The sequence below is a fragment of the Chaetodon trifascialis genome, chromosome 24 (assembly GCF_039877785.1).
Source record: "Chaetodon trifascialis isolate fChaTrf1 chromosome 24, fChaTrf1.hap1, whole genome shotgun sequence".
Taxonomy (NCBI): Eukaryota; Metazoa; Chordata; class Actinopteri; order Chaetodontiformes; family Chaetodontidae; genus Chaetodon; species Chaetodon trifascialis.
In genome coordinates, this window is record NC_092079.1 from 6,531,562 (window position 1) to 6,753,568 (window position 222,007).

At 43.9% G+C, this 222,007-nt stretch overlaps 8 protein-coding genes across 11 annotated transcripts; 5 read left to right on the plus strand and 3 right to left on the minus strand.

Moving 5' to 3' along the window:
* Window positions 1-4,882: 4,882 nt before the first annotated feature.
* On the minus strand, window positions 4,883-22,402 carry LOC139327847 (DNA-binding protein SATB2-like). The gene is made up of 10 exons (XM_070957854.1): window positions 22,222-22,402; window positions 18,961-19,087; window positions 18,140-18,263; window positions 13,808-13,910; window positions 12,172-12,222; window positions 11,467-11,999; window positions 11,165-11,377; window positions 10,620-10,772; window positions 8,404-8,595; window positions 4,883-6,111 (listed from the first exon to the last, which is right to left on the minus strand). The coding sequence occupies exons 1-10, from the start codon at window positions 22,400-22,402 to the stop codon at window positions 5,485-5,487; spliced, it is 2,304 nt and encodes a 767-aa protein (XP_070813955.1). The 3' UTR covers window positions 4,883-5,484.
* A 14,602-nt stretch (window positions 22,403-37,004) lies between these two features.
* LOC139327848 (gamma-crystallin S-like) lies at window positions 37,005-38,143 on the plus strand. The gene is made up of 3 exons (XM_070957855.1): window positions 37,005-37,013; window positions 37,332-37,574; window positions 37,871-38,143. Exons 1-3 carry the CDS (start codon window positions 37,005-37,007, stop codon window positions 38,141-38,143), a joined length of 525 nt encoding a protein of 174 aa, XP_070813956.1.
* Window positions 38,144-38,860: 717 nt separating this feature from the next.
* On the minus strand, window positions 38,861-67,534 carry LOC139327695 (voltage-gated delayed rectifier potassium channel KCNH8-like). Of its 2 annotated transcripts, XM_070957608.1 has the most exons (16): window positions 67,160-67,360; window positions 57,497-57,730; window positions 57,265-57,396; window positions 55,349-55,479; window positions 54,389-54,647; window positions 52,981-53,138; window positions 50,972-51,179; window positions 49,193-49,282; window positions 48,905-49,105; window positions 48,562-48,761; window positions 47,427-47,676; window positions 45,668-45,882; window positions 41,829-42,103; window positions 40,077-40,183; window positions 39,919-39,971; window positions 38,861-39,794 (listed from the first exon to the last, which is right to left on the minus strand). In XM_070957608.1, exons 1-16 carry the CDS (start codon window positions 67,233-67,235, stop codon window positions 39,051-39,053), a joined length of 3,333 nt encoding a protein of 1,110 aa, XP_070813709.1. In that variant the 5' UTR covers window positions 67,236-67,360; the 3' UTR covers window positions 38,861-39,050. The 2 variants fall into 2 exon arrangements, with proteins under 2 accessions (XP_070813709.1, XP_070813708.1); XM_070957607.1 differs by having other exon boundaries at window positions 48,905-49,282; window positions 67,160-67,534.
* Window positions 67,535-72,205: 4,671 nt separating this feature from the next.
* On the plus strand, window positions 72,206-108,525 carry fam184aa (family with sequence similarity 184 member Aa). 2 transcript variants are annotated; one of them, XM_070957837.1, is made up of 25 exons: window positions 72,259-72,550; window positions 80,475-80,552; window positions 82,041-82,175; window positions 82,460-82,558; window positions 83,890-84,096; window positions 84,540-84,713; window positions 84,806-84,967; window positions 85,406-85,541; window positions 86,564-86,745; window positions 86,824-87,009; window positions 91,371-91,493; window positions 91,584-91,745; window positions 96,057-96,178; window positions 96,506-96,656; window positions 101,233-101,347; window positions 101,891-101,988; window positions 103,824-103,977; window positions 104,143-104,270; window positions 104,408-104,592; window positions 105,151-105,297; window positions 105,404-105,521; window positions 105,644-105,780; window positions 106,644-106,734; window positions 106,841-106,968; window positions 108,371-108,525. In XM_070957837.1, exons 1-25 carry the CDS (start codon window positions 72,386-72,388, stop codon window positions 108,483-108,485), a joined length of 3,498 nt encoding a protein of 1,165 aa, XP_070813938.1. In that variant the 5' UTR covers window positions 72,259-72,385; the 3' UTR covers window positions 108,486-108,525. The 2 variants fall into 2 exon arrangements, with proteins under 2 accessions (XP_070813937.1, XP_070813938.1); XM_070957836.1 differs by lacking the exons at window positions 106,644-106,734; window positions 106,841-106,968 and having other exon boundaries at window positions 72,206-72,550; window positions 105,644-105,748.
* A 3,488-nt stretch (window positions 108,526-112,013) lies between these two features.
* Window positions 112,014-117,870, minus strand: LOC139327829 (phospholamban). Of its 2 annotated transcripts, none has more exons than XM_070957831.1 (2): window positions 117,804-117,870; window positions 112,014-113,764 (listed from the first exon to the last, which is right to left on the minus strand). In XM_070957831.1, exon 2 carries the CDS (start codon window positions 113,520-113,522, stop codon window positions 113,361-113,363), a length of 162 nt encoding a protein of 53 aa, XP_070813932.1. In that variant the 5' UTR covers window positions 113,523-113,764; window positions 117,804-117,870; the 3' UTR covers window positions 112,014-113,360. The 2 variants fall into 2 exon arrangements, with proteins under 2 accessions (XP_070813932.1, XP_070813933.1); XM_070957832.1 differs by having other exon boundaries at window positions 112,014-113,761; window positions 117,804-117,868.
* Window positions 117,871-130,955: 13,085 nt separating this feature from the next.
* On the plus strand, window positions 130,956-132,590 carry LOC139328055 (T-cell surface antigen CD2-like). Its single transcript, XM_070958168.1, has 5 exons — window positions 130,956-131,223; window positions 131,385-131,450; window positions 131,689-131,766; window positions 132,140-132,375; window positions 132,470-132,590. Exons 1-5 carry the CDS (start codon window positions 130,956-130,958, stop codon window positions 132,557-132,559), a joined length of 738 nt encoding a protein of 245 aa, XP_070814269.1. The 3' UTR covers window positions 132,560-132,590.
* Window positions 132,591-138,737: 6,147 nt separating this feature from the next.
* On the plus strand, window positions 138,738-185,016 carry ptgfrnb (prostaglandin F2 receptor inhibitor b). The gene is made up of 15 exons (XM_070957826.1): window positions 138,738-139,076; window positions 142,881-142,993; window positions 143,129-143,387; window positions 147,480-147,887; window positions 150,277-150,705; window positions 158,678-158,824; window positions 158,905-159,065; window positions 159,150-159,270; window positions 159,879-160,098; window positions 160,200-160,387; window positions 167,132-167,239; window positions 180,309-180,495; window positions 180,609-180,727; window positions 181,000-181,050; window positions 181,698-185,016. Exons 1-15 carry the CDS (start codon window positions 139,016-139,018, stop codon window positions 181,808-181,810), a joined length of 2,685 nt encoding a protein of 894 aa, XP_070813927.1. The 5' UTR covers window positions 138,738-139,015; the 3' UTR covers window positions 181,811-185,016.
* A 26,816-nt stretch (window positions 185,017-211,832) lies between these two features.
* LOC139327747 (sodium/myo-inositol cotransporter-like) lies at window positions 211,833-214,950 on the plus strand. Its single transcript, XM_070957691.1, has 4 exons — window positions 211,833-212,584; window positions 212,675-212,870; window positions 213,486-213,613; window positions 213,716-214,950. Exons 1-4 carry the CDS (start codon window positions 211,945-211,947, stop codon window positions 214,948-214,950), a joined length of 2,199 nt encoding a protein of 732 aa, XP_070813792.1. The 5' UTR covers window positions 211,833-211,944.
* The last annotated feature ends 7,057 nt before the right edge of the window (window positions 214,951-222,007 follow it).

The window sequence follows — 222,007 nt, forward strand, 5'->3', positions numbered from 1 at the left end:
CAATTAGAGACCCAAAAATAAGTTGCCCATCCTTTAAGCTGTTCCAAAATGGAGACCAAACGCTGTAATTTAACTTGAAACATAATTATTTTTTTATTTTTTATTTTTTAATAATCACAACAAATATAGCTTTTTACTCCTGACATGGAACATTATAAAATTATCAGATAGCAGACTTTTAGAAGTTAAAACCCTATTAGTCTTTAATTGTTTTTTATTTTCCTCTTGAAGCGATTTGCTTTGAATGTCTTTGTGTGGGCGTAAAAATGTTGCTGGCTCAACGTAACGCGATTTAGAGGCACACATCAAAACCCGCTGGCCTGCCACTAATACAGCAGAGCCGCCATAATTACATGTTTGTTTTTGAAGGAGATGTGATGTGGTTATTTTCTGACTCGTTTCATCTTTGGGTGTTTGAGGGGTGTTTTCATCATCCCTGTGTGTGTGTGTGTGAGTGTGTGTGTGAGTGTGTGTGTCATGGACCAAAAGTTGTGTTACCATGTGTAGTTGATCATACTTGGTGATATATTTAAAATCCATGAGCACAATGCAGCACAAACCTACTGAGACATTTTGAGGAGGAATTATTTCTTTTTAATAATAGCTAAATTTTATATTTAATTAAACTACCACAAAACTACCTTTGCAGACACCTCCAGACTCCACCTTGGCACGTACAAATTCAGTTTAAACCACCTCACAGCATGTAAAAGTGAAAAGACTATTTAGAAAAAGCTATGCTATGCCAGCTATATAAATTTTAACAAATGCTTACAACAAGAATAACTTTCACTTCATCACTTTATTTACATTAACTTTAAAATTCCCCTTTGTTGTCACTTCTAAATCAGTGGTTTATAAAATCTTGCCCTGCACTCTGTTGTTAAGTCGTGTCACGTCCCCACATATCAGCTGGGAAGTTTGGGAATAAAAAGTTGGCCAAAACTACAAAATCCAGACTGCAAAAAAAAAAAGATGCATTTTTTAAAAAATCTTTTTGATGATAAAAATACTATTTCTTCCTATCTTTGCACACACACACACACACACACACACACACACACACACACACACACACACACACACACACACTTTATCTAATGAGGCTTTAGTCTCACTGTACCCTTTTCATTGGATACATGGCATTGCAATGCACATACACACACACCCACACACACACGTCTCCACAACATCACACACAGACACACACACACACACACACACACACACACACACACACACACACACACACACACACAGTGCCACGTGTTGGTTTCACTGATTACTGTGTGTTGTGTTCAATGGTGTGTAAAGTGCTGCCGCTGCGAGTATTAGCCTGTTTATCAGAGTGTGTATTAACGTGCTGCAGCGCAGAGGCTGGGGGAGCGGAGTGTGTGCGTGCTTGTGTGTGTGAGCGTGCTAGCAGGCGATCACAGGTGTGTTTGCGAACTCCGCAGAGAGCCTCCTTCCCCCCATAACCCCTATGCCCCCACCCTGAGCATCCTGGGTAATATCAGCCCACGGAGCACCTGCGGCCCCCGTCCCGCAACACACACACACACACACACACACACACACACACACACACACACACACACACACACACACCTCTAATGGCCCCGTATCAGCCTGCCATACGGCTCTAATAGCCAGCTGTGTGAGCAGAAATCCAGTGGACCGTACAACAATCACTGATGCAGTTGTGATATTAGAGAGGAGTTAACTATGATGAGCACAGGGAAAACTAAAAAAACACTAAAAAGGACATTTTATGATTTAGCTGTGATTTTTTCTCGAACTTAACTTGTTTTAGTGACACAGGCCTCATTCATCTTCTTTAGGGGAAGAGTCCCTCCAGCACCCTCATGCAAAACGCCATTACAAAGTCAATGTCAGAGCCAGTATGGGCCATTGTATCTGTCAGTAACAACAACACCGTACCATCTAGTTAATTTCTTAAATCTGGGAACACAACACTGGAAAGCAAAAAAACACACAGACATGCTGGACCTTCAGTGCGGATGAATACCCAGAGCTGCATCTCACTTTTTGTGCAGACAATCAGCAAATATTCCCCCAAAGCCAAACACTTAACAGAGGAGAGGTTGATAGATGGAGGTATGGACCAGGAGAGGCACATTTGTTAGCATGGCAGTTGCTAAATTGTTTCAAATTACTGTCAGGTGCCCTGGCAAGCAAAGCAGACACGAGGCTGCAAAGAGTTAGCACAACTCGTAAATTAATCTGTTTCTAATGCTTCCCAGAGTGAAGACGAGAAATCCGCACACAGCAGATACCCATCATATGTATATGATGATATGCGTGAGGTACTGTGGTTTGATTGATTGCATATTAAATGGATCACACTGGGAGTCTATTGTAAGTCCTGGGCTAGAATTGATTGTTATAAACCATTTTGATGGGATTCCTCGCAGGTACGTATCAACGTTTTTTCGCCTGAGAATAAAAACTGGATGAGTGATGCCTTCAAATATTTTTTACATGTGGACATTTTTCTCATTTTCACCTCCACACATGGTTTGAGTGGACTTCTCCTCATTAGAGCAAGCTGGGGTAACGCCTGGAGTATAATGAAAACCAAATAAGTGAAAAAAAGGTAAGCAGCTTTTTCTGATTTGGGTCTCTGTGCACAGTCATGATAGTGTGACCCAGCAACAAAGAGTGATAACACACAGACTCAACAGGAGGTTGTACTTATGTGCCTGATGTTTTCATCTCATACACTACTCTGGAGTTACAGTAAGTGCTGTATAGGAGGTTTAAAAAGACTAAACAAGTCTGTGCCCCCCACCCATCTAATTGCATTGTACGCTTTGTATTTTGCGCTTTACAGCTGCTGTTTTTGCATTCATGTGTCTGTGGTTGGGCTGGTGTGGACTGTGCTCTTTGTATTTGCATTTGACAGCTGTTCTTTTTATAAAGTTTGCGGTTCGAGTCGAGGTATGTGAGGGAGTGGAATGACAGCTATTTTCTTGCTACTTTTACATGATTTACATTTGGCCTCTGTCTTACATCTGTGCATTTTTAATGACTGTCTAGCATGTCTGTATTACGTGAGTGTGTTTGTACTGTATTGTACTCAATTCAAATATTTCAGCCATTAATTGGTGAATTTAATTGAATCTAGACAGCCTTGCATGCAGGTTGCACTCAAATAGTTAAAACAAATGCAATATGGTGACTTTGTTTTGGAGCTTTACCCTCTGGAGACCCTCAGTAGCAACTCATAACACACTTTTTCTGACAATTAAGGGGCACCTGGTGCGTTGCATACATGGTCTAATTCAAATTCTTTGGGCAGCAGTCGGGCGGTGTCATGAAGAGCAGGCCTGACTAGTGATAATGACAGCAGGAAAACTCTGGAAAAGACTCCATGGGTTGATCAATAGCGAGAGTGCAATTTGAGACACACTGTGGTTTGTACAGGCTGCCACTGTAGGCTTTATCACAGAGCTGCTGTACACTGGGACCAGCTCACAGAGCTTTACAAGAGGCAAAGAGGGCGACGTTTCCACACAGAGAATACTTTGGAAAATTTTTTTTTATCAGATTTTCATGTTCTGCCCACAACAGAATGAAAGAACAATAGTTGAACATCAAAGTGGAACAAATGAGAAACTTTGTGCGCTCCATCCAGGACAGAGAAGATTGTCAAACTGAAACAGAATGCAAATAGCGTATTTTCATACCCTGTTCCTCTGTGGCACAAATTACACAAACGGTGTGACAGTGGTTGCATCCCACATATGATGACAGCTTCAGTTTCGCAGGTGGACTGCCAACACTTACATCATAATGTACATAAATGTCTGCTCACGTTCCTCCTCCAGTCAAATTTAAGAGTAGTAAATAAAGGAGCATACTCTTAATGTGTAACACTGAGCTGAAACTTCTTCAGATTTGCTTGTCTTCTTTTTGTCACATTTACAAAGACATTTGTAGTCATACCAAAGAAAATAATAGCAAAACTCTAATTACAACAGTAATACTCAGATTTTAGATAATATAAAGTCAGTAATAAATATCAATGGGAGGGTACTGTTGAACTGATTGACTGTCAATAAAGGCTTGAGTTTCACATAGAGCTCAGTTGATGCAGGGACCTCCTACAGAATATATTACATAAAAAATCACATAGAATATAAAGTGGGCTTCAGTTTGGATGGAGGTTCTAGTGTTATTGCCCTGCATCTATTTCCCAGGTGAATGCCCTTCTCATGAGGTACGACTGCGCAATGTCAGTCCAGTTTGTCCTTGGTCCCAATATAACTGCATCTCACACTAACAAGACTGAGCGTTTCCACCTCTGCCCAGATGAAAATTCTTCTCTGGCTGCAGCTTGTCATTGCGTTTGGTCTTATTTCTAATATCCAAGCAGAAAAAGGATTTCTGTATGTTTTGGGGGGGTCCTGCTTAAAAGGTCAGCAGTCAACTCAGTCAAACGGTTGAGCATTCGTGTGCTCAGACCGCTGTCATATTTGGGCAAAGTGCAGTTCCATATTTGTTCATTTAATAGCATCCATGTCACATCAAGGAGCCTGTGAGTCACAGTGGGACTCAACAACAATGAATCCTGCCTCGCCCTACTTTAAATGGATACTCTGCCAAACTCACTTGAATACAAACACTTGACCTGTAAACAATGAATAAAAATGTCCATAAATAAACAGAGGCCCCTTATTAGCTTTCAACATTGAATCCAAAAAAGCTGGGACGCTGTACCGAACATAAATGCTAGTTTTAGTAGTATTACTGAACCCATGAACGAACTGCTTACCTGTGGAATGTTCCAAACAGGTGTTTTTTGAGCATTCCACAGCTTTCCCAGCCTTTTGGTGTCCCAATTCGTTTTTTTTTTTTTACAATGAGAATTTTTTCAGAAGATTTTTCGGTGCCTTCAGGATAATCCACTTCTCTGTCCATGCGTGTAATCAGCGTCCATTTGTCAAAAATACTTTACAGCTTCATCTCGAACACTTTGGCCGATGGTTGTGTAGGGAGCTGTGCAGAAGAAGTGGATTGTGCTGCAGGAGTAGTTTGAGAACTCCAGTCACCTTTAAAGCCAACAGAGGTACGTGTTTTGGTGGAGTATCACTTAGAAAAGCAGGAAACTCAAAGAATTCAGTTGTGTTTCAGCATAGTGGGGAGATGATCTAATGCTGTTTGAAGTGTGTTCCCATTCACATCAGAAAAAACAACAGCTATGGAAAATACTGCCTTTCTCTTTAAGTGGTATTAAAAGTCACTCTGGTTCCATCTAATACTGGTGGCATCTGAAGGTAGTGGTTGTACCTTTTTCAGTCAAATCTTAATTCAGTCATTGTCAGACTCTAGCGAGCTCCGATCATCAGCTCTGGTAAAGGTGATGATGACAGTAATGATGATGTAAGTGTGTGTGGCCTTCACAGTTTGATGGTGTCATTTGCTTCCATCTCATTTTTCCTCTGACTTGTTGCTCTGCTGTTATCTCTGCTGCTCTGCAGAGTGGGGGCTGTCCAGGCTGCTGTAGGGGGACAGGGAGGAAGTTGCTGGTCCTGAGGCTTTCCCATCATCCCCTTCCTCCTTCTCTGTCTCCATTTCCACGTCTCTTTCCTCTCTGCCATCTCCTCGCCCTGTTCTGAACACCTCCACCGATCCTCTCCCATCTTCGCTTGACTCCTCAGACACAGAGAGACCGTCCTCCCCCCGGCTGTCCGCCGTGCCGATGCCTCCTTCCCTGGGACTGGAGCTCTCCCTGTCGTCCTCCCCGGGACTGGGCTCTCTGGTCTGGCTGTGGTGCTTGACGTTGTAGCGCTGGTTCTGGAAGAACTTTACGATGGTGTGCTTGGGTAGATCCAGCTGGGCTGACAGGGTGTGGATGGCCTCCTGGTCAGGATAGAGCCCCACGTCACCGATGAAGCTCTGCAGGATTCCCAGGGCCTCGAGGGAAATCCGTGTCCGCGATCGCGCCTTCTTTGGTCCTCCCCCTCCAAGCCCAGGGCTCATCCCACGCAGGGGCCTGTCCTCTGAGCCATGCAATGGGATGGGCTGTGGGTCTTCATGAATTGGAGATGGAGCTGTCAGAGCAGGCAGGGGCTGTCTGTGGAGGACCTTATAAGAAAGAGAAAGTTGAGAAAATGACATGATATTTAGAGCATTTTAAACAGGGTTAAGTGACTGCTAAAACAAATAAAACTCAAAGTCAACTTATTTGCTTTTTCATCAGCTTTAAACTGAATCTCATAATCTTCATTGGTACATGTTACAGGTTATGTTCTTCCCCCTGAAGCTCACTTGATGACAAGTGAACCATGGTGATGAAAACTCCGTTCAATGACGACAATCATGAGATGCAGTTGAAAGTCTGGAAACAGCTGGTGAGGGGACCTTGAGTTGTGAGCCATCATTATCCAGGTTAAAGATTGTGATTTGTTGGGATAACTATAAAAACTGAATTACATTTTTCACTGATTTATTATTAATTATTTAACAGATATCTCTCCTTCAACATCAGGCTTGTATTCTTTTATTGTCAGCCAGTATCGCCATTCTAAAGGTGACATATTATGAAGCTTTTTCAATAAGTTACATAGGTCTATGATTTCCATAAAACATGTTTCTGAAGCTGTTTGCTGGAAATAGCTTTCAGGAAAAGATTCTTGCCTCCCTCTATTTGCCTCTGTTTCAGTCTTGATATTACAGTGGCAGTGTCACTGTAAACCTAAAAAGAAACACCAAAATGTCCACTGATATTATCCATTAATGCACAATCATTAACATGTACATTCATCTCTCACTGTCACCATCAACACAATTAACTGCATGCTGTAAATTCAAATGACAGTATTGTTTATTATGACATCACTCTTTGGATATATTGTTTGTTGCACTTTTAAACTATTTGTTGAGCTATTTGTTGAGTGCATTGTTTAAACTGGAGTCAAATGTACTTGGCCAATAAAGCCAATTCTCATTTTTCCTGTGAGAAAACTAATAAGTACAATTCCAAAGAAAGAGCATATAATTTCTGACTTGTATCACATCTGGCATACACACTCGGCACGCCTCCAGCAGAGTGAAGCTCCTCATGTCAAGGGCACTCCGTGACTACATTTTATCATCACATCGTCACATTTTGCATTTTATATTTGAATTTTGTACATGCTACACTAATTAAAAATGTAGCACATAAATACTGAATGTTTCACACGCAGAGTGATTTTTTTTTTCTTCTCATTTCTTGCTGTCTTGAACATTCTGCATATAGCAGAGGTCATTTCAAAACTATTAAAGAGCCTGGAGGAAAAATTAAAGTGGCTACCAGTTTTACTGATGTTTTTAGTGTTATTTGTCTGAGTCATTATGGTAATATTAACAGTGTATGGAAATAATCCACAGTTCACTCCTGGGTATTTATAGTGTGGACATGCTGTTTTGTGAGCCTCTAAAATGCACAGATAAAGTCACTGATTTAGCTTTGGGAGGCTTGGTTGAGCACTGTGTAAGCACACAGTAACACTGCTGCACATTCAAAACACTTTAATGTGTCAAGATGAGAGGTGGGCGTAGAGGTAGTGCAGTCTTATCCTGCATTTCCGTCACAGTCTATGTGAATATGCCTCATGATGTGCAATTACAACGCAGGCCTTAAACTCCTCATTACCACTCAGCTCCTCCCTCAGTGCCCCTTTGCAGTGTCATGAAGGGAAATGTAGTACAAGCGGAAGTGTGGCCGACCAGCTTCCATCACCCGCCAACATGCACGCTCAACTCCCAAATTCATCACACAAACAACCACACTACTAGAGCTTATTAACAGGGTGGGGTGGCCAGCACACCCAAACACAGGAATCCAACACCATAAATCTGTGGTCCATCAAAATTAAAGGACCTAAATAAAGATAATGGCAATTCCTTTTTCTCTGCTTCAATAATTACAGGGTATGTTCTGAATAATATTGAGGTTGGGGCCAGACCGGAGAGCATTTTGGTTTTGGGGAGAGGGTGGGATGGAGGAGTGTTTAGCAGGAAATGTGTGGGCTGGTCATTTACCACTTCTATTTTCAATGACTTATAGGGCTCAAATATGACAAAGAGGAGGGCTGCTGAGAGGAGCAGGTGGTGGATCAGACAGAGGAAACTTTTCAAAACAGCACAACCTCATCCTGCTTTCCACAGTTTCTCCCTGGTAAAACACTTTTCTCTCTTCTGCTTACCCGTGGCTGCACTGTGGTTGAGTGGCTGTGTATTTTTAGAAATTGGATTTTCACACAGATTTTTATCTTCAGTCCAATCTTTTTTTTTTTTTTTTTTTTTTTTGAATAATCAGTAACAATTACCAGTGCAAAAGAGACTTTCTGGCATATTTTAGGAGGGCACCAAACCCCCGCTGCGTGTTTGTACCTGCTGCTCTGGGATGTGAAGGACAGTGTGGAGCCTGTCGCTGTGCTGCTGCCTCGACTCCTCCTCGTAGACCTGGTCTCTGTCAGCTTGTGGTAACCCCAGGAACCTCCTGATGGTGCACAGGTTCTCCCACAGTGTGCGGTTCTCAGGGCTCGGGCTCTCTTTCCACCTGAGCAGCTCACACAGCCAGCCCTGGAGGAGAGACATGGAGGCAAAGACGGTCACTTCTCTCCTCCAGCGAAACACAAAAGTCTGACCCACCAAGAAGACTGCAGTATCTATCACATGCTGAATATGAGACACTTTGTCCTATTTGCTGCAGCAGAAAGGGAGATCTACAGACTTTGAACTTGTGAATATGACTGCACTTGGTTGATATTAACTGGGTTGCACTGAACTAGTGAGCTCAAACCTTTGTTTTTGTGTGTGCACAGTTGTACTTCCCTTAAAAGAAAGGCTTTTATTTGTTATGTGTTTTAGGGTAGATTAAAGACAAAGTCCATTCCCTGTTTTATTGCTCATTGTATGATGATTTAATGACTGTGCTTTTGGCAAAATGCCCTTCATTTCAGAGGAATTCTTGAGCTGTGCTTCAGAAAAAGAACCTTTTGTGGCAGATTTTATGGGACAGAAGACAGAAGTTTGTTGTTTGAATTGTATGTTTGTAACAGTGTGTCAGTGTTTTTCAAGTGCATGTGAGCTGGGTTCTTGTATGAGCATGAGATAACACTAAAGCTGACCACTTTGACAAAATATTATACATAAAGCTTCATTTTATTTATGTATTTCTTCAACATCTTTGTGAAGCTACCCAGTTGATGACCATATATTGCAATCATTCCCTGAAAACACAGTTTTGTCATTAACAGATTAGGCAAACAGCTGTTTGGTGGAGCAGGAGAGTCGGTCTGCAGAGTCGCCTCAGCTGTAGAGTCTACAGATGAGGCGAGAGGATGCTCGTGTGGCATATGGTGCTCGCTAATATCAAGTGCCAAGAGGAAGTGAATTTTGAGACATTTCGGGCTGCGGCAAAGTGTTAATGGATGGACCGACGAGCATCATTAGGCCCTGCTGCCTGGAGTGACATCAGTAAGTTGGTTCAACAAGTTCAGCTTGTTGGCCTGAGTTCTGTGTATCACATGCTCACATATTTTCAGCACAATAATTCGGCACATGTTGGCTGTTTGATTACGTTTGATTTAAAAATTGCATTAAGAAGGCTGAAACATTGACTCTGATCATGCTCCTCTGAGTTGCCTTCGCAGGGTTAATGCTGCTGACAAGTGTGTCACATATTCAGATGCTAAAATAAAACACATTATTGTGTTAGAATAGAACAGAATAGAAGTTGTTCCCTGAGAGGAGAAAGAGAAAAAGCGAAGGAAAAAAATCTGTGAGTGTGTGTGTGTGTGTGTGTGTGTGTGTGTGTGTGTGTGTGTGTGTGTGTGTGTGTGTGTGTGTGTGTGTGTGTGTGTGTGTGTGTGTGTGTGTGTGTGTGTGTGTGAAGATTGGATTATCTCTGCTAGGCTGACCCAGGATCTGCCACCAGCTGTTGTTTATGCACAGCCTTCAGCCTGGAAATTAATGGTAATAATGTGATCATCCCTCCGTCATCTTGTCGATCTTTTCCTCCGTCTTGCATCCCTTCTGTTCCTCCTCCACTGTGTCCCCCTCTCATCCCTTGCTCAATTTCAGTCCATTTACTTCTTTATCGTTTTTAGCATCTCTCTGTGTCTCTCATACGATATTAATATGTACTTTCTCTCAAACCCTTTCTGCCTGTGTTGGTGATACGTTAGCCACATGAAGTTTGTAGAAAAAAAGGCACTTTCAGCTGCTCTTGAAACCATCGTCATCCTCTCCTCCAGCACAGACTCTGCTTTGATCTCGCCTTCGATCACTGCATTGTTTATGTGAGGATGGAGACAGGATGGTATGCCACAGCGGGTAATCAGATACCCCACACGCCCACACACACTCACACACCTGCCTGTTACACCCTCGTCAACTCCTTCAAACATCATCCACTCGGCTCGGAACTGTGTTCACATGTACAAGTATGTGTCAGTGGATGTTCATGTGAGTAAACTCATTTATTTACTCAGATATTTCATTTTCTGCATGTCTTATTTTTCGCTCTCATCTCAAGCTAACAGCAAACGTTTTGGGAGCCAAAGTAAAATCAAGGAGAGTATCTTTAAGCGCTTGGGACTGACCTGACTTTTGTTGGCAGCCACTTTGGCAAACAGGGCCTGGGAGACCTTTGCCCTCTTCATCTCCTGTTGGATCTCTTCGTAGATCCCTGAGGTGATGTTCATCAGAGAATCCAGCTTCATCGGCAGCTCTGCACCAGACACGATGCACTTTGTCTACACAGACACAGAAAGTCAGATGAAACTTAAAAACAGAGAGTTTTACATTTACATGAAGGGGAGATGAAAAAGTGGATAATTTATCCCACACTGGCATTTCACTAATATCACATTCATATCTAATAAAGGTTTGCTTGATTTCTGCTATAATTACAACACATCTTTACTATTTACAGTATATCCATTGCAAAAATGTTCTGGGACATTATTGCAAAACAGCAACAGCACATAAAAGTGATGGAAAAAATGGAAATTATAAAAAAAATTCTATATTTATTTTCATTGGTGCATGTGCTAATGTTTGTGTGGCTCGTTATGTAACTGGTTTGTTTGTATTTCTGTGACTGCTGTGTCCAGAGCTGGTATTAGTCCTGTGAGTGTGTGCGTACCTGTGTGTGTCTGTGTGTGTTGGTGTTGGAGATGAGGTTGGTGGCGTGGTTGTGGTTGCTGTTTGTGGTCCTCTCTCTTTCTTCCTGGTAGATGCGGTCTCGCTCGCCCTCTGGCAAGTTGAGGAAGTTCTGCATGGCCTTCAGGTTGACCAGCAGCGACTGTGAGGCCGAGCGAGGATCCTCCTCCTTACGAAGGATCTCTGACAGCAACCCCTGCGCGCACACACACATGCACACACAGTTACTCACAAGGGGTGAACAGTATTGCATCATAACAGTAAGATCCTTGTATTTCAGTTTACCTGTGTGCGGTTAAAAGCCACACGAGCGAACACAGCCTGGGAAACGCTGGCCCTCTTCAGCTCGTTCCTGACTTGCTGGTAAATGTCAAAAGAGACTTCAGTCCCTGAGCAGTTGAGGCCGGTCTCAGTAGGCCCCCCAGAGCCCTTGCAGGTCCGTGAGATGGGCGGGTGGTTGAGGAACTGCTGGTTGACTCCCTGTGGGTGCTGTTGGGCGAGCAGGCGGCTGACGGCTAGCTGCTGGTTGATTAGGTGGGCCATGGCGAGCTGCTGCCGCACGAGCTGAGGGGAGAGCTGGGGGGACAGGAGCCCGCTGTGGCTCAGCAGAGGTGGAGCCTGGGGACGAAGCGGAGGACTGGGGTGGTGCTGGCTGACGGGGTGAGGCATACAGTGAGGCTGGGTGGAGGTCTGAGTGTCCCCGAGGGCACTCTTGATGGACAGGGCTCCAGGGCCGCCCAGGGTGCTCAAATGGGTGGGAGAGGGTAAGAGAGAGGGAGGACGCTGGCTGAGGACACTCATGTCCAAATCCCTCTCCACTGCATCAACACACACACAGGTTTGTGTTAAACTTCAGATGAACCTTTAACTGTATCTACCAGTGTACCACTTTCTGTTCTATTCCTTTGTTCACCGAAGCCCAACCCTCCAACATGGCCACCACCAGGTGCATGATGTCACTACAAAATCATCAATAAAAGGCAAACCCACCTTTTATATCTGATTTATCTGGTGCTGACCACATCTTCTCGATGTATTCGCCTGAGGGGAAAATATCAGATGAGTAATTTACATTTTTCTTTCATCTACACAAAGATAAACACACAAAGTCAAACATGAAACTTTCCATCAATCTGTTCTCACACCACAAACACAGTAACATTTCTGCATGATGCTGCAGCCCGAATTAGGCTGTAGGAGGAGACATCACCAACCAGGCTTTTATTGTGAAGGGGAAGTGGTTTATCATGGTTTATGAGTTAAAAACAGAGGAGTCTTGGTATGTACAGCATCACAAAGGATGTGCAGAAAAGGACTGTGTAGGAGAAAACTTTTTTTGGATGTTTTTTACAGCACAGGTTGGTCTCGTGGTTCAGGGGATGATCTCATAACCGCAAAGTCTTTGGTTTAGCATGAAGCCCTATTTTCACTTACTGCCTCATGATAAGATCAAATAACTGGAGAATGTTTCCTCTTTATCACTGCGCTGAACCTTTCTGTTCTGGATTTTAACGGCCCCTCTGCTCATCTCCGCAGAAATCTGCTTCTTATTATGCTTCCACTGGGTTTGGTTGAGAGTCACATTTTAGGTTATTAAGGAATAAAAGTTGGAGTGAGGTTTGGCAGGGCTTCAGATTTTTACCTTCTCAGTGTGTGTGTGCATGTGTGTGTGTGTGTGGAATAAGTGTAAGAAGAGCTCTTATTTCGGGTTTTTGGTGGCGTGTGTGTTGGGGGGCTGCTGCTGTTTTCCATTAGGAGTTAAGAGCATTTAGTTTTGTCATGTGTATTAAGGGTGACATTAATGCAAACCATGTGCGACAGTTCCTTCCTACTGAGAGCTGTCACTGACAGACGTCTCATGCAGCAGATTAGACACATACAGGCTGACACATGTGCTCCTACACGTACAGGGGGTGGACAGAAGAATGGAAAAAATTCATTAAAAAGGATCACATTTAAAGCAACTAAATCAGAAAAACAAAGGCAGCCAGGCAGGTGAGTCATATTAAGTCGAGTTGTGATCAGCAGTGAGTGTCATTTTGAGAAAGAGCTCTGACAGTCTTCACCTGTACGTGTTTTCAAAGCAACATGAGGTGAACGGTTGACGGTTGCGATGCAGGAGAGTTGGTCACTAAAACTGTCAAAGTTTTTAACAAAGTTTTATTAAACAAGGAAACACGTGCCAGCGAATGCATCAGCTCACAGACAAACACTTAACAAGGAGGTTAGTGAACAAAGTAAGCTGCCACCAAGGTTAGCGTTGCACACAAAGAACCAGAATACTGCAAACAATTGTGCTCACATGTGCCACAATATACAGTTTATTTAGGGGTCTGAGGTTTTGAGATGTTGCACGGATTTCAGTCTCCAACCGAATACAATGGAGGTGAATGTTAGGAGCACAAAACCTGCATATAATAAGCAACAGTGTGGTCTGATTAGTCTTTGCATGCCGATGTATTCGCAGGCAGAGCGTGACTGGGCAGATCCATCATGGAATACATATGACTAGCCAGTGCTTTGCTCAAGGGCAGTTTGTTGGAAAGCATTACTGATTCACTTTGTGCCATAAAGTTACCCACTCTGCTTCATCCAGTGAATGGTGCAAGTGAGGTGCAAGAGTTACCTTTGATACGCTTGTATCTCTTGTACCAGCGTCCGAACTCCTGACATTTGGAGGTGGAGACGTTGGCATAGTAGGAACTGTTCACTATCGCTGAGATCATACTCTGACAAAAAGAGAAAAAAAAGAGAGGTAAAAAAACACAATACATAGAAGCTAACATAAAAAGTAAGAGATGAACCTCAAAACTCGTCTTTCAAACGATTCAACCGAGGAGTCAGTTTCTGAAAAAAAGTCTTGGGAGTGGCAGCGCCTTGAGATTGGGTGATGAGTTTTCTGCTACAGAAAATGAGAAATTTCAGCAGCTGATTTATTAAAACTCTTCACCCACCCTCTCTTTCCCCATATGTACTGTGGTCAGTTCTGCAGAGCAGGAGATGCGCAAACTCTAAATGAGCAGTGAGAGCTCAACATGGGAAACACTGAGGATTAAAACTCACATGAGTCAGGCTGCAAACACACACCACCCACACACTTCCCCTAATCACTAATTACATCATGAGTAAGTCCTGTGTATAAATCACAAGTCCAAATGACACACTCTCAAGTCTAATGACTGCAGGGTGTGTGTAAGCAGGATAATTGAGGTGTGCGTGTTTGCATCCTTTCCCATGGGATGGTATCAATACTTTGTGTGTGTGTGTGAGTGTGTGTGTGCGTGTGTGTGTGTGTGTGTGTGTGTGTGTGTGTGTGTGTGTGTGTGTGTGTGTGTGTGTGTGAGAGAGAGAGAGAGAGAGAGAGAGAGAGAGAGAGAGACATATTACACAGTGTGTGCGGTGAACTGATGATGAAACCACATGTGTTTAGAGAAAATACTGAGCAGCATCTCGCGTATTTGTGTGTGCTCATCATTTATCTCTGGAAAAGGAATTTAAACCAGCATCCTATGTGCCACTTGCACAAATGTTTCATGACAAAGAAATGATCTGCATGTGGAAAGTTTTCCACATTTTGTTCTTTTTAACCAGGCGGCAAAAATACATTTTTGGAGTTTTGTTCATTACAAGTAAAAGACTGAAAAATCCCATTTGCAGATGTATTCAGACCCTTAGTTAGGAATTGTTAGCAATTGTGCTCAGGTGCATCATATTTCTATTAGTGGTCCTTGAGATGCTTTTATAACTTGATGGTCTCCATCAGCAAGCCATGAGGTCAGGAGAACTGATCGTTGACCTGCGAGACAAGATGGTGTCAAGGTGCAGAGCTGCAGCATAGAAAAGTGCCAGAGAGCAGAGCAGTCTCCATCATTCTCGAATGGAAGAACAATTTTCAGAGATCTGGCCAGCCAGCCAAACTGAGCAATCAGGGATGCAGGGCCTTGGTCAGACAGGTAACCTAGAATGTACTGTAGAGGCAATCCAGAGGAGGACAGCCGTCAGTGCAGCACTCCAGCCATCAGGCCTTTATGGTAGAGTTGCAGAAGAAAGCCATTCTTACTAAAAGGCCAAAAGGCACCAGAAAGACTGGAAACCACAAGAAGCAAAGTCCTCTGGTCTGATGAAAAGAAGGAGAAACTGTGCGGCCAGAATTCCCAGTGGGAATTGTGGGTGTGTGTTGAGGAAATCAGCACTGAGCACCACCTCATTAATACCACCCGTACAGTCCAACGCGGTGGTGGCAGCATCATGCTATGGGGATGTTTGTCCTATGACAGGCACTGGGAGACCAGTCAGGATGGAGGGAAGGATGGATGAAGAAAAATATTGAGCAATTCTGAGTGAAAACCTTTTCCAGAGCACTCAGGATCTCAGGCGGGGCGAAGGTTCACGTTTCATCAAGACAACGAGCCGAAGCATACTGCCAAGAAAACACAGGATTGAGTGACTTCAGGAAAACTCTGAAGAAGGTCTGGAGTGGTTCAGCCAGAGTCTGGAGTCCAAGCCTGAGGGATCATTTCCAGGAAGACTTGAGGCTGTCGTTGCTGCTAAAGATGCTTTAACATTCAAGGGGCAAGCCTCACTTACAATGACACTGAGTGAGATACCAAAACAAGCATAAGGAAAAAACAAACAAGGCAATACAACTATTTAACAAAAAAATAAATCAAAACTTTCCACTCAGGGAAAATAATTTGCCAGATAAAGTCAGATAATTAAGATGTGACAGAAAATATAGTTAGGTGGAAGTTGGAGGTTGATCAAATTTCTAAAATGGCCAAAAGGTTTTCGGTGTATTTTGTTCCAAGAGTCAGGTGCACTGATTAAAATCACTTTTTCCATTTTCAGACTGAACTTGTGGACCAAGAAGCAAGAGCCAGTCAGTACAATATGTCTGATAAAGCCCATCTGAGTGATGAAACAGTTCTGACAGGTAAAACGGTACATTTCCAATATGGGCTTCATAGATTTCAAGATACTAGTGAGAGTCACGTGTATTTGGAGAGAGTTGGAAGGATCCAAACTCATGTAGAACGATGTGTCCCATAGACATCACTCGTAATAAATCCAAGGCAAACTGACAGAGTCCAGAAGTTTAAGGGTTTAAGAGGATGCATGTCTGTAAATCACATCACTGTAGTCCAACCCAAAACTGCCTTGACAAGCCATTTCCCAGTAAACATGTGTCTATGTGACATCTGAATTTGAGTTCTTCCTCAATCCAAATGTTATCTACAATCCAGATTTTTAATATCCTGTAACTCTCTCGAAGTCTTTGTTTTATAAGCATTTACTATAATGTTCTACGTCTTTGACTGCTAGTTGTACAGTGAAAATGACTGGACGTAAGATTGAACCCTGTGGAACACCTTCCGTTAATGAAAAAAACCATTAGCTTCCCAATTTAACAGATTGTCATCTGTCTCTCTGAACCAATTACATGCATTGATATCCATCCATGCCTATCCCTTCGGGGTTGCGGAGCCTATCCCAGCTACAATGGGCGAGAGGCGGGGTACACCCTGAACCGGTCGCCAGCCGATTGCAGGGCCACATGCAAAGAAAGACAGACAAACATTCACACTCACACTCACACCTACGGACAATTTAGAGTCATCAATTAACCTAATGAGCATGTTTTTGGTCTGTGGGAGGAAGCCGGAGTACCCGGAGAGAACCCACGCATGCACGGGAAGAACATGCAAACTTCACACAGAAAGGCCCCGCCTGACCCGGGGATCGAACCGGCAACCTTCTTGCTGTGAGGCACCCGCACTACCTGCTGCGCCAAATGGAGGATCTGCACAGAAATACTTTCAACAGATTCCAATACACTTGCCTGTTGGATATTGGTCTCTAGCTGTTAAGATTGTTCTTGTCACCTCTCTTATGTAAGCATACAACATGAGCCATTTTCCAATGTCTGGGAACTTCACTGGGGGAAATACAGTCTGAAAATATGAGTTATTTGCTCTGAGATAATTTGGTCTGAAAGCCTAAGAGAAAAGGGATCCAGATGGTCCTCTCCAGTAGATTTCCTGGGATCGATGGCACAGAGAGCATCTTAACTGCATTTGAAGAGACAGGATCTAGGCTGAACAGAGGGCCACAAGATACAGAGAATGCTTGTTATGACTGAGAGGAAGGTCTTGATGAATTAGTCCAAAGCCCGCTCAACATCCAGAATTTCAGATATAAGATGAATATCACTGGTAGAGATAGAGAATTTTTTTAAGTCATGCTTTACAATAAGTCAGGATTGCGATTTCTTTTCATGAGTGCATGAATTCCAAGATCAAATCCACCAGCAGAAACAAGTTTATTACTCTGATTGAATGGTATTTCAGAGGGATTTTTAGGTTTAGGTTTTCTGTTTCTTTCCGAGTGTGGATGTACATTTCAATGCAGTGCTACCACAGAGGATCTTCTACCAGAGCCCAGGAAACTAAACTCCCTCTCAAGGCTCTTAATATCGCTGCCCACCGTGTTGTTGTCCCGTCCATTTACATTGATGAGTCCAAATTCTTCCATTTCTGTTTCATGGACGCACTGGTTTGTTTACACTGTCACCGAGGTGAAACTGATTTCAGTTTCCTGATTTCCTCTTTGTTTGCAATAGCATGAAATAAACACACGCACACACACCTGCTTGCTTCTTTGCAGCCTGGAGAAGTAGAATTCCAGCTTCGGAAAAACACTGCAACTATTTTTGATAAGCATTTATTATTAGCATTTGGCCTAACATTTGGCATTTTACAGGCTATTTGACTTGAACAGCAGATTACTCCTCGATTCGTTTGAATAATTGTGAGTTGCAGCAAGAAGTTCTGGGGTTGAAGGATTCAGAGGGCACACACAGGGGCCCAAGAATGAAAGAGAGTCTCTGTACTGTATGTCGCTTATCATTTTAACCAGGTGCATGAAATGGTAACTGTATGCAGTGCTGCTGAGACTGTACCTGGGAGAGAGGACACTCCTTGGCCAGCATGCTCTGGTTGGTCTCTCTGAGCAGCTCTTTGAGGGCGTTCCTCACTGTGGCATGGGTCCACTGCTCTGACGGCAGCTCCTCAAGCCGCGTAAAGCTGCACAATGAAAAGCTTTGTTAGCATACACTGAATTGAACTCTCATTCATTGATAGCAGGCTGTCACACTGGTCAAATCATATACAGTTTCAAATATTGTACTCAACTCAGATATCTGTCCCTACAGAAACAAGCATTTTGCTGTCACTTAGAAGTTGTTTGTGTCTCTCGGAGCTTTTCTTCTTGAAAAAGACAGTTTTCACTGTTGTGTTCTGCTCTTACTGAGCATCAGAACATGGCGCATCAGAATTTATTTCAGAATTGACACAATTGCACTGCTCAGTCTTTAAAGTGTCACATCTGTTACCACAGCTGGATTAACCTGCTTGTCAACCCTGGGGTAAGAATTTGTTGTTGGGCCCCTTTAGACCCCCCACCTCCTGCCCTGTGTGCATCATGTTTATACCAGCAGACAATCAGGTCTCCATCCAGCACTGTGAACACAACAGACTACACAAAGCAGCTTCATGACTGTAAAGTTTATCCCTGATAAATCTGAAAAAACAAAAATATCAAAACCAGTGTGCATGCACAAAACCAGGGCCTTTTAGGGTATTGACATCACTGATATGAAAAATAACGGATTGACAAGTCATTTGAAAACTATTAAATGTCAAATGATCCCAATACACTTGCAAAACACACACACACACACACACACACACGCACACACACACACACACACACACAGCTGACCTGTGCAGCAGGATCCGCAGTGTAACCATGTGGTAAACATCCAGCAGCATGTCAGCCACTGTTGCCTCTGGAGCGTCTGTTAGGTAGTGGATGGGCATCGGCTTCCACCGGCCCACTTTGATGATGCCTGGAGAGGTCAAACCAACAAACAGATACACAATTAAAGCATGTGTCCATTCTCTGCTACAGTCTCAATTTGACACAAGAATATTGGATTGGTTAGAAATCCAGATCCCGCGTTCTTGCGTTTTCCTGTCGATGTTAGCCTAAGCCGCTCCTGTTGTGCTCTGTGTGCTGGGGAGCTCTCCCGGTCTTGGAGCATCATCCCGAACATTCCCCTGGCCTTCCTACAACCATGACTGGAAGTGCAAATCTAAACAAGGCCTAATCGTGTTAGGATCTGCTAAATCAAACACAGACCCTGCCTGGCCTTGGCCCGCCAGCCTCAATCATGTGTGTGTGTGTGTGTGTGTATGCGTCTTCATTACATGAGGATGGTGGTGATAGGGGCAAAAGAACAAAGGCTCTTCTCCTGGGACTCTCCAGTTGATTAATCAGAGGAGAAATGTAAAATCAGCCCGACATTAAAAAGTGAAGCAGGCTGTGAATGAGAGCCGAGTTTTGATGTTGATGCACTGAATAAACATTGTGAGCTCATTGTTCTCAAGTCTGACAGCTGAATATTTTTCCCCACAACTGGCAGGTATTATTATCCTGCAGCTGACTTTGCTTTAGAAATGACTGTTAATACGTTGACATGTCAACAACTGGTTACTGATATGAATATGCAGATGTACTTTAACATTTTAAACTTTTCCTGGCCTTAAATTATGTTGCAAGTACAGTCAAAGAATAATTTCAGGTACTTTAGGAATAGAGTCTCCATAACGATTGATTTTGTCATGAAAGCACTAACAAGTTTATTTAGTGCTACATATTTAAGGGGCAGTTTAATGACAAAATTTAAGGGATCTTTAATAAATCTGTTCATGTTTTTATAGTTAAATAAATGCATGTCAGCCAAGAAATACTTAGATTGTTTTAAGTCTCAAATGAATCAATTATTTTCGTTGCTGTGAAAACCATTAACTGCTCACGTCAGGCTGCCAAAGCTTCTGTTTGACTCAGAATTATGACTGCATGGACACATCAGTTATTACTGATTAACTGGAGCAAAATATTCTCCCCTCTAAAACAGAAATTGGCAAAGATGAACACAGTGCCGCATTGAATGATAACGTGAAAAGGCAATCAGGTGACTCAAATGCAGAAATGGTGCAGCAGTGCGCAAAACTCAATATATATTTAAAAAGATATATGACTTATCTTGTCCCTGAGCATGTAGATAACAGCTTTAAAAGCGTCCCTCTGTCTAGAATTTATAGAATTTAACAGTATTGATTAACCTCAGCTGTGAGGCTGCTGCAAAGCTCAGGGAGCCGATTTTAAACATCCCAACAATGTTTTGGTTGAGAGGCATTGTCCTAAGTACAGTTTGTTTCTTATAATAATGTTTCTGGGAAGCCTTAAAATAAGGGAGTAATATCAGAGAAAGCTTCCCAAAACACGGCCAGAAGTGAAATTTAGTTTTATTTTTGCTCAGCAATTCACCTAAGCCCATGTTAAATCGAGAGCAGTAACCATACACTCTAAATAAGAAATAGCTTCTTTTTTACTTCGCCATAATGTGCAAGTTAATTAAAGAAAAATCCCTATGCCAGTTAAGAGTTTAAAAATACTCGTCCAGCCAAAGTTATGCAAGATGCAATTCAATCGCAGAAGAAAATAGAAGAGTCTCTGTATAATTTTGGTTGTGACCACACTGGGGGAAAAATGCATGACTCCAGCCAAAAATTATTTATTTGAAAAGAAAAGGCTTATTTCTCAGAACAAAACCTAGCCATTTGGGAGAGGCGAGGGGGGTCGCAGGGCGTCGGCCACTTGGTTAGAGTGCCCTGTGTTTACGGGACACACCAGGAATGTCAAACTGCCCTACTCTGTGTGCGTGTGTGTGTGCGTGTGTGTGTGTGTGTGTGTGAAGGCTGTTGTTTCATGGTCGACTGGATGTTGTCTGCATTCTTGTTTTGATCTCAAACTGATGAGAAAAAAGTTTCGGTGCTGCTCCGAGAGGCGCAGATACAGACTGAGTGTCTGGTTTACTTATTACTGGAGATAAGTGTTGGAGAAATCACTTATCTTTAAAATACCGTCTCAGTAAATACCCTCCCTGTGATGGCCTAAACATTTCGGTTCTCGTTGTACCCAAACCCCACCCATCTGGAAACCAGCATTTTTTTATTTAGCTGCTGCTGGAAATAATTAATTACTCATCAATTACCAAACAAAGTGGTCAGAAAGACTGAAATATTTTCCCATGAGCGTGTTCGAATGGAAAAATTTGGATACCTATTTTTCCGTGATGTGAAGAGGCTGATGGTTTTTTTCTCAGCAAATGAAAATGCTTAATTTGTGTTTCATGTGAAGCTGTCAGTATCTACTGTACGACCTGCAGAAGTACAAGGATGTGGCGTCACCGAGGCTTGGAACAAAGTCCTCTTTAAGCCTTAATATCTGCCTAATGGAGAAATCACTCTCAAAGCTCATTAGAAACATTAAAAGTTATGTGTTCACATTATCAGACCATGATTTTATTCTGGATTTATTTGCCTTTTCAGACAAATGCGGCTCCTTTCATTTCAGTTTTCTTGTACAAACACAGTCATGAGCTTTTTTCTTCTTTAAAATGTACAGAATTGTTATATTTGAATTGTCAGTCATGGCTGCAGTTTGACTGACATTTGTTGTCACTGGACGATGTCCCAAACAGGGTTTGGTGAATTCAATTGAGTGAATTCTCACTCAAATTATATAAGAACAGCACATTCTCTTCCTAGCATGGCTAAAACACAGCTACAGCGTGAGGATAAGTTGGACATAAACCAACCAATAAAAGCTCCATCATGTCAGGATGACAGAGTCCTGTTTTCCTGCAGATCAGCCCTTCACTCATGTGGGCTGTGGCGATCATTGAATGCATCACATTCGGTCATGAGCACTCTAATTTATGAGAGAATTAGATGATGGGGTTATTGGGGAAAGTCCACTTGGTTATAAGGTTTAAATCAGAAAAGAATCTCGGATGAATTTGTCAAACTGTTTTGCTTTCCTGAAGACAGACTGCGATGTATCTGACTTAAAGATTTACATGAGCTATTTTCTAGAACGTTATCACACACTTATACACACCCAGACTCTACTTACCACTTGCCTGTACAGCTGAGCTGTGGGAGTATCCCAGAGCGACCAGTGCCGTCTCTACCAGCTGTGTGAAGAGGACATCCTTCCGAACCAACACAAACTCAGCGTGACGGTTGCCATGCCCCTCACAGTCACCAGCTACACCCACATCTGCATGCTCCACCACGCAGTAGACTGGGATCATCAAACCTGGCAGACAAGCACAGAGACAGTTATAGGACAGAGGAGTCGACAGAGGGTGATGTGGACCAGGTCTCGCCATTGTTTGGTGGCACCTGGAAGTCGCTTAATGTTTTCCGACAACCAGATTTTTTGGGCACTTTTTCCTCGTTTGGTCTGTCTCTGAAAACGCAAATCTTGCTATGAGGAACTTTTTTTGTGGGAATTTTAAGCTTCTTTTTTCTTATCCATGTTTCAGCATTGTGAATAGGATTCCTCCAGAATCCAAGGCCGTCTCTCCAGAGACGGAGTGTGTCAGTGTTACTGTGGTACAGCTGCCTGCTTGGTGGTCTCAGTGCAACACTCTGGTTAAACTGGGCAGCTGCCAGTGTGAATATAAGTCAGTGTAAGACTGTACAAGTATATTTGTGTTTGCGCCACATATTAAAACCCACAAAGAGCAAGACTTGTTTCCAGATCTCTTCAGAACTTTTGAAGTGCTGCTGGTCATAATATCTGCATCATTCAGCCACTCAGGAGCGATGCCACAACTCCAGCGGTGAGACTTATTCCTGCGCACTGGTCTAGACTCGTTATTGGGCAATTACTGAGCTCATACAAGCCTGGAACCATTCACACCCACCCAGTCCGCTGCTCTGTCCCACAGGAACTGCTAATTAACTAGCTATCAATCCTCCTCCTGATGAGGCTGCGACAGATCAGCCCGAGCCAAACCACAGCAGCATCAGGCACGCTATCGGCCAATAAGCCAACCACTCAGTGGAAGGGTGGAGGGAGGTAACCCAGTCGAATATCTGGGTGTGAGTGTGTGTGTGTGTGTGTGTGTGTGTGTGTGTGTGTGTGTGTGTGTGTGTGTGTGTGTGTGTGTACGGTTACAATGTTTGTGTGATGATGCATGATGATGTTTTCAACTGCATGAGAGAATAATGGGCATCTGTGCGTGAGCGTGTTGTATGTTAGGTATTTCAGAGGGTACATGCTGCTCTGTAATACTGTACCAATGCAGAGAGTGTGTGTGTGTGTGTGTGTGTGTGTGTGTGTGTGTGTGTGTGTGTGTGTGTGTGTGTGTGTGTGTGTGTGTGGCCACCCCACCCACAGACAGTAGACACCAACATCACCCACATGTCCTTGGTAGACTTTATTTTGGTGCCCTGTGCGAACACTCGATGCTAACATTTAAGCACACGTTGAGTTCTGGCGCACATACGAGCAGCCAGTGAGAGTTTGTATTAAGAGTTCACAGCTGCTCAGGTGGCCACGCAGGCTGAAAAGACTGCCATGGTCGAGAGGGGAGGGATGTACCAATTGTTCAAGTAGGACAAACGCCAAGCATTTTTCAGAAAGTCGTTCTGAACTTTGCAATCTGCACAGCATGTGACACCTTCTGTCCTTAGAGCTGCAGTTAGGATGAAGAAAAGTTCCCCATATAAAACAAAACAAAACCCCTTTACAGTAAAAACTAGAAGAAACCTGAGGAAGAGCAACAACGAAGGGATCCCTCTAGTGGGATAAACTCATGAAAAGTGATGAAAGCAGCGATAAAGAGACGATTAAAGAGCTCTCAAGAGAATTCAAATCCTGCCAAGTTTCTCACCTCCGCTCTATGCAGTCATGTGAAATGTGTGTGAACGGTTACAAAAACTGCTCAACGCGGCCCCTCCAAACACTGCAAAGGTGCGGCGGAAGTGGTTTTCAGATGCTGCGCAACCATCCAACAAGCTTACTGACGCTTCCTCATCATCTCAAAAGGTAAGAGATTTGTGAGTTTAATCAAAACATATTAAGCATAGCTGCTCGATTCTGGCTGGGAGCTCTTGATGCGTGCCATCCTCTTTCTCTCCCAAACAACAATTTTAATAATTCAGAAAGTAGGCCAAAACACTAAACACTGTGTCTGCCTTTAATATAAGGATTACTGATTTTCTCTGATTCACTGTTGGTTTGACAAATAACTTATGAAGACTCACCTTGGGCTCTGGGAAATTGTACCTTTTCAAACAGGGCAGAAACAAATGAATAACAGACTGAAGGCCTTCAGAGGCCTCTGATATAAAGTATGACCGGAAAAAACAGAAATAGAGTAACAGTTGTGTGTCAGTATGTCCAGACATCTGGGGAACATGTAACCTAATCCAGACCTTGAAGCATTCTGGTTCCTCTCACCTACTTGACCTGTACCTGAAGTGACGGGACCTGTGTGGAGGTAGCCAGTGAGTGGTCGCGGTGTGCTGAGTGCACCGTATGGTCATGGTCACATGTGTGTACTGGAAGACCTTGAAGAACCAGACTGGGGTTTTGGGACCACTGGTGGTACCTGAATTCTCCCTGTCTCGCTCCTCAATGTCTTGGTGTAAGTGAGTGTGTATGTGGGGCTACATAAGCATTATAGCATTTTGCTAACTTTTTGGAATTAGATGATATTTTAAGCATCTATTTTAACATGAGTGTTTATGTGGATCCACATCATATGTCTGTGTGTGTGTGTGTGTGTGTGTGTGTGTGTGTGTGTGTGTGTGTGTGTGTGTGTGTGTGTGTGTGTGTGTGAATGTCCCACCTCCCAGCGGTCTCAGCTGTGTGCCGTTCTGCCTGATTCGTGGAGCTGCTGGGCTGCCGTTGACCTCAAGGCGGCTCAACTTGCTTGGCGGGGGGCCGCTGGAGGCTGGGCTCTCCCCTCTCTCCTCTGGGCTGCCGCTGTCCCGAAGGCTGGGGCTCTCCGTTCCCCCGCCTGCACCTCCGCCCTGCTCCATCCCCCTGAAAATCCCAGGAGGAGAACCCAGCACAGCGTGCGAAGCTGGGAGAGAACAAAAAGAGCTCGCTTTAGCGCTCGACATGACATACAGACAGGTCGCATCCAGCTACTGAAAACAGATGATCATGTGTATTTTCAACACTTTTGTTTAAGGTTTGAGTTAGAGACGCCTAAGGATGATGATGAGGCAGTAACTATATCAGTAACTCCTTCCAGTGGAAAACCCAGAACTAAAACAAGCTGAAATGCTCCTCACACGGTGCATCTACACATGCTGTGTCAAGTTTATCATCTTTCATACTTTGCCAGCGTTGACAGTGAAGAGCCGTCACAGACCGTTTCATCAACAACTTTGATCAGTTCCTCCCCAACCAATACGCCGAACACAGCTCTTTGTTATTCACATACAAGAGAGGTAGGGACAACCACAACAGACAGAGTCAGAGGCATCTGGGACAAATCACAGGTCAGCAAGTGGCATTCACTCAGACTAAACACAGGCAAGTATATTATTCTCTGTTTAGACACATGGGAGTAAACGATATGTTATAATGACAGATGCGAGGGTGTGTAAGGTGAGGAACGCTGCGACAGTGGACTGGAAGCGGGAAGAAAAGCAGAAAGCTAGAATAAACCTTTATTGTACGAAATCTAAAACTGTAAATGACGACGGCGTGAGAAACCTCATGATTGTGTTGGACGCTGTTCTCGTTGGCACTTCAGCTTCAGACTGTTCCACCATGACCACCACTGCAGCGCATAACAATGAGGCTGCGACATATGCTAATGAACAGATTTTGATGAATCTTAATATTTTTAAGTCAGAGCCAACATACTAATCTAATTTACATGAGGAGCCTTTGGTGTAAGTATGACGCTCCTGCTAACACGATGACATGAGACAACATGGCAGGATGTGACAAGATACAGGAGAACGAAAATGGACATGACAACAGAATGACATGACTGAACAGACCAGGAAGGGACAGAGTACATCATAATACATGCCATCACAAGACATGACAGTGCCAGATAAGTTATACAGGTTGAATTACATAACTTCACAGTTCTGAGCTTTGGAGGTGCTGGTAGTTGGATTCTGTTACTGGTCAAGCTAACGGTTTGGCCTCGTTTCCAGGCTCATCCATTATAACATCTCCTGACTGTTTCATCATGTTTCACGCACATATGAGAGTGATATAAGTGTATTTTCCTCGATGTCAAACTATTCTTCTGTTAAATGAGTTTTTCATCTTCCACGTAAGACTCATACACTACAACCTGCCGAGACTTCAGCCCAAAGCATAGGCATTAAAACATTTTTCAAAACAGTGAACACTGCCAGGTTAAACGTTTACTTCTCAGGTCGCCGTGTGCTCGACTACTGCATGTCGTTAAAATGGAAAAGCATATAAAAAAGTAAAAAAACAAAACAAACAACATTTGATTGTGTTATCTCATCTCATTGTGTTTCAATCGCTATAAAACGGTTTCTATGCACTGGTTAGCTGCCAGAGAGCTCGAGTTTCAAACTATATTCTACAATTTAATGTCAGCAAAACCTCAAAAAAAAAAAATCTATATGAAGAGCAAACCCAGAATCTGCAGCATCACGCATGACTAAATAAACTCTGCGCAGTCCATTTGGGAGAGCCGTCGGCTCTTTGCTTTGTGTTTTTCCTCACACTGTGTGGTTTCCACTGGTATGGCCGTAAAGCCGTCGGCGACACATGAATCTGAACTCGACAGCGACACATGATTATAATAAAACACACATGCAAAATTAATAGCTGCTGTTAAAAAAGCCCGTCCAACACAAACAAGAAAAACGAGCACGAGGTCCTGCCCTGCTTTGCTTCAGGGAGAGAGGTTGCGATCTGTCTCCCTTTACTGCGTTTGGCTTTATGTGATTGAAATAATTGTATTAGAAAATTTGCCTCCAAACTTACTGATTTCTTCAAAAGAACTCGCATTAAATCAGCGTCATTTCACAGGGGAAGTGTGATGTGTTTAACACAAACATTAGAAGCAGGGGAAAGCTGACAGTCTGCTAGCTGCATGTGCTCCTTGTTGATTGGTCGATGGTCTGTGGCACCCCAGACCCAATCCCTTCCTCTTCTGCCTCCTTCCAAAACACACCAGTGATCAGATAAACAAAGTATGAAGACAATAATAACAAGGAGGCAGCCACATATCGTCAATGGAAAAGTTCTGTTCCTGCTTTCTTCTTCTATGGTGGCCTTCCTCTGTGCTTGCTATAGATCTGTCCATAGCACCCACAACAATGCTGGAACAAAGCAGCATCTCCTCCTCTGCAACAGGGGCAACAATCCCTCCCACCAAGAACACACTCCACACCTGGAAAGGTGAAACCAACCAGGAAGCACTGGCAGGATGAACCATGAGTCTCAGGATGAGCCTCTGTGGTGGGTGAAAAACTCCCTTCACTTGGTTTCAACCTGGTTTGCTGTCTGCACGTCCTGTTTGACATGCCTGATTGGGTGCAGCTCTGCACTGGCCATCTGGCAGCACTGGACAAATCCTGGTGGGCCGTGGCATTGGTGGGCCGGGGGAACATCAAAAAAAAAAAAAAAAATCATAAAGTTTTACCGGCCCTGTCTGTCTCGTTACCAGCCCTCTGTGTGTGCATGAGAGTGTGCTGCATGTGTTCCGGGACTGGGCTCACTGGCCAATCACAGCCAAGTGAGCACCCCCACCCCCGAGCCCTCCACCCCAGCCCGGGCCGGTCCCAACGGATAAGCCTGGGGCTGAATTTCTGTCCTCCGGTCAAACACTCTGATGTTCACAACATCCCTGCAGAAACTGAAAATACTACATGCATTGTTTTCCAACAATATAATACTGAAAAGCAGTTTTAGGACTGAAAGACCACCATGTTGCTCCTGCTGCTGGTCTGTCCTTCAGGGTGCAGCTGTCCCTCCCACGCTGCCTTTGCAAGTTTACCCATCAATCTTTTATAATAAAACAGATTTGATCATTATGAGCATTCTCCAGTTCCCCCCAAACCAAAAAACATCTGAAATTTCCCAATAAATCCTGGTGGGACTTAATTTTGCTCTGGGGAGGAAAATAACTAAACGCTTTAATTCCATCTAAGTTGTTTTCTCAAATCAACACATACCGAGCAACAACACAATGGCGGTGAAGCCCTTTTCATGATCCGCAGAGCTCGACACAGGTCCAGTCAGACACCTCGCACGCTGGAAAGCAGCTGAAACAGGAATGCGAGGCACATCGCTGGAAAAATCAAAGTGTGTAACGATGAGATTAGATTACCTTCTGAATCACATCATGAGCAACTCGAACAGGAATGCAAGGCACACAAAAAAAAAAAAATCCCAAAAATCAAAATGTAAAAATAATTAGATTGCATGTTAGCTTTCAAAGCATAAACTGCCTTCTCTCTCCTGCGCTGTGTTTTACTGAACACATTTTTGGAATATTTGGGGCAATTTATGGTAATCAGCCTCCTTCATACTTTCTCCTCTAACCAGAGCAATATTTAAGTCATTAATGGGACATAAAATGCGGAGGGGAAAAAAGACGTGTTTGAGAGAAACTCGCAGAGCAGCGTGCACGTACAGACAGTCAAATCAGAGCGTGACAAGCCTTCAGTTTGTGGAGCTTTTAAGTGTTTGGACATGGAATTACTAATTTTCAGCTTTGAAATGTGTTTTCACATTGATGTTAGATGAACAGCTTTTAGAACTTTTAGTTTCAGCACAATCAGCAAATAATATTGATCCTAAAGTCAAGACGATGCAGGTATTTTAAGGGCTGAACGGTCGCATGATCTCGAGCAAAGAGCAGCATGAAGGTGAATTATTGTTTTCTAATGCAATAAAAAAAAGGGTCATGGTCGGGCCTGTTATTGGTGAAGGGCCCCACAAATCTTTTTTTTTTTTTTTTTAGAGAAAAGTAAAGTTGCAAGGAGAAGCCAATCAATGGCTCACTATCACTAATGTCTCCTTCTCTATATATATTTATTTTGGCTGTTCTATATTATTATATTTGGCACATTTGAAAACCCCGTCCAGTCGTTTCATTGTCATGTGTGCTGCTTTTATATTGGATCAGCCTGTGTGTGATTATTGTGTGTATGCCTTGAGGATGGTTTTAAGGTTTAATGAACATGTATTGAATGAAGGCATGTTCACTCCCAATGTGTTTTATGTATTAATGCCATGTGAGGATTATGCCACCTTCTAGACTGCAGGCATGTTGTATTCTACATAATCAAAGGGCTGTCATGTTGTCCCCATAAACCAACAGCTTTATACGGTTTTTATAGATAAACTAGATATATTGCTTCCAGTTTTATTTCTCTCTCCGCCAAAGAAAACCTTGCTAAGGCCCTCTGTTGTCGAGAGCCTGGCCTGTGTAAGACCCCGTCTCGCTTGGGGCCCGGTGTATCAAAAATGTCTTTGCCTCACTTTCACACACTCATTCACACGCATAAAACCACTTGAAGCATCACATTCAGAGGGTGCACAGCCAAGAGAACACACACACTCCCAACACAGTTCACTTTACAGGCACACGTGGAGGCCAAATGTACAGCCACACCGGCCTCCAGCTGACAAGTCACGTCGAAGCACACAGAAAACCTCCACTGGCTGCAAAACGCTGTAATCGATGCATTTAGGCAGGCTCTGATTTAGAGGCTTTAAAGGAATTTCAGATGTTCACTGATAGAGTTTAAGCAAGTGGATTCAAAGACATCATACAAGCACATGGACAGACAACAAGAGGTAAAATCTCTGGTTTTCTCATGCATGCACGCACACACATGCTCACAGGTAATGCTGGTTTCACTGATGTGCAGGTGGTGGTAAGACTCTAAGATATGCAACAAGCAGGACCAGCAAAGGCATGAAAGAAGAAGAAGACTGCCTCTGGTAAACAAAGACAATGCAAGTTTCAAATGTTGTCTTGGCAAGTGTTTCATGGAGAAAGAGCTGCACAGATCATACTGGTTAGATCTCAAAGGTGCACTTTGTGGAAACTTTTGCTTCTTCACGTGAAAACTTCTCTGCATGCCTTTCAGCTGCTCAGCCAGCCTCACTGTGAGCTCAGACTCCACAGTGAAAGCCTACACACCTGAGCTAAATTGCTTCAATTAGCAGCTGCTGAACTCCTAACAAGTGAGTGAATGAATGAAGCAGACTTTGCTTTCAGCAGTCACCACGCAGGAGATTCTTACTGACCACTGCTTCCACATAAGTGAGATTAAATGTATTCTCATGGCCATAAAGTGGCTCATCACAGGAAACACTGTGCATATCAGGATACTCAGTGACTCTGTCATGTGTGAGACACCAGCCTCTCAGAGATAAAACAACAGACCGTCTGAGTGAAATGATCACTGATTTTTCAAACGTTTTTGTCCATTTTCTGCTTTTTCTGAACTGAAATCCCTTTGAAAGTCTTTACATTCAGACTTTTCTTTTTGTTTTCACTCATGTCCAGTAAAAGAAATACATTTAAAACACCTCTAAGACACATTTTCCTCATTATTCCATCATTTTTTTATACTTATTTGGCAATAACAGGCTTAATTTTAATTTAAAAAGAGCACATTCTATCATATAACATTAAGTCATATTCTGCTCTGAAAGCTCAAGATTTATTTCTTTTTCTTTAACGAATGAGTGTGTTTGTAACTTGTTTCAAAAGAGATCTCTGACCTGGCATGGAGAAGCAATGATTTCACAGTCACATCATCACTTTTTACTCATTATCAGCCAGCGTGCACGTCTTAAATACTGACCAAATCAGTCCCTTCTGGGACACAAGTGATAACTGAATTCAGTGCTGTGACACACTGTTTCTCCCTGCTGTCTGTGCTCCTCATGGCAGTATTAAGAGGCACAGGCTTCTCACCTGATGTGTCACAGCAGGACAAACACAGCTGCAGCTAATACAATTAGGCTAGTAGTGGCTCCACTTGATTCAGGTGCGCCAAACGAACCCATGAGCACTGACAACAATGGCAGTGACAAAATAGTCTTTTCATGTTAATGCATAATGGCACACTGAATCAAACATTCTGGCTGTTTATTATTAATTCTATTACCTGCAGCTGTGTTTAACCAATGTATGTGAAAGGGGCCAATTCAAAAGATTAAAATATTTTTTCTTGGAATTCTGTTTTAAAGAAGGCAATATTGATTTACTCGTCTTTTGAACTGAGTTTGGTTGCATTAAAAGAACAAACTTGTAAGCTAAGGGCCTTTTTATCACACTGGCAGCGTGCAGCCATGCCTGGGGATCGCTGTAAGAGTGTCACAGAAACGGTTTCCTGACAAAGACAATTATTATAGTCACATGCAAACAGTTTAAAACCTGAAAATAAGACTTTTCTGACCTGCCGTCTGCCAGAGGCATGCTGGTATAGGCCTCAAACCAATCAGTGAGGAAATTAGTGACACTTTGTCCTCCTTTCACAGTCTATTCCCGAGCATAAAGGAGCGTCTTTATGTTTCTAACAGCTGTTTTACACCTTTAAAACAGCACCTTGACAGAAACGTGTGGTCTGAAAAGCAGTAAATGCCACTGAGAGATGATCTGATCAGTCAAAGCATATGAAATTTTATACAGATATAACCACAGCAATTTCGATTGATTGTAAAAACATAAATCCTCAGTTAAGAGAATGAAAAACTTGCTTTAAAGCAGCTGTTTTATTTCTCATATTTCCTTTAGATTTTCTTCATCCTAAGGCGCTAAACGTTTTCCATTTTCCTGAGTATGACCATTAAACTTTAGTAATCTCTCTTTGGTCGTCATCAGTGGCTGTGAACGCAGCGCTGTCTGAACCTGACAGGCTTTGAAATTTCCATCGCAAAATCTGAAAGCTAATTAGAAAATTACATTTATTTCAAATTATTGGTGACCCCCAGTGCCAATCCAAGGACTGTGTGAAAGGAAAGGATGTGACAGATTGTTCAACAGTTAAAATTAAGCCTCCATCACACGAGGGAAAAGTGATTTATAGTCAAATGCTCCAAAGTGCTTGTCAGCTTATTTGAAAGCCACATAAAAATATTACTATTTCTATTAAAGCAAAACAAGACTTTGTAAGAGTTGTAATGTCAGTGTGAAAGGAAGAGAAAGTGCCACTTCATCAACATCAGGAAAACCCAATGTCAGCTCTGTAAAACTGTTGATGAGTAAAAAAAAAAAAAAAGAAAAAAAAATCTAATTCGTTTCAAAAGAAAATTTGGTTAAAAAAATTTCAATTTTCAAAAAAATGTATCCACAATTTAAAAATCATCATATGCAGCTTTACTTTCATACTCCATATCAAGTGTAAGTGTGCCAAATATTGCGTAATGGGACAACTTATCTATTTTCACCACCATTTCTACAAAAAATATTTAATTTCTATTCTAAAAAGTGACAGCTCTGTTTTCCTAGTAATGCTATTAATATCTGTTTCTGTCCATTAATGACAGAAAAGTACATTTTTCATGATCTAGGTCACACTTGGTTATAGTTCTATCAGTTTTGGCATTAAATCTTCTTTACTTTACTAAAACCCGACACTTTAAGTCGACAGGATGAGCTGTTAATAAACACGACTTTTACTAAGTTCTCTGTTAAACTGCTCTCACATTGCCACTGCATGCTGTTTGAGTCTCTTCTGCCATAAAACTTGATATTGTGATCTCTTCAGTCTCCTAACATGTGATACATGACTTCATTGTCAGGCATGTCTGAATATTTGCATGACTGTCTATCATTTTGCTTTACGTTTGAGCTGTTTCAGCGGGACATTTCCTCACAGTTTGCTCAGTTTTTATCTGTAGCTCTCAGTCAGCTGTCATCTCTGCAGATTAGGAACTTTTGCAGTAAATGCTCACTCACTTTTTAAGAAGTCACTGTGCTTGCTGGGGAATAAACTCCATCCATTGGTGAAAACGAGTGAATCCAGCCTGAGAGAGTATGAGTTTTCCCAACGTTTCCCTTTGTGACAAAAGCAGCACAGCAGCAGAACGAGCAAGGAGATATAAAGACAAGGAGCGATGAGGGCAGACTGCTGCTGCCTGCTGAATAAAGAGCAGTAAAATGACACATGTAGAGGGAGGGAGGGAGGCAGGGAGGGAGGCAGGGAGGCAGGGAGGGGATGGGGTTAGGGAGGGAAACCCAGAGACAGGCTGACATATGTTAAAAATAGTTACATTTATGACTGTCTTCATATAATCATCTTTAACATTAAATCTCTCCAGCAGAAAAATACAAATTATTGGAGAGGGTGGAGGTAGATGGCTAGAAAGCTAAATGAATAATGTGATCACAAATTTAGAAATGATAATTAATTTCCCTGATGAAAGCAGAGTGGAGGAGGAGGAGGAGTGAAAAGAGTGTGAGGTGAAGGTGATTTATGTCAGAGGTTCATCATAGGAACAATGTCACCATTCTACGATAGAAATACTGTGATACTTTCTGAAGTAGCAGCTCAGGGATCTGTAGACTGGGATCACGGATGGATGAGATACACACGGCATTTTTAAAGTCACAAATGATCACAGTCGACACGACAGGCAAAATGACTGTCTGCCCCCTTCTGGTGGAAAAACATTAGAGGGTTAAAAGGGACACAAATACGCTCCAGGGAGTTTTTGACCCGAGCTGAGCACTCGGGGCAAACCTTCCTCCCTCACCGAAATGTGCAGCTTTGGCCCAAACTCTGGCGCTGTCCCTTCAGCCATACATGACTGGTAGGTTCTTACTGCTGCTTTCAGGGTCCAGTCTCCAAGGGTTTATGTTTACGCCAACAGCCATTTGAATTTTTTGCTCTGCTTAGGTGGAATGAACTGTTATTGTTTTGTACACAAAGAGAGTAAACTGTATAATTAATGCTTGACTTAATAAAGACATGGGTATTATAACTAGTCAGATACAGCTGGGTATTATGGCTGAAAAACTTTTTACATGACAATACATTTTTGGACATTTATATATATATATATATATTATTATATATATATTATTATTAAAATTAAAAATCTTGGCCTCTAAAGTGGATCACAGGAATTATTTGTAACTGATTTTCTTTTGTTCTTTATCAAAATTTGACTTAAATTTGGAGCTGACTTAGTTTTGAGGTATGTAAGGTTAAACGTTTTCAATTCTGCTTGTAATCATTTACATTTCTGACTTTCATCTTCAACAACTGTGAATTTAATCTCAGAAATTCTGACCATTTATGTGGTAAAGTAACCGTATCACCAACTCCAGCAGTATTTCCCTCCAGTCTCCACAAAGATCATTCTGTCAGTCACACTTGTAGCTGCGTTTCAAACCTAAACTCTTTTGTTGCCTTTTGCTGACGTTACGTTTCCCCGTGCTCCACACCTCCTTCGTTGGCCTACCTGCCTGCCCTCTGCCACCACCCTCATCTCCCCTCTCCCTGCCCTCCCATCGGATCACTCTCCTCATCCTCACCCCAAGGACTGTGCTCTGCCTCCTTTCAGAGCGCCCTGAGCTGCATTTGGGTCCACTTGGTTGAAAACAGTGCACCTCTGCTCGCGCTTGTCTGTCCTACGTCATCCTGAATGTCTTTGACAGCTCACCACAAGTCACTCACCACGAACAGGAGGTGTGTGTGTGTGATCAAAGATGCTCTATAACAAAAGATGAAGCATTACAAGCTGCACCAATCCTATGAAATGTTCCACACGTCCTGTTTCCTACCGTCCTCAGCGATGCCCCCAGCACGGCTGTGGTTGCAAAAACACTGGGGGTCCGATTAAAGATCCCAAATATTCATGTTGTTGACTGTGTAGCTGCTGCTTTGACATATTGGTATTCAGGTTTGCTGTCTGCAGTCGTGTTAAATGCTCTAAAATGAGATGTATGATTGGATGGAAACAGCTCGTCAAATAATAGTTTAAGAATCACACACATCTCTGTGAACGCTTTAAAATGCTGACTGAATTGTGCTTTCAAGTTGTTACGGCTGATACATATTCATAATAGACTGCATCCTGGACATGTAAATGTCCAACGCCCCATTCAGACCATTGAACCTGTCTCTACTATTACGCCCAAGCCTCCAGCTCCTACACCCGTGGTCACTCCACCCAGAATCACTGACAGATCTAACACACTGTGCAATCTGAGTAATAACTCTTCATCTGGACATTATCCTTCTGCGTGTGCTCCATAACAGCAACAACAACAATCATAGAATCTGTTAAAAGTAACAAAAGTAAGTCAGTTTGCAGAGAGAACAAAAGCACAGAGAGGAAAGAGTCACACATAGTATCTGTATTACTCTGAAGAACGTGAAAAAGTAGGTGTAGATCTGTGTGAGGACAAGAGGCAGTGCTATCTGGTCACGTCAGACTAATTCTCCACGTACTTAGAGACCCGACACCTACCTGTGCCAGCTGATTGCCAAATCATAGAAAAGCCAAGGGCCACCTTTGCACTGTGTGATATCCCAGGAGTGCAGTGTTAAGTGTGATTTTATTCATGTAACATCTAATCTGCATTATGGCCAGAGAAATAAAAATTATACTCTGTGTGAAAACAGACTCCCTCATTGATTTAAGTAATGTCCATCAACAACATGCAAATAATCAAAGGACAGAGGTTTGATTGTTTATAGCTTTTAACTATATTGATAACAACAGTTTTTCACCTGAAGAAGAACTACACAAGACATAAAGATTTTAATTATGATTTTAAGTATAAAAATAACTGCTTGAACATCTGAAGAATTCCATTACTTTGCTTCACCTCTGATGCACATTGTGACCTAAAACATAATATGATTTGCAGCAAAGTTAGAGTTGAGTCTTCAGTTGATATAAAGGAATATAATATAATGCAACATGATTTAGCATTGCACCATATCATATTCCTTTATATCATCCCTGCATGTTTTAGATGTTTCCTGCTCCAACACACCTGATTCGAATGAGTGGCTTGTTATCAGGCCACTGCAGAGCTTGATGACGAGGTGATCATTTGAATCAGGTGTGTTAGAGCAGGAAACATCTAAAACATGCAGGGCAGTGGGGCCCGAGGACCGGAGATGAGAAACACTGCTTTATATGAAGTTGTAAAGTTGGGTTCAGGTTGAAATAAGGGGAGTCGTAAGGTGACAAAATATGAAACAACGCTGACATCTGGTGGCCACTGGAGGAAATGCGGCTTAAGATGCATTGCATTGATTTGTGAAGTCCATACAAGAGTCCCACAGCTGCTTCTTTGTACTGTAATGTAACAGCTGAGAGCTGAACTGAAGAGCTATATAATGCAGCATTGTTGTCCTTAATACGGAGCACATATTGCATGTTTCCCTGTGTGTTGAAGTTTAGCTCCGCGCTGCTGTTGCTCATCAAAGTTGGTTGCTGCACACAGAAAGCTGACTTGGCTGTTTTGTGCAGACAGTTTTGCACAGGTTTGCTCCACAGTCCTGACTGGGTTAAGCAACCACTACAGGTTAACATTTACACAATCATCAAATAGCGGTCCATGATATTTGTATTTATGTCAGAGTGTGTTTGTGTGTATCTCTCTCTCTGTGTAGTGTGTTTACAGTTTGCTGTAAAGAGTTGGTCAGTGGCTGAGGTCTTTATGCAGTCTAATCCCACAGCCTCTTTCTGGAAAACATGACTAGCAATGGAACCACTGACTCAAATTTTGGATCTCATTCTCATGACAAAGCAATTGTCTCAATTATAGAGGGCTCTGAAGGTATAAAAGAGAGCAAGGGCACATATGAGCACACACTCACACACACATACATACTCCACATTTACTCTACATAACACACACATATTCAAGGGAGACCAGACGGTGGAGCACAGCTAGTCCCAGGATGGGCAGGGTGAGTAGAGGTGACAGATATAACCTTACAGTGAAGAAATAATGCAGAAAGAGCAGCTTTTAAAATAAAGTTCTGTGCCTGTAGGATTTGTGTTGTACCTGCATGATTGAAGTCTGAAGTCTTGTTGATCCTTTGTTGTGGTTTTACACATGGAGCATGTTTCTGCCTCCGAGCTTGTAAAATGAAGCTCAGGATCATGAAACAGAGCAGTTTACAGACAGAAACTTAACTTACAAGCTTACAAAACTAATACGACAGGTAAGCACCTTTCTGAATCACTTCAGATTTCTTGATACTCACTCATGCACCGTCCTCCAGATCATCTTCTACGAGGACAAGAACTACCAGGGTCGCAGGTATGAGTGCGACAGTGACTGCAGCGACTTCCACTCCTACCTGAGTCGCTGTAACTCAGTGCGGGTGGAGAGCGGGACCTGGGTGATCTACGAGAGACCAAACTACATGGGCTACCAGTACGTCCTGACCAGAGGCGAGTACCCCAACTACCAGAGCTGGATCGGCCTCAACGACAGAGTCAGCTCCTGCAAGATAATTCACTTCGTAAGCCTTTAAATATACTTGATTTGTAGCAGTTAGGGCGCAGGCATCAAGAATACAGTGGTGGTGGCTGTGATGGATGAAAGAAACGCTGGTTTGGCTGAGCCTGTGATCATGCTATGTTACTATGCAATGCAATGCTCAGTCCTGGAGTAATCTGATTTGTATGGAAAGACTTCAATTTGAAGATGCTGAATTCTGCTGCAGGACATTTTTCTACATCTCTCAGTAAACTTCCATCCATGTTTGCACCGCATCTTTGCAAACCCTTTTTTGTCTCCTTTGCCTTCATCCTCCAGGCCAGTGGAGATCCTAACAAGATCCAGCTCTACATTAAAGGGGACTTTTCCGGTCAGGTGTTCGAGGCGACAGAGGACTGTCCCTCCGTGCTGGAGAAGTTCCACTGGAGGGAGGTTCACTCCTGCAGGGTTCTGGGAGGCTGGTGGGTCTTCTACGAGCACCCCAACTACAAGGGCCGCCAGTACCTGCTGGAGAAAGGAGAGTACCGCAAGCCGGTGGACTGGGGCGCTGTCTGCCCCACTGTACAGTCTTTCAGAAAGCTAACTGAGTAGCCACTTTCCTTTCTCTCACATTTTCATTGATGCTCACAACTGACACATTAGAGACCATGATACAGCTGCAGCCATGGCTACAATAAAACAGAATGACTAGGAACTACCAGGTTGTGTCATCACTGTGTGTGAGTGTCTGGGAGTACATGAGCTAGATGCTGTTCATACGGGATTGTGATCCTAGGCATAAAAGCCTCAGAACGCCTTATTTCTTGGTCAGACGGGGCTTTACAACAGTAGGGCATTTTTGACTCTTTGTGATTTTCTCACACACACTGCACAGCAGACGTGTGAGCTCGAGTCACGTGACTTGAGCTGTGAATCTGGTGACTCAACTTGACGAAAAGAAAAAGGCTGAGTGCTGTGACTTGTGACTTGGACTTAATCCTCCTTTCTTGGAATGATGTGATATCCTCTAAATCTCTGCCATTATAGTTGTGCTGTACAAGTAGAAACACCACAAAAAAACACAGGTTTAGGAAAGTTTAGGACTTGGACCAAGATCTGATAGTCACTTGTGGCCTAAAAACAGCCACCCCCTCTAATTAAAATCCAAATCTCTTGGCCAATACATGTTTATATCCTGTAAATGTAAAAAAAATATATAAAAAAAATATGCTTCTGTGTTGTAGAAATACTTAACTGTGAAAAAAAACGTACTATTGAGGATCAGTGTCAGCCTGAGTGTTATCCTGTCAAACGAATCAAAATGAAACTGCAAAACAAACTATTTTATTATCAGATCTGCTGACAACTCGTGCTCATGATCATATTTAAGAATAGTTTAAAACTGATGTATTTACATGTGAACTCATGCCGAGCTCTGGGCAAATGCTTGTCATGCAGTAAGTTGTGTGGCATGCTGCTTGTTTCCGTGTGTCAGTCCTGTGTCAGTGTCCAGATCTGTTCACACCGAAGGCTGTCCTTCATTGATGAAGCTGAGCTGGGCCGTGTGCTCCCCCCAGTCCACCTCCCGCAGGTTCAGGAGGGGTTCCTGCAGGTGTGAGGTCGAGGGCTGGAGCTGAGGCAGGGAATGGGAATGGGGATGATATCGGGATATGAACTGGGACTCGGGCTGGAGCTGGAGCTGGGACTCAGACTGGGACAGGAGCGGGAGACGGGACTGAGGCCGTGTTTGTGGTTCAGCACCAGGTGCTGATAAGTCCACCAAAAGGGGGGCGATGAATGACGGGTGGCTTAATGAAGACAGAGAAGGAATGGAGGAGGAGGAGGGACGTGGTACAACTGTGTGCTCATGGGGAGAGCTGTTGAGTGACGGTGGAGCTGAGGAATGAGAGACTAGGGGAGCCCTGCTGGTCTGATACGGATTCTGGGAGGTCGCGGTTCGGGAGGGGGAACACTGAAGTGGATCAAACTCTCCTTGTATCGCCTTTGTCATGCTCAGAGGAAGAGAGGAGGGTTCAGGTACCAGGATGGATGGAGGGCTTTGATCGTCCAAACAGTCCACAGGTGCATGTTGGGTAGGAAGGGGCGGGGCAGGGGAGCAGCTGTGTGAAGACACGCTGGGAGGCGGAGTCACAGCGCCGGGTATCAGCAGCGTGGAGGTGTTACGAAAAAGCGGTTTGAGAAGACGCGTCATTTCCTGCAGCTCCTGACTGACAGCGGTTACCTGACGGGAAAGGACGTTCATCTGAAGAGAGAGGAGTCACAAATGCACGTGTGTTTGGGCTCCGAGGAAAGAAAACCACACAAGACTCAAGTTTCAGATTTCAGGTATGTGGAAAAACACAATGTGACCATGTGACCAGCCTCACCTCATGTTTCAGCTGCGTGATAGTTTGCATGGTGTCACCCTCATCATGGGCCCCTGTGGACACACACACTCACAATCACGCAAGTGTAAAGTGTATTGTCCCCAAAAATGATGGAAACACAACTGTGTGTAAGTGTGTGTATATGTGTGTGTGTTCACCTGGGGTAGTTGAAGGGCTGGATAGGAGACTCTGCGCTGCACTGGGAGAAAAATCGAACTTTTGAGCTGAACCGCTTTGGTTTTCTGCCTCAATGCCATCCACAAATCTGGGAACGACAGAGGAGTACTGTAGGTTGATGAATTTCACACAAAACAATACGGTGACAACATGAAAATAAAGTCAGAGTTACAATGTGGAATGTAGTTATGATAGTTACTGACAGAGGAATGAGACTCCTGCAGGTCGATATCGATTTAAATATGAAACCTCCCCACTGAAGCAGCCACACTGGTTCATAAAGCAGTGTGAAACAACAAGGCAGAAGTTCCACATGGTGGCAGCAGACTAAAAGACATTTCTACCACACAATGACAAGGTAGACATCTCATGTCTCCAGAAGTAGTGCTACAACTCAGCTGTCACACCGTGAGTGACACATGCGGGCAGGTACAAAGTCCTCTTCCTTGTTTAAGATAACAGGCAAGATCCAAGATATCCCTTGTGACCTCCCACTGCTCATAAACACAACCTGGATGGGGTTTAAGCACCAAGGCAACAATTCATTCACTGAATATCACATGAAGCCTCTTCTGTGGTACTCAACAATTTGTGAGAGGGCTACAAAGCCAGTAATGACCTAATCATACAAAAACCCTCTCATCAGGGATTCCCCTCGCTGTAAAATTAGCCTAAAACGCCTATCCAAAACAAATTGAAAGCTGTTCTTGAACCATTTGGAGTTCATGGTTGGCTTTGGTCTCTTTTGAAATGGAACACTTTGAAGTTGAAGTATCACTGGGGACACACCGAAGTAGAAGGTTTTCATTTCTGCCTGCATGTTTCTGGGCAAACAGATGCGGCAGATGACGATATCTGGGCTTTATTAGCCAGAAAACAAATGGGACCACAGCATGAAGCTTTACCCCAGTCTAAGTTCAATAATAAGTGATCGTGACACAACAGAAAATGGATATTTATCTATATTTAGACCACCTATATTCATATTTTGAGTATCTATACTCACATTTAGGCTAAATATCTTTCTATTGCCATATTTTATTTGAAACCCCGTGTAATATCAATATTTGTACTGAAATCCTTGACCTGTCTGTTAATTTCCCCAATGAAGCAGCATTTGGAAGTTGATTGGCTATACAGAGGGGAGTCCTAAGAGGCACTGGCTGGTGCTCTCATGCATAAATTCATTCCTATCCCTATCCATGGCAATTTGCCAATTAGCTTAGAAAATATCCTGTGTGCAAAGGTGCTGCTGACATTTTGGGGCGAGGATGATACTGGAGGCAAAATCATGCAGTGTCCAGAGTGCAAATGGTCTTTTGTTCCTGTTTCTATCTGCAAAAAACAGTTTCTGCTCTCTACAAACTCTACGAAGTTCACTGATATGTCACATTCAAAGGCAGCATTGACAGGTGTTGTCTTCCTTTACTCTGGGGGTGACATTGTGTTCCACTGTGGGCATTTTTAAGGCAATGACATCATGCACAAATTTCACACACAAATAAAACATAAAATTAATATAGTGCACAACATTATGTAAATCTGTATGTAGAAGCAAACATTACTCCATTACATAGCATTACTCCAATCACAGGTTTCACATGAGCAGATTTGTCAGTCTATTATCTGTAAATAAAACACAAATCAGCCTGTCGATGGTATGTGATGTGCATGCAAGTCAAATTCCTCCACTGGGTTACTATAGCGGAATAAATCAATGAATGGTTCCATACCGAGGGCTGAGGTCCGGCTGCAGGCAGCTGAAGCTCACCACAGGGACGTGCAGGCTGGAGGGCCGGCTGTGATCGCTCACCGGTCTGAGAGTTCTGGCCGGCAGCAGGGGGGAGCGCAGAGGGGAGCGCAGGGGGGAGCGCATGCCTCGGCCCAGCCTCCCCAGGGGAGGCATCTTGGGCAGAGGGGAGTGTTCACCCTCGGACCCTGACCCCTCCTCGTCCTCCTTGATGGATGGGAGCTTCTTCACGATCCCCCCGTTGCTCTCACAGTCTGCCTGAGGAGCGACAAAGAAGGCAGGATGCAACAAAATGTAAACAAACAAACAAACAGAAAAACAGAGAGGAGTACCAAAACACTTCATTATGAATGATTTTAGACCAAAGTATCGCAGATTCTTTTGTTTTCAGAGGTTACTTTTGCAGCTGTGAGTGCGCCTTCATTTCCACAAATCAATTCAGTGTGAGCACACTACATACTTAAAGCTACTTGGGATTGGTGGGTCGTACACAATTTGGACGCTGTGAGAATTAATGAAGAGGTCGGAAATGTTGAGGAGGTGGAACTCAGTCCGCTCTGACCAGGTGGGGGGGCTGCTGAGCCACTGAGAGCATCACTGAGAACGAACAGTCTCCATTCACAATGGTGCTGATACCCATTCAGTTCACCAGCATCGCTGCAAAGGAGCGTTCTCATTCAAAACCAGAAGGAGCATCGATTCACTCCTGAAGACGTTCAGCTGCTTTTCTGTATCTGACCTTCATAGATGTTTATGACTCCCAACAAGTCCTATCTGAACAGATTATCCTTCCATCCTGCAGTCGGTATATTGTTGCTGGTGGTTGATACATGGCTTTGGGGAAGGTGTTGCTGTTATATTTCCTGCACCTTCTCTGGACTGTGATTTAAATCACATGAAAACACTGGCAAACAGCTCCCATGTTCTCTTTTTCCCCTGCCATTCCCCCTGTCACCGCCGCCCTTCCCCTTCCCTCCACTGTATTTGTTGTCTTCTTCCAGCCTGTCTTTGGCTCACGTGCCCGGCTGGTATTTTTAGATCACAGAGGTTTAATTTTAGCACAGAGGTTTGCCTGGAGGGAGCCGAGCAGAGAAGGGACTGTTTGGAATTTTAGTGTGTAAGTGTGTGAGTGTGTGTGTGTGCGAGCAGCACGTGCCACCCTTGATATGCAGCATGCCACTACAAGGGCATCAGCCAATTATGCGAGTCGCTGCAAATGTAAAGAGAAATGTGTGAGTGCTGCATGTGAGAGAAACTGCATGTGGAAATAAGCCCACCTATGTGAGGTATGCACATGGCCTACATATAAACAACACATGTTGTAGTGTGTTACATGTGTGTGAGCATGTGTGTGTGTATGAATCACCAAGGACAAACGATGACTGCTGTGTTATGGTATGCGAGAGAGTGATGCTGCATGTGTGAACGCACTGATTGTGTGCGTGCGTGCCGCCTGTGTGTCGGCACGTGGAAGTAAACACCAGCGAGCTCCTTCCTCTTCCTTCCCCCTGCAGCTTCCTTTCATCCTGATGTTTTCTCGTCTCGTCTCCATCTGGTTTGCTGCTCTATATTTATCCAGCCAGGGATGACCCCACACCTCCCCCACCCATCTGACAGTGCTATTTTTAGTTCCAAGCCACGTTCGGCAGAGGATACACTACTTACTGCTGTTGCTGTACGTACATGCATGCGTGTGTGTGTGTGTGTGTGTGTGTGTGTGTGTGTGTGTGTGTGTGTGTGTGTGTGTGTGTGTGTGTGTGTGTGTGTGTGTGTGTGTGTGTGTGTGTGTAAGGTGCTGACTATGTGGAAGTGTGGAGTTTTATGTGCATGCCAAGCATCAGCAACACATTTCCTTGCAGTCATTACAGATGAGAATCAAAGTTTAGTTGGAACATGCACTTTGGATTTCTTCAGTACTGCGGGGCGAACCAATAAATCTGCTTTCTCTTGCCTCTCTTTACAAGTTTCGGGTGTCATTTTCAGTTCAGTTTCATTTTAACTGCATTGAAAGCACAATTTGCACGTCGTATCCAGCTTCATTTATAACAAACACACATGAGAGCGTTATTGATCCTTTTATCGAACTCTTGGCAATAAAGTAAATAAGCATATTTCCAAAAATTGTCATGCAATTTCTGTTTTCATTTTTACTGACAATACTATGGACACGGCAGAGACGGAGCAGCTTTACAGATGGAAAAAAGTACTATTCTACGTTCAGGAAGCTTATTTTTTTGCTTCTATTCAGCAAAATCCAGCTAGAAACACACCTCAACCAATTTATATGGTATTTTTGTGACATCTAAACTGCTTAATCTGATTGAAAATTGGGTGGAACTTGGCCAGTGAGGCTTGACAGCAGTGCAGCAGTAATAGCCGCAAACGTCTCAATTGATGAACTGCATCCTTTCCACTTACTTGCATCTGCTCTCCTTTTCCATTCATCTTATAGTGATGAGCTGTTCATTATCAAAAATTAAGTGGATTTACAGCCAATCCGGTGATCACAATCAAACAGGAATCAACTTGTTTCCAGGCAGACTCAGGCACATGAATCTGGCAATAGAAGATGTTTATAATGGCTTTTTTAAGAAGCAGATATGCACTGCTCATTTAACCTTGAGGGATTTCCAAAAATCATGTATCACACAGGCCCATCTACTCAAGCCAGGAAAACACAAGTCAATTAAGTATTATTGAAGTATTTTTCATGTTGATCTACACTCTCATCCCTTGATATTTCTCTTAGATCTCTGCTCTAATTAACAAGCTTACTCACGGTGAAAATGTGACTTACTTACTTCCAGTATATGCTAGTTATTCATGTGTGCACTGCAGCTGAGATCACGCTGTAAATCCCTGGCATCTGAATCGTCCATGTTTAGCTCATGTCTCTATCTGTTGGCTGCATCTCAAGCAAAGGCAGCGGCTTCCTCCTCACTCCCAGTCCAGATGGCTAATCCTCTTCAAGTGCAAAGCCATCACTCTGGCATTGTGTAAAATGTTGGATGGAGGAGGTCACTGCACAGCTGAGACTTATCTAAAAAACAGAAGACTCCTCTTGTGGAGCTTTCCCAGAATTTTCTTTGAGGCCTTGAGATGATTCACCTCCAATGCATTTCTATGCTTAGAAATATGTTAATATTAGTAATAAGAAAGCTGGACATTGCTCTTACTTTTAATCAGTGTGCAGAGAGACGGACTGGGTGAGTGCAGCGCTCTCAAAATGCCAGCTGATCTACATTCCAGCCCTCATCTACCGTCTTGAACTCTGGGTAGCGACTGAACGATTGAGAGTTAAAAGCAGCCATAATGAATTTCCTTTGTCCTCGCTCACACTGAGAGATAGGGTAAAGTGTGAAGACATCCCTATGGTCCCTCTTGTTGAAAGGAGCCAATTTGAGGATGTTTGCGTATCTCATCAGGATGCCTCGGGCATGTGCTACTGGGAGAGGATATCTGATCCCAGCCAGAACATGCTGGGGGTATCACATACCCCATCTGGCCTAGTAACGTCTTGGTATCCCCGAGGTGGAGCTGGACGACGTGGCTGGAAAGAAGGATGTCTGGGCTATTTTGTTAAGACTGCTGCCTCTGTGATCCAGACCCAGGGAAGTGGCAGGAAATGGCTGGATGGGTGGATAGTTGGATGGAACATCTTACTGTATTGAGAATTTTTGAAAAAAAAAAAAAAGGCTGTTCAATTTCGAAACAAAGATTTTCACGGCAGGGGTCCTTTAAATGACAACAGTCACCATGTAAAGTGACCAGCAGCTTGATATCACATATTTAGAGAGATCGGAAATGCAGCCGTTATCGTACCTCGGTGTTGTGTCCTTCCCGCAGGTTGTACGTCAGATCGTGCTGGATCTCAGTGATGAACTTTTGGGCGTAGTCAGGGTAGAGACAGAGCACCTCACGGAGGCCTTTGAGGCTGATGTACTGCAGGTCGCAGTAGGTCAGGGCCTTCACACAGGCATTGGTCTTAATCACTTCCTCCTGGGTCAGGCAATCAGAGCCAATCAGGTCACCCCGACCTGGAAAGTAGTGATAGAGGCAGGGCTGTAGTTGAGGGATATACTGTATTTTTACTGCACTGCATGTATCTGACAGCTATTGTTGATTGTGACTTTTCAGATTGAGATTTTAGGGGAAAAAAAAACAATAATCAGCAAAGGTTTCGATTTGGCTGTTGCAGATGAGAGTGGAAGTTCTGTATTATTCTGTTTCTGTTTAGCTCTGCTTCCCGTCTCTACCTCACCACCTCTCCAGAGCTGTAAATCCAAAGTGGCAATGCCAAAACAATTTGAGTGTGTGTGTTTCTGCAAGTGTGCATCCAGCTACACACAGGAGGGAGAGCAGAAGAATGTGTGTGTGTGGTTGTGCGTGCTTCAATATCCACATGCATGTGCATGTGCATACACAGTCGGCTCAACATGCTAATGAGATTCCCCTCTTTCCTCTATAGGCAGTGTGGAGTATGCAGCATTTCATTATTTACACCAGTTAGATCATTAATATGAAAAACGGTGTTGGCAATTTACTCCCTCTGCTTTATACGAACCTGAACTGCTTCCAGTGCTGTTAGTGAGTCTGTTTGTGCTCCTCTATTCCATTTCATCCATGTTATGCAGAATGGGAGTGTCAGTGTACGTGTTGTAGGACAAGGCTCCGGAGGGGCTCTTATTCTGGAGGCAGGTTTCTGGTTCTAGCTGTTTAATCAGCTCACCTACTGGATGCATGTCATTTTTTTTTTCATTTTGCATCATATTACTGCAGTTTTGTGCACTTTTTCAGTTGTTTTGGCTCAATGGGCTAGGTGGAATCCTTTTTTCCCCTGTTTGTTCACAACGTCTGCCTATTTATGATGGTTTGCTGGTGTTTGCAGGTAACTTGACTATCACTAGATTTTTTATGTTGAGGTTTTTCAGGCAGTTTTCAGGCAACATATGCTTAATGTTTAAATAGGGATCTGTGTATGGACTTCCTGTAGCAGCTGTGGCTGCTCCCTAAACTGTTAAATAAATCCCTGGATCACACCCCATCTTTTACAGTACCTGATGGGGTGTGAATGGTTTGCCCAAAGAGACAATTAAATACGGAGATAATTGCCATTTTTATTAACACTAGGCTGCTCTTGGTCATTATGTTCTTCATAAAAGCTTGCAATTAAATGTTAGATAATAACTTTTTCAGTGGTAAAAGCCCTCTCTCATCTTGTGCTCATAATGCTGTGACTAGACTCCAATATAGACCAAAGAGGAGAAGTCTTGCATCCTTCATGTTACATATTATTTAAAAAGCACTTCATGGCCTTGTTCCAGCGTACTTGGTGAATTTTATGGCCCTGTATACAAACTCAATCTTTTATTCTGTTACAAAACTCTGGCAGGCTCCTCTTTTAAAGGTCTACTGAATCCCTTTACCAATGGAGCTGAACCTCAGTGGTTTAAGCTATGTGATATGGGTTGTGTTTTAATTATTTAATATGTGCATTTTGTTTATTCTTTCACTTCATTGTGTATGCTAAAATAGCTTGTAATTAGCTATTTCTGAGCCATGTAGTTGTTTTCTTCTTTACCCAGAATGGCCAACACAGTGCTGTCCTTCAGCACTTCCATGGAGCCCGAGCACACAAAGTAGATAGCCTGGAGGGCGTCGCCCTGGCGGATGAGGAACTCCCCAGGAGCGGTGAAGGAGGTCTTGATGATAAGGGAGAGGGAGCGCAAACACCCCCTGCTGGCTGATTCAAAGAGTGGCAGTTCCAGCAGCTCTTTATTCAGGTGCATGGCGATGTCAGCCCTCAGCTCGTCTGGGAAGTCCTTCAGCAGCTGTGGAGGGGATAAGAAGGAAAAAACTGACCTCAGCGATGAAGGCATGCAAAACACAATTTGATTTCTCTGACTGCAAACTGTGGATGAATCTCTGTCTCCCTCTCAGCTTTAGTGCCTTCTTTCCTTTGTGTGTCATCGTTTGAATGTGACTGTGTGGGAAGGTGGAGGTAACAGGCAAAATAAAACCTTTCACCTTCCCACATAGTCACAACCAACTGATACATGCATGACCAGCATGAAATGTATTTCCATTTTCTACATTTTCTTGAATGTCTCTCATAACAGTAAATGCACCAGCTTTCGTGAAATTTCTCATTTTCCACTGTAGCAAAGCAGAAATCTTTGGTAGGTGACAACCTTAAAGTATTAGCATCTGTTCACTATCATGTCATCTCTTTAAAATGGATTATTTAGATTTGAAGCCATGGTAAAATACATCAAGAGTGACTTTAGTGTCTGTGAGGTCATTAATCCATGAAATTGAGATGCCCCAGCGTGACAGAACCCGAAACAAAACCCAAATCCTCTCAGTGACTTTGAGCTGTTTCTTTCGTCTGCTTGGAGGGCAAGGAACCAGATTTACACTTTCAATTTTAGAAGCCAGTCCGGTTGATCCCATTGTAACTGACAAGGGCAATCCAAGCCACAGAAGTCATACATCCATCCATGATAATTAAATGAACAGTCAGTCATTGTCAGAAATATGCTTGTTTGCCTTCTAGAGTTACATAACGATGATATTCAAGACTGAGTTTGATGTTTAGCCTAGCTTAGCACAACGCTCTTTCCACTAACACTGCTTCACATTAATACAGTTCTGTGTGTTCACATTGTCTTGTGGCAAAGGCCTTTAATCACTCATTCTTGATGAGTCCCTCCTACCTCACTGACGTCGATGCCGTTGTTGACAGACCAGGTGGTCTGGAAACATTCCATCATGCGTTGCTCAAGGGCCTTGGGCAGCCGGTGCACCCGGATAAAGTCCTTCAGGTCCTTGGTGCGGGTGTGGTAGAGGGAGCGGCGTGAGTACATCCTCTGGATGATGGCGGTCACATTACCGAACACCACGGCATGCATTAATGCTGCAGAGGAGACAAAAGACCAGAAGAGCTTATCTCAAGAGAAGACCTCTGCAAGTTCAGCTGGTGTGATTAAAACAGCTTTAGTGGCTGGATAAGTGGCAGCTGTGGTCAAAGGTATGACTGCTTTGTTGGGTTTTGCCCACCTCCGATCAGCATGGTGCATATGGAGAAGATCTTCTCAGAGTCCGTGTTGGCCGAAACATTCCCGAAGCCCACACTGGTCAGGCTGCTCAGAGCAAAGTACAGTGACGTCACATAGGAACTCCTAACTGATGGCCCGCCGCTCAGTGTCGTCCCTGAGCTGTTTGGCGTCCTTGCTCTGGACCTGCTGCCGTTCCACTGGCCTGAAACCAGCAAACCAGCCCCATTCAGTGGCTCCAACCCTGAAGTGTTCCACTGGCTGTAATTGGTCAGTCCCGCTGCCATGGTACCTTGCGGTGAATCAGAGACTCCAAACAGGGAGGTGAGTGGTGCCAGGAAGTACGGTGTTCCCAAGCGTTTGGCTAGTTCATGGAGCCAGCCTGGTGGGGGAAGAGGGGCAGTTCAGGGGAGTTTGCTCAGCTTTCCTTCACCACCACCCTCAGGACATCACTTTCACCATGAACACTGCAACCTCGAGGAAATCTGCTTTTCTAACATAAATGCTGCTTTCATGAATTTCCATCTGAGGAATAAAAGCACTGCAGTTGACTTGCAGTATGCAATAGTAAATGGATAACACTGATACAAGCTGGACTGTCAAAAAGCCTCTCATCCACCAATGCACACACACTCATTAACTCATTAAAAATGGTGGAACGCTGCCCTGCTCATGAGATGCAATTTAGGGTTAATGTTTTGCTTAATTACCAATCCTACAATTGATGGAGACCCACTCTTCCACCTGAGCCATCGCTGCCCCATGTGTACAAGTGTGCCCATCTCCATATGCACATTATGTGCATCAGTAAAGGTCTCTTCTGGATTTTTTTCTACCATTCCTACCCCCCTGTTTTCTCTCGTCTCTGCTCTTTCTGTCTCCTTCCACGTTGCTTATTTAAATCACTTGAGCAGGATAACCACCATCACCACATGCACCCCACAGTGTTGTTGTTGTTGTTGCTTGGTGCCGTTGAGCACAGTAGGAGAGGAGAGAGAGATGGCCATAATAAGAAGTGTTTTCTCAGTAAAAGGATGTGCACACACACTGCACGCTGAATGTATGCAAGCAAGTTTTGGTCCCTATCTTTGGTGTTAAGCATTAAGTGTTGTATTATTTTTGCTACATGTCAAACACTGTTAACTAGTACTGGCACTTTTTCGTGTAATTTCCTGTTAATATAGGTTGGAAATTAATAATGATATATTTCTAACAGATGTTCAATTGTTTTATTTCCTATCAAAATTACAAGCATTTTGGCCAATTGCTTGTGGGATTGAGGGTGAACACTTCATGGAATCAGCTGTTACAATCACCATGATCTTTCCCCAACCTTAAGCAAAATGTTTTAAGATACCTCATCTTAAATATATTTAACTGACATATCTTAACCATTACTGCTCCCAGGGGAGCAAAGTAGGCCATGTGGTTTGAGGTTTGTACTCCTTCTTCATGGGATCCCCTTTTATTCCTCCCACTGCAATGTGTGGTGTGCGAGCATTGTGAGGAAGAAGCTCAATATAGAAACACGGGTTTTCACAAGCACACATGAAACAAACAACAGTGTTGGTGCTCCGTCCTGTCTCACTCACTGAGCAGGACAGGCAGCTGTGCGCAAGGATTCTTATAGAGGCTAAAGTCTTTTTCCATAGTTACTGTATGCTAAAATAAGGAACTTGATGAGCATGCAAACAGACAGTGATGCTGCAGGAGTGGCATGAATGAGACAACCACAGGTGCTGCTCTATAAAAAGGATAAAAGAATCAATCTACAGGTCAGAGGCTGCCTACAGCGGGTGTATAATTTACATGTTGATATGTACAACTCTCAACAACAACTGTTTGAGTTATTTATATTCATTAAACTGCTACTTTCAGTCTTTAGAAAATAGACTTAGACTGCTTCTTTATTGATCCCAATTTGGGAAATTATTTAGTGCCTCTTCAAGAGTTCATATCATCTTGTAAAAATGCCAATTACATGATTGCAGTCTTTCATGACATTTCCACACTGTATTCTTTCATCAAATCAAATCATTTGAATGAAGCTGCGACACACAGAGACACATACCTATATCCCAGGAGGCGGGGCTGTTGCTTTCAATCTCGCTGCGTCCGATGAAGTACCAGACACAGGCCATCCAATGGGCCAGCAGGGCGAACGTGGACATGAGCAGGGTGAGGACCACGGCGCTGTACTGGGAGTAACGATCCAGCTTCTGCAGGAGGCGCAAGAGGCGGAGGAGACGTACCGTCTTCAGAAGGTGAACCCCAAAGTTCTGGGAGACAGGGGAGACAAGGATTAGAAGCTATACTGTAAATGCATCTAACACAAGAAGTGTAGCTCATTAAAATCAGATTAGTTACTGCTGGATAGCTGCAGGAGACTTTTTCCTGTGACATAACAGCTAGTTTCTCATCTGGGTCCAAGAGAGGTTTGTAATTAGAAATTACTCATGCAGACTGGCAACTCTGCCTCAGTCATCTTGAGCTAATTATTATTTTAATGTAGACGCATGAAGTGACCAAAACCAGAACTTTTCTTCTAGAAGAGAATCAAATCCCAAATCACTAAAAATGACTATAAAGCCTCCAAATGTAACCATATTGCATAAGAGCAGCAATTAAACAAGATAAACAATCAAATATCACTGCTTTTTTTATAGTGTAGTTTTTAGTAGCCTTTAATATTGAAGCTTTCCCACAGAACCCACAAGACTGTTGCTGGTTAAACATCCCGAGCTCGACAGAGGAGGCATGCCGAGTGGCAAGCACAGGGAAGCCAAATGGTGTTAATATTTAATAGACGCAAGAATTTCAAGCAACAGAGCCGGACTTGTGATTTATTTATTTTTTTTCTGTTGAAGAAAGCATAAGTGGATATTATGGAGAAATGAGATCCCAACAGATAATATTTAACTTCACTGGAGCTGTAGGTTAACTGTGGCTCATATTAAAAAGAAATGGCCTGACCTTAAACTATCAGAGGAAAAAGAAGAGTCATACATAACGTCAGCATTAAAAATCAGAACTGTAAGTCTGCTAATTGCTTACAATTACTGCTTACTGCCTTTGATAATTGATCATTCCTTTTACATTGTTCATAAAAGCTCCAAACGGCGTTTGAGGAGGAAAAACCATTTCCATCAAGTCTAGACACTGCTTAGAGATAAGATCATTTCCATGTCTAAGCAAGGTTTTATAAATAGCTACCTATATGAGCTTCTCTGCTCAAGTCATACTTCAGATCAAAACAGATCCTGGGTTTGTTTTAGAAGTGGGCTCCCTGAACAGCTGAATGAACTTGGCTTTTCACAAGAAAAATGAAAATGTCACAAATGATTCCCATTATTTTATTTTTTTTTTTCCAGAAAAACATTTTCCTTGTTCGTATTACAGTTTAATCATCCCGTGACCCTTCAGATTCCTCTGCTGCGTCACGCAGTGATCCATCGCATTGCATCTGTTCAGCAGCTGGCAGGCTCTGCACTCAACATCATCCGGCTAATCAACTTGCCTCTGCCCGTAATTTGATGTCAGCGTGCTCATTTATCCGCTTAATTATCAGTTACCTAATAATGACTCTCTTGTTTCTTGCTCAGATCCTCAGTTTCCCTCCCTGGAATCCACTACAGCAATGCTGAGAGCAGGAGGGGCAGGATTTCAAGAAAATGTGGAATAAAATGTTTCTAAAGTAACTCTTTGTTTCTTTTACCACATCTTAGCATAAGAGGTTTTGTGTGTCTGTGTGTGGGTACCTCGGTGTTCATTAATGAAGCCAGAGAGTGCTACTGATGCAAGAATGACATCTATTACCACAGGCAGGGCTCATACAGCCTCTGCCTGTGCACACACACACACACACACACACGCACACGCACACACACACACACACACACACACACACACACACACACAAACATAAATCGCACCTAACGACACACAAAAGTGCAAGCGCAGTGAAACATGTACGATTTATATGCACTTTTCCAGCACTCCCATTACACAGCTACACTGCACGGCTATATATAGTGCACTGCATGTGTGGACAGTGTGTGCGCATGTGTGTGTGAGACCCACCACACTGATATTGAAGGCGTAGAGCAGGTCAAAGGGCAAGGCAGCGATCAGGTCCACAAACAGCCAGGACGTGACGTAGTGGATGCAGATGGAGCGGGGCTCGTACACCACCTGACCAGACGTGCTCACGTAGGTGGTTCGGAAGTTCAGCACGATATCTGGCACAAAACGCACAACTGAGCACAACCGCTGCTGCTTGGAAACGCTCCATCCTCAGTGGACTTGGAGGCTGTTAAGTTGTGCTAATGCTTCAGCTCTTGAGTCTTAACACTTCTGTCATCAGCATGCATCTTAGGTGGTTAGTCAGTTTGGCAGGAGTGGAAGGTGGACCTTCAGTTTGATACTTAAAGAGACAGTTTGACATTTTGGGAACATGTTTGCTTTCTTGTTTAGAGTTAAGATGAGAATTCCCACATCTGTCCGCTAAACAGACCGCTTCAACCAGCAGCAAGGCTACCTGCTTTCCCCTGCTTCCACTTTTTCTGCCAAGCTAAGTTTCATATTTACCGTACAGACATGGGAGCAGTATTGATCTTCTCATTTAACTCTGCCCAACCCAAAATTCAAACTATTCCTTTAAAATTTCCTCCCAGCTGTGAGCTGTGTTGAGTTTCCAGTGATTAGCAAGACTATTAGGCTTCGGGATGCTGCAGCAAAATCAGACTGCACCTTGAAAATAAAGTTCTAACATCATAATTGCGTAATAATAATTCACAGTCACACTGATGATGAAACAACCACGAGTAAAGATGAGCCGTGTAACACTGGCTAAATTATTATCAGTGCATGCTTGTTTTGTATGTAAAAGTTGCTGAGGACACTGTAAACAGAGCTTTGCTTGATCCTGATCTTCAGCTCTAAAACTGTTTCCAGCGCATCACTGAAGGTCTGGAATAGTGAATGCTGTCTTTGGCTTACCTACAGATACACTAGCCAGCACTGTGACAATAAGATCCACTTTGTGAAAATATTCCCTCTAACAAGCCTTCCTCGAGTGGGATTAGCAGACTTGGTTGCCAGAGGGGAGACGGCATTAAGAGAAGAGGAGATCTTTAATACAGCTGGTGTGTCAGGAGGTGTTGGAGGCAGACTATGGTGCAGCTAAATGGCCAATTAAAAGAGAAGGGGTGGTGTCAGAGCTGCTTGATTGGATTACGTAAAGCAGACAGGAGTTGCCCCTTAAACTGATAATGGAAGAAGTGGACGAATACATGAGGTGTGACTTAAAGGATGAGAGCAGTATTGTCAACAAAGCCCCTGAAACTATTTCAGGAAACTATTAAGAGTTCTTAAAAAGAGAAAGTATATATTTTGGACCCATCTTTAAAAATTTGCATCATAAGAAAACATAAATACCACAGCAAAAAACAGAAACCAAATCACCCAAAACATGTAAAACCAGCCTTACCGATGATAAAAAGTATCTCCACCAAGATGTCGCTGACACTTGGAGGGTTACGCGCTGCTGAGCCGCCATCCTCTCTCATCTCCACCGCGGTGAAGCACACGTTATAGGGAACGGTGACAGCGACGTAGAAGGTGGCCAACAGGATCAGCCAATCCCAGCCAGCCTTGAACGCACCGTAGTGGAGGAGGATGAAACGGGACTTCTGGATGTCTGCCACCTTGTACTCTGGGACTGGGTTCGCGTTGGCTCCGAGAACACTCTTGATACGGAAAAACACACACAAACACAAAAAAGAAAGACATACTATGCATATTATGGTTGATTATAAGCTCGTCAATACTTGATTGTTTCATGATCCATGTGGAGCCCTATATCTTAGTGTCTGTACCAGCCAGCATGAATATTTTATGATCAACGCTGCTACTGCTGGAAGTGTAGTATTGGTCAAGGTCTTAAAGGCACATGAAAAGAATATATGGACTCCACACTGATCTGTGCTTTGCATGTAGTGAGTGGTGACAAAATATAATGTGTCCACAGTGATTTAACTGAGCATCTAGTTAACATTTAGCTGATGCAAGAGGATGAAAGCTCTTAACCATGATATGTGATCAGCCAGGCTCACAATGAATTCAAATGACTAATGAGAGCTTTTATGCAAATGTATTTGTCTCATGCCAGTCGCTTGAGTTTACACATTTTCATCTTACTAACTTAGAAATTAATGCAAATCAAGTTGTTGCAAACAAAGCGGCTGAAAACAGTGCTGGAAAAGCAAATTGCCCCTTTCTCACTACATGCAACTCTGTAATAATGAACTGGTGACACCTTATAATCCTCCCCTTCAACAGTGGTGGAATGTAACTGAGTACAATTTTGAGGTACTTTGCTTGAGTTCTTCCATTTCAAGCCGCTTTATACTCCTCCTGTGGGACAGAAGATACCAAAGACATGTCTCACATTGTTGATCTTCAGCTTGCTCTTGGTTTTGTCCTGTTTCTGTAGGTGTCCAGACAGCTGGTATAGGACGGCCCGACTGCGGCGGCGCTCCATGTTGAAGCCTGGAGGGCGGGTGACCTGGTGGATCTCATCTGAAGACAAGGACACAAAAGTAGAGAGACATGCACACGTGGCAAAAACTAGCATTGTCCACATCTGTGGTTAACAAACTTGGATCTTGATAAGATGTATGAGCATTTAGCATTTAAGACAGGCATGTCAAACTCATTCCACAGAGGGCCGTGTGGCTGCAGGTTTTTCCTCCAACCAATCAAGAGCACACAGTCTGACCAATCAGCTGTCTGAAGACTGAGATCAACTAATGAAATGAGTCAAGTCTGGTGTGCTGCTGCTGCTTGGTTGGAAAGAAAACCTTCAGCCACTCGGCCCTTTGTGGAATGAGTTTGACATTGCCTGATTTAAGAGCTCCAAGTTATTCCAAGAATTCTGTATCCAAGTGAGAAAGCCACACTGAAGAGCATTAAGAGTTTGGACACATGGTGATCTGGAGCCAGGCCACATTTATAATGGCAAATCACTACAATCAGTTAATTCATCTGTGACTAAAGTAAAACTGCAAAATGTTTTGTGACAACTTTGATATGCAAATTTTCAGACGTTGACCAATGCTGACAACGTCGACCTCCGAGGGAAAGGCCAGCTGGCACTGTCCACTTTTATTAAACCACTGAGCGCTCTTTTGTTTTGCTCAGAGAGCTTTTTGTCCTCTTCAGTTAGTCTTTATTGAATTCAATTATGTACAATCATGCGAGGACAATGCCAGGGGACGTAAAAGCCCAATGCAGAGAAAACAGAAGCTTTTGAGAGCCATTGTTACTGATTCGCGCCAGCACGTTCCTTATGGTGACAATACTTTCAAACCCCGAACCCACGACCCTTAAGTGTACCACACTTCATGCACCCGCACATGTATGCACACATGACAGGATGAGGGACAATTCTGGTGTTGCTGTTACTGTTTTCCAGCTAAGTCCCAGATATAGTCTTCTGCAAGCATCTATTTGAAAAAAAATATCGAAGAGCAGCGTTCAGCTTACTTTGGCCTTGGGTAGCTGTTCCGGACATATTTTCACTGGAATGTATTAATGCTACTCATAAATTTCTACAGTCACTGTTGTGTTTCGATTGTCTTTTCACTTTCATTATTATTTATTTATAGTTTTATTTAGTTGCTATTTCTTACAGCTGCGAAATTCCAGCCACAAGCCAAGTTTATGATACACGGCTGTTATCTGGACGTGTCGACTGCTCCTGAGAGTGGTGTTAGCCTACTGAATGTGTTATGAGCTGTGGAATTCATATCTTAGAAGCCCTCAACCCAACATATTATTGGAAATAATACCTCAATACCTAGTGTTGACCTATTTAATTTATTATGAAGTAAGGCTGCTGCAGAAACACAGACGCTACTTGCTTTTCTGGGCGCACTGTATTCTGATGTTGAACAGCAGAATACAGACTATACATACTCGGGTGATGGTCATGAAGCACCGTGGACAAGGCCTGAGTTTGCCATCCAACAACTAACCCAGTAAATGCATAGAAAAACTGATCTGCCCACTCCGGGAGAAGAGAGGACCAGCCAATGCGTTTCTAATCCACTGTACATGAAACCACGGCCACTTCTGAATTAATTTGGACAGTAGAACCGATGAAGGATGTACTGCTTTGCTGCAAAGAACATAGAATGAGTTCTTCGTGTGGTGACTGTTCCTAAAACCCCTCCATAGTATCACCAGTCATGTCTGCTGATAGATTTGTGCCCCAGCTGCAAAGCCTCAACTGGATTATTCCATGTGAATTATAGTGAGATTGGACAGGGCCTCACTCTCTTTCCTTTTCATGCTTTCTCTCACCAGCATCAGATTCATTGCCATGGTCCAGGTCCTTATTTTCTGTGATGTCCTTATGTGAGACCAGGAACAGAACCACCTCGCTCTTCTCGTTCTTTATGGGCACGATGTCCAACAGACACCAGAACCTGGAGCCTGTGAAAAGAGCGGAGACGAAAGATCATATATTTCTGGCTGATGCTGCCGGTTTTTATGCCTAAACAGGATCACATTTGACAACATCCTGCAGTCTTACCACTCTTCTTGTACAGAACGATCTCAGTCTTGAACTCCCGACGTTCATCGAGAGCTGTCTGCATCTGCGAGGTGAGCTGGTCGCTGGTCTCACTGCCGTACAGGAAGTGGCACATGCAGCTCTTCTGCATCAGCTCGCCACGGGCGAAACCCGTCAGTTCACAGAAGCCATCGGAGCAGTAGACTATGGGGTAGAGGGACTGGACCTGAGCGTTCCCCAGGACAAAGTTACTGTCTGAATGGAGGAGAGATGAGAAGGTAATATGTTCAACAGCACAGTTTAGCGTGTCACTATGCTAACATTTGCTAGCAGTACACAGGTACAACTGAGGCTAATGGGAATGGTATTAGTTTAACAGATGTTTGGCCATACAGCAAAGTATTGGATGATAAGTTCAGAGTTTACAATTCATCCGGGTGGGAACATGAGCATCCAGGCCAAATCTGGCAATCTATCCAATAATTGTGAGGATATTTCAGGCTGGAACAAAGACTGACTTTCCCATTTCAGATCCCCACAGCGGCAATTGAGCTCAAAAGTGAGTGCTTCGATTACTTTTTTCCATGGTTTCAGCCTCTTAGGCTGCGTACAGGCTGACCTATGGCTGTGATTAGTGGAGGAAAAAAAGAATTCAATATCATCTATGTTGTGATTTACAGATGTAACATTCTCCTGAAACAAAGCTTGTAGTAAAGATGCAAATTCAACATTATTTGTAGTTATGTATCCTGTGTCTGCCAGAGAAAAAAAAGGGATTTGAAATGGTTATTGCAATAATAATACAGCATTGTACACAGCATGTGCAATTCTTTTGCCTGACTATCGTTTAAGCAATGTGTCAGGTTTATATAAATATATTTGGTAAACATGTTTAAATGTAGGCAATAGCATCCATGTTGTGATGCATATAACGCTGCAGTGCTGCCAGCGGCCTTTATTTTGTTACAACTGACTCTGATGTAACACATATCGGGTCCCTCAAAGCCTCGTGGAGGGTGTAGCTGTGAATTGTGACAAAAGAATCATTCAAAATAAAAACAAAACCGGCAGGAGGATCATACTGCAGCTGTGAGCGGTGCGTTTAAGGACAACCATCAAACAGTTTTGCAGTCACATTCACGCGACATGCTTTACTCACCCACAATTCAGCAAACACGTCCCGTTGATTCAAAGAAAACAGAATGAAAATTTGATGCTCTCCTTTTTCACAGCAATCGTTCTCACTTCATGCTCGCCTCTGCACTCTGAAAGGTTTCGGAGTGGGTCCGCTCACTTTGAAAAGATCTCCTCACGGTGAATTTAACATGTCTTCCTCTTTTCAATGATATCCATGTCATCGTCTTTTCTTTGACTCTCGCTGTTGTTTTCCCTCAAATGATCTTTTCTCTTTTGTTTTTGCGTGCCTTTACTATCTCTGTCTGCCAGACATTGGACGACTGGGCAACACAAACAAACTTAACTTGAACTTTAAACTTCAGTTGTAATACACAGTATCTGACAGGTACCTCAAAGCAATAATGAATGAGTGAAAATGAAAATGAGCAAAATGATTCGAAACACATAATATTCACTGCGGTCATTATGTACATTAAAAATGAGTATGGATGAAATCACATTAATGCCCAAAGGCTTATTTCAGTGTAACAGTTCATTTCTTTCTGCACCATTTCATGTCTGAAGGCATGAAGATGGATGGCATGTGATGTATTTAAGGCCACTGCAGTAATCCAAAGTAATCCACCGGAAATCATAACAAGCAGTTGGAGGTCAGTGCACATCTACAATGTGTAGATTTACCAACAAAATTCCAAACTGTTAATGAAATATTGAAAATGTAACCCAACATGCGTGTAAGCGTAACGTATGTGAGCAGACTGTGGTCCAAACAGGCCGCCTGACAAAAGGTTTGACTGACTGAGTTATGAGGACACTCTTGGATAATTATATCAAGCTGAATTAGGTGCAATAGGTGACTCACGCAGCCAAGACATTCATTCTCCTGAGATCATTAAAGTTCATACATAAATGAATCTGGAAGACTGGAGTGCTCACTTTGAAGAATGAGAGCAATATAGGACGAGAGAGCCGAGCAAATGATTGAGAGTGACGGACAGAGTGAGAGAGGAATGAATGGAGACGCAGACGGAGCGAGATTGCATGAAGATGAACTGGGGACAATGAAATTTAATAATCTGTGCATTAATAAAGCATGTCCAGTGTAAATGCTCTTGCCAAACCTCATCGAAGCATTGCTCAGACAGGACGCACAAACTACCTCACAGTGCAGGAGGCTCATGGGAAGTCCACATTTCCTCTGAAGCAGCACAACAAATTCTGCATCACAATAACAGACAGAATAATGTCCTGCAACATGTCGCTTTTAAATTGCTCATTAAACCTGGGAGAGCACTTTCAGACTGACGCACATTCATGCATCCAGGTTGCATTTGGAGCTCTGACAAGATTTCTTGGATGCAGAAATAATCTCATTGGTCAGGATAAACCTCAGTGGGTGGGCTTAATGGCTGAATTTTTTTTTTTTTTTTTTTTTTTTTAGCACAAATTAGCTGACTCACAGTTTTAAGCGAGCGAAGAAGTATTTAAAAAAAAAACACTCAAAAACTAAAAAACTCTGACTCAGACCTGTCAGCTCTCCCATTTTTCCTGTGAATCTGCCATATTTTCCACCTTTATGACAAAGATAATTTCTCTTCTTTTCAAATCCCAGGAATGGTGGGAAAAATATGGACACTTTCAACACGTATAACCCTCCTATCTATGGATCAAATTAATAAGAACATATAAATTAGTGAGCTTTAGAGGTGAGAGTAGGTGGATTTCGCTCCCTTTACACAGACCCAGGCTAGCTATCCAGCCATGCTGGCAAAAAAAGCCAACTATCTTATTTTTTATTCTTAACTATGAATTAGGCTGACGACAAAGCTCTAGATCTACCTGTCCATCTATTTCACCCATGGGCTCCATCATGGCTAGCAGGATGTTTATGCCTGGCAGGGGGACTTTTTTGCTTGATAAAAAGGCTTTTTGAGCATTATTTTGCAGTCATACACCAAAGTGTCACATGTCCACAGCGAAGGTCAACATGTCAGCAGCGCATTTTGTCAAGCTGCTTCTTGCTGTTCAGCTTCTTACCCACATTTGCAAGAACAACAGGCTGTGGGACTGCAACAAGTGCGAGGCCTCCTGACTCATATATCACCAGATGGATTTGTAGTGACAACAGCAACAGCGGTGTCGTCTCCTTGTTGTCAGTTTTGCCAGGTGTGTTAAATGAATGTAGAGATGGCTGTAATAGCAACTGATCATTCAAGCTGCTGCACTGTGAGGCAGCAGAGGAGGGAGGCCGTCTGCGGTTTTGAACATAAGAACGATGCAGTCGGCGATTTTGAGGAGCGTGACAAAATATAAAAGGATTTGATGAATCACTTCTCTCAGAAAATAAAATAGGCCTGTACTTTGGAGATGATTAACTGGTACAGTAGAAGGAATATATTAATATTTAACAGAAGTGAGTCCATTGTGCATGGAAACAAGGGTTGTGCTTTCATAAGGCACAAATGGGAGCTTTTACTGGACCTCTTACATCTGAGCCTTCGGAAGAATGTGAAAGAAAAGGAGCCTTAATTTAGCCTCCACAGTTAGCCAGGATAGTCATTTATGTGTCTCACACATGTCAGAACAGAACAGAACATAGCAAATAATCTGGTCGCACTCCTCTGGACAATGAAGCTTTTATTAGACATTTTTCAGCAGCACTGAAAGAACAAGTGACAGAATAACATCAGTCATGACAGAGGATGGTCATGGCAACACCTCCTATGTTTGTCCTGGCTAATTACATCAAATGCAAAACTACATGTTTTATCAGTCATGATGCTGTTGCCACTGTTGCCGGTTAAGTTGCACGTACATGCATCCAATTGCATGCAAGATCTCAAATTGTCCATAGCTTGTCTTATGGCCACATATCTTTGGGAATTGGTTGACTTATTCCACAGTATTTCATTCAAAGTCCCCCATAATTTTTTCTATCATTTACAGAACTGCAATTTAATGTAGTTTAGCTGGGGACAACTTGCAGCAAAGGCTTCTATCTGAGAGGCACCCTGATTTCTGAGCAGCAGCGTTGGCATTGTTTCTGAAGCATGACAGATCTCAGTTTATCATCTAACCATGGTGCATTTCTGCCCGTGGTAGACCTTTTTTCCAAGCAGACCACTGTAAAACTAATATCATTCAACGTTGAGTCTGCATTAAATCTTGTACATGACCTGCGGTAAACAATTCCAGCTGCAGCCTTGGCCATTTCAGTCTTTCTTGTTGGTAATTAATTTGTGGGCACTGCGTGGTGCAGCCACTGAAGCTGCTGGTGAGCACAGCTCATTTCTACTCGCAGCTCCTGTGCTCCATCATTTCCCTTCTATTCTGGCCTTATGCTGTGATCCTATTTTCTTTTGTTGTATTCATTTTCTGCACATTCCCGAGGCACTAGGCAGGCTTGCCACATCCACACCACAATCCAGGTGTAATAACTTGCGAGCTGAACTACAAAACCACTCAGATTCAGCCTCTGAGCAGCTTAGGGAACCCTGATAAACCCTGATACTGATAACACTGACAGCGACAGCCTGCCACAGTGCATTCCCCACCACACACAATATAAACCGAACCACACACATGCCTCGTGTGCAGTGTTTTTTAAGGACACTGTGTTGACTTGCACTTATTCCCTGAAGGCTAAAGCACTGTACATTTGGCCTTAGCTGATACAAGTCCAATCAAAGCACCAAAAATCTGTTTATTGGAAACTGTGCACAGATCAAGATTCTCAGCTCGTGGTGCATCAAAAATTCCTCTGGGGTTCTGTGTTCTCCGCAAAATTAGCCAGATTAAAATAAATAATGCAAAACTTCATGAAGACAGGTCTGTCGCTGACAGACAAACAGTATACAACAGCTTGTAAAATGAATACTGCAGCTGTTCACATACACACAGAAAAATAATTCTTTCTGTCATAATTAATGTGTGACTTCATCAAATAGTGTGACAAGCTTTTTTTTTGCACAGCTGCCATTGAGTCAGTCATGATGATGGATGAATTTCCTACATAGAATGCAGCTACTCTGCAGCGCCTCTGCTACTGAACGACAAAAGCATTGACTATCTGGACTTGTGTGTGGAAATCCAATTAATTTCCTCTGGTGCTGAGATCCAAACCTCACTAACCTAATCCTAATGAAGGTACAAATGTGCTTTGGTGATCATCAGAGTTTTCCTCTATTAGGGAATTTGTGGTGTGCTGCTTCTAAGTATTGAATGGACTGGCATAAAATCCAGCACACACACTGATGTTCTGCTCATTGTTCAGTACTGCCTGCAAAGCAAAGGCATTCCCATCAACCTCTGCTGCGCTGCTTTGTGTTTAGTGCTAATTAGCCAACATAGGCATCCTTACAAGCCAAAAAAGGTGGTGAACATGGGAACATTAGCATATTTATATTGTCATTATGAGCATGTTAGCATGCTAATGTGATTAATTATCACAGCCTAATGGTGCATCTTATAAGGCCTAAGTTGTTGCTGAATTGCTTTAATATTCTCAGTTTGACATGCCACTTTGCTATCAAATTTTTTTTATCATGCCAATGAAGTTAGAATAACGCACTCATTCAGTAACTGCCATCGATCATTCATTATAATATCATATCAACTGACAATGGTTGAGAATAAAATGACATGTAAGATTCTGCTCCAAAAGCATGCAACAGAGATCTGGCAAACAATAAGGAGATGAACACTGGCAGCCAGACGATTATTGCATTCAGGATTTATTTGTTAAACCGCCGCTCTGATGTTTTTCCTAAACCTTGACAGAAAACACATTTTCAATCTGCATCAACTTCCAAACTTGATAAGCCCACAGCTTTTGCCATATCTCCCCTAAGCAAAGCACAAAAATCCGTCACTCTGAAGTCACTCCTCTGTCTCTTTTGTTCACTTTTACAACTTTTTTGTCTTACTAAAGAACAAAAATGTGTCCAAGCCGCCCACAAATACAGTATGAGCTCCAGTAAGTGCACATGTACAGTGTACCATCAATATAAATAAATGATATGGCATTAATGTGTGTTCTTCTAACAAGCATCTGCATCCTATAAAACTCTGACTCAAAATCAGATGTCATTTTTCATAACTGATTAATGATTGAACTTATTTATCAAGTGAACAAGGAAATTGTTGGTTCACACGAATGAAGGAGGAGATATCAGTTATCACTTTGTACAACTTAGGAGATGGTTTCATTCATTTCACGGCAATCCTTCCGATGGTGGTTGAGATATTTCAGGCTGGGCGAAGCCGGCCAACTGATAAATAATAAATATATATATAATAAAATGAAATCTGTAGCCTTTGCTCTTCTAAATATGCATATATTGTACAGAGATATCTCTGGGTTAATGGAGTCTATCTGAAGCTTTCTCCTGCAATATAGGAAAAAAAACTAGAATTCCCTCGAGTCTCCTTGATTATCGTGCTGCATTAATGTTGTATGGCAGAGACGGCAGGTCCCAGCTTCAGACTTGGAAATACTGTTCTGCTCAGCTGATATCGAGTACTTGAGAGCAGCTCCAATGCCCCGTGTTCTGTCCCCAGAATGATGAAGAAAACCAACAAAAGGTTTGGCCACACTGAGACTTGGGTCCTGGATTCTTCATGCTTGGCTTTTCCAGCTTGCACTGTTTTTCCTGGTGTTGCTGTAAATCAAATCAAACCTTTCCCAGCCCATTTTGCTCGGTGTGTTTTGATGTCAAACTCATCTTTTTCTCTAAACTAAAACAAAGCGTTTTTCAACCCCTCCCCTCGACGTGCACACGCTTCCTTGGCAGCACCCCATTGACAGCACAGTGCAGTTATACAGTTATCTGACTGGAGATGCTCCTCATTAAAATTCCCCCACTGTGAGCAAGAGTGTTTTCATGAATGAAGAGCTCGACCCGAGCATCGTTCCAGACTTCTCACACAAGGTTGTCCAAGTGGAGGAGGAAGTGCTGGGGATCACGTCATCATTCACCTCTTTATACCTGGTGTTTCATTCACTCGTTCAGATTATGAGTAACAGAGAAAAAAAGAAAGCAAAAAGTATGACTATGCACATATGCTCACACACAGAACCTATAGCCATGTATTAGGTGGAGACACACTCTGTACCATTGTCTGTGCTGAGCTGCTGCAGCCCCAGTGAAAATAATACTTCATACTAACATGCAAACAGGCACATGACAGAATCAACAAACCATCAGTGACCAGCTGACCTCGTCAAAGAACACTTAAAGGAACTCTTGAACCCAACTAATGCATCCCTGTTGGAGGAGGCACAGAAAGCAGACTCATGTCGGTGATGCGTAGGTCGCTGAAATGCTAAACGCATTACAGCGTGGGTAAATAAGATCCTGGAGGCTCGAGATGTTGCTGGGCTGCCTCAGCTGACAAGCTTTTCCAGCATCATGAAGAAATCATTGATCGGACTTTCTGGAAAACTTCTAGCTGAAACTGATTGTCAGACCTCAGATTCAAGAAGGACAGAGTGTCTTCAATCCCGGTGGCACAATAGGGGATCAGCTCTTTACTCTTGAGATGATACACGCTGGAGGGCTTATGGGAGTTTGCATGTGCATTATGTGTTTTATGGACCATCTACTTGGGGAATCTTGAAGGGGCTGCTGCGGGAATTCGGGGTGTGGGGGTAGCTGCTCTGAGCACACGTTCTGGAGCTAATTATTATTAGATTCTCCGGTGAGCTCTGAGGTGCAAACGGAGAAAAACTCTTCAAATCTCGATGAAGTGAACAAAATCTCTATTCAACCAAAAGAGTCCTGTATCTGATGGATCTCACTCTCCGCCTGTACAGTGAGGCTGCCAGGCTGATCAGATACAGGCGAGTGCAATCGGGTCCACTCTCAGATTAGAGCAGAACTAATCACTGTTGACACAAAATGGAAAAATTCTAATTAAATTAATGCTATCTGGTGAAACTTTGCCTCCAGGCGACATACAGGAAACATCAAATCCGTACAGATGTCACTGAATATCAGTAGATGACTGATTATTCCACAGGACCATCCAAATATAGCACCTTGCATTTACTGTCATTTCTATTTTACATGTATTTATATTTAAACTCTTTCAGTAAATAGACAGATCCCTCCTTGATTACTTGTACAGCGTCTCCGACATCCACACATTTTCTCTGCTGCTCAGTCCTGCCTGTTGGTTTGTGCCTTCATGGCTGTGTTTTGTAGCAGTGTTAAGATATAATAACTGCAGTTTGCATACTGATTGACAGCGATTTCTGTACAGGTTTGCATGGGCTCAATCCACCCCTGCCCTGCTTTTAGTTAAAAAAAATAAAAAAATAAAAGGTAGTAAAGGTGCCACCTTTATTTTATCAATGGATCTATGCTGTCTTTGGTCGCTGATGTAATGGTTTGAAATGTTTTTAATAAAAAATGAATGCCTTTCAAACACAAACCTGCAAGGGCTGGATTTTAAGTATACTGGGCAACTTTGTGTTGTGGGTGTTGATCATTCATTGATTTCTAAGATAACGTTAGCTGTTGTTGCACACTGTCGCTGCTGTACAGGACAGAACAGAGGCGCTTTACTTAGAGATCAGTCCACAGGCTGTTATAGGCAAACCGGGGAAAGTCATTTTAAGTATTACGTTACAACCCATTCACACATTGGCAATGCGAGGTGATACATGTAAATTGGAAGTATTCCAGCACAAAAAATTGTACACATTGCACAGAAAGTGGGAAGATAGTAGGATAGTAACACCCTGGAAGGTAATGTTTTACCCTTGTGGCAGGTTTAACCTGGTCATGACAGCTAACATACAGACTGCATCGACAGCAAAGGCTGTAATGTATTCAATCCTATTGAACTGCAGCCTTTTGTATTGATTGACAGTTCTCGGCCGCAGCTTGCCAACCCAAACCAATGTCTCTGAATGGTAATTAATACGCTGACTCATAGCATTAATTAACACTATACATTAACAGCGAATCATCACAGCTCAACATATTATCACCATAGATACAGTTGGGAAAAGCACAAATGTGCTTTGGAAGAGTGTATTTAAATAGTGTGAAAGAAAGAGTTACCTGTGTTATCTGGAATAACATCCACGGGTGTTGAGTTTATTCTAATATTTTGGGTGAATTTTCATTTCCTGAATGTAAACAAAAATCATTGCCATGGCTGACTTCACCCCATTCGCATTTCTTGCACACAGTGAACAAAGTAGCCTCCACTGTGTCATTCATTTGTGCAGCAGGCTCTCTAAGGGCCAGCACATTATGGTTAATTCATCTTTAACTGGGTGCTCAGGTAGGCGCTTCATGCATTCTTAATATGTTAAACATTAGTCTGTGCTTTCATTCCTTTTCATTCTCTCATCAGAGTATCAGCTTAAGGTCTGTTCGTGTGTTGTGCTCATTGAGCACTTTGCTGGTCTCTGGAGGGCTTCAGAGTTCAAATAGGTTATTGTTCAGTTTCAGCCAAATGGACCATTCTGACTAAACAAACTGCTTGCGCATCACACTGTTAGGGGGTTAGTAATCAATCAAAGAATGTACTCACGGGTTCCATCGAAACGAGTGGCGATGGTGTCCAGGAAGGTGTTCTGTGGGGCGATCAGACCCCGCATCACCGGCATCCGAGAGCGGGTCGAACCGCGTCTCTCCCGCCGCTCTGAGCCATGGCTCTCGGTGGACACAAAGCCCGGCAGGAACCGGGACGTGGTCCCCGGCGCTCCTCCCAACCCTTGGAGGAGGGCGCCGAGCCGAGACACCCGGGACTCCACGGTCCAAAACTGAGCAGCGACCACCGAGCAGGTGATCCCGGATGAGTAGGAGAGAGGATGGAAGCTGGAGGAGAGAGGACGGAGGGATAGAGGGACCGCGGCAAGGATGGTCACATTTACGCACGGGTGTACTGCAATGCAATCCCTCTCTCCTCCTCCCCTTCCCTCGACATTTCTCTGTTCCTTTCTTGCACAAACGCCTCTCTCTCTCTCTCTCTCTCTCTCTCTCTCTCTCTCTCTCTCTCTCTCTCTCTCTTTCGATTCGCAATTTCCTTCCCCCCCCGTTTCCTCTGCCAGCCTCCCTGCCTCTTTGAAATTCTACCAGTCTCGCTTCACCTCTGAACCTTTGATGTTCTAATGAATGCCTGTTTCAAGCGGGTCAATGAAAGTGTTATGTTGTATTTATTTGGGGTTTTACTTCTTATCTCCAGCACTTTCTGTCATGTTTCACACTTGAAGCTGCAAAATGAATATTTAAGTCAGGATGGGCAGAATATTCAAACATCTCTTTGTGGAAATAAATATACAATAAATATATATGTGGAAATAAACTTAATATAGTGATGAAGATCATATTTTGCAAGGCTGACAGTGTGAACTGGAGAATATGATTAAATATCTCGCTGGGAGCTTTCTCCTTTCTCCTCTGCTGTTTCCTCTGGTTGCTCCAGTTTCCTCCCACAGTCCATGCAGATGCAGGTTAGATTAATTGGCAACTTTGATTGTTACAGCCTCCAAGACCAACCCCGTGTACCGATGTGAGCTGGGAAGGCATGCATGGATGGGTGGATGGAGAGGATTTAATAGAAATAATGCACACCTGCCAATCAAGAGGTGTTTGGTGTCTCTGTGTTGCATCTTGCACAGGTACAGTATGTATTGCTGGATTAACTTTAACAGCCCTCTGTCATATCAGTTTGATTGACTTTGGTCTTTTTTTTTTTTTTTGGTTGAATGTATCAATGTGTCAAAGCAGAGAATTTAATATTTTACTTTGCAAATTTGGAAACTAAATAAAAGCTGTGACACATTTTGGATCTGACATTATCTTTTGTAAAAGTCCATATTAAAGGTCTTCATCCTGCAGGTGTGCCACCCTAATCTCGCACAGTCAGACTTCTGACTCTTCAAGCTTTCAGGAGTCATTCGGGTGCAAAAATTGGTTCACAAGAAAAAAAAATATAACAGTCGGCTGAGCTGCTGACCGTATTTGTCTCCACACTGAACATCTTTTTCTGAAGGTTGATATTTCGCATTCAGCTGCACCATCGCCGCCTCAGGACTCCCAGCGGCTTTGTTATTCCCAGACCTCTTCTTCACCACACTTCAATGGGAAAATGCAGTCATTTATCCTCCACTGCGGGCACATCACAACTGTAGTCAATATTTACTTTGCATATCAAGACTTACAACACTATCATCTTATAAATGTGATGCACTGTTATAGATGAAGCTACTCAAACACATGCAAAGTCAGAGAACTTAGCTTCACATCACCCAGTTACACTGAAATGCTGCTCTCACAGTCTGATAAGAGCCATTCATGCCTTTGAGGGCTTCTTACTTTTGAAACTTTAAGTACATTTTGCTGATAATACTGTTGTACTTGTACACACATAGAATTCTTATATATAGTATTATATATTGTACTTTCTATGTATAGGTATCTCTACTTTTACCTATTAAGATACTTACTTATGTTACTTCTTCCACAACTTAATTAAGAGGTTTTCTTTTAAGAAAACATGACATTAACCATCACCGTCCCCAAAATTATGGTTGCTAACTTCTTGTTTATTTATTTATTAAGTGAGCAACAACACAAAGCGGTTGAGAACAATAATTTCAAGCTGGTGTAACAGCATATGGTTGCTTCGAGCAAAACAGGCTCAATGTAGGCAAGACTGAAAGCTCAGAGCCAGCGTCTGCAGATACAACTAAGATACATTAAGCTCTTCACTCCTGCTGGTACCACCACAAGGGAAAAGGTGAGCTTCTCTCCAAATCATTGCAGCAGTACAGTGTCAGTCAAATGGTGGGATGCAGGGTGGAGGCATGAGGAATGTGGTGGTGGTGGTGGTGGTGGTGATGATGGTGCAGTGGCATGGGAAAAATGACGAGTTGCCAGTTCTAATGAAAACAGATTCCTGCACTTTGGTCATGATGTGGAAAGAATAAACCACTGGCCACACTGCAATGTTGTGCAGCTCCTGGTTTCTAACGCTGGTGATATTAGTAAGGAAACACTGCCCTCTACAGGACATGAGTCTCAAATGAAGCCGTCCCGGCTGTGTTCGCTGGGAAGCTGCTGACTTTAAAGGCCTTAAGTGATTTATCATCCACTGGTTTTCTTACTTAGAGACATTTGGAAATTTTGACTTTAATTGCACTATGTACCGTCCCTGTTGAATAAACATAGATACAAACTATTTGTAATCGAGATACAAGCTGCTGCAATAATGGCAACAGGCCAAATAACAGTAGTCGTAGCAGCAGTGAGAGTAATATTCTATATGGGGCATTATAAATTCTGCAGTATTGGTTACATGAGCTTCTGAAATCAATACAGCAAAGCCAGTGTCAGTGCCAATATTGGAACAAATGGGCCCACTTAATAAAAAAAAAAAAACATTTGCCATATAGCTAACATGAATACAAATGCATTTTAGGCTTCTGGTTTGTGTCCTCTGGTTTCATTCATCAGTCTGATGTTTTTATTCTATGCGTCCATCCTCTTGACATGATTTGTTTTGCTCTTAATTTGAAAGTATGCTTTTGTGACGCTGCTGTTACGTTGATGTATTCATTTAGAAACCAAGACAAGTGCAAAAGCACAGCGGTGCTTCATCACTGTTAACAGTGCAGCATAATGAGCCCAGTGGATTCTCACATGATTCCCATGAGGTGTCAGTGATATGTGAAATACTAATATTATCTGGGTTACCATATAGGATGCACATCCAGCAGTCTGAAAGTATGTGATTGAGCATCAGGCAAATGGATGGAGAGTCCCATCAAAGACAATATTCAACGAGCAAATCAAAATGTGAACTGCGATGAAAAGCATGTATGATCAAAGCACACAACACAGTGTATGTGGAATTTGAAGTAAACTTTGTTGAGACATCAGTGCTGTGCTTTTAGTGGATGTCTAAACCCATATTCGGCACAAAGTGATGTTAAATCATGATGGTCAGAGTGGTCGGTGACATCGATATCAATATTCTCAACACCAACTCAGTGTTGAGAATATCAGTGTCACTGGCATACAGATGTTAGCATTTAGCTCAAAGCACTGCTGCCTGAGTATAGCATCACAGAGCTGCTATTCACTCATGCACTGAAGATATTTTACATTTAAGTTGCTCAGGGCCTACAGCTGTATACCTGTGTTATCTGGTTTATGTTAAAGGGTTTCATTTGCACAGGCTTTGAGAAAGCCATCTTAAAGCACTCAAATATTTAATTTCCTCATTTCGATTAAAGTAGCTGCAAAGAAACCTGTTCACAGTGAGGTTTGTTGATTGTCCACAGTTTTGGGGGATATTACCCAGTAATATGTACTAAACTCTTACTTCATTTTTGATGTTTTAATGGATTGGATGAACTGACCCTTTAATAATCATTCTGCAGTTCATACATACCACCAGCAGGTGTCAGTGCAGGACTATTCACAGCTTCAGCATCTCCAGGGTGATGTAATGCAGTGAAGTCACAATGAAGCCCAGCATCTTTTCACCATGCCTCGACAGTTGTTCATACAAGAGCTACAATTTGCTTTGATATAGTTTCTCTGTAAGTTTTCTGACTAAGCAGTTTCAATGCCATTGCTCTGTTTATCATAACGGAAAAGACAGAATGAATAAAACAATTAATTGATTACAGACCGTTGGAAACAGCGTGGTGTTGAGTAATAAATCAGAACAGGGATGAGAGATGAACAAAAATGATATTGTAAACAATCTGCAAAACAGAAAATCACTCTGGGTGGAGGTGGTGTGAGGGTTAAAAAGCAGACAAAGTGCAAAACGGCACTTCAGGCACTTATTTGGGCTCATTGCCATCAGACTTTACTGCAGCAGTGGTGACCATCATCACACTGACCAGCCTGCTGTCCTTGTTTTCTCCATTTATCTATATTTATTCTGTCCTTGTGCTGTACAACACTGTGCAACACACAAATTTTCCCTCAGAGAGATCAATAAAGGCTTGTCTTATCTTAGACACATGCATTTCTGCACACAGAAATAAATTCCTGCTTTGTATTGACTGAAATGAATAAAAGGAGTAAACATGACATTAAACATGACAAACATTTTCACAAAATATTTAAAATCTTTTGGCCTTGTTTTAGCAACAACTACTACTAATGATAATAATAACAATAACAACCTTCTGTTTACAGCATTTTAAAAACAGTCACAAAGTGATTGTAAAGGAATCAAATACCCGATAATAATAACAAATAAATGGTGGAAATCAAACAGAAAACAAGAATTTTACAGTAATTTTATAAGAAGACGTGATTTTATGTGAATCACTCAACTCGGCCCAAAGTTGCATATTTCCGGCAGTTTTGAACGCGTCGTCATTCAGCTCGCGAGGCTGCTGCGTCTCCAGGCTGAAGAACATGACGCTCTCCGGGCTGCTGCTCATCAACATGTCCGCTGTTCTCTGTCCTCAATGAAAAGTCCCGGCAGCCTCACGCGCGCTGTCACACCAAGCTGCATTCAATCGGAAACCAGCTGAACCTGGCCGGACGCGCGCCACCGGCTCAGCATCTGGCGCTCGTCTCCGCCTCTCTCATCCTTCCGAGCGCGCGCGCCCGTTGCGGATGCGTGCGACGGGACGGTCTCGCGCACCTCGCTGTCCCTGCTCCGCGTCGTTCTCCCTCGCTGAAGATATCACTTCCATTCGCCACAATGAGAGGATTTAACGCGTAGCAGCCTCTGCTCCATTTTATTCACATTTCAAGCGTCGAGTTTGTTTTTTTTCCCGTAAAAATGGCGACGGGGGCAGGCTGGCAGCCTCCGTACAACACCTCGACTAGCAACACCAAATACACCCCCTCTCCAACGTCCACTATGTTTTACGACGGGGGTTTGACGCTGGAATACACTCAAGACCTGCATTTGAAGATGAGTAAGAAGATAGCACAACTGACCAAGGTGTGTTGGTGTGAATGGATGACGTAGGATGTAGTGGAGCAGGTTGGGATGTTGTGCTGGTGTGGGATGGGCTGTCACTTGTAAACATGCTGATGAGGAACGATGTGGTGCTGTTTTATGGTGTTTTATCCACTGAGTTTGGTGCAGGTGAGGGGTGCTCGATGCTGATGTGAGCTGTGTTGGTGTGATTGGAGCAGGTTTGGTGATATTTGACTGCTCTGCGTCCTCGCAGGGTTCATAGGTCACCATGAAATACTTCGCTTCTGATGCTAATACGTCGTGGTAGTTACTCATTTGTCCTTTTCAGGAAGTGGATTCTATGCAAACTTATCTAGAAGAGTCAGTCTTCCCCTGTGCAGACTCCTACTACTCCTGCTCTCTGCAGGCTGGTACTGTACTCTGCCTGTAAGACCACACACTATTTCATGAGTGATTACACTGAGAGCTCTCTAGATGCCCAGAGGAATGTGCGCCTCTAAATAAACCCTCTGCCACACAGTTTAACCTGTGCATGTTTTCCTACCATCACAGGGCTGCCATTGCCACCAAGGGCTTAGGGAAGTTATGTAATCTTGGAGGGATGCAGGGGTTTGCCAGAGCTGCTTCTTTGTACTCCACCTGAAACCAGTGAAGGATGCAGGGATGCTGTGTTGTTCTGTAGTGGAGCGTTTAAGGTGGCAGCCACGTTTGCGGCATCCCCAGGCTTTTGTCTTTGCACAAGGGTGGATAAAATGTAAATAAAGCAGTTTGTACGATCGCGCTGTGCAAAGGGAGACGAAAGCAGAGAGTAAGAGGATGTAAGATTTTACATAACAGGCATGGTGATAGTATCCAAGTACAGATTTAGAGTGTGTGCATAGTAGGATAAGCTGCACAAATACACACAACATTGCAAATAGATTGAAAATATCCAGGATTATAATGCAGCAAATTCAGTGGTTGATTGAAATTATTTGCTGTGGTGGAGACGGGCAGGACAATGGTGGGTCCACAGAAGGTGTTTGGACCCAACAAGGTGAACTGGGACAGTCCTGTGTGCAGTTCCTGCTCCTCAAATCAAAGAAATGCAGGTGGAGGTGAAGTCCAGATTGACTCTGGGGGTGTTCGTCTGTGAGTGGGTGCCAGCCCGGTGACGGACAAACTGTCCAGGGTGTTTCTCGCCCAGTGCATGCTGGGAAACGCTTCAGTCCCCCGCTGCTCACATGAGCCTGAACAGAATAAGCAGGTATCAAAGCTGCAAGGATGAAAACAAACGATTCACCCGCCACTGAAATGACAAAGACAGCATTCTGCTGTCAGTCAGAATAGACTGACTTGTTACTCGACAGGCACAGTCGCACTCATGGATCTTTAAATATACGATCAGCTCTGAGAGTCTGTTTGTAGCTGGACTCGAATGTATCATCTGCATGCAGCTCAGTCTGTCACGGCGCTCTCAGCAATAATAATGAGTGTAAACATGACCCCCGAGGTCAGAGGCAGAGACGGGGAAAGTTGCCTGTTTCCTGAATGTGAATTTTCTGGAGCTGGGGTGACAGTGGTTTAACTTTTTCACCTTGTTTGAAGAATTTGAGTGTATTTTACTGCATCTCTGCTGCTGTCCTCTCAAGCCTCCCTAAAAGCTGTTCTGTGTCTCCAGATGTCTTTGCTTTTTAAAAATTGAGAGCAGGTTTATCCCTCGCTCGGTGTTTCGCTTGTGTGGGGTATCTGCAGGCTACCGCTATCTGCTACTAGTTATTCTCTATTTGGGCCATGTGTTACTCTACTGTGGAAACAATTTCATTTCAAGTGAGTGAATCAGACATCAGGTAATTGCTCCTCCTGCGTTTCACGTGTTTCTGTCTTTGCACTTCGCTGTGGGACTTCTTGCATAAACTAAATTCTTGTTGTCTGTGAAGCTGTTGTGCATTTCGTTAATTCTGCTTCCAGTATGTTTTCGCTGAAGTGTGCGAGCACTTCTTGTAGCTTTGCAGACACCGCATTGTTTCCCTCACTAATTGTCATACAGCAGTGCTGTGAGGACGAGCAGGTAGAAAGTAGGATGTCTGTTGTCTGAGAACATGTGAAATCCTTCCCTTTTTTGGACATTTTTCAAAGGATGCACACAGAAGGACATCCCACGTTACCTTGTAACATCAGCAAAGAGATGCATAAATAACCACAACCCTCCAAAATAAAAATGGATGGAGGACAGCACGTGTGATATTCTGACGCAGGAGAGACTTTAATTTGGGGATTCATTTTCTGTCACGTGGCCTCATTCTTCATTGCAAACAATAGGACACAGCCAACATGAGGTCATGCAGCTGCCACTATCAACTAATCAAATTATCCTGTCAAATAATAGATTGATCATTGCGTCCATAAAACTTAAAATGATCTTCAGATAGCTTGGTTTTCAATCCAAACCCAAATCGATTAATTAACACATAGTTTACAACCAAGTGAACCAAAGTAACCTTTGAAAGGCACCTATAAATAAAATGCTTTATTGATCTTATTATTATTTGGCAGACTGATGTTAATCCCTGTTTGTTTGATTTTGCTGGGCAAGGCTGGCTGCTTTTCAAAGCTTTTATTTCTCTCTCGCCTGCAACCAATCAAGACACCTGATGGGGAATACATGGCCCAGGATGAGACAGTTATTATCACGGTCGTCCAGTAAATTGGCTGCTCTGTTCTGATTGAGAGATTGATTACGTGTTGTCCCAACTGGTGTGAACAGGACAACAGAAATGGGATCCAAATGCAGAGGCTGGAGGCAGAGCTGGTGCAGATCAATAATTTATTCATCAAAAGTAAGAGTTAAGGCTTACAGGCTTGTGAGCAGGCAAGAATCAACACCAAGAAGGCAGCTCGAACAGGGAAACAAACCCAAAGAGGTGAGGCGATAAACAGGCGGCAGATCAAAATCCAGGTGGATCCAGAAGAGGTAACAGGAGAAACTGAAGAAATGCATCAGATGAAACAGCAGCGTGAGGCACATGGCAAGCAGCTAGAGACTGGGTGGAGGAGGCCAGGTACCTGCAGGGGTAGATGAGCAAATTGGCAACATTTCCCTGTGCGTAATTGGACGTGACAGTCAGGTGATTGGGAAAGGAGGAAAAGTCCGAGGTCATCTGATGGAGAGTGGCGTAGATTGTGTCTGACGAAGTGGGAATGGAAGCTGGAGGGAGGCACAGAGAGGCAGGCTGTGACACGTGATGTGAAGAGTGGCCAGCGGCTGCAAAGGTTTAAAGAAGACATCGTGGATTTGCCTTTCAGACCGTTGCATCATCTGGAAGAGTTAGTGCAGTGCCACATTGAGTCCATAGCAAGACAAGCTTCAGCAGCTTTAATCACCATTTCAGCGATTTTAAGTGCAACTGTTGCCTGTTGAAGGCAAGCAGATCAGACAGGACACAAGAAAATGCTGATTTTGGAGCAGATTTCAAGAAGGCATTATATATGTGAGGGAGACAGCTGTCAGCAGGCTATTTTCTGGTAACCTTGCTGGATTGTCCACTTGTACTGTCAGTGAAGATGGAACAAAAAGCAGCTGAAAAATTAGAAAAGCTCTCTGCAGCAAACGAAAATGTGGGGACACGTCAGTCAGCCTGCTGTGTTTCTTCAGTCTTTCATCTCTGTGATCATAAGAGAAAATAAACTCAATAACGATTTGTAGCAAGCCAACAATCCTCCAAAACATGACAGCATGACACCTTTACCAATATTCACGTTGGGAGATGTTTGCTGTGCCGTGACTTGTCTTGTACCCTGCTGTTTTTCCGCATCCCACAGAAAACACTGTATTTTCTCCATCAGACGGAGTCAGCGTGCCCTTGTTCCTGCCTGCTGTGGTTGTGGCTGAGGTTGTGATGTGGTGTAGTGATGCTACAAAGCCGAGTGTCATCGGTGCATCGCAGCAGCACGACAGCGAACGCCGAGACAGATGCAAAGTGCCTTTACACCAAGACTGGGAGGACAAAATAATTGCTGTGTGCTTCAGCTAATTGGCAACAGAGACCGTGGCGTCACTTCATGATAGTGAAGGAAAGCAGAGACTGAGACCTTCAGAAGTCCTTTAATCAGTGAAAATGGCGGCTTTTGTTAAAGCCAAATGCTGCAGTTGTCCTACTCCAGACATTATTGACCTTTATTGTGTTGCTCAGTCAATAGCGATCGACTGTACAAAATGTCCTTTAGCCTCAGCTGGTACCCTCCTGGGTAACCATCCGTTCTTCATCCAGCAGCTTTATAGTTGACATATTGATGATCGGGGGCGGCACGGTGGGGCAGCAGGTAGTGCGCGTGCCTCACAGCAAGAAGGTTCGACCCCCGGATCGGGCGGGGCCTTTCTGTGTGAAGTTTGCATGTTCTTCCCGTGCATGCGTGGGTTCCCTCCTGGCACTCCGGCTTCCTCCCACAGACCAAAAACATGCTCATTAGGTTCATTGGTGACTCTAAATTGTCCTTAGGTGTGAGTGTGAGCGTGGATGGTTGTGTGTCTTGTGTGTTGCCCTGCGATCGATTGGCGAGGGTGTACCCCGCCTCTCACCTGTTGACAGCTGGGATAGGCTCCAGCTCCCCGCAACCCCGAAAGGGATAGTCGGGTATAGATAATGGATGGATGGATGGATATTGATGATCGCAGGACTCCGACTGGAAATCCTGCTTGATCATTGGCCTTTGAAAATCGGCTTTTGGCCAGTGTAATTGTAGATATGGTGCAGTTTGAGTGGTCACACATGCTACACTACAAGCTGAATTAGCTCAAATGAAAAGGAACCCAGTTTGTTTCATTCACCTGCCACCACTGGTGAAGGACTCTGTTGGTGGTTTTAGCTGTTTTCCACAAGCTCAAATAAATCAGTGAAATAAACTCCCAAAAAGCAGAGAAAGGCAATATTCATACGCCTGTTTTTCTTATTAAAAAACACAGCCTCGCGCCTTCTGATTTCCAAATTCTCTCTTTTATCGAGCAGACTTGCCTTGTTAACCCACTGCAAAATACACTTCATTCAAACAGAAGTGAAATGAAACTCACCCAAAGGTCTTTGTTAGTCTTTATATATATTTTCCGTCCCAGTGACAGTCCATGGAGGCTGTTGTGCTGGTTTTAGCGGTCATCGACAGAGCGGCTCCCATGCAGTCAGTAAAATGGTTTGCACACGCAGTTCATGAGCAGAACATGGATGCTTCACATTTTTGACCATCACGGGGGAGGGCCGTCTCATGAGGACAGTGGCTGGATGCTCTTCATTCTCCGTTACTGAGGATGTTAATCAGCTTTTCTTGGCTTGCCACATTGCGCCTGTCCAGTCGACAGGTGATTAAACAGATCCAGATCCAGATCCAGCGCGCTGGAAGCAACTCATTTCATGGCACGCTGACTAAGCTTACATGCATTATAGTCAGTTTTAATCATTCCCGTCCACTCTAAGACAGTAGAGACCGTCTTCTGAAGGGTGTGTTTGGTGCAAAGGAAGACAGAACATGAGAAGAGTGAGTTCTGTGCTGGTTGTTTGTGTTTTGCTGAAACATTTCCACGTTCTGTACAATACACAACGTTAAACCTGGACAGTCCTGAATGCATGTCGCAGCAGCCGGCGGGGAAATGGTGAGATGAAGATGACAAAACATAGATCAGCATGGGAGCATTATGCTGTAAAAGAGGACAATGATTCATGTAAATATTGCGACACTGTCTTAAAATACATCAGCGTTGTACCAGCTGAAAAGAGGCAGGGGGCTGCATCAGTTCTTGCTTGATAAACAACTTAAACAATTGATTGTTTAACTGTTATTGTAGCTCATCAGTCCAAGCTTACAGAATTAGTTAACCAGAAAATGTATTTTCATCACTGCTCATTGCTGTATTGCAACGCAATCATTTTAAGACAGAATAATTGCACTGTGAAGGATTATTTGTGGGAAGCGAGCTTTCGTGTTAGACTGGAGACATAAATAGTAATGTGAGGTACTCTTGTTCCGAGGAGATGTAGAGACAAAGAAATAAGAGAGAGGGGAGAGAGGAAGATAAAGAAAAGGGGGGAAAGATAAAAGGAAGACAGCAAAGGGAGAGGAGAGAGAGATGAAAGCAGCAGGCACACCAGCGTCATTAAAATAATCATGTATAATTGAAGGAACATTTCCATGGCTGACTTACTGCTGGGAATCAAAGGCTGACAGTGGAGGAGAACGGGAGGGTAACATCGACGTGACTTTCTCTGCTGGCTGAAAGGCTTATATATCGTCAAGGTACCGCCAGTAATTCACTTTTAAATAAAAAACACCCAAGTCGTGAATGCCATGAGGCAAACAGCCGCCAACGTGAGCAAAAATCAGTTCTGGTGTAGGACTTTCATGGCAGGGTAAAAGACGAGGCTTGTGGTGTTTTGTCTTCTGTTATCAATGAGTCCAAACTCATATTCGACATTGTTTACAAAGCTCACGCCTCCATGCTGAAGAACTCCACTGAGAGACGCTTTTTTTCTTGGTGTTATTCATCACAGTTCAGTTAATCTTGATTCAAAAGCCTGAATAGTGTAATGAACTGTCTTTGACCTCCGGTTGACTCTGCTGCAGAGCTTCAGTCATGCAACAGTTAGCTTAAAGGTTTATTCTCCGAGCATGAAGCAAACTTAGAGCGGTTTCAGCAGCTAGGTCTGGTTTATGATCATCAGGATCGCTTTCATGCTTCCAATCAAAGCGCTTGTCATTTAGCGGCAGATGGCGCCCTCTTTCTGACGACAGAATTGGGGTAGCTGTGACAATTTTTTGTAACTTTCCACAATCGAGGTTTAATCTCGTTTCTCACTCCATGAATGTCTGAGTGAGTGAGAGCGTGCACTGTTGTCCCCGCATGTCCTTTGCGTACTGTGTTTAAACCTTTCACTTCACCTGGAAGTGGAACAAACTGTGGAGTTTCTCGTCCTGATGCCAGCAGACCTGTAATTCAGCTGACCGTGACTGAATATTAGCTGCTCGCTGGGGGCCTGAATCTGCTGAAGCTTGAGGTTTTTTAAAGCTCCTGCATATCATTTAGCTCCAGCACATATAAAACCCATTTAAAAGTCTTTGAGAGAGCACAAGCACAACTGACTACATGTTATTCACTTAGGCTCGTTTGCGGAGAGTGCCACAGCCGACGGAGGACGTTCAGGTGACCGTGCGGGATTTTACTTCATTTTTGTGTTAACCGAGGAGTGAAAAAGATCCAAACATCCACATTTATCACAGGAGCTTTTGGCAGAGCTGCGCTTTAATGCCCATTCTTTGCTGTGCTGTGGGATCACTGCTCGCTCTTCCTGTTCCCACCTTCTTTGTTGGGACGATGTCTTGGCTCAGTGAGCTTTGCGTGTGGTGTAATCCTGCCTCAGTTTGTTCTCTTTACCTGAGTCAGGCTTTTCTTTGCTTTTTCTATGAAACTCCCGAAGGTTAAAAATGACTAGGCTTGTGCAATCAGATCTTCTATCAACAGCTGAAGGGATGATTGACGATTGTTTTTTCCATCGCCCACATTAAGGCAATCTTAACTCATCTCATTGTCAGAGCTAAGACCTTATAAGAATGCATTTGGAGATGTTGCTGTCATGCTGTGATGAACCTGCTCCCATCCCTTTCTCCTCTTGACAATCTCAAGTAACCATGGATGAAATGAAAATAGAAACGATTACCTAACCCTGCTTTGGACACAAAGGGAGGTGATTGTGTGTAACAGCTGTGTGTACACTCCTCTGTCTGTGGATAATACTGTCTTTAATCAGAATGCAAAACCAATTTCTCTCCTTTCTCGATGATATTGGTATCGATTCTGCCGCACTCTGAATGAAGAACTGAGCTTTACTCTTCGCTGTAGAACTATTGATCTGATATTGAAACAGTGGATAAGAGCTCTCTGTCCCGTCCTCATTCTGTCGTCTAATTCTCTTCCTGTCTCCAGGTAATTTATGCTCTCAACACCAAGAATGACGAACACGAGGAAGAAATTGAGTCCCTGAAAGAAGCCCACGAGGACGAGGTATGGACGCCACAGAACACAACCGCCTAAGATTGTTTAAGATATTCAAACTTATTATTTTGGTTTTTGTTGCGATGGAGAACTTAAGTGAAGTAGCATTGTCTTGAGAGTTTTCCTCACCTGACAGTATGCTGTAGTGGGAGGAGAGGGGCAGCAGGAAATCCTGTGTCACACTGCCATTTTGGTGTCAAGACTGTCTGTATTTTAGCTGTCTGCTGCCCACCTGCAGGGAGCAGGTCAATGCTGCACTGTGCATGGTGCATCCGTGGGTTTGTCACATGGGGTTCAGTATCTTGCCCAAGAATACTTCAACATTGAGACTGAGGCGAGGTTCTGATAAGCAGACCGCTCGACCTCCTGAGCCGGTCTGTAGCTGCCATATGAAAGGAAAAGCCCAACAGAAAGTGTGTTATTTGTGCATGACAGCATAATGCATTTGTGCTAAAGCTGAAAATGGCATGCACCAAACAATCTGACTTAAGACGTGCGTGCACAGTCCACCTTGAAATGTTTGCATGTGGATGCGTCTCATATCCCGCCTGCCACACGCCCGCATTCAATCATAAATGGTCAACGCAAAGCACCATACAAATGCTGCAGCAGTTCAGCGATCCTGCTCATGGTATGGCACGGCAACAACAGAGAGGAAGGCAAAGAAAGGGAATTTTTCTGACAAAGAAATCAAATCACATTTGGTGAGATATGGACAATATTAGAAGATATCAAAAGCTCTGTTCTGCATTTCTTTAATGCAGTTTGTAACGCACAGGTGTGCATATTCCCCAGGGAATCGAGCTGGCAGGTGGATTTTTTTTTCTCTTTGGATAGAGCCAGGCTAGCTGTTTGCCTCTGCTTCCAGTCTTTATGCTAAGCTAACCGGCTGCTGGCTGTAGCTTCATGCTTGAACAGACAGACATGAGAGTGGCACTGATCTTCTAATCCAACTCATATCTGAATCACAGCAGGTACAATTTCAAAACTGACCAGTCTGTGTGTTCAAAATGCTTTTAATACTTTGTACAGTGGGTTTCCTGGACTGGTTCCACAGCAACAGATCAAGTGCAGCTGTCGATCAAAAGTCATGATCTCCACTGACAAGCAGAGTTTATTTAAGGACATGACCTAAGCTCATATGAAGCTGCTTTAAATGTAGCTGATTTCATTCATCATGCGTTCAGAGAGAAGCTTTAGTTGTACCATGGTCTAAGGTGTTAATTTAATTGTTGCTCTCAAGTGTTAAATTTTCATAGTGGGACTGCCAAGAAACATTTCTTGGAGGTAGCAGTGTTGTGCTGGCTCCTGTTTGTATTTATTTCTTGATTTTACCCTGTACTTCTTATTTCCACCTACTCTGTATGTGGGTTTTGGAAATCCTCTGCAAGTTGTAATTTAAAAAAAAAGATTTCTAATGTAATGTTTGTCACATTGGATGGTAAAACTGGCTGTTTACGTGCAGCTGAATTCTTGTGTTACATCATTTCTGCTCAGGTCCAACACATTGTGACGGAAACCAGAGACAAGATCATGCAGTACAAGAGCAAGATGGCGGACGAGGCAGACCTGAGGCGGCGACTGGCCAGTCTGGAAGAATCTGTCGAACTCCATGAACACATGAAGAGACAGGTCATTCACTGCTGCTGGGCACCACGGGGGCTTCGTTTAGTTTGCTTATGTTTGGTGTAACTGTTTTGTGTTCCTTCTTATGTCATTACCTTCGTGTTATGTTGTGTTGCAGCTCTGCAGCAGCCTTTAATGAACTGAATTAATGCAATCTGAATTGAGCTTGTGGTAGGATATAGCAGTGCTTGCATGCAATTGCAGTTGTGCATTTACATAATGTATTGCAGTTGCTGTAATGTATTGCAAAACAATGTAATGCAGCTGCTGTAATGTTTTGTTCCTGTCAGGCTTTAGCAGAGTTTGAGATGTACAGGCAGAGAATGGAGGATTCCCAGCTCTGCACTGAGGCCCAGCACACACAGAGAGTGGTTTCTATGAGCAGAGAGGTAAGGCTTTACACACACACACTCACAAATATATATATATATAATCACACAGCCTGTTGAAATTTCATTCATTATGAATTTGATGCCTGCAACACGTTTCAGAAAAGTTACGACTCTGTGTTACATCAGCCTGTCTTTGAACAGCACTCAGGAGGCGTTTGGGAAGTAAGGACACTAATTGTTGAAGTTTTGAAAGTGAAATTCTTTCCCATTCTTTCTTGGCATTTAAGTTCACATGTTCAATAGCCCGGGGTCTCTGCTGTCGTATTTGCGCTGCATATTGCGCCACAGATTTGCAGTGGGAGATGGGTTTGATTGACAGCTTGGGCAGGGATGTTCCTGAAAAAGATGTTGTCTGGATGGCAGCCTAGGCTGTGAGTACCCTTTAATATTAATGGTGCCTTCACAGATGTGCAGATCACCCATTGGCACTAACACACCGCCATACGTCAGAGATGGTGACTTCTGAACTGATAGCAATCTGGATGGATCGTTTCCTGTTGCTGGCATCAACTCTAGAGTGAATATGTATTCACAAACAAACAATAAGTTCATTAGTTTTAACATTAAATATCATGTCTTTGCACTGTGTTGAATATGGGTTCCAACCTTTTTGGAATCGGGGCTGTTGATGCGATACAGTTTTCCAGTAAGCACTGAGTTCGAGACAGTCAGAATAAAACCGCATAGGCTGTAAAAAGATGCAGAGTAGCTAAATATCAAGCCGCTATGATTACATGTATCATACTATCACGCCATGTCATGATTCATAGCATCCCGTCACATGACACGGCATCATCTGCGACTGCTTCTGTAGAGTCTGATGGCAGCGGACATAAATGAACACCTGAAGTGAGCTTATATGTGATGAGCTGGTGGCTAAATGAGCTCAGTTCATCATCTCTTCATCTGTGCTGGGGTTGGTGTGTGTTAGCTTCGGTCTTGTCCCTCGTCTTCCTCTCTGCCACTGCCTTCACACTGTCCACCTTCAGCCCGACCAAAGAGATGCCTTCTGCACCAACCTGAATGAGTCTGCTAGCATCGCAGGACATCACATCCCACAGAACATTTTTGTATATTTTTTCACCCTCATGTCTGTCAAACCTTTGATGTAACAGCAAACACAGAAGTTTGTTGCTGCAGTTTCAACATGTTGAGGTGTAGAGCACTTGTTTTGGCACTGAGAGAAATAACTAATACGTATACTGACAGCATCGTGCACAGGGGTTTAATGAGATTCTGGGAGTATTTAGCTTGGCACGGGTACAGACTCGGTTGGCAATAACACATGAACGATTCAAACGGAAAAGAATGTTTCGTGGTTTCAATAGGTGGAGGAGATGCGTCGGGATTTTGAGGAGAAGCTACGGGCGTTCAGCCAGGCTCAGGCCCAGTTTGAGGCGGAGAAGCGGCGAGCGCTGGAGGATCTGAGGGCCACCCACCGCCAGGAGGTGGAGGAACTCCTCAACAACCAGCAAAACCAGAGCGCCACCTCCACCGAAGACCAGGAGAAACTGGCCGAGCTCCATAGACAAGAGGTGGGCTAAGACTGAGAGAGCAAGGAAGATAGATGTGTTCCAGCTGGCTAAAATCCTTGGTTTGAAGCATAGTGTGGGCTTGAGTGGAGATTTTATACAGCAAGTTACTTGATGGGGTAATTGCTGTTTTGGAGGCTTATTAGGTGTTTTGGTGCACTTGGCTTTTGAGTATGATATAAACCTGCAGTGGAAATAATCTGGCCGTGGACCTTTGTTGCATGTCATCCCCTTATTTTATTCCCATTTTTTTCCTTTCCTCTCAACTGTTAACTAACCAGTACAGCAGATTTACCAGAGACTAACCTTTCAAAAGAACACAAGATGGTAAAATAAGAAAAATATGTTTGCAGTTGGCGGTTTCATTCCAAAGATTAGCCGTGACTAATATTCAAATCTGAGGCAAAAGTCAAAGAATTTGTCTTCGTTTATCCATCTCTGTGTAGGTGGAGGCCTTGATGGAGAGGGTGGAGGAGCTTACAAAGGATAAGGTCCGTCTGATGGAGGAGTACGAGGCCAAGCTGGCCAAGGCTCAGGAGTATTATGAGAGGGAGCTGGAGGCCATGAGGAGAACGCACCAGCTCACCACGGAGAACCTGCTGGCCTGGAAAAGGACCGAGGTAAAACAGCAACAGCTGACACATTGTCACTGAAAAACACGTTTGGGCTCATTATTTAGAATTTAATAGTGTAATTCTCCTCTCATGTGAAGGTTGAGCTTCGCAAGGAGTTCCAGGCTCAGGAAGCAGCGCTGCAGCGCTCGCTGTCCAAGCTGAGGAGCGAGCTTCAGAAAGCACAGGAGGAGGCCAGAGAAAACCGAGACAAGACCAACAGGCTGCAGACATCGCTGGCCAACGCCGAGGGAACTGTCAAGGTGTGTGTGTGTATGTGTGTGTGTGTGTGCGTAGACAAACAGATCAATGGGTGGATGAACATGATTCTTTTTGGGCAAACCGAGGACAAATACTCACACTCAAAGACAGTATCCCCAGCAATGCTCGAATAGTATGAGAGTCTTCTTTTGGTTCAGTTGGGAAGGAAAGTGGCCTAAATTAGATGGAAAACAGTTGCAGAAAACAAAGGCAAAAGTAAAAGCCTCAGGGTGGAAACGTTTTCAAGAGTCTTCCAGCGGTGGGAAATCTAATGGGGTGTGCGCTTATGGTCCTGCAGGCGAATCTATAGAGTCTGAATAGCTGGATCGGTTCATGTGACCGGAGGCTGTGATGGGAGAGCTATGGCTGGGTTTTAAAATACCAAATGTTTGATTGTTGTGGTGTAATTGCGAGTGTGTGTTTCTGTGTGTGCCCCGCAGAACCTGCACAAGCAGCTGGAGGAAGCCATCCAGGACGGGGAGATCTGGGTGATGCAGCTGAAGGACACTGAGTATGAACTGGAGGGCAGCAGGGAACGAGTTCAACAGCAGGCAACTGAAATCCTTCATAAAGCCAGTAAGATGGATTTCTCGCCGTTCACTGCTGGAGTTTACAGCGCTGTGCACGATTTTCCGTTCCTCTGTTTGTCAGCCTTGGTCTTATTCTCATGTTTTTGTCCATTATGACTGTTGGTCATGACAGCATTTCAGCTGCAGCGTAATCCCTCCAGTTTATGACCACCAGAAGTGCTTTTTTTGCTACTAAGATTGTTACTCTTAGTGTGACAACAGTATGGAAAGGATCCCTGCAGAGACAGACCTTTTTGTTGAAGAGTAAGATCCTTTTTGTTTAACCAGAAAAGCCGCTATATCGGCCTCACCAAAACCACCAGATTTCAGTCAAACTCTCCAGCTTTTTCCTGGTACAAGAGGTAATTACCAGATAATGGAAACTCCCAGTCAGCACTGGTGAAGTGACAGGTGAAATGAACCTCAGAATAAATGAAAATATCAGCCCTGTGTTATCCTTTCAGCCTATAGAGGAAGATCTGAGATACCTTCTGCTTAACTGCGTCTGCGTGGAGCCTTTTTTTTTTTTTTGCCAGAATAATAATCAGAATAACAGCCCCATCTAAAAAAAAACCTTTTGTAAACTGTCTTGTTTGGGAAGAATTTTGGTTCCATTTGAGAGCTCTGGATTAAACATTTTATAATCCATTCAAAAGAGGAACATTTGTCATGTAAACCCTCTTATGACTTCTTTCTCTTTTTGGGAACATTTGCTCCTTTTCTGCCCGTTTCATTTCAGTGAAAAATGCACCGCACTTTTTCTCCATCCCATTTCCCCGTTCTCCACCAGTGTTATGAGCAGCGCGTCTTTCTCAGGGGAAACTTTGAAGAGCTGACACCTTTGGGGAGAGCTCGCCTCCTGTTCAACAACCCTGGCTGCAGTACATTTTGATGAAACTGTCTCAGCAGTAAAGCAATAATAATGCCAAATGCTCAAATCAGTTTTAGAGGTTGCCTGTGGTGGAGATTTGCATTGAACGAGTGAGAACTGCTCCTTTGAGTCAGTGATTTTGATTTGGCTGTTCCCAGGTCAGATTGGCTCCTTGCAGGCCACTCAGATGGCCCACGAGGCAACCATCAGGAACCTGGACCAGGAGCAGAGCCGGCTGAAGGAGAAGATCGGCAGGTTGGAGGAGGAGAGGGAGGCTCTGCTCAACCAGAGCCAAGCCGCCAACGAACAGCACAAGCAGCAAGTGCTCAAGCTCGAACAGGTACGATGGGCCCTTCATTCATCCTAGTCCAGTCTGGGGGGTAAAACAGCTCATGAATCAGTCTCTGTCTGTCCCCAGTCTCTGCGTGAGGAGCACCAGGGTTATGAGAAGGAGCTCTCCAGGCTGAGAGCGCACTATGAGGAGGAGCTGCTGCGCTTCAGGGAGGCCCAGGTCAGAGCGCTGGAGGAAATGGAGGAGAAACACCAGGCCATGAGTGAAGAGGCTCAACAGGAGAAGGAGGAGGAGAAGAAACTCCTCATGGCGGTAAGTCCAATGTTCGTATGGAGTGATTGACTTTAATGTGCTCATGTTTTCATGTTGTCTGACAAATATAAATACACACAGGCAATAGAAAATCAAGTCATTTGAGATGGTGTTACATCCATGAGATCCACACATTGATTTGGATAAATGCTGTAGAAGTGACAGAAACAATGCATTCTTAAGGACCGAAAGGCTGTGACGGCTGTGTCTGCTGGTGTTATCACATGGCCAAATGCTACATTTACATACTGCTGTCTGAGTGAATCAAACCCTCTGTCAACGTCAGAAAAATCACAAGCTCAGCTGGGATTGCTCTCTTGCGGTCAGACTATTTTAAGATATGTGGACACAATTTAACATGGACCACAGAAATCTGTTCCGGGTAATCTTCCTATTATTATTATTATACATAATATAGATTATTATTAACTTTATATTGGAAGAGGTTATAACTGAAGTGACCAATTTTCATATAAAAACATTAATTACATACACAGCTCCAACTCTTGCGTGTTGCTCTCAGGATTTTGTATCTCTTCAGTGCAGCAACATCAGCAATTAAATTTCCCCCTCAGAGCAAAATGGTCTCAGTCATTGAAGAAACATGTATCTCTAAGAAATGAGCAGCTCCATCAACCGACTGCGCATTTAATTAGGTCAACATTAAGACGTGAGAACAACATCGCTCTCTCCCTGCGCCTTTCGTTCTGTCATCTGCTTTTTTTTTCATTTCTTCCTCTGGTTTTGCTTTTTTCTTCTCCTCTCTGTCTCCGAGTTCAAAGGAGCGGCATGAAGGGAATACAAATGTCCCCGCTGGCGAAGGAGCAACGACGCCCAATAAAATAGCACAGGACAAATTCATTTACCAAGCAGCATTCAATTACCCTCAACAAATGCTTGTAAACAGGGAAAGTGGATGAGTGTCCAAGCCCAAGCTAAGATAACCCTGATGACATCACTGTGACATCGTCAGGGTTGTTTTGACGGACCTGACAAAGCTTCACCGGAGCTGCCGGAGACATTATACAACAGGATGAGTTATTTAAGACGATTATTTCTGCAGGGCAGTTGGGGGGATTTACACATCACCTGCACTGGTCAGTGATTTTAATCCCATTATAAGTACGGCTGCAATTGCAGTCATTTTTCATTAAAGACCACATGAGCGAGGTTGGTGGGATTTGCTTTCATTACAGCAGGTAAATGCACGTGACCGTTCACTGAACCCTTCTGAACAGCAACTGTCCAATCGTAGTTTAGTAACTCTAAGCACCTGCAGCCTGATCAGAGTCAAGAGTTTGGACACGTGCTCTTTCAAAAACCTAAAACACGAGCGCAAACGTGAGGAATGGATTAAACTTTGTCTTTATTAGCTCAAACATAATGTTAGCATGTCTGGCTAAGTGCCTTACTACCTGCAGCAGTAGCCAAGCGTTACATCCAAAGGCAATGGGCATGTTATCAGCTTTCTTACACAAGAAAAATACCTTTTCAGGACCGGCACATGTCCTGTTTATGGATATCTGTTAGCCAGGATGCAGCTATATCAGAGTTAGAGGAGTGACAGCAGCTCAGCCCTGCTCTTTGTTTGACTTGGGGATGTTCACACTCCAGCAGCTCCGGCCAAAGCTGCATTAGACACCATCACTTTTGCCAAACTCATTGCTTATTGCTCATACCCTCAGATCTCCCTCTCTCGTAAAAGTGAAGCACATAATTTGAGCAACAAAGCATAGCCTTAATCCAACTACTGCATTACTTGTTTTCTTCTATAGGAAGCATCCAGGGAATTCAAGGGACGTTAGAAAAAAACATTTTAATTAGGCTGCATGCATTCTGTTGTTTTTTTCTTTTTGATACCATGCTATGGGACGAACTCGTACAGCCCTTACGGCACATTACACCATATTTATTCACGCTCGCTTGGCTCCACCTGCATTCACTGAACATTAAGATTCCCACACATACAGGAGCTTGTTGACGTCCAAAGTGATGTAGCGTTGAGGCAGGAAGGCAGCGCTTTGTCTCAAAAGGTCCAGATTATTCCTTTAACGTTAGCTTTTCGTTTAAAATGAAGACATATTTTCTGCCTCAGAAATAATTACACACTTTCTGACTTTTAAATAATTTTGAACTCAATCCCCCTCTCTCTGTCTCTTCCCATATTTCTCCTCTTTCATAACATTTCTCTCTTTCCTCCCCTCTTGAGCGCATAGTTCCATTGCCGTTTGAAGCTGACTGCTAATTGGTTGATTTTCATTGACATTAAATCCTGCCTCCGAGCCGAGTGAGAGCGGTGTGTGAGCATGTGGGTATGTGTTGATAGATTCCCTGAAAGAGAGAGCAATGCAGAGAAGGGATGGACAGAGAGAGAGGATGAAAAAGGAAATATTACGTAAGCCTTAGTGGAGCTGTGCCTCATCATCTTTAATGTCTGTTTTCATTTGGAAATTAGAGAGGTAGATGGAGTGAGGGTGGAGATGTAAAGATAAGACACAACTGGTCATTTTTAGCATTTCATTGACATTAAACTTCTGCGGCTGTCCAAATATATCAACAGGTTTCTAAACCAGGGCAATAAAATGACTAATTCTACAGACTGCTTGTGCTTTATTCATTTAGAATTCACCACAGTCGACTTCAGGCCAGATGAGATGGCGGTAGAATCGAGGTTCTGCCGTCATATCTGTAATCTCCCCTCAGCCGAGTGCCCTGCTGTGGGTGTAGATTAATTCATTTATCCATGTAGCGGGTTTGTTGCCGTGAACTGCGACATAGTACAACTGTTGTTAGCTGCTGTCTGTTGCTTGAGGAGCTTGAAATGTGCAGTTTCAGTTCAGTCAGGAGGACGCAGACAACAGTTTGGATTGTCTCATTGGACGCAGCTGCAGGTCAAGACGAGGCTGACAATTAAGGATTACTTTCTGCTTAATCTGATTATTTACTCGACTCGTGGTTTAGTTTATGAAACATCAGATAATAAAAATGTCCTAGTTCTCAGAACCTGAGGATAGCAACCCGAAGATTCAATTAAGTCTAATATAAACTAGGAAAAGTTGCAAGTTCTGACTTTTGAGAAGCTTGAGTCATCAAATGCTTGACTTGAAAATAGACTTGAAATAACTGATCATCAGAACAGTTCCAGATTTACTGTCTGTTGACTAATTGTGGTGTGTGGAATAAAGCAGGACAGAGAGAGGTTGCAGCAATTCATTGTAATTGTGTTGAAAAGATGACAAGAGGAGTATTTGGAGAGCTGATCCACAGTTTGTGGTGAAGGGACAGACGGAGAGAGTTGTGTTGTCGGCCGGATGACAGACCGGCAGGACGCTGGGTGATGAAGGTCGGGATCACAGAAGGATATGAACTTGCACTAAATTAGGCTGATTTCAGGAGACAGCAAGGAAAATACTGACAAATGAAAGAGCTTGGTCAGAGCACACTGGCCTGCTGAATGATCTGGCAAAGACTGGAGTGTAGAGCTGCTGGATGAGTGGATGAGTTGCAGGTGTGCTGCTTAATTGCCGGGAGGAGTCAGGTGATTGGCTGCGGCCGTGCCCAGACAAACACACATAAGAAACCAGCAAGAAACAAAGGGAAGGTTAAAGAGCAGAAACACAGGGGAGGGGCCATGACAGCATGCTTTTATGGAGGAACAGAGTGGAAGCAGCATGATGCACGTGCATCTGATGTAACTGAGTTAAAGAAAGAAGATTCTCATTGTTACAACTTTTTCATACAATCAAACAACCCAAGATGGAAATACATATTATTTCAGCAGATGTTAGATATACCAAGCACGACAATACAAACAAAGCACAATGATGCTTGTATTTCATAAAACAAGTCCACTATCGCTAAGGGAAGCCAAGAAATAGAGGGAAAAGAGAGAATTTCATAAGAGAAATTCAGAGTGGCTGGGAAAGGATTTGGTGCTGTGGTTTGAAGGATTATAGAAACTGGTTGGTTTGATGAGATGGCCTTTTAAGTTTAAATGACAGCTCACGTGTCCCTCCTTGGTTCAGTAGCCTTGCTTCGCACTCACAAACTGCCGCGTCTCCACATTCGCACAAATGGGATTTACAGTGCCTTCTTAACGCCATCCTTTTTAGAGATTATACTTTTATGGTACTTCAGTGGGAATACTGCAGAAACAAAACACATGCGCTGATGATTCAAGGCATTAAAATTGTGTCTATTTTTATCAGTAGTGGTATTTGAAGGTTTCTCTTCTGGTTTCATGGTTGGTCCCAACGCTAACGAGCTTCTTCAGTTTCTGATCTTTTCTCATTGTCCTCCCGCTTCTTCTCGCACATCTTTTCATCCTCTCTCTTTGCTTATTTCCTCTTCCCTCGCTCCAGAAAATGAGTCAGGAGTTTGAGATTAAGCGGCTGTCATTGGAGGAGCAGAGAGACCGCCTTCAGCAGCAACTTGACAACTTGAAAGAGGAGCTCTCGGCCAAGCTCAACATGGCCAATCAGGAGGTACAAAGCGTTACGTCAACTCCTCTCAGAGTCCTGGACCGCGACCAGTGGTCTGATGGTGATGTGGTAACCCTCTACTGATGTCTTCAGGTGTCCCACCTCCAGGAGCTGGTGAGGGAGGGGGAGCAGAACATGGGTTCAGCTCAGACTCAGATCGCCTGTCTGAGGGAAACTCAGGAGAAACTCAAGATAGAACTAGACGCAACCAGATCCCGGGTCCGAGAGACCAGCAACCTGCTAACTGACCTGCAGGTGAGGATAAAACCAAGAGGGTTTGGGAGATTTATTCTCATCATTTCTTACTTGGTTTGTGCCGATTATCGGTAATATGCACAATCTTTAATCAAAGGAAATATTCATTATCATGATTTGATTATTATTGTAAACTTTATTGTCATTAAAGGCTGAACGTTCAGCAGAAAGACTGTCCAGGTGTATGAAGTGAACACTGTCTCTACTTTACCGCAGCAGAGACAGGAAGTGCCTCGGAAGTTACAAGGAAATGATTCAGAAATCATTGACAAGGGTTTAATGTCGGGAAACTGGAACACCCGACCAAAACTTTCCCTCTAATCTCACAAAGAATCCATCTGAAATCTCACACCAAGTGAGTGGGAACTTTTTGAGGTCTATGCTTTTTAAGTCTGAGTGATCAGTGATTTTATATTCACTCTTTATTCGCCCTCACTGCTTCTCTGATGTCCGCCCCCCTTCGCTCTTCTCCTGACGTTAAGGGTTTATTTCAACCAATCCAGAGTTTATGGTGATCGCTGGAGCAGTGACATCAACAAAAGCAGTTAGCGGAGGGATTACATTGCAGCCTGTTTCATGGCTGCCAGCTGCAGCCCCCTCGTTAAATACTTGACCAGTTTCAGTTACATTATTCACATTCACATTACTGGACACAAAAACAGTACGCCAAATAATATACAAGACTCGTGGGATGGTGTGCTTCTGTTTTCATGATAGAAAATATCTCATTTTTGTGGAAAAAAAATGACGGGCCAATAAAATTGTTATTGTAAATAGATACAGCAAGAGCCAGTGGACAAAAACCAGCAGGAGATTGTACTCTGGCTCATATGTGCTGGTGTCAAACGACAGTGCAGAGACGATATGACACGATATAAGTGACACTAAGCAGATTCCTGCTTGTCTTTGACAAATGGAACTGCCATTAAAGACGGTGCCAAGAGAGTTATATTTCGTACAACCTTTATTAACAGAGTGGAGGGATGGTATGACATATCCCCACAGCAATCCACCGAAGAAGAAGAATCATTCATAGAATATCACGGCAAACCAAAGAGCAGTGTTACAGGAGCGTTTTCTCAGATTTTGGATCAAGAGTCGTCAGAAAAGTAAAGCCATAGTTTGCTTGTGCTTGTGTTTTTGTGTGTCTGCATGATCGTCTGTATTTTATTGTATAGAAAGTCAAGAACTGGCCCTGAATATAATCAGATTCTGACAAACCAGGAACCTGCCGAGTCACTTGCAGCACATGCAAGGGCACTGACAACAGGCCATTTGTGGAGCTGAGCCTGAAATGAGTCAGCCAGGCTCTAACTGAGCGACTGACAGCTGTGCTCGCGAAGACTTTTCAGTCGAGTCACAGAGGCTGCCTTTTTCCCAGCCGGTCTGTGATTCTGCACACAGTCGTCACCGCATGCTCACTTTCATTTCATTTAGACGCTTCAGTCAGTTGAACTTCATCAGGGAAGATTCAAGTGAAGTGAAATGAGTGAAACAAAGTGACAGTTTGTAGGAGTTCCCTCTCATTTTACAGCCATTATTTATGCGTGACAACTACAACTGATGGAGTGAGAACTAGAGTTCAGTGCATTTGTCATGAATCTTAAGCTTCTCAAAGAGATTTGGTAACTGCTACCTCAGTGTTTGCATGTTTTAGATGTTTCCTTCCTCCACCACACCTGAGTCAAATGATCGGCTCGTCATCAAGCTCGGCAGTGGCCTGATAACGAGCCACTCATTTGAATCAGGTGTGTTGAAGCAGGAAACATCTAAAACTTGCAGGGCAGTGGGGCCCGAGGACCAGACGTAAGAAACGCTGTGCTACCTGATTTACACATCGCCATTTTCATGGGCTTTGCAACCAATCAGCTCTCTTGTCTTTAGCCAGTCAGTAATTGGCTTCATCACACGGTCCGGTGTCAGCTGGTCAGCCGATCAAACGAGCCTCAGCTGCTGAGTCGCTGATGGTTTTGCAAAATCAAAGCGGAACCGGTTCCTCTGAAAAGGAGTGAGGCTGATAAAAATAAAGGAAGGAAGGAAAGAGAGAGAGATGGGAGAGGGGAAGGACATTCTGAAAGCAGGAAATGAGATTTAACTGAAGGCCAGCTGTGAGATAATGATGATGAAGCTATTATGAGTTGAGTGGTCTTGTGTTTGAAAAGTGTCCTGCTGGTGTGAGAGAGAGGCAGTGTGTGTGTGTGTGTGTGTGTGTGTGTGTGTGTGTGTGTGTGTGTGTGTGTGTGTGTGTGTGTGTGTGTGAGAGAAAGGGAAATATCACTGTGATTAATAATAATCAGAATAATGTTGGCAGTCGCTGGTAAAATTGAACCATCAAAATGATTAAGGGCTCAACAAAAGGTTGAAATCTAAATAGAATCAATCAGTTGAATCAAACTTAACACAGTTGCACAAAGATAAATGAAGAAAAATGTGTTCAGACAGGAGTGAGTGAAAGAGTCGCAGCTGGTGGACAGTTGCACATAAAATCGGCGAATTATAAAAAAGCCTAATAAAAGAGAGAAAGGGGGTGATAAAAGAAAGGGGACAGAGAGGCTGAAAGAGGAGCGATAATTAGATGAAATTGCAGAGTGGCGCTCTTTGCTTTCCCACCAGAGCCCGGCTTCTATAAAAAGAGAGGATTTAGGCTGTTAAAAAAAGGGATGCCTCGCACAGGATTGTATCTTGTATTCACACTGAGCTCATTGCAGGAGAGACACAAGCAGAGAGCCAGCCGAGCCGTGCTTCACAGGGAATGCAGACCGGCCATTGTTGAGCAGGGCGTGAACCCCTGAGAAGCTTATCACTCTTACAGTATAAAGGACACTTGAAGGAAGCCCAAAAGTTCAGCTCAACTTTCCTCAGTTGATAGCGTGACATTGTAAATATCAAGAGATACTTTCAGGAGAATCCAGCACAAATGTGTGTTTGCTTGTTAAAATGAGTAAAACGGGTGTAAGTAACCACAATAAGTGATGTACAGGATATGTTGCGCTGAGATATTAAGCTATGCTTAAGTCATGATACCGTGCCCTGCACTCGGAAACATCATTTGTTGTTTACATGACTCGATCATGATACATGTCACGGTTCGATGAAGTCATCCAAGTGATGATGATCATAATGCAGGGCTCGGTTACAGTGAAATGTGACTCATCTCCACTGACTGTGTCTTTGTTGTCTCCAATGCTGATGAGACCATTAGTCACCTCATCTGAGAGATCCTGCCCAGCGTGGACCAAACATGGCTTCCTCAAGCACAGACCCAAACCTCTGGATGGTCTGTGCAACATCCCTTAAGATAAAACAATGGCTGCAGATTCAGGATTCGTAGCACCAGAGGAAGTTGAAGCTGAAGAGAAGAGCTTTTAGGCGTTTTAATGAAGCCGGCGGCAGATGAACAGGGAGCCTCTTCACCAGCCGGAAACAGCTGACCTGGTGAAGATAGTTTCTGCCTCGGAACCAGCACAGTGCAAAAAGTCCTGAAGCCATGGAATTATAAATAGATGTGGAGGTGGGCATTATGAGTCATCCCATGTTCAGCTATTGAAGAGCTGCATCTGGTCAGAGATAGCAGTTCCAGGAGATTTGCTTACTTTCAGCAGCATTGTTCCCGTTCGGGATGCAGAGCTCGTTCACCAACGTGACGAACGCTGTTCAACACTTGATTAGAGGGACAGTTTAGCCACATATGGTCGTCTTTGAGTCCTTTATTCCAACTTCTCTGCTGCTTGAAAAAAGCATGAAGCAGGGACAGTCATTATCCTGAGTGTGTGAGTAGTGACGCATTTAAGTGCTGATTAGGAAAAAAACAGTGTGTGGTGTTGAGATAACATAAGAGTAAAATCTTCTGAGAGCCTTAGAAAAAGTAACTGCGGGCACGGTTTCCTATCTTGACACAAGATAGAAGCTAATATCTTTTAACTTGCCTTAAAAATGCGTGGAAAAATGGGCGTTTCGGCCCAATGAGTGACGTCTGTTGTCATGGCTCAGGAAGACAGCTGGTCGTCGTGGAGATGAGACGATCTAAATATGGGGACGGCAGCGCGCGTCGTCAGACAGGCTCACCTTGAAGACAATCATAGCGATGCTCTTGATTGCCTGCGTGAGAGGTGACAGAAACAGTTGTGTGAAGAATGACAAAAAAAGAGCGAAAGAGACGTCTCAGCGTGACACACATGGCCAATTACTCTGAGAAAGGTACAAATGTTGTCAGATGCCCCCCCCAATCCGACATCAGATCTGTGGGGGGGGGGGGGGGGGGGCAGGCTGGCTTATTACGGCTGAAACATGTGCACCTCTTTGTGTTTGCAGGAGGAGATTGAGACCCAGAGACAGCAGCATGAGGCCAGAGTGATGTCCATCAGAACAGAGGAGAAGCAGAAGATGGACAAGATGGCAGATGACCTGGACCAGAAATGGAGAGATGCGCTGCGGTAAAGAGAAAACCAAAAAAAAAAGAAAGGAAGCTCTCTCGTCACACGTCTTCTCCTCTCTGTCAGCCTGTCAATCTGACTTTTCCTTGTTTTGCTCTCACTGTTTGTTTCCTCATTCATCTCTGTCATCTCTCGCTCCCTCTGCTTCACAATCACACTCGCTATCAGTGTAACAAAGCACTCATGGATATTAATAAGAATGAATAGGAAATGAACACAATCTGTTATCAATATTTATGGAGGCATACAATATTTACAGAAGGAAGCAGAATCGGCACACAGACACAAATGAAGTCATTTTTTTCAAACCCTGCTGTCTCTCTGCAGGGAAGAGGTGCGTTTGTTGAAGGAGGAGTTGACGGAGGAGTATGAGGTGGACAAACAGGCGGCCCTGACGCAGATCTCCCAGCAGAAAGAACTGGAGATGATGGCGGCGAGAGAGGGCTGGCAGAGGAAGGTGGAAGACCTGCTGGAACAGGTAAAACACATGGACAAATGCAGAGTCAGCAGGAGGCGATGAGGTCAAAAATATTAGACGATATAAGAGACTGTCATTCGTAGCAGTTTTCTGAATTGTCACCCACATCTTAGATGTAGTATTTCAGCAAAAATCAACCTTTCTGAATCTTTCTCGTCCCTTTTATCGAGCCCTCAGTTTTCCCTGTTTGTGGCGCAGCCGTTCGATCGATATCACAAACATTAAAATGACTGCGCGCGGCACAGACCAAAAACATGCTCAGTAGGTTAACTGGTGACTCTAAAATTGTCCTTAGGTGTGAGTGTGAGCGTGAATAGTTGTCTGTCTCTATGTGTTGTCCTGCGACCTGGCGACCGGTTCAGGGTGTACCCCGCCTCTCGCCCAATGACAGCTGGGATAGACTCCAGCACCCCCGCAACCCCGAAAGGGATAGTCGGGTATGGACAATGGATGGATGGATAAATTGACTGCTCCTCATCACCACTGCCGCTCTGATTGGCTCGTCAAAGTGTCAGCCTTTAAAAGAATATCCCCAATGAGCGGATTTGCTTGTGAGCGAGCAAAGTGGAGTTTAATTTTGGTGAACTTGACCCGTGAACTCACCACAGTGAGTGACAGTAAGCCATCTTCACAGTGCTGACGCTAAAGGGAGCACAGAGTCTAAATGGTTTTATTATTGTCGTGACCACAGGTGTAATTATTTAGTGTTACTTCTTTTCTTGAGGGAGAGCCTTTGAAACAGATTTTCAAGCACAAAAACGCTCCATTTAAAGCCATTTTCATCCCTGCATCCCTGGCTTTGATAGAAGCAGGCCCAGGGGCTCCCGAAACCATGACCTCCCGCACCACCCACCACCCCCACTTTGGGAATCGCTTTGATTGACACCTCCGCTCGATGTTAAGGCCCGGAGACAGCCAAGAGCGAAAATAGTCTCCATCAGAGGAGAGATACGACTCCATCTCACACACACACACACACACACACACACACACGCACACGCACGCACACACACACACACACACACACACACACACACACACACACACACACACACACACACACACACAGGCTCTACTGCCTCGAACTGTATCTGTGAATGTGATTAACGTCGAGGCCATAAACAACCGCTTCACCTGATTATGCTGTACATTCACACGCTTGGACACTTCATACCGTGCATACACACACTGAGGAAGATATGAAGAGTGCGTTTGAAATGAACAGTTTCTCTTCTCCTCGCACGGTCGCTCCTATTCCACTCTCTAATGGAAGTGAAAGTGAAATTAGCAGGACTGCTGGAGCTGCTCAGGTCAGAATTAAAGCTCTGCAGCAACAGAGAGAAGCATTTGAAGCCGGGCCCAAAGCTCAGACGCTTGTCTACTTATACTCATGTAGCCATCCGTGCTGAGCATACTGCCTCTGGGTAATTCGGGGCTCAGCTGAGTCACAGCTGAAACCTCGGAGAGGCTCGTCCTGATTTTGCCAAGACGCCGGTGGACTCAGATAAACATTTTTTGACAAGCTGGAGCCAGGAACCACCAATGCCAGCTTTCCCAAGTTTTCAAACGCCCCAACCAAGATGAATTCTTGGTTTTGACACGTTGAACCAATGATTGAAGCCTGTTTATTGTGTTTTTAACATGGTGCTAAGCTAGCTTGCTCTGCTCCTACGATGGCAAATGTGTGGTTTTCAGCGGGAAAATTATAGTTGATGTTTCTGATTAAGAGGTGCCTTCAGTGATAAGTAAATGATAAACAGCAGCCTCTGATTTTTCTATCGATGCATTAATCGAATAACCAACCAGAGAGGGAGAAGGAGCCGCTCTCTTAATTAAAAAATCTTCTCATGAAGGCTTCTTTAGTGAGCCTGACGTTGCGTTTGTGACATTAGTTTTAGTATCTGTGCGAATGTGAGTCACAGCGCAGAACGCTGCATTTTAAACTGATCATGCAGATTGGCTGAAAATAAACATCAAACAATGTCACAGACCAAATACCTAAGGAGCTTACACTGTGTGTGTGTGTGTGTGTGTGTGTGTGTGTGTGTGTGTGTGTGTGTGTGTGTGTGTGTGTGTGTGTGTGTGTGTGTGTGTGTGTGTGTGTGTGTGTGTGTGTGCTTTGCTGAATTGTGCTTTTTTCTGTCTTTTTTTTTATTTTAGCTGCATGAAGACACTGAATTGCCTGTATGAGTGTGCGCTACAGAGAGCAACATGAATGAGTTATTTTGTGTGTATACGTGGTTTTATAGCACACAGATCATTTTAAGGGTGTCTTGCTATATTTTGCATGTGGACTTATGTGTCAGTGTTCAGACCCGTGCATGTGTTTGAATGTACAGCAGTGCATAAGATACAACATCAGTGGACCTAATTTCTGTTTTTTTTGGAGTCCCACTGAACTTAAAGTGATTCATATCCACTTTTTAGCCAAAAGTGAAATGAAAAGCTCATGACCACTTTCTTATCTGCCCATTCAATATGGGAAATGGCTGTGCTTGGCCAAGAAATAAACACAAATCCACCCCCCAGAACACCACAAATGGTCATTTTTACGGCTTAAACAAATGAGATATAACACGTTCATTATCTCTAGTTGTTGGACTGCTGTTCAGACAAATAAAGCAAATAAAAGGCCAGTCTGTAGCTCAATACTGGTACGCATTCATGCACACAATACAAATATTCATCTATGTGCATGCATGCATGCATATATGCAGCATTTTCAAACAAGGGAACACATCTAGAACAGATGATGATTAATCAAGAAAAGACAGCAGCCATGCAGCCTGTTTAAGCCGATGTGAAGACAAATGGACGCAGGTACAACAATCGTGATCTGCACTGTATTGACCTACTTGCAGCTCGACTGAAACACCAGCACCAGAGAGAGTCACATTCCCTTCAGACATAGCACATCACTTCACATTTTAAGTGTCAAGCTGCTCCGACTGTTCACACACGATCTGTGATTGAAACTAACAGCAGTCAGAGTGGCAACAGGAAGTCTCTCGAATGATGGACGAGTTATCAGTTATATTAAAATAAATAGTAGAAGCTTAGTAATAGAAAACATTAAGAGAAGCAGACCTTTATTTTTTATTACCACATCGTCATCATCATCAGTTCCTTGTTGGGCTGCTCAACACTTCCTGCATGGATCTTTCACATTAAAAGGCTTCCAGCAGCTAAAGGGGATGATCCCTGGCTTTCCTGGTTGACTTTATGTGAAACATTTGCAGGAAGCGTTGAGTTTTATTGACAGGAGCTTTACACAGATCAAAAAACAGCAATACAGATGCGTGTTACATTGAATGTTGAGTGAAAACAACATTAAAATAAGAAACGCAGAGCAGCAGCGGTGAGTATGACATGACTAGGTTCAGTTAGTTGCACGTTAATAGTTTTTTAGATTTTTGAGATAAAAAAGCCTCAAATCAAATGATCCCGACACTCATGTCTGTCAATAGGTCAAACCAAACACCAGCCTCGCCCATCTGATGACAGCATGGCAACCACATGAGGCGTTTAAATGGAAGAGAAATTATTTACTGAATGTCTCATTAACAAGGACCTGTAGCCCCAGGCTGCTGTTTGTGTGTCAGTCTGCGCGCACGAGAGTGTGTTTAATTAAGACATCAAGGGTTCGACGCATGCGGTACGCGTAATTCCACGTTCTCGTTTGTCTTTTACGTGCAGTTATTTTTCTGGAAATGTGAGAACAATTCGCCACAGCAGACAGATAGTGGACACAGGAAGGGAGGATACGCTGTCCGGGTCGTTTTAAATCCACATCCAGTGAAGAACCCCACAAACCTCATCCCGGCCCTGCTCCTCATCCACTCATTTTAAATCCATCTTACCTTGCAGTCACTAATGTAGTACTCCTACAGTGCTAAATCCTGCCCGGGATTTAGCTGTCGGGGCTTGAGGAAGAGTGGCGTGTGGAGGACCTGAGCTGTCAGGCTGAGAGAGTTCACTTAGGCCCTTAATAGTTCCAATATCTCCTCAAAACAAAACTGTTTTGTGTGCTGTGATGAGACTTACACTCGCTGGCTTTATGTTATTTTCCTCCGCGCGCCGACGCTCGTCGTCTGACAATCTGTCAGCTCGGCGCCGAAATCTCCAAGTACAGCACGCAGTGTTTGGCTTATATCCATGTGTTGATGCCGCCACCGCTGAGTGGTTGTCAAAAAATCTCCACTAAAGTCAAAACAATCTGCGAAAAACTGTTTTCATGCGAGGATTAAAGAGTGAGAGGCAGACACAGGAGGAGACGAAAAAGGAAGAGCGGTGATGTTTTGAATGTTGACCTAATTATGTGTGCAGTAAGTTGAGCAAGTTGTTCATTTCCTGAAGATACATATTTCTTAAACAACAGAAGAACTTGAATGTGATGCTGCTGCACAGAAACAAAGCCGGTAATTGCTGTCTTGATGTTGAGGGTGCAGACAAACTGACCTGTCTGATGTCTGTCCGCTTCTTTCCATTTTCAAACAAGCCTGGTGACTCAGGTGACTGCTCTGCCTTTCACCAGTATTTATATCTGCTTCTCTTTGTACTGTCTCTCTCTGCCCAGATCTCTCTGTTGAAACAGTCCCTGGAGCTGCAGTTGTCTCAGTCTCAGTCAGCTCTGCAGCAGCTGCAGTCTCAGTTCAACCAGGAGAGGGAGCTGCTGAGCCAACAGCTGAAAGGTAAGGTGCCCCTGGCCTCCATGGGGGAGCGGCAGCTACACACTGGCACTGGACTGTCGCTTCTCATAATATTTACAGTCTTTGTTGCAGTTTTATCTGATTGCAAGCATTGAGCTGGGGAACCACTGGGTGGCTTTTATTGTAAAGCCCGCAAGCAAGAGAGGAATGCTTTAAGTAGAAACAGTCATTGTGAGCTGTTCGAGGTAGAGCTGCAGTCGATACATGGCAATCAGGGTTCGTGCAACCAGCACATTTCTAATATGTCGGCAAGGGAATCAGCTGCTGTTGCAGTGCTCTGACACGCAACATGCACACAGCATGAGATGGGGTCACGGACACAGGGTAAAAAATCCAGCCACAATATCTCGTCACATTCTGTTCAGCATTGTGTCTCATGCCACTCTGGTGCTGGAGCAGGCTGTCATGTCATCTGTCTTGTTCAGCAGAATGGAAACACGTCTGCTTTGGAAGATACTACGAGGTATCACAGCGTACATGTTTATGTGTGTGTGTGTGTGTGTGTGCGTGTGTGTGTGTTTGCAGAGATGCAGAGGGAACATCAGAGGAGAGAGCATCGTTTACAGGAGGCTCACTGCTGTGCTCTGAGCACCATGGAGGAAGCCAGACAGCACCAGATAAGGGTAGGATTCGCACACACACACACACACACACACACACACACACACACACACACACACACACACGCACACACCTTTGGACTGACAAAATATAGCAGTACATTACAATACCCTTTTTATATCCCATCCCTGGAAAACATGCATGGATGAGTGACTCTCTCGTCACCCACATCACCCTAGCTCGCATGTGACACTGCAATATAAAAATAAAAACAATGAAATGACTAAAAGTAAAATACGGTTTTGTCAAAAGGTTGAAACTGTATCAAAATCAGACTTGTATAACCTTTAAGTTTAAATTTAGATGAGTTAAAAATGCACTTATGGGCATAGGAGCTTGAAAAAATGTGCTCTCAGTACAGAAATGTGCTGCTGCTGTACCTATTTTTACTGTGTTCTCATCTTTTTGTGTATAGCCGTCGGTGATCAGCAAAAGTCCTCAAAATAGTGTTTCTGGTACAGGATGAGATCAGTGTGACGACCTTAAAACAGAAGATTTTCTCTGATGTGTAACTTGATTTGTTGTCCTGTAGGTTTTTGGTGACTTTTATTTAGCTTCTGTTGAGTGTGTGATAAAATTAGTGTTTCTCTAAATGGAGCCTGGTGCCTTTGGCTGATTGTGGTTTAACAAAAAGGATCTTACTCTTGGACCAAAAGGTCTACCGATGTGAGGATCTTTCCATAATGTTGCCTGACACTGACAATGACAATCTGAGCCTGTCAGACTCTTTTAATGGAGTACTGAGGCAGCGCAGAGGAATTGCACGGCAACCCATTTGCGGCTTGCTCGATACCGCACTAGTTTAAAAAAAAAAAAAAAATGTTGTCTTCAGTCGTCACTTGGAAAACAGAGTCCATAAACGCAGAATTGTCCAGGACACTCTGCACAAAACAAATCTCAGCACAAATAGAGTGAAGAGTCTAAGTGAAGGAAAGAGTGTTTTAGTTGTTAAACTCTTGTTAGTTTAATTTAATGATCCCTCTATTCCTGCTGCACAGTTAATTGGAGGTAAAATATTCATGAAGCAATCAAATCCGCTTAGAAAGTTCTTGCTTCGTGGAACAGTGCATTCTGTTCATCCTCTTTCATTTCGTCCATTTCCCTGTTAAAGTCTATTGAAAGTGATCCAGGGTGGTAAAAGCTTATCGTTGTGTGTGTGGTTGAAGCTCTTGCAGGCAGAATAAAGACTTTTTTTACTGCCCCACTGAACAAATGTGGGACTTGTCGCTTCAGTTCCTGGTGGTTGAGATCACATGATCGCAAAATTCAACCTGGTTTTCTTGCAAGAAAAGTTGTGTGTGACCAGTGTGAGGTGTCGCAAACAGCAATTAAACTTGACAGTGTGAAATTTCATCCTTATTTCATGGTTTTCCAAGATGATCATGGAGCTGCTTCACCAAAATTAATTATTCTTTCAATCGTTTTGCAGCTGTGAGCAGCTCTACTGTTTTTTTCATGCAATGCATTGTGGGACAAAAAGAGTTTATCAACAGCCCACTCAATAAACAAGCAGATTAACTCCGCATGCTGAGTAGAATACATCTTTTTTCACTCCCCACTCTGCATACTCTAAATCTGGTGAGAGCGAGCGCAGAATGGGGACACAGCGACACTGTTCAGTTCGCCTCATTGTTTGTCTTCTGGGGTTTAATTTTCATAAATGCCAACTCGCAGTGCTGCTCAAATATTTTATGTCAGAGCGTCCTCTGGGTTCTGAAACTTACTGCTTCTCACAACAGTGACAGCACATGAAGAATGATCAATGATTGATGAAACGCGTTCTATCATCCTCCCTGTCTCTCCCTCTCACTCGTCCCTCTCTCGTGTCCTTTGCCAGGCCCTGGAGGAGCGTCTGAAGCAGGAGCAGAGGGAGGAGGTCCACGCTCTGAAGGAGGCCCACCGGAGGACCTTGGACATCCTGAGGCAGCAGTCTGACCAGGAGCTGCAGACGCTGCGCTTTGAACTGGAGGACGAGGGGAAAGCGAAGCTGGGTGAATGACTTTGACTCGTCTCCGGTACACTGTTTGTGACATCACTTGTGCACACAGTCATTTACATTTTTTCTCACAGTGCTGATGTTTCTAAGACGCTGCCTGATGTTTCTAACCCATGTGTAGACGCTCACTCTCTTTAACTGCGGTGTCTCTGTCTGGCAGCATCTCTCCGCGCTGAGCTGAACCACCTCCACGCTACAGCCATAGAGCATCTGAAGCAGATCCACCTGAAGGAAAACACTGCCGCCAAACGAGAGCTGGAGAGCGCGATAGAGCACAGCCACAAGCAGGTAACTGGGATGGAAATAAGCATCTTTCTTTATCCTCTTGTTGAATAATCTGCTTTCTTCTTTGTTCTTTTCTTGTGTTTGTGTGTGACCTAGTTTGTCTCTTTGTTTTGTACACTTTGTTGGTGTGTTTTGTCTAGGAACAAGAGCTCCTGGTTCGTCTCTCAGACCTGCAATCAGAGGTGTGTTCCCGTAGCAACCGCATCACCGATCTGGACCATGAGATCCACTCTCTGAACGAGACCATCGACACTCTGACCCGAGAGCTCGAGCTGAAGGGCAAAGAGGTGCTGCGGGTCCGCAGTGAAGCGAACCAGCAGATAAGGTACGCAACACGAGAGGACAGTTGGAATCAATTTCACAAGAAGAGATGACGCTTGAGTTAATTCTCTACCTATGCAGGGATTTACATCAGGAAAGTACCTTTTTAGAAGGGGCAGGACTGTAATCCGTGCGGTCAGCCTCTCCAGCTCTCCAGAGCTGCAGTGACAGGGATTATAGACAGAAACAGCAGCTCCAGCTATGCATTTCCATAAAGTTTGGGCCTTGGAAGAGACAGATTGATAACAAAAAAAAAGAAGAGGAGTCAAAATCAAAGCAGGAGAGGCCAAGACATCCTGACTTTCTGTCCCTTGTATGATGTCTAAAGGGGAACGTATCTGAAGACGTTGTCCCTAATGGATGGGAGATGTTCCAAAAAACTAAATGAATTAGGTACAAATGCAGCAAAAGCTCCTCTTGATGCATACAGTCTGTGATATGTAAAGTTGTGATACTGCCCTGCTCTGAAGGAAAAATGCATCCAGAGGTCATTACATTAGGTTAGGTACGGTTATCTTCACGTTTGACCTTTTCTAATGAGTTTTGTCTGTCTCCGCTGAAGGGCCCACGAACAAGACCTTTCAAAGAGACATGAGAGAGACCTGGGGGAGCTCAGTGCAGTCCATCACAGAGAAACACAAATCATGCTGGCTGACTTCAACAAGGCCCAGGAAGTCCTCAAAGACAAGATTTCTGCTCTGCAAATATTGTAAGTCACAGACGTGTTTGAGTCTCAGACTGTCTCATCGTCACCTCTTTTCCTGTGTCTACCTCCCTCTCTTCTTTGCTTATGCATGTCATGTCTCTGTGTCCAGATTGGAGGGGACAGAGGAGAAGTTAAGAAACAGAGAAAGCCGACCAGAAGACCTGCATATTATAGCAGAGCTCAGAGAGATGGTCACTGAAAGAGAAGCTCTGGTCAAAAAGTTGGTGGTGAGTAGACTGGGTGGCGTCTGATGTCGTCTTCTTTCTGTAAAGTGTGCAGGTAGCAGCAGGTGTAAGGGTGTCAGGGAGTGAGGGTGCAGCATCACTTCAATGTGTTGTCTTTTTAATAGGATGACAAGAAGTTCTACCAGTTGGAGTTGGTCAACAGAGAGACAGGGTTCAACAAGGTCTTCAATTCCAGTGCCAATGTTGGTGTAATAAACCCCCTGATCAAGGTGAGTGGTCTCATATCCACAAGTCCCTGTTAGTGTGCGTGGCATGCAGCTTTTTCTGACATCATTTGAGCTGTGTGCGTGTGTGTGTGAACATTACACACCGTCTCACATCAAGTTTGCCACAAAGACCGATCTCTGTGCACAAAGCTGCCCATCATCCTTCTTGTGTGTACACAGCTCAGACCTGCTGTTTGATTCCCAGGAGACAATAATGCTTGATTTCAGCATTGTAACATCAGCCTCCCCCTCCTCCCCCTCCTCCTCACACACTGTGTTTTGTTCGTTTTAGATAACATATGCATCCTTGATTCCCTCACTAACACCTCTAAGCTCCCATGTGCAGGATTAGAACATTTCTGACTTTGACAACTCCTACCGGTAGCATCAAGAAAGTGTCTGTGACAGACAGCAGTGCACCTCCCTTCCCCCCACAGAGCCGCTGTCTAAGTACACAAATATTCTTGTATTTGGATTGGTGGTTTCTCTGGTGTTAGCCTCTCCAGAAACATGAATTAAAGTCGAAGGCCTGGATTAAAAGTGTCTTTATCTGCCTCTAAGCTGCAATTGTTAGCGTGGCAAGCTAACGAGCTTCCTACCTATAGCAGTAACCAAGTGTTACTTTGAAGGCCAAGGAGCGTGTCATGAGCTAACTGCATTATGCAGTACTATTATACTGTGCTAATTTGTGGGGTTATTGGTTGCATTAGAAAAACACAAGTCTTGTCCAAGGATGCATTTCTATCATAAGTATCCAAACAGGGAGTGTAGGAAGATTATATAGGTTGCATTTTAACCAACTCACAGAGCTAATGTTGCTAAGCTACCTCATGATCTTAGCTAGATAACCTTCATGTGTCCTGGCTTGTTGGATCACATCCCCATGCAGCTCTGCAAGCTTCACCAGCTTTCCTAACCAGTCAGCTCTCAGATTCGTCAGCCCTCTCACCATGAGTCATGAAAGCGGGGATGAGGGGGAGGTGGAGGAGGTAGGACCAGGAGGCCACTTTCCTCCTCACTCCCCCCTCCTGAGGTCCCAGACTTAGGAAAGCCCTGCCTCTGTTCAGCCCTCTTCCTCTTTCTCCTCTCTCTCAGCATCCTCCTCCTCCTCCTCCTTCTTCTCCTCATCCTCCACATCATCCCATGCCAAGCCTTGCTCTTCCTCATGCTCCTCATCCTCAGCAAGCCCTGGTACAGCATCCAGGCCTACAAAGCTTTAGGAGGTGAGATCTATCTGACTTACTGCCACCGATGCCCTCAGTTCACTTTCACTTCCTCCAGTTCAGAGAGTGAATTAGATGGTGTTTGCTGCCCCCACTGTCTGAACCTCTCACCTCACTTCTTAGTTTCCCTCCCTTCTATCCTCACCCGTCTCCCCCAAACCTGAAGAAGGGCTTATTCTTTAAAAAGACAGGAACTGGCCTTCTACATTAAGCTAGCTGCAGCATTACAGCCACTTACTTGACTTGCTATCCATTACATAGACAGACATTAGTCAATGGTGGGGGGCCTCAAGTCACATGACTTTTCTGAGGCTTTTTTCTCGATATTGAAAGGTGACATTTTGTCTTTGCTTTGACAGGATTGGGGGATTTTCAGTGCAGTGCGCACAAACCTGTCAACCGTCTAGGGTGCAGCAGATCAGTGGCAGCTATCATGGAGCGAGCTCGGCCCGAAATGATAAAATATGCATTCAGGGACGCACGTGTGTGACCTGCTCCCACGTCTGACATCAGCAGGCAACAGTTAGACAGATATAAAGGTTAAATCAGTAGTGAATGTGAGGTTGCATCACTGTGGGAATGAAACACTGGAACAGAGCGCCATCACACCTCTCCACCTGCATGACGCTGGTTTGACGTGTGTGACCGTAGAGTTTCTTAAAGAGCTCCAAAATCCAGCAGTTTTTTTTGATCATTAAATGACGTCAAAAAACACTCAGTTTGAATCTTCTCAGTTTATGTGTTTATCTGTTAGTGAAGTATGAGAAAAACAAAATAATACGTGTCATGTTGGATTGAAAGGCTTTAATATTGAATGTATGCCTCGGCTAATACAGAGAACGCTGCAGTCTGCCTCCATTAGTTCGGGGTCAGCAAAGTATAGTGAAGATATAATCCTTTTTTTAATCCGTTATGCTTTAACATCTCATTTCCCCATTTCCTATCAGGGAACTATGATCAAATCTGCTTTCTTTGCACTTGCAAATCAGTCTCAATGGGACATTAAACTCTGAGTGACGCAAAGGAAAAAAACAGATTTAAATGCACTGCAGGAACCCAAACAAAAGGCAGCGAGTATGTGAGGAGGTGAAGCGGTGCAGCTTGTTACCTTCAGGTGTGAAAGTGTGTGAGGTCGGTCCTCGTTTGTCAGACCTGTGAATGTTAGCTGGGTGTAGAAAATGGATTAATGGAAGTTCACTAGTTGCTGGTTTGATCCCAAGGTCCTGTGCATGCGTCAAAGTGTGAAAAGGTCATTTCATGTCATGTGTGGACCACCAAGCTGCATCCTGGACTGTGGACATCACACTGCGACAGGATCTCCCCGATTTCTCTCTCTTTCTTCTGAGTGTGAGCATCTACCTTCTCACCAGTTTAACAGATCTATTTTTCTCCCCCCCCTCAGCCTTCCTGAGGCCAACGCCACGACGCCATCCAACCCGAGGGAGGCGGAGGCAAGAAAAAGCAAAAAATACGTTGCAAAAGAAGAAGAGTTGTACTCCCTGTACTACTCTTTCTGACCTTCAACCCCCCCCCCCCAATTCTGTCAAAAATAAAGAAGTAATGGGACAGAGAGTTAAAGTTGGACAGCGATCAGACTGCAGGTTCTGAAAGTCAACATTAATATCGAACTGCTCATCACAGCACTCCCGTCACTCATGTGCAGCACTGACATTCCAGCGTGATTGCAACCTTAAGGCTTCCACACACGGTGAGCTCGATGAGTCGCGTGGCCCGCCGGCGCGTCGTCATGAAAGTGTGCGTGGTCGCAGGAAGTGAGGCCACACGTGTCGCTCGTCCCCTCATTTATGCCGCCTGCAGTGACTTTTTTGTACGAGCTCTGAAGCTGCACACGGCAGCTTCGATTTGGACAAACGACCCAAAAATAAAAGTCGAAATCAACATGCATGGACAGTAAATCTTTTTTTTTTTTTTAAGTTGACAGGCGTAGAGGTGACATGTTTCCTTTCTGATTGTGACATATCACATCGTAACTGCATGTTGTAAGATGAGGGCTGCATTAAGAGTTGCAGAAATATTGCAGTATTAAAGGATAACTGCAGCATAGAACCACGTAGGTGTTAATCTGGTAGCTCATATTATCCACAAATAAAGTGGTTTAGATGATCTGTCGCATCTAAGCAATTACTTACAGTAGGTGAAATATTGTGTCATAAGTGAGAGAAACGGCCCTCATGAAATAATGCCCCTCTTGATGTCTTGTGAAGCTCACACAAAGACGTCACAGTGTTGCTGTGAGTGTCACTCACATACAGTAGATGAAGAGGAAATGCTCTCAGCTCCACATAAGATTGTCTTTTTTTCTTTTTGTATTTCAACATGTGTCTTACTCACTGTAATTTGGCTTTGAAAGTCAGCTGGGACAACGTGATTTTTTGCCTTTGATACTCGCCTTTAGTCTTTCATGCCGTGGCCCCATTTGCAGTGTAAATACACATACTCAAGCGTGTACTTTGAGGAGAAAGGACAGAGTTCGCTGCTGATTCTGGTTGTTCTTTGGCCTCTGCAGCGCGACCAAGTACAGTATACCACAATGACGACACCAGCAAAAAAGAAAAACACTAACTTTAGCTTGCTGTCCCAGTGCTTTGACTGTGTACATACAGTATGTGTTTGAAAGTCATTTTCAAATCCGAGCTCGCCGAGGGGGCGCTTGATTTAGCACTCCAGACACCTCAAAAGTCCCGGGAAGGGAAACATCAAGAAAAACTGAATCAAGCTCCCCTCGTGTTTTTATTATTCCAGTATTTATAATGTAACAAGCTACTGTTTTTCTACGGTCTGTTTGTGACGCCAGTGGACCAGAGACATGCAGAAGAAGAGCTCTGTCAGCAACACGGAGAAGAAACTTTTCTTATGCCAAGGAGTGTTTTGTCATATTTTTCTTTCATTACAAGCTCGGAGTTCGTGTCGGTGGCTGAGCTCTTTGGCTCCGTGTCTCTGCCTGTGGGGCAGGCCATAGAGCATGTGAAAACAGAAACACTATCATAATGCTGCTGTCACTCACTTGAAATCCTCATATTTCCCGTTTTTCGGTGTCTGTTTTTTAACTTGACTTGAAAGTTTACATGGTTCTTGTGCTGAGTTCTTTTCATGACCTGAAGCTCCATGAGGTCCATTCAGTAACCTGTACAGTTTCCAAACCGCATGGTCATCATCAGCCCGAGAGAGGCTGCTTCTTACTCCTTAAAGAGTGGACAGAGAGACATTGACAGTTTACTCTCCATCTGTTCAGCAACGACACAAACACATTGAGTCACATTACAGCTTCAGTCGATGCTCGTCTTCCGTAACACGATCAGCTGAGGCCTCAGCGGTTCAGGAAGTGTTTGTCCTCTCATTGCTTGGGTTCATGGCTCATGCAGTAAATTAGACACACCTTAATAATGCATTCCAATACAATCCAACCACAATCAGACCCTCTCTGACAAAGCTTCAACAGATTTCATAGCCTTTGTTGCGTGGCTCTTGCATTGGATTGTGTTAAACTGCTGTTGTTTTCCAAGCTATAGAAGAAAAATGAAATGCTTCCTGAAGCCTGAGACAGGATCTCCAGCGGACATGTCTGCGTTTGTGTCATAAGGGAAAGACGGAGGGACGGATGTGTATCTACAAAACCAACCTAAAGTGTCCAGCAAGCCTCTGTCATGGCATCCTGATGTCTGACTGTCTCTTCATGACACGAGTGCAGCTCCATTACGCTGGATGTCGTGAGTTCAGACAGAGCATATTCAATGGTTTCAATGTAAATATTGACCTGTAATGTGACGAATTACGGACGACAGCATCCTCTTTGGGATTGTAGCCCCGACGCTGAGCCACAGTTGGTTCGTTCCTCCATGCACACTGTGAAGATTATATTCATTCAGCTCACACGATCACGTCCGATTTTACTGCCACTGCTTTTACTTCCTCCTCCATCATCGTGAATAATGTGTCTGCAAAAACTCAAGTGGCCATGTAGTGGCTGTTCTGGAGCTTTCAGCTTCATGAGCAGGTGGAGTTTGACAGTTGGAGGTCAGAGGTCATGTGGTGAGAAAGCTCTGGAACAGCTACTCAAAGGACCTTGTGAGATTCCTTATTCGATATGTAAAAACGCTGATCTGGCCTTTAAGTTGTTTGAAAGAGCAAAAATAAAGAATAGTTGACTTTTCTTATGTTTTTACATTGTTGTTCCACTCATATGTTTATTTTTCTTTCTGTACTTCCTGTTTGGTTAGAAATGTATGACCGTACCCCCAAATTCCTCCGGCCGCATGTCATTCGCCAACTTGGTAGAAGCACAAACGTCAAGGAAAAATGACCAAATCAACTAAATCTGAGCAAGTGAACAGAATCAGGCCATCAGCGCTCATTGCCGTCACATGACCTTTGTCCGTCGTTACCCCACGCTTCATGAAAGTCTTTCTGAAATGGAGTTTTTTTTGTACACTGGCATCTGCTGGCCCTCGGTGAACCATAGAAACTGCAGCTTATTAAAACATGACTTGTCTGTCTGCTTTGTTTGGATGTGACGATATACTGATCAGGGCTAAGTTCATTTCCCTTTCAACTCAGTTTTCATCCAGTCGTGCAGAAGAAGAAGAAGATTGTGGCGTCCAAACATTCGAGGACATATACTGAAAAAGTCGCCGTGCTGTCGTACTTTGAACTGAGTTGAAAGCGATGTGATGTCACCCTCGTGACATATCATTTAATGATGTCTGTCTTGCCATTTTTAAAGTAAAATATCTAATAACAATATTTATTTATATTTCTATAATTTCTGTTGTATGTTATGGAACAGTAAAATTCTGATTGTGAGATAAAGCCTCGTGTCGTGCTCCTTTCAGTCTGCTTTTGTTTCGTGAGCGTGCACCTCCCACACAGACACAAACAGACACAGAAACCAAGTCCAGCTTCACACTTTAACCTCCAAATACTCACACTGGTCTAATCATCGAGGCTGGATTCAGTCATCTAAACGTACGCTTTCCCAACGTGTAAAATTAGCACATGCAACAAATTTTCCACACCTGCATCAGGAGAAACCACTTTAATTGTATTGACATGCAACTTCTTTGGTGTTCCATAGTTTAAAAGTAGAATCTTCCAAACGTACACAGAAGAAGAAAAGTGCAGTTTTTTTCTCAATAATCTTGAATCTCGAATGACATTTCTACATTTATATTATGTACTTGTGACTGATAAATTGTTAAAAAGTGATAATTACTTTAAAGCATGTGACAGATTCTTTATAATGCACTTGAGATGGAGGAATCAGACTCTACAGTTTATTTTCTACACTGTCGCCGCCCCAATCGGAGCACTTGTGCTATATTTAACCAAAAATATCAGCCTCAGCTCAAGAGAAACTTCCATGGAATAAACAAAAAAAAGGCATTAAGTGAATTCACACCATGCAAAGTTAAGTTTTCCTCACAACTGATGAACTGCATGTACATGTCAGGCCTGAGTCAGAGGTTGGGTCAGATTCAACTTCCAGTTGCCTTAAAGGCAGAATATGAAACATTACCTCATCAAAATGTCTAAAAGTCTCTTTTCATTCAATGTAACGCTGCGTTTCATTTTGCCACCTGTCAATGACGTCACATCCTTGGTGGTTTAACTTTGTGGGAAACACCCGAAACACCAGAGGATGCCTCAGAGTGAAACAGGAAGTCAGCTCAGCCGCTCAGTTGTTTACTGTCTGTTTTTCTCACTGGTGGTGGAGCGCCAGTGATCATTTTCATGAGCAATGGCAGCTGTTTCACAATGAAGACTACAACTCCCATGATCCCACACCACTTCATGACACCACCAACCTTCAATCTTTTCTCATTGCTTTGACTGACAGACCCATAGCGGCGGAAATGACGTGTTTCATGGATATTTGTGTTTTATTTCAAATTCTAATTCAAATTTCAAGGCCATGTTTACTTAATTGGCATGTGTCTCAGCCAATCACACTGAACCCATGATGTTTGCTGCTTTCCTGTCCCACTTCACCTTTGCCAAATTTGGTTTTTCGGGGAACAGATCGGCTTAAAGCAACACATCGTAATGCAAGCAGGGTATGAGTCTGACTGAGTGTAGGCAGATACAAATACATACAGTATATCAGTGAAGTTTAAACTGTTGAAGCTGGGTCACGTTTTATCATTCCCTTAAGAAAGAAAGCCAGTGGAGCTGATCCCTGATCAGCTCTGATAGAAACAATTGCAGAGAGTTTGGCCTCATTCTACCTCCACAATCCTTCCTGACAGGGTACGGCTGATATATGGGCATTCTATTATTGCTTTTGTAGAAATCCAAGCTGTGAGGCCCATATCTCAGCCGAACCCTCGTCCATGGCGCCACATTGCCTAACTCTCTCTGGTATGGATCCGCTGCTCTCAGCTGCTCAGCAGGACAATGATGTAAATGAGAAGCAGACAGATGAGGATGAGGGTGAAGTTGACGAACAGCTCCTGCAGGTTCCGCTTGGCTTGTGGATTCACCTCGATCTGAGACGCTCTGCGGATGGCCGACTTGGTCATGTGCTGAACGCGCTCCATGGAGGCAGCGGGCCGGTTAGATTTTGCTCAGCTGGGTTATGACAGGAGGGAGTTCAGTCAGGCTGCTGGGCCTGTGTGGACTGAGCGGAGCTGGGCCGAGCTGCTCAGGTTGGTTTGAGGAGGCGAAGGTGGGGAATCAAACTGCTGCTGCTTGTCTGGAGGTGAGCTCAGGTCAGCCTGTCCTGACGTGCTTCAGTCCTGGTTAAACGACAAATACAGAGATGTCTTTCTTCTCTTGTCTTCTGGTGAGAAAGAGAAAAAACCATGGACAGTGAGAACAGGTGGTTAAAGACAGCATTCAGTGTTTGGTTCAGTCTCACTGAACATGACATGAAACCATGCAAAGCGCCTCCCCTGGGGGATGTTTCCTGGTGGAGGTTCTGTGTGACCTTTGAGTATCGCAGTACATGGTGTGACGATAAGAGAGCTGCTCAGAGGCGCCGGCTGAGGTCTGATGATGTGTCAAGACCAGACGCTGGGAGCGGTGGCAACAGCAGAATGACAAAGAGGAGGTGTGTGTGACAGAAGAAGATGAGACAAGATTTAAGAACTTTTCAATAAGCATATCGACCACTTTAACTTATACATTGCATTACATTATATTACATGACATAATACACTTACGTAGGGTTATTTTATCATGGAATGAGTAAAAGCAGGCATGTGAGCAGAAACAATGAAAGGGCTTCATGGTGCAGCTGCGGGCCCTCCACACTAAATCCCTCTGGTCATCTGATCAGTGACTTTCCTGTGATCAAAGTCACTGCGACAAGGTGACTTTGGCAGTGGCGACTCCCACAGACAGCGAACATCTTACCACTTGTGCGTCAGTTCTGCCAAGTTTTTTCCGCTGTTTGTAACGAGCTTGAAAGTCCTGCTCGTGGCCCCCGCACGAGCACATTGTTCAGGACATCAATGTGGATTGATATCAGAACTGCACTTTTGTTTATTCCCTTCCATTTCTCTTGTTCCTCTGTTGCTGCAGTGTGGGAGCGCAACAGATAACAGGAGTCATTTCAGCCATCGGATGCCATTTCAACACGTCTATTTTTATCATTTCTCTTTTGTTTCTTCCACCCTTAACCCTCCTCTGTGTCGCCCATAATCTCTTGACATGTTAACCCTGTTCACCCTGACACACGCACACACTTCCACATACCTGAGAGGATAACTCCTTAAGAGCCTGATCTGAAACCTCTAACATCTGACCTGACTGAAGGGTCTGAAGTTTGATCTCTAATCACAAAGACTTTGCTGCCGACTGTAATTGGAATTAACATTTGTGAGCTTCTGAAGGGGCGATGTAAAGATTCAATTCGGTAAACAACAAACAAAATCCTTGTTTTGTTGATTGGCTGCAGCTAAAACGGGTTGTGCAAGTGGCTCCAAATGAATGCTAGTGTTGCTCTGATGGATGTGCACAGAAACATCACATCACCACGTCATCATCATAACTTTATAATGTGACAGTATGTCAGTGTTTTGTCTTCAAATGCAGCTTCAATGGATCACTTCTTTAAATTAGGAGAACAGTGTGCTCGTTGCCATCTAGTGGTCACTGCAGGCACTGCATCCTAAGGCATCAGTGGCTTCCCCGCTCAGCTGTGGTGGCTCAAACAAATGACAAAAATGTTCAGTTCCCTGGTGTCATATGACAGCAGCCTTTACGTTTTGAGCCTCCCCCTAGCAACAGCTCATACTGGACATAAAACAATAAATACCCATAATCCCTGGCATTCTGTGAGGCCCGTGTCCAGCGCTTGGCCCATGAATCATTCAACACCACAGGTCATAAATGCATAAATGGAGCTCTGATACAACCTTCCTCTTATCATCTTTCATTTACTTCTCCTTTTCAGTGAGATAAATTAGCCCTTTGTCCTGCCAGCACTTTGACCTTTGACACCTGGGATCATCCTCCACATGGGCCTTTAGCTCAATGCTGTGTGACTGACAAGTGAGTGACTGGCGCTCCACATTATCCTCCACTCAGCTACATCATTACATGCTGAGTGCTGGCTGTCCATCATTTCATGTCAGATGATGGGCTGTAATCCTCATTTCCACAAAAGAGAGATGAGTGGTAAAATGAAATGTTGACAGTAAATTTACCCGAGCCTTTTTTTTTTTTTTTTTTGTCATCACTGACTACTTTCCTCTCCCGTCTGTACTTCTCACCTCTCACAGGACCACACAGACAGACACAGCTGTCGCTCTGTCAGAGGCAGTGATTGGCTGATCTGGGTTATGTTATTTACATATAAGCCTGCAACTGGACAAGACGCAGCAACTGGAGGATTTGGGCAGGCTGGTCAGAGGCAGACGGTGGCAGCCCTGGAAATAATTTACACGTCGACGCTTTAACTACGAATGGAAAAAACTCAACCAAGGTTAGAGCTTAAGCAGCCATTGTTCTTGCAGAGGTTACACCTCAGCTGAATGCAGAGCTTAAGTGTAGGTGCCAGGACTGCTAACAGGCCTCTGATTAAAAAAAAACATATCTCTCTCTATTTTGGGTTTTTTTTTTTGTAAATTATTGATGAGTTTAATCATTGAGGCCCCTAAAGATGCCTGTCTATAAAAGCTCACATATCAAAAAGTTTAGAAGCCACAGGTACTCAAAGTCCAATACAAGGCAGTACCACTAATGGCCAATAGATGGCGGCTCCAAGGAAACAATGTTGCAACTTCCTTAAAAAGTGGTTGTTGGGGTTTTTTTTGTTTCTTTTTTTGGACAATCATTCCATGAAAATATGAGCATTTTTACCTGACAAGTGTTTCAGCCTATCACTGTCCATCCCCATCCTTTACTGAGACTTTTATAAACACAATCAGCTGTTGTTGCCACGAGCTAAATACCTCTAATGTGACCAACAGAGGGGAGCTTTTGTGTGGTTACATAAGAAAGTCACTGACACAAAGTTTCACCTTGAAAGTGAAAACTGAAATATTTCCTTCACAACACCGTGCAGCAGAACTCTGTGTGTGTGTGTGTGTGTGTGTGTGTGTGTGTGTGTGTGTGTGTGTGTGTGTGTGTGTGTGTGTGTGTGTGTGTGTGAAGTCTTTCAGATGCAGTCATTCCACAAGTGTGAGTTTTATCAGTGTGTGTCAGCACCAGTATGTGTTGTTTTGAGGAGCAAGTGAGGCGACACACAGAAGTCCACGTACTGACACACACGCAGAGTTTCCTCTCGAGCCCGTGCAGTTACGATCTGATAAAAATCTAAAATGTTTATGTCAACAGATTAACTGCAGAATGTTCGACTGACAGTCCGTAAAATGTAGGTTAGACTGATATTTGGGTTTGTGGACGCTGACCTATTACTGTAAGTGGGGCACAGCCAGTGTCGCCCACCTGCTGATAGAAACTGTGGGGGTCCAGTATTTTGCAGCAACATTCAGTCTTTATTCTTTCTAAACATCTAAAAATGTCTATAGATGATGTGTTTACCTATTGAAACATATGTGCCGGTGAGAATTGAAAAGTACTGGCGGTTTGAATAAGAATCATACTGGCGTTTGAATTGATCAATGAATTTCATCAGAGAGTAATTCCTGCTTTCTATGCATATGTACTCTTTGAGGGGTCCTGGTGAATGGGAATGAAAAGGCCTAAAACATAGCAGCTACCTGTTGTCAGGTTGAAAGAGGAAAAATCTCCACTGGACACATTTAATTAAGCCATTTTCTCTTGTCCAGATTCCAGTTCAGCCAGTTCACCATCAATATCTATGAAGTCCGCTGTAGTGTCAGATAAGACTGGTTTGGAGCTAAAGGCCAGGGGGATTTGGTCGGCTAGAGTAACTTTAATGAAATCCCTGCTTCAGATTGAACTGATCGGGCTCCTGAGGGAAATGAAAGAAAAACGTGATTTGAATGGAAGACGAGGAGAGGAGACAAGCGTTTATCCCTCTGGGAGGTTCAGCCTCGTCCCCTCCGTCCACCCCTCTGCCTGGACTGCATGTGAACAATGGCTTTTTTCATACAGTGTATCTTCACATAAAACCCCCTCTTCCCCTCAGAGTGAGATCAATAATGTCTCACCGTGACTTCTGCTCTGACTCTATGAGCACATCAAACTACGCAGCTAGTTTAAACTTCCAGAAGAAGCTGTTCCAATGTCATTCAGTGCACCAGAAATGATAACAGTGAATCCATTTTAATGACTATTCTAGTTTTATGGTTAATTCTAAGCACTTATCTCATATACATCATCGTCATCTCCACATCCACTGAGAAAGTCTAAGAACAGCTGTGTCTGAAGAGGATGCTGGTTCTTACCTTTCAGATGAGAACAGAGCTGGTTGGAGTTTGAGAGAGAAATGTCAGATATGCAGCGCCCTGCGAGGCTGTAAACACAATGTGAGAGGGAGGAGAGAGAGGAGAGAGAGAGAGAGAGAGAGAGAGAGAGAGAGAGAGAGAGAGAGAGAGAGAGAGAGAGAGAGAGAGAGGCAGGACATCCCAGGAAACATTTTCAGAAAGTGAGGATGCCAAGGTCGTGCCAGGTCTGCTGAATTATACATGCAGCAGCCAGGATCAGGAGTTTGAGTTCTGGCTGAGAGGAGGTCTGTGTGAGTGTTTACATCATGACAAGATGATGGTTTCAATCTGCGACCGCTCCATTCACAAATCATGTTCGATTTTGTATGTCTGTCTCAAACTGTTTGATGTTTTCGCCTCAGCTGTAACTCATGTCATGGGATCAGAGCTGTGCTTTGCGTTGATTTCACTCTTGTGGCCAAAGTTGAACTTGCAGGTCATGTGACCCAAAAACCTCATGTCATACTCAACCACAGAGAGCAGAGGGTTCTTCTTCAGGTGCTCATTCCCTTCTCAGTTCCTTTGGTGTTGGTGAGCATCCTAAATGTAATGAACAGGTCACTATGTTCGGACTCCTCGTCCTTCTGTGAAGTGCTCGCTCGCAACAACCGGCGCATCGCCGCAGAGCTCGCTTTGCAGTTTGGCCTGCAATCAAACATCATGGCTGGTTTACTCTATTGTCTTCATCATCCTGGCAGCCTGACAGACACTTGGCACAAGCTTGGTGCGTATGAACAGCTGATGGCACCTCTAAATATACAGTTTGGCCATGACCGCACCAGAGAAGAGCCTGGGAATTGATCCTTTGGGACAATGACAAAGCAAACATCCACTTCACGACCTGTGCCATCCGCCCGTTTTTAAGCTGGACACACAGTACGGAGCACAGCCAGCTGTCCTGCCAACCTTCAGCATGAGATAAAACATATTTGGGGGCTAAACAAGTGATTCTGGGTCTTTGGCAAAGTCTGTGTGCGAAGTCCTGGACAGTATCATCCGCTTGGGAGAAATCAAAAGCGTCAAGATGTGAAAAAAAAAAAAAAACTCCGGAAAAAGTATAAATAACCCCCCTGCCGTGGCCCAGAAAGCATTGCATCTGCCTTATAAGGAGAATCTGCCTGTAAACAGGCTGTCAGTCACGTACTGGGCAGTCAGCTTTGTTGTTAATGCTCCTCACTGCTCCACTGTGGATACACATTTCAAACAACCTGAGTACATTGGACAAGCACATGTTTCGATCACTCTCTTTTATGTCAGCTGTGTTTCTCCAAGGATGAGACAAAACACAGATCCTCCCTTTGGGAAAGCGGGGCTGCTCGAGTAGGAGATAAAAATGCATGAAAGAAAACAGATGATTCCACTGTTTCGTGACGTTGTTTCGACGTATGAAACGTGGGTTTAGAAATGTGATACGATCAGGAGAGCAGAATAAGCAGAAAGAGACAGATTGGTGCAAACCTACACCCGGAAGTCCACCAGCAGCTCTTTGGTTTTCCCAGCATTGATCTGGAGTTGGTTTCACTAGCACCACTCCACAAATCCCTGGGTCAATCTGTTGCTTTGCCACCACGCAGCTTCCTTTAACCTCCATAAAAGAGGAATGGTCTGCAGACAGGAGTCAGGTAGCTGAAGTAGACCCCTTCAGTACATCAAAACTAGCAGATGCTAAATGACACAGTGACAGGCCTCCAACAGAGGCCCAAAGGTCAGAGAACTGGGCTTGAAAGGTTTGATACCAGCAGGATAAATCTGGGTGAGCAAAGTGAAAGTCATTATCGCCATGAGCAAGGCCCCAAAGCCTGTGAGAAGCTGCTCACTGGCCATCAATCAGACTGAGGCTGTGACTGCACCGGGCAGCCTCCAGGTACGACAGCATGGAGCTGTGGAGGTGTGAAACTGGGAGCTTTGCTCAAACTGGAACTTCCCTGTAAGGTTAAAAAAAGAATTCCACCAGCAATTTAATCACGTAAGAGAGCAAAATATACGTCTATCTGATGGGCTCGGAGTGTCTCAATGATCCAGTTTTATCACCACCATCTTCTTCTCCATCTTCACAAACACGTCGCTTTTATTTCCAGCTGGAAAAATGTTTCACGAGAAAATAGCTTTCTTTCTTTCTTTCTTTTTTTTTCAGTCCCAGCAGCAGTTCAGCTCTGCAGCCTTACATGGTGAAATGCCATACAGCTCTGACTAAGACGAGAGGAAGACGTGGAGGGAGAGAAGCAGCTCGACTGATGTAGAAAACCGCGGCAGGCCAGAGAAAATAGGCGATGCCTCCGCTGCCAGGCCGGAGAGGTTTGTTCTCTCGTGAGGTCGTCAGTACAGAGCGGGCACGTGAAAAGCAGACCCTGGTGCAGTTAACACACGGTGGCTATTCACACGTGCCTTTTTTACTCTGCTCTCCACATTCCCATCGACTGGTAATGGATGCTCACAGAGGATTAGTCTTGATTGCACTGGGGACCACCTGACCTTTCCTCCAGCTGCACTCAGACCAGCCTTCAAATGAAAGTCTAATGAGCAGACTGCTGTTAAATTTACTGAAGACATTCATGCTCCCAGGAGGGGGAACTCTTTACATTTTGGACCCTCCCTGAGCTGTCCTCCAGTGCCACCATCCAAAAAGTGGTCCTCCCAAAGGGTGTTTAGATTTGAACTCCACCCGCAAGGCAAACTTGACATTTTTGGCCTGTTCTTGGATCAGTCCAAACATTCTGTTTGCAGAAAGTCAGTCCCTCCGAGGGGCATCCTGTTGGGGATTCACAGTGCAACAGTGCTCGTTCTTGACTTTTCCTTCGTGTCCTCAGAAACTGATTTCATGCATCCGCACAAATGCAGTCAAGCTCACGAACGATGACAAAGAAACAGCGAAGACTTTTTCGGGGGCTGTGCTGCTTCACATAACATATAACGGTTAGACAATGAAATATGATTCAGGAAAACCGATGCTTGTGTGTGACGGCTATACAGCGCTCTTGCGTGTGTTTGCATTGTGCTGCATCAAAGCGAAACCTCATTCAAATCAAAGAGGGGTGTGTGTGTGTGTGTGTGTGTGTGTGTGTGATTTTCATGCGCTCTTCATGTGAACCGCTGCAGCGATGCAGATGCTGAGAGCGTCATTTGAACTTCAGTCTTCAATCCACTGCTCATGACAGAGAACGAGCTTCTGGAAAACTCTCCACTGTGGACGTAATAACTCTTTCATAAAGCAGGAATATTTGGCACTCCGTGCTGTCACTGCACAGAAGGAGGCGTTAAGGAAATGTCTCTCACCAAGGCCCTGTCCTAAGCTACCCTCCTCTTTTCACCCTGCACAGGCGTTTAATCAAAACTAACATCAGATATTCATCGACTGCATTCGAGCTAAGAACACTTCTGTCATTGTGATTGTTTTCATGAGGCGCATTGCTTGTAACACATGATAAAGAGGTTGCGGCAGATAGACAGACAGACGGAGAGAAAGGGCATTTTAGGGGTGAAGAGGGATGGAGGGAGGGTTTACCCCATCAGCTGTGTTTACTCTGGAAGCTTACTGCTGCTGTTGGCAGCTTCACACGCATTCTCTCTTTCCCTTAGTCTCTCTGTTCTCCAGATATAGCCAGCTATGTGGAGGAGCCTACAACAAGCTTTTCCCCAGAGGCCTCCGTCTAAAAGCAGGGTTTATCTGATATGGGCTTGTGAAGTACGGCACCGACTCAGAACAGTTCTCCTCTGAAGCTCACCATAATGACATTAAAATGTTTGTGAACAGTTTAAATTTAGACAATCAGATGTAGATACTCGGGCGGGTTAAAGGTCCTTTCAGGCAGCGTCGGACTGGTTTTGTTGAATGTTATAATGTAGATAACCCAGTCGAGTGTTTAACATTAAAATGAGACACCAAGCTGAGGTTTTAGCTGTTAAAATGGCTCATTAATCCATCAACCCCCCCCCCCAATGTCTCAGACGCAGCGATGGCTGCATCAGTATGCACACTAATGCACTGAACCTAATGTGATTACAAGAATACTGCAGTTGAAACACAGGCCACACACACACACACACACACACACACCTTAATCTGATGATCTCATTTTAATTAGTTATTTGGATTGTTGATTTGGATGTTCGCTGGAGGTGTGAGGTGCAGGTTTGTGTGCCCGTGGAAGAGTCAGATGCATTTATAGTAGTCCAGTTGATTTTTTTGGCATTTCAGTTCACAGCGGCAGGAAAGATCCGACATGAGCGGCAGACAGGAAGTGACTGACAGGCTGTAGGGGAACATGTCAGCGTGATGACAAAACAGCGACCATCAGCACACATATGGAATCTCAGAGGGTGATTCAAAGGGGCTCTCTCTAATAAACAATATTCATATTCAAATATTAGCTGCAGGGAAAACTGTTTGTTGTGATGACGGTAAATTATCTTGTGATGCCAGTATTGATGTCAAGACTCTGATTACAGTCATCATCTGGAAAACACTCAAAAGCAAGACTGAGTGATATTAGAAAGAAGAAATAACAGTCATCCTCTTACAAATGAGACGATGAGCTGACTAATATTAGAAGACGTTTACTGACATTATGAGTCATCTTTATTTTGCTTACACTGTGACAAAAGTGCATTTGATGTGGATACAACCCCAAATTTGCAGGTTGATGCAAGTATATCAACTTCATCAAGTGCGCTGAACTGCTTTAAGGGCTACATTTAGAAACAAGGTCAGATAGAGTGGACGGGTGGGCGAGGCGTATGTGTTGACCACGTCCTGGGTGTAGGATGGGTTTGAGCCATTTGCGGCACAATAGTGCAAGCGCAAGCGTACTGAATCAAATTGGAGCAGCCACCGATAGCCAGTGCATATCTTAGTAGAGCAGAGGGCAGAAAACTGCTCATCAAAGCGTTTAACCACAGCGCCACCCGTGGTCAAAATCCCCACAGCGTACCTTTAAAACTGCCGACTGTGCTTTACATCCCTCGCTCTGCTGAACGCTGTCCCAGCTGCCCTGCAATAATCCACAAAGCCTGCACACCTCATTGTCCGGCTGAAATAAATCAAGCGCACCCAATGTGCTAAATATGAAACACCACAAATCCAAGGCACAATAGTTGGCCTGTTCAACTTAACTGATGCTGAAACTAAAAGTGCTCGAATGACTTTGCATCCCAGTCTCCTCGATGTAGCACAGGAGCCAAAAGCAACCACAGCGGGCTACTGTTGTAACACTAATCCAGTGCATCCAATCCTGACATGTGCATCATGCTTCTTCAATGAAACCACATAAAACGAATGCAGCCGGGCCTCCAGGAATAAAGCCTCACAAATCCGCAGCACCTGATCGCCGTCGTCCCCTGTCACACCTCCAAAATAATCACTCAGACGCAGCGCCTCATAACAACGCCATTCCCCTGAGATACCCGGCAACACTCACTCAAATCGGGAATGCCTCTGGACGCTAAAAATAACACTAATCCAGCGCAATGAATTTTTGGACACACTTGTCAGTCCTCCGAAAATAGAAACCCAAATCAGCTGGGGCCTATTGACTGCGAGACCAGAGCTACAACTGCGGCGTGCATCACTTTTGGTGTCTCGTAAATGCAGCCGCTGCGGGTCGATGTGAGGTGAATTTGCTTTCTTTCGCTGCGAGCGGAAAAATCCCGTTCGAAAGGTCCGGTCGTGATGGAAGAGCGATCAATCTCGGCTCTGTTTTACCTTCAGCGAAACACTGATGAGCGTTTCCTGAAAAACCCATGTCCTAATATTAGCTTTCCATCAGCATTACGGCCTCTCTCCCCAGATTTTAGTGGCAGAAGTAAGAAAAGCTCACTCAAAATCACATTTACATTTTCCATTTGGAAACGACTGAAAGATATGTGGAGAAGTTCCCTCCATTTGTCTACATGAGGACGGTAAATTGCCCTAAAATGTGCTGTATTTTTGTCTTAGCTGCCCTTTAACTCTTTGATATGATAACGATAAGATGCTTCTTGTGTCTTAAACCAACTTTTGTTATGTAAACAAGACAGACGTGTGAATTCTGACATAGCCGAGCAACAAAGAATCTATGATGAGCGTAAACAGTGCGATTGATCACTCTGTTCCTGCTGACGTCCAGAGAGGATTACAGGAGGTACGCTGCAGACAGTGCAGGCCACTGAACGCATAACTAAATGCCCTTATCACTGGCGGTCATTAGAGCACATTCTTTCCATTGATACATTATTGTTTCATCACACAGTCTATAAAAAGAGTCTCTCTTCACAGAGGCAGCTTCAAGAGCACAACAGCCTGCAGTGAGCTCATCTCCGTCCATCCCTGTAAAGCGTTTCAGTGTGATTAAGATGCAGCTCCTTTTCCTCAGCACAATGTCGAAACATACAGCCTGTGCTTTAATATCATTCATTCAAAGCTGACTGACATGTTGTGGTAGTAGCTGAGCCTCCATTTTTCCTGAGATCTGCCGCAGAGCAGATTAGCTGGCAGCTCGCACGTGAACATGCGGACTGACTCTCCAGCCCACAGCTAGCATGCTAATGCCTCGCCTGACAGGCCCCTGAGGTGTACTTGGACTGTAAACCCCTTCTACTGTGTGTGATGTGAATTAAAGATGGCCGCCGTGGGAGTAACATATCAAAGCAATCTCAGCTTTGAAGCACTGCAAACACATTTTGTGATGTGATTTTATTATAAGGGATTTCAACATAGGGCTCCAAAATGTGAGGGCGGAGTAAACCAAGTTGCCTTGGCAACGTTAGCCCGGCCTTGAGCACATCCATGGTCAGGGGTCTCCGAAATGATGCTGCAGGTTTCGCATCCTCTGTTCTCTTTGCATTTGCATAAAGTTGGAAACACACTTTAACACCTCTCCAACACTCAAAGGGGCATATTCCTTTGCTGTGGCTCCTGTCCACCCTGAGGTCAGGACCCCTGGAGCCTGCAGGGCTTCTGTATCTGTGTGAAAGAGTTTGGAGTCTCTCAAGTTGAAGGAAGGTCACTCTGCTCATCGCGGCACCCGGCTCATCCAAGAGCAACAACCATTTAGTCTGACGCAGTCTAGCTCAAATATCTGATTGGCAACATTATTTAGAGCGTTCTCATATGATGGTGAAGTCATCTGAAGCTCTCTGATTGGCCGCTGAGGTTAACACGGGGGACCGCGATTGGAAGCCGAGGTATCTAAAGGGTTTGTGCGGCGTCTTCAGTGTGATGTACGGACAAGTTGGATCAGAGCAGTGGAAAAATAACTGCTCTATTTATAAAGGCCCATTTAACAGAAGAGGGTCATCTGTGTCCCCCACAGGAACTCGAACAGTCCACCCGTCTTCCTGCTGCCATGGACTCCCTCCATCACAGCATCTCGTCTGGACTCACAGCTACCTGCTTTTTACATGTTGTCATATAAAGCACAGATGTCATAAACTGCAAGTTTTCCATCCCGGCTTCTCAAATTTCATTTTCTAGCTTGAGTAGAAATGACAAAAAAAGGAGGTTCAACCTGATTTTAAAGTTTTTAAATGCCTTCATATTACAGGCCTGGGAACTCTATTTTACTCGAAAGTGACTGATGACCTCAGCGGGACAGCTCAATATTAGTTATTGTTAACTCATGCTATTAAAGGTCTGTTTACATCTGTAATGTAAACACAGTAATACAGCAACTGCAATGATGTCAAACTATGCCATCATATGTCATTTATATAACACAAGAATAGTCTTTCCTCATCAAGGGAAGTCATATAATTTCACTCCAGTCCATGCAGCTGCTCACACACTACATTTAAGATGACATTTAATGCAACATTACAATCATAATGGTTTAAAGGCAGGCGGTCCTTGTACTGCGCATCAACAACTGCATGCACATGAAATGTAATGGTGCCACCATGTGGACAATCATGGTTCTTCTCAGTGTATCAAATGCAATGCTGTTGATTTTCAATTGACATGTCAGTGGTGACGAACACAGTTTCTTATTTTGTGCACTGCAGAGGCTGTGTTTGCTGCGTATTTACACACATACAAACTCACACCTATAGCAAAATGAGGAACAAGCTTGAGGAAGTAAAACTGAAAATGAAAGAAGAATGAAGCTGCTGGAGGATGTGGAACATAATAGAGACCAAAAAGTGACATCTGTAGCAGTGTGTGTGAAGGAAATTCTTCCTCTCTCACTCCGAGACGCATGTACAGCTCAGTTCCTCCAGATTGAAGACCTTTCTATTCTACTCCAAGCTAATAAATTAGCTCAGGTAGGAAGACAAAGCACACTGAGAGAAATACAAATGTGAACTAAAAATGGCTCGAATAAAAGTGAAATTACCCAAATAAACCCATTATTGTTGGTTCAATTACACCTGTTACACAACCATGATTTATTTCATCATGTCTTTTTTGTTCATTTGTTCATTTTAAGTTCAGCATTGTAAGAAAATATTATATGAACTATTTTCCTGCACGCATGTCATTTTACGTGATGCATTTCTGAGCTTGGCTCCACAAAAGGTATCATGTTGGTTTCGACCAACTTGTTCTCTATTTTCACTCACTTCGCTTTTTCAAATTAAGATTCGATTGAAAAACAAACAAATGTGAAGTTGCATGTGAAGCTGTGAAGACGTGAACAACCCTTATCGTAACCTAATGAAGGTCAAAAAAACATGAACTGTCTCTGCTTGCAAGTGTGTCAGACATGAGCTCGCTTGGAGCAGCAGATACTCATCGGTTTTCTGCCTCCAAACACACCCACAAACACACAAAAATGCATGTGAAGTCAATCCAGTGGCCTCTTATTGTGACGAGCAACAAGGCACACCTGTGCAACAATCAGGCTGCTCAATCAGCACCTTGATGTGCCACACCTGTCAGGTGGAGGGGTGGTCTTGGCAAAGGGGAAGTGGAGAGAAATAAGCCTTATGTGTGAATTTTTTTTTAATTTTTTTTTTTAAAAGAGAGACATGAGGAAGGCTCGCAAGAACTCAGCCTCTGCAGTAACTTGAAGTGAAACCCTGAATGTCCTCAAATTCCCTGAAAACACCCGAGTTTGAACATTAATCATCTGAATCAAACACCGTGAGGATGGAAAAATGCTCACAAAGCAAAATGACGGCACGCAGTGGCGTTTGGAAAGAAGTCGTCAGTTCATAATGTCAGTTTTGGGGGTCTGGCTGACCCAAAAGGAAGTGGTTTCCTCTAATGTCGAAAACGTAGGTCGGTGCTCACCAAGAAAAGGTCATTGTTTGGGGTTTGTGCTGGTATTAGTTTGTGTTTTGATGATCTTAAACTGGAGTGGACATTTCTATGTTTAGCTACAGAAGGAAGCAGAAGAAGACGCGCATTTCTCTCTGTTTGCTCTAAATGTGACTTTGGCTTTGCTTGTGTTTTTCTCTCGCAATGAAAGCGGGGCTGCTTGGATCACTTCCTTTAGAAACCATAAGCGCACACACACACACGCACGCACACACACATAAAGGAGGTGATCTAACTGCTCTGACAGGAAATAACCTTGATAATGGAAAGCGGCTGTTCTTTTCAGCTGAATATGATGAGGATGATGAAGATGGCTGCCGTCTCCACCATCACTGTGCTCCTGCTCTGCTGCTCCGTCTTCGCCTCCAAAGGTACTGGACAGTTAAGCAATGACCTTCCTCGCTCTGATGATGTCGTAAGATATGATTTGAGGATTTAAAGGCATTTTTTTGGAGCTCAATGAGCCTCAAACTTCCTTCTTGTAACAGGGCTACGTGTTCACATTTATTTTCAGAAGATTTTTTAAAAGTAAAACCTCTTTTAAACAAAACAAAATCCTTTAAAAAAAATTGTGTTTGAGCTTTCTGGCCAACTGAATAGCTCTTTAAAATGTTTGTTTTACTTCTACTTTACTGCTGCTGTTCTTTTACATTGATTTCAGTGACGTGCAATCAGTTTTCAAGAAAACACATTAAAAAACAAGTGCTAAAACATGGAAGAACGCTGGACTGATGCTGTAAATTCAACAATTTTATTGCCAGAAATTCTCAAAAACGAAAAAGACCAGACAGATCCGTAAAGTTGATTCATCACTGTCACATTAAAGGAACAAACGGCAGCTCCAGAAATAAAGAAAAGGTGTTAAATGACATGAAAAAAACATGAATATGAAAAGACTGGTGTGCACACGCTCACTCAAACTGACTCAACTTGTCAGCTTTCTGCTGCTGTTTCTCTGCTTGCGTCCCTTTCACTGTGCTTGTGATTACGGGTGAGTACGAGCTGAAACCTCTGCCAGAAATATATCAAAGTCAGACAAAGGAAATTGTCAAAGGAACGTTACCTGCAGCAGAAACAGCCTGCTGATGTGGTGACGATGGTCTAAAATGAGGTTATGCTGTAGAAAGTGAACAGGAAGCTACGAAAGAAAGAAACCTGAATATAAAGGGAATAAAATGGCATAAATGCAGCAAATAATAGCCATGATGGAGATAATTTGTGTGCTGAGTGACACAGAACACATAGAGTGAGTTTTGCCATGCAGATACTTTCAAAACATGGAGAGTAGAAAAAATTATCAGTACAATTTCTAAAAGGTAAAATCTTTTTCTTTTTCGTCTCTCAGACGTAAAAACAAACTTGTGATCCCAACTTTGAGAACAAATTGTTTGGCTCGTTTTATCAATTTACAATTTTTTTTTTTTATCTTTATCCCAAGATAATCATCAGTTGAAACAACTCTAAAAATAATAAATATTGTCCTTAATAATTCGGACAGTCAAGTCATGATGTGTTAAGTAATGTAATTGTCTTTAACGTCTAAATGTGAGCAGTCTCTTGAAGACGTGGCACGCTGGGTGATTGAAATGCCGTTGCTTCCTTCCCCTTCATCGGCTCTTAGATGTCATGAACTGCATCATTCGACTTCCTCTCTTTTTGATCTTACATTTGGAAAGAGCAACAATAACCCGAATCAAACTTTTCTGTTTTGGCTTTTGATTATTTCAACTTTTACACTGCTGGATGTGATCTTCACATTTAGTAGAACAAAGGTCAGAACAGAAGTTTGTGGTGGAAAATCACGGTTTTGGTTAAATACTGATAAAGTGATGACACCGCGTTGACTTTTCCAGTGTTTTAAGATTTCCTGTAACTGTAATTAAGCGCTTTGAGTTGCTTCAAATAACCATAATTGTGTTTATCAGGCTTCTTTAGCTGCTACAATCTATCAAAGCAGGAAAACAAATACATTGACAGTGAACATTTCGCAAACACATTCAGCATAAGTGTAGACATGCACTTGTATGCATGCATACAATTATGTGGAAAATTATTAATGCGGTATCTCATTAACACAATGACTCATATAACCATTCATTTTCGGTGGGCTTCACAAAAAATGAAACAAATAAGTTTCATAGTGTGATTACAAATCAAAGATTAAAGCACGACTATGAAGTAGGATTTTTTTCTAATTGGCTGGTCTTTTTATACTTTATTACAAGAAAACCAGTAATATATAAGTCCAAATTGAAGCTGTCCCGTCTGACTTATACTCAATCAAATACAGCGCAAAGGCAATACATTTCATGCTTAATCAGCTTCACTGGTTTCTGTAAATATATGATTATTCTGAATTCGATGCAGCAACAAAACACTGAAAGAATTCACTGGTAGCAGGTCTGATGTTCAGCTTTTGTGCAAATGAAGGCTGGACATGAAGACATTCGGGAGCGCGTTTTGCTCTGTGTGGCTTTTCAGCAGACTGTGGTGTGAACACAGGATATAACACTTACCCTCGATCCTCAGTGCACTCGGGCTTTGCGACAGCGTGAACCGACCCGTGCACGCCTGCACAGGGGTTTCATTTCATAGACTTTTCTGCAGTTTTAGATTCCATGTGTGCACGGTGTGAGACGTGGGAGTGCAAGCTGGTTTGAAAATGATTTTAAAAAATGTAATTTAAAAAAAACTGATGCCGGCGGAAAGGGAAATTAGTTCCAAAGTCACAGCTGAAGAGCAGCAATAAGCAAAAATTGGCATCTGATATACATAAAGTATACTCGACTAGATCTTCGGTTAAAACTTTGTCACCAATTTCTCACAAAAAAAGAAGAAAAAAAAACTGAAATGAGGTCACGCTGGAAATTGCGACACTGTTCAGCTGCACTGTAAGAACCTGGGCCCTCATTTATCAGCCATGCTTACCACACAGTGAGAATTTGTGCATTATTAGCATTGGCATAATCCATCATTTCCAGGTGAGTGTGACTGTGACCTGTCCAGCGTAATCCCCCAGTTTCACCACGGTGGGCAGCGGTGATAAAACCATGACTCATGAATGAAACTGGTGCATTTTTCCTCCTGTGTACTCCTCATGAAGCCTACTTGAAAACTATTTTGGTTCATATTTGAAGTTGTGATATTACTCAGCCGGGTCATTTTAAGGTCCTGTCCGCTGTCCAACCCCAGCATCAGACGAGAATACTGATGTTCCAGCAGCTGTAACAGCACAGGGACGGCCATGAAATCTGAAATACATAACATGTTACTGCTGAATTCACTGATAATTCTCCATCTGTTTCGCCGCCTTTCTTTCTGTTCCATAGGTTCTCAGGCCGGTTGTGACCACTCTGCTGCAATGAACGATGACTTCACTGTGCCACTGCACAACGCACCGCAAAACATGGCACAGTTGAGATGGACTCATGACACTTCAGTCATCTTCTATCGCAGATCAGACAAGATAATCAGAGGGAATGAGAAGGATATTTTCAGTAATGGATCCCTCAAGCTGACAAATTTGGACAAAAGCAAGGCTGGAACATACACCCCTGAGGTTTATACTGAAAATGGAAAGGCAGTACAGAATCTGAAGAGCATAACTTTATGTGTATTTGGTAAGTAACAAGAAAATCGGAGTATCGCCAAAGATAAAAACATCATGTCGTCTGGCCCCGGTGTCGCTGTGCATCCCGCTTGTTTGATCTAATCAAATCTGCTCTACTCAGACCGTGTCCCGAAGCCTAAAGTGACGTTCAAATGTAAATCGCCGTCTGTCACATTTAGCTGCGCTGCTGGTCAGGTGAGAACAAATGCACACAATCTAACAGATGTGTTTTATGCTCAAAAAGCAGCTCAGTGGAGCTGTAATTTTCAAAATGATTCCCCTCAAGATGCACAGAGAGGGTCTCACTCTGTACATGCTCTCATGCTCACCGTCTAATCCAATCATCAATGGTGTTTTTACCCAGCAGAACCGGGATCTCAAGTTTGAATGGCTTCAGGATAACAAATTATTGGAAAACCAGAAACGTCAGACTCTGGAAAGAACAATTAAAGATGTGGGAGCACATAGTATCAGCTGCAAGGTGTCCAACAGCGTCAGCTTTTTGATTAGTGAAGTTAAACACAACTGCACTCAGCCTGGTGAGTATTAGCCAGTGGTTACAGCAGCTACCTCACATATGATTAAATGTCGCCTGAACTGGAATTGATTGCATATCGAATATTAAGTCATAAGACAGGAGAAAATGCATCAAATCAGCACTCACTCAATGTGTTTCTTCTCCTCTTCTTTCCGTCTTAAGGGTTTGATCTCCCTGAACTAATACCGGGAATTGATACATTGTGGATCATTGTGGGTGGCGGCGCAGGTATGTATGCTTTCCTATGCAGTGCCACAGATGCTAATACATCTTAACTCCATGCACAGTATCTCTCCTCACAGCATACTGTACTGCATGTGCTTAAGAAGAAATCTGGTGGAATTGTGATGAAAGGAATTCAAACATTGTAATTGTTGGGGTTGCCTTGTAGCCCCTCCCATGTACAGAGGCCTCAGCAGGGTTTTATATGTCTGAAAGAAATTCCTGTTACATCCATCTTCACCAGGTGTTGTTCTGCTGCTGATTATCATCATCATCGTTTGCTGCATCCGCAATAGAAGGAAAAAGCGCATGCACGTGAAGGGTGAGGGTTGGCTTATTTCTCAATAATTAAAACGCTAGTATTCTGATTTTCTTGTGTTTAGGACAGCATGCTGGATGATTGGATGAGTTGGTGGGCCTCCTGCTACTTATATACACTCAAGGTTTCCTCATGGGAGACCCCAAGGCTCAGTGTTAGGCCCAATATATACCCCTCAAAAACCAACCAACTCATTATGAGAATAAAGTCTCGGATTTTAACACAGCATGAATTATGTATTAAGTAAAAAGGGAAAAAATCCTAATTTAGGATTTAGGATTGTGCATCTTGTCACCAACATGCTGAAGAAGTGAGCAATAAATGTAAATTGTCACATATGACGCGCCATTGATGCTCATTTTCTTTAACTCAACAGATGAGGAGGAGCTTCGTTTGGGATGGACCAATGTGAACCAACAACATCCTCCTCAGCAACACAGCCATACTCCAGGTCAACATCATCATCATCACCACTCCCATCACCAGCAGCAGCCGGCCGGCCACACCGGTCCTCGCCAACACCGCTCCAAACAGCCGCGCAACCAGCAGCGTCCCAGAGCCCCCGACCAACCCAACGGTCAGCCGCAGCCCAGCCCCAGAAGGCCTGTACAGGTAACAACACAACCATGTGGTCATTTGGTGAAAAAGTGACCACCAGCAGTCGGATGAACATGACCGATCCCTCACTTGTTTCGCTTCCCCTCAGGTCTCCAGGCCAGCTGACACCACTGATGACGAGAAGCCTCCTCCTCTTCCCCAGCCCAGGAAGAAAGCTCCCAAAACACCAAGAGCGTGACATCATGTGAGAGTTCAGATGGCGTAATCCTCTTTTTCCTGAGTTCACATGTTTGCATTTCACTGAAGAAGACGAATTAATCCAAACTCAGTTAAACATCATAAAAACCAAAGCTGAAATCAAACTGAATATTTGCTAAGCTTCAGCTTTGTTAAGACACAAATATTTCGTCGTTATCATCATCTGATAACCTTCATTGTTAAACTATCTCAAGATATCAAACCATTATCTCATTATCACAATTTAGTCATTTTATGACATCTTCTAGCAAAAGGTGGCCAGAAATTCTTGTTTGATTTTCAATTTCAGACCAAAAGTGTAACTTTCTGTGAAGAGCTACCTCCGTTCTCCTCTGAGTTTTCTTTTGGAGAGACTGTCGGCTGTAAGAGGCCATTGTTGTAAAGTGAGACTTAAAGGTTGTCAAACTATTATTCAGTGACCTTTGAAGGGGTTATTACTGTTCTTTTGTAGTTTTTTAAATATATGGGATCTTTATACTTGAGTAATCACATATATATGGATGTCAAACAACATATAAATGATCTTTGAAGGATGTATGAATTCCTGTCTCGGTGTTGCGTTTGCGGACTCCTTCCCTTTGACATGACTGCATCCAGCATGGGAACAAACCAAAAACAATGAGCACATTTGTATCACATGAAAATGTGTCCTTTGTGTGTTCTTTTTCTTTGCTTTAATTTTTAGTTTATCGAGCACAAATACAACAAAACATAAAACATAAAGCTGCTCCTTTGTTTTCTTGCCGAGTTAGATGTGAACCTACGTCCAGCTGCCAGTTAGCTTAGCATAGACTTAAAAAGCTTATTTTTCATTGTGTTTGTGTCATTTGTAGAAGTATAAAAATGAATTGTGGTATAACAGGAGGTTATGTGGAATGTAACTAAGTACATTTACTGAAATTCCAGTCTTTCGGCTAGGCTAAGCTAAGCTAAGCTAAGCTAACGGCGACTTTGTGCATATTTAACGGAGACATGAGAATGCTGTTGAGCTTCTCATCAAACTATCAGCAAGAAAGCGGACAATTTCCCAAAATGTCAAACTATTAACCAATTTTTTTAAAGTGCATATTAGATTTTTTTTTTGCCATGTGCATACTTTGTACGATTTGATTTTCTACTCGATAGAAAAAGAAAAGCTGCAGAAAACAAGTGATTTTAGAGGTTTTCATTTTGGGAGCCATATACTTTCACGGCAGCATTTTCATGTACATTTCACAGAAATACAAACTATTTTATATTCATTTGTGTGCAGTACTTTCTCTGTATATTTGTGGTGAATTGCTGAATAAAAGACAAACCATCACCACGTGTCATCTCTGCTTTATTCTTGGAAACTTGACCATCTCGCAGGGTTGTCTGGTGACTCAGTTTTTCTCTGAAAGGACCAACAAGTTAGCCTGATTGTTTTAAAATAAATGCTGTAAATTATGATGTGACTCTTCCACTGAAATACAAGCAGGAGGAATGAATGTTTCAAACTGCGTCATTTTCACCTCGCCAGCTCTGCAGCTCTGTGTGTGTGTGTGTGTGTGTGTGTGTGTGTGTGTGTGTGTGTGTGTGTGTGTGTGTCAGTCACATATCCTGTGTCTTTTTGCTGAGAATGTGTTTGTGGTTTTGAGTGTATTGGCTGCTGAGCGACTGCTGAGTGAGAGATGATTATCGTGTGTGTGTGTGTGTGTGTGTGTGTGTGTGTGTGTGTGTGTGTGTGTGTGTGTGTGTGTGTTTTCCTGTACTTGCAGCAAAGACAAATTTTGCAACTATTCTAAAGTGATCTGCCTTTATTTCATACATTTCAATGTGCTTCATTCCCAGTTCATGGCCTCACTATGCTCCACTGCTTTCCTTTTACGTGACCATGGCGTGCTCTTCATTTTTTAGCTCATTTCCACCAGTAAATGCAACCCTAAAATCCTGTTTGACATCAGCAACACGGCCAATCCTGCGCCTCCTGATGTGCCTGTCTTTTCAAATAAGGATTCCCTCTTTCTTTGTCCAGGCGAGCATCATCCCCTCTGCTACTCCTTTTCATGCTTATCCACCTCAGCTACTAATTTCAGATTGTTTCCGACCTAATCCCTGCATATTTTAAACACTTCTTCAGCCTCCAACCTTGATGCAACCATTCCCAAAAACTACAGGCCTTTAATCTTCAGAGTATTCGAGAAAGTTGTTGCCAAGCAGCTGACTGCTCTCTTCACTGCTCTCAACGTCTTGCTGGTTTTCATCAGATGCATTCCACCGAAACAGACTCTCCTTCAGGTCTCCGCTGACGTGATGATGTCTTCTGATGTGGGTGAATGCTCTGTTTTGGTGCCGCTGGATCTGAGCACAGCTTTTGATACTGGAGATCACAGCGTCCTGTGTGAAAGGCTGAGGCGGTGGGCGGGCGTCTCTGGTGCACACTGGACTGGTTTTTCTGCGTGTGCTCGGTCCCTTTATGTCAGACACCGCTGCTCTTTCCTGTGAATTTCAATCATATCATATCATTGTATTTCAGGCGGTGGTCACTGTTTGGTTAGGTTTAGGAAAAAGTCACAGTTTGGCTTACAATAATTGCGGCCAACACTGACCATTGGTTTCACACAGGAAGTGAACCACAGTTTTCTGTGCGCCTTAATACGACCGTTGTCTTTTGCTCATGTCACTCTCTGCCCCTGCTGGTAGTGCAGCACCATCCATGCCTTTACTTTTCATGCTTTTTTTCATGCACGGTTGTCAGGTGGACTGGCAGGGCTGCTACATGTTTTGGTGTGACACTGGGCTGAATTGTGTGAGCGGGACCTCCACACAGCATGTGCTGAGTCTGTGACTGGAAAGCTGGGATCAGGACAGAGAAAAGATGGCAAAATCTGTGAGCTGCACACAGTTTGAGCGAGAATCGCACAGCTTGAAAAGAAGATTGAAACGCTGCATCAGATATGTGAGAATGAGCAAATCGTTGACTCTGTAGCAGCTGCTGTGCAGGGATGGACTTGGCTGACATACTGCCATGGATGTGTCCTAACGCCACTGGATCAACTGTTGAGGCTCCAGAATCAGTCCTCTGTAATGATGTTTCTCACTGGCGCACATGTGAAGCTGCACGTGTGCAATGTGTGGGGGCAAATAGAGAAAACAACAAACTTTATGCGCTTCATTTTGAAGCCTGTACTGGCCCATTATATCCACTAGATGGTGCTGTGGCCTCATGTCCACAGGGCCAATCAGTTTGGACTTGTCATCATTGCAGTCAAACCTTGTCTGATTGTTATTTCAGCATTGGATTGTATCCCAAGCCAATGATATTTCCTGTGGCTTCTGCATATTGTACGAATATGTATGTTTTTTATTGTTTCTTGTGTCTTTTCAGTGAAGTATGACATATTCCTTTATAGGTTGTCTAACCATCACCTGAAGGACTGAGAATCCTCAGACGCCTTTATAGGTTAAGACTATTTTCCAACACCCAATCCACCTTTAAAACTCACTGGATTATCTCTTTCTATGACAAACAACATCAGATTAATCTTGTAGATGAGAGGAGTAGTTGTTTTAAACCCAACAGCAGCATGAGTAAACCTCATGATGTCATATATTACACAGTGAAAACAGAGCGAATAAATCCAAGAAAATTCTCCTCATCCCCTTTATGATTTTACTCCACTTACGGATGGAGAACTACTTCCCAAGATTTTACTGTCAAAGTCCTTTCTTGAAGGCCAGAAGATGGTGCTATATGTTCATGTTTTCTAAAATAGGTCAGTATGTTGAGGTGAAATGTCACACCAGAACAAACTGAGGCAAACTAAATCAGAATTTATCACTATCATTAGTAGTATTACTCACTGATAAGAAGAAGAAGCACCTTTTAAACCTCCTGTCACAAAGTGCTTCACAACCAAAGACGAACAAAAGAAGCAGGAGACCAGTCGAATCCAAAATCCACCATCACTGAATGAAAACATCAAATAAAACAGCTAAAAGTATGTGTGCAATACATGAAATAGCAGTTAATTAATAGATAAAATAATGAGGAAATAGGCAAATGGTAAAAGTCAGCCTTGAGAGAGGATTTAAAGAATGGCAGTGAAGCTCCAAAGGGTTGGACCCCAACAGCAAAGGGCCTGTCACCTTTGGTCTTCAGCCTTGACTGGGTAAGGGCTAACAGGCCTTGTCAGAGGGCCTCAAGCTACAGGCTGCTGAGGAACAATTCAGTAGCTTTGGGAAGCTAAAATAGGGGAGATCTAATCTTTAGGGATTTTGGTAAAAAGTGTGACACCCCGAAACGGTGTAATCATGCTCTGCTCAAGGCAAGTAAACACAGTAATCCAAAGGAGAAGTGATAAAAGCACGAGTAACTCTTTGAAGATCATTAAAAGTAATAAAAGATCTAATCCAGGTTCTTAACAGTGGATACAACACGATGAGCTTGAGCGCCAAGATCAAGTGAAGTGTGCTCAGGGCCTATAATAAGGATTTCTGTTTTGGATGAGTTAAGCTGAAGAACATTTTCCACCATCCAGTCCTTAACTGCAGTGAGGCAATTATGCAGGGAAGATAATTTGGCTGATTTAGAAGGTTTGCACAGACGAGGGCAGCTGAGTATGTTACATGTTACAGTTTTCTGACATTATCGTTTGCCTGCAGAGTAAATACATCTGAAGTGGAAAAAAAGTCTGAAAGTATGAAATAGCATTTGAATGCATCATATCTGAGGTGGCTGGCAGTGACTGATGCTTTTAGTCCATTAAAACCAGATCCTGTGCCAACAATCCATGACCTGGTTAATGACTAATAGAAGAGGGTGGGAAGATAAGACTGTGTCCGGTGTGTGTGTGTGTGTGTGTGTGTGTGTGTGTGTGTGTGTGTGTGTGTGTGTGTGTGTGTCAGTTTGAACAGATGTCTTGTGAAGAACAGATGCGACTGTGCTGAGACCACATACAGTAAGAGGCGACACACATTGGCTCGATTCCTTCCTGTCACACACATTTTTTAAAAACAGGATACTCACATTATCACACCAGATGACCCATGAAGCTGTAACCTTTGACCCTGAGGTCACAAACCAAAACTACTCACCTCCCCTGACTAAGCCGTGAACTTTGCCCTGCTCATGGCGTCTGTGTAAATACACAGCATGGGCCTGGCCACAGGACTGGAAATGACACCCAGCATGTGTCAGCCTTGTTAACCGGACAGCCTGCAGGGGTAATGAAAATTTGGGAGATATGGAGGTTGCTTCATTTTTTTAAAGCCAATACACACTAAAATATGGTTTTTCATAATGCCAGAAAACTTCAAACGGCACCTTTAAATTCCCAGTTTGCGTCATCAAAATGTAGCCTATTCTTCCTGGAGTCCCTAAACACACCACTTTAACAGACTCAAAATCACAACATGATACAACCTCACAATGCAACCCCCCCAAAAAACTGTTAAAAACTTGAGATAACTGTGTAGATAACAGGGGGTGCTTAAACATAGACATTTTGGGAAATATGCTCATTCACTTTCTCACTTCTGCCTATTAAATGTGTCGCAAGAGCCATAAGTCAGTTAGCTTAGCTTAGCATGAAGGCTAGAAATAACTAGCTTGGCTCTGACCAAAGGCAGGCGGATCAAACTGTATGTTTCAGCACCGTAAAGTTCACAAATTAACACCTTATATTATTTGGTTCATACAAAAACTAAAGAAATGACAATTCATAATTTTGTGGGCGGTCATGTGACAGGCTATTTCTTGGACAGGTTCAGTTGTCTGAGAACAGCCGAAGCCTCAAGGAAGTTCTAGTTGTTTCCAGTCTTTATGCTAGGCTAAGCTAACTGGCTGCTAACTGCAGCTCAATGTTTAGCCCACCATGAAAGTTAAGTGTGGTGTCAGGCCAACAGTGTTCAAATCAAAGATATTCACAAGCCCCGAAACCATTCAGAGATTAAACTGAAAGGCAGCAGTAATATCAGCTATAAGCGAGGGATCCATCATATCAGAGGTGGTCCACCTTAACTGGACAATGTCTGACATGTAATAAAGACTAATATCTGCACCAAAAACCCTGGTGTAAGAATATTAGAATCTCTCTCTCCACCTGGGACCTCCCTGCTTCCCTCCACTCCTCCTCCAGCCCGTCACCTAACTTCCGGCCTCTCTCTCTTTCGCTCTCTCTCTCTCTCAATCAGCCTCTCTCCTTTTCTATCAGTCTCACCTTCATTCCCACACACGCACCAAACCGGTTCAGTGTCACTGTGTGAACATGTATTTGGACTTCATTTTCCTGGATTAGGATCTACGGTGTGCATCAGATTTCCTTTGCGGCTCCGCCCGGTGTGCGGCACGGACTGACTACTCAGATCTCAGAGTTTTATTGGATTGACCGACAGCGGCGGGAGAGGACTGTCAGTACCCCACACACAGGACAAAGAAAACGGGGGGAATTAAGGAAAAAGACAAGAGTGGGAAATGAGAGGAACAAAAATGGAGAACTGTCTCTTCACAGTCGCATTTGGTCTTTTAATGCTCGGTAAGAAACGTTTCTTTGCTTGACTGTTGATAGCTAATTAACTCCGGTGCATGTCGGCACTCTCAAGCAGAGCCCGCTGTTAAACCCCGTTTAGAAATCTGTCATATAAATGTTTACTTATTTTTCGGCTGTCTTACATGCCTCTTAAAATGTCAGGTAAAGCGTTTCCCGTATCGCACAGATCCACTAGCCAGTCCGGCATATATCTAATCCATTTTCAGCATTTAATTTCAATTCATTTTCAGTCTTTTCTAGTGGCTGGCACTGCTTAGCTGCTGCCAGCCACTGTGTGTTTCGAGGGAAGAAGTTGAGGAGTGCAACAAGCGAACAGTTTTAAAAAGTCAAAAATTCAGTGTAATAGAAGGGTCGCTTTGTTTATTGGATCATGCCAAATTGAAGAGGGGATCCAACACATTGAAAAAGAATCATTAAGCGATGTTCTCGAAGATGTCTGCGTCTGACGACCAACAAAAAATGCTAAAATGCCATTTTGTTAAACGGAGTCTGGCGCGATAGTCTCCCTGACAGGGTGAACTGCACTTGGCTAATATGATGAATTCATTTCAATGGATGAATAATTAACACAGCATAATCACCAAATTAAAGGTTATTAACACCACCAGTGCATCACATCTTCAGTTCAACTGAAATGGAAAACAGTGTATTAATGGACTGATAAGCACTGAGGACTTTTTTTCAAATGATTGAGAGAAGTGGAGAAAATAGTGTGATGTTTCCTCCCATCAGTCTCAACCTCTCATGATCCACCAAGACTACTTCCATTAAGGCCAAGTGGCAAGCAGGAGGTGACCAGATATGACAAGGTCCCATTAGGCCACCATGATTAGCCTTATAATTTGCCTTGTGTTCACACCAGAGTCAAACCAGACTGGCTAATTGTGAGGCTGGTTTAACGCAGGGCCAAGCCAGTTTTTAGTCGTTAGGTTGGTTTTCACCACAGGGCTTGTTCACTGGCCTACCGCAGGGCCGAACAGGGCTTACCGATACTGAAGCTGCCATATGTTTGTGAGCAAAACACTGCATGTCATGGGGGCCCTCTTTGTCTGTGTGTGTGTGTGTGTGTGTGTGTGTGTGTGTGTGTGTGTGTGTGTGTGTGTGTGTGTGAGTGTGTGTGTGTGTGAGAGAGAGAGAGAGAGGGAGGGACACTTGGCTTAAATTAGTGCACTGTAAGATGATCAAATGTCGCCAGCACTCTTGTGGGTGTGTGCTTCTGTAGGTGTGTGCTCGTGTGTGCGTGCATTCTGACAGATGGGAAAGTGGCCATCGTGTACAAATTGCTTTGACTAAATGGAAACCCAGGTAACACAGGCAGAGTTAGAGTTCCACTCCTGACGCCGTGCAGTAACTCGTGGGGTTGCCAGACGCATCGTGGCCACATCGGCCTGAAATTTGCTGTGCACGTTTAAACTCCCGGGAGGACGGAGTCTCCTTTCATGTCACCACCAGACTTTCTGCTTCCTTTTTGTGTAACAGCCTGTAGAGCATTTGCATTTTAATCTGAGTTATCTAACGGCACGGTGACACATGACAGCTGCCCTGATATTTTCATTGCAGTGTACCACAGACATGTCTGTCTGGAACGGGTTGCTGCTGTCCATATTGGTTTCTGTCCAAGTGGCTGCATGGCTCACATTCAAATATATTATCCTGTGTAATCTGTATATAGTTTCGTGAATGTACGTGTTTTCCTTTTGGTGGATGGTGAATGTAGAAAAGTGGCCTTATGTCCCTCTAATGGGACCACATTGGAGTTAGTGTCCTCACCTGAACCTTTGGATTGGTGTGTTTTTGTACATCCATGAACCAAATACCAGAGGTAACCCGTCCAAATCCAGCCAACCTGCTGCCTGTGGGCGGCTGACCAGTCCTTCTCCACATCCAGCCAGCCCTCCGTGTCCCTCCCCGTGCCACATTTTTTTTTCAGATTCTTCACTTGATTATTCGACTTTCTCGGCGTCTTCAGGCTCCGCCGGCTGTGCAGTATTTGTTCCAGCAGTGACAGGCAGGCAGGAAAGCCATAAATCACAGCACCTGGCCAAGCAACCTTCAGTCTCTTATTTCAGTGATGAATGGCCCCATCACCTAGATATACTGTATATTATGGTCATTTTGGAGTATGACACAGCAGAAATATTACTGTGCCTTCAAATGCAGTGATGGAAATGAAGCTCGGATGATAATTTGCTTTGACCAGGTATATTGAGGAATTAAGTTCAGGAAAGTGTTTTAATTTGAAAGACCTTTTGTTACCTGATGACTCACTGGTGCAGAAACACCTGCAGACGTGTTGGGATTGATGAATCTCACGCTCTTCATTTTGAATCGAGTGAATCACTCGAAAACAACAAGTTTTCTGCGTGTTTGACGTCACATAGCAAGTCTTAAAATGATGAACACTGCAGCTGTCAGACTCCGCAGAGACCGGCATGTGAGGGCTCCATCAGGCTCTGGTTTATGTGATCCAGCGTTAAGACGACGTAAAGCACCACACCACTTCTGGCTTCAGAAATTATCAGCAGAAACTGAAACATAAAGCAGGTTTTATGTTGTACTTATTTCACTGTGACTTGTTACTTACTGGAGCAGAAAAAGCCCACAGTCAGCAGGCTCCCACACATACAGTAACACCAGAGCTGCTGCCAAAACCCAAGTATTGATGTAGCATACAAGCGCAGGACTTGTTTATGAGGTGCTTCTCTCAACCACAGCTGATCCAGGTACAGATTTCAGCCTTTTGCAGACTTCTCAAAAGTTTTTCGCAGGACCTGAATAAAATACAGCATAAAACTGACAGAACTGCTGTTGAAATCAGGTAATATTTAACCCAAGAATAAGTGTACAAATATTCACACAAACTTTTCGGTGATTTTTAATGTGTAACTTTAACCTGATGGTCAAACAGAATGCTGTCGTCGTGAATGCACGCCACGGCAACATAAATCTTCTGTATTATAACATTTTGTGCTTCCTCCATCAGGTACATTTGTTCAATCACTGTCGTACCTTACACAAAAATGTAGTGAGGATTGTAAATTAGGGGGAAAGGAGAGCACTGTGTCAGATTGGTGTTTCGATTAGCAGAGTTGAAGCATCAGGACAGAAAAAGCACAAGAACTTCACCCTCATCAAATCATCTAAAATTGTCAAAAATGAACATTTTATTGGGAAACCTGCCAAGAGACAGACTGTGCTCCGCTGTCGTTCCTCAATATTCTCGCTCCACACAAACCCGGCAGCACGGCGCATCTGCACTTTACCTTCAGCTGAGCCGAGTGCTCATGTCCAGGTCGGAGTTGGAATGCGGAGGCCTGCAGCCAGATTTCACCAACCAGGAAGCAAAGCGCCAGCGAACCGACCGACTCTGTTGAGCTCAGCCTCGCTCTGCTGTGTCGCTACATGCTTCGCTCAGCTGGAATGTCAGAGTTGTGCACTTCACTCCGACTGGGGAGGAACGTAAACCACACGTTTTGAACTGACACGACCAAATCTCACGGTATACGATAAACAGTGGAAGCTAAATGGGATTCGCTTATAGATATAAATCTCACTCTTGGTTTCTGCCTTCGGGGAATCTTTGAAATCCTCTGGAGTGCTGACAGTATCAGCGGTTGGTACGCTTGCCAAACAAAATGATGTGGGCATGTGTGCAGATGTACGTGGAGGATTGAAATTTGAAAGTTGCAACAAGCCCTGTGTGTGCGTGCGTTTATGTGCACGCGTGGCTAGCTTTTAATAGAAGAGTACTGCATATGTGAGTTTTTAATATTCTCTCTCCCCCTGAAGGTGGGTGCTTGGCCCGGGTGGTGACCGTATCTCCTGGTCCATTAATTCGAGTGGAGGGCCAGCCGGTGTCCATCAGGTGTGATGTTAATGACTATGGGGGGCCTCGTGAACAGGTGAGAGTCTTTCACGCCTCCACATCACACATGATGTTGATGATGAAGTAGTTCTAGTACCTCCTACAGCCGGTTGTGTTAAACATCCATCAGAAATGAACATGCCAGTCGTTCCTGTCCCTCTCTGCCCTGCAGGATTTCGAGTGGATGATGTCCAGGGATACGAACGGCCAGAGGATAAAGATAATCTCCACCTTTGATGCCAGCTACTCCCACCCGTCGCTCAGCAAGCGTGTCGCGTCCGGCGACATCTCGGTGGTGCGCCTCCTGGACAACGAGGTGGAGCTGAAGATAGCGGAGGTGAAGGCGCTGGACGCCGGGTTCTACTGGTGCCAGACGCCGAGCACCGACTCCGTCATCAGCGGCAACTACGAGGCTCAGGTCCAGCTCACCGGTATGGGAAAGGTGTGCGTGTGTGTGTATGCTCAAGTGTGCTTCAACTGAGACTTTGTGTGTCCTGATCTAAATCCTTTCCATCCTATCAAAACTCTTCTCCTGTGTGTTTGGTTGCTTATGAAGCTAGCTGGCTGTAATGGTTCATTTAACAGCTATCCCCATGACTTACTAATGCTCTACTGACCGTGCATATATCCTCCCACACACACTACGCCCACAAACACACACTCCTGCTGGTTTTAGACAATTACTGGCCTCTAATTTGTCTTTCACGCAGACACACAGCACACCTCAACACACTGATACACGCACACTCATGGTGGGGAGCAGATGTCAGGTGGGAGTACTTGGCTTGTGTCAAATGAGGTCCGGGGAGAGACGGAGACGTTTTTTGGGTAGTGAAACTCAAAGGCTGAGGAGAGAATATAGATAAAATCCATGCGATACATGTACACGTTTGTACTTCTTAAACAAAATAATCTATTTGAAAACCCTTTGATTAGCAGGGAAACACATGATCACAGAGCTGAAAACAGGACAGCGATGCCACAAACGCGATGAATCCATCGCTGTAGATTAAAGTAGCCATCAGCATCATCATTCAGATATTTCCCAGGGTGGGTTGGATGCTTCAACTCAGTGTTTCATTTGAAATTTGTCCTCACGCTGATCATTTCAGTCAATCTCATCCAGTCAAACCATGCGGTTTTTTTCTGTCATTTTAGTCCAACGTAAACACACAAACCTCGCCGAAACACGCGCGCTTCCCGCGCAGCACATACTTTCTCTGCTACACTTTCAGGTCAGCACCCGCCCACGCTTGCAACACTTGCGGTATTGGCGCCCGCAGCGAGGAGAAGGAACTCCTGCGCTGAAAACAGCAAGAGGTTTTATTCTTTAAACTACGTTTTAGTCTCATCCTGTTTCCATCAGCGATGTTGCATGTTGAGATCGTCACAGTTAGCGATTAATGACGTTTTTGCCGTCTCGTCTTCGTCATATTTCGAGCTCTCAGAGCTCCTCTAATCGTTAAATCTTACACTTACGCGACCATGGTTGGGTTTAAAATACTGCCACTTTTCCAGGTATTTGACCTCTGACTCATTATTCATTGAAAGCAGCTGGCAATTTCCTGCTTCTGTTCACCAACATCATTAAAATCCAGCCAATGCTGTGAATTTTTCTTCTAGAGGTTTGACATATGTGCAGTTCAGATAAAGAGTAGAGATCCGCTCAGAAACAATATTCTGGGTACTTCCCCGGATCTCATGATTTTGGACTATTTTCTGACACAGAAACGGAGGTAAAGAGAGAAACCCGTGTCAGCATTTTCCTTTGAATTTAATTGGCTTTTTCCCTCACAGTTATCCAGTCCAGCAATTACACACACATTTACATCCACTGTTGACCCAAGCCCAAACACACAGGGTGCTTAATGATGCCATCGGAGGGGCTTCGGGAGCGTTTCATGCTCTGAACCCCTCAAATTTGAGAGGTGAAGTCACACATCGGGGTTGTCTGACAGCAGGTTAGTTAGCTCCATAATGCACCATCATGTTCTGCTGCTCTCTGCTTCCCAGCACGGTTCCCCAGACACCTTGTTAAATTTAGACCTGAATTAACTAGGCAGCGCTGTTTATGTGCCAGAGAGATTGTGTTGTGTGTATGTCGAGCGTGTGTATTAGTGAGGACTGATGATTGTATTTTGTAGTGTATGAAGGGGGGGAGGTGTTTGTGTGTGTGAATGAGACTGTCAGGCGGTAACAGAGATGATGAGTTAGATTTGCTGCTTGAGGGTCTATACCAGTCGAGACTTGTACACCATGTTCATAGGCACTCCCATAAACACACACACACACACACACACACACACACACACACACACACACACACACACAGCTTCCATCGCCCCACTGAGGCTGTTTGGTTATGTAAGAAGCAAGTGAAGCGCAGGTCGCTGAGGGTTTGAAAACTCCTTTCAGGCTAATTTTAATTGATAGAGCAAAACGCAGATTATTCGCACTGCTTTCTTTATCTGCCACAGACCCTCACATCACTGCGGCACAGCAGCACGGCTGGATCCTCCCAACCTCCACCGCGAGACTCATCGGTGTCCACTACTGTCCCGTTATATCCACGCTTTATATTTAGCTGCAGGATTCCAGTGAAAGTGCTTTAACCCCTTTTGAATCTGACGCACACCTTCTTTTTCAGATCTGAAGACACAAGCATCCCACACGCACACACACTCCTCGAGATGCTCGGTAGATATTGTTGGATTTTATTGATCTTTTGCATAGTTTTAACTCGCACCACCCCTTTTAATCTGCCCTCCTGCATGATTCCTGCAGCGTTTAGACACCGCACCAGCCGGCCCCACAGATGAAGGACGCTGGGAACAAAAATGGGCGTCAGGTGTTGATTATCCAGTGTGGGTCGTCGCGGCAGATAACAACAGTGCTCCATGACGTTGACCAATAGCAGAACAGAGCACTCTTCTTAACGCGGCGAACTGAAAGAGGAATGATGTTGTTGGTATCGCAAGATGGAACTTTGAAACGTATCTCATGGCCAAGTCAGGGCAAGAATTTATGACTCTGTGATCCTAATCTGACACAGTGACCATTGTCTGAACCCGGCTTTATGTCTGCAGCATGTGGAGGGCGCGGACAATCAATCAAAATGATCAGGTGGCTGATCATTCGCTGTGACCCCACCCCTCAAACGGCAAACCAAACAACGGCCAAAATAGACAAGGTGAAGTGAAGCTTTTGGATAACTCAGTGACTCAGTGGTGACATCACACTTCCTAGTGGCTGATTAGCAAGGAAATGGGATCTTTGATTAAGATGAAGATTCTTGTGCTTATGAACCTTTAGGAACAGGAACCATGAGCTCATCAGAGTTAGTCAGTCGTGACTTTTATCCAGTGTTTAAGTTTCATTTAAAATAGAGCTGCTAACTTGTGTTTAGCACTCATCCAGCAGCACTACTTCGCCTGCTGCTCAGTTTTCTTATTAACCCCCCACGTCTTCACGGCAGACATGCCATTCATCAAACCATCCAATGCCTCTTTCTTCCCCGTTGTGAAAAGCAGAGGTAAAACTTCTTTTTATTGTTCTCATTGAGGCGTTTGAAAGCAACGCCGCGCTCCCAACAGGATACCCAGCAGTGACGAGCTCGTTTTTTTTTTGTTTTTTTTTTTTAATAATTCTTTCTCACAGAGTGACTCATGAGCCTTCCTTAAGCGTCATAACTCTTGAATGTCACATGGAGCAGCTGGACAGTTCCCAGTTCCGGGAAGCGGAACAAAACAAGTGAAAGAGAGTTTATGGCGTTACCTGAGCGAGGCAGGTCATTCACCTTTATGAACACTCCCCTGGGTGTGTTTCAGACACACAAACACACGTACAATCACAGCTTTATCTGGAGCTGTTTGCTTGTTCTCTGTGACCTTGACAAGAGTAGACGAGCAGACATGTATGAATCCCTTGAAGTTCACGCTAACCTTTAGCTTACCTTCCTGGTGATAAATACCTGCGTCTGTCTATGTGCACACAGAGCGTCAAAGGCAGAATAACACAGGAGCAGACTGAGTTCCCACCCCCCAAAAATTAAGCATTATTTCAAGTGGAAATTGGTTTAAACAGATCATCACAGTAAACAAGATCGTCTCGCGCACAGCTCAGAATGTGCCTCAAGTAATAGACAGCGAAGAAAAATGAGGAGAAAATGCAAATATGCCACTGATTATCCCCCAAAACTCTACAAGGAACAACAAAGACGAATAAAAAAAGTAATAAAGAAAAAAAAAATCGAAATACACACCATTATAAACTTATTTTTGTTTTTTAATGAGCAGAGGGTTTGATGTGTACTGAACTCCAAAAGGTGCCTGAAAGTAGATTAAACGTCTGTGAAACTCAAACCAGCATGTGCTGAACTGCTGGCCTCCGCTGTCACTCAGTGCCTTCTGCTGTCACACTGTGCGTATGTGTGCGTGTGTTGAGAGCTTTGTATTCAGTGATATTAAGTGTGACAGAATTGTTAATGCATTCCCTCAAATTCTTCTTTTATCTCTTCCCGTCAGTCATTCCCAACACCCTCAAGGTCTCACCTCAGACCCCGCCCTCTGTTGTCCCAGAAGGAAGTGACCTCACGCTGTCCTGCAACGTCACCCGGGAGCTCACCCACCCCACCTACCTGTCTGTCACCTGGTCGGTGAAGAGGGGAGCAACATCAGAGGACATTTTGATATTTGGCCCTCAGGGAGACGTGGTCGCGGGGCCAAAGTTCGCCCGGCGCTACGCCGACGGAGGCATCCGATTGGTGCCCGGGAAGAACGGATTGTTTGAGCTGGTGATTTCCAGAGTGACGTCGTCTGATGAAGGGATTTATGAATGCAATGGAACAGAATGGACACATGAAAAAGCAGGGAAATGGATAAAAATCGTGGAGAGCACGAGAGAGATGGGAACTGTTTCCGTTACTCCAACAGGTAAGAAACCCGCCCGGCCAGCAGGAGTGTCATAGCTGAGCATGTTAGCACGCAGACGTGAGCATTTAGCTAATGCTGTGCTTGTGTAGAGGCTCACATGGCTGCTAACATGTCGACATCTGTTATGTGAAATGTTCTGATCAGCCTGTCAGTCATCTTCATTATAACAGACACAGGTTGAATAATAGCAGTGATGCAAACAGAAGGTCTCATGCAGCAAAGTTCTCAAGATATCATGAGAGTAGTGCTGTGTGACCTCAAAGCAGTAGCATTGCTGCAGTTACATTAGCCGAGCTAACCACAGCCCATAAGTTAAAATTAGGATATAAACAATAGAGGATTATATCGTACAGTAGACATTTTTCTGTCGCACTACGACATATATTGTAATATCGCACAGCACTACATGAGAGAGGTGGCACTGCCAGGTGTCCAGCCGGTCCCTCCATTTCACAGCGCTGCAAGTCCAGGTGCATCACTTTCTGAAGCCTCGACACAGACGGTGGCTCGGCGGACATTCATCCGCGTCATCAAATAGATCTGCGCGCTCTCTAAAAGCGCGTTACGTGTTCCTGTGCAACATCCCTGCACATCGCTGGCAGTAACGCCTGAAGTAGTAGCGCTGTAGTAATAAGATTCCGGAGATAATTACACCAAAGGGAGCAATAGATCTTCAGATACCTCTCTCAAGTCCTGGTTGTGGATGCGGAGTGACACTGGAAGAAAATCAAGGACGGGAAGAGAGGGAGGGACGTGGGAGAGTTCTCTCCCTGTTGTGTGGCTGCCTTTATTTTAATGGCATCCTCTCTTCTGGGAGTCTTTTTTTTTCTGCGCCTCGCTCTGTCCCAGGACGCTCGTGACCCTCGCTGTCTGTCTCTCTGGCTTATTCCGTCCCAAGAGAGGCCCCCTTGACTCAGACACTCTCTCTCACTCATTCATTGTGGTTGCTGTGGTCACCGTATCTTATATCCTCCTGGGTTTCCATATCCTCTTAAGTGCTAGAAAACAGCCAGTGGTTTGTAATGAAACCAGAGATGAGCCACACACACACACACACACACACACACACACACACACACACACACACAGGTCTCAGTCTCAGGTCCATTGTGTCGCAGTCAGTTCATATTGACTTACTGACTTGAGTAAAGAAGATGAGAAAAGTCAAACAGAGTGGGCTTTGTCTCTTTTGTCCTCTTCCAGACACCATACAGAGGCTCGTCCCCGCATAATGCTGTCTAGGTTGTTACTGGAGACCGGATCCAAACCTCTGATCCAACTTTGAAGACACACAGAAACAATTTTTAATAGAAAGTATTGGAAAGCTCTTCTCCAGCATCACTGCTGAGAGGAGGCTTTGTGTTGGAAGGCTTTTATATTCAGCTGTGCACATTAGTGCTGCAGCTAAGCATCATTTTAATTATTTATTACTGGAATTAAAATATTCTCTTGATTACCTGAATCTGATTTGATGCAGTTTGCACATCATCGTTTGCAAAATACTCTTATGTGATCTGTAATTGTGTGTTGGGCCGCAACTCCTGATTATTCTCATTGGTGATTAATCTACAATATTTCCCCAATTGTCCATCACCACTTGGTTCATTGTTTTGGTCGACAACGCGTCAGAGAACAGCGGAATTTCCTAGAATGTCTTGTGTTGTCCAACTAACAGTTTGCCTGATGCACCAGATGGTTTGTCATGCATCTGGGAAGTCGGCCATGGAAGCTGTTTGGAAAAGCACTTTCAAAAAAAATAAAAAATACTTGGCAGGTGATTGGTTGAGCCATATGTTAGCCACTGTCTGTCTTCAACCAATCAGATCCACAAACTGTGTGGCTCAGTGACAGAGCAGAAGCAGCTTTTCTGTGTGCTGTTCTTTGCTCTTCTTTCACTCAAGGAGAGAGATTGGGTCCCTGATTAGGGCAGTTCTTTACATACTCAAGCAAAGAGCCACACGCAGCGTCCAAGCCACAGGTAACACCAGAGTCTGTGGTCTCAGAGACAAAACACGCGAGCGACGCAGATGGACGATAACGGTTGTTGACATGTCTCTGCTTGCGCCTTGTTTTTTGTTTTTTTTAAACAATTTCACACAATCTGACATGACTGAAGACTGATATCACACAGTCCGACGCAGAGTGTGACCACAATTGTTATTAGACACATCTCGCCGGGTGAAGCTCTGTGGACAGGCGCGCTGAGACATGCAGCCAGCGGCCAACAATTAAAGGGGACGAACACGTCCTACAGTTTAAAAGTTTAATCATTTATTGAAGAAAGTTTTTATTTGTGTTCAGACTGCTTGTTTAAGCTGCTAATCGTCCTAATTTTCTTGTCTTGTACACATAAAGATGATGTGACTGATGCTGTCTCTGTCCTTTGAAGGTCAGTCCCTCAGTGTGAAGGCCTCATCCTCCTCCTCTCCCTCCTCCGCGGCTCTGCTCCTCTCCCCCGGTAACACGCTGACCCTCCTCTGCTCCGTCGCTGCCGACAACCTGCCCGCCCTCGCCCTGGAAGTGACCTGGCTGGCAGACGGCCGCGACATCATCACCATGGAGCGCAGCGGGGTGGTGGTCTCGAACGCGTCCTCAAGCGGAGTGCAAGGAAAGCGGGGACAGGCGAGCCTGGAGCGGACGGGGGCCGGGGAGTACAGGCTGGCGGTGAGGGGGGTGAGCGGGGAGGACGCAGGGGTGTACGCCTGCCGCATCCGAGCCTTTATCGAGAAAGGAGGAAGGAGCGCGGGTGGAGGAGGGAGGTGGCACATGGCAGCCGAGAAGACGTCCAGCCCTCTGACGGTGAAGGTGTCTCAGATCAGTGAGTGAAACGACAGATGTTTGTGGTTCATTTTGAAATATTCAGATGACTTAGGAGACATAAAGAGACGTGAGGAATGAGAGTGAGAAGTCGTTTTTTTCTTGACAAATGACTTTCAGTGTATCATTTGCTCATTGATCAGTCTATTAATCGTTTCAACATTCACTCTCATGAGATGCTCGGGAGAGTTTTCTCATTTCAAACCTCTGGAGTTTTTCTGCTGAGATCTGCCATCGCTGTAATTGTCTGTAAAGAAAACAACAACTTCAGTGGAAAGACTGGCTCTCTGCGCTGCTTTGCACAGTGGCGTCTGTCATAGGCTAAAGGCAGTTTGGCCACAAAAGCACATTGCTTTAGGGCACAAAGAGAAATGCCTGATGTTGCTGTGCTTTGGGTAGAGCCGTGTAAAATGTCTTGACATGAAACTGAACCTTGCCAGAGTTTGTTTATCATGCTTAAATGTGGTCCCATTGCTGTCGAAATCTAAAGTTTTTTTAAAGCATGGTCCATTTGATTGAAGAGCTGAGACTTGGATGATTGTAGTTTAGCAATCGGAGAAAACTGAGGGAAAAGTAGATGTCGAGCAGCACGTGCGTGAGTGATTTCATGATCTGCGGATGTGTAACAGTGCTGCGGTGCCACATATGAATCTGGCGTCTCGAGGGGAAACTCTTTAATCCTCTAGTCAGCCTGTTGACTCCTGCTGCGAGAACGATTGATTAGTCATGCCTGTCCTGCACTCTGCTACCTCTGGGTATGCTGTTTTTGTGTATGTGAGTGTGTTCGCGATGCTCTGATCCCACCTCTGAAGAGCAGCGGCGTCGAACACAGTCGACACAGCAATCAATTACCGGCTTGGCGGGTGGTCTCACTGTCTGTCTGTCTTTTCTGTATTTCCGTACCTCTTTCGCTGCGCTCGTGAATTTTACATCATGTTGCATTTTCCCATGCAAGTGCACAAAGCTAAAGATTACCACAATTTGCAACGCTTATTTGCTTTCTTGCTGAGAGTCACACGTGAAAATTGATCGCTCTCTAACAGTTGTACACTAATTGTGACGCTGCAGTCAGCAGCCAGTTAGCCTAGCTTAGCATAACGACCGGAGGCTAGGAGACCTCACCTACCTCCATCCCTGGAGCTCGCTGATTAACCTGGCGTTACCTCTCGTTTGTTTAATCTGACAACTTGTGTTTGTGCAGGGAGTTGCATCCTGGAATCGCTTCTTGGCGATGCCAGGGACTCTGTAGGGTCGCCACTGGTTCAATGAACAGCTTGCACGCCATCCCCAACAAACCAAACCCACATGTGACTTGCGTCAAAGAGATTAAAGCCCCTTTAGAGTCTGCTGTAATAACAATGGAGCATTACTGGCATATTACTGGTGTGTGTGTGTGTGTGAGATTTCTTTGGTACAGTTTCATGGCGACGTTCAACAACCCCGCTGGCTTTGACATAAAGGAACACTGCGGTGATGGTGATGGAGAGGCGGGCAGGCTGACGGAGGCTTCTGACTGCTCGGAGAAACAGCTGCTGTTGTGCCACAGCAGTTGGATTTCTGACAAACTCCCAATTCCCAATTAAATGAATGAAATGGACTTTAATGAATAAATTAATACTTGTTACATAATCGCTCCCACTTCAGCCTCAGCACTATATTTAAGGCTTTTGGGAGTTCCCAGCGAGCGTTTGGGCAGATTGACTTGATAAAAGTTTACTGTGAGCTCCGGAGCGGCATTTTATTTTAGGGAAGAGGCACTTACTGTTCCCCCCCTTTCTTTTTTTGGGTGAGAGAATAGAAGACTTTTAATGATATTTCTGGAGTCCAGACTGCTTTGGTGCTTCTTGGCCATCACATTATCAGCTCAGTTCAAACACACCTCAGTCCTCTGAGGGCTTTGGACGGGATGGGAGCCTCAATACTGAAATCAGATGAGTTCGATTTATTATAGACATTCAGGTAACATGACATTTACCCATAAATCCCTGCTCTTCAGTCTTGACTGCTGGATGTTTGGGAGGGTCAATAAGGGCAGCATACACAGAACGGCATTGGCTTAGTTGGCTGATTTGTTTGCTAACCTCTTGCTGAATGAAAGCGTTTTATTGAGACGAAGTTGTGAAATTCAGGTGTGTTTTCTGTTTGTCGCGCTGTGAAGAATCCTCCACCCTGTGTGTCAGCCACAGCCTTTAGTGAAGATCCAACCAGCTCCAGACACACAGAAGAGTCTTGAAGCCTTCAGGATCAGTGTTGCATTTAGAAATATCAACCAGGCTTTATGGACTCACACACACGCACACACACACACGCACATACAGAGTGAGGGCACAGCTGAAATATCAAGAACATTTTGTCAGCCTCTTCCATGTGGGGTGTGTTTATATATGTGTGTGTGTGTGTGTGTGTGTGTGTGTGTGTGTGTATGAGATCCTGTGTGCATTATCTACATACTTACCTGTGTGTGTGTTCGTCTGCTGTGTGCTGAGTGAATCTGGGATTGTCGAAGGCTTTTCCCCTGAGTGGATGCTACACACATACATGCTTCACTCGTGTGTGTGTGTGTGTGTGTGTGTGTGTGTGTGTGTGTGTGTGTGTGTGTGTGTGTGTGTGTGTGTGTGTGTGTGTGTGTGTGTGTGTGTGTGTGTGTGTGTGTGTGTGTGTGTGTGTGTGTGTGCGTGTGCGTGTGTGCGACATACTGAGGGTATGAGGCTGTTCTCGCTGGTGGAACTCCTACATTTTGGCCTGAGGGTATACATTCCTTCAAACTGCGTCTGCTGATACACGCACACTTGCCCACTCAAACACACACACAAGAGCAACACTTCTAATTGACAATAGCTCATGTAGCTCACACATTTCATCCTCATCCCTCCTGAGTATGAACATAAACTATGCGTGTGCGTGCGTGTGTATTGTCAACCAGTCAGTTCCTATTCTATTGATGTGTGGCCTTGAGGTTACCCCCTCTTCCCATGATGCTTTTCTACATGCACAGCCTACCAGGAAGCACAAAAAGAGTTGGAGAACATGTTTAGGAACTCCCCACGGCAGACACACATGCACATACAGTACAGTTAAAGATAGTGTCATTCCTATCACCCTTGCCCCCCCACCCCCCCCATGTGCGATGCTGTTGTTGTGTCAGCTGGAATTGTTGTCAGTGGATCCACTTCACTCAAAAAAGGACTGCTGAGATTTCATCCAGGCTCCTGTTTTATTGTTTTGAAGCTCATCAGAATATTTCTAAAAATATACGGTGCATTTAAGATAATCTGTATATTTTAGCGTTGTATAGGTGCGACATTTTGCTCATATTTACTGAGATTTGGTTGTTTTAGCTGCTTGTTTCACACGAATGAAATATTTTAGGACATGCTCATGCATGTATTCGGCCTCTCGTTTGTTCACATTTTAGGCGTTAAAGGTAATCTGAAGCTACGATCCGGTTTGTGCTGTAACAGTGTTCCCACATCTCATTAATCGACTGAGTGGGTGTTTTATTATTGTTACTGTTAGAACACGAGGAAAACAAAACCCAAATGATAATAAAAAGTCGAATTATCCTTTAATTATTCTGAGTCAGGGAGTAAACACAGGCACAAATCTCATGGAGACGGTGGCAGCCACGTTTTTTTTCCCCCACGTACCTGTGTAGGAAAAAAGGCTACAGAAGAGACAGATGGCTGCCTATTTCTAGCATAGTCTAGCAGTTTGCTTTCAATTAGCCGCTAGCTGTCAGGCGCGAGGTAGATGAAGCGAAGGCTTTTGATCCCGGGCCCAACGAGAGGAGCTGCTCAGCGTGCCTTCTGCTTCGTCGTTTCATCGAATTCAGTGGACTTCATTAGAAAATGGAGAACTGAGAAGCGTTCGCTGCGGATCCAATTGGTTATGATGAAACCTACTATCCCCAAAAAGTAGCAGGAAAGTTTGTGTCGATATGAGAAAGATGCCATTGTCATATGGAAATGTAGAGGTGGATGCCCAGGCTGCACTCGCTTGCAATCGTCGAAATCCGGTTTCTCCGCAGCCTCAGCAGCCTCATGCTGCGTCACCACAGGGACTTTGGTGATATGAGTGGATCCCTGTGCCGTTCAGCTGCTCCGCCACACTGAGAGGGAGCCGGTGGAGGTCACACCCATGCTCCTTTGGAAGTGTTTTAGCGTGACTGATAAGACACCCCGAGGCCTCAGCGCAGACATCCTGGTGGTATAATGTCTCCCAGCTGACCCGCCGGGGCCAGGTGGAGCTCGAGGAAACCGGAGACTATAAAGGAATCGCTCCTCGCACAGCGCGGAGTCTCAACGCCACTGCTTCACATTAGAGCTGCTCTCAGTAATATTGTTCTATAAACAGTGGATCAGATGACAGTGTTTAAAGGGGTCAATCCGCGGTTTTCGACTCTTTAAGCTCATTGTTGTGGTTTTCCTGCCCATGGTCTCTGCTTTCATCAGCGTCGTCTCCAGCAGCAGGCAGCTGTTTTTAAGTTTTACATCCGCTGTGCGCTACCTGTCCAGCACCAAACAGCAGACAGACAACATTAGAGACCAGCCGGCAGCAGCAGCTTCACCACACGACAGGACGATTAAAGAACGTGAAACCCTGAGCGCTTGTTCTGGCTCTTTGTGCGGGCGTGTTGCTTCAGATACCAGCAAGATGTTGACATTCGTTCCAGGTATTCCAGCTCCAGAGTTTGAAAGCGCATCAAAACACTGCGCAGCGGTTTGTGATGTTATGACAGAGGATTTTACAGCTCTGGAAAGTGACAGCTATTATTTTTACTGTCAGTGATAAACAGTAGAATTGGCCCATTCATGTTCCAACGTAAACCAGAATCAGCCTTAATCAGAAGGTCGGGGGTTTGAGTCCCACCTTGTCCTGCCCTACAAGATCTCAAGCGAGGCTCCCTAGGTGTGTTCATGTGGGGAAAAACTGTTGTTTTTGACAAGCTTCTGTCAAATGAGCAACAGTTTCCTGAACTCAGTGAAAGTCTATCCTTCAGTGAAATGTAAAGCAGCTGAATTAAGGAGGCTGTGCGTCGCCACAGGCTGTGTGCAGCTCCAGTTTGTGGTTTTATGATGTTTAGCATCTACGCTGCTCACTGTCTTTCTGTTGGAGAACTTCCACCTTCACTTCATTAACCAGTTTGCCTGCATGGAGCCAATGTTGGCATCATCTTCACTCTTCTTCATATATTATTTGCAGGGCATTCATTATTTAGCCTTTATATATCATACAGTGTGTCAAAACAAGCCTGGCTTGTTTTACATTTTTGAACATCTGCATGAAACTTGCAAAACAGGAGTGAATAGCAGTGAAAGGCTGACATGGCTGGTAACAGATGACTGTCATCTGCCTGCACGCACAGTAATCTGATTACATGTTGCATTAGCTGGGATTTATGATGTAAAAGGTGCATCTGCTCAGTGTGTGTCAGCCGTACTTCCCCTCCATCCTGGGAGACACAGAGGGTGTTGACAGAAAGAAGGAACGGCTCAAGTGTCTTATTCATATCTGGTTTTCCTATCACACGCACACACACACTGCACACACATGCCTGCATGCTCCAGCGAGACCAGAGCGTCTCACATGCCTTTGGTTGTTTTGGCAGAGCACGACATTCTTCTGTTCCTGGAAACCACTGGCTTTGCCATGGCTGGGAGTTCAACTCCCTGCTCTGGTCAGTGGCTGCCGTCACTGCCAAGGTTAGCGGTGCACTTTCGTCTCCTCTGCTGCTTAAAAACATATCATTATTGTGGCAGACAGCCATGAGCAAACACACACGCTGACCAAACACGGAAAGCCCGGCCTCGCGCCCTCTGAGCTCTCATTGAAGGCTGCACTTCCTCGTTTGCTGTCGTCTTTCCTATGAGGACGCGTTTCACCATTTGCTGATGTTTTATTGAACAAACGATGGAGAATAATCGGTAGATTTATCAACAATGAAACTGATTGTTAGTCGCACGCCTGCAGTAAGTAGTGCCTTTGCTCTTGAAACACACCAATCAGTTGCAAATGAATGTCACTGCTGCTTTCACTGCAAACTAAGAGTCTAACTCCAAGTAGCTTCTTAAAATGAACACACGCAGTGCGACGCAGATGAAAGCAGCGTGTTGCGTTATTGACATTGACCTATTTTCCTCACTCTGCCTCCCCGAGCCACACACTAATAGAGTCTTTTCTTCTTTTTAAAGCTTGTTTTTTTTTTTCTTTACACAATTTCTGCTCTGCTAAACGCCACGGAGAGTGGCAGGAAGTGCAGTTCATGCTCGCCAGGCTCCGTTGTGAAGGCACGGCGTGAGGTCAGCAGCATCGCTGGCTCTTTGACGAGGGATTCGGGGGTTTGCATCACCCATTCTGCAACGATTATTGATATATGCATCAATTATTTTAGCAATTAATCCTAATCTATGAAGTGATTCATGTCCTGAGGTCCTTTAATGACTAATCTGTCTATTTGAGAAGCTTTATTCAGCAACTGTTAGGTGTTTTCACTCCATGCTTCAATACTGCATGAAGAAGATCGGTTCATTTTGAATAAATAATCAGTAAAACAGCTGTCCTGGTTGTATCTGCAGTGATTTGTACCCACATCTCTTTGGCTCTACACGGAGAAATGCTGCGTGTTCGCGTCGCTCGACTAAGTGAGGCGACATTTCAATGTGAGGGAGAGCGGCACGTGGCTAATTGGCAGCGAAAGCTTCACATGTTGTCATCGATCAAAGTGTGTGTATGTATGCGCGCGCGTTTCACAGCAGATGGTGACAGTGCATGAGTGTGTGTGTGTGTGTGTGTGTGTGTGTGTGTGTGTGTGTGTGTGTGTGTGTGTGTGTGTGTGTGTGTGTGTGTGTGTGTGTGTGTGTGTGTGTGTGTGTGTGTGTGTGTGTGTGTGTGTGTGTGTGTGTGTGTGACGTTGAAAATGACATCACACAAACCCCCTCCTTTGCCAAACACACAGTCACTCTTGTATTTATAGAGTTTCGAGTTGTGTGTGCGCACTGGTGTTTGTCAGTGTTATGTATCGGCATGCCGACGCACTCTGGTTTGCGTCTATGACTGCTTGTGTGCACTACAGTGTGTGTGTGTGTGTGCGTGCGATATCTCACAGTTTAGCAGGTGGAAATCTTTTTGTGCATTTCCCGCTCATTGACGCGTAAAGGTGCAATCTGGTTGTCTGACTGAGAGTACCTGCCTCATCACCTGCACACACACACACACACACACACCTCCTCTCTCACTGTAAATAGTGTTATCGCAGGTCTATTTCTGTTGTGTTTCTCTATCTCTGCTCTCTATTTAAAGAACCAAAGAAAGAAAAGAAAAGCAGGGTTCTCTTTGCGTTTGTGTGCTGATTCTAGAACGTTGTAAAATGACCAAACGTGGCGATGACTGATGAAAGTAACGCCCTGCTGGGATGGGAATCATTCCTCTGGAGGCAGCACAGTCACTCGCTGTGTGGTGTGATGAGGTTTGAGTTGTTCATCAGGATGCTGATCCTTCCCTTGAAACTGGTATTAATTTCAGACTCACTCATCCAGACAATTAAGAATGACTAGGATGATTAAGTATATACCGTGTGTATAGCTCCTATTATGTTGAGAGGATGGAGATAACCTGACGTTACACCCATGTGGGATTATTAAACATCTTTCCATCGAGCATTGTTCCAGCATCCACACATGTGGGAAGCCTTTCCACAAGAGTTTGGGACCTGGCTGCAGGGATTTGCCCCCATTCAGCCACAAGAGAATAGACATGGATTGAACATCATTTAACCTCATGCTGCTGTTTCCTTTAATGGGTTAGGGTTAGGTTTGAGTTGGGTCTTGAACATTACAGATGAGTTCAAAACCCAAAAGGACATGAGTTATCAGACAGTTCACCAATACTTAATAACCTTGTTCGTACATGTTTTGTCATTTAAAGCATCTCAATGATTGAGTTTAATTTTATGCCTTCTCGCATTCTCTCTGCAGAACCAAGCTTCACGCTGACCCTTGAGCCCATCCTGAACGCCCAGATGACAGCAGAACCCACAGAGCTGGCATGTCACGTGACCAACATTACACATTTACCCCTGGGAGGCCGACTGGGTGTCAGCTGGGAGCACACCACGCTTCCTGGTACATTTACCTCAGCCTTTGTCAATGCGTTTTCCACAGAATTCATACAGACTCACTCATTTGTGTTCAATCACCTGCAGGTATAGGGGACGATCCTCAGGCCTCACATCACATTGGCTCCCTGGACGGCCATGGCAACCTGTTGCCAGGAGCGATGTATTCTGACAGGCTTAAGAGTGGCGCGCTGTCTCTGACCAGAGTTCAGCCCAACACATTTAAACTGCGATTCCTCCGCACGCAGGTAGCAAAACAGAGCGCGCAGATCGGTCGTTCAGTTGAATATGTTAGGACGTTAATGTTGGCTCATTTTTCATTCTGTCTGCAGGAGATCGACATGGGCCAGTATGTCTGCACTGTGTCTGCTTGGAGCGTTAACAGTCAGGGTGACTTGGTGAAGGCGGCTGAGCACCAGAGCTCACCACAGACGGTGCAGTGGGTCACTAAACGTAAGGAAGCTTTGTTTATCTGCCCTCCCTTCATCAGTACCTGTTTGTTGACAGTAACTTCCTTGTGGCACCTTCATAGTTATCTCTGCACGTTCAACATTCATCCTAACACTCCACACAGGTCGTGTTCTGAGATTTAATGAGCTTCTTTTTTGGAGAAATTCAGAAAAACAGCACAATTATCTCACACTCATGATTAAGAAAACTCAAATATGCTGCCAGCCAGGCATAGCAGCCCTGCTGCTGAGTTTTATGAATAAGCTGTAATGCCTACATATCAGTTCCAGACTTCATAGTGAAATCCCTCAACATAACAACAGACCTCTTGTCTCAGCCTCTCTTGTTCACACACACACACACACACACACACACACATGCAGCCATGCAGTTACATCATGGCTCAATTAGCTAAATTGAGGACAACTTCAGCATGTTGGACTGAGATAGAGGAAGTGTGTGTTGTGAACAAGAGAGCCTGCTTTAAATCTGAACTTCACAGTGTTATCTCTTATCACTTCCTGTTGCCAAATGTCGGGGATTTCCCCGCTGGGACACTGCTGGGTGGGCTGAATGATGTTCAGTGATGGATGGATTGGTGGTATTTTCAGGCCCCTCTCTAAACGTCGTCGCCAAGCACATCCGTGAAGCCTCAGTGGGCGGGGCGACCTTTGAGATGAGCTGCACCGTGGCCACTGAGAACCTTGGGGAAGTGGGCTACTCTGTGCTCATCCAATCACAAGACAGTCTGGAGAGCAGCGTGAGGACCATCATGACGCTCAGCCCTGACAACGTCCTGCAGCACGGAGGAGCCACGGACCCCAACAGGAGGTACGTATCTGTTTACATGTGTACAGGACATGACCTCTTCAGTGAAGCACCAGAGTCTGCGCTTTATTTTGAAATGTATGTATGTCTCTGTGTCCACTTAGAGACAGTCTGGTTCTGACAAAGTCTGGTCCGACAGAGTTTCGGTTTCGCCTGGCAGGCGTCCAACTGTCTGACAGGGGTTACTACTGGTGCGACATCACCGCGTGGACAAAACAGCAGCCAGGACAAGCTTGGACGAGGTCCACCAGCGCAGAGTCGAACAAAATCAAGATCGACTTTCAGGAAAATGGTGGGTCAACGTGTGTGTTTTCACTTTCACTGAGTGTGAGAAATATTTCCGGGCTTCGTCCAAGTGAGAAACAGATATTCCAGTCACAAAATGTCGAATTCAGAACGAGCAGCTGATGCGGTAAAACATGAAACAGATTGTCTTTGCAGTACATGTCACAAGGTTTCACAAATGATCTATTCTGTTTCACGCAGCGTGCCTGCTTTTTTGGAAGCTTTATGGACTAAGTTTTGTTTGGAGTCCGTTTTGTTTCCCAAACCAAAGAATTCTAAACTCTGATTTCACATCTCTGGCCGCCGTCTTGTCAGGAAGTCAAGCTGCAACAGGACGGTATCATTAAAATGACCATGAAGGTGAATGATTTGTGAACACAGAGTTGGAAATCCCGGCTGCTCTGCACACCTTGCCGCTCTGCTGAGCTCAGGCTGGCAGGGTAAAACACCTCTGCCGTGCTCTGTCACTGACACACCGCTTCCTCTTTCTAATGTTTCCCATACTCCTCTCGTTCTCACTCACGTGCTCCTAAAGCAGTCTGTTCTTTTTAAGAAACTGTGCTCATTTCATGAAATTTCCACGAACCAGGCTGTGTACAAAGAGCATAACAGAAGACCAAATGTTGGGAAAATACTTTCCAGCTCGGTCGTAAGATGGATCATTAATTTAAGTCCTTCAATCACTTATTCACTTTCAAAACAGTCTTTAATGGAGGTATGAAGCAGTTCTGATCTGTATTTCTACACACATCATACACACATCCTCCGCCAATACACTGTTAGCGATAACCAACAGAAGTTCCCCAATAATGTGCAAAAAGGAAGCTACACACACACACACACACACACACACACACACACACACACACACACACACACACACACACACACACACACACACACACACACACACACACACATACACACACACCTTAAGCCCTTTGACGCCCACCACAGCCACTGGCCTACTTAACTTTCTTTGATCTGACTGGGAAGTGGGAGACAGTGGGACAGTGGGAGGAGGACGAGGAACAGGAGCATTAGAAGGCAGAGGAGGACGAGGATGAAGGTGATGAGGAGGAACACAAAGTGAGGGAGACGGTGAGGTGGACTGAGGAGGGAGGAAGAGGAAAGGCGGAGAGGGAGAAAAAAAGGGGAAGTGAGGAAAGGAAAAAGGAGGAAAGGGAGGGGAGAGTGGAAGAAGTTCTGTTTTGAAGATGACTTTTGAATTTGAATTCGAAGTCGACACAGACATGCTGAACTGTTACATAGAAACAGATTACTCATAAATGGATATATCATTATTAGATTTAAAAAAAAAAAAGTTGGCCTATGGCCAGTTTCCAGTATGTTCGCTCTCCTGGGAGTGAACCCCCCCCCCCCCCGAGACATTGCTTTGTGGCACGTCTTTGCAAGAAGACGAGCATTTTGGACCGTCTGAATGAGGTTCGTGGGAGGCAAAGAGGCTCTAAGCCTATAGGAGCAAAGAGAGGAGAGAGAAAGGAAGATGACAGCAAAGAGAAGAGATCGACTGAAGACCATCTTCTATCTCTGGAGAGGGAAGGAACCCTTGAGCTTTAATTCCTTTTTCTCACTCCATCATTTGCCATTTTTCCTCCCCCGTTCTCTCAACTATCCTTTCACTCTCTCACCCCCCCTCCCCGTCTCCCTCTACCTCTCTCGCCCCTCTCTCCCTCTCTCTCAGGGACCTCTTCAAAGTGAAGCCCTTTGGCCAATCAGCCAGCTGCAGAGATCTGCACCGCTGCTTTCCTTTTCTTTCTCTGCCTGCGTGCACGTGTGTGTGTGTGTGTGTGTGTGTGTGTGTGTGTGTGTGTCTGTGTGTCTGTGTGTGTGTGTGTGTGTAATCTTTCAAGTGTTCAAGTGTGTGTATCCAAGTCGAACATTTTTAGTTGACCCCACACAGAGCAGCACCCCACCCCCCACATACACACACACACACACAAACACATACATGCTGACAGCGCTCAAGCTTCAAGCTGAGCAGTTTTCAAGAACCCCTTATACTTGCCTTAGGGGACGGAAGTTCTGTGCACTCAGTCGTGTGTGTGTGTGTGTGTGTGTGTGTGTGTGTGTGTGTGTGTGTGTGTGTGTGTGTGTGTGTGTGTGTGTGTGTGTGTGTGTGTGTGTGTGTGTGTCTGTGTGTGTGTGTGTGTCTGTGTGTGTCTGTGTCTGTGTGTTATGAGCACATCCACAAACTGGCAATTCTCCCAAGGTTCCAGCTGTATCTTGAATGTTTCAGACGTGTTGTGGTGTTTCAGCCTGCACAGGGATCTTCTATGAGGACGTATATGGAAATGCAAAGTCTCACAGCACATTCGCTATTAAATAATTCAGTATTTAAGTGATATCGGTTGTAACATAAATATGGAGTGGCCAGAGGAAAAACATGTCATCTTTTGACTAGAGTAAGACCAGCATCTTCCTACTTGAATTGTATTTTATGGCTTAAGATCTGGGGGCTGCACGGTGGCGCAGCAGGTAGTGCGCGTGCCTCACAGCAAGAAGGTTGCCGGTTCGATCCCCGGGTCAGGCGGGGCCTTTCTGTGTGAAGCTTGCATGTTCTTCCCGTGCATGCGTGGGTTCTCTCCGGGCACTCCGGCTTCCTCCCACAGACCAAAAACATGCTCATTAGGTTAATTGATGACTCTAAATTGTCCGTAGGTGTGAATGTGAGTGTGAATGTTTGTTTGTCCTTTTGTTTGTCCTTGAATGTGGCCCTGCAATCGGCTGGCGACCGGCTCAGGGTGTACCCCGCCTCTCGCCCACTGTAGCTGGGATAGGCTCCAGCCCCCCGCAACCCCGAAAGGGATAGGCGGTATAGATAATGGATGGATGGATGGCTTAAAATCTGACCCTGCACACATTTCCACTCAAGATTTTAAGGTAAATTGTGTGTATGCACAATTTTGATCTGATTTTTATTATTTAGGTCCTGTAGGTTATTCCTTAAACTCCACACAGCAACTCATTTATAGTTTCAAATGAAGGTGAAGGTATTATTCAATTAGATCAGTCATTAAATCTTGCCCTCTGGTTTGACCCTCTGATTGTTGGGGGGTGTGTTCCAAAGAAGTGGTTTTCATAATTTGGTTAAACTGAGGACATTTTAAAATCTTAATCTTCATATATCTTAAAGTACTATAAACCAAAATATTCATGCACACATCCCCAGAACTCCACATTTACATGCAATCATATATAGCGTGTTCATTTATTTAGATGTATGAATGCTGAATGCCATCTCACCAGACTTTGAAAGTGCCCAAGGCAGATGGAGATTTCCACCTTGTGACCGAAGAGATCAGCTGGGATTGTAAACTGACAGCATGTACATGGCTCCATGTACTGTAGGGCCAGACCAGTAAGTGCTTTGTGAACTAAGAGAGAACAGCAGGTTACCAATGAAGGGTAACCTGGGGAGGACTGGAGCTTTGTGGTCTGATTTCTTTGTCCTAGTTAGTACTTGCGCAGCTGAGTTCTGCATAAACTGTAAGCGATGGATTGATTTGTTTGGTGCATGTCGTCGGCATATTTATAGTAGCTAATGTTATGTCTGTTAATAATGTCGCCAAGGGGAAGCATATGTAGGTTGGATAGAGGAGGACCCAGGATGGAGCCCTGCGGGACCCCACACACCAATTCATGTCTGGAGTCTCCAAGTGTTGGTAGGATTCAAACTACAGGAAGATTGTGCCAAATAGACCCAAACAGTGACTTAACCTTTTCAGCAAAGTCCCATGATCCACTGGGTCACATGCAGAGGTTAGGTTTAGGACTATTCCGACTGATTGTCACCATAGATCCTTGTTCTATTAACCATTTTTAAAAGAGCAGTTTTTGTGCTGTCAGACATGCGGAAGCCAGATTGTCTGTAAGATTTTACTTCAGTTGCTGATTTACAGTACAATCTTCTCAATAATCTTACTCAGGGGAAAGACGGCAGCCTGGAGAGAACAGTTCACAATTGACAAAATGTCATCTGCTAAAGAATTAAAAGCAGATTTTGAAAAAAGACGCTGAGAGTGGATCAAAGGGCTGGCATAGGATTTGAGACGATTTATAGTGTCAGTGAGAGCTCTGCAGGCTACAGTGGAGAAATGCTTCAGACCGTCAGCACACAACGGTGCAGTTGTGTCAGTATAGAGTGAAATTATTCGGGATGTCGCGCCTGATGTCTGCAAAGTTAATGCAAGCTGCATTGGGCGGTTGAGAAAGGATCAAAGGAAACAGCAGAGGGTTTATCAGTAGTTGAAAATAGGTGTTCTGGATCATTTTTTGTGGGTCTAGATCAGAGCTGAGCTTGGCCTGTTTTAGACGTCTGTAGTCGGTTCTGAAGGTGTGTTTGAAGATGTTCCGGTCAGCATGCACTTTTGATTTTCTCCACATCCTGTCAGCTGTACGGCAGTCTCTTTCGAGCTGCTGCTTCGTGAAATGCCGTCTCAGCGTTTGGTGCGCCGTTATTGATACCATCTGTCAGAAGAGAATTAAAGCAATCAGCCCAGGTATCACAACTGCTGCTCTCGGATAAAGGCCCCAATGAGAACACTGAACTGAGAAAATGAGTTTGAAAGGACGGCAGTGATGTTTCCCAGGTACCGTTTCTGGACATGTCCACAAGCGATAACTTGACATTGATAGCGCTTATACTGACAATTTTGTCATGTATGTGCCTGTGCTGAGGAGTTGGGCTCATATCTTGTTGGGTTTGGTCAAACGACTGGAATAAGTTAATTGTGGAGTCATCAATGAGAACATTGAAATGTCCAAAAATGATTATAAATGACTAGATGACTATAAGTGATTTATTGATCAGGGAGAATGATGAGGACGAGGTGATTGGGATTAGCTTTGGAAATAACTAAATGTTCATGTCAACAGACCTTCCAGAGATCATCACAGGCATAGTGGTTGGGCGAGGCACACAAAGGCGGCCTTGTTTGCCTCTGCAGACCAAGAACCAGGATTTAGACGGGACAAGAACAGACTGAGACCTCGGGCTGTGCCCAAAGAAGTGCTCTTGACTTTATTACTGTGGAATCTGAGTGGATTGAAAGCTGAAACTGACTGCATCAAGACTTCAGGCATTGTTTTGTAGTGCATGAATGCTGCCCCAAAGAAGGAACAATGAATATATGATATATGTGTGTTAACATCATCATTTTGGGACTAACTACTGAATTGTTTCTCGAACGCTCCTGTTTTTGATTTGCTCACTGACAGCTCGACCAGTGCCAACACCCAGGGACGAAGTTTAATATCTGTCCACGTGCTGTTTGTGCAGCAGTACATCTATCATACGGCACGGCACGTGACGCCATGAGTAATGCAGCGTTCTTGGGGAAAACTGTCACATCTTAAATGTGTATCAAAGACGATCTGATCCACGCACTGTAATACACAACATCGCTGTAGTTTTCTGTGGCTTTTCACTGAAGCTGAGCACTGAATTTGTACATTATGCTTAATGTTTGCAGCCGGCTAAATGCCACACGAGTGTCTCAATCCAAGAATGGCAGTTGGTTTGTCTGTCCATCTGTCCAACTGCCAATCCATCTGTCCCCATTGCTTGAGTCTAGAGTAAAATATTACAGGACCACACTGACATTTGGTAGGATCAGGGGGACTCCTCGGGAGTTTGATGACACCCCTCAGCCTGTCTTCTGATGCCGGATTCGAAGCAAAGGGTCTCCTTGTCAAAAATTTGAGGACCGTTGTGACTGCCTCGAGTCCATCAGTCCAAATTTTTGACAGGAAATGTCAAAATGTAATCCGCAAATTAAACCTTTTTTTTCCAGTGACAACATGTTGACATGTCACAGCAGGAGAAGCATCCTGGTATTGTGGCGCGCTGGCTCACTGTCACAACGTCACGGCTTACTGTGACATTTTGTTAACGTTATTAGAAACACCTCTCTATTATGATGAGCCAAAATGTCTGTCGGAAAAAATGCCTGTGACAACTTTGCACAACAGATGTGTCATATCAAATCGGCAATTGCCATGAAATGTGCAGAGCAGAATCACTTCCACAGAGGTGAAGCCTCAGGATTTTAATGAGTCCGCGGTCTCTCCGTCACTCGTTCTGTCCAACGCTTCTGTATTGGGAACCTCGCAGCCTCCAGGGGCTGCTGGCAGGACTTAAAACATTTATCAAACAGTGATTGTTCGCCTGTTCCCACCTTCTACCCACACATTTGAAAATGAGCCAGAGCATGGGAGAGGAAGGGGGTGTCAGTGGTCTGAACATTTAATGGAAATCCACATTTAAAGCGTTATTATGACCTCATGAAATGGGGCGGGGTCAGGATATAGGCAGTGAGGATGCCTCCACAAATGTCAGCAGTCTGCTCTGCTGGCTGCTTGTATGCTTGCGGTTAGTTTTTCTGTAATCTATTTTCGTCGATCTCTTTTTATCTGCGCCACAGCTGGTTCCTCCTCGTGAGTTTCAGCATATCAGAGAGACTGCAGACTGCGACTTTAAAGCGAGGTTTACTGAAAGCTGAGCCGAACACAATTTTCTCCGACCGAACTCGTGTCTACTGCTGCTCCTCTGGGACGCACATGCGGAGTTATAGTATGTGTAGGTTTGAAAACAGTCGGTCTTTAAATGCATCCTTTTGATCCCGGCTCAGCTTCTCTGATGTTTGCTGTCCGTGTCAAAGGTTTTTTTTTGTTTTTTTGTTTTTTTTTTTGAATAAAGATTATTTAAGCTGATGTGTTTTTGTTGCAGGCCCGTCTTTCTCCATCGCCATCCAATCAGACGTCAGCAGTGTTTATCCATGGGAAACAGCCAAGATGGAGTGTTCGCTGAGCGTCTCTGGATCCTCTCCAAAGACTGGTACAACGCACACACGCATACACGCGCACACACACACACACACACACACACAGGTAGACCACACATACTCGATGTTTCCTCATGCACGCTTATAAATCACGATCACTTACTGTTCCTGTTTTTCTCGAGTTCTCTGAATGTTTTTTTACACAGATGCATAAAGAAACACAGATGTAACACACACACACACACACACACACACTTCCACTGCGTTCTTCACCTGCCAACCTGTCAACACCACCGCTAATAAGAATGATGCGACTTCCTCATTTCAAATGGTTGTATATGTGAGGGAGACTTTCTCTTGTCTCTGGCTCTTGTTAACACACACACACACACACACACACACACACACACACACACACACACACACACACACACACACACACACACACACACAAACACACACACACACAGACGTCTGAATTCTTTCCCTTTCATTTGTGGGTGTGTGTTTGTAGCTTGAAATGCTGGTTCTGTCTTGTGGTGTATATTATAATAATGTTTCTGTGGTAAATATTACCATTCACATCTGATCTGAAATGAGCTTAATATTATCAGTTCATGGTTGCATTCAGTCAGATTAATGCAGAAATAAGAAAACTACTGCACCGTGCACTAAGCAAACAGCTCCAAATGAATCCTAATGTTGCTCTGTGTCAGCTGGATGAGTGGATAGGTCAGGAAACACACTCCACGTTAACTTTATAAAGTGATCAATGAAGGGAAGTGCCCTCTGAAATGTAGTGAAGCCAAAAGAGAGGCATCATAAAATGGAAATATTCAAGTAAAGTACAACTGCATCAAGATTGTGCGGGATAATAAATGTACTTGGTTACATTACACCACAGAAATTTCCCCATAGACTTCAAGAGAATAGAGAAGAAGAACCTCTGCTTCCTTCTTTTCCTCAGAAACTAACCATCTGCAGTGCAACCCACCACGATTCCCCCTTCACTCCGTTTATCTATTTCTCCTTCTGTCCCACCCCCTCATTTCCTCTCCTCCCTCACTCTAAACATCCATCCATCTCCTCCCCTCCCTCCTCTTCTTCGTCACTCCTTACACTTTAACTTAAGCACATCACATGACGCCGTGTTTCACTCACCACCTCCTGCTGCCCATCTGTTACCATCCCTCTCCTTCTCCATCTTTCTTTACTGTCCAACATGTGTTTTTTTTACATCCTTCCTCAATGTGTGTGTGGTTGTTTGGAAATAACAGTCATATAAACATATATGGAGCATATATGGTTCCTCACTGAAATGTATGTTTGATTTTATGCCCATACGTAAAAACAGTATTCAGCGGCAGCAGTGGAACGCTGCAGGGATTGGTGGGTTGGTGGCGGTGGAGCACGCTCTCTCAGACAGCTGCTCCACGGGAAGAAATTCCCCCTCAGCATCACAGCCGACAAGCTACGCATGGACGCGTTCACGATGGGAAGGAAGGAGGGAGGAAAGGAATGCTGTAGTGTGCATGAATATGTTGGATTGTATTGTTACTGGCAGTAATAGTGCAAGAGTGGAATAATGTGCTTTTAGTTGCGTTGAAGGGGCAGGTGTGGTCCATCGAAAGAACAAAAAACAGCACGTTTTTCCCGCTTTCAGCCCTTTTCGATCACTCAGGAACAAAACTAGGCACTAAAAGTTCCTTCCTGTTTGTTCCTCTTTCTGAAGATGAGGCAAATCAGACCAATGATGGAATAAAACATGCGATGAAGGAGGTCTTGTTGTTCTTCGTATGTGCTGTTGCGTTGTGTTTTTGTGATGATTGAAAAGGTAAAGAAGTCGGGGCGGCTCCCAGGCCCAGCAGGGTGTCGGGGATTTTTGTAGCAGGCACTGAAACATTGAGAAGCAATGTCTTTTCCAGACAACAGTGTCCCGGTTACTGTGTATAGATCTCATTATGCACAATTTTCACTGGGACTACTTTTTGAAAAAGACTCCACAGAGTGTCTCAAGTGAGGTCCGCTGATGAATTTTTCAGATTCTCAGAGACAGATATTTAAAAACCTGTGCATGAAATAGAGACAAAGGCGAGATGCTGCTGAAGGATTTTTTTCCAGTGTGGTGTGTTTGTGTGTTTTGGGGTGAAGTGTTGAAGTATGTGGTTTGCTGTGCAGTCGCTGTAACTCATGATCTGTCATGGTGTGTGTGACTTGTGTGCGCGCTGCGGTCAGGTTTCAAAGTGAACTGCGACTAAGTGCTCTGCAGCCAAACACCCAACAAATCATTCCTCACGTCAACACACCTGCGTGAGTTTTACTACGTTTTATGTCTTGCCCCCTGCAGCAACATTTCATCAGTTCCACTAAACAACTGATCTACTTTCACAAGTTGCCAAGTTACCTCCTTGACAACGGCGCTGGAAACCAAAGGAGAGCAAGTTGTTCATTTTTTAAATGGGCTCAGTAATTTCCTAAAACAGCTGGACACTGTAGTTTCCCCCTCAAACGTTCCCCAAACAGGGGTAAGAAGAGCATTACTTGGGGACTATTTTCAGCTGCAGATTAATCCACAGTTGGTCCCCAGCTGAGTGCTACCGGCAACAGGACGGCATTTGTGGGATTGAGAGCGACAATGTGTGTGTTCATGATAATGAAGAAACACGTCACCCAGTGTGACATTGTTGCTTAATTAGTGTGTTTGTAGTAGTTTTTGGACAACAGTTGACCTCTGTGGCACAGAAGAAAAGGATAATTCAGAGTGCTATGTGGAAGGATACATGCATTTTTGGAATTGATCTTTGACAAATGACAATAAATCAGTATGTTTCTTTCATATTTACCATTGTACCATTGCCTTACTATTGATATTGCTGATGCTAATCACAGAGTTCCACAACGGTTTTGCTAACTCGTATAATGCTAACGACCTGTCCTGAAGTGGCGTGGTGGCGTTTACTCTTTCAGTTTGGCAAACCGGTCGAGCAGCTCGAGGAAGGGAAAGCGTGAGTGACACACAGGTAAAAAGTCATACAGACAAATTAGCAAGCCGGTATCGAGTGACGTGTTAAGAAAGGTGTGGCGTTTCTGTGGCTTTGAGCAACAGCCAAACCTTCACTTACCCACATGCGCACATGCACGCACGCACGCACACACTGTTGCTGAAGGATCCCATCTCCTTTTATTGTGTCAGAACAATGAGCTGTGAAGGTGAGGTGCTAACGAATCGACCTGTCGTTTGTGCAGGAACTCACACACACGCCAACACATGTTGGAACAGTGTGTGTGCCTCAGCTAATATTACTCAACTGAAATAACTGTATTGACCTGCAGTGTGAAGACGAGTGCATGCCGGAACAAAGGCGCTGCTTTGTGGTGGAATATGCTGTCACACCCAACGAAAAAAGAGGTTTTTAAGTGTGTGTGTGTGTGTGTGTGCGTGTGTGTGTGACACATTCCTCATAAATGGCTGAAGACGGCTCTCCTGTCGGAGCTTGTTTTATGACGTGCATGGTGAAACACACGCAGAATATCCCTCATTCTTCCTCACTGCTGAGTCAGATGGTGAGCATATTTGGTTACACATTTAGCCTTTTATTCGTGCAATGATTGACGACTCACAGGTAAATGCATAACTGCGTGTGTGTGAGAGGAAGAGGAAGAGAGAGACCTTACATGAACTGCAGTGGTGCAGCACTAGAGAGGCTGCATAGAGGCTGATTGTGTTACCGATGGCGGTATTGTCAGGTTTTGTCCTGCAGCAGCGAGCCCTCGGGGTGGAATCATCGGGTTGGTCTGTCTGGTCCTCATGATACCGGCTAGACATCAGCGTGTTAGCAGTGTCGCTGTGAGCGTGTTAGCATGATGACTCCTCTCCTGTTAAGGCTCTAAAAACAGTGGCAGTAAATCATCAGCCCATTGTTACAGCTTCTCGACACTTCTTGCACGGCTAATCATTTGCTAAATTAAAGTCCATAGAAGGAGTGTTTCAGCTAACATTTAGCGTCTGACCCTCTGCTGTTTGTGTTATCACAGCGTGCTGCTGCATGCGGACACACAGCGTTCATCAGCACTGGAATGACTGGCATGTTATCGCAGTGAAGGCAGTGCGTGTTCATGAGGCGCCGCACACTTGAAGTCAGTGGCGGTGAGATGACATCACCATTAGAGATATTTTTCTCTCTTTCTCTCTCTTTTTGAAGCCACTCAAACTGTGACAGTTTGTGTCTTCTCAACACGTCGCTGTTTCTCTGCTCTGAAATTCTTTTGTTAAAATAACAGTGTACCACTCTGTTCCTCCTGGGAGAAAATAAAGCTTTGTACTTCACTGGTTCTCACACACACACACACACACACACACACACACACACACACACACACACACACACTCCCTGCCTCCAAAGAAGGCATCAGCCATACAGGAAAAGAGGAAAAAAGAACGTCGGACAGCCGCAATTGTCAACTGTCGATCAAGATGATTTAATTTAGATGCAGCGTGTCAAAGGGACTAAAGAAGGAAACTCAACTTTCAGCCGGATATCACAATATATCAAATGAGTGTCATCACAGTCTGTATTTTTATGCTTTCCATTTTAAAACACCCTGTTCTCTGTACGCTGTTACTTACTTAAGTATTTTTTCCCTGAAAGAGTCGTTTTTGATGAGAATTCCTGCTGAATTCTGGTGTCTCAGCTCCTGGTATGAAACACTATTCGGTGGAGCAATTAAGCGTCTATTCATCTGGCAAAAAAATCTCCATTTTCTACAAAATGACAGAGGGAGAAACAGTATTTGATAAAACTACAGTGGTGCCTGTATTTTTGATTATCAGATAATGCTCTTGGTTGTAATTGCAGGAGCTCGTTTAGTCTTTTTGTGAAGCAATAAGGTTACTGGAACATGCTGCAGAGGAAATTGCAAAGTTGATAAAAGGAATTCAGATGTTGTTATCAGGCGCAGGCATGTAATGAAAATCCAATAATTACCATTTCATTTCTATTTAATGCATTTATGCCCCGATTCCTCAATCGAGCTTTTGAAGTGGAAGCTGATGATTAAAACTCGATCTGTTTGCGAGTGAGTCCGTTTGCAGATCCGACCGTTACGTGTTGGAAAACATTCGCATATTACAAGTGTGACTGTTTTAGCGTCGAGTTACTTTCAACCAGCTATTAGCACTTAAGTTACTCAAGCAGAAAATCGGCTTTAGGCTTCGCTCGCAACTCATCTCACGCTCATTGATAATGATGAAATCTGCGGCGACATCACGGCATGTGGCTGCCAGTCACAGGCGTGCAACATTCATGCCAAGAGAACAGGAACGGCTGCTGTGACGTCACTAAATCAAGTACAGCAATCAGTGTTTTTATGCACCCACACTCAGCTCTGAGGAGCGTTCTAGCGTCTGTCAGCTCATTGTTTCGACAGGAAGCTTTTTTCCAAAGAAGTCGAATTATTTGCAAACACGTTTGGCATTGCATCTTCGTGAAGTGACAGGTCGGTGTTGTAGCTTGTTTTGCTGCCCCCAAGTGGCCAAAAAAATCAGAGATTGCAGCTTTAAACCGTTGAACCTGATTGGTGTGAAGTTGATACTGATTAGTTTTCTTTGCATCATCATATCCCAGGATTCCTGCTGTTTGTCAGGCACGGCAGGCAGACACGTGGATGTTAAGCAAATATAAATGAATGAGAGGTACAGCGGCAGCTTTTTGAAATGCTCACAGGAACAGGTGATTAACGTCTGAATAGTGTTTTAAAATAACTCAGTGTTATAAATATAACGACACATCCTTCTCTCCTCTTTTGGCTCCTCTGCTGTTCAGTTCCTCCTCGGTCTCCCCCCCACACACACCCCCCCCACTCTCACCAAATTACCCAGCTGTCTTTGCAGGGCCGACAGGCAGCCGTTAATTAGCCAATCTCACGCTCCGTTAGCCAGCCGGGGAGACAGAACGAGGTAGAGAAAGAATAGACGGCGAGATGGAGAGAGAGTGAGAGAAAGTGGGAGTGAATGGGGAAAAAGTGGAGGGAGCGAAACAGATTGTTAAAGTGGAAGAGAGTGAATAGAGGAGGCAGTAAATGGAGGAAGAGTGGCTCGAGAACAGCATGCAAAGTTTCCTGAAGAGAGAGAGAGACGAGGACGAGAGCAAAAGGAGAGGAAGGCAGTGAATTCTAACAAAGTGGCGAGAGAAAGAATGGGAAGAGCTGTTGAGCAGAGAGGAGTGAGAGGGATGAGAGAGGCTGGACGGTGAAGACGATGAAGTGGTGAGGTGGTGAGAACGGATGACAGAAAGACAAATGATCCTCGCTCCATTAACTGTTTCTGGTGAACCAATAACAGCTGCAGATATGTGAAAAAAGCCAAACTTTAGTTCATTCAAGAAGTGCCGGTTCAGGTTTTGTCACCGCGCGTCAGTTTAATCCAGGTCATCCCCTTCTTTTGCTCTCAGGGTGGCGATTTTTGGCTGTCCTGTTTTCATGTCCCCTGAACTTTCCCGCAGCATCACAAAGCACGTTCATTTCAATCCGAACAAGCTGCACAGTACGTCGTGATTGTGCAGCTAATAACATAACCAAAGACTCTATCCATGCTGCTCGCAAACTGTTCACAAATCGGCCATCTGGGTGGCACTACAGGTGCCCCAGAGCCCACACATCCACGCTCAAAGACAGGCTTCCCTCAGCTGAACCCAGCTACCCACCATACTTTTGTCTTTTTTTTTATTGTGTGTCTGTTTTATTCGCTAATGCATAACTGTGCAGCGCAGGGGTTTATGGAACAGCGTGAAAAGGCTTGGCAGCTGAATTTTCTGTCATGATGTCATGTCATGGAAACAAAGAGTTGTTAGCATTGTGTGAAAAGCAGATTTGGCCTCATAGTGGTTGCAACATTCCTGTTAGCATTAGCAGAGACTTGAGAGAAGACGCATGCAACTTAGTCAGCAGTCATTTTTTTCATTTGTTGTCAGATAGGAGTATTCAGCCGCCTTTAGATGACTGCAAAAAAAGAAATCAAAGCTACTGCTCACTTTCAGGTGTTCAGCAGAAGAGCGAAAGGGGTCTTGACTCAAAGCATCAAACGCTCTCTCACACTGGATATTTATATTGTAGTGAAGAAGTGGAGAAAATGGTAGCTAACGAAACAAAGCCGAAGACGGAAGAGGGGCTGGAAAGCAGTGGAAGAGGAGAGGACGGGGTGACAGTAAAACGTAAATTGAAAATGTCGAGCAGATCGTTCTGAACAGCAGAGCGGCGCCATCATCTTCACTCCATTAGCTCTTCCAGTTAAACAGGAATGGGAGTGGAGAGGCGGCTTCAAAGGGACCCTCAGAAATGGCAGATTTCAGCGTGATCATACTGTTTTCCATGTGCAGCAATAAAACGTCACTCGGGGGGGTTCAAGTCTGTCAGAATTTCAATGTGGTCCACAAACTGCATGCTCTGTCAAGGTAGAATAAGGTGTAATCGCTTCTAGAAATCCACAGATACGTCTCCAGGGACAGTTCATTTATCTCACGCAACCGATAATATTCTGTCTGTATTGGCCAAAACAAATCTGCATATGCTCACAGATAATATTCAATGCCACAGGCACGCTGGAGCCTGTGAGACGGGGAAATGAGATCAAGGGAGGCTGGTTTCAGCGACACAGCCGTGAGCTTCAATGCTTGTTCGAAATCCAAAAACCGCTCAGCACTTCAGAAAACTGTGACACAGGACTTCATTTATCCGGTGACAATAATAACGGCACAATCGACTATTGTTTATTGTCGAGAGAATCCCCACTTGTCTCCACTCATGCAGTTGGGAGTCATCCTGTGGAGAAATACGTGCATGTAAGTGAAACAACAGGAGGAAAACGATGTGTTCAGGGGCTTACCGCGCAGCCCCGAGAGGCTACACACACACTCTGGACACCTGCTCTGTGTTGGTTTGTTGGTTTTTAATCATTGAGGCTGACTGACTTAATATTTTTTAACATTGATCCATGCCTGAAGTGGCAAAAAGAAATAAAAAGCCGCTCTTGTTGCCATGTTGCTGCGGCTTAGCTTGCAACGTTTCTCTGGGTGTAGCTTCAGCGTGGTGAAGCTTCATTAAATATAGAGCGAGCTGTAGCTTAGCTCAGTACACTTTCTAAGTAGCTTTCCCAACACTGCCCATAATGTAGGTTAATTAGTAAATGTAATGTGATCCTTTCTCGGTGTTAGACAAAGAGGAGGATTAAGCATCTCAGCAGCATTTATGTAAGTGCAACCGTCAGTGTACCACAGGGCCTATCTATGAAGTACGTTTACACACAGACGGATGCAGCAGAGGAGGCTTTCCTGGGACAACAACACCAGCTGAGCCCAAGTGAAGTGTGGAGATAACGTTAGCTGTGGCAATGTGAGACCACGCAGAAAGCAACATGAAAAAACCAGCGTCCCACATCCAGCCTACAACTCTGGTGATTTAAGTGGCTTCAAATGTCTCTTGACTGTCCCTCAAAATTTAAATGCATCGCTCCAGCGTGTGATGCCACTAGCCACATTAGCCAGGGAACGTCAGCAGGCTGAGCAGCAGAATAGTCAGTCCAGAGACATAAAAATGTTTTGAATTCTGTGTCCTTGAGCTTCAGTTTTGAGGGCAATTCTGTTTTGTATTGGTACCTCAAAGCAGTCCAAAGTCAAATAGCTTTCAAACCAACATTTAGCCGTTGAAAACCCAAAATATAACCACCGCCCTCATGAAAGATGTCGTCGTGCATCTGTGCAACTCAGTGGTCGTGCACTCAGAAGGCATCTGCAAGGAAAACGTGCCAAATATCAAGTCAAATTTGCATTCATTATTAAGCATGCAGCGAGTAACGAGGGAAACTTTGCTTCCCGGTGGCTTTGTTTCTGTGAGGCTAAATAGTGTTTTTATAGTGTTTAGTATTCCACTCTACCAGTGCTGTCCTGCTTTATGGAGCAGAGAACACACACACACAGTTTCATTAGAAGCTCTGGTGGTAATTGTCAGTCTTCTGTGTGTGTGTGTGTGTGTGTGTGTGTGTGTGTGTGTGTGTGTGTGTGTGTGTGTGCGTGTGCGTGTGCGTGTGTGTTTCAGGCAGTTTTACGCCTTGGACTCTCCTCAAGGGATTAATCCAGAGAAATCCAATCAGACTGTCTTCATTTCCACAGACAGCCATTTTAGTTTTATTAGCTCCGACAGGAGCCAGATATTCTATTAGAGATGCACTGTAGTTCGCCCCCCCCCTTTTTTTTTTTATTGAATCTGCTTCACCACCTAAAAGTGTTATTAGTGATGGCGCTGACAGAGTTGTGAAGTTCTGACACACCATGTTGTCAAACTCGTTCATGGACGAGTCTGTCAGATGACTGCTCAGCCCGTCACCCCCCCAAAAGAGCCCCATTGTTCCTGAATATATCAGATGGTCACCGCTCAAACAGCAATGTGGTCTTCAACAAATGCCTGGTTTGTATTGATGTTTGTGAATACATTATAATGGACAGGAGAGCTTTGCACTGGGACAAAATATCCACCCTGGACCAGACCGACCCACCACGGTCAGTCAGAGGTGTGATGAGTAAAAGGGAATAAAGGAAGATGAGCTCGAACTGTATCCTGTCTGTCGACGAGCTGTGCAGGGAGGCAGTGTAAGCAGAGCCTGCAGCTTGTCAAGCGACTGCTGGGAGTCAGTGAGTTCATGAGTTCACGGGGGGCGTAGAAAGGTCCGTATAGTTGAGCAGAGGAACAGCTGTGGGCAGGAAGGCTGTGTGTCAGCCTGCTGGTGGAAGATCACATACTCCCATATAGCACCTCCCATGAGGAGGGGGTGGGGGGTGTCTCTGCTGATGCTACGTGCTCTCCAAAGACTCAGCTTGAGATGCGCTCACATTGCCGAGCGCCTCTTGCTGTTGATTCGCGGCCGTGCGATAAACAAAATAATCTCCTCAGTCGCTCGGTATTTTCAAATCCCCTTCGCTCTCTCCTTCGTTCGCCGTCCTCTCCGCCGCCGTCAAGAACAAAGAAAGTAAAGGACGGACGGCTAACTGTGAGAAAGCAGAGGCTTTCTAATTATAGCTCCGCTCCTCCAGTATGGGTGTCACTGCTGAAACAAGCAAGCGGAGTTCATGCGTCAGTCCTGCGGATTTATGCAAAATGCGTCTTTGATCATGAACGGTGGTGTCAGACGTTAACCTGGTGTTATCAGGACGTCAGAGAAACACACGTGTTTGACTGTCAGCTCGGCACTTTTTCCACGATGTGATTATGTAAGAATACAGTGATTCTAAAAGGCATTCGGATAGCTTCCTGTCATCGCAAAACACGTCCCAGTAAACATGTTGAAATGCCATGATGACACACACCCGATCAACGTCGTCATGGTCCAACATTCATGACTTATAGAACTGACGCTCAGCAGTATTTCTCTACTCAGTTCATCATTTCAGCCATTTTTCAAGCAGAAGCGTCCATTCGCTGCTTCTCAGATGTGAGGATTTGCTGCTTTTCTTCGTCGTAACTCACCGTTAATATCTGTGGTTTGAACTTTTGGTCGGACGAAACAGCCAAGTCGAAATTGTCCCCTTTGGCTCTGGGGAAATTTTGGATTTCATATCAGTCAGGTGGACAGTTAGTCCAGAGTTGTTATTGTCGGACTTGGTTCCTTCATTTGAACCTCTCCTGCTCTAATCATCCGTCAAGTTCAGGACGTGATTCTTGCACCGGGTCACACCGAGTCCACAACCCAAGAGATCATCATTCTTATCACTCCCATCGTTCACCGTGCTCATGATCTCAGCCTGTTTTTCTTCTGCTGAAGCGTGGACTGATGGGAGCCCCGACTAATAGACGGTTCAGCTTTGACGGAGGGGTCCTCACTGTCAGAGAAGTCCTCACCCCGCCCGTGCAGACGGTCTCAGTGGAATATAGGCTTACACATCAGGCAGGCCTCATGTGTGGACAATATGTCTGCTGAGGAAACAGCTTGGAATACTTATTTTAAAGAGACCTTCATCAACAGTTTGTAGCTGTGGGGAACCGTGTTGGCTTTCTATAGGATGTTAATGTGCAAATCAGCTGTGTGTGTGTGTGTGTTTGTGTGTGTGTGTTTGTGTGTGTGTGTGTGTGTGTGTGTGTGTGTGTGTGTGTGTGTGTGTGTGTGTGTGTGTGTGTGCTTGCTTCGTCCATATCTCGCTCATAAGCTTTGTGATAATCATATTTGAGGTAATGAATCATTATATTCAGATAAACTCTCAAATATCAATATCAGGATCAATATCCCCCATCGGTCCGGCTGAGCCACCCAAAATTACTTACATATTGTTAAATAGAGGAACAACTTGCCCTCAGTTTTGCCTTTCTTGAAGGCGCGCTGCTAAAACTTTAAAGTGTGGCCTGAGGGAATCAGTACAAAAAAATGCTTATGGAGTATCCAAAATAGAACGGCTTCACACTTCAGGAGCACAAACGTCCTCACTAACTTTCATGGCAATTTGTGTTTTTCATGTGTACATTTTACCAAAGTCGACCTCTTGAGAGCATGAACGAATGCCGTAAAAAGTCCGACCAGTAGGAAGGAAGATGACTGCTGTCTCCTTTGGACTGAAGTGTCACACGGAGGGCCAGAGCTTTCAGACAACGATCAATATTAAGACCACGGGACACTGAGCGAAAACCGCGGCCGGTGCTATCACTGCCGCCGCTGCTCGCCCCACGACTGATTTTTAATGATGTAGCACTTGAATATTAAAACCATTAGTGACGAGAGGGAGAGAGAAATTGAGATGTGATTCATTACTCTGCCCTGGGTGAGTTCACTCCTCCTCTCCTCCGTCTCTCCCTTCATCATACTCGCTCCATCCTCTTCTTTCTTCCTCCTCATTTCCCCATCTCTCATCCTTTTTTTTAATCATAATTGTTTTTCATCATCATTTATCTTTTTTTTTTTCACGTTGTTGTTCTCAAAAGTTCTCTTTATTTTTTCATCTGTATCCTCTATTTGTCTCCGAAATGACAGAGGATGACTAAGACTCCGAGGGTTTTTTTTATTGTGCTGTGTGTTTGTGTGTGTGCGTGTTTGCTTGTGTGTGTATGTGTGTGTAGGAGGTGCAGTGTTAATAGTCCTTCTCTCCCTGACAGACTAATGACTAGTTTGTGCTTCTCTCTCTCTCTCTCTCTCTCTCTCTCTCTCTCTCTCTCTCTCCCTCCCTCTCTCTCTCTCTCTCTCTCTCTCTCTCTCTCTCTCTCTCTCTCTCTCTCTCTCTCTCTCTCCCTCTTGTTCTTGGAAATAATTAGCTTGCTCTCCCCCTTTTCCAAAGATTACATCCATTATCACATATTCTGTCTTTTGTCATCACGAACTTCCTTTGCATGTCACATGTCCATCTCTCTGCCTCTGTCTTTTTCGTCTTTCCTCTTACCGTGGAGGAAGGAGCAGCAGCCTGTGTGTGTGTGTGTGTGTGTGTGTGTGTGTGTGTGTGTGTGTGTGTGTGTGTGTGTGTGTGTGTGTGTGTGTGTGTGTGTGTGTGTGTGTGTGTGTGTGCGTGCGTGCGTGCGTGTGTGTGTTAATGTGGTGATAATGGAGGTGTTTTGTTGGTTTGGACTGCTTTCCTGCTTTTTGGTTATCTTCTTTTGTTATGTAGTCATCGTAGTGAAATTAGGGCGAGGTTGCACATCCAGAAATAACACGCTCTCTTCCTCAGTTTGCATCATGTAAGCAGTACAGTCTCACTTCACTGTTAGTGTATGAAGCTCATAATCACATGGGGAAACGTCAGTGTGGAAACATTTCCAACAGTTGAACATGACCGTTTGCAGGCAGCTATTAGCTAAAATAAATGATAGATAAAGCTGGGACAGATTCCAGGAAATAGCCACTTGAGCTCTCCGTGACTTTGCTGCTTCCTGGAAAAGGGCGCCTCTTCAGTGGTGACGCCATCCTGCTGCACAAGTGGGAGCAAAAGGCAAAAGTCCTGAACACCAGTATAACTTGAATCTGTGTTTCCAGGATGGAGGTAATGTCCGCCTGTGGGTTTAGCTTGTTTTAGCTCATTCAACTTGTAGCTATTTGGAGCTATTTCTTGGCAAATCGCCGTTTTCAAAATGTTGTCCTGACATGTGCGCGTCTCCTCCCAGATGACCTGGCGTACGAGGTGCGTTGGCTTTTCACCCGGCTGCGAGGCGGAGAGACGACGATCCAGGTGGCGAGCGTGGACCGCTTCGGCGTTTTGAGGAGAGAAGCTCGAAACTCCTCCAGCGACATTTCAATCGAGCGCAAGGACACGCACACCTACATGCTGAACATTCATGGCACTCAGGACAGGTGAGTGTGTGGTGATGGGACATTCGCAAACACGTTTTGTTCCTTGTGAGCTCTTTGCCGGCACAGTCTCACCTGCACTGTCTTGCTATGTGTGTGTGTTCTGTGGTTTCCAGCGACAGCGGCGAGTATCACTGCATTGCCACCCCCTGGTACCTGTCGGCCTCTACAGGAGCCTGGACTCAAGCTGGAGAGCTGACGTCGCCTCGAATCTTCCTTACAGTCCGCTTTGCTGGTGAGGAGTGCGTGCGCTCGACTTCAAACACGGCCGCGTCCACGCTCATGCAGAAACTCCGGACATTTTCATTTTCATTGTCACATTACTGTGTTACTGCAGCTTCGTGTGAACTGAAGGCCAAAAGCAGGTCCATTAGTGTGGACGTGGCGCATGAGATCATTTCACATGTCCATGTTTCAACACCAGAATGAAAAGCACTGAATATACTCTCATTGTGTTTATATGATGTACTCCCATTAATTAAACACTCTCTCTCTCTCCTCCTACAGTGTGGGAGTCCCTAAAGTTGCCTCTCCTATACGGTGTCTCGGCCTCAATAGGTAATCATCATACACTGTGTTTGCAGGTGTTAGCTCAAGTCTGTGTTAATATTTGCTTGATATATTACTATATAGGAAGCAGGACATCACTTAGTATTGGCAGCCTAAAGAGTGTATTAATCGTCATTTCACTGAGTTCAATGTCATGCCCTACACCAGATTCAAGACCAGCAATGAAGTGTTTAAAGCTACTTTTAAGCGTTACAGAAAAAGCAGTGAAGACATCTCCCGCTGCCAAATTCTGTCTAAAGTTCCACCTATTTACCGCAGTAGTGAATGTTCCCATTGCATAAGAACCTGATCGGATGTAAGGCATTGTTTCAGGTGTTAGTCACATCCTCAGGTGAGTTATGGCTTGTGGAAAACAAGATTTTGATTGCAAAACCTTGACAATATTATATCCCCCCCCCCCAGGAATTAATCCCTTCCTCAACATCTGGGTTGTTGCTGCTGCCACAGAGAATGACAGATTACTCTCGCCTATTCTTGTGAGCTAGCTTGCTGAAACGTTGACGTTTATATGTAGTTTTCAGCCGAGAGCAGCGGCGAAACGTCCCTGAAAATGGCCAAATGGGGGACAGAAGAAGGGGTGGTGCTCGTGTGTCGGTAACGTCTCCTCGGTCTCTAACCTTGTCGTGTGTCTCCAGGTGTGGGCCTCTTCTCTCTGGTCCTGGGTCTGGTCTGCGCCCAGTGCTGCTGCCGCAACACCACGCACACTCCACGCTCACGCAACAAACTGATGGACCTGGAGATGGACTGACAAACAGTTTCCCCCGCACCCACACACTGCAGCGCTCACAGGAAACACCACGCACACAACAGACACACACCCATAGACGATTTCTGGGACACCCAGTTGTTTCCAGGCGAGGGACGCTGGGAGTGAAAGGACATATCGCTTTGGAAACCGAAGCCTGATCGATCGGGGTGCTTTAAGAGGTGCCCGGGATTTTCCAGCTCTGCAGTGGTGGAGCAGGGGACTGTTGCCAGCACCGAGGGGGGAAATAGCCTTTGACACTTTAATTTCTATGAAGATCCATTGAAATCTGTGGCGCTTCCAGTGATTTTTACACAGATGCATCTGCTCGCCATCACGACAAGAAACTCTGAAGAGTCCAGAGTATAATCTTTGAGGAACAGGAGGCTTCTGAGGCCTCGCTGCCACTTGGGAATAAAGGACCACTAAACAGATCTGCTGCCTCTGTAACCACCAGGGATAACAAACGAAGCGCTCAGGCCGGACTTTTCCTTCTGATGCCGAGGCTCGCTGCAAAGTGCAACCACGACAGGAAGTGAGTCTCACACCAGCGCAACCCCCCCCCCCCCCCCATGACTTTTCTCTTTTGAGGAAGATCGGAAATGTCAAGGGGCAGTCGGGGTTGGAGAGACGGAAATCTATTTACCTGTCTGATTGAACGCTATCTGTTCAGTCAGGTGGCTTGAAGTTGTTTTGTAGCTGCAGAGAGCGGCGCTTTAGGCAGCCTGAGCCTGCGTTTGTGTGGAGCCATGTTCATACAGGCAGCACAAGTCCACAACGACAACGAAAGCGCTCCACCTTCGTTCCACATGGGAGGTATTGCACTAGAACTATCACCCCAGAGTATTCCTACTTAAACAAAAGGACAATATTTACCTTTATTCTCAGCTCTAGTTTTAAGAAAATTGAGAGATTTTAAAAGTGAGAGACATTTTTAAGCTTTACAAGGAGATATGCAGTCGGTGTGTTTGTGTGTGAGATATTCTGTACGTGGTGCCAATATTTGAACTGACAGAGGCGTGCTTGGTTCATACCGCCAGATCAACACTTGAACAGCCACTGAAAGTGGCGACAGCAAGCACTCTTCTTTTCTAAATATTCTGAATTGTATCCCGCCGTTCTCTTCCCCCGTCTCTCATGTGTGTTACTGTGCGAGTGCTGTGCCACAGTGTGTGAGACAAAGGGATGCATGTCCTGTTTTCTAATGGCCGACCGATGTCATTCATGAGCAACGCAAGCCTTTTTCCAGGGTTACATCAAAGCCTCCATTTTTAAACCTCGCCGTCGCTCCGCTAACTGACTCTCATGTGTTCACGCTGTGGGCGACATGACTGTTAAAACAGAGTGTGGGTGGTGCAAGAAACTCGATTACTTCCATGGTTTACGGCCGCGACAGATTCAGGAAAATGATGCACACGTCTCAGTTTTGCTTTTTAAAGGAATAGTGTAACATTTTGGAAAGAGTAAGATAATGAGATTGTACATTAAGTACGGAGCTGGAGTCAGGATCTGGTTAGCCTAGCTTAGCATAAAGACTGGAAGCGGGGGGACACAGCTAGCCTTGCTGTGTCCGAATGAACAAAAACAGCCACCGCGGCCCCTGAAGCTCACTGACTGCTTCCAGTCTTTGTACGCAACACACAGACGGGAGATTTCTGTCAATATTCTGAACAAAATCTCAAAAAGAAAGCTTATTTCCCCAAAAGTTTGTGCTATTCCTTTAAACATCACATGACTTCTGTGAGTTAAAGGGGCGGTCGAACATTTTGGAGAGTCCTGTCGCTGTGTCAGGTTGGCTTAGCCTAGTTTAGGGCCGAGACTGGGAGCGAGGGGGGGGTCTGTTAAACAAGGCCCGTCAGAAATGAAACAATTAGCCTTGAAAGAACTGATTCCCACATTTTTACTGAAGCCATATGAAGCCTTACAGCACCCCCTCCTCTTTCACGTTCTCATCGCCAAACACTTTACATCACCAACGTAACCAGCTCAGTGGGTTCAGCTCTCAGATTCAGTCAAATCATTTGAGATGTTTAATCTCTGCTCTCGCAGAGAAAAAGCTCAGAGACACCCTGACCTGCTGTTTAAGAGCATCAGGCGTGCCCGACTTGCACCAGCTGACATCTGTTGAGTCTCTGCGGCATTTTTATCCCAAATGAATGAATTGTGACTTCAGTATCGCGTCGACGGCCGTGTGAACGCACACTCGCAGCTCCAGTAACAGCACACAGGAAGCGAGGAGGTTTCTGTCCAAACCCAGCAGGATCCAAGCAGACCTGTGAGGCTGGTGATCCGGCGCGCCAGGCTGACCGATGTTTTAAGTCTTTTTTTTTTTAATAGGTATTTTAATCAACTATGGATGGAGTCAGGTCACACCTCACGGAAAGCTGTGCTCATTACATGTTTTCCACCTTGAGTCGGAGCTAAAACACTCAGATTTAAAATGCACCCGTCACCCTGTCGGCTGCGACTGGGCGGCTCAAATTTGGCCTCATCCAATCAGAATGCAGAAGATATAAATTAACATCTCTGACTGATACTCAAAGGGTCACTTTCATAGTCGCACAAATGTATAAGAACACCAGCTACAGGAAACACCAAGACAAAGCTGTACAAATAGTTTTTTGAGTATTTAGTGTTTTTTTTTTTCTTTTTCTTTTTCAGAAGGGTTGAATTTAGAACAGCGGCGCTCAAACTTTCAGATCAATGCTGCTGTTTTATTTTCTTCACTCAAAGGTTCAGCTGAAAATCCACTTGGAGAGATATTTATACAACATGTGTGTGTTTTGGCTCGATCGATGGTGACAGTGACTTCAGAAACTTCCAATAAGTCTCCATGAACCCACTCCACAGGTGTGTGTGTGTGTGTGTGTGTGCCTCTCTGTGATCGTGCTGTTGCAGTATTCAGAATAGGTTTGACTCTCCTTTACACACACACACACACTTTCAAGGTACTTGAGCAGACAGGTGAATAATAGGGCTCTGTGCTAAATGCTCTGAACACACACACACACACACACACACACACACACACACACACACACACATACACTCATGTAGCATTGACACGCCACTGAACATGTCACTGTAAGACTTCCCCAGTGTCCTTTTATTTTGTCATTCTATTGCAACGAGTGTGATGAATCATGACGATGTTTTTTAAATAAATAGATTTGTAAGATGTATTCAATTTGGAAATTAATTTCTATGTTTTCTTTTTTTTGGGGGGGGGGGGGATTTTTTTTTGGGATCTCTGCGTGTGCTGCTTAAGCCTGAAAATGCTTATCAGAGTGATCGGCAGTGATTATGGCTGCTCGGCCAAACGAACAGGTGCTGTCATCACACTCAGACCTCACGTGGGGGTGGGGGGGGCGGTAGGCCCAGCCGGCCCCCCTTTCTGCTGAAATGTGGCTGCCTCGTTTTTCCAGAGGATGTGATGCGGTCGTGATCAGAGCTCCTGCTCTGAGACTTGTGACAAATGTGGGCCAATTTAGTTTTCTTCTCCATCTCTGGGCAAGCCATCAGTCAGGTTTTTCTATGCTTCCAATCATCTGAAAAAAGAAAAAAAAAACAACTTCAAAAAACTTCCAGCAGAATAAATGTTTCATAATTCAACATTGGACCGCGGCTATATCTCTTCCCTCCACGTCTCTCTCACTGCGTCTCCCATCCTCTTGTTAGTCTTATGGGATTTATTTTCTGTCTGTTTATAGTCTTCCTCTCTTTATTTCCTCGTCTGTTGTTGGCTCCATTTTTCCATCTTTCTCTGCATCTCTTCCCCTCATCCCGCCCATCTCTCGCTCGTCATTAGAAATGCAGATGAGTTGAAACCTTGGTCGCTCTCCTGGGTTTTGATTTTTACACCTCTTTTAACAACGGTCTCTCCATCCAGCTCTCTTTCTCCGCCACTCTTTCTTCTCACGTGGAGATGGAGAAGAAAGATCCGTGTTGATTGGCTCGGTCTGTGGCTTTTCTAACTTGCGCTCGTTCCCTCTTGACCCACTTTTCTGGTCCCTCTGTGTTTGTGATCATGCCTCTCGTGGATCATTTGGGAATGTGGCCTTGTCACAACTTAAGCCATTGTCTTCCTCTCCCCCTAACACCATTGACTGTGTGTGCGTGATATTTAAAAAAAAAAAAAAAAAGCAGCACAGGATATTTTTTATTTCTCACCACTGCACACTCCTGCTGTTTCAGAGATGGCACATTTGGTGGTGTTACCCCCGGCTCTGACTTGAACGTGTCACAGCTTGAGGGTTGCTCCACATAACAAAAATTTCAGACGGAAAAATTCAGCAGCGCGTGGAGAGGAGTAAGCAGCCTGTTCTCCCCAGAGCTTACCAGAGGCGACACGTTTTCCCGTCTTCATTGTAATCAACGCTGATGTTTACAGCCGCGGCTCTGTCACGCCACTCGTGCTCCGAGTCTGTTTCTTGCCCGTTTAGACACAGTGCTTTTGCTGTGTTTCCTCTCCTTGTCAACATTGCTGTTTTTCTTGGATTGGGTAGGAGCAGATCAGTCATTTTGACTCTGATTTTACATCTCCACACGCCCAAAATTTATTTGTTTCAGTGCTCACGAAATTCCTCCGACAATAGAAATTGAAGAGGAGATGCAAATGAGAAGCTGACTGTGCCCCTCGAAGTACATTTTAAATCAGCAAACTTAACTTTTACTTTTTTAATCCCGTTTTCACCCTTTTTTTACATATATAAAAGGCCAGAGAGATAATAATTGCCAAAATCAATCAACTTTTTAAACTCTGCATCTCCATAACGCAACGGTAGCATCTATCATTGGACCCTTCGTCTTCCCAGGCCTCTGTGAGCAACACCCCAACCAATCAGAAGGAGTCACTATTGCAAGTATGTGATCCCTCACTGGCTTCCCACCCGTGAACATTAAAATTAATTTTATGGTGATTGAACTCAAAAACCTTCTGAAAATGCTTTCTTGTTCTTTCTTTTCTTATTGTCTGAGGAATCTCCTCAGAAACTATTTCAAATCCTGAAGTTGCTTTCATGTATTACTATTATTAGTAAAAAGTTACTTTACAATCGGTGTTAGCTCGCGACCTGAAACCTTTAAACCTGAAACCTGATAGCTGCTAAGAGGCGGTAGCACATTATGTGGCAGGGTAACTGTAATGATGTAATAATACTGTGTGGTTACTTTTATAATGCCCCCAACACAGTGATGAGGCTGCGAGAGCAGGCGGACGGAGCAGTGAGATCTCACTGGCGGTGTCAATATGGCTGAGTCACTCATCATCAGCAGCAGGAGGTTCGCTTCAATTAACTTCCAGCTTGGCAGCGTGGAGAGGTGAAGCAGGCGCCGCGCTTCCTCACGCCGTCGCTCATTGCTTCTGTCCCCCCACAGGTGTTGCCACACCCTCCTTTCTGGCTCTGGTCAATTCACTCCTTTACCCGCAGCGGCCTCAAGTCATGCGGAGCGACTGTGAAGTGTTGGGGATAATTTACTGAAGTATTTATACAAGTTGAGTCCCTGCAGGTCTGTAACTTTGCCTTCGATTATTTTGGCGAGTTGAGGAATTTAAACGGGTGTTTCCTGTGCGTTTGTGTTTGTGTATCTTAAGCTTTCCGTCCCATGAAATGTGTGTCTAGAGTCTGGCTTTTGTCAGCCGTTTTCCAGAGTAACCAAACACACAAACAGTGTCCATGCAGCATGATAGACATACAGTGGATCATGTTACTGTTATGGCAGCCTCGCAGCAACACTTCATCGGATATTGCTGCAGGGAAAATGGGCCCCAACACGTACAGTGATCCGACTCAGGGACCCTAAATCTTTAGGGCCTGGAAAGGAAATACTGTTGAGAGGGAAAAAAATAGTTTACCTTTTGCATTTATTTGGTCATGCCAGAGTCAGATTAATAATACAAACTATAATCAATAAATGCATCATGATGCATTGTAGTGCCATTAGTGCCATATCAAAGTGATGCACACATTATTGCGTTGATCATGATCACCCAGTAATATTCATGATTCTGAAATGGGTACCCATCATGCTGCTCGCCTTGTCTGAAGCTCTTGAATTACTTTCCATCTCATTTGCAAGCGATCCCCGAGTCGACAGCGTCAGGCGAAATGTGAAGGACGGAGGTGATGACGTGCAACAAGGAGTGAAGAGCAGCCCGGGTCATCTGCTCGGAGCAGCTTCGCCTGCGGGACGCTGGAAACCTCTGGGCTGTTTTTTAATTGAAGCAGCAGCAGTCAAATATTGGACTGGGAGAGGGTGTCAACGAACCCCCCCCAAGAGTAAATGTTAATGCGTGTGAGAGAGAGCGTGCTCCCAGGAATGCAGCAGTGACTCGTCAACACCTTCCCCTCACCATGGAAACTGTGTCAACACATGGATGGGGGTTGGGCTGAGAGAAAGAGTGTATATATGAGATGGGGGGTGACGGAGTGTGTGTGAGAGAGAGTGTGTGATTTATTATTAGGCAGAAGATATTTGACCTTACTTTTCCATAAATCTCTCTCTTGTGCTGTCGCCCTCTCTCTCTCTCTCTCTCTCTCTCTCTCTCACTCTCACACACACACACACACACACACAGATGTGGACTTCAGAGCACTTAGATCATTTTCAGCCACTTTCATCTTCTGTAGACTTTCGCTCAGTTGATTTATAAAACATTCAAACACAGACACAGTGAGAGCCACACACTCAGACAGAAACCGCTAGCCTAGCAACGTTAAAAAAAGAAAAAGAAAAATGCAACTGACTATGAAGCCAAAGCTGTCTTATTTTGTGGCCACAGGCACAATCCGTCCAGCCCATCTTCTCAGGTGCTTCGGTTGATTGATAAAAACACAGCACTCATTTCAATGGAAGTGGATTCACTCTCTGGGCTCAAGTCAATCAGAGCAAATTCTTCGCATCAAGTGCAATTTTGCTCAATTTTGACACTCACATTTGCAGCCATAACCAATAGTACACTATGTTAACCTTATAATTCTGAAATATCATCTCTCTGAGCTCCACCTGGGTCGAGCCATCACTGAGCTGAAGCACACGCTCGGCCCGCAGTGGTGCCACCCTGCAGACAGCCTGATCCTCCAGCATGCTTGTCCTTGTATGGTGCTGTGTCTTCAGCGTGGCCCAGGTCCAGCTCTTCAGCGGGCACGCATCCATGTGATACATTCACATTGAAGTATACACAAATAACTGGACTGTAAGTATGACTCCACATTGTCTCCTTCTCTCTGTGGCTTGATGCCAGCTAATATCTGTGTGAAAGACAGCAACTGCTGCGCTCTGCTTCTGCAAATGCTGTTTACCTCAGCTTCCAGATGGTTACTAAAACTCAGGGTTTGATGATGGCTTCACCAAGATAGAAAGGTTGGAAACCATTTAAGCCTTAAATGGTTTCCTCAAACTCCCGGCCCGTGGGCCACACACAGCCCACCACTTGATATCAAAAACCGGCCTGCTGCGTTCAAGGCCCGGTCCGCTGTCGGGATTGGGATTAAAATGTCCGATTTCCGAGTCGACCCTTGAACGCAGCATACTCGCCACATGAACCCGATCAGGAAAAAACAAACATTGGGACGCTGCCGTGCTTTAAAATTTTAACCTAAAGCGGTTTATTTAACAAAACATGCGGAGCAGTATGCAAAGCACCCGAGAGACGAGCGGACACAGCGAGCTGCGCAGTTAAAGAAAGGGCTGTCAACGCAACACAACTCCCAGAGAGCACGAGAGGAGGCCGATGGCAGCAAGAAAAGCCAAAAATGAAGGTGAAATAGTTCTTTTAGTTCTTTTAGTTTTATTTCTTTGTGTTTTTCTGTGTGTGTAATACAGACAGGAACTGAGGAACTGCTGTTTTGGGCACTTTTGCATGGCCTTTACTTTTACTCTAATTTAAATTATAATGATATCAACGAATGTGCCCCTAATCAATAACTTTATTAGTGGACAAATATTAATATTACAGGGCCATCACAGAGATGAAGCAGAGCCCCCCGAAATACTAAGTCTGCCCTGGTGGACTGATGAAAATTTAATGATCACAGCTCTTAAAATAGGTATAAAAGAGTGATGATGAGCGCTGCAGACATGCACACACATGCACACACGCACTAATCACTAACAATGTGTATTGACACCATAGCTGTACAGTAATTCCAAGGCTGCAGGGATCTAAGCTAATGCGCCACGCGGGAGCATTAAAGCAAAAGGGATAAGGGGAGTCAGAATAAGTTCGACACGTCTGCGTGTTTGAAGTTGTTTGAAGCTGTCAAGACGCTGTGTCTGTTTTCTGCAGACTTTGGTTGCCCCTGCTCAGCTTTTTCCCTCTTCTGACGCACACTTTGTGAAGACACATTCGAGTTCATGTTTTAGAGCAAACAAACATTGCTGGGTCCACAACGCGCACACAATCAATCAAAATTTACAGGAATTATTTCAAATATTTCTAAACCTACTGTTTCAAAATTCCAAATTGATAATTGTTGCGACTTACATCCACACTCACATGATCGATTATTCAATCACTTGTGTTTTTCAGATGAACACATCTGAAAATAATAAAGCAAGTGACTTTAGCCGGCAGCTCAGAGGCAAACTGCGTCCATATCAGCTTACCGAGTTGTAAACTTCCTCATAAAATTCGACTTGACCTTGTAATCCTCCACCCAGACATTGCTTCGAACGCTTTAAAATGCTCACAACTCATCAAACAGCATGTCTGGATTTACACAGAGCATCAGATTTGATTTATACCGGAAATTCTCACCTTTATTGGGTCTATCTGCAGCAGTCAAGTCAGCCTGCAGATGTGAATTCATGACATCACTTCATACTTGATGCCTTTATCCACTGAACCACAGAAAGGCCAGGTAATGGACATTTAACCTCCTCGTGTTTGTGTTGATGTATCACCACTGCTGATTGATCTGAGGTGGCAAGGATCCAATGATATAAAGCACAAACAGTCATAATATAGCTACACATTTGCATACAATTTGCATCAAACATCAAATTAAAAGAAATACTCTGACTCGGACTCTGACATCAAAGCCATTATATATAGGATTTGCATCACGCACGCTGATCCTTTCACTTGGTCTCGTTGTTTTTGACACATTTTACAAATGAAGAGCGAGCACAACACCTCAAAGTGTGAGTCAAGAGATGAATTCATCTGCATCTGTGCATACACAGGTGAAAAAGAGAGATGGCAACATACTGTCACACTCCTGCCAACGATAGCGTGATGGTTGAAAGTCTGTGCGAAGGTTCAGTGCAAAACTGCACTTCGCATCATGCGAAAATGAATGCTTTGAGTTTGTTAGAGAGTGCAATAAAATGTAGATTTTGGCCACAGGTTGTATATATTTTCTGAACATATCGACAACAACCAGCTAACCAAATGGTTTTTAGACCTAAACCTGACCAGACCTTAACCACAGCGCTGTCAGTGGCTCCAACAGCGTCACTCATGTGAATAAATGCCCCAAATTTTACATGGAACACAGAACATGAAAGTGTTTTAGTCACAAAACAAACGTGTGTCACAGTATTACATGAAAGACTGTGACCGTGGCTACAACCAATCAAAGGAGTGGTGTCTGTTCGCTGTCATACAATGTAGTTTGTGGGATTAGCACACAATAAACTGTGATGTGTGACCTTGTGTGACCCAGATCTGCCGCTTCTGCCATGTTCGGACGGCGGCGTGAAGATGTGGGTCGAGTCATCTCAGAAGCGTTTGTGTGTAAACGGCGTCAGCGCACCATCAATCACTGCATTTCACGGTCACATGAAACCTGAGAGCGAGGGAGGGGCAAGGAGGGCGAGCAGAAAACATGTCACGCTTCAAACACAATCAACCAACTGTCGAGTGCTGCATGTCATGACTGCCTCACTGGGAGGCTGCTGAGCCCGGTTCTTACCCTTGACTCCAAGACTCTAGTCGGCCAATAGGGCCACGAGCTCCACGGCTAATGAGCTAGCAGCAACTAGTCACTCCAGCAAAGCATCGTGAGCGGTTCCTCTGGTGATATGCTGCACCCTGTTTGTTTGGAGCTCCCCTCTGCAGGTGGCCAGTTCATACACATTTCAGCCAAGCATCAAAACCTTTCAGTCAGGAACACGTTCGTCAAAGATTTAACCATTTATTGCAACAAGTGTTCCATGCAGTTATGCTTGGCACTGTTGGCTCCGCTCTCAAGATGCTCCCTGGATTAGCCAAGCAGCATGCTAACAGGGCGTGCAGTGCAGGAAACTCCCATTTCAATCTTTGAGCCATGTTAGGACTCTGGAGACCGCGGTGATGCAGGTTAAGCTTTGCCGGCAGCAGCGAGGAGTGTGGCAGGAAATATCAATGAGAAAGTCACACCTCGGCACAAAAGTTGGATGTTTGCTGTTGGTCAAATGCGCCCCAATGAAACACTTGCAACAAATGCACAAAGGCATTATTTGAACACATTACAACAATTATATTCTCGGCTGAATGTTTTACAGGGCTGCTCGTCCACTTCCTTTATCCGCTCCAGTTTGCGCCTCACAGGACAGCATATATGCATTCCCATACACACTGAGTGTCAGACCCCATCATTATCATGCTGACCCTTCATTATTCTGGCTGTTATGAAGCTCTGTGGATGCTCATATCCAGCCTGAGGCCAACTTACATTAACCTCTTTTCACTGAGAGACACTGGCGGCCAGAGAGAGTTTGACTGAGCTTTGCTTCTTTACATAATGAAGCGAGCGGGGCCTGGTCAGCAGTGGGTATCAGTGCACCGCCCTCATGTGGACAGTCATCTACCAGTCAATGTCTATTTGAAAAAAAAAAAAAAACAGTGATCATTTGTTGTCCAACGGTGTGAATGTTCACAAGCAGTTAACAAAGGAATCTCTTCATCTCTCCCATCCATCCCAGATAATAAGAAGAGGCCTATTTTTAGGCTTCTGTGTTGCCCGTGTGTGGAAAGCAGCTGAGAGCAAAGGAGAGCTCTCTGCTACTGAGCTAAAGTATTAACTCAAATCAATAACCATATTTTGGACCTCCAGCAGTTCAATAATGTCCGCTGAACAAAAAGCTCAATGACTGAATTAGAAAGTCCAGAAAAACTGGAGCTGAATGTTCTCACTTGCTCTGACTCATTGGTAGCTGAGTGTGCTGTATATTATGTTAACGTTCCTGAAGCACTGTCTCAGCCTCCAGCTCGGTCAGAGCTACAGCAGACACAAAAAAAGAAGCCAGTGCCAACAGGAGAGGAAGGTGGTTGAATTAAGCCTGCAGCCAGAGAATCATTCATATGTTTCCCCACGGCCTCTCTTTTGGGACAAGACAGATTGTGAAGTCGACGAGTGGGAGGACGGGCACCGGGAAGGAGGTCAGTAGTGCAATCGTAAGGGCAATGAGGTGGCAAAGAGAGAGCTAAATCCTTTCTGAAAACCTCACTCAGATCATGATACTCAGCTGGCATGGTGGGCAAATCTCAGGGGTTCAGGATTAGGAGGGTTAACTGTGACTTCTACTGGAGGCAGAGCGGATTGCAAGCAGGTCAGAAGCCAGAGAGAGGCAGGGTCAAAGAGACGGGGCAGTGGGTGACTTGAGCCTCGGTCCTTGTCCAAGAAGTCGGCTATACAAGGAGACGAAAGGAGAGCCGTTTGTAACAGAGGGTGGCCTGAATTTGCATTCTGGGTTCAGATGGGGCCAAAAAAATCCAGCTGACTCATCAGTACCCCCGCCGCTTCTGATGAGTCATGTCTTTTGACCCGACACGACATGAAGCCAAAAGTGACCCGACCGACCACAGTCGAGACGCTGCCGCTCATCATGCTGGGCTCGATGGGAGAAAGACAGGCTCGACCCAAATGCACAGGCGCTTCATCAGAGGAGACGGAGCTCGAGTCACGGGAAATTAATGAGCTCCCAATCTCACGAGAGGTGGTGGAGGATGGGAGCGGCAAGCCTTTTCCCTGCGATTATCAAGCCTGATAAGAGCAAGAGTGTGGGTTCATCAGGTGAAGCAAGTTCATCTCTTAACTGAGACCATTAAAAAACACCTGTAGAGGTGTCATAAGTCCACCTGCAGGGCCTCAACTCATAAGGGAAATCAGATCAGATCACAGGTACATCCAAGCTGGATATTTCGCCTCATTTTCACAGTGATAATTTGACATGATGTCATCATATGAGTGACAATGGACTGATGAGCAATAACTGCCTCCACCCGAACAACATTTAGTACTAGTAATAATGAAAATACTCATCATTGTGAGCTGGAGAGAGAGTTTTATGTATTTATTTATATATTACATTACTTCGACGTTGTCATTTGAGGTGGGGCCGTATTGAAAATGCTCAAATGATTGTTGCAAGTTGCAAAATCCAGTTTCTTTCATTGAGCACCTGCAGCCTGGAATAACATGCAGAACAATGGAAAGCTCACCTCAGTTTCACCCTGAAGGCAATTTCAATTTTTAATCGCATCTTATTTCACTTCCAGCTGTTCTCATTTTAGCTGATTCGTTTGCTTTAATTTTTCATTGCTTTTATTTATTCCCAAGGTCTTATTGTTTTGCTTATTTGGAGACACTGGAGGTGCAGCTGGAGGAGCATGCTGGATGAGCCGTAGTGCAGGTACTGGTGAGGCGAGCTGAGAAGTTGAATCTGCTGATTGTTGTGTCGGGTGGAATTAGGTTGACCATGTGTTTCTCAGCTCCGGTCCTCGTGCCCACTGCCCTGCATGTTTTAGATGTGTCCTGGTCCAACACACCTGATTCAAATGAGCGGCTCGTTATCAGGCCACTGCAGAGCTTGATGACGAGCTGATCATTTGAATCAGGTGTGGTGGAGGAGGGAAACATCTAAAACATGCAGGGCAGGGGGGCCTGAGGACCGGAGTTGAGAAACGCTGGATTAGACAGAGATCAGGAAAGCGAGAATAAAACACTAGCACGCATTAATACTGGCAAACTGAGGCTACGTTTTCATGCAGTTTGGCCTCTCGTTTACACGCAAACAGAGTTTTTTTTTTTCACGGAAAACGGTCATTTTTAAAATCTCTGGCCAAAGTGGAGATTTCTGAAAATGCCGGTTATGTGTCGATGTGTAAACAGGGTTAAACGGCGTTCTAGGTTCCAAAACGTCACAACATGCGACTGAAAATACTTAACGTCATGTGAGCGACCTATCGTGCCCATAGGTTTGGCATAGTTATGATGGCGCTCGACGGCGGATTTATCCGGGTTCATGTAAAGGACAACATTTTTGAAAATGATGTTGTGTGCACGATGTTATTTTTGAAAACGGAGGGGCCAAAATATCCGTTTTCCAAAATATCCTGCTACATGTAAACGTAAGAAGAGACTGGAGTGCAGTGTCATGGACCAGAAAAGCTGCAGCAGCTTGATGAGCGGATTGATTGCAACTAGAACACAGAGAATGAGGGACAGATTTGAAAAAGCTAACCTTAAAATATATAATTTAAAAAAAAAAAAAAACAGAAGGAAATCACTGACAGATAAATTCATCCGAACTGTGCAGCCATGTGTGATGGTCTGTCGGCTGCAAGTGATCAAGTGCAGCAGCTTGGAGAATCGACACGGATACGTTTTTTTTGGTTCACCACACCAGAATAGAAGTCAAACTGTGCCTCAGGTTATAAGTTACGCCGACCTCCTTTCTCTGACATACATGCTCTCTGTGCCTGTGCTGCTTGAACTCTTCCTGTCCTCCTGGGACATCTCCTCCAGCGCTGCACCAATGCTGCCTACAGACACGTTTCGAGTGAAAAAGCAGCTTTATTTCGTAAACACGCATCAGAATGTAGGGCTTCATTCATCCCTGTCCACAGGCCGTCTATGTCATACGCTTCAGCCACGGTTAGACGGCTGTTTTCTGCTCTTATTTTGTTTTTTTCAAATTAAATTGTCCAATTGTCCACCCAGATGTAAGAGCTGTCAGCTGATTTCTGTGTTTCATGTCTTGAAGTGTTTAATGACTCAGAGACAAGCATCTGAAGTTGTTCATGTAAAACTGGGTAACATTAATTTTGAAAGCTTTATGAGGTGTCAGGAAGCCTCCTCCCTCCTCCCTTTCCCTGCTCCCAGCTCACCTACACCTGCTCTCAGTGCCAATCAGCCACCACAGCTGCAGCCAATCCACGCTCATCAACCACCAGATAAAATCTCCTCATCGGCCTTCACCAGAATCTGCTCCCTCTGCTCAGCTGAAGAAAGCACTGATTCACTGCACCTCTGCCACCACTGGCTCATCTCTGTGAACATAATCTAAACTTTTGTGACAATAGATCCCTTCTACCCCTCCAGTACTCCTTTGTCTGTGCATTTAGAGTTCAGTCATGACATCAATTCATAACAGGAGGTCCATGCTGCTTTCCCTGATATAGATCACTCAGCTGAAGTTGAGTTTCCAGAATCTCTACAATCAATATTTTTGTGATTTTATGTGTGAATTTGAGGAAGGTTACAGTCTGTAATCATATATCTCATGATGCTAACTCAAAATCTGAATGTGGATGATAAAAAGGAGCCAGAGACGCTTCAGTCAACCCTCATTTAACTGGCTGAGTGTTTACTGCTAAAGCCTGAGGCAGTAACTACGCACATGTATAACCAGTCTTGGATTGTTGGCAGATGTAGTTTCACTTCAATTTTACCAATTGCCTGAATGACCAGAGGACATCTTCTAAACATAGCGAACCTTAGCGATGCACTGAGACCTTGACGTTTATCCCGAAATCCCCGGCAGACGCAGCATTGCGCTGGCTATGAATCATTCAGATGCCGAATGCTAGTTTTATGTCTCCCGGTAGTGTGAATCACTAAAAGGTATTTCCTCAGGGTGCTGCACTTAAAGGTTTCTCAGTAACAAACTTCCAAAGTGTTCAAACACATTGTGATATATCTGGCCCACATTATAATGTAAATCTCAAGGAAGTGGAGAAGCAGAAGAGGTCTTCACATTCTTTAAATGATGAGTGTTCACCGTTCATCAAAAATGGCACATGGTTGCTTTAAGTACAGCAGTTTCAAACTGGAATACTGTTGCTTGTTTGCTGCACTGTGATTTATTAGAACTTTAAATGCAAATTTGTTTACTCTCCGATGATGATGTCATTTAATCAAAGTTCTCACAGTTTACAGAGTGTCTCAGTCTGCTGAATGTTCCACTAATGTCTCTAATGCTGATGAATGATGTATTGATGTTAAAATTTTCTACATTAGGGCCTTGCTGTTTATAGTAAAGTCAATATGGGTATTTCAGAGAGGAAGGTTGGCTCTGTGGATTAAAGCTGCGGTAGAATTGATTTGTTCATGAATAATAACTTTAGTTTGCAGCAAGAAGAAAAGTTTGTCAACTTAAATTTGCAGCAGGAACAAGAGTTCATCACATTTGATGCCCTTTATATATGACTTCCTCTGCGTGTCACAGTCAATTAATCTATGAATATGAATATGAATATGAATATGAATTTGAATATTGAACTGCTCATACAGTCCACTGTAGCCAGAAGTTCATTTAAGTCCACACACATGCAGGGCAGAGGTTGAGCTCTGTGTTTACAGCAGCTGACTGCCCTTCATCACTCAGATGGTCGAAATGACTGTCTGAACCCAGGACTTACTGGATTAACCTTACACACACACACACACACACACACACACACACACACACACACACACACACACACACACACACACACACACACACACACACACACACACACTGCCAATTCGAGTTACAATCCAGTCCCAGTCCCTCCAGAGGCAGTCTCCAAAAAGCTGTTGCCAAACTACCATGCATGGTTCTGTGGCTGTCTCACCATTGGTGGACCACATAATGTGCAGTGATCTGCAGCAGTGTGACTCCCCCGATACCTATTTGTACCCTGACCGGTTTCAGAACAGCTTGTACATTCAAATTTGTTCTTGAGGCGTTTTCTTTATATTTTTCCCCTCGCCAAATATTTCCTGGATCTGCTCCAAACTGAGCACCAAGTGTGCCACAGTGAAGACTCTCAGAGACTTCTGTGTTCAGTTAGCGCTGCTCTTGGTCCTAAACAGTCCAGATGACATGTAGCAATATTAGCATTAATTTGTCCTGTTCATGTCCACTTGAATAATATTATTTATGGATTCTAATGGTCTCAGAAAAAAACTCTCTGGAGATGCTGAATGTGTTCTGCATCTACTTCCTAACTTTGTTTGCCGGTGGTGCTGGACAGGTCGCGTCCTGCACATTTATCAGAGCTTTTCACGAACAACAGCTGCCTGCTGCTGCTCAAAAGGAGGCTGATGAATTTTGATGTGGCGAGCAGTAACATCAATTTACAGTGATTGGATCCATTGTTAGTATAGAAATGTTGACTTTTTCAATTTCTATTTGTATTCAGTTGCCATTTCATGATCTAAATGTGTAGTTTCAGGATCAAAATTCCTTTTCTGATTTCTTTGAAGCATTTAATTGTGCCCTAAATATGCCTTAGAGGAGTAAAAAATAATTTATTAACTATTTTATTTTAATGTCCCATTCTCTATTAATTTTCCTCTGAGGTGAAATTATTATATCATATATTTGAGCAATTGGGTCATTAAAAAGCCTGTTCCAGAATTTGTTTCCTGCAGTGACTCAGAAGGATGGAGCAGATCAGCCCTGCAGTAAAGAAATGTTATTGACTTCGAAGAGGAATTTAGAACAGGAATTTATTTTATTTCCTCACAAAGGCTTTCATTTCTAATTAAATTGCCACAGTGTGTGTTGAAGTGTTGAAGCTGTCATCACCATGTCTTTGTTTGAAGCTGAAACCAGCTCATTTATGGAAAAGATTGTGGTCAGAGAATTTGATGTTGACTGCTGATTCAAGACGGCATATGAATCACACTCTTCGGTGTCAAAGTCACCCAATTTGCATGCACCGCCATCCATCCTGAGTTCCTGTTGTGACAATTTTATGCTTCTGCCTTTGCTTCTGAAAGAGGATAGTCATCATTCACATGGGGTATCACCAGATCCTGAAAGGACTGGGTGTCTCAGGCTCTGCACTCGCAGGCTGCATCATACCCGGTCACAATGAAAAGATCAGTGTCCGGACTATTCTGTCTGGAAACGGGGGGTTCCACAAGGCTCAATCCTGGACCTCCTCCTCACCCTTAAGGATGTTTCGGTGTCCATTTATGCTAAACTATATTTAATCTGATAAAACAGAATGCAAATGCATATTTCTCTCTGTTACACACACACTTTTAGCCAGTTTTACACAGGAGTCTTGTACAGCTTCTTCTACTGTTCCTATGCTAATGACGCCCAACTACTCATGTCATTGCCTCTATCTGTCACTAAGTTGGAGGCACATATCACTGCTTGTCAGGCAAATATCACATCAGGGATGTCAATTAGGACGTCACTGAACCTAAACAGGAGTGAGCTTCTGTCCAGCACCAGTAACTGTCCATCACCACTGACGTTACTGTGGCAATGGCGACACCTAGTTCTTGTTCCTGTGGACCTGCAGTGCACAGACTGGAAGCCATCCATCCATCCATTATCTATACCGCCTATCCCTTTCGGGGTTGCGGGGGGCTGGAGCCTATCCCAGCTACAATGGGCGAGAGGCGGGGTACACCCTGAACCGGTCGCCAGCCGATTGCAGGCAGACTGGAAGCCAAATTAATGTAATCTTGGAGTGCTACTTAGTTCACAAGTCAGAATACAACATCTCCTCTTCAAATAGCCGTATGATCAATGCTGGAAGCTTTTCTTTCTCATCCGAATGGTTTTAGAATCTGCTTTTAATGAATCGCAGTGCCCTTCAAGAAAGCTTTTACAAAGTCCAATACATGCAAGCACACACTTTCCCAAGTTACATAAGAGTTCTGAGCACTGGTTCAATGCATCAGTTTTCACTTCAAAGAAAGAAAGAAAGAAAGAGGGGATGGGGTTTATTCCTCCTCATTCATATGTCAAGCTCTGTGTCTTAAAAAAGCTGAGCTAGCGTTTGGTGTCAGCATGTTTGCCAGTGTGTGTGAGTGTGTATGTGTGTGTGAGAGGATCAGATGTCCCCCAGACAATAAGAGGCCGTCATTTAAAACAACACAAAGAGAGAGACGGGGAGAAGGAACAACCAAAGAATGAAATAAGTTGAGAGGCAGAACTTCTTTCTCTCTTAGTATTTCTTTACATTAGAAATAAAAACCAAAGCAGCGTCCTTTTGTTCCAGTCACACAAGAGAGTGGCAAGTGAAGTTCATCTGTGACTAGTTGGTGAACTACTGTAGCAGCTGGTCTACCAGATAGCATGCAGGCCAGCCCGGAGCACACTTTCATGAGTCAATGAGTCAGTCGCTCGTGTGCTGCTTACTCCCCAAGTTGTAATAATCTGGAGTTATCCTCTGAGCATGCTGGTCTTAAAGGAACCTCCCTATCGTCTTTATTCACAGCTATCAGATGAGCTTCTGCTGTTCTCAGCCAGATATTTGTTCCGGATCAAGGTTGCTGTGACCATAAACGTGATAACCTCCCTTTGTGTTTCTGACAGCTGAAGATTTGTGGTTTGCTTGTAAGAGCCTTAATGTGAAGTCTGTTCTTTCTACTTTGCTGATAAGACCAAAACAATAACAGCTAGATTCAGTCAGAGTATTCTTTATTTGGGACATCCCAAATAAAGAATAAGGATTTGGTTTTGGGGGATGTGACAGCTCAAACTTTGGTCCCCTTTTTAGCCCATATTTGTTTAAATTTTGACAAATCGGCACCAATAGCGTCCCCAATTCTCTATAAGTAGCTCCTCTTTGCAATGTACCCATGGATGTACAGACAACTATCACTGGAAATCTTTAATACTGAAGAAAAGCTAAAATTTGATGATTCTCAGGCACGATCTGGGGTTTTTCAATGATTTCTAAGCAGATTTATGGATGTTTATTCACAATCAACACTAACACTAACACTGAACGACATCCTCAGGAAATGTAAGTCACAAAAAACCCTGTGCTTCATGTCTGTGTGTTCAGATTTGTCTCTGTTCTTTGGATTTGACCTCGGTGATAACTTTCTGTCGTGATCTAAGCTTCTCTCTCTTTGATTCACTCCGTCTTTCTGCCACACACAGGCTTCCTCAGACACCCTGCTTCGTGCTGTCAGGGACGTGTTTGCCAAGGTCACAAAGCCATGTGTGTTTTTCAAGTTTCTCAGCCGCCTCTCTTACACTCACACGTGAATCAGGATAGTGGCATCTGTGAATGTACATGGATGACCATGGCAACATCAGACTGTACAGACACATTCAAATTTCCTGGGTTCAGTTCCCAGTGTTGCTAAGTGGCTAATACTGAGTGATGCTAATGAGGAAGGTTCCTTTCCCAGCGAAAGCTTCCAATATGCACCTTTCATGTCACCTTCTATCCTCAGACTTTTTTATTGTGCTGCTACAAAAATATTCAGTGCATAGGGAATAAAAAAATATCAATTTCACAGTGTTTCATTGCATTGACCCAAACAATTGCTGTCTTTGTAGAACAAGTAGTACGATACAACAGCTCCCTGCATGTGTCACCCATGCTCATCATTAGACAGTACAAAAGACAACATGTTCACACCTTAGATACATAGTAAACATGTCTGAAGATAAGAGATAAATAAATAAAATGGAAATTTGCAGTGTTACCGCAGCAAAGGAGTGCAATAGCAAGAAACATCAGTAAGAATATCAAAGAATGATAAATAAGTAAACAATATGGTAGGTAGGACAGGCAATTTAACATTATTTCACATAGGAAATGTTGATATTGCCCAGTTTAGTATACAGGGACATTGCACGAGAGTGAATTCGTCAGTTTCAGTGTGTGTGATCTAGTGAGAGAAGTGTTGATTCCATTCCATAGAGTCAAAAACGGTCCTCAGGACAGCGCCCTGCACTCCAGAAGACCTGATTCTGCTCAGCAGATTCAGTCTGCTCTGGCCTGTCTTATGTAGTGTCCGCAGTGAGGAGGGTGAAGAGGACGGGAGCCAGGACTCTTCCCTCTGGGGCCCCATGCTGCAAACAACCATGATGGACTCAGTCCTGTCTACACACATACTGTGGTTGGTTACTGAGGTAGTCCATGATCCATGCTGTGAGGTGGTGGTCCCCCCCAGTGTGCTTCAGCTTGTCCCTCAAAAGTGTGGACTGTACGGTATCGGGGTCACTGAAGAAATCAAAGAACATGATTCTCACAGTGCTCCGAGCCTTTCCTCAGGTGAGAGAGGGATCCATGTAGGAGGTAGATGAAAGCATCAGCCACCTCAGTGTCAGTTCCACAGGCAAACTGTAGTGGATTCATAGATGGTCTCACCAGGGAGCGGAGATGGATAAAGACCAGCCTCTACAGGGTCTATAGTGTGAGGAAGGGGTCAGGTGTATAAAGTACTTGACTTAGAGAACAAAGACTGAGATTCATATCTTGTGCATTGGAATAGCAGGAAACACAATCTTAAATCCAGATAAACTTAACTGATCTCATGTGTTCTGCCGTGTTCTACGAGTGCAAAGGTTCACTTTATTTAAAGGCTGCTGAGACAGATAAGACACATCAACATACACACAGCGCATAGCCTCTTCCTCACGCCAGCGTGACTGTTAGCGCGAGCGTTTCTCAAAATTCAATCACATTTTTCATTAACCCCCGGGGGATTCATCCCCCTCACACACACTATATACACTTCTTGACGATGAAAAACATGTTGGAAGTGATTTTTCCATCTGCCTTTCATTCCTTCCACCATCTGCCATCACCAGCAACTCTGAAAGCCTCAGCTCTGTTTGTGTTAAAAGAATAGCGGCCTGCTCCTCCTTCCTTCCCTGTGCTGCAGATTAAATCTATTTTTTCTTTCTGTGGATTCACGCCAAGTCTGACTGGTGGCACCAGGGCTCCCCACTGACCTCCTATTGATCCCTTATTGATCTCCGGATCTTTTAGGAATGTGCATAACCATAATATCAAATGCAAAAATGAAGTCATTACACCTAGACACTGAGACAAAGCCCCTTTACAACACACCACGGTTACCTGTTCATTAGTGAGCCTAAAACGTGTTTGTTGCCCATTTTCTCACCTTTGGACAGAGCCAAGCGAGCTCTCCTAAGCTAACCAGCTCTAGATTCATGCAGCATTAAGCATGCAGAAAAGAGAGTGGCATTGGTTTTGTCTGTGTTTATCTGCCTGTGGAAACATAGGAGTTTAGGAGGTACAGGGTGTTCAAACATCCATCCATCCATCCATCCATTATCTATACCGCCTATCCCTTTCGGGGTTGCGGGGGGCTGGAGCCTATCCCAGCTACAATGGGCGAGAGGCGGGGTACACCCTGAACCGGTCGCCAGCTGATTGCAGGGCCACATGCAAGGACAAACAACCATTCACACTCACACTCACAGACAATTTAGAGTCATCAATTAACCTAATGAGCATGTTTTTGGTCTGTGGGAGGAAGCCGGAGTACCCGGAGAGAACCCACGCATGCACGGGAAGAACATGCAAACTTCACACAGAAAGGCCCCGCCTGACCCGGGGATCGAACCGACAACCTTCTTGCTGTGAGGCACCCGCACTACCTGCTGCGCCACCGTGCAGCCCGTGTTCAAACATTAAAAATGTTATTTTGCTGTGTAATATTATGTAATATTTTGCCTTAGATTAGATTGTCCAGTGATTCTGTTGAAGATGAAGAAATTTCCCATCATCCGATCATTGATTTCAGGATGCATGTGGATGAGTATATGATTTCTGGGGTGGTAATGCTACTCTTCATCCAGCAACAGATTAAACTCTTCAGCCTCCAAAGATTGTTTTATAGCCATTTAGTCATGTTTAGCTGTTTGTCTCTGTCTGTCAATCAGCTGAGAGCAGGAATGCAGGAGTGTCGTGGACTTGCGGGGATGCTGAGGGATGAGGTTAAATATAGTTTGCAGAAGCTGCCTTTTATCTCATGTTTTGGTTCTCCTCAGTTGGGATACCCGTTTGTGTCTGTTTGATTGACAGTGTGGGAGCTTGAAATTTCAAGTCAGTATTTCACCATAAAAAAAATGGTTTGTTAATATTTGATGGGTAAGGACAAGAGCCTCGCCTCGCTTTCTTCGTCTCTGTGAAGGGAGATTTGGAGTTTAAAGAGAAGTGGGGAAGCAGAAAAACATTTTAGAGCAATGACACAGGAAATAGAGATTATAGGACTGTTGTAATGTATGTAATGTATTGCTGTGAATTCAGTAGATGGAAATCAGTTGACAGAACAATTGTTTCAGGAGGCAAAGACACTTCAGATAAATTAAACAGCAGAATTCAGAGGAGAGAGCAGGTGGTGCTGTTTGATCAGTGGAAGAGTGGCGCCATCTACAGTCTAAAAAGAGAATGACAGAATGAATAAGTGAGGAGCAGGTTCCTTTAATTTGTCATCCAACACCATAACTTACAGTTCGTCAAGTCTCAGCAGGTTGATTCTTATTTCGTGAAAACCAGCAGCTGCCTGGAAGGTCAGAAAAACGCTGAAAAATCTGAAACCCTGCCTTGAGAACATGAGACGTAAGGGATGCAAAGCGGATGTGATTTGTAGTGAGATAAGCTTAAACATGCAAGATGGTCCTTTAGACAACAATATCTGATCTCTTACAGCTTTTATACAAGTCTGTGTGCAGAAAAACAAGCCTCAGCTCAGCCCCCAGTGCAGAGGACACGCTCTCTTTCTGAGCGCAAACAATATTAGATCATGTGTGCTGCTGTTCCAACAGTCAGGAGCAGTGCAGTGAGGACCCACATTGTCTCTGTTGTGGAAATACATACGTCTCTTGATAAAAGGGAACTGGTACAGCAGCTCTACACCTGTTGAGCTGACGTTGACATTCATGCAGTTTAAAATATTGAATATGATGTCAGCTCCTGATCGTGTGATCAGAAATGCCAAGCGGTGCTTTAGATGAGCTCTCTCTTATGGGGATCAATGAATATCTACCAATTTCTCTTGGTTTCTTTTGCTTGACGCCCTTCACAACTGTCTTCCTGGTACAATCAGGAGTTAAAATGACGAACAAAACTGGGCTTCCTGTTCTTGCTGCTGCCACAAATTTACAAATTTAGTTGAAACTCAGCAGGCTTGATTCTGTTTTAACATGTCATGTTTTTTAGACTTCCTGTATAAAATGGGTGGACACATTTTTTTATGTGTAGAGGAAGAGTATGTCCATGTTTATATTATGTTCTACATGATGCAGAGCTTCCCCTATGGGTAGGTGAAATGTCTTGTCTTCCTTGGACAGTCGGTGTCTTTCAAGGACCCTCTGGTGCTGCTTAAATTGCTGCACATCGCCACCATCAAGTGGTTTAATACAGCAACAGCAGCAACATGCTGTAAAATAAAGGGTGTTTGAACGTTTCAGTCACACACAGCACACAATCTCCGACATGTTAAAAGAGACTCAAAATATGACTGATAGTCTTGCATAAACTGTGTAGAAGTTTGGTTGAGTCTTTACATTTGCATAGGTGGATATATGTAGCCAGCTAAATCTGACTAAATGTGAAACTGTTAACGGTGATAATATGATCAAATGCAAAAAGAAAAAAAGTGAGAGGATTCATTTTGCTCAGCATGTGCAAAATTACAGGAACTGAGTGGCATGAAGAACACAGAAAAGGCTCTGATCAGCGTTTGCATGCAAGCTTTGCATTCTTGCTAACAAGCTAAAGCTAAATTAATGTCAGCGTGTATCACATTCAGTCTGCATCAGTTACTGGATTTTGTCTAATTTATGTTTTAATGACCACAAAAGTTCATATACAGTATAAATAATGAATGAATGAATGAATTTTTTGATGAAATCTTGAAATGGCCAGTTCATCAACTCTTTAGTCTGCAGCTAATTCTTTCAATGAGTTTGTAAGCGAAAAGAAATGGCGGGCATTGCTGTATTTTCTTTCATCTGGGAAGGAAGTGATATATTCAGATGAGGAGGTGATTTAAAAGCTACATGAAAACAATCAACGCCTTGTTTTCCTGTACGCTGTGGCACAGTTTGTAGCGATGTTGAGATGTGATAGAAAGAAAAGTCAGCATGATGTCCCGGAAAGCTTCCACGTCAATTTCATAAAGTTACAGTTTATGAAAAGTGCAAAATCATGGTGTGTATGCAGAAAGGAGCACTTTCCTGTCATGGCAAGGTCACTGCTGTCTCAGTAATGGGTAATAATTTGTTCATGGTTAATACACACAAACACCATGTGTGCATTTGTGTGTTTGTGTGTGAGTGTATGACACAAATGAATACAATATTTTGCACGCATTTGTGCAGCGACCCGATAAAATGAAGTCACACAGACATAAATGCAAAGTTGCATGCACGCATATGAACCACAAACATATAAAAACAACAATGCACGTGTAGGCATGCACATACAGTGCCAAGTCAGGCAGTGTCCACGTTCTCATGACTCACACATTGTGTGAACTGGTGGGTTTATAAGTAACAGTGTGTGTGCGTGTGCTTTAGTGTGTGTTTGTCAGTGTTTGCCTCTCGGGTATTAGTGTGTACGCTTGTGTGTGTAAATCCATATATATGTGTCTGTGCGGTGTGTGCACGGCGTGCTCGTCCCAGTGGGAAAACATCCAACCTTGAGTTTTTAAAAGCAAAATATCGGGGTCATTGGTTTAAGCTGTGTGCTCATGCAAACACAGTCACAAGTCGGATGATTAAGATCACTGACAGGAAAAACATGTGTCCTCGAGGTATAATTACTCCCAAAGTGAAAAAAAAAACATTGGTTTACTTTAAGTGCTGACTTTTGAACTTAATGAAGTAAGTGTTTAATATCATCAGATCAACAGGCAGCACATAAAACGACGATAAAAAGTACTACTTAATGAGCTGCACATAAGAACATGAATTCACATGCAATGTAATGCGAACCAATACAGTCCTGCTGTTTTGTCCACCTTGCGTGGGTTAAGATCACAACAGGATCCAGCTGTGCTGCCCTTGAAAAAGCAAGCACATTATCAGAACAGCTGTCAGAAATGAAGAAATCTGTTTCACAGAGTCATCTGGTTGACTTCGCTGAGTAAAAACCCAGAACTCCCCCCTATCTGGAACATGGGCCGAAGGAAAAACAGCTGCTTACATCACATAACTGTATTGTAATGCTCATATGTCTAATCATTGAAGCAGGAGTTGCCAGTTAGAATTACAAATCCAGATGTTCTGCTGCCTACACAACACCGTATGCATTATGCTCAGGGCACACCATCCATTGTCTTTTGTCTAATGCAGAGGCACAACTCTCTGAATGGCTTGCTTAGAAAAGACAGACCATCGGTTCTCCTACTAATGTGATTGCAGCTTCCCCAGCCCAGCCCAAAGCCTGGCTTTTCCACCAGAGGAGATGCTCCAACTGAAGCCAAGCGACATCAGCCGACCTCAACGCATGTGCAGCCTCAGGTGACAAATTAACCAGGCTGATGTGGACACATGGAGGACAACAGGAGTGCTGTGACTGTGATGCCTTTGACAGGTTCATGGAGGTATTTTGATGCTTGAATATGGATTTGAAGCAACTACAAGGAGTCTGTGCATCATAACCGGTGGATGAAAACCCACCGAATGTCATTTCATCAAAGACATTTTCTTTTCTTCCTTCATCTAACAACTGTCTGCTTGAGTCCACATTTAACCATCATGAAAGGTTTTGGGGCCTTTCACAGCTGTGTCAAGGAGGTTGTGAAGAGGTTTGTGTCAGGGACATCAGTGCATACCCTCCACAGGAGACAGTTCATGCATTGACATTTCCACCTGCTTGTTTACCTGGTGTTCAGGTAGGCGACGTCTTGCCACCCCTTCTGTGCAAAGTGCTTCAAAGAAATTCATTTCTGTGCCTGTGGCTTTATCTGGCCATGCTCCGATGAAAACCACAGCGATAAGCCTATTTTTCATGGCAAAACCACTGACCATTGTCATTTAATAATGAAGTCCATAGGACAAACATTTTTTTATGGGTTCAAATAATTTAGTAATGTGCAGTCACTTAATATTAGTTAGAATTATCCATTACACATTCATTATTTTGAATGTATATCCATAAGAAGACTACATCTTCATTTAAAATAGATAGCAAATAGTAAACACTAGTCATATTAACCTGCACATCAGAGCGCGAGCGCGTGCTCTTCCTCCACCCAGGTGATGATGCCGCTGCTGTGGGCGGAGGCTCCCGCTGCTGTTAAGAAGCTGCGGATTCTGCAGACATCACCAGTCCGAGGTTCACAAGCAAAGCAGTTGGGAGACACGGAGGGAGACAGCCGCCCGGCAGGTAAGACTGCGGATACTGACTGTCCGAACAGTGGCTTTCACACCGACAGACTTTTCCTTTCATTTTCGAGCAGGGATTAACGGCTCTGCAATACATCAGGTCGAAAAATCGTTCTGAAGCGTATTTAACCACTTAGAACTGGATGACATATATTAACAGTCCCCAGCAAACACTGAGACGTTGAATGGTCGCTGTTTGAACTTCCAATCGACATGTTCTGAAGGTTCAAAAATAGTTTCATAGTGAAAGTGACGGGGCGACCGTTTTTTCCTAGGATGGCGAAGGTATGGCCCGCCCTACTCTACCGCTGATTGGCTTTCGTTCATATTCTTTGCGTAGCCATAACCAATTAGCAGTGTTCAAAGCTAAATCGACCCGCCTCATGGTTAAACCTAACCAATGCAACCAACGAAGACAAAGTGCTGGCCAATCAGAGGCAGAGTAGAGCGGGCCTTACCTTCGCCATCCTAGCCAACGATATGAAACCGGAAACCATAACAGACCAGCGTACACCGCGTCTTTGTTCGTGCAGCGAGCGGCACAGTGCGGACGCTTGATCGCAACCGACTTAAACTGTCAATAAAATGTTTTACTATTAAAAAAAGAGAAAAAAAAAAAAATCACAATCAAAGAAGCATGCATTTTGATCAATGTCCTGGGGCGGATCCTCTCGAGAGTTATCCGGCGGCAGTTGCCACCATTAAAATAAGTTTTTGTCAATCCAATACAAAATACATATCTATAAATATATATAGATATATAGATGATGGTCAGAAATGTCCAAGTGCAAATAAGTGCAACAAGATGCTCCTTGTAGACTTTAAGAAGTTGTGAGGATGGGGGGAAGTTCAAAAAACAGATTTGATCTGTGTAACATAAGAAACATAGCCTTTCCACACTGTGCCATTGTCCACGTCCTCTCGAAGTAGTACAGTAATACTAGATCAGAAGTTATTCTAGCAACAACTACATATTTTGCATAAACTACCTACCGCTCAAAGTGCTTTACATGCCACATTCACTTTCACACACACACCGATGGACATAAGAGTATCACAGAATGTAGAATATCATAGAGAAAGAGTCCTAGAAATTGCTGCTATAGTCAGAGGGACATTCAGACTCAGGATCACAGTTACATGCTTTCCTTCAAGTCCTAACTTTGAGAATGTAAATTTCACGCATATTAAGAGAAAAAAGGATTAACTGAGTGCACAGGACCAGTAGTGTTCGAAGTCTCACTGCCCCTCCCTCCTTTATTATGAGGAGTTATGTAACTTTGAGAAATCCAGCTGAGACTCCAGTAGGACGCAGTGTTAAAAACATTTCAAATGGCACACTTTGGGCTTTTTTACTTCTAGTGCGTACTGCCACTGCACTTCCAAAATACGCATGCAATCCACGTGTGATGTGCGATGTGATAAAACTGCTGCTGGCTGAAGATTGTGAGTCACATACCTGCAAATGCTGGGATTTGAAAATAAGGGAAAACTTCCACTGCCCTGTCCTAAGCTGTCCCACCGCCCTTACCACTGTCCACATACCCCTTAAATTTAAACAAGGGTACACACAGGCGACCGCTTGCTTTAAAATAGAGCAACAAGGATTGGCTTGCTAAGTTCGTACTTTTGGGCCCTTAAGCATGGCAGATCTGTCATGCTGGCTCACATTGCTTTTCCCTCTGTGTGATGATGTATTGGAAAATACTAAATCTTTTTCTGGCATGCTAAATAGTATTGTCATATGGGTAATGAAGCACAGCATGTGTTTCTGTTTTAAAGGCCCTACGTATAAATGGTTAGCGTTTTTCATTGAGTAAGTGGAAATATCTGTGTAGGTTGAAGTCAAAAGTGAAGTTACAGCCGTGTGTTAAAAAAAAAAAAAAGACACATTCATCTTAAAAAACACGTGCACATAATGCAGCATTCCAGACCATTCAGCTGACCATTGCCAAATACAGAAAGCACTTTGGTGCAGCTATAATGTGCAAATTCACACTACTAATTGTTGTTCAGTCAAAAGAGATTGTCTATTTTTTTACTGTAACTACAGCCTGGAGAACAAGCCCCCTCTGCAGGGGACGATCAGGACAGTCCAATATGGCCTGGGACTTCTGTAGGACCTGCCGATAGTTGAGGTCAGAGAGCTGCAGCACCCCTTTAGTGCATTTGATTTGTGATGTATAAATAAAATTGACTTCCCTGCAGCTCCAAAACTTGTTTGACAGCTGTCTTCTAATACAACTCTATAAATGAGCCGGAAATGACCTCTGTTTACCCAACATTCCCCTCAGAAGTTGGTTTGCCTTGTACTAATTATTTTAAATCAATATTGACTCTACTGCAAGTAGCATCCAGAGTAAACCTGTACTATAAAATACAGTCGGTCCAGTGTACTCTGATGAGGAAGTGTGACTGATGCTGTTGTTCCCAACACAAGAAAAACATTTGCATGCCACCTGCACAGAGCTGGAACAGAGCAAATGGAGTGTGTGGAGAGATTTTGATTTTCCAAAGACGTGTTATATTGTTCTATATATAATCATGCATAACTTTAAGCCTTAATGTAAATTTAAATTGGTTAAATAAAAATTCATGCCAAAACAGATGTCCTGAAACATTTACACATTTATCTCGACTTACTCCAAAGGGCTTAAAAACAGCTCTGGTAGTGAGCTGTCCTTCCCTCAAGGCAATTCAAATAAATCCTCTGTAACCTCTTTACAGCTCCTCTTTAATTCACCCATCGTTCAGTCGAACCAGTCTGCAAACTGGAGGAGTGACACTGTCAGAATGATAGTATTGAGCAATAGGCTTCTTACGTAATCCATTCTCCTTTAACGACACTGTTTAAACAAAGATTTTAAAGGACGGCCTGGCAGAAAGGTTAAATGCTGACTTACAGCAGCCCTGGAGGTAAAAATACAACAGCATTTCAGAAAACATTCATTGATCAAATTTCACAAGCTTTCTTGAATATTTGTTTGGATTTGAAAAAAAAAAAGTTTTGCAATATTGTGCAACATAAAAACTACAAATCACATAGTAGTTAAAGCAGAAGGTACAAGCAATGAGCAGACTTGGAAAGCAGGTTTAGAGTCAGGAGATAAACAAAAACCACCCAATTCATGAAGAGCAAGGAATTCGACATGGGGGGGACTACCCAGCCTCTGAAATCAGTTGCATAATTTCATTGGTGGCTGACAAGTCTCAAAGTGATGTCATCAGGATTACCTTGGTTTGGGATTGGAGACAGAACTGGAGGTGTGGATTTGATATTGACGGTTCTGTCATGACCTCAAAAGTGCAAGTTGACAAAACAAGAATCTTAATCATACTTCCAAAGAGCATCAAATTACATTTTGCACATTGGCACATATAGTACCTTCGGTGTGAACAGTAATCAGAGTATGGATGTCATCTCGTGGAAAATGTTTCAGCTGAGTGCTGATCCAAGATGCACTGACCCTAAAAGTATTGCGATCAACATGTGCTTTATAGAAGCATTAGAAATTGTAGGCAACTGTCTGAAATGTGGTTACAGCATGCTTTGCATTGTTTTGGAAAGATTAATTTTCTTATTTTGTACATATGTGTTTGTCGCAGGTTCCAGATGACCAACTACATTTGAAGCTCCCGACAATGTGCTGCCATTTTCTAAGATGTCAAGCTACAAACTGCACTGATTCCCAAAGCTGAGGCTAACTCAGCCTAAGGAACAAGGACCATTTGTGATAACTTGATTTAAAGATATTGCACCTGGTCACTCCAGCGCTACTCTGAGCAAAGAGCAACAAAAGTGCTCAAACATGGCCACTGCCGCCACAATGGAAGTGGCAGACATTATCATTGTAGCAATCTACTTCATCCTGGTGCTTGTGATTGGCTTCCTTGCCATGTGGAAGGCCAATCGGAGCACAGTTAGTGGCTATTTCCTGGCTGGTCGCTCCATGAATTGGGCGGCTGTAGGAGCATCTCTATTTGTCAGCAACATCGGAAGTGAGCATTTCATTGGACTCGCTGGATCAGGTGCTGCTAGTGGGCTCAGTGTGGCTGCATGGGAATTAAATGCTTTATTATTACTTCAGTTGTTAGGCTGGATATTTATCCCTGTGTATATTCAGTCTGGTGTCTACACCATGCCGGAGTACCTGTCGAAGCGGTACGGCGGTAGGCGACTGAAGGTGTATTTTGCCATGTTATCTCTCGTCCTGTACATCTTCACCAAGTTGTCCGTGGATCTCTATGCTGGAGCCTTGTTCATTCAGGAATCCTTAGGGTGGAACCTCTATCTGTCAATCATCTTCCTCATTGCCATGACGGCCTTGCTGACAGTCACTGGAGGGCTGGTCGCTGTCATCTACACAGATACCATCCAGGCATTTCTTATGATTGTCGGAGCACTCTGCCTCACAGGCATCAGCCTCGTCAAAGTGGGAGGACTTGAAGGTCTTTATCTGTCGCCGTGTAATTAATTAAACTACAGTTTGATCTGCACACTATAACATGCTAACCTGAGTCCTGCCATATCATTTTTAGGTTTGAGGGCAAAGTACATGCAGGCTACTCCAAATATCACTGCCATCTTGCTGTCTTCACCCAACCTGACGTATTTTGAATCCTGCCACCACCACTACAATCCAAAGCCACATGCTCTCAAGATCCTTCGAGGCCCAAGGGATCCAGACCTACCTTGGCCCGGATTCTTACTGGGCCAGACTCCTGCCTCTATTTGGTACAAGTCTTTCCATCCAGACTGACTTCCTAACTGGTTTAGTTCCATGCAGTATTATATTTATGAGTATTCATGGTCCCCAGAAGATTTATCTTAACCCTAGCCTGGCCCTTCTTATTGGACCAGTGTCAAGCTTGTACTATTTAAGATTTTTTTTAGGTATTTCTGCTTTATTGGTTCATGGCAGCTGGAGAGAGACAGGAAATGCAGGGGATATGTATCAAAGGCCCAGAATGGACCAAAACCCAGCCCACTGTGGACAATTCATGATCTTTCTTGCTGGGATACTTGTAGGGATCTCAGGGCAAACTGTATCCATTAAGCTATAAATCCTTATATTGTTCATTCAATCCAACATTTTTACATTTGAGATTTTGAGCCAGGCTAAAAACTACTAATGTGTCACTTCATTAAGTTTTAGTAGTTTTCAGGGGAGAAAGTAATCATTTCGATTCCAGATATGTTGTTAGTTTATCCAATAACGCCTGTTTGGAAATTTGCTCTAAGATTAACAACCATGCTAACGGTCCAACATCCCTGGAATGTCGTACTTACAGTAATTGTCCAATTATCACATTAATTGTTAAGTGTAAGTGGCTTCACTGTGTGTTCCAGGTACTGGTGTGCAGATCAAGTGATTGTCCAGCGGGTTCTGGCAGCAAAGAACATTGCCCATGCCAAAGGATCCACTCTCATGGCTGGCTGTCTGAAAATCCTCCCTATGTTCATCATCGTCATCCCAGGTAGAGCCATTATTTATTTATTTAGAGTGATTTATAATTGAAACCCTGCCTGGGGATTCCCTAAATGATAACTGACTGATTTATTTATCGTCATGATTCCAGGGATGATTTCCAGGATCTTTTTTGCCGATGAGTTGGCGTGTATCAGCCCAGAGCACTGCATGGAAGTGTGCGGTTCTGCAGCGGGCTGCAGCAACATGGCTTACCCGCGGCTTGTCATGTCAGTGATGCCCGTTGGTCTCCGTGGTCTGATGATGGCTGTCATGATTGCAGCTCTAATGAGCGACTTGGACTCTATCTTCAACTCAGCAAGCACCATATTCACGTTGGATATTTACAAGATGCTACGAAAGCAGGTGTCATCCAGGGAGCTGGTGATAGTTGGCAAGTTGTTTGTGGTTGTCATGGTGATCATCAGTATCGCCTGGGTGCCGGTCATTATCGAGATGCAGGGAGGCCAGATGTTCTATTACATCCAGGAAGTATCAGCTTACCTGACTCCACCCATAGCTGCTCTCTTCTTGCTTGGTGTTCTGTGGCATCGCTGCAATGAAACGAGTGCCTTTTGGGGTGGTATGGTGGGGTTTATCCTTGGAGCATCGCGTCTGATTTTGGCATTTGTTTACCGAGAGCCTCACTGTGACCAGCCTGATGAGCGTCCATCTTTTATCAAAGATGTTCATTTCATGTATGTGGCAGCTATCTTGTTTTGGGTGTCAGCTTTGGTGACGGTAGTTGTGAGTCTCTGCACTCCTCCACCCAGAAAAGAACAAATCAGAGCCACTACTCTGTGGGGGTTAAACAAGAGAAAGAGGCTAAAACAGCAAGAAAAAGAGAAAGTTTTAGAAGACATCAATGCTTTGAAGCCTCTAAACCATGCAAATGGAAACACTTTGCTTGGTAAAGAAAAGTGGCAAGACCAGCCACACGAGTGTAATGGCATTGATGCCGATCATGAAAATGCTCATCCAAGCATTGGTCATATCAGTGATGTAGAGGACCACCATCCAATCCAGAACGGTTGTCGCTCACTGATTTCTGACACTAAAATGGTCGAAGAGGGAGAGGAGAGAGGAGAGAAGGATGGGGAAGAGGAGGAGGAGTGTTGCTTTGGAGGAGGAGGAGGAGTTGAGAGTGGGAGGTGTGTGAAGGCTTTAGAGTGGTTCTGTGGCTACCATGAGAAGCCCACCAAAGCTCAGGTCATTACAGTCCAGGAACAGGAGAGGATTGTTGATGAGCTTCTTCATGAACCTCCACAAACCAGAATCATCCTGAACGTAGGACTGGTGGTGATTTGCTCTGTCGGGATCTTCATCTTCTTCTATTTCTCCGTATAGGCTGGTTAATTCATAGCATCGAGCCATGTTTGCCGTTAGCCTCCAAGCAGGAATGGTCTCCAGATAAGCCAGCCCTCAGTTTTCTTTTTTTATTTTTTAATTAAATGAGAGCATGGTGTACAGGAAGACTCATGCTTTCTCTCATGACAACACATTGAAGAGTTCTCTTGGTCTTTTTGTGCACTGGGCCCTCGCAAAGTTGGATCTACAAACCCAAGTATATTTGGGGGTAGAGATGAGGAACATTTAAAAACGTTTGCTTTATTTTCATCGTACAAATTAGTACTTTGTTGTGTATTCTGAAATGTTTCTCTACATTGTATATATGGTGATGTCTCATAGAAAGGGTTTTTAAGACTTTCTAGACCTAGATCCTTTCCACTGATGCTGTGGTGGCTGGAATGGTCATCACCAATTCCACCAGTTTTGTTACCTCTGGGATGCTCTGTTCAAGCTCAGGAAATGAGCAAATATTAGTTCTGTGACTTTTTCACTACTTTTTGCCTGTGCCATACAGCACCAAAAAATGGCTTTAATGTCCTTAATGACATTCACTCATAAACTCTGGAAACTTGAGAACCTCAACATACACTATGTGCTGTGGCTAAGCATACACTTCATCTTTATTAATAACCACATCATCGATCCTTTACTTTGCCAAGAAGATGCACTTGTCTGTCTCAGGACTGGATAGCAAGGGATCCACTCAAGTAGAGGTTAACCAGGGGCTTTGGTATTGGTCCAGTGCTTTGCATACTGGCAGCTGGTCAGCCTGTGATGCCTCATACCAAATGGAGATTGGTATGATCTGAGTTGAGATTTCTTTTCTCAAAAGTGCTTTCTCTCTGAGATTTTAGCGATATTTTTACTCCACGTTGTATTAATTAGTGGGGAATGCACAAGAGTCTATGTATTTAAATGCAACTTAAAACCTTTTTTTTGTATTTTGTACTACCCACTGTAAACCATTGTATCTACTTTTGTTGTGAGTGCTCTTGGTGCAGTTCACCTATATAACACCATTGTGTCAAACACAACACTGTTGCTTTACGGCACTCTTTGGGTGGAGTTTTCAGGAGGATGGACTGTTTCAGCAGTCCTTTTTGTACAGTCTGTGGTATTTTTCAATACATGTACAACAAAAATCTAAGTGGTAATTATGAATGGGAATTTTGTATTTTCCACAATCTGATATATCTATGTATAAAAAGTACACAAGAGAATAGCTGAATTACGCCTCAAAATAAACATTTTAATATTTTGGTAACAGCACCTTAAAAGCCAAATGCCAATATTCTTGACTATTTTCTGTCAGTTTTGTGTAGGAGTTCTGTAAAAATCACACATAATATGATCGAAAACACTGTTTTGAACTAGTAGGGACAATGTTCTCCATGCTAACATGTTGGCATGTCAATCCAGTCATTGCAAATAGTTAAGTGTTAACACAGATATGGCGTATGGATGTTTTAAGGTCTAATTTTTTAATGCTTATTTGGCAGTGACATAGATATGTTCTTTTGTTGCGTACAGTTATGGTAATGTGTTCTTGAATTGCCGTGATTGCCCTGGGGAAGCTTTCATGGTATGGAAAATCACAGTGAATGTGACTTAAAATGACCTTTAATGTGCCTTTTCATTACATTGTAAATTATCTTGTTCTGTTTTGTTTTTCCCTCTCAGTTTTTTATATTTGAGAAGGTTGTAATTTTCATCACATCAGAGAGTGTCAGAGAGGAACACCTTGTTATAAGACATGCACATTATACACAGATTTCTCTACATATCAGTTTTCACTTTTGTTGTTGTGGTGAGGATATGGTCAGGTTTGCAGATATGTTGGGAAAATGTGCATTTAATGAGATCCTGTCATGTTTTTTTTACTTTCTACACTTTTAGAGCTCAGAGGGTGCCCTCCACTCAAATGGTTTAATTTTTTATGAACATGAATAATGGTGTTTTTGTATTGATCTCTAAGAACTGGCGCAAATCCTGATTTAGATGTGAAGGGGAGGACTTCTGATCGATACAGCGAATAGAATTGCATTATTGGCATTTGAACACTGTGCAATTAAACTGAAGTTTAGAACCTATTCTATGCAAGAAAAAACTGGTTAAGTCAAGCCAAGTGTCTTCTGTGATATTTCTCTTGCGAGGATCTTCTCAGGAAAAAACAGAGCTGCCAGTCCTACGTTGTCTTCCTACATCTGACTGTAAGGAGTTCTTACACCGTTGTTATATGCAATAAAAATAAGGATGGAACTACAAAGATCAGTGTGCTTTCATTTGATGTCACTGACCAAACTGGTCGTTCTGGTCCACTTAAAGGCCTCCACCGGGATATGTACTGTACATAAGGGTTATTGTCTGTTAACAGTGTGATGTTCAGAAACTACACACTGTGCCTTGAGGTTTTCTGTGAACTGGTGTGCTTTACAGAGAACAAACACAAATGAAAATAGTTTGGGTTTATTTATTATAACGCCATGTAGTATTATTAAGTGGGACATCAGCATGATGTTCCCTGGTTGATACATTCCCAGTAAGTTCACCTGCCATCAGTTATTTGTCCACCACTTTGGTCCAGACTGAACCATCTCAACAACTCGGGCTTAGATTCCCATGAAATTTGAATGGACATATGTCACTGCAACATTTGAATGAAGGCTTGTGGATACAGACGCTAAAAAATAGACTCGATAAACCAAAGATAAACTGTAAAGCACACCATTGATCGAACTGAAATTGGTTTACACAGGTTTGTGTTCAGGCTTAAATTTAAATGTCTGTCTGAAGTATTAATACTTGTCCTTTGTTCATTTTATGTTTATTTTGTTTTAAATATTATCTAACTCCTTTCTTCCCCCGCACGTCTCAATCAAACCTGCAGAGCCAAGTGTGTGTGTAGGTTAAAGTGGCTTTAGATTGGTGGTCACACCCAAATACACCTGCATCCCATCAGCCCATCCCCATGCGATCACCTCATGTGACGGGTACACCGACAAAACACCCAACCAATAAGAGCGCCACTCAAAAGAATAACAAATCACTGCACTCAGGCTAATATAGGTCAACCTTGTTACACTCTTAGTATCTTTACTTATGCATGGTTTATTGTTCATATAGATGAACATATTGTCAGCATGATTGACATGTCTGTGCATGGTTGTTATGTTTCTTCAAATAGATTCATGTCCTTGTGGATGGCCACAAGGTAAAAATGCCCAAACTCATGACTTCCACCCAGAAGAATGAGAACTGCTCAGCTATACAGAGGAAGGCCATTGTATATTTCTAACTGATAGTCAGTAGTACTGCAGAGGCTGCAAAATCTGTCTATGTAAATGGAATTTATTGGATTATTATTATGTTGTAATGATTAATCCTTTTTATCCTTCATTGATCCCCTCAGAGATATTCATTCTCTGAATTTAACCCATTCACCCTGGGACCAGTGCCTTCGTCAAAGGCGCCGACAGGAGAATTACAGGTTTCTGAATTACATGGTTTTGCACCCAGCACAAACCCATGCAAACGGGGGGAGAACATGCAAACTCCAGCTTGCCATGAGGCAACAGCGCTAAAACCACACACATGTTGTCTCTATGCACCTCCCTCAACAAAGCACCACTGTTCTGAGTACAGCCTCACACGGCCTCAAGTGCTGGCTGTAGACTGTAGGTTTTATTAAAGGGCAACTCCAGTGATTTAGTATTGTACTTCCAAATTATATTTTGATCCCTTATAAATGGTTATGTTTCAAGCACATTGATGCATTTGTTTCATTACTATACATAATGCGCTCCCATACTCAGTACTGGTTCTCTTGTTCCTTGCAATTTACAGCCATATTTTCGAAAATGCATTCATTACCAGCTGCATGCATTGTTTTTTAGTTGTTCACTAGAAATCTAAGCTTGCGATATATAATCCATAATAAAATGCAACACGAAAAGCTGTCCAGGAAAGCAGAAGACCTGAGGCAAGGACATGCCATGGACCACAAGTCACGGTATGAGAAGCACATTTCACATACTGTGAAGTATGTGGCTATTAAAAGGCGCCACAAGCAAACATGCCACCACTCATTCAGTTAACATGACATTAGAAAGATCCTCTGCTGCGGTGGAAAGTTACAGACTTTAAGTGGAAAGTTACTGGGTAGACACCCCCACACACACACACACACACACACACACACACACACACAGGCTCCAGCTCACTGCATGACGAGAAGGGTTAGAATTTTTCTCTTGGTTGCCTTCAAGTTCATATTCGTACATTACATGCTGATGTGCAGTTAATCAGAAAATATCATTTATTTTCTGTAAAAGTTACAAATTATTCAAAATGGATCTAAAACATCTTCAAAACATTTTGATCATTAGGCCTCTACTTTGTACTTTGCATTCTCTGAGAACTTTTGTTTATCATCCTGTGCTGCTGAATGAGAATCAGTACGATCAAATATTAAAATGCTCCTCAACGGCAGTTTGTATTCGATTTGACCAAGCCACTGAATTCACATCCTGTGTGTATGTGTGTGCGTGTGTGTGTACTTAGGTCAGGTTTGTGGTTTGGCATTTAGTTATAATGATTACAGTTCGGTTAACAGGCGAGAGACTGCATTTTGTCTGTGAGTGTTCTCACAAGGATAGAGGTACAAATGAGCTTCTGTGTGTGTGTGTGTGTGTGTGTGTGTGTGTGTGTGTGTGTGTGTGTGTGTGTGTGTGTGTGTGTGTGTGTGTGTGTGGATCTCAGTTTAACACCCAAGATGCTCAGAACCAACTCAAAACCCCAGAAAACATTTATGTGTTTGGATTCTGAGCTTGTGGCTCGTAGTTTAAAACGAGAACATGCTCAGACTTCATATTGTGTTTGATTTTGGTCAGCCACCGTCCCCAACCACGGCGGTGAGTCAGCTGAAACAACACGAAACAACCAAAATGCAAATGTTGCATGTGTTGTACTGCAACCAGAGAAATAGGTGTGAATGAAATAGTCAGTGTGTGAGTTGTGGATTTGTGTCAGCAAAGACATCACATATGCACCATACACCTTTGGCCTGCTTGACAGATTAAAAAAGAATCAAATTAGGACAGGCTGGGACACCTTGACTTTTTGTCCCTCAGATGGCTCCAAAAATGCTGGATCCTTCAATTCCCATGATGCAACCAGTAGTGTTTTATTGCTGCCTGATAATTGCCTCTGTACATCAAAATTCACTCCCCAAGTTTGAAAGACAGGCTTTCCAGTATACATTTTACAGTCACTGTGCTTCATATGCAGTCATGGGTCTTTGCATTTACACCTGGCATTAATCAGTTTGCAGTCAGATCTCAATATGCAGATCACAGGCAACTCCAGATGTGGCCTCAGTGATCTGACTGTAATCTCATTTACATCTCGCGTTGAAATGCAAATTCAAATTGCATGTTAGCATCAAGTGGAACATAAGGAAGGGGATCAAATTAAAATGGAATATGACAAAATGGGGATTTAGGTCAGTTTTACCTGCAGGCTAAATTTACAATAGATGCTACAGTGTAACTAGTGTAACTTCTCTGCACAGTAAGATGTGTTTTATTTATTTATTTTGCACATATGTACATGCAATTAAAGGCTATAACTTCCTCATAGAATTATCCAAATTTGGTATTTATTTCTTTTTTTTTCCCTTTAGGCAAAGTTTACAGTTTTGCATGTTGTGAAGAGATGTTGTGCACTCTGATTCCATGCTGTATGTCGAAATATTAGTTGCTGCACCTCATCAGAAACTCTGACTCAAACCATGTGCTCCAGATCTCTTTCCACGCCGTTCTGTTCCCCCTCTGAATTTCCCCAAGGTGCTTTCAAACAACTTGACAACAACAAATGATATCTGTCAGAATAACTGCAGCTTTCATCGGCTGTGGATGTCGTACATATTATTCATAAAGAAGACCCTGTTCAGCGGTGACATAGCCCCTTGGTATAGCGTGAGGTACAGTGACTTTAACAGTGCTGTTAAACAGCAAATAGCTGCTGATTTACATTCATTGATTTGAGTATTATATTAACTTTCCCTCATTCATTGCAACAGCTGGCAGCAGTCAAAATCTGCTGTGGGCATAGGTGTGTACATGCACATCATTCACTGTGTCCTTTTTGACGAAGGTATGCATACATCATCAGACGCTGTTACAACATGTACTTACCTGCGGTAAGACATTTGTGAACACTGTCAGGTGAAGTGAATAAAAATGTCGTGATCAAGAGAGAGACAATGACTTGGACAGCCCAAAAAATACATTCAGAAAATAAATAAATAACAAATGATGGAGTGATGACATGGACGATTTTGTGACATCACAAATTTGGAAGTCAACTGTGGTCCAGTCCATGATGCACAGAAGAGCCAGTCTGTCATCTTAAGGCAAAAAAGTATCAGTAACTTCAAACCATTCTGTGTGAAGTAACTGATGTTTAGTGCTGTGTGAGTGTGACTGACTGCAGCAGTGTGATTATAAAAGCAATTTGCGTGACATATTCTCATATATTTGCTCAGTAACTTGCCTGAAATAAAAAACACAAAACCATAAAGTGAAGTGACAGAGTGGAAATTGTCATTACTCATTTTTACCACAAGTGGGAAGCCTTACTGCAAATCCACTTTCAACCACTGACCGTCCTGAGAGCCTGACATGGACAGAGAGTCCCCATTCATACACTCCATTATTCTGAGATATCTGTTAACAGCAGTGGAAGAAATGTCCAGATCCTCTAATACCATCCTGTAAAAATACTCCACTGCAAATAAAAATCCTGCATTTTATACATTCAAATCAAAACTCAGCACACAGCTCACAGTTTGTTATCACATAATTTTCACAAACATTTTCTCAAAGTTATTTATACATAAAGAATATGATATAATTGAACAGCTTTAATGTAAAAAAGTATTGTTAAATTGGTTTGGAATGTCATGTAGACCAGTGTCCAGACTGATGTAGCAGCAGGGGGACACAGTGATAGATGTGACATTTGGAATTCTTATCTTATATTCCAATGTTGGATC

Bases quoted from the DNA above. Each gene is read 5' to 3' on its own strand.
- fam184aa (XM_070957837.1), top strand. From the start codon at position 72,386: ATGGCGACGGGGGCAGGCTGGCAGCCTCCGTACAACACCTCGACTAGC. The intron at 84,714-84,805 runs GTAAAACAGCAA...TCTCATGTGAAG, and splicing joins TGGCCTGGAAAAGGACCGAG to GTTGAGCTTCGCAAGGAGTT. The intron at 85,542-86,563 runs GTAAGATGGATT...GGCTGTTCCCAG, and splicing joins TGAAATCCTTCATAAAGCCA to GTCAGATTGGCTCCTTGCAG.
- LOC139327847 (XM_070957854.1), bottom strand. From the start codon at position 22,402: ATGATCCCAGTCTACTGCGTGGTGGAGCATGCAGATGTGGGTGTAGCT. The intron at 11,378-11,466 runs GTAAACTGAAAT...GTGTGCGCGCAG, and splicing joins TGGCTTTTAACCGCACACAG to GGGTTGCTGTCAGAGATCCT. The intron at 8,596-10,619 runs GTCAGTCCCAAG...TCTCTCCTCCAG, and splicing joins TGGCTGCCAACAAAAGTCAG to GGCTGGCTGTGTGAGCTGCT.
- LOC139327848 (XM_070957855.1), top strand. The intron at 37,575-37,870 runs GTAAGCCTTTAA...TTCATCCTCCAG, and splicing joins CCTGCAAGATAATTCACTTC to GCCAGTGGAGATCCTAACAA.
- LOC139327695 (XM_070957607.1), bottom strand. From the start codon at position 67,235: ATGCCGGTGATGCGGGGTCTGATCGCCCCACAGAACACCTTCCTGGAC. The intron at 40,184-41,828 runs GTATGGAACCAT...TGTCGTTCCCAG, and splicing joins CAGCCGGACCTCAGCCCTCG to ATTTGTGGATGGCATTGAGG. The intron at 39,795-39,918 runs GTGAGGCTGGTC...CTCTCTCTTCAG, and splicing joins TCACGCAGCTGAAACATGAG to ATGAACGTCCTTTCCCGTCA.
- LOC139327829 (XM_070957831.1), bottom strand. From the start codon at position 113,522: ATGGAGCGCGTTCAGCACATGACCAAGTCGGCCATCCGCAGAGCGTCT.
- ptgfrnb (XM_070957826.1), top strand. From the start codon at position 139,016: ATGAGAGGAACAAAAATGGAGAACTGTCTCTTCACAGTCGCATTTGGT. The intron at 160,388-167,131 runs GTGGGTCAACGT...TTTTTGTTGCAG, and splicing joins GATCGACTTTCAGGAAAATG to GCCCGTCTTTCTCCATCGCC. The intron at 167,240-180,308 runs GTACAACGCACA...GTCTCCTCCCAG, and splicing joins TGGATCCTCTCCAAAGACTG to ATGACCTGGCGTACGAGGTG.
- LOC139327747 (XM_070957691.1), top strand. From the start codon at position 211,945: ATGGCCACTGCCGCCACAATGGAAGTGGCAGACATTATCATTGTAGCA. The intron at 212,585-212,674 runs GTCTTTATCTGT...TATCATTTTTAG, and splicing joins CAAAGTGGGAGGACTTGAAG to GTTTGAGGGCAAAGTACATG. The intron at 212,871-213,485 runs GTACAAGTCTTT...TGTGTGTTCCAG, and splicing joins CAGACTCCTGCCTCTATTTG to GTACTGGTGTGCAGATCAAG.
- LOC139328055 (XM_070958168.1), top strand. From the start codon at position 130,956: ATGATTCCCCTCAAGATGCACAGAGAGGGTCTCACTCTGTACATGCTC. The intron at 131,224-131,384 runs GTGAGTATTAGC...TTCCGTCTTAAG, and splicing joins ACACAACTGCACTCAGCCTG to GGTTTGATCTCCCTGAACTA. The intron at 131,451-131,688 runs GTATGTATGCTT...CATCTTCACCAG, and splicing joins CATTGTGGGTGGCGGCGCAG to GTGTTGTTCTGCTGCTGATT.